General features: G+C 39.0%; 7 protein-coding genes and 1 pseudogene across 10 annotated transcripts in view; 3 read left to right on the plus strand and 5 right to left on the minus strand.

The window, feature by feature from the left end:
- The first annotated feature begins 407 nt into the window (after positions 1 to 407).
- On the plus strand, positions 408 to 101,127 carry XKR4 (XK related 4). Its single transcript, XM_081950548.1, has 3 exons — positions 408 to 1,307; positions 70,739 to 70,938; positions 92,851 to 101,127. Exons 1-3 carry the CDS (start codon positions 436 to 438, stop codon positions 93,795 to 93,797), a joined length of 2,019 nt encoding a protein of 672 aa, XP_081806674.1. The 5' UTR covers positions 408 to 435; the 3' UTR covers positions 93,798 to 101,127.
- Positions 101,128 to 103,784: 2,657 nt separating this feature from the next.
- LOC309390916 (DGAT1/2-independent enzyme synthesizing storage lipids-like) lies at positions 103,785 to 133,877 on the minus strand. 2 transcript variants are annotated; one of them, XM_081950807.1, is made up of 10 exons: positions 133,765 to 133,877; positions 132,975 to 133,082; positions 123,207 to 123,259; positions 122,909 to 123,098; positions 121,417 to 121,743; positions 119,620 to 119,784; positions 119,103 to 119,296; positions 110,146 to 110,209; positions 107,551 to 107,690; positions 103,785 to 105,900 (listed from the first exon to the last, which is right to left on the minus strand). In XM_081950807.1, exons 1-10 carry the CDS (start codon positions 133,772 to 133,774, stop codon positions 105,793 to 105,795), a joined length of 1,359 nt encoding a protein of 452 aa, XP_081806933.1. In that variant the 5' UTR covers positions 133,775 to 133,877; the 3' UTR covers positions 103,785 to 105,792. The 2 variants fall into 2 exon arrangements, with proteins under 2 accessions (XP_081806933.1, XP_081806934.1); XM_081950808.1 differs by having other exon boundaries at positions 132,975 to 133,077; positions 133,760 to 133,797.
- Positions 133,878 to 136,380: 2,503 nt separating this feature from the next.
- LOC309390917 (DGAT1/2-independent enzyme synthesizing storage lipids-like) lies at positions 136,381 to 152,015 on the minus strand. 2 transcript variants are annotated; one of them, XM_081950810.1, is made up of 7 exons: positions 151,904 to 152,015; positions 150,626 to 150,941; positions 148,063 to 148,227; positions 147,305 to 147,498; positions 142,668 to 142,731; positions 140,443 to 140,516; positions 136,381 to 138,583 (listed from the first exon to the last, which is right to left on the minus strand). In XM_081950810.1, the coding sequence occupies exons 2-7, from the start codon at positions 150,936 to 150,938 to the stop codon at positions 138,476 to 138,478; spliced, it is 918 nt and encodes a 305-aa protein (XP_081806936.1). In that variant the 5' UTR covers positions 150,939 to 150,941; positions 151,904 to 152,015; the 3' UTR covers positions 136,381 to 138,475. The 2 variants fall into 2 exon arrangements, with proteins under 2 accessions (XP_081806936.1, XP_081806935.1); XM_081950809.1 differs by having other exon boundaries at positions 140,443 to 140,582.
- Positions 152,016 to 156,300: 4,285 nt separating this feature from the next.
- Positions 156,301 to 179,490, minus strand: LOC309390918 (DGAT1/2-independent enzyme synthesizing storage lipids-like). Its single transcript, XM_081950811.1, has 6 exons — positions 178,682 to 179,490; positions 176,562 to 176,726; positions 175,025 to 175,218; positions 168,122 to 168,182; positions 161,879 to 162,021; positions 156,301 to 157,172 (listed from the first exon to the last, which is right to left on the minus strand). Exons 1-6 carry the CDS (start codon positions 178,947 to 178,949, stop codon positions 157,068 to 157,070), a joined length of 936 nt encoding a protein of 311 aa, XP_081806937.1. The 5' UTR covers positions 178,950 to 179,490; the 3' UTR covers positions 156,301 to 157,067.
- A 16,619-nt stretch (positions 179,491 to 196,109) lies between these two features.
- On the minus strand, positions 196,110 to 196,786 carry NDUFB9 (NADH:ubiquinone oxidoreductase subunit B9). The gene is given in 3 exon segments (XM_081950813.1): positions 196,110 to 196,548; positions 196,552 to 196,586; positions 196,589 to 196,786. Coding segments are annotated over 3 exon segments (519 nt in total). The 5' UTR covers positions 196,749 to 196,786; the 3' UTR covers positions 196,110 to 196,224.
- Positions 196,787 to 199,824: 3,038 nt separating this feature from the next.
- Positions 199,825 to 210,936, minus strand: LOC309390919 (DGAT1/2-independent enzyme synthesizing storage lipids-like; the record flags this gene model as incomplete). Its single annotated transcript, XM_081950812.1, has 6 exons — positions 199,825 to 199,926; positions 200,017 to 200,156; positions 201,953 to 202,013; positions 202,694 to 202,887; positions 208,572 to 208,739; positions 210,681 to 210,936. 6 exons carry the CDS (start codon positions 210,934 to 210,936, stop codon positions 199,825 to 199,827), a joined length of 921 nt encoding a protein of 306 aa, XP_081806938.1.
- Positions 210,937 to 233,458: 22,522 nt separating this feature from the next.
- Positions 233,459 to 253,005, plus strand: LOC309392198 (DGAT1/2-independent enzyme synthesizing storage lipids-like; the record flags this gene model as incomplete). The annotated part of the gene is made up of 6 exons (XM_081953221.1): positions 233,459 to 233,786; positions 236,586 to 236,750; positions 240,782 to 240,975; positions 242,971 to 243,031; positions 247,184 to 247,323; positions 252,901 to 253,005. The coding sequence occupies 6 exons, from the start codon at positions 233,459 to 233,461 to the stop codon at positions 253,003 to 253,005; spliced, it is 993 nt and encodes a 330-aa protein (XP_081809347.1).
- A 25,136-nt stretch (positions 253,006 to 278,141) lies between these two features.
- The window catches only part of LOC309392093 (DGAT1/2-independent enzyme synthesizing storage lipids-like), a 15,319-nt pseudogene continuing 5,102 nt past the window's right edge, over positions 278,142 to 288,358 (plus strand). The window contains exons 1-3 of the transcript XR_014176861.1: positions 278,142 to 278,523; positions 283,357 to 283,521; positions 285,812 to 286,005. The product of XR_014176861.1 is annotated as a DGAT1/2-independent enzyme synthesizing storage lipids-like (transcript). The remainder of the gene's footprint in view (positions 278,524 to 283,356; positions 283,522 to 285,811; positions 286,006 to 288,358) is intronic.

Below are 288,358 nucleotides of genomic sequence, written 5' to 3' on the forward strand. Positions count from 1 at the left end.
CCCCCCCCCCTTTTCTGGGCGCCACGGCTATTCCGCGTGTATGTGTGTGCGCGCGCGTGTCTGTATGTATGGGGGAGAGGGATGAGGTCATCCTCTTTCCTGGCGTCAGTCAGCTGGGTGGCGGCGGCGGCAGCAGCAGCAGCAGCAGCAGCAGCAGAGGCGAAGCAGAGGGGCGGGCCAGGCGGAGAAAACGATGTGCCGGTGTAAAGACTGCTCCCCAAGCCGCTTCTGTCCGGGGCTGGGTGGGTGAGCGGGGCTCCCTGCAGGCAGGCGGCGCTCCAGCAGCGCCTGCAGGAGCCAGTGGCCCAGCCCCACCAGCTCTTTGGGAAACCTAACGAGGAGAGCGAATTGTCCGCCGAGGGAGGGAGGGGGCGGGCTGAAGGGTGCTCCCGGACTGGGTCCCTTTCGCTGCCGCCGCCGCTTTCCACCCGCATCATGGCCGCGAAGTCGGACGGGGGGCGGCTGAAGATGAAAAAGGGCAGCGAGGTGGCGTTCACGCCACTGCAGAATTCGGAGCATTCCGGTTCGGTGCAGGCTCTGGCCTCGGGCTTTTCCTCCGGCGCGGAGGGCCCCGGCAGCGCCGAGGATGACGAGTCACCTGGCGGCGGCGGCTGCTGCAAGTCCGGCGGCGGGAGTCGAGGGGACGGCGCTGGAAACGGCGGGTGCCGCTGCTGCTGCTGCTGCGGCCGCGGAGGCAGGGCGGCCGGGGGCTCGCGGGGCTCGGGCGGAGGCTCGTCGTCGCTGTGCCTGCGGCTAGGCAGGGAGCAGCGGCGCTACTCTTTGTGGGACGGACTCTGGATTCTGGCCGCCGTGGCCGTGTACTTCGCCGACGTGGGCACGGACCTCTGGCTGGCGGTCGACTACTATCTTCGAGGCCAGCGCTGGTGGTTTGGGCTCACACTTTTCTTCGTGCTGCTCGGTTCCCTCTCGGTGCAGGTCTTCAGCTTCCGCTGGTTTGTCCACGACTTCAGCAACGAGGACGGCGCCTCGGTGGCTCCTGCCTCCTCCTCCTCCGCCGGGCACGGCGAAAGCAAACTGCTGGTGAGCAGCGGCTCGGCCGCGGGGGATATGGATGCCGGGGCCCGGCCGGCCACACCACAAAGGCAAGCATCCAATGCCAGCAAGGGCAACGCAACGAATAGCAGTAACAGCAGCACCACCAATGCGACCAGCAGTACCAGTGGAGGAGGTGGAGGTGGCGGCTGCAGCGGCATCCGAACCCACAAGACCAGATCTGCCTCCTGCGCCTTCTGCATCTGGCTGATGCAGTCTCTCATCCACATCCTGCAGCTTGGGCAGATTTGGAGGTAAGACACAAGTGCCTCAAACTAGCTTTTATGAAGTCCCTACAGCTAGGCTTCAACCAAGAAATGGGGGTGGGGGTGGCGCTTCTGATGGGTGGGAAGTGCCCCAGGCGACTCAAAACTTGTTATCTTCTAGCCACCTACAGGATCAAGGCCTAAAATAATTGATAAAACTTGAGAAATTGGGAGTGTGGTGGTCATGTGGCACAGCAAATCTCACCTTGCTCTTAGTGCAATAGTGCATAAGTTGTAACTGAGTGTATCAGCCTGTAATTTTTAATTGATGCGTTTGAATGAACTAACTTGCCAAGGTAGCTAATCCCTGTGAATGATTGTATGTGCAGTCAAGATAGAATGAACTATCAATGGAATCACAGCTGAAACACACAATGGAGAATTGCATTGTGTGCAGTGCATCCTCCTTGCCTTCTAAGATCGGTTGGTTTCAGTCTTACCTTAGCTTAAGGAGGCATAGATGTCACCCCAGTTTCTTAAGTGAAAATGCAAAACTTGGTGTTTGTTTTAGGAAGAACACATCGAAAAATCCAATATCTTTACTAGATGCCAGCCCGTAGAGAAGTATTTCTCTGAAGCAGAGTTTCAGATACAGTTGTTATTTGTGAACATTTATGCATAGTTAAAAGTAACATTGGAAATAGTTAAACAAATAGATTAAAGGCAAATGACTTTGAACTCTTGTAAAAGTGTATGCAAAATACTTAGAACAAGGAAGAACTAAAATTTGAAGCATTATAAAGTCTCCAAAACCTGAGTGTATATTGCATCCTAAAAATCCTGCACATGAATAGATTATTCGTTATCAGTTATTTTTATTCTTTACACAGAAACTGTAGTGGGTGTGAGTGTGGGTGTGTTTAGAGCATTATGACCTTAGGCAAATCTCGAAGTATAGTTTGTATTCAGCAATCTTATATGCCTCGTGTTAATGTAATTCACATAGCACATTCTATAAATCTTGTTTTTATGTTTATTTGATGATAACACATTTCTGAACTTGTTAATGACATTGAAAACCTTAACCCATGTACATTTAATAAGGAATAGAATAGGGTTATTGCATCTAATGTATTGATAATTTTATTTTAACTATAAACCCATGTAAATAACTATCTTAAAGATAACAAAAGATTGCTTACAAGTTATTGATTTAGTTACCAAATATATATTTCAATTAAATTTCATTTTTCAAAATTTAGAATAATATTTCTGAATAACTATAATGGCTAAAAGGCTATCATTATATGCTGAATATAATTCAAGATATTCTTATTCTAAAAACATACTTACCTTTATTTGTATTCTAACCTATCTTAATAAAATATATTTTCATTAAATTTGTCACACCCTTGTATTCACTGACATGAAGGAAGCATGACCATTCTCCAGGGCTGCTGTTGTGTCCTGACCTTGGGTTGGGGTGGGAACTAGGGAGTCATATAAGGTTTGAATGCATTAAACAGGTCAATGATGTACCAAGTAGGATTGTTAACTGTATGTTGTAATATAAGACTGAGAAACTGACAAAACTGTGTGAAAAAGGAAGCCCTTAAATTAAGATGCAATATCTATGCTATATAAAAAAAGGAAGAAGATAGAATTATTGGTTATATATTAAGGTAAGAAATACATTGTCTGGGTCAAATTTTGAGGCATGCTTCAAAATTTTATTTTTATTACAAGTATGGGTTTCAATATTTCTTATTTATCAGCCAGACATATTAACAGGTGCTCAGTGAATATTTAATGTGTGGAAAAGGAGAAGAATTTTGTATGTACAGGAATTATGTTAATTGCAATTTTAAAAGCCTTTTTTCCCCACAGAGATGGTTATAAATGATTGTGTTGGTAAAAACGGCAAACTTTATAACTGTTGTGTGATAAAACAAGATTGTGACCCGTGACTAAGTTTCAAAAAGCATATATTCATTGTTATAGACAAGTATTCTTATTAAATACTTATTTCTCCGATTTATACAAGAGAAAACGATGGACAGTTGGTTATATGAAAAATTTAATCTTGCTGAGAATTCTTTTGCAAACATAATTCCAGTAAAATTCAACTGAAAAAAGATCCAAATAATATATGATATAATTTATTATTGCAGTACAATGTTTAATTTTTGATGGTGATATTCATTCTATCATCTATCTATCTATCCATCCATCCATCCATCCATCCATCCATCCATCCATCTATCTATCTATCTATCTATCTATCTATCTATCTAAACTATCATTTATAACCTATCTATCGTCTTTGTATCTGTCACTAAAATGGAATTGGGTTTAGATGCTCTTTAAGAACTGCTTAGGATGAATTTTTCACAGGCTTGTTGGCCTTAGTAATAGGATGACAAAAATAAGTGGAAACACTAAAACATTGTGGAAGAGGGAGTAGCAATAGGAACAGCAAATGAAAACTACTATTTCTATGAAGTTTCTTCGCTCAACCATTTATTAACATTTCTTTTTGAGTCTAGAAGATGGTAAGAAAATGGTAAAAAGTGCCCAATCACTACTAAGGTAGAAAACCAACACAAACACACTGTTATAATTGGTAAGTCATCAAGGGAAAGCAGGAAACACTTTACACAGGAAAATCACCAGAAGGATAACTGCTTTAGTTGGCCATTGCAATAGTCTAGTCATTACTGCAAAAGCCACCTTGCAATTCCTATAACCGAGAACACAAGATGAAAGGAATGAAAGGGAAAATAAGGCTACATCACATATTTGTTCTTGCTTCTTTTCTTCCATTGAAAAATATAGTTTGGGAGAACTTTATAAACTTCCCACATACAATATGTAATTGGTTCTAATTTTGATATTTATTAAGTCATTTCATTATTTTTTCTTGAATTAGCTACACTCATTTTTCCTTAATGAAAATGTTATTGCTGAAAATATTTAAATACATTATTATGGTTGATTGCACAACCAGACAGAAGTTTAAACTGGATTTACTTTTTATCCATCTTTGCAGTCCTTATCAAAGACCTGGGATAAGTTGGTGTTATTTGAAAGTGTTAAAGGTATCATTGCAAGATATCAGCTATTCAAGATATCAGCTATCCAACGAGGCCGTCGAAGTGATGTCCCGGTGTGTGGAAGCCGTACGGATCTGGATGGATGACAACCGACTCAGGCTCAACCCTTCCAAGACGGAGTGGCTGTGGGTTCCGGCTCCCCGGTTCAACCAGATAATTCCATCTCTGGCCATTGGGGGCATTCAACTCGCCCCCATGGAGCGGGCGCGCAACTTGGGCGTCCTCCTAGATGCCAGGCTGTCCATGGATGAACATGTGACAGCCGTGGCCAGGGGGGCGTTCCACCAGGTTCGCCTGGTGCGCCAATTGCGCCCCCTATTGGACCGGGACGCCCTACGCACAGTCACCCATGCGCTGGTGAAGTCTCGCCTGGACTACTGTAACACTCTCTACATGGGGCTTCCCTTGAAATGCACTCGGAGACTGCAGTTGGTCCAGAATGCGGCCGCGCGGGTGATTATGGGGAGTACCAAGTACTCCCATGTGACACCTCTCCTGCGCGAGCTGCACTGGCTTCCTGTGGTCTATCGAGTGCGTTTCAAGGTCTTGATTACGATCTTTAAAGCGCTCCATGGCTCAGGACCTAGTTACCTGCGGGATCGTATTCTGCCCCATACATCCCTACGACCCATCCGCTCCATGCGACCTATCTGCACAGAGAGGGACTTCTCCAGGTGCCGTCCACCAGACAGTGCCATGGGGCGGCGCCTAGGAGCAGAGCCTTCTCTGTGGCGGGCCCAGCCCTGTGGAATGACCTCCCCCCGGATATTAGGACCACTACTGACCTCCGCTCCTTCCGTGTCAAGCTCAAGACCCACCTTTTCCAAATAGCTGGCCTGGCTCAACCATAACTTCGTATCGCTCCTGATGGGTTTTTTAATTTAGTAATTTTATTTAAGGGGATTTTAAATTGTGTTTTTAATTGTCTTTCACTTATAAGTCAACTCTCCTCCATGCACATATGTATATGTCTCTGTTCTTTTTGTATATATGTTTGTCTTATGTGTATTTTTATTCGTTTTGATTGTACGCCGCCCCGAGTCCTTCGGGAGAGGGTTGCGGCTAATCAAATAAAATTATTATTATTATTATTATTATCAAGTAAAGCTGCCTTTTACAATTGGCTGGCAATTGATTTTGCTGATATCCAGGTGATGGTCCAGATGGTTTGGGGCACCCAAGGCCCCTTTTACTATTGGTACTATCTTTTCTTTCTTCATCCATAGTCATTCTACTTCTATTTACAGGTATTATTACATTTTTGCCATATATAATATGGCTACGGTCAATATATATGCATGGAGATTGTGAGTATTACTGATAACAGAATAACAGAGTTAATAACTTCTGAAGGCAAGTTGTTCCATTCATTAATTTTTCTGCCAAGAAATTTCTCCTTAGTTCTAAATTGGTTCTCTCCTTGATTAGTTTACATCCATTGCTTCTTGTCCTGCTTTCAGATGCTTTGGACAATAGGTTGACCAGTCTTCTCAGCCCATTAGATATTTTAAAACTGCTATCATATCACCCCTAGCCCTTATCTTCATTAATCTAGAAATACCCAATTCCTGCAACTGTTTTTCATATGTTTTAGCCTGACGTTCCCTAATCATCTTTGTTTTCTGCCCCCTTTCTAGAGTTTTGGCATCTTTTTTATATTGTAGCAATCAAAACTGGATGCTTATCAAAGTCACTTGGAATTTGATTATCTATCTCCCATTATCCAATATATATTCTTAAAATGATTCCATGCAAAAATAAAATAAACAAAAAATAAATAAAAATATTTTCAAGATAATAAAACAATTAAGTAAAATTTCAAATAAAATAATATTATAGAATATAGAAAAATTAAAATAAAACCATCAGATGCCTAAGAATTTTCTTTAAAAATGGGTTTCATTTCATATTTAAAAGAGAATAAAACATCTAGGTAATCACTTCTGGGAAATTCTAAGGGGAGCTTAACTTTAGAAGTTCTATCTTAGTTTATCAACTGATTCCTAATGATAATGGGATCCAAACAAGTGCCTCTGACTCAAACCTCTGGATATTTCTGAATTACTAGAATGTCTAGTACTAAGAAATAAATCACTAATGTTGCTTGGGGTTTAGAAGTCATTCATTCATTCCAAGTATTTGTAACACTTCTTTATATTTCCAAATAACATATTCACTCAGACTATGCATCCCAGAATCTTTATGAAATAATTGCTTCCTTTGGCATCTTTGCTAAAAAAGCCTTTATATGTTTGTAAATGAAGTGGAAGCAGCATAATTTTTATAATGGGAATAATTTGTTATGGATGTTCTCTAGCTGCTACACTTTGTACAACAGTAATTTCTAAATTAACTGTAAGGACAATTCCATGTTCCAATCTAGTAGATCCCATTGTAGTTTGGTTGGTATTCCTGGTGCCTAGAAAAAACAGAGGGCCTGAATTCAGGTGGTCCATTACAAAATGCACAGGCATCAACCATTCCTCTGCCCAGAAATAAATTATCCTTAGATCACAAATGGATGGGAAGAGTGGGCATAAATGAAAGAGAAGGAGTCTGCCAGTTTTACATATGCTTTTTTAATATCTGTAATAAAACAATCCTATTGATGGATTCATGTAAGCTTGTACCTGTAATTTGAGAGCTCCAATATTAGTCTACATTAAGACAGACAACTGGTCTTACCTGAACCCCTTTCCACCTACCATCTAAGTTAGTTCTGATTTGTTTCCTCCAGGTTACTTCTGGTGTATCATAAAATCTTCCTTCCTTCCTTCCTTCCTTCCTTCCTTCCTTCCTTCCTTCCTTCCTTCCTTCCTTCCTTCCTGTTGGCATTTTTGTCTTTTTTTCCTTTTCAATTCCATGTTCCTGTTCCTTTCCACCCCTCTCTCCATCCTGATTTCCTCCTAACATTCTCTCAAAACATGAATTGCAATTACTGCAGCTTCAGGGGTGCAAGGATGTCTAAGAATTGCTTAACAGCTGAAATATTGTCAAATCAGCATTTCTGATAATAAAGAAGGGGGGAGGGAATTCAGAAAGTTTCCTTTTCTGCAGGGAAGGGCTTTATGTAACTCTTTATCTCTCCCTTGATTCAAATGATGCATGCCTTCCAATCATTTATCCCATCTCAGTTTTACAATAATTCTTTGCAGATCGCATTTGCTATGCATTACTGAACAAAGTATAATTTAAACTGAGAGTGTTCTAACTTCCTGGTGAAAATGGTTTCTGATCATTGAAACAGTACCTTAGCTGATTGACACAGACAATACTGGGTTGGGAGAAGACCAAAATGAAAAAGCAAAGATAGTGACTGCAATTCAGTCAGCAAATATCATCTCTTCAGTGGTGATTTATGGCATCTATGTTATCATCCAACCATTACTATGTCAATATATCCATAATGAAGATAAACTATATCACCATCATGATGACTGGATACTATGCTATAAATTACTAGTGAGAAATAACCAAAGGGTTCATTATTTAGTATACTTTTGGCAAGTTTGGCAAGCAGCAAATTATATTTTTAAGTCACTTCAGAGGAATATGAAAAAAAGAAGCAGAAGTTTCAATTTATACCAACACACAATGATTATTTACTTTTAAAATATTACTGTGCATGATTTCATGCAGCGTAACAGCAATGCAGCATAAATCTATAATGCTGCAAGTTGCCTCAAATCAAATCACAGGAATTTTATGAAGTCTTCTATTGCTCCCATATTATGACACTTTGTTTTACTAAGTGCTTCAAGTTCATACATTAAATACAGTGAATATTATGGGTTATTTTGTCATGTACCTACTGAGTAGCAATTGCGTTTTGGACAAATATTATCATTAAGGTGCCTACACAAACTTTAATATAGCTTTTATTAATAGCTATATTGTAGTATAAGTTATATTTCATGAGTCTACTAGTTTACCACACTGCAGGATATACCCTGAATAATATTAATCACTGGATTAACTAGATTATTGAAATACAGGGTGTATCTTGAAGCATGTTACTCTTAAGGATATTGGCTCAATTGTGTTAAGCCAATATGCATTGCATGAATATTTTTGGCTTCCATTTTACAGCAATAATTTATATTCCATTAATTTATATTATATTCCTGGGTAAAATGTAAGGGGAAATTAAAGTCACCATGCTTAATGAATTGATGTCAGTAAATATTGGAATGCTATAAGAATTTAAACAATCTTGTGTTCATCTTTGGAAGAAGTTTGGGGTACTGGTGAAGGTGCTGATCTACAAAGCAGGAGAGCATGACTTCCTAAGTTTCCCTTAAGTTTGAAAGCCAGCTGACTGACTTTAGGCCAGTTACTATCTCAGTCCAATCCGACTCACAGGGAAAAGAGGAGGCAGGAGTATTAATTATGTTCACTGCCTTGAGCTGTCCAAAATATTTTTTTAAATGCAGGATAATAATAATATAATAACACATTTTAACAAAGCAATTTAATTGTAGAGAAAACACCAACAAATCTCTTTGCCTCAGAAAAACACTAATTTTACAAGCATGAATATTTCATGCTTCCGTACCCTGGTCTTTCTAGATGCTGATTTGGGGACTTAGTTCTTTGGATTATGACAAAATAAGTGTCTACCTTTCTGTTCCTCTGACTAAATCTGTTGTTCTATATTAAACATTGGTCTAATGCATTTTGCTGAAAGAGGAAAACAACACTTTAAAATCCATCTGTGTAGCACAGATGTTTGCAGAGAGATTGGCAACAGAGCACCTCCTGCAGGCTGTTATTTTGAAAGTGGAGCTCAGCTGAGGGGAAAGGAACTGAAAGGAAAGTTGATTATATAGTAAACCTTGTCCCACTTCACTTGAGCCAAGTTTTATTTTCAGCAGTTTGTAGGAAACTAACTTATTTTGAAAGATGGGACTACCTTATCCCTAAAACAAGTCCTATGAAAAAAAGATCAGGAAATAAAAGCAGCAGGGATTTGGGGAGTCATGTTTATTGTTATGATGCATAATAACATGATCTTGAAAGTCTGTCAGTTTCTCTATAGGTCCAAGTAATCTTTTTCTCAACTTCCACCATGACTCTTAATGATTCATTCATCCTTTTCCCATTCCAAGGCCACAGTTTTGTATTCTATCAGAAGTAGCCGTAGAATGTTGTTACACTCACATATTTCCACCATTTGTTTTAGAGAAAAAGATCAACCCCATGTGATGACGAATTTAGTTGTTTCTAGTTCAGTTGTGTACACAAGGACCCTTGGCTTATAGTAAATACCTCAATTTTTGTCAGAAAGTAATACACTGTCTGACTAAGAAACATATAGCCTTCCCTATATATTCAGTTTGCTTGAAAGCCAATTTGGTCTAGTGGTTAAGGCACCAGAGTGGAAACCAGGAGGCTGTGAGTTCTAGTTCCACTTTAGACATGAAACCCATCTTCAATGATTTTGGTCCAAACACTCTTTCTTAGACCACAAGTTCAGGCTCAGCTGACGAACGAGTTGGTCAATTCCTGTAGCAATCAATGGGGGAAAAAGAGGATTCTGCACTTATGGGAAAATGCTAGTAAGAATATAGATGTATGTTCAGTTTGATCCATCCTTTTTCTCTTGAGTACTGCAATGTATTATACAGAAACACATGTATCATACACATATTAATGGTACTTATAATAAAAAAATATTTTTAAAGAAAAGACTAACAACAAAGATCAATGACATTCCTCAACAGATAAAAATGACTTCATATATACCATGATATAATTGTCAATTATATGAAATTGCATACTTGCATTATAAAATTATCAAGAATGGAATTCATAGAATTTATGCAAGATTTGAAGGTATGTCAAGGACAGTTAGTGCTTTAGTACTAGTTTTTAAAAACAGTAGAACTGAAAGAACTTAGAAATCATAAAGGCATTAAGTTAATGAACCAAATAATGAAGTTGTGAGAAGGTATAATATCTTAGAAAACTGGTGAGATCAGTAATAATCAGGCCTTCTTTGTACAGTGAAACACAAATTGTACATAACTTTCCAGAAATGAAATACCTGGAAACCAGAAATAGGTGTTTTGTTTGGGGGGGGGGTGACTTTTCAAGAGTTAATTTGTTAGGTACCATTAGATGATATCACTCAATGAGTGGGGGACAAAGTATATTCAACCTGTTAGATCTTATAAGGTAGGCAGATGGAAGAGATGGTTTCTCAAAGGGCCTATGCCATTAAGTAGCAACCAGCATATTGAAGCTTGCGCAGCAGAGGTGATAATGGGGCATACTGAGTATCAGGCTCAAAGAACTAAGGACAACATGAGTTACTTCAGAGTAGTTTCTTCAAAGCTGCTTGCTTACAACAGAAATCTTGCTTAGATTAAGATTTATCTGCATAACTATTAGATATATCTTGTGAACGGCCTTTGCCATTTTTCTTCATACCAAACATTAATCTGGGCAAGCTACTTTGTCCCTTTGCTCCCCCCCCCCCGTGACTTGGGACTACATTCTACCACACAGAGCTATCTGCTCGTCACTGCATTATGGACCAGCTAAAGCTTCTAAGTGGTCTTAAAGGACCTCATGTAGACCATACTGTAGTAATCCTTGGTAAATTGAACAAGAGGTAAATTAATAGATGAAAGGATTCTAGAAAATTAGCAAACCTTATCTTAGTTCTTTTAGGCTAATTATTATGTGCAATTAATTATTTAAATCTTGTAAAATAGGGCTGTCAAACTCCAGGCTCACAGGCTGTATTGGTCATGTGCTGGCCACGACCACACCCAGTTTAGCAAAGGGGAAAAAAGTCCTGATACATCACGTGACAATGCTGTGATGCTGTGAGTTTGACACACCTGTTGTAAAACATTGTCCTACTTTTCCTTCTTATGTATATTATGCATTTATTTTAATTTTAATCCTTCTATTTGGTTTCTTCTTATATTACAATTCCTATTAAAAACATTTTGTACAAAATATTTCATTTACCAATAAATAAATTATTCCCAATATAGATGTTATAATATAGTGCAAGACCCATCACATTCAGGCCCCAGATTCTCCCAGGGAGGTGGTACAGATCCCACGACTTGCTTCTCCCCATTCCTTGTTGGATAGCGAGAACTCTGCCTGGGAGGAAGACATCCTTCCTAACCCTGAGCCTGAGTTCTCAGGAAATGAGTTGGCTGTTCCGGACAAACCTACCTTCTCCAGCTTATTCAAACAGGCTAATTTCAAGACTATTTTGAGTAAGGCGAAGGCCTCTTCCCATTTGGGCTCTACCACACCTGAGCAGGCTGCTCCCGATCCCTCGGACCTCAGTGAAGGTTTGTTCAAGGAGCCTGTGCAGGCTCAAGAAATTGTATCTATTCCCAAATTATTTCTCAATGTGGTACAGAAACAATGAACTCAGCCAGCCACCCTTGCCACCCCTAGTGGTAGTGACAGGAAATTATATACAGTGGGGGCTAGCCTGGAGGACTTGCTGAAGCTGCCCACAGTGGATAAGCCGGTGGCTGCACTCCCTTTTTCTTCCGTACTTCCCCCCAACCTCCTGGAGGGTCTCAAGGTGGAGGACAAGAGAGCAGAGAAGGCCTGCCATAAAGCTCATCAGGCGGCTGCTTGGGCAATTAAGATGTCCATCTCTGCCTCCTTCCTCTCTAGAGCCGCCCTTCTTTGGTTAAGACAGTTACTCACTAAGCTTCCGGCAGGAGACACCAAGCTTAGGCAGGATGTTAACAAAATTATTGCGGCCGCTGAATACAAGGCAGATGCCACCCTGAACACCGCAAAGTTTGCTTCTAGGGCCTTAGCTTCCAGTGTTATCACCCGTCGCCTCCTATGGCTCAGACATGATTGGAACATTGAAACATTGACATGCAGTCTAAGTGGAAGTTCGCTTCCGCCCTGTTCAAGGGAGGTAAACTTTTTGGTGAGGCGTTAGATCTAGTCCTCATAGAAAATAAGAACAAAAAGAAGGTTATGCCTTCAGTCACCAAGAAGTCTGATCGCAAAGTTTCCAATTTTTATAGGAAGCAGCCTTTTCAGGCATCTGACCAGCTCTCGACCTCAGGCACCTACCAGAGGTCCTACCCCCACAATACTGCCTCAGGACTGCCAGTCCTTTCATGACAAAGGCCAACAGAATTTCTCCAAGCGGCCCTTCCACGGGGGTCTGGATCCAGACCGTTCCGTAAGCATAAGTGACCATCAACGGAGGGCTCCCATTGGCGGGCATCTGCAACTGTTCCACGCCCAATGGGAGCACACCACATCAGGCCAGTGGGTCCTCCAAACCATCTGCATAGGTCTGACACTGGAATTCTTCTCACCCCCACCTCGCCACTTCCATCAGGTGTCCCACTCCCTCCTGCCCTGTACAAAAGGCTCTCATGGAACAGGAGATCTTCCACCTCAGGTAGATCAAGGCCATAGAACTGGTTCCACCTGGTCACTAGGGGACAGGGTTTTATTCCATTCTGTTCCTTGTCCCAAAGAATTTGGGGGCAGGGGTGGAGGGGCATATTAGATCTAAAGAAGCTAAACCGCCATATAGTGTACAAAAAATTCAAGATTCAGTCCCTCCAATCCATCCTGGGCTGCATCAGACCAGGGGATCTGTTAACATCCATAGACCTGAAGTAGACTTATCTACATGTCCCCATCTGCAAGGCCCACTGCAGGTTTCCCAGCACTTCCAGTACAGGGCTCTGCCGTTCGGCCTTTGTGAAGGGCTCTGCCATTCGGCCTTTGTGAAGGCCCCACGAACCTTCACAAAGATCCTGGCAGTGGTCGCTGCCTTCCTCAGATCATGCTCAATGCTACCTGGGCGACATTCTCATCCAGTCATCGTCCCGCCAGCAAGTGACGCTAGACCTGCAATACACGATGGCGGTTCTTCGGGACCACGGGTTTTCTGTCAACCTGGAAAAGAGTCATCAGGTCCCAACCACCAGGCTGCAGCACCTCGGCGCCATCATAGATACTGTTACGTGTCAGGTCTCCCTGTCTCCCGACCGAATGATGAGCCTCAGGTCCTTCGTGCATCAGGTTCACCAAGAAAGAAATGTTCTGATTGTACAGCTGTCCCAGCTATTAGGAAAAATGATATCCTGCCTCTCCATTGTACCTTGGGCCCGACTCCACTCTCGTCGGCTTCAGTATGGCTCCTCTTGCCATACCAGAGGACCAAACAAAGCAACTCGCCAGCACTGATCACCGTTCCACCTCTGGTTCGCTGGTCCTTCGGCTGATGGACGACTTCTGCGCTAATGAAGGACTCCTTCTTCAGAGATCTGGCCCGCCTCACCATCACCACAGATTCCAGCCTGTTTGGCTGGGAGGGCTCACCTTCACAAACACATTGCACAAGGCAGGTGGTCAGTGCCCGAGCTGATACACAGCATCAACTGGCTGGAGCTGAGGGCGGTGAGGCTGGCTCTGCTTCATTTTCAGAGCATCATCTAGGGTCACCACATGATGATCCTCACAGACAATGTGGCAACGAAAGCACACATAAATTGCTAGGGGGGCACTCGATCCAGATCTCTGATGGCGGAGGCTGAGTCCCTAGGAAAATGGGCGGAAAGACATTGTGCTCAATTCAGGTGGAGCACATATCTGGAATGAACAACATCCAGGCGGACTGGCTGAGCAGGGCCATGATTGACCATTCAGAGTGGCGCCTGCACCCGGACCTATTCCATCTTCTCTCTCAGAGGTTTAGCCAGCCGGTAGTTGACCTATTAGCCACCCCAAAGAACGCCCACCTTCCAAGGTTCTTCACCAAGTTTTACCACCCGCAGGTGGAAGGTGTCAATGCCTTACTTTGCCCCTGGCCGCCAAGACTCCCTCCACTGCCCCTCCTGCCCAGAGTGATCCGGAAGATCCTGGAGGAGAGAGCAGAAGTTCTACTCGTGTCTCCCTTCTGGCCAAGGAGAACCTGGTTCGCAGATCTGGTGAATCTGTCCATCAATCCACCTTGGCGGATTCCCCAGCAGGAAGTCTCTCTCAGCCAGGGAGCTCTACAACACACAGTGCCCCAGTGACTACAACTAGCTGTATGGCACTTGAAAAGGACCTCCTGAGCACCGGGAGCCTCTCTGTCAAAGTCATACACACTATTCAGGCATCCAGAAGACCGGCTACGACCAGAATTTACGATTCCATCTGCAGATCCTTTAAGAGGTCGTGCACCGCACACGACATAACACCGACTGCGGCTACTGTTGCCCAAATTCTGGACTATTTGCAGGATGGACTTGACCAGGGCCTGGCACCTAATACCCTCAGGCACCAGGTGGCTGCTCTATCCACGATCCTTGCACCCGACATTCACTAATCACTTGGATGCCATCCCATCATCCGTAGCTTCCTGCGAGGTGCCGCCAATATGAGACCTCCGGTCGTCCATAGGTACCCGTCATGGGAACTTGAGGTGGTGTTAAGGGCTCTTATATCTGCACCCCTTGAGCCTCTATGTTTTGCCAGCTTGAAACATCTCACCTTTAAGGCAGTTTTCTTAATCGCCATCACGTCTGCTCGACGGATCTCGGCGTTGGCAGCTCTATTGGTGAGAGGGGACTTGTGTCAGATTCATCCTGATAGAGTGGTCCTCCATATGGACCCGACATTTATTCCCAAAATCAACTCCTGGTTTCACCGTGCACAGGAGGTCGTTCTACCGGGTTTTTTTATTTAAACAATTTTTATTTGTTCTTTAAACAAAGACAAACATAAAAAATAAAAAATAAAAATCCCATCTTCCATTACAAATTGTAGAATGTGTGTCAGTTGGTTACAGTATTTCCATGCATCTCTTTCATAGTCACTACCTGCTTTTCATATCAAATCACATATTTTAAATTCACCTATATTCATGTATATCACAATTATTATATCTCAACCTCAATTTGACTATAATTGTTTTTACGTCCTTTTATATATAATATTCAAAATCTAGAATAGAATTATATCATAACATTCCATTAAATTATCCTAAAATTATCCAATCACAATACATCTTTATAATATATTCTAAATAAAGCTTTTAAACCTCCTCTCATAATCTCCATATATTGTTTATATAAAATTTCATATTATAAAACTAATATATCTATATGTATTATTATCATTATTAATCATTATTTAACTATAGCTAGTGTCACTTCACTTTATACATACTACTAATAAACTAAATTTAACTTAATTTTTATTATATATTTTCATTGCATCAACCTGTATCCCTCCAGCAATAGTACGGGAGGTTTATTTGTATAAACCTCCCTTGGCAACATGCTGTTCCTTTCGTATCTCACAAAACCCAACATCTGCTCTTCCCATCAGCTTATCTTTGGTTATCACTAGTGCTTCTATCAAGATTTCTCTCCTTATCTCCATCAATTTTTCTCTCTTTTCTTCTGTGCTTTGAAGTCTGGGGTAGAATTCCAATCCATCCATCTCCCCTTTCCATATTCCACTCTTGCCATTGCCAACCACACTCACTTTGTTGTCAGAATCCACAGTTTTCTTAACTCTTTGCTCATTTTTTTCTTCCATCTTTTGAACTCTGTCCTCCACTTTCTTCATTTGGTAAACATCCTCAGTTTCTCCAGATTTTTCTGTTTTGTATTCCATATTCTCCAATCTCTTTTCAATTCACTCTGTCACAACTAATAGATTTTGAATTTCAAACATAATCATTTGCAATGTTACAGTTTCTTTTTCCTGCTGGGCCATTCTTTCAATTTTGCAGATACTGCCACTATGGGGTTCAAGGCTATTTTAATAAACTTCAAACAGGTTCATTTATTATCTTTCAAGTCAAAATGTTGTCTTCTAGCCAATAGCTAGTGTTAGAACTTCCAAAAGGCACCTGTATAAACAACTTGTGCACTTCCTGCTATCTCTGTCAGTAAACAAGCTGAAAGAACCTTGAATCTTAAGTGATCAAAGAGAAAGAAGAAAAAACAATGTATCCAGCATCCACCCTCTAAGTGGCAGTGTAACTGCTTTTCCTCCTGTTGTTACAATCCTCTTTGTAACCCTTCTTATTTTCTTCTTTATATTCCAAGCTTAAAAAAAAGAAAAAAACCCTTAAATGGAGATCAAAAACAATCCAATCAATCAAATGAAGCATTATTAAAAAAAGGATAATTTTAATCCATAGGTATAAACAAAAGTAAAAAAGAAGAAGAAAGAATTAATCCATTCAGTTTAAAAAAATAGGAAGCCCCTGCAAAAGTTTCATCAGTGAAAAAAAAAAGAAATTAGAAACTGGATAACACACTAAGTTCAATGCTGATCAATCTCACTGCCTACCGTCTTTTGTCTTTGATCTTAACTTAACTTAATTTTTTTTCTTGGGTAGTTTCTTCCTCTAATAATAAAATTTCCTCACCAATGCGATACACTTTCTCTTTCCACTTTCTTCCCGTTCCGGAGCTGTCCCAACTTCAGCAGCTTCATTAGCTGCGTTTCTGTCACCGGAAAAAAAGGCTATTCCTGGATCTTTCAGGGACTTTGCGGTATCCCTGAGATCAGCAGAAGTGCCCTTATCAATTACCGTCTCTGCGGGACGGTTTAGGTCCAAATGGCAGAAATTCAACTGCGATCTCAGACCACCAAGATCGCACGTCGTGCCGTCGCGACGTCAGCTCTCTTCTCCCTTCTACTGTATTTTTGTCCTCATCCCAGACATCCGAGGGAAAAGAGATGGCACATGCTTGATGTCCGCAGCGCTCTACGCAAGTACATCAAGCGTATGGCAGCCTTTAGACGTTCTGAATCACTTTTCATTTCGTTTCAACATGCTTCTCAAGGTCGCAAAGTCTCTTCATTCACCATAGGTCGTTGGCTGCGGGTATGCATCTCCCTCGTGTACGTCTTGCAATCCAGACCAGTGCCTCGTCATATCACCGCACATTCCACAAGAAGTGCAGCTATCACAGCGGCCTGGGCGACCCAGGCGCCAATAGAGGAAATTTGCAAGGCAGCTACTTGGACTTCCTTATCTCAATTTGTTCGGAACTATAATTTGTTCTGGACAAATTTGCTTCTGTGGAGGAGGCTTTTGGGAGGTGAGTCCTACAGATAATCCATAATAGCGGAGAGACCCTTTTGCTTCCCGCCCTAGTAACATTTAGCTTGGGTATGTCCCATTGCTTGGACTCTCCAAGCAGCGTACTGGAAAATGACCATTGGCTTACCTGAAGGGTCGTTTTCAGTACGCTGCGAGGAGAGTCCAACCCCACTCTGGGGTCTTGCTCTGCTATTACAGTTTTTTGGGACTTGTTGGTTCTTGTTTTTGGACTAGTTTTGGATTTCTTATCAACGTTTACAGTTCCACGTGTTCATTGAAAATCTGGCAAGCCAAGGCAACACCAGAGATGTGGCTAAAGTTTCAATTCAGTCCTGGGCAAATTGGCTGAATTTAACCCATTTCTTGGACTCTCCTTGCAGCGTACTGAAAACGACCCTTCAGGTAAGCCAATGGTCATTTTCAGTATGCATGCACTCAGAAACTTAGCAAACATATTTCTTGAAAGTTACTGTGGATAGATTCTGGGACTGTTGACTTTCTGGTTGCATAAAGTTTAGAACAATAAAAATTAGATCAATATAAATTAGAAAGGTATTCATAAAGTATATCACTACAGGTTGATTCTTTGCCTACAGAATATTACTGTATGAAGTTTTATTTTGTTTTATATATGCAAAGTTAACAATTTTATCAAGGATGTATCTATGATGTCACTATGATAACTACATCTGTTAAATCTTTGTTGGATATCCTGAATACATTTTTGCCTTGTTTTATTTGGTACTCATTAGACTAACATCATATTTTATTTTATTGGCTGCTTTTACATTCAACAACTGTAAAAATTTAATTTCGATGGTTAATTTTATGTTTTTATGCCTGTATTTTGAACTATTGTGACATCTACCCTTTTTGACTAGAAATACTGAGGTACAGTATTAGAAACTACATGGACCTACCTGAGCCTGCTATACAATAAATGCTAAAAATGTAATACACTTTAATAGCATTAATTATTTAGTCTTAATTTAATGTTTAGGAGATTGATTGACATGATATTTCACATACCATTATATATATATATATATATATCATGCTTTCTTTTTCACCACACAAGGTCTTTTTGTGCAGATGTTATTCTTAGCAAATATTTTGGTGGTGAAGTATAGTTACTGAGATTATTTCTTTACATTTTTCTCAGTGTTAAAGTGGAGAACAGAGTATGATCATGTGGCTTTGCCAAAGATATTCTTTAGTAATCTATGAATATTTTTTATTTCACCATGGAATATTCAGAATCTAGGGCAGATAGGTTTTTTGTACAGTCTTCTTTTTTACATTAAGCAATATTTCTATCTCATAATGTATAATGTGACCATAAGAATGCAGCCATGACTTGTAGCTTTTTATGGAAGGCCAACTCTGAACCTACTCTAATTCAGAAATACATATGTTCCTGATGCCCCATACCTATCAATGATATATTTGACACTGTCTATAATGAAGTGTTACAGGTTATTACAGAAGAATGTTTGTATTCAAAGGACAAAAATGGAAAAGGGGATGCAAAAAAAAAACCTGTCTCTGTTAAATTTTAGTTTGCTATTGTTAGTTCTTTGATGTGGTCAGTTAGCATCATTCTGAATTATTTCCTAGAATTTTAGCTATAAGAGCCAGGCAGTGCTTTAATTTTGATTGGAAGAGAAGTTCTGGAACATGCAGGGATGTGAACACAATACTTTAACACATGCCTATGACTTATTATATGGCCTGCATTTGTTTCTAGGATTTTTAAACTGCTAAAAGCCTTCAAATTAAACCAAATCCTTTAAATCAAATCTAAAGCACTTCACAGCACTATTAGTCCAATTTTTTTGTTATCTGAAAATTTGGTAAGCATTCTGTCCACCTTTTATTTCAAATCATTAATAAAAATGTTGAAAAGTATATGATTCAGCACTAAATATTGATACACCTCACTTGATTTCTGTCTCCAGCTGGTGAGGAACCACTGATAAAGATTCTTTGAATATGATTTTCAAATCAGTTGTGTATCCACTGTGTTGTCATGGTTTGTAATCCGTATTTAACTAGGTGGTAAGCAGAATGCTGTGGAATATTTTCACAAATACTTTGCTGCAATTAATTATTGAAGTTTAATATATACTAAGCCAATTTGGAGGGGTTTTTGAGGGGTCTTAAGTTTTTGAGTTTCTATGAGATATTAGTGTCAACATTTAAAAAAAAAACTTCTGCTGAATTTGGGCAATGAAATCCTGGCATTCCAGGTAGCTTCAAAGAAGAAGTTCAGAGATTGACTATGGATCACTCAAAACCCAATGTAATTTGATATAATTATTTCATCTTTAAAAGAACAGTCATGATAGTTGTTAGAATAGATTAATGTGATTTTTAGTTTTGATAGTGTTTTTTTTTCAAGAACAAAATGCAAAACTAAATAATTTATATCTGTCAGAGTATTGTGCAGTTCCATCTTCAGAGCAAATGAAGTGTTGCTATATCGCCAGCACTCTCAGAGTATATTAACCATAACACACAAATCGGGATGATTTTTCTTCTAGTAAATTCTTTAAAAGCCTTATTTATTATGAATAGAGAGATTCTATGGGGTGTGAAAAAGCAACTTAACAGAATATATGTGAACCAAGGAAAAGAACATGGGTCATGTCTAATGTGATAGCAGAAATCATTTACATAATTTTAATGTCACATCGTCAAATTTCAAGAGAAAGCATTTTTGCAGCAGAAGATAACGAAGTCTTTTTTTAAAAGATGTGTTAGGAAGTAATCCACAATGCAATTCTTTATATAAGATTCTCTAAATCAGGGATGTCAAATTCAATTTCATTGAGGTCACACAAGGGTTGTGTTTGACGTTGGGGGGCTGGGGTGGGCGTGGCCAGGGTGGGCGTGGCCAGCTTGACATCACTACCGTTGGGGGTGCCTGTGGTGTCCTGAGTGCTCTGCCAGCAAAAACTGGCTTCCGAGCTTCTATATTTCCTTCCAGTTAGTAGGAGGGTGTGAATCGTCCCTCAGTTAGTTGAGCTCTACCATTCTTCACCCATTTAAGGTATAAGTTTTCTAAGTTCATTAAGTTATATATTTATTAATTTATTTTTATTTATCCCACCTTTATTATTTTTATAAATAACTCAAGGTGACAAACATACTTAATACTCCTTTTCCTATTTTCTCCATAACCACAAGCCTATGAAATGGGTTGGGCTGAAAGAGAGGAATTGGCTCAAAAACGCTCAGCTACCTTTCATGCCTAAAGTGGGATTAGAAATACAATACAATACAATACAATACAATACAATACAATACAACACAACACAATACAATACAATACAATACAATACAATAGCAGAGTTGGAAGGGACCTTGGAGATCTTCTAGTCCAACCCCCTGTCTAGGCAGGAAACCCTATCCCATTCCAGACAAATGGCTATCCAACATCTTCTTAAAGACTTCCAGTTTGGGGGCATTCACAACTTCTGGAGGCAAGATGTTCCACTGATTAATTGTTCTAACTGTCAGGAATTTCTCCTCAGTTCTAAGTTGCTTCTCTCCTTGATTAGTTTCCACCCATTGCTTCTTGTTCTACCCTCAGGTGCCTTGGATAATAGTTTGACTCCCTCTTCTTCGTGGCAACCCCTGAGATATTGGAACACTGCTATCATGTCTCCCCTAGTCCTTCTTTTCATTAAACTAGACATATCCAGTTCCTGCAACCGTTCTTCATATGTTTTAGTCTCCAGTCCCCTAATCACCTTTGTTGCTTTTCTCTGCACATCTTTTCTACATCGTGGCGACCAAAACTGAATGCAGTATTCCAAGTGTGGCCTTACCGAGGCATTATAAAGTGGTATTAACACTTCACGTGATCTTGATTCTATCCCTCTGTTTATGTAGCCTAGAACTGTGTTGGCTTTTTTGGCAGCTGCTGCACACTGCTGGCTAATATTTAAATGGTTTCCACTAGGACTCCCAAGATCCCTCTCACAGTTACTACTATTGAGGAATAGTAGTACCTATACTGTATCTGTGCATTTTGTTTTTCCTGCCTAAATGTAGAACCTTACTCTTTTCACCATTGAATTTCATTTTATTAGATAGTGCCCAATGTTCAAGTTTGTCAAGATCCTTCTGTATCTTAAGCCTATCTTCTGGAGTGTTGGCTATTCCTGCCAGCTTGGTGTCATCTGCAAATTTGATGAGTTCCCCATTTATTCCCTCATCCAAATCATTGATGAAGATGTTGAATAGTACTCGGCCTAAAACAGACCCTTGGGGTACTCCACTGCATACTTACCTCCATGTAGATGCAGTTCCATTGAGGACTACACATTGAGTGCGATTGGTCAGCCAGTTACAAATCCATCTTGGGGTGATGCTGGCCAACCCACATTCTTCTACTTTATCTAAAGTAGGTTATGGTCTACCTTATCAAATGCCTTACTGAAGTCCAAGTAAACTATATCGACGGCATTTCTCTGGTCCACTAATTTTGTCACTTGTGAAAGAATGCAATAAGATTAGTCTGGCATGATCTGTTTTTTTTTTTTTTTTAAATTTTATTGGTTTTAAGAAAAATAATCAGGGAAAGGGATGGTGGATAAAGTTACAAATTTTGACAGTTACATTATGCAGGAAATGCCCCCCCCCCTTTCTCATAACTTTCATTTATTAATACATTAAATTGTTGCTACTTAGTAGTATTTTGTCAGCATATAACCTTTTATCTTCAAATAATTTCAATCATTTTATATCAAACAGATTTTCTAGTTCATTTTTGTGATCTGAGTTTTCTCGATGTTGCCTCTTCTCCCCCCTCCAGCAGAGCTCTGGCACCTCCCGTGTCCTGTATGTCCCGTGTAGTGTCATCAAGTTTATCTAGGAGAACTTTTTTTTTTCATGAAGGCCTCAGCCTCCATAGTTGTATTGATTCTAACTCTCGTGTCCTGCCAGAATATTAGCATACCTTCTGGCATAAGCCATCTGAACCACACCCCTTTCTGGAATAATTTTTTCTTTTATCTCTAACTTTCTTTGGGATTTGTTTCAGAATGGCTATTTCTCTATCCTTGTATTTTAATGCTTGCTCCCTTTGTGCACTCAGAATCTCATCTCTTGTGGTCTTTCTGAGAAATTTAATGTGAACCTCCCTTGGAACTTTACGTGTTCTGGCATATGCTGAGTTTACTCTATAGACCAGGTCAATGTCCCACCCCAACTGTTGTCTGTCTTTTTTAATATATTCAGCCAGTAAATTTGTCATAATATCTCTCAGGTCTTCATCATCAGCCTCAATTACATTTTGAAATCTAAGAAAAAAAGACATCCTTTCAAATTCCATTTTTGTCTGATGGTTCTCAAGTTCTTGGTTTCCTCTCTGAACCCCCTTCACCTCCCCCCTCATCTCAGCCGTCCCCTCCTCCAAAAGTTCCAGTCTCTGTGAATTTTGAATCGTTCGGTCTTGGTTCTCTCTGAGCTATTGGCATGATCTGTTTTTGACAAATTCATGTTGGCTTTTGGCTATTACTTTGTTTACTTCTAGGTGTTTGCTAATTCGTTGCTTGATTATCTTTTCCAGAATCTTTCCTGGTATTGAGGTCAGGCTGATAGGTCTATAGTTTCCTGGATCTATTTTTTTCCCCTTTTTTGAAGATGGGAACCACATCAGCTTTTTTCCAGTCCTCTGGTAGTTCCCTGGTGTTCCAGATCTCTGAAAGATATAGTTCAGTGGTTCTGAGATTTCATTTGCCAGTTCCTTCAGAACCCTGGGGTGTAATCCGTCCAGTCCTGGTGATTTGAATCAGTCTCCTGGTTTCTAGTCTAATGCCTTAATCAAACTGGCTCTAAAAAAACATTAGTTCTAAAAAATCATCTAATACTAGTAATGTGATGATGAAATGGAAACCTTGCTTCATTTTTACTGTGCTTCAGCCACTGTTTAAGTTTTTGGTCTTCTATTAGAGAAGCAATATACCAAACACATGCATATAAATTTAAAATCACTGATATTTATATCAGAAGTAATCAGGTGGCATGAATGGGGCATTTTCAGAGACTAGAGAAAATAGTGCTATCATGTCACCCCTAGTCCTTCTTTTCTTTAGACTGACCAAACCTAAATCCTGTAACTGTTCTTCATATGTTATTGTCTTCAGGCCTTAATTATCTTAATTGTTCCTCTTTGCATTTTTTTAAAGTGTCTTTTTTGTCATTTGTCAAGGGGTTTGATATTGAACATGTCTACCATGACAATCATTGATACGTGGTCTGATTATACTGCAGCATTGGCTTTTTTTGAAACCCTAGTGCACCTGTTTTTTTTTTCAATATCACCTTAATAAATAATATAAATATGGCCATACAAATTCAATAAATGAATTAAAATGTACATGGTTCCAAGCAAAGCAAATATAATATACCCAATATAATCCTTAGTTTTGTTAGCTCTTTTGACAAATCACCTGTTGTAGGTTATAGATTATAATGTGCCAATAAGAGGGAAATTTTAACCAGATTATTTCATAATCTGTGTATTTCAATTGTTAAACCCTGATATTTTTACAGTTGTTCTGATTTTCTCTTTAATTATCTTGGGGTTATTTGGTATGGAAACAACAATATGTAAAACTTTGCATTATTGTATTTGTATTATTTTTGCTACTCATTCATGTCTTCTTTCATAAATTGAACAATTTTGCTATAGCCACTGGTTAGATAGCCAACCGTCTTGTACTTCTCTTTACATACAGGTTAACACATTTCCTATTGTTTCCATCTTCTTTAAATTTTTGTTTTTAAAGCATTTGTGGCTAGTGCTTGTTCTTTGGGCTATAAATAACGAGCCCTGTGTTTACTTTTATTATTATAGTTGTTATTAGAGTTTTTTTCATTCCTCTTGTTAATTAGTTTAGCATAATAAAATTACATTAAAGAGATAGTTTTCTACTCAGCATATTAAGTTAAGGGGAGGGGAAACCCTATTGTAAACAAAGCAATTAACAGAGATTTACCAGAGTGAAGCAAAATTCAGTAGAAGATAATTAATGGGGCTGATACAACTCAATAATAACTACTTAGAACTCCAAACAATAGTGTGTGAATGTGTATGTCAGTAGGACAGATTATAATTACTGTCAGCAACCATTTGATCTGGGTTAATTAGAAACGTGGTAACTGATTATACTGATTACTGAATTAAGGACTATATTATGATTTTTAAATATAACACGTCCTTTTCTTATCTGTTTAGTTATTCAACGGATACGTTGAAAAAAACACAAACATATATACTACTTAAACTCTCCTTTTTCTTTCTCTTCAGAATTCTGATAATTTAATTTAGACACAATGTAAACATTCACCAGGAAAAGCTATTTCTTATCAATTTAGTGAGGTATTAAAACAACCTATGACCTATCTGATCATGGTTTCAGAGATATTTCCTTACTAAATTCCCCAATGCCTCCCAACAATGGCAGAGATTCAAATTCAGATATGCATCTGCCTTGAAAGTTAAACTATATAAAAGAGTCAAACATTAGAAAGTGACCAAGTTGACCAAGTTGAGGAAAGTGACCGAGTCCTTTTCGGAAAGGGAGCGGCTAATAAATTTAAATTATTATTATTATTATTAAGTTGACCTCAGGTAATATTTTATGGCATTTTCTATTGTGTCATAAGATGCTTTAGATAATATTTATATCACAAAATGTTTTATAACATTTGCAAATTTTAAATTCCACAAGAGTCAGGGGTTCTAGATTTTGGACACCATTTGTAAGATGGTTCAAAAAAGTTTGCGCTATGGTGCAGTGTTTCACCCAGTTAAAGTTTACAGGAATCACAGTTTTAGTAGTGTATAGATGTTTCTATGGTAGTGATGGCGAACCTATGGCACGCGTGCCACAAGTGGCACGCGGAGCCATTTGTCAGGGCACGCAAGGAGCTGCCCTGTCAGGTGGCCAGCACGCATGCATGCGCTGGGCAGCTGAGTTCACCTTTTTAAAAGCTATTTTTCACCTTCCCCAGGCTCCAGAGGCTTTATAGGAGCCGGGGGAGGGTGAAAAGAGCCTCCCCGCTCTCCCCGCAGGCTTCAGGAACCGTCCGGAGGCTTCCCTGATGCCTTCGGAGCGCTTAAAACCACCCTCCGAGCAAACCGGAAGTGACTTCCGGGTTGCTCGGAGGGTCGTTTTAAGTGCTCCGAAGGCTTCAGGGACCGTCCGGAAGCTTCCCTGAAGCCTTCGGAACGCTTAAAACGACCCTCTGGGGAGGGCAAAAAAAGCATGTAAAAATGGGGGGGCCTTGTGCATGCATGCACACTGAGGGATGGCGCATTGCATTATGGGTGCGGCATGCCCGCACACGACCCCCCCGTGCTCCCCCACTTGTGGCACGCGAGCCAAAAAAGGTCCGCCATCGCTGTTCTATGGTATGTTTATTTCCAAAGTATCTGTTGCATAACTAAACCGATAAGAAAAGAACATGTTATACTTAAAAATCATAGGATAGCCCTTATTTCAGTAATAAGTAAATCAGTTATCACATGTTCCTAATTAACCCAAAGCATATGGTTGCTGACAGTAATTATAATCTGTCAGTAGTCTGCATCTGATCCAGATTCTTGACTTGTTCAAGATGGACTAGAGGCAGACTAGTGATTAAGAATTTATCTGAACCATGACATGAACTTCTTATTAGGCATATATTTAGGGCTAAGTCTCCTTCATTCAATTTTCCACTTATGAGAACAATCAAACAAATTTTCATACCGTACCAAACCCAACTGCAGAAGATATTAACTTTTAAACGTGTTGGTTGAGATGTTTTTCCGTCATTTTTAAAAATAACTTAAAAGCTTAGAATCCTTATGTTAGTATCAAGTTCTTTGAAAACAGAAGTTCTTTCTCTTTCACAGAAAATCCTATATCCAGAGTTGATACAGGAAACCTCAGAAATATATACTCTTCGAAGCGCCCATGCATTTTATAATAATCACTCAAAAAGTGCATGTGATCAAATTAAGCCCCACCCACAAATTAGTCCTAATTAAGACCCTGCCTATCCCAGGGTGAAGGAGGTGGGGTGAGGCACACAGGTAAAAAATAAGCTATGGTATGTTGTGGCCCAACAGCGGCCGGCTGAGCTGTTGGTGGAATCTGACAGCGATGAACACTATGGGACTGCCCTGGAGGCTGATGAAGACTCAGGGGGGGGGGGGTTGTTCGGAGTTAGAGCAGGGACAAGATAGGCCTATTGGCCACCAGATGGTGTCTGAGTCAGGGAGCAGTGATGAAGAACAGAGGGAGGCTGTCCCTGACGTACGTATGCGTAGGAGAAGGGAGCAGCTTTGGAAAAAGGGCCACAGAAAGAAATAGGAACAGGTGGCTACTGATTGGCCCCTCCTGGAGAGCTTATAGGTGGGACAACGGGAGGGGAATTTTGCAGGAAACAACAATTTACTGATCCAGCCATAGAGAAAGATTGGGAGAATTTCGTGAGTTCAAGCCTTGTTTCATAGAGATAGCTTTCTGGGCTCCCAGCCAAGGGGTTGCTTATCTTCCTCCTTAGTTGTGGCAGACAGCCAAGTCTGTGTCAGTATATATTGTAGAGGCTTGGGCAAGAACAGGGTGGGTATAGGGGGTGGAGCTGTCCTACTTACCAGGTCTTGCCCTCCTTCTTCTGATTCTTTTGCAGCCACTTGCTGCCACTCGCACTCATAGTCCTGGCCTCTGTTTTGTCTTCAGATGCCTGCTGGAAGGCATCTGCAGCCGATAACAGTTATCGGCTGCAGATACCTACTGGCAGGCATCTAAAGGCAAAACAAGATAGTATTTATTTCAGTAGATACTAATTTCCTTTGTCTTGTATAATGGAACAATGTCCATAATAAAAAATAGATTATGTTAAAATTAAAAGGAAATATTTGTTAGCACTATTTCATTAATATATAAATTACCATACACAAAACTCTTAATATTGCAGATTACAGAATACTACTTTGAAAATGGCATCTTCTAGTGAAAGAATTCTATAAAGAAAACATGTAAAACTGTTTATGTGTAGAAAGCAGTTCAGAGAAATCAAGATGCATCAGAGTTGTGGAGTTTAAAGGATATAAAGCTATCATTTCTCTCCCTTTATTTTTTGCTTTTGAATAAGAAAACAGTCAACATTTAAATGCCATTTGGATAACTATAGCTGCAAAAAACTGGGATAAATGTAATATTATGCAAGAGTTCTGCTTGTGTAATAGAAATTTCCTTTGCTAGAAGTGAAAAGACTGAAGATTTACAGCTGAAGAAAGAACTACTGGCAGATGCTATTCTGGTAGCAAAACGACATCACTGGAAAGAATCATTAATTGATATAATTTTAAATTACAATTTTTATTTTAACCCTTTTGGGGAGAAAGGGATCAGCCCCCTTTGGTTGCATAGATACCAGAGAAAGCAAATGAGGATGGAAAAGAAATGAAATTTGCATTTTTCTTACTGATATCATGCCATGACTTATATACTTGGATTAGATGTTGGGTCTTCGGTATATAACCATGCCATTTATCTGATGATGCCATGAAGTCATCTGTTTTAATTTTAGCATTATTATTGCTTGTTGCAGATACTGCCACTGACTGAATAAGAGATGTTATGCAAGAAAATATTTCAGGCTTACCCTATTATGTTATTTTTCATTTTGAGGAAGAAAAGTGTTGGAGATGGGTTGGGTGTTTCTTCTTCTTCTTCTTCTTCTTCTTCTTCTTCTTCTTCTTCTTCTTCTTCTTCTTCTTCTTCTTCTTCTTCTACTACTACTACTACTACTACTACTACTACTACTACTTATTGTCCTCTTTTTTTGTTCAATACCTGTATAGTTGAAAATGATCTAAGTTTAAACAAGAAAGTTAAAATTAAAATTATTAGTCTGTTATTGTAATTTACTCATAGAAAGATTAAATGGTTTCTTATTTATTACAAATAACTTTACCAACAATTGCATCTCATTTCCAAAGTTTGATTTCCAAAGTCCAAAAGTTGAATAATTCTCCTTGAGAATGCCACATTTCTCCAGTCCAACCTTCGTCATATCTATTTACTAGGAATTTCTTACATTTGCATTCTTTTCCATCTTTTCTGGCAACCAAACACTTTCTTTCACATCTGACTACAACAAATCAAGTTCCAATTCCTCAAATTGCAAATCATGGCCAGCAGTTATTTCCTGCTTTGGATACTTTCTTGGGTTTAGAAGAACCATTAGTAACCTATCACTTTTTTTGTTTATATTTTCAAATAAAGCCTGTAATTTGAAGAGCATTCTTTTTCCATTGCCTTCCAAAATATTTATCTCCTTGCAAAGGCATGATAAACATTTTTTGCGCTCTCTTCAAGGACAACTTCAGTAAACAACTACTTCCACAAGGAAAGCATTAAAAAAAAGGGAGACATTTCCTATCAAAAATTAAGAGATAAATATCAGTGGTCTTTTTTTTAAAAAAAAGAAAAATGCTAGAAAAAGAAAGATTTATTGTATAATCTTGCGTAAACCCACCACAACTTCTTTATGGTTAAAATAAATAAATTTGAATTTACTGGTAAATAATGAAAGAGCAGCAAAAAGAGTTATAAAAATCCAGCAAGTGGTGATAAAATTGATCAGAGGTCAACTAGTCATAAATCAAGAGATTGCAAAGCTTCAAAAAGCTTTGAAATTAAAACCCAGGAATGCGTAAGAAAGATGAATAGTTGAAGTGAAAAGGTGTCAAGAGACAAGAGTTTCCAATCAGTTCTTATGGAGAATTGTATGAATACAACCTCTCTCTTTTCCATATGTGCAGCATCATCTGAAGTTCATCTCAGGTCCTTCCCAGGAAGCAAAGCCATCAAATAAACATCTTTGGTAGCAAAACCAGCTGTTCCTAGCAGGAGAAAAAGAATCTCTATCCATTCAGCTCACCATGATGGGAGCAACATATTTTTAAATTTCAATTTATTTAGTTTTCAAGCAAAAGTTCCCATTCATTGAATACAGAAATTAATCCTGAAAATCCAAAATTTAGATATACATATAAAATTCTCAGTTTTATTCTAGGTATAAATAATATTACTCTATATAAAACAAACAGTTGCAACTCAATCTGCTTTATTAAAGGATATGCATTAAGCCATGCAACATAATTTAATGCAGATACTATTCCTGGGGTTGCAAATAAGCATCACACTAGAGAAATTAATGTGAAAATACCTCATTACCTACAATAAATGTGCTGAGTACTTGTATTTTCTAATTCAGTTGGAAAGTGTAAGGTAGTTCATTATGCCTTTTATTTAAAAAATAAATATTTCATCACTACATATAATTTAAATTAAAAACTGAACTTGCAGAAGCTGTTCAGTTTATCTAGACTATTTTAACATGCTATGTGACTAGTTTTTTGTACTTTGTTCAGAAGCTGCAGCTGGCATAGGATGCTTTTGCCAATGATGGGGCATTTGGTTATAAATGTTTCTAAAGATGTTTTTAAAACTCCTGTTTTAGCTGCCAATAGACGACCAAGGACTTCTTTTCACATATAAAGTCTTAAATAAGGGATTCCTTATTGATTACTTTCATCATCACATTCTGGGACAATCATCCACATTAGCAGAAATCCTCTTTTGTTCATCAAGAAGTACACAATCTCATCTTGAAATTGTTGTCTTTTGAGCCCAATTAGTGATATCTGCATTCTGGAATAGTTTATGCCTGAACTTTATGACCTGCATACATGACCTTCCTATCTTAATGTTATAAAAATATTCCTTTTTTCCCTTATTTTTCCTTCTTTTGTCTTTTAAAATGAACATGTTATTTTTTTAACCATTTTAATTTATTGTTTTTACTTTATATTTTAACTTTTAGCCAGAAGACAGTTTATAAATCTAATAATAACAACTTAATACTATTAGCACAAGGTGGTCTTAATCACCACAAATTATTTTTTCAACTATATTGTTTACACAAACAAATGTTTGGATTCCTACAACAATTTAATTAGAACAATTAAGACAGAAAGTTCGTAGTTGACTAAAATATTTAGTAACTGGGTGTCTGTTGAAATATTATTATTAATTTGAAATATGAAACTGATTATATGGTGTTAGAAAAGTATAATTTACATACATACATACATACATACATACATACATACATACATACATGTGTGTGTGTTGTATTTGTGCTGATAAATAAATAAACACAAATATAACAAAGGCAACATTAAAAATATGGTTTTCTGCCTGGATGGTCTCCTGGAGTGAGCCGAAAGACAGACAAAGGGAAACAGTGTGTTCCCTCCCATATTTGGGCATACCAGGTTTGTGACACAATACATACGTACGTACGTACGTATGTACGTAAATGTGTGTAGATAGATAGATAGATAGATGATAGATAGATAGATAGATAGATAGATAGATAGATAGATAGATAGATAGATAGATGATAGATAGATAGATAGATGATAGATAGATAGATAGATAGATAGATAGATAGATAGATAGATAGATAGATAGATAGATGATAGATAGATAGATAAAACTTTTCTTAAAAAAGATATATGAACAGAAGGATATTGGATGTAGAAACATGGAATAAAATTCATCCTGATATCTAATAACTTTACAAGAACAGTTTAAGGGAAAAGACTACACTATCTTTTTAAATATCTTTTGTAAAAATCTAGCTACCGTATTTAGGGTAAAGTTCAGGAAAGTGACCCAAGTAAGTTTCTTTTAAATGTTAATATATCTGAAAAAGATTCAAAGTAACCTTCTTCCTGATGTATTCTCTACATACAGAGAGCTTTTATTATGAGTCGTAGCATCCTTCCTCTACAGCTTAAAACAGAACATTCTCAGGTACATCTGTTCATCATTGTGCTACCAAAATTCTAGTTTTATGAGCTTTTCATAAACTTCAACAGCATAAAATTAGATAATAGTTGGAAATAGGGGTGGGGAGTTCAAGTAACACGAAGGGACTGCAGGATCATGCTTCTTAAGCAATATAATTCCATTGCAGAGACTTTATTTTCTTTATATCATTTTTTTAAAAAATGCCTTCCCTTTTCTCTACATTATGTTTTATAAGGATTAGAGTTACATTAAATTCCATGTCAGTTTTGAAGGGTATATTATATGAGTGTTGCTGTATTTGTCTTGGTTAGTGCATTTAAAAAAAACTAATAATAATCTTCTATCTACTATGAGCAATCTAGGAAAATAATGTTGCTTATTTAGTATTAAAGAGATCCAAGTATTCCATATTATATATGAAAAAAGGCATTATTTTAATGTAATTGGCTTCAGGTATATGCTACATATTGTATAATTTTACCCATTTAATCAGTTGTATATTATTAATAGGCTTTATAGAGTCTAGTTTTCCTATTCGTTTTATTTTAAAAACAATTATATGTTGAATATTCCACCATTCCCCTTGCATTTAGTTTTGCTTAGGTTTTTATGTGTCTAGTGTTCATGTTTGTATATTTAAATTCAGTGGATATTCCTTTATTTCTGTCTATGTTTACATCCATTTTTATCAAAGGCTTGTGGGCATAGAAAGGTAATGTAAACAAGCAGACAGTGAAAAATTATGTACAGGATACTAGATTTTAAATTTTAATAAAGATATTGTAAAACTATCATTCATAAGATTGTATATTTTTTTCAGAATCTTTGTATTCCAATAGCTTTTCTTTAAACACAATACAATAACTTTGTCCTATGATAAATGTATAATCCATGCAGATCATGTGGGACTTGGTGTTCAATACATCATTATAAGCAATTGGTTGCAAGTTATAAATTATGAAAATGATGTCTAAAATGAAGTAAATTGTATTCTGAAATATAATTTTTCAGCAATTAATACACAAAGGACTGCAAACTTTGTTCCTTGAGACTTCCAACACCATTTAATTTGTTCATATTCATTCTTTAACATTTTAATTTTTTTTCAGTAATTTGATTAAAGATTGTAATTACAGTATAAAATGAAATTTTTAGAAGAGATAGCATAAAAAAAGTAAAAGATGGAGAAAAGAAAGAAAGAAAAAAATGTAAGAATATTTAACAGAAAAAAAATGTATAAAGAAGGAACTTTCTATTATTATCACAAATACAAACTATTTTGGTAACTTATCATTTTTTCTTAAAATACAGCTAGTGATCTTTTCTTTCAATATACTGTCTCTTTTCTATAAACATATCCATAAAGCATCAAAATTTCAGTCCTGATGTCAGCAAAAGTCCGTTAAGAGTCACTAGAAAGAATCCATTTTAGATTTTTTTAAAAAAATTAAATATTTTAAAATATATATTTAAATATTTTTGGGAAATTAAATATTTTTTTTATTTTAAGAACTGAAGAAGCTTCTTGAATGACAAGCAAAACATTTTCAAAGTAAAAACTAAAGTAGTCCAATTTCCTTTTGAAAATTTAACCCAACTGTAGTATTATTGAACCTTCCTTTTTTCCTTTGTCCCTTCTTGCAAGATTCTTTAAAATTTTAATAAGCATTTTGTGTAGATCAAATGTAGGAGAATTATCCAAGTCACTTTTTTAGTTTTTAGTTTGTATATCTCTCTTGGTTATTAAAACATCAGCCAATTTATGTTTTATTTCCAGTGTAGCAATATTATCCATTTTATTTGATAATCATTTGTAAATCTACTTTCAACTCAGCCTCAGCAGATATTTTTTAATTGGGAATTTCTAGGTCATCATTTTAACTTTAATTTTTTGGGGTATTTTTAGGGGTTATTTTTTAATACTGTTTTTTAATCGCTTTACTTTAAGATACAGTTTTTATAGCCTCCTCATCTAAGTATTTAAGGATCTGTGTATTTATATATTGTATAAATACACAGATCCTGTGTATATTTACAATATTTATATATTGTATAAATACACAGATCTGTGTATTTATATATTTATTCTTATGTATTTCTTGTGTTTTAATTTGACTGTACACCGCCCCGAGTCCCTTTTGGGAGAGGGGGCGGTCTAGAAATTTAAATAAAGTAAAGTAAGTAAAGTAAGCCTTGATTTTGTCAGGTAAAACTTGTTCTTTTTACATAACACCATTTGAAAGCCTCTCAATAAAGGCAGATATCTCTTTAAAATTAGTAAAATTGATTTCTAGATCCATTTTTCAAAAAAAATTCTTCAATGTGTCCAATCATGCTCTAATTGTAAATTGATATGTTTTCTTTGTTAATCATAATCTTCAGTTTCTTCTGATATCCAGTTATTAAAATCTTCCTTATTCTTCCTTAAATTGCAGTCACTGCCTTACTGCTTATGTTTAAATCAATTTCAAGGTATTAATTCCTATCTTTGGAAATTTACACTTCTCAGGTTTTGGCTTCTTCATACTCACTTCCCCTGATCTATTCTCTGCATCAGGAAAATATCTTCACTGCCTGCCTTCTGGTTCTCATGGCATCCCTCCATTCAAATTGAACATAACTAAAGATTCATGATTGAACAGTAAGCAATGTACATATTTTAAATAAATCTGTAGCTGTATTGTAAAGGCAAATGTAGTATAGTTGAACTTAAAGCATATAATTATGAATGGCACTTAAGTACAACTTTGGTTCAATGAAATAGCTTGTCTGTGAAATGGATTCATATACTTCACTCATACTAAGTTGTCTGTTATGATTCAAAATTATATAGGAATCAGGCCTCTGCGGCTGTTTTTAACAAACTATACATCTATACATATGTTTATAAACATCTTTTATTTATCCATAATGTTTTTAAACATATTCCATAAAAGTTGGATATTGTGCCATTTTCCTGTTATCGTAGAGACAGCAGCCAGACTGGGTATGCTCCGTCCATTAACCAATCGGGTGAGTCTACACTTATGATTTCATCGGGCCCGTGTGGCTCCTCCCCAGTTTTAAGACTGGACTGGGTGTGAGAATTGATCTCTCCTCCAAATTATTTAATTATATCTTTAATTGGTGAATTTTTCCCCAAAAAATTGTTGTTCCTTTAAATTGGTTCCTTAAATAATCCTTTATTCTACAAATTGGAGGGAACTTCGAAACTGATCTCTGGCTGCCTCTCCTCAGCCGTCTGATTGCCTACTGCCACGAGTCCACTCAGGAAGCCTGCCTTGCAATCAGATCGGCCAGCTCACGAGCTACGGCTCCACGGCTGTTTCCCCGCGGTGCTCCTTGATTCTGGGCACTCAGAGGGACGCTCGACTGTCCATTTCGCACACAGCGGTTCCAGGTGAGGCCGGTGGCCATTCTGCAGATCGCCTGGCCACACTTAGTATCAGTGGCCATTTTGCGGGTCGGAAAAGCCTGCAAAGATAGCAGTGGCCATTTGAGGCTCGGAAAAGCCTCAGAGAAAAAAAAAGTCTGCAATTTTGGACGCTTTAAAAAAGGCGCGAACTCTACAGCAGCCGTTTGGAGTGCCCTGCAACGCCGGATCACCCCAGGTGGACCGGATCAGGAGCGCCTGGCCAGCAAACGGGTGAGACTGTTGCCTATCTTATTGGGGTGTTGATTTATGTTTGGGGAAATGGCTGATCCAACTATGGATACGAATGCAGGATTAGAGAAGGCAGGGCCATCAGGGGCAAAGAACAGCAGGAAGAGGCAAGCCAAAGAGACCCCTTCCTCAGGAGTAAACCCCAGGGTCTCTAAAGCGACTACCAGGGCAGAAGAGAGCAGGCAGAAGGCCCTTGAGAAAGAATTTCAGAGAGCCCCAAAACAATAACATAGTCTAACTGCCCAGCCCTCCCTCCCTCCCTCTGAGGATCACCAAGTGGCATCCCCAGCTTCACCTCTCTTGCCTCCCATGGGCCCTGACCACCACCCCCTGGCCTATTCAGAAGGAGAATTGTCTTCTTCGGAGTCTTCGTCTTCGATGGAACCTGACAACAGAGGCAATTTCTTTGATGTCCCTCTCAATAGAGAGCGCACCTTTGAACATGCTTCCCTCCCAGTTACACATGGTTCTGGGGGGCCCCACACCATGTACACCTCTTCTGCTGATATGGCAACATCATTGCTGAAACCATTAAACAGGTCATGGCTGCTGGCCTACAACAACAACCCCAACCTGCTCCATCCATGGGCATAAGCATAAATCATCTGGGGCTCAGCAACCTGATATCCCTCTGCCTCTACTTCTCAGGCCTCAATTAGCGGGGAGCAAGATAACCTGCATGACGAGGTGGTCACCCCAGATACCCTTGCCTTTACCAGATTATTCAAAACTGATCATTTCAGGTCCCTTCTACTTAAGGCCATTAAAGCTGCTAACTTACCATCTTCTGCTTCAGCTTCTACTTCACAGGATAAACCATCAGAACCAGCTTTAACTGAAGGTCCCAGTACCCCATTCACCGAACCCACGGTGGAAAAAGAGATGATCCCTATTCCCAAGATATTCCTGAACATCATCCAGAACCAGTGCGAGTCTCCAGGCATGGGCCCACAGCCAACCAACCTTGACAAACGTGTCTACAACATTGCACCAGACCTCACCTAGTTCTTGGAGACTCCCCCAGTGGACGCACCAGTTGCAGCCCTCTCTTCACCTACTGTGGTCTCTGGAGCCCCTGAGGAAGTTCTCAAGCCTGAGGAGAAAGGTCAGATCAAACCTTAGTCAAAAACTATCAGGATGGGGCCTGGGCTGTTAGGGTCTCTACAGCCACTTCCTTTTTCTCCAGGGTGGCCCTGGTTTGGATTGAACAGCTTCAGAAGCGCATCGCTCCTACTGACACTAAATCACATAGGGATCTCAACAAAATCAGGACATTGGTTGAATTTGCAGCTGATTCTTCCCTTAAGGCTGCTAGATTCACTTCTAAAGCCATGGCTTTTTCGGTTACGGCCAGGCGTCTGCTTTGGCTCAAGCCATGCCAGGCGGATGTCCGTACCAAGTGGCGCCTAGCAGCCTCCCCTTTCAGTGGCACCCAATTATTTGGTAATCCCTTAGACCCGTACCTCACAGAATCTAAAGACAAGCACAAGGTCCTTTCATCCATCTACAAGAAACAGGACAGTCGGCCCGCTTCCTTCTATAGGAGGTTGCCTTTTCGACCGGCGGACGGGGGACCTTCCTTCCCCCGTCCACAATGCCAATCCTACACTCCCAGACAGGGATCTCACCAGGAGAGGTCCAGTAGAAACACACAGTGTTTCCCCTCCAAGAAAACTTACCATGGAGGAGGCAACTGCCATTTTTCACATAGGAAATGACTATCTGGACTCTCTTCCAATCGGAGGCTGGCTGGCATTCTTTGCCCACCACTGGGAGGAGACCACAACAGACAATTGGATACTCAAAACTGTCAAATTTGGTCTCATGCTAGAATTCCTCTCCATCCCCCAGGAACACTTTGTGCCATGCCCGTTCTCTCGGTCTCCTTGCAAGAGGGCACTGATGGAACAGGCCATTCAGCACCTGTTGGAGATCCGAGCCATCCAACTGGTTTCTCCCCATCAGGAAGGGTGGGGTTTTTATTCCCGCCGGTTTGTGGTACCAAAGAATCCCGGGGGATGGAGAACAATTTTAATCTATAAATAATGAACTGCCACATTGTCTATCGGCAGTTCAAAATGCATTCTCTGCACACCATCCTCCAGGCGGTCAGGAAAGGCAACTTCCTCACATCGGTAGACTTGACCGAAGTTACTTTCACATCCCCATCTTCATAGACCACCGAAAATATTTCCGCTTCTCCTATGGGGGGAGGCACTTCCAGTACCGAACTCTTCTGTTCGGTCTATCCTCTGCCCCCAGGGTATTCACAAAAGTACTGGCAGCACTGGCCGCCAACATCAGATCATCCCCAGTTCGGATTCTCTGTTATCTGGACGACATCCTCTTGTTGTCCAGGTCTCCGGTTCAGGCAGAAAGAGATCTCGCCCTCATCATTCACACCTTGTGGAATCACGGGTTCAGTGTGAATCTCAAAAGAGTCACCTCGTTTCCAGCACTCACCTTCTCCATCTCTGGGTCTTGATAGACACTATGGCGGAGAGGGTGTTCCTATCCAACGACTGCATTCTCAGTCTGAAGGAACTTGTCAGGAAAGTGCTACATCTATGCAAGGCATCCCTTCTTCTTCTCTCCCAAGTCTTGGGCAAGATGGTGTCCTGCTTCGAGATTGTCCCGTGGGCCAGGTTTCACAGCAGGAGCCTTCAATAGTTCATGCTTCCACATCAAAAGGCCGACAGGGGCAGGTCTCCTCTCAGGGTCCCCCTTCCCAGACAGGTATTACACTCTCTCAAATGGTAGCAGTCTCCGGCAATTTTGCAAGGGACCTTGTTCAGGGAGCTGTGCCATCTCACACTTATGACGGACGCAGGTCTGACAGGATGGGGGGCACACATGCACAACCTAGTGGCTCAAGGTCAGTGGTCCCTAGAAGAAAGCTAAAACAGCATTGTGCACGGCTAGAATTGTGCGCGGTTCACCTCCCCCTCAGACACTTCCACTACAGAGTTCAGGCCCGACACATATTAGTCCTCATGGACAATACCACAACCAAGGCACACATAAACAGACAGGGGGGGACTCGTTCCTGGTCCCTGATGCAGGAGTCCAACCTGTTGTGCCAGTGGGCGGAATCTCACCTGTCATCTCTCAGGGCAGAACACATCTCAGGGGTCTCCAATGTCCTAGCAGACTGGCTGAGCTGGACAGCGATAGATCAGGCGGAGTGGAGCATCCATCCGAACCTCTTCCATCGACTGACACTACGGTTCGGCCTCCCAGTCCTAGACCTGTTCACGATGGCAGACAACAACCAGGTACCCAGGTATAACTCAAGGTTCGTGGACCCCATGGCAGAAGGAGTAAACGCTCTCAGATGCCAGTGGCCCAGGAGTCTCCTGTATGCATTTCCTCCCCTTCAGAGGGTAATTCAAAAAATGCTGGAACAGGAGGCAGAACTATTGCTGCTAGCACCGGATTGGTCCCGCTGGCCTTGGTATGCTGACCTAGTGACTCTGTCAATCTCCACCCCATGGCACAACCCACGGTCTCTCCTGTCTCTACACCAAGGGTCAGTTTGTCATCCCAATCCCCAGTGGCTGTAATTAACCACAAGGCGATTGAGCGAAAAGCCTTAACAGCCGATAACATCTCCCTCAACGTCATTGCTACCATTCAGGCATCATGCAGAAGCTCTACTAACTGCATTTATGATGCCACGTGGCAGACTTTTGCTCTGAGGTGTTCCAACCAGACTCTTGACCCATTTAGGGCATCCATTCCGCAGATATTGGAATTCCTGCAGAGGGGGCTTGATCAGAGACCTAACATGCTACGCCGACAGGTGGCCGCTCTGGCCTCTGTTCTGAACGGCCTGGCATCCGAATGTCTACCTTCTCACCCCTTGATCCGGAGATTTCTCCATGGAGCGTCCAACCTGCGCCCCCCTGCTACATAGATATCCGACTTGGGACTTACCTCGTGTCCTAGAAGCTTTGACTTCTGTGCCCTTTGAACCTATGAGATCCACTTCTTTGAAATTGTTGTCCTTTAAAATGCTGTTTTTGGTGGCTGTAACCTCAGCCAGAGGTATTTCTGATTAGGCTGCTCTTTCTGTCAGGGATGACTTGTGCGTGTTTCATCCAGACCAAGTTGTCTTAAGACTGGACCCGCCATTCATACTGAAGGTCAATAGCTGTTTCTACTGAGATCAGGAGTTGACTTTACATGATTTCTGTCCGTCCCCCCGTCACATGAGGGAGCGCAAGTGGCACACTCTTGATGTAAGGCGTGGCCTCAAGATATACATCAACCGCACTGCTTCGTTCCGCCACTCGGAAGCTGTCTTCATCTCCTTTCGCTAGGCCTCCTTGGGTACAAAGGCTTCATTGTCTAGTCTGGGACACTGGATAAAAGCCTGTATTAAACTGGCTTATGAACTTCAATCCATACAGGTCCCTGCAAACATTACAGCTCACTCTACACACAGCCCTGCGACATCTGGGGCTTGGTCCATTCAAGCCACCTTGGAAGAAGTCTGCCGGGCGGCCACCTGGGCATCTCCCACAGTCTTCATACATCGTTACAAGTTCGACAAGAATGTGTCAGCTGACGCGGCCTTTGGGCGCAGGGTGCTGCAACAAGTGCTTGTGCCCTAACAGACCCTTTTTACAATTTCCCACCCTAGTGGACAGCCCAGTCTTTGGTACGTCCCAGTCTAGCTACTGTCTCTACGATAACAGGAAAATGGGTGTTGGTCCTTACCTGATACGCTCATTTTCTGGTAGAGTAGAGACAGCAGCCAGCCCCGCCCTGGTATGGGTCATGCAAGGGGATTCCTTGTGCGGAGGAGAGAGAGATACAGTGACTATAGACTTTCAGGTTTTGTGCACAATTCTCACTTGAGTCTACAGTTTTCCTTCATCTGAAACTGGGGAGGAGCCACAAGGGCCCGATGACATCATAAGTGTAGACTCAGTCCGATTGGTTAATGGACAGAGCATACCCAGTCTGGCTGCTGTCTCGTCTCTACTAGAAAATGAGCGTATCAGGTAAGGACCAACGCCCATTTTGCTTGGTTCTTGTAAAGACTGGAGCAGGAAGCTATAGTGAAGGATCACATTAGAAAAATAAAGGCAGACGGAGAGGATCATTTGCAGCTGTCTTTTCTTGGATTAAGAGGAAAGCTAATGTCTCCTTTGAGCTTGATTCCTTATGACTACATGGATATATCTGTATAGTTTTTTCTTGACAAGAGTACATAATTTGCCTTCTCAAGTAGGGTTTATTTTTTCCACTTCTCTCAATCTAGCCTGAAGCTCCAGGGCTCCCTAGCAGTTTTCTATCCAAGAATCAGCTAGAATCAAGTATGCGTACTTTAGTTCTTTTCTTCATTTAATCAGTCAGTATCAATATGTGTTGCCACTTATGATAAGAGTATCAAAAGTAGGCACAACAAAATAAAAAAAACCCTGCTTTGGCTTCTTTTTCCTGTGTGGTTCTTTCATTAGCTGGCTGTGATGTAGGACATTTCTTTTTCATCATGGAGACCTAAATGTTAGCCAGCCAGTCTGATCTTTGCTATCAATTATATTACTCTTCTCTTTTTGTTTTGGTTGCTAAAGTAATGGAATAATGGAGGAATTTTATTGAATAAATAGGTGTTGGACCTAATAACATCTGACTCACAGAACACAGTGCCTTTATTAAGAATCTGGAAGCAGAGATCTGAAGTAGGGAAGAGAACTAGGGATTCTAGATCACTCTGGTAAAAATCTAAGTTAAAGATGTATTAATTCCAGGCTAATGAACTTTCAAGTAATCTACCAGAGAAGTGGCCTTGCAAGATGATCTTAGCCAAACTCCACCATTCATTAATTTTGCTGAAAGTGCTTGTCCCACACATTATCTCTTCCGTATTGTCTCCCATGAATATCAGTTACTCTTGCTTGCTGTAATGTCCTCTCCTTTGCCTTTTTGGAAGAAGATTCTATAACATGTCAACAGAACTGAGGCTCTCACCTTGCGCTGTTGGGGAAATTGAAACATTTGTTGCTGTATTGTCTTTTTAATAGAAATGTACAGGTGAAATTCGAAAAATTAGAATATCGTGCAAAAGTTCATTTATTTCAGTAATGCAACTTAAAAGGTGAAACTAATATATGAGATAGACTCATTACATGCAAAGCAAGATAGTTCAAGCTGTGATTTGTCATAATTGTGATGATTATGGCTTACAGCTCATGAAAACCCCAAATCCACAATCTCAGAAAATTAGGATATTGTGAAAAAGTGCAATTAAGCCATAACACCTGCAAAGGGAATCTGAGCCTTTAAATGGTCTCTCAGTCTGGTTCAGTAAGAATCACAACCATGGGAAAGACTGCTGACCTGACAGTTGTGCAGAAAACCATCATTGATATCCTCCATAAGGAGGGAAAGCCTCAAAAGGTAATTGCAAAAGAAGTTGGATGTTCCCAAAGTGCTGTATTAAAGCAGATTAATAGAAAGTTATGTGGAAGGGAAAAGTGTGGAAGAAAAAGGTGAACAAGCAGCAGGGATTACCGCAGCCTGGAGAGGATTGTCAGGAAAAGGCCATTCAAAAGTGTTGGGGATTTTCACAAAGAGTGGACTGAGGTTGGAGTCAGTGCATCAAGTGCCACCATACACAGACGGATCCTGGACATGGGCTTCAAATGTCGTATTCCTCTTGTCAAGCCGTTCCTGAACAACAAACAACATCAGAAGCGTCTTACCTGGGCTAAAGAAAAACAGACCTGGTCTGTTGCTCAGTGGTCCAAAGTCCTCTTTTCTGATGAGAGCAACTTTTGCATCTCATTTGGAAACCAAGGACCCAGAGTATGGGTGAAGAATGGAGAGGCACACACTGCAAGATGCTTGAGGTCCAGTGTGAAGTTTTCACAGTTTGTATTGATTTGGCGAGCCATGTCATCTGCTGGTGTTGGTCCACCATGCTTCATTAAGTCCAGGGTCAACGCAGCCGTCTACCAGGAGATTTTGGAACACTTCATGTTTCCTTCCGCAGACGAACTTTATGGGGATGCTGATTTCATTTTCCAGCAGGACTGCCCACACTGGCAAAAGCACCAAAACCTGGTTCAATGACTGTGGGATTACTGTGCTTGATTCACCAACAAACTCGCCTGACCTGAACCCCATAGAGAATCTATGGGGCATTGCCAAGAGAAAGATGAGAGACATGAGACCAAACAATGCAGAAGAGCTGAAGGCCGCTATTGAAGCATCGTGGTTTTCCATAACACCTCAGCAGTGCCACAGGCTGATAGCTTCCATGCCATGCTGCATTGAGGCAGTAATTGCTGCAAAAGGGGCCCAAAGCAAGTACTGAGTACATATGCATGCTTATACTTTTCAGAGATCCGATATTGTTCTATGTACAATCCTTGTTTTACTGACTGCATGTAATATTCTAATTTTCTGAGATTGTGGATTTGGGGTTTTCATGAGCTTAAGCCATAATCATGACAATTATGACAAATCACGGCTTGAACTATCTTGCTTTGCATGTAATGAGTCTATCTCATATATTAGTTTCACCTTTTAAGTTGCATTACTGAAATAAATGAACTTTTGCACGATATTCTAATTTTTCGAGTTTCACCTATACAATGTATAGCACAATACCCAGGCAGGTTGGAAGCTAATTACCTTAGTCTCTTGCTAGCTGACCAGGCAACATGGATTTCATTGACCTATGATTAAATGTAAACAACTCCTCCAAGTGAGGTGATGCTGAACCTTAACTAAACTTCTGTTACTCAATATATTTTCTATTCCTTCTTCTTTCCTTCCTTTCCTCTTTTTTTCTATTAAATATTCACATACTATTTTGCTATTTCTTTATTTATCACTTGGACCATAATTGTCTTAATCCCAAAAAAACCTACCAGGGCTTCAGCATGTATTAGATTTAACATACTTTAGTATAGATTTATATTCTTGTAGTGTTTAAAAATTGTAGTATTACTTACATTCTATTATAGTTATTGCTCCCTGTTACTTATAGCATCTAAATTATTCATTGTAAAATTAATTGCAATTTTATAGGATTCTTTCATGTTTTAATTCCTGCACTCTATGATTTTAAATTAATAATATTACCTTCACCTTTATTCTACCAATATGATTGTAATGTTTAATTCTATTTTAGATTAATTTTTATGTTATTAATTATAACAAGATCTAAAACTGAAATAAAATTGATTAAATAAAAGCAATATCATTAAATTTTGTGAAAAAATCTCCCATCCTAGCAAGAAAAAGTTACGGATGAAGCTTCTCCAAAGCAAATGGAAATCTTTCAGAAAGGCCTGAAGTGGTACTTATTTGTCTCCCAATAGATGTCAGATTAATTAAACTCTGTCAAGCAGAGTCCTTACAAGAAATTAATGCCTTTCTAAGCTATCTTCTTGAGTACTTTCAAGTTGAGTCGGAAAAGAATAATTATGGAAATAAAGGAAAAAGATATTAAAACCAAAAGAATAAAATATAAACCAAAGAATAAAATCCCGTGTTTCATTTGAGTTTAAATATATCCAGATATTTATATCCAAAGATCTAGAGAATTAATTTTGCTTCATTCTTTCATCTGCTCCACAAATTTCGGTAATCATTTTCATCATAAAGACTGGAATAGATACAATTATGATGAATGCAGAGTAAGAATAAACAAAACAAATAATAAAAATAAAAATAATTATAATCTCATTGCATTTGTTTTGTGAACAAACACTGCCCCCTCAGAAAAATATTCACTACAAATTATTCATTCTGAAATAGGGAGAATAAGGCAAATTAACTCAGAAATAAAGAGTCATTGAATCACTGGATCAGACCTAAAAGAAAAAAAAATAGCAGAAAATGTTTTTAGCAAATTTGCTTACTTTGTGGACATTTCTGGAAGTTTGCTTAAAATTCTTTAAATTTTACTTTGGAATGTTGATATTTCTTACATTTGGGTTAGAAAAGTTCTCTGACCGCTTGCTTGAAGATTATATATGTATGTATGTATGTATGTATGTATGTATGTATGTATGTATGTATGTATGTATGTATGTGTTGTATTTGTGCTGATAAATAAATAAAGGGAGACTAGTATGGATTCATTTCAAGCTATTTAGCTCTCATCAGCTAGCCATACCCTTACTGGGATTTGAACCTGGGATGTGTTAAATATTAGGCAGATTTTTTAGCCACTACACCACAGGCTCTCCTCCTTTATCAGCTAAGCCTTGGTACATATTTGGGCATACCAGGGGTTGTAACACAAATGCATGCATATATATATATATATATGTGTGTGTGTGTGTGTGTGTGTGTGTGTATGTATGTATGTGTGTTACAACCCCTGGTATGCCTAAATATGGGAGGAAGGTCACTACTCCCTCTTTCTGTCTTTCAGCTCATCACAGAAGACCATGCAGGCAGAAAACCATATTTTTATTTTTAATGTTGCCTTTTTATATTTGTGTTGTATTTGTACTGATAAATAAATAAAGGGAGACTAGTATAGATCTATTTCGAGCTAATTAGCTCTCATCAGCTAGCCATACCCTTACTGGGATTTGAACCTGGGCTGTATTATATCAGTACAAATACAACACACACACACACACACACACACACACACACACACACACATAAATTAACTGTATTAATTTATGAATATATATATATATATATATATATATATATATATATATATATATATATATATATATATATATATATATATATATATATATATATATATATATATATTCATAAATTAATACAGTTTTAATCAAAATTGGGTCTGATCTAGTAAAGAGGCACACAGCAAAAACAGATTGACTTTGTAAAGTTTTAAGTCAACATGTTGCATTTGGGACAAACATTCATATCTACTAATTATATTTCAACAAATGACTCAGCTTTTATGAGTGAGGATGAAACATACTACTAGTAGACTTTAAAGTTTGAAACATTAACACTTTGAGTTTAATTCATAAGAAAAAAAAGTGACTAACATAACTTGCCCAAAACAAGTGAAATGATGGCCTTCCTCCCAGTGCCTATTAGGATTCATGCAAAAACATTCTGAATCCACTGAAACATCCATATCTTCTTCAAAAACACGATCATTTTTCTCAATAAATAAATGAAGAAGTGTATTTTTTACTCATTTGTTTAATTGGGTTTTCTTTGTCTAATGCTATTACTTGTGTGGAGAATAGATTAAATGGTTAGGGTTTCTTATTTATCACAAATAAATGGTTTCTTATTTATCACAAATAACTTTACCAACAATTGCATCTCATTTCCAAAGTTTAACTTCCAAAGTGCCAAAGTTGAATAATTCTCCTTGACAACACCACATTTTTCTTGCCAAAAAAGTCCAGTCCAACCTTCATCATCTCTATTTACTCAGTATTTCTTTTTTTTTTTTTTTTTTTTTTGTAATAAAATTTTATTGGTTTTTCAAAATTTATAGGGAAAAGGGTAAATGGACAGGTATACAAATTTTGGCAGTTGCAAAGTGTGTGAGGCCCCCCTCCCTCCATACCCATAGCGTACATTTATATATAATGCATTAGTATATAATTGATTATAATCAGCATATTAGTTCTATTATTAAATTCAATCAAATTAAACATTACAATATAAAATCCAAATATAATTCCATTTTCACTTTCGGTCAATTTATAATAATATGATTTTCATATTTATTTCTGTGATCTGAGTCTTCTTGCTATTGCCCCATCTCCCTCCACTGGCAGAGCTCTGGCCCCTCCCGTGTCCTGCGTGTCCGTTGTAGTGTCTGGTGGTTTCTCTAGGAGTGTTTTATTTTTTTCCATAAAGGCCTGCGCCTCTATGGGTGAATTAATTCTGATTCTTGTCTCCTCCCAGAATATCAGCATACCTTCAGGCATCAACCATCTAAACCACACCCCTTTCTGGTATAATTTATTCGCTAATTGCGAATAATTTTTTCTTTTTTCTCTAATCTTCTTAGGGATCTGCTTCAGAATGGTTATCTCCATATCATGATATGTCAATGCTTGCCCCCTTTGTACACCCAGAATTTCATCTCTTGTGGTTTTTCTAAGGAATTTAATGTGAACCTCCCTGGGTAAATTGTGTGTTCTAGCATAAGCTGAGTTCACTCTATAAACCAGATCTATATCCCACCCCATCTGTTGTTTTTCTTTGTGTGTATAGTCAGCCAGAATGTTTGTCATGATGTCCCTTATATTTTCCCCATCTTCTTCTATAACATTTTGAAATCTAAGATAATAGGACATTCTCTCAAATTCTAATTTCATCTGTTGGATGTCAAGATCTTTGTTCCCTTTCTGCACGGCTTCCACCCCCCCCCTCACCTCCTCCACCCCCCCTTCCACAAGATTCAGTCTTTGTGAGTTCTTATATATTTGGGCTTGATTTTCTTTAATTTCATCTTTCATTTCCCTTAACTGTTTCTTGATTTCCTCCTGGCCCTGTAGAATTTGTTGAAGCATTTGTTGAAAGTCCATCTCTGTAGTCTTATGTTGCATCAGTTCTGTTATCTTTGACTGTGTGGCTGGACTGGATGTTGCGGATGTTGGAGCAGAAGTGGCAAAGCCAGGTTTTCCAGGAGGGGGTCTTTTAGATGCCATCCTTTATAACGTTAAAAGTTCAGTCCAAATATGAAGTAAGCAATTAGAAAAGAAGGGTAGCCAGGTGAATCCGGGAGCAGAATAACCAGGCAGAAGAGAATCTCTCCAATAAGTCTGGCAATAGATAGAAAATTTCCCCTAGAAGGTTAAAAAAATACCAATCCACAAGAGGTTCCTCTGGGAGACACGGAGACAAAGACCGGAAGCCTGAATTTTAAAGGTGGAGTCAGGTTTCAGAGTTCATAAAGACAACGGAAGTGTGCCATCTTGCCCTGCCAGTTTTGGGCACAGAGGCGTAACAAAGTTTTAGAAAGTTCCAAAAGTCCTCAAATCATTGTAATATGTAAAATTAAATTGAAAAGAAAATCATCTCAGCCTAAGTGAGGCTTCATTCGTTGGCTCTCCCCCCTCCTCCTTCCCCGGGGGCTGAGAGCAAAATTGTTTCTTGCCGCTTGTCCAAGGGGGGGGGGGAAACCCCCCTCCCTCCAGCCGCACCTCCAAAATGCTCCGAAAGTTGTTTTAAAGTTTTAAAAGCTGAATCAAATCTTCATGCAAAGTAAGGGATGAAGAGAGAGGCAACCTCACCGCACCGCAGCTGCTTCCTTCAATTGTAGCATTCTCCAGTCGGCTTGTAGCGAGGCGCGAGGCGTGGAAACGCGATGCGCCCTCCGAGCTTGCTCCCCGGTGCCTTGGGCGCGCGAGAGAGCCCCCGCCGGCTGCCGCCGCTGCAGGAGACCTCCGCGATGCCGCCCCTCCGGCAGGACCCCTCTGCGGGGTGTCCTGTGCCCCCCAAGGAGTGGGGAAGCCCACCGGGGAGCCGGAGCGGGCAAAGAGCTGCCCGTCGCCGCCGCCGCCGGAACCGGAACCAGTATTTCTTATATTTGCATTCTTTTCAATCTTTTCTGGCAAACCAAACACTCTTTTTCAATCTGGCTACAACAAATCAAGTTAATTTTTTTCAAAATTGCCAGCTGTTATTTCCTGCTTTGGATACTTTCTTGGGTTTACAAGAACCATTAGTAACTCATCAAGATTTTTGTTTATATTTTCAAATAAAGCGTGTAATTTGAAGAGCATTCTTTTTTCCATTGCCTTCCAAAATAGTTTATCTCATTTCAAAGGCATGATAAATGTTTTTTGCTCCCTCTTCAAGGACAAGAAAAGCAGTAAATAACTACTTCCACAAGGAAAGCATTAAAAAAAGGGAGACATTTCCTATCAAAAATTAAGAGATAAATATCAGGGGGCTTTTTTTTAAAAAAAGTAAAAAGCTAGAAAAAGAAAGATTTATTGTATAATACTGTGTTAACCCACCACAACTTCTTTATGGTTTTAAAAAACTGATTTTGAATTTACTGGTAAATAATGAAAGAGCAGCAAAAAGAGTTGTAAAAATCCAGCAAGAGGTGATAAAATTGGTCAGAAGTCAACTAGTCATAAATCAAGAGATTGCAAAGCTTCAAAAAGCTTTGCAATTAAAACCCAGGAATGCTTAAGAAAGATGAATAGTTGAAGGGAAAAGGTGTCAAGAGACAAGAGGTTCCAATCAGTTCTTATGGAGAATTGTATGAATCCAGCATTTCTCTTTTCCATATGTGCATCATCAACTGAAGTTCATCTCAGGTCCTTCCCAGGAAGCAAAGCCATCAAATAAACATCTTTGGCAGCAAAACCAGCTGTTCGTAGCAGGAGAAAAAGAATCTCCTATCCCCATAATGGTGAACCTATTGCACACATGCCAGAGGTGGTACGCAGAGCCCTCTCTGACGGCAACGAGCCATCGCCCCACTTCAGCTCTGCTGCGCATGCGCACGTGCCTCCTGCCGGCCAGCTATTCTTTTGGTCTCTTTGGTTCTCTTCTTGCTTTTGAATGGCTAGGTTGGCAGGAGCTGAGGGAAGTATGGGAACCTGGACTGTCAGATTTTCAACCAACAAGCCCAGCATCTTAACCACTGAGCCACCATGCTGTCCAAAAATAAGATGTGGGGGCGGGGAAAACGACACATGCGTGCATTGCATTTTGGGGGTTTGGGTGTGAAGTCGCATTCGTGCACGCACTTTTGGCACACAGTCCAGAAAAGGTAAGCCATGTCCTATACATCCAGCTCACCATGATGGGAGCAACATATTTTTAAATTTCAATTTATTTAGTTTTCAAACAAAAGTTCCCAGTCATCGAATATGGAAACTAATCCTGAAAATTTAGATATACATATAAAATCCTCAGTTTTATTCTAGGTATAAATAATATTACTCTATGTAAAACAAACAGTTGCAACTCAATCTGCTTGATCAAAGGATATGCATCAAGCCATGCAACATAATTTAAGGCAGATACTACAGTATTCCTAGGGTTGCTAAGAAGCATCACATTAGAGAAATGAATGTGAAAATATCTCATCACCTACAATAAATGTGCTGAGTACTTGTCTTTTCTAATTCAGTTGGAAAGTGTAAGGTAGTTCATTATGCCTTTATTTAAAAAAATAATAATTATTTCATCACTGCATATAATTTAAACTAAAAACTGAACTTGCAGAAGCTGTGATGATGATTACACCTACCACAACTGTGTTGGGAGCTTTTTTTCTTTCTCTGAAAATAGGTCAGTCAAAAAAGAACAGATCCTGTCTTGTTGGCACCAATTATTATGGTTTGTGCTCTGAAGCTATTTCAGTTGCCTACTAGTCTCTTAGTTTTTTATTTAACTAAATCATTCATCCAGAACATAGCTATACCTTTTATCCTCTTTGTTGTTATTGCCCAGAATTGTTTAAAATTCTGTAAATGAAAGGTTATTAAAATTAATGTAACTAATCTCACCTTAATAAGTGTCGGCTTTCCTGTGAACATTTTACCACAGTTTTCCTCTTGAATATGCATAAAGTCAAGCAATAGTGAACATCATCTATATATCTGTAGTCATATACATGCTAGTTTTCATTCCATCTAAAAAAACACAGAGGCTTTTAAAACTAATTAAATTGTATCAAGAAAATGAAGCATGCCTGTTCAAGAATGCCATTGTTGTATCTTGGTTTTTCAGCTTGAAATGTTACTCTATTTTTTTTTCAGTTATTCCTGTCCAGAGCACCTGGTACAAGACATTCTCTGTTCAGCTGAATTAATTTCATCTGTCATTTAAGATATCTTCCCATATTAATTTTGGAAGATATCCATGACATTCCTCTCAGTTTTTCCACAAAACATCTATTTTGTTGCAGGTGCTGATTCTTTTACAACAGTAAGAAGGTTTTAAGTATCTTCTTGTTATTGAGACAAGTACTTGATTGTGTCTATTGGACATAAGAGCATTTATTTTAAGTGGTTTTTGTAAAAAGAAATACAGACTGAAAAAGAAGCTTAATGAGAGAAACCCTAAGTATTATATAACTTGCTGAAATACCTTTCTCATTTATGTATTCACAGATGCAAAAATGTCCATGAATGAAAAGGTACATTTGAACAATGCAAATTGCAGATATGAAATTTGCAAAACAGATTAAAAATATCTCAGTGTTTTGGCTGATTGGAAAAAAAGCTATGTGGAACAATGACAAATTTAGTTTTTAAAGTATATTTTTAAATTAAAAATAGAAACAGGTTATATACGGTAAATATTAGGAAACAATATTTGTTTCTCTTTCTTTATGTCACTGACAATTGAAGCACAACTTTCAAGTGAGCTTTCAGATTATAAAAAGCATGGCCTGGGATTTCCTTTCACCTATTTATTATCCAGCAACCATTGCTACTTTTCCAGTACTTTTGAAATTTTCATTAGGCATCATGGCCCACTCATCACCTACTTTCACTGCACACTTTTGCTGCCTGCCTGGTCATCATTGAAACCCTCAAGAACATATGACTTTTAAAGCTAGCTATGTAATGACTGAATTGTGATTGCATGAGCTGTATGCCACTGCCAAAGACTCTTAATTTTCTAGGAGACATTTGGTGATCTGGCTAGGAATGGACTGATACCTGACCTTCCCTCTAAGCTGAGCTGTCTATCCGAAAAAGATAGCACTGGCAATGCACAGTGTTAGTGATCACTGTACATAGCAAAATCCTAGGGATTTTCATCCAACTTTGATAGTAAAGCATAAGGTAAAGGTTCCCCCGCACCTGCATGCTAGTCATTTCTGGATCTAGGGGCAGTGCTCATCTCCATTTCTAAGCCGAGAAGACAGCGCTGTCCGAAGACATCTCCGTGGTCATGTGGCCGGCATGACTAAACACCAAAGGTGCATGGAGCCCTGTTACCTTCCCATCGAAGTGGTCCCTATTTTTCTATTTGCATTTTTTACATGCTTTCGAACTGCTAGGCTGGCAGAAGCCGGGACCAGTAATGGGAGCTCACTCAGTTAGGTGGCGCTAGGGATTCAAACTGTTGAACTGCCGACCTTCTGATCAACAAGCTCAGCATCTTAGCCACTGAGCCACCAGTGGCTAAGTAAACCATACTTTCCCTCTATTGAAATATAACAGACAAAAATATATTTGCACAAAGCCCACATTCATCTAAACACAGAAAAAGTTCAAATGCTTTTATTTCTGTCGTTTTTCTCACACACATAGGCAGTACTAGTTTTACAATGACTTATATGGGTTGAGTAATTATAGCATAATGTTTCAATTGTACCTTGATGGGGAAGAACTGCAGTATTCTCTGGATGAATCGGGGCTGATCATTCTCTTTCATTGAGGTATAGTTCATTTTTGTCGGTTAAACATGAAGATGACCTCTAGTCTTCAAGAAAGGAAGAGAATCTTCACCTCTCAAGAGAAAAGACAATGCTCCTTTTAAAGTCTGTGTTACAGATTTTGGTGTCTGCCCTGATTCACAATTTGCTGACTTTGGAACACAAACCTCTGTCCCTTGTTTTTCTAACTTTAATGATCACAAACTTAAAATAGTCAAAAAAAAATGTTATGAAATATCTCATTTCACTAAATAATGAATTTAAGCGAAGGAATTAGAATTGATATTTGGAATAACAAGGATCTCTTTTTGAAATATTAGTTTGATAAATATTCCACATCTTCTAAGTCATTACTAAAATACTGTTTGAATAAACATACAATAATAATGTTAAAAGAAAAATTAAACACTTTCTAGCAAGCAATTGTAACTGACGCAATGAAAATCCTGGAATTCCTTATAAGACAATGTAGTTACAACATATAAATGTATTTGAAATTACATGAAAAATAATCCTAGATGGTTGCAAAGAAATATAGAAAAAAATAATTTCGGTAAGAAAATAGATACATATCAGTGGTGGGTTCCGGATTCCGGTGCAACTGATACAGTGCAATGGGGCCGGGCGCCCACCACATGCACACATGCAGCACGCACGCAGCACGTGCATACATACTTACTGCCCACTATGCTCCAGCTGCTTGGCGGAGCGTCATGCGGGTGCCGTACACTCAAATACCGGTAAGGAGGGCAGGCAGGCAGCCCTCTGGAGCACCGTACCGGAACAGTACCTGGTGCTCTCAGCAGGCACCGGTATGCCCATACCGGGGGAAATCGGTCATATCCCACAACTGATACATATTTTTGCTTCCATTTTTTGCAGCTCAGATATAGTAATTTATATTCACATTCAAAGTCACAGGATATTGACCTTTGCTACCTTGCATAAAAGAAACTTACAAAAATGTTGGCTTCCAAAATGAGCGATTCAATAACCAATCTTCTGTTTGTTTGTTTGTTTGCATATTTTATTTATTTATTTATTTTTGAAGTTTCATGAGATTGGGAGCTAAATTATTCCGTAACATCCCATAGAGCTTCCTATTTTCAAACCTCTTCCAGCCATATTCCTGTGCAAGGGGACTTCAGCACTTGGAGTGTATTGGCAAAGTTGTTTTAAGTATCAACTATATTGTGGACAATAGCATTATTAAAGTAGAACAGGGGTGTCAAACTCGATTTTATTGCACCAGGGTTGTGTTTGATGTCAGGGGGGCTGGAGTGTCCAGGGCCAGGGTGGGTGTGGCCAACTCAACATCACTTGTGTTGGAGGCGCCTGTGGTGGCTCGAGCACTCTGGCACAGGAAACAGGCTCCCAAACTTTGTTTTCTGCTGTGATGGCCCTCTGCCAGCGAAAATGGAGATGCGGCCCTCATGAATTCTGTTTTTGCTGGCAGAGGCACTTTGCCAGTCCTTTGCTGTTCCAGGGCAGTTCCATGAGCCAGATCTTTGCACCCCATGGGCCAGATCTGGCCCCCGAGCCTTAAGTTTGACGTTCCCGAGGTGGAACATCAGTAGATTGCAAGGTAACAATTTCAGATTTATATATTTATATTCAATATATTAATATATTAAAATTACACAGCCATTCCTCAAGCTCACTGGCCAACTTTCACTCATGATAAAATAATGGTGGTGCATATCATACTTCAAGCAATGGCACAATCTGGATGATAGCATGCAGATAGCATGGGGTGACACCCAAACCCACCTAGATCTGCTAACCTCTTTTCACTCATCACCTAAATGGCCAGAAAAATATTGTGGCAATCTAGAGTAATCTTGTTTCATGGGTGTCCCCCCCGACCCCAATTTTGTAGTTATCATGGAAGGTAGTAAGTTAAACTCTCAGCCGATAATTTGGAATGATACAACTGAATGGAGGGAATTACTTTAGCTTCAACCAACATAGGACAGTTTGAGAATAAATACAATTCCAATAGATTTAATTGGCTTGGTCAACTGACACATTTTCCTAGTTGTGTAACATGCTCACTCTCTTCACATATCTCAAGGCCTCAGAGGCAAGAGCTATAAATAGATATTAACAGAAATCTTCCATGGATCAGATAAAATTATTACACTTTAAGCCTCAGTTTTCTGTATAAATCTGTATATAAAATATGCATGCAAATGCCTACAATACATGTTTCATTTAGCTTTCCTTGAGATGCTTTGCTTTATGACTTTTACTAATTTATTATTTCAATATTTATTAGCTTATCTCCATCAATTTTGGACAATATGCTTGGAAAATCTTGTTGAAATTTTATTTTTAAAGTATGATTCAAGAGCTAAAGATCACCATTCCTAAACTAAAACATGCAGCCTTCTCTAGATCCATCTGGTTCGAAACCACAACTTATACCTTTGCCATTTATGAATGGGTGGTTCTGCATAATATACCCACAAGAGGTAGAAGTATTTAAAAAGTGAAGAGGAAAGATATGCCGGGATAATAAAAGTCTTGCCACTATTGCATGTGCACTGACTCAGCCATAAATACAAAAGGATGAAGTTTTAATCATGCCGTCATGACTTCCATTTTGAATCTGGGAAAGAAAGGCACTCTCATTCTTTATATGCCTAAGGTGCATCTCATTTACACAATCATGGTTTGCCTCTGTTATATTAGTCTGTAATAAAACAGCTTTTTTCTTGATAATAAATGGCTAGGTAAGTAATTTTATTAAAATACATGAACCAACACTCTAAATATAAATTAGTTTTCTATGAATCTATGATAGACGTAGGCCAGGACTCTGTGCCTTTTAAAATTTTCAAACCGTTTTAGCTGAGGAATTCTGGGAGCTGAAGTCTACATAGCTTCAAATTGTAAAGGTTTATAAAAATTGATACAGACTAACTTTGACATCTCACATAAGAGAAATAGCACTAACCCAAACACTAAGCAAATTGGTGGCTTTGGTTTCAAATCATCCAAAGGGGAATAATAACAATGGATGTATTTGGATATTACGTTACAGCAAAATCATGTAGATAGCTGTTTTTGCCGTCTTTTTATGGTGGATTTTACAGGAAGGAAGCTAAAGTTGTTCCCAGTAGCCAAGGACTATAGTTGTTTTGTCCAAGTGAACTGAAATTTTTCATAAAGGGAACGTTCCATAATCTACCAATAACTTACCTATGACTGTAGATTCCAAGCTAAATGATTAGAAAATTTCCAAATGATATCACGTCTTCATTAGATAATTTAAAAAAGAAACTAGAAGGCTATGTTTAAGATCTATGCAATAAATGAGAAGGATATACAAAGGGACAATGTGTCAATGAAAGATTTAAAGATTGGTGTATTTGTACCATGCAGCAATGATTAAGTGTAGATGAAAATTTGTACCATGATTGTCTGGCCAGCTGGTCTTCATGCGCATCGGAACGCCAGAAACCAAGGGACCAGGTGGCCGGCACACTCATGCACACCAGTTAGCTGGTCTTCAGTTTTCTGGTGTTCTGGCACACGCATGTGCATGCACACATGCTTATGTGTTCTGGTTTGGGCATTTGGTGCAGAAAAGGTTCATCATCACTGATGTAGGGGATCAGGCTAAAGGGTATCATCCAGAATCCACTGCTGCTCACCATTTTGGAAATGAAGCATTGCCTGGCAGTTAGTGTAATCTGTGACTATATGTTCCTAAATAGATTCTGATTTTTTTCCCCAAGGAGATGCTTAACACAGCAGAATGCTAACTGTTTTATACATTGTGCAGAAGATGTGCCTGGATTTATTGGTAGCCTATCAATGGTCTATTTAAATGGTGAAAGTGTATGAGAAGAAATTTAGACCATTTTACCTTGCAATCTCTTAAATGTATCCTAAGACTACAATCCTTGACTAGCATGAAATTGTAAGGTGTCTGCCATGTAGAAATTTGGGACTGCAAAATTTCAGACAATTGCTAGATGCATATTTGCACCCTACATCTGTTAATCTTAACAAATTATAGGATTTATGAATGTAGGTTGTATAATTTGCAGTGATTGTAATCAGTATAATTGTGATTTTGGATGTAGCATGTGGATAATAGATGTTGCAGCACTCAATATATAAATAGCAATGAATTATGAAATTGAAGACTGCTTAAAGGAGAATATAATACAATACAAATAGAAAACTTCTATTTTTACTGGAATGAAATGTTGGAATCCATTTCTCCCTCTTTATTCTGATGCATTGACTGTTTGCACATTACTCTAAGTCAGTGTTTCTCAAACTTGGCGACTTTAAGTCCTGTGGACTTCAACTCCCAGAATTCCCCAGCCAGCTATGCTGGCTGGGGGATTCTGGGAGTTGAAGTCCACAGGACTTAAAGTCGCCAAGTTTGAGAAACACTGCTCTAAGTCATAATATGTTGAACTCAGGTAAAGTTAGATGATATAATTTAGAACATGAAAAGTAAGTGAACCCAAGGGGTTTTATTCAGTATTGTGGTTTAAAATGATGTGTAAATCCATACAATAAATAAAATATATAGTATAATTTTAAATAACTGATAGTGTATCATTTTTTTAAATTGTTTAAACATTTTTACTGGGATATCTTTCAAAAGTTTGTATCCATACTTAAGCATAATTAGAATTCCTTATGCATAAAAGACCTTATCAAAAATAAGAAACAGAAAAGAGAATGTTGCAAGCACAAATGTTACCCAGGCTAACTATGTTGGATGACATTTTAAACACAGAAAATAAAAAGCTGATAAAATAATGCTGACCTTTTAGTCTAAGAAAATAAAGTTCCTGATGGCTAATTTTGAATTCAGTGAGTATCATGTATATCTCTGGACACAAATACAGCTTTGTGAGTAGGATGGGAGCTAATATTACCTTAGTCATTTCTCCTTCAAACATTTATCTGAAAAGAAGAATATGAATGTATGGAGATAGACTAGTAAAATAAAGAATGAGCATGCATATAATTGAGAAAAATGCTTATATTTTCCTAGCTTAAATATAGAATTCTTTATTGGCCAAGTGTGGCTTACACACACAAGGAATTTGTATCCGGTTCATTAACTCTCAGTGTTCATACAACAATAGCAATAACATTTAGACTTACATACCGATTTGCAGCTCTCTCTAAGCAGCATACAGAGTCAGAATATTGCCCTCAATAATCTGGGCCCTCATTTTACACATACCCCCTCAGAAGGATGGAAGGCTGAGTCAACCTTGAGCCTGGTGAGATTTGAACTACCAAACTGCAGGCAGCCAGCAGAAGAAGCCTGCAGTACTGCACTCTAACCACTGCATCATCACCTGGTACCATAGTGGTGCCATAGTGGTGAGCCTATCATAATAGTGCCAATGCCTGTCTCAGGACAGGAAATACCTATGAAGCAGGGATGGGTTCCAACTTCTTTTACTGTCAGTTCACTCATGGCCACGCTTTGGGTGCATGCATGCTTGAGGCGCACTTGATGCATACTATGCATGCATGCACAGAAGTAAAAAAATTGCTTCTGTGCATGCGCAGAAGCAAAAAACAAGATGGCTGGACCTATGACGCCACCGATAGAACCGGTTCGGGCGTGTTTCTGGCTGAGTTATTACCTACTTGGCTTAACTGGTCCAAACCGGTCGGAACCCACCTCTGCTATGAAGAGCTAGTTCATGATTTGGGACAACCCAGCTTCATCTGCTGCACAATCACAATTTTAACAATATATAATGAAATGGCTATAATAAGTCAAGTTCTTATAAGTACCAGAATGGATTGCCGCAATCAAGTGATAGGACTTCCATTAAAGGGGAGCAATTAAAAAAATGGCACCTGATCTAGAATGCAGCAGTCAACATATTTAAGAGCTACTGGCCATTAATGAGAGCACATAAAATTAATTTTGTGAGTCCTGTACTAATAGTCTACTGGTTTCTGGGTACAATTTAAGGTGATGGTATTGTCCTTTAAAAACATTCATGACTTGGCACCTGCGTACTTGCAGGACTGTTTGTTCCAACTGTAATTAGTCCAGCCCGTTAGAACTTGTAGGGAACAATTGCTCGTACTCCCACACTTCTAAAAAATGAGATGAGCCATGGCTCAAAGACACTGTTTATACATCAGTGTGGCAACACTGATGCTTTGGAATGGCCTTTTTATAAGAACAAACTCTCTCTTCCCTTCCCTCCTTGTTGACTTTCAAGAAACTATTGAAAGGGGGATTATTTCATAGGGCTTTCTCTTAAATTAAGTATTGCATCACTTTTTCTTTTTAAAATGTTACTGTCTGTATCTTGTCTTTGTTATTTGTTTCAAATTGTGCTGTGGAAGTTTCAATTCTTACTAAATAATGCACTCTGGTGGCACTGCAAGTGCTAGACCAGTGGTTCCCAAACTTATTCAGTCCACCGCCCCCTTGGTGCTACAAACTGATCCTCAGTGCCCCCCACCCAGTGGTGGAATTCAATTTTTTTTACGACCGGTTCTGTGGGTGTGGCTTGATGGGCGTGGCTGGGGGAGTCATGTGACTGGGTGGTTTGCATGAAGGAATAAAGATAGTAACAGTAAAATTCAAAACTAACAATTAATTGCACATTTATACAAAATCCCATTTAAAAACCTTTGCAATTAGTTAATTCAACAAAATTGTTGAACATGATCCAGTGATACCAGGTTTTCAAAGTCTGATAGTCATTTATCAAGAACCTTAATAACTAGTAACTTAGCAAACTCAGTAAAATTTAGTAATTATTTCACTGTTCAGTAAATTCTTAATGTGATGGATGGCTTGATGAAGTGATACAAGTTTCCCAATGTCTTGCTTTAAGTCACTTAGCAGGAGTCTTAAATCACCATTTTCAGTAATCTGGAGTCAATTTCTTTGCTTGGAGAGAAGTTGGATGACCACACTGAAGCCATGTTCCACCAAATATGATGTTGGAAATGCAACAAGGAGCTTCTTAACCACTGTCCATAGTGCAGGATAGCGATCAGAAATTTCTTTCTGTAACTAAAACTCTTGGTACAATTTTTTGAACTTTGGCTTCAGCTCAATGTCACGAACATTTGCTTGAATTATTTGATGAGATTATTGAATGGTACCTAGGGATTCCCAATATGGAAAGTGAGAATGGGAACATTTTAACAGATCTATATGTTCTTGGGTTATAATTTTCACTAAAGAACCATGGGGATGGAAAGGGAAATATAGACAATGGAGTCCAATCCCCCTCCTCAACAGTTTGGAAGAATAACTCTAGCAAAATGTAGCCTTTTACCTCTTTGGGGAATCTATTATTATTATTATTATTATTATTATTATTATTATTATTATTATTATTATTATTATTATTATTATCATTGTCATCATTATCATTATCATTATCATTATTATTATTTATTTATTTATTTATTTATTTTTCCCAATACAACTCATGCAAAGGGTCATCCACAACTACATTACATTTTCCACACTCATATTTGTGATTCCTTATAACTTCTTTAAACTAAACATTTTTAGTACAAATCAACGCATTGACATATATATCACTAATGCAGTTTCCTATCTCTTCTACTGACATAATTAACACCTTATGTATTGAATACAAGTATATCAAGTATAGGTTAAACATGAATTGAATAACATCTAATTCAAATGTATAAGCTGTGAATTTATTATATAATCACAGGAAAACATTGCACTTATGCCTAAGTCCTCTACCCACGCACATTAGAAGACAGATAAAACTATCTTAGCTGGCTGTTGTAAATATTACTCTGCTAATTCAATAAGAAATGCTACTGCATGAATTCTTAATGCAGAACACAACTAAAAGTGATTTTAGCAATTTTCTTTCCAAGTTAATTCAAAATGTATATCCAAATGTTCCTCTTATTTTTTCCCCAAGCACTAGGGAGGATTATATTCAAAACCAGACACTTTTGCTCTGTGTGTGTGTGTGTGTGTGTGTGTGTGTGTGTTTGCTTGCTTCTGGTCTCCAGAGTCAGAAGGGCCGGTTGAGACCCCCAGAGATCATCTAGTCCCACCCCAGACAGCGCCTCCCCGCCCCACATTCCCCAGCCCCACCTCCTCTGGGAAGGCTCCAGTGGGGGGGGAATGCAGAGCCCCTGCAGAGAGCCCCTGCTGCTCTCCCTCACCCTTCACTCTTACTCCCTCCCTCTCTTCGCAGGCCGAGCGGCCGCAGCGTTACTGGGATGGTGATCATGGATGTGCTGTCACCCCGGGGAGGGGAGGTCTGGCCGCTAGCAAAGGGCTTCCACTGAGGCACCCCATGCAGGCAAAATAGCGAGTGAGCGAAGGAGGATCAGGCAGGGCACCGAGGCCCCTTCGCCTCCCACTTTGTCTTGATGAGGTCGCTGCAGCTGCGGGCGGACGGAGGTAGCCGGAGTGGTGGGGAAGCCCGGGGGGTGGGCGAGCGGGTGAGCAATGGAGGATCAGGCAGCTCTCTCGCTCACTCGCCCGCCCCACTGGGCTTCCCCACCATTCTGGCTACCTCCGTCCGTCCGCAGCTGCAGCGACCTCATCAAGACAAAGTGGGAGCGAAGGGAGGCGAAATTGCCTCCCTTTGATCACTCGCTCCCCCTGCCTGTCCGCACTATGCTAGCCCTGCTCTCACTGATTGGCTGGCTCACCAATCGTCCCGCCCACCTCTAAGAGCCCTATCTATAGAACGCCAAGCAGAAAAAAAGTTAACTGGGTTTAGATAGGGCTCTTAGAGGCGGGCGGGGCGATTGGTGAGCCAGCCAATCAGTGAGTGGGCAGGGCTAGCATAGTGCAGATGGGCGGGGGAAGCGAGTGATCGAGCAGCTTCTGGATGGGCGGGGGTGAGTGAGCAAACTTGTTCTGAATAGCTCGCTAAAGGAGGCCACCTCCAGCACTCCTTTGCCGCCTCCCTTGCCTCTTACCGTCCCCTGCTGCCCCCCTGGCGTCTTACTGCCCCCCTAAGCCGCCTCACCGTCCCCCAGGGGGCGGTAGCGCCCACTTTGGGAACCACTGTGCTAGACTGAGGCAACATAAAATTGTAATCAAATAATTAAACTAAAGCAGCAAAGTTCTTAAGCAAAATTCCTAAATAAACCTTCTTGAACGTAAGTCCATCTTTTGTGACATTAAGGCATGTCTTACCATAGAATTATCAGACATATTGGGAAGACTAACATGCTTACTGGTGTAACTTTTACTAATATTTATTGGATTGGCTTTGTACATTTGAAAAACATTACAATGATAGTTTTTATATATTTTTATCATGCCTTTATTACTTTTATAAATAACACAAGATGGTGAATGTACCGACTACTCTTTCATTCTTGTGTCACAGACCTTTGAAGAGACTTGGGCTAAGGATTTGTGACTGGCTCAAAGTCACCCTGCCAGCTTTCATTGCTTAAGGTGGGACTAAAGCTCATAGTTTCTAACTTGGTGTCTTAATCACTAGACCAAATTGCTAGACCAGTGGTTCTCAATCATATTTCAGCACATACCCCCTTTAAATACCTTTTGGGACTATGGACCACCAAGACTTAACTCAAGATTTAAATCATAACACTTCTTCAAGCCTTTGCAGACCCCTTGTGACAATATGCCCTCCCAATGGTCGGTGGATGACAGGTTAAGAACCACTGGCCTAGACCAGGGGTCAGCAACCTTAAACACCCAAAAGAGCCACAAAGATCCTAACCAGAAGACCCCCATTCAATTTTGGAGCCAACGGGAAGTCCGGTTCCCCCATCATAGAGTCTCCTCCTAGTGCAGCATCCTTTTTCTTCTGCCAACCAAAAGTCTGGTTCCTCCACAAGTCTCCTCCTAGTGCGTCGTCCTTTTTCCTCTATCTGCCCTAACTGAAAGCCCTATCAATTGAGGAGCCGACCGGCGACAGGGAGCGGCAGCAGAGGGATGAAAGAGCCACATGTGGCTCCAGAGCCGCGAGTTGCTGAAACCTGGCCTAGACTATTTCCAAAGGGCCCTATAAAAAGCTAAAGTAGTGGTTATTGCAAATTAATTGCAAATGTTTGGGAAGACTGTTGTACAGGGGCGGCGCCTAGGAGTAGAGCCTTCTCTGTGGCGGGCCCAGCCCTGTGGAATGACCTCCCTCCAGATATTAGGACTACCTCTGACCTCCGCTCCTTCCGTGTAAAGCTCAAGACCCACCTATTTCAAGTAGCTGGCCTGGCTTAACTATAGTCTGAACATATCGCTCCTGACGGGTTTTTATTTTTGTAATTTTATTTAATTTATTTAGGGGATTTTAATATTGTGATTTTAACTGTTTCCATCCATTTGTCCACCTCCTCTTTGTATACATCTTTGTATACGTCTTTGTATATGTCTATATTAAATGTATGTTTGTCTATACTTGTATTTTTATGTTTTTATTGTACGCCGCCCCGAGTCCTTCGGGAGAGGGTGCGGCTAAGAAATAAATATTATTATTATTATCTTCTGAATAAACATGTATTTGATTTAGTAAATCATTTGATTTATTGTTAACGTTATACTTTCTTGTCTTATTTATAAATAAATTGGTGAACATTATCTTTTTAGAAAGTAGGTTAAATTAAGCTAAAATATAATACTAACAATTAAAAACTACACAAATTCAGGTGGCCAAATACTGCCCTGTAAGTTAAATTTAAGGCCAGATCTCTCTGCCATATAGTTCTTAAAATGCAAGTCTTTCTCAAGGGGGAGAAGGAGATATTTGCTTGTAAATCCAGACTTTTAAGAGCTAAGTACTAAACCCTCTGCCTAGCAGACAAATCTTTCACTAAATAGTACTCAGACGTGTTTGAACGTTCTCTTAATAGGAACAGTCCCCTGAGTGAACGCAATAAATGTAAATTCCCTAGAAGGAGGATTTGCTGTTCAACAACCCACTCATCTGAACTTGTTAGGTGGGATTCTTTTAAACTAGTCTGCTACGGAAGATGCATATTTTATACAAGCCTTGATGTGAAATAGTCTCTGGAACCATACTGTTCTTCATGACAGAAGGTATAATATGAATTATTAAAAATAAACAAACACATGTAGGCTGATTATATAGATGATCACAGTGATTCTCAATCTCCAGGTAATTTCCTGCTTGGATTACTGACTCCTATTATTCTCTGAGGAAAGTATAAATACACAGAACCCTAGGCTACTGGATTTTACTTCCTTTTATTATAATATTCATTCATGCAATATTTATCCATTTTCCCCAGACTTGATTACTTTTATGGAAAAGTGAAATAAAGTAGAAAGATATAAGAAAAGGTTTGTTGGATTAATTTTTAGAAGATACTACAAAGCATTTGAAAGGGACTCTACTGTGTACTGGCCAATTCTTTGCCTTGCCATGTCTCTTTTCTCTTCTTTATTTGATTTTTCTTTATAGGTCAGTTTTGTCTTGTTGGTATTCAGTAAGCCTTCATGGTGTATTAGCTTCGTTGCATCTTCTTACTGACCAGATATTCTTCCAATGGCCTTTTTCTTCTTCACCCATCTGATGTACTTGCAATATTTCAGGCTCCTTTTTTTAAAAAAAAACAAAGTTTTATTGGTTTTTTAATATTTTACAAAGGGAAGAGGTAAGGGAAAGGTTACAAATTTTGGCAGTTGCGAAATGCGGTAGGTGCACCCCCCCTCCAAACTCATAGTATACATTTACATAAAATTCAATGTTAGGTAGTAACATGTGGTCAGTGTGGTAAATTCAATTAGTAATTTCGAACAGTTTATATCAAGTGACTTTTCTTACTCATTTTTGTGATCTGAGCTTTCTTGATGTCGCCCCATCTCCCCCCGCTGGCAGAGCTCCGGCCCCTCCCGTGTCTTGTTTGCCTATTAGAGAATCTTCTGGTTTTTCTAGGAGTACTTTGTTTTTCTCCATAAAGGCCTGTGCCTCTATGGATGTATTAATTCTAACTCTTGTCTCCTCCCAGAATATTAACATACCTTCAGGCATCAACCATCTAAACCACACCCCCTTCTGGTATAATTTATTCGCCAATTGCGAATAATTTTTTCTTTTTTCCCTCACTTTCTTGGGGATCTGTTTCAGAATGGTTATCTCCTTATCTTTGTATGTCAAAGCTTGCCCCCTTTGTGCACTCAGAATTTCATCTCTTGTGCTTTTCCTAAGAAATTTAATGTGTACCTCCCTGGGAACATTGTGTGTTCTAGCATAAGCTGAGTTCACTCTGTAAGCCAGGTCTATTTCCCACCCCATCTGTTGTTTCTCCTTCTGGATATACTCAGCCAAAATGCTTGTCATGATGTCCCTTATGTTTTCATCATCTGTCTCCATCACATTTTGGAATCTAAGATAAAAAGACATTCTCTCAAACTCCATTTTCATTTGTTGGGTATCAAGTTCTTTGTTTCCCTTCTGCACCCCCTCTATCCCCTCCCTCATCTCAGGCGCCCCACCCTCCAAAAGATCTAGTCTCTGTGAGTTCTTGTTAATTTTGTCCTGGTTCTCTTTAATTTCTTCTTTCATCTCCTTCAATTGTCTCTTTATTTCCTCTTGTCCCTGTAGAAGTTGCTGGAACATTTGATGAAACTCCAGCTCCGTAGATTTAGGTTGCATTAAGGCTGTTATCGTCGATTGTGTACTAGGACTGGAGTTTGCAGATGTCGGGGCAGAGGCAGCAAAGCCTGGCTTTCCAGGAGGTGGCTTTTTGGTGGCATTGTTTAAAAAATAAAGAGTCCAGTCAGTATAGAGAGTGATCAGTCAGGAAGGCAGAACAGCCAGGAGAGTCCAGGAGACAGAGGGTCCAAACCGAAGAGAATTTTTTCTAATCACCCTAGCAGAAGAGCAAAAGTTTTTCATTCCAGGGGGTTCAAAAGCAATCAGTCAACAAGAGATTTGTCTGAGTAGCACGGAGACAAAGACCGGAAGCCTGAAGTTTTGAAGGTGGAGTCAGATTTCACATTTCATGAAGACAATGGAAGTGTGCCATCTTGCCCTGCCAGCTTCGGGTTTAGAGGCAACAAATAAAGTTTTCAAAATTCAAAATTCCCAAAGTTTTCAGATCATCATTGTGTCATAAGTTTGAATCCAAAAATCCACTTAGTAGGGGCGTGACATCATTGGTTGGCTCTCCCCCTCCTCCTTCCCTTGGGGCTAAGAGCACAGTTGTTTCCAGCCGCCTGTCCGAGGGGGGGGGAAATCCCCCTCCCTCCAGCCGCGCCTCTCCAATTCAAGCCGAAAGATAAAGTCCACACAGCTGACAAGTTTTAAAGTTTATAGTGGGAATGGGGGAAGTTTACACCTCACCGCACCGCCGCTGCATCCTTCAGCTTTCTTATCTCCGATCAGCCTCACAGCGAAGACGCCAGAGCGTCTCCCCTTCGTGCTCCTCGGTGCCTGGAGCGAAGCGGGAGCCCCCCGCCGGCCGCCGCCAATCCAGGGGTCCCCCCGCCACGCCGCTCCTCCGGCAGAACGCCTCTGCGGGGCATCCTGTGCCCCCCCAAGGGGTGGGGAGCCCACCGGGGATGCGCGGGGCGAGCAGTCCCTGCCCGTCGCCATCAGCCGCCGGAACCAGAAGTCGCAATATTTCAGGCTCCTTGATAAGTAGTCTATCAACATCACTACATGAATGAAGGACATGATTCATTTCATTATTTTTGTGATCTTCCTATTCAGGTCTTTTCGTTCAGTTTAAGTCCAGTCCACTATTCCAGCTGTATATCTAATACTGAAATTGCCCATTCATTGCTATTTCTTCCACTGAGTTTGGCCTTGATGTATTCACTTCTAATTTTCTTCTTGACTTCAAGTGTACTTGATGTTGTCAGCGTAAAGAATGCCTAGATATTTGTAGGGATTGTCTTCATTTAGACCAGGGATGTCAAACTTGATTTCATTGAGGGCTGTATCAGGATTATATTTGACCTTGGAGGACTGGGGTGGGCGTGGCCAGGGTGGGAATTGGCCAGCTCGGCGTTACTTGTGTTGGGGGTGCTTGTAGTGGCCCGAGAGATCTGCCAGAGAAAATGGGCTCTTGAGCTCCTTTTTCTGCTGCGACGGCCTCCTGCAATCCTTTGCCAGCAAAAACAGAGCTTGGGAGGGCTGCCCGTGGCCCTCCTGAGCTCAGTTTTCACTGGCAGAGACATCGCAGGCCAGGCCAGAGCACGCTCAACGGGCCAAATTGAAGCATCCTGTGGGCCAGATGTGGCCCCCGGGCCTTGAGTTGGACACCCCTGATCTAGACCCTCAATGTTATTTCCATAGGGCTCTTTTCACTATTTTTCCTCTGGTCATGAGGGTGGCACATTTGTCTAATTCAAACTCTGTTGCAATATTTTGGGTGCATACGTGGGCAGTGTTGAGCTGTGATTCTATTTCAAATGTGTTTTTCCATACAGCATCAGATCATGCATGTAAAGGAGGTGGGATAGCCTTGAAGATGTTTTTTATGTTTGATAACCATGGCCTGACTTGTTTAGTATTGTTTGCAGAGAAATCATTGTAATGAAAAACAGCAGTGATAGTAGTGAATTTCCTAGAAAACTTCCACTCTTCTTAGTTATTCTACTCCCCCAGTCTATCACTACTGACCAGCAACCATGTCCTCCATTGTGTTTTTGATCTTTGCACAAAGCTGATGTTTCTACTGATTCCTGTTATTTCTAGGCACTTGATTATCCAATCATGTAACAGGGAGTTGAATGTGTTCTTGCAATCAACCCAAGTACATTCAAGCTAGTTTTCTTTCTCTTGCAATTTGCCACAATCATCTTTTCAATTAGGAACTGATCTTTTGTTCCTCTATTAATATTATCTTGATTGTACATGCTTAAACAACATCTCAGCTACCAATGAAATATGCTTTTTTAAAATTTTGCTTAGGATTCCATATGGTAAATTAAGCATCAAAGATATCCATTTTTCTTAGATAAAAAAACTCAAGGAATAACAGAACAGAATTGGAAATGACCTTGGAGGTCTTCTAGTCAACCCCCTGCAGGAAACCTTATACCATTTCAAACAAACCCATAGTATTTGGTTTAAAAATTCATAGGTCAATTTATCCCTGGATAGCTTACACATTAGTATATATGGTAATTTAGTTAGACATTTTGCTGTTTGCTTTCTAGATGTTCAAATGTTATATTATTCTTGTGTCAGAATATATTCCGTGCCCAATTTATTTTAAAAATCATCAAACTCCAACATATTTGAAAAAACTGAGCTTTAAAATTGCAACTTTATAATAAAATCAATTTAGATGAAACTTTACAGTAGTAAACTTGATATGCTCATGAAAGTTGGGTATCTAATAAAAATATTTTTATGGATACCCATGTTTGGAACAAAATGTTACATATCCCTAATAGGAAAACAAACTAATGTTCATGAGAAAACTAATGTTCCCCCACACTTTTGTACATGGAAAAGAAATAGTTCCATAAATGTTTGTATAAACAATAACTTCTGTTGAGCTAAAAATATAGTGATTTTTTCTGGTAACTAGGCAACAAGAAAAAAGTCACTTACCTGAATTGCAGTTTGTTTTATATTATTTCTAAATCCTAACTATACAGATTTTTATTCTCTGTTCTTCAAAGATGGCACAAAGAGTGCCTGTTTATTGTTTAGCTAAATTGCTTAATGTATTATTTGATAGAGAAAGTAAATCAGACAATCTCTCCTTTATCTGTAATCATTAGCCTTAGTCATTAGCTTTTTATCCCTTATCTGTTTATAAATATATGAATATAATATAGCGAATGGCATACTTAGGTAACTTGCATACGTATCAGAATGTCGAAGGCATGAAATCAGCATTTTATTCTTTTATGCCAAGCAATTCAAATATTGCTCCTCTCTTATTTATCTTCATAGAATATATATTTTATTCTTATGTGCTGCTTATTTTACACTTAACTAAAAGACAAAGTAGATTTTTTGCCTTTGATATATATAATTTGATATGAAAATGGAGCAACTAAAGGAAAATGGTAAGATACCTGATATATTCAATTGACTTCTAATGTTTTCATCTCATTCCCATCGATTACTTTTCTTTCCCTTACCCACTTTTGTAATATTCCCAGAAAATCATTCAGATGAAAGTTGTGAATCTTGATCTGAAAAGTGGGTCATGTTTCATCTTCTAGAGCAGCGATGGGCGAACCTTTTTTGGCTTGCATGCCAAAAGGGGGGGAGCTCAGGGGGGCCATGCGTGGGCATGCCGTACCCATAGTGCAATGCACAACTCCCCCAGTGTGCATGCACGCATGAGAGGTGCTCTCCCCCCCATTTTTCCATGCTTTTTTCACCCTCCCCAGACTCCAGAGGCTTTATAGGAGCCTGGGGAGGGCGAAAACAGCCTCCGAAGGCAAAAAATGACCCTACAAGCAAACCGGAAATCACTTCCAGTTTGCTCCTAAGGTTGTTTTAAGCCTTCCAGAGGCTTCGGGGACTTTCAGGAGGCTTCCCTGAAGCCTCCGGAGGACTAAACGACCCTACGAGCATACCGGCAGTGACTTCTGGTTTGCTTGTAGGGTCCTTTTTGGTCCTCCAGAGGCTTCAGGGAAGCCTCCTGAAGGTCTCTGAAGCCTCCGGAGGGCTTAAACTGACCCTACAAGCAAACCAGAAGTCCGTTCCCAAACTTCCAGTTTGCCCATAGTGCCGTTTTTTTGCGGTACACAGGCTTCAGGGAAGCTCCTGAAGCATCTGGAGGGCCTTCGGAGGGAGCGGGGGACCTCATGTGCCCTGACAAATGGCTCCATGTGCCACCTGTGGCACGCGTGCCATAGGTTCGCCATCCCGGTTCTAGAGAAATTTCAAACTTTTTCAGGCAGCAGAACTTGCCAGCTGTAGAATTTTTAAAAAGCAAAATTCTGAAATCTCTGATCAAAGCTCGAATTGTAGAAAATAGGTTCATTTAAAGTGGGGTGGGATTGTACCTCTTTTTCACGCAATGCCACAAAACTTCAAAGATTCCTCAAGGCAGAGTTTGAATAACCCCCAATCTAATATAGTCTGTATTTCAGACTTGACTGGTGATAGAAATGCTCTTTGTATATAGGAATGATTAAGGCTGCAGTCTTATGCTTGCTTATAAAACCACTCAATACTGTACAAGTTACAATATTAATTCAAAGTCTGTCAATCCTCACCAAATTGGAAGATTTTCAACATGCCCCTAGAACTTGCTGTGTGAAACTGCTAAAGAAATAGTAATGGTAGTAATTTTATTAGCCATTTGGAATTGGAGTGACAATTACTTCCATCATTTAGTAGGGCTTTTAAAATTGAATTTATTTAGTTACCTATCTGTAATTCTGAATGGCGTTCTTACTTGAAATCATGAATCTTTTCTGAAAAATTCTCCAAAGTTATATACATAAGATCACAGAGTTGAAAGGCATCATTTAGGTAAAGTCAATCCCCTGCTCAATGCAGAAACCCAAATTATGGTATAGCACCTCAGATATATGGCTATCTAGGCTCTGCTAAAATAAGTGCAGTGATCAGCTGTATCCACTGTCAAACTGTTCTTTTTTTCCCCTAAGTTTAAATTAAATTAAATGTTTCCTTTAAAAACCTTTTAAAATGTTCATTTGGGAATTCCACATTATTTGATGTTACATCATTTGGCTACAAATCAAATCATGCCATCCAGAGTCACCTTGTAGGGGAGATGAGCAGCATAAAAAATTAATAAATAAAAATAAATAGCCAACCAGTTCTGACTTATTGCTTCTGAGAGGTCATTGCTGCTCTCTGAGCTTGGTTGTTTTCTTGCAGATGTTTCATTACTCAAACTGGGAAATATCATCAGTGTTAGTGAGGAATGGGGTTTGCTCCCTATTTTATGTTCTAGTGCAGTGGTTCTCAACCTGTGGGTTGGGACCCCTTTGGGGGTCGAACAACCCTTTCACAGGGGTCGCCTAAGACCATTAGAAAATACATATTTTCGAAAAAATACGGAAAACATAAAATAATTTTATGGTTGAGGGTCACACGAGGAACTGTATTAAAGGGTTGCGGCATTGGGAAGGTTGAGACCCACTGTTCTAGTGGTTTCCTCTATCAGTGTTGGTGGGAGTTGTCTTGGTGATTTCTTGGTTGGCCTGTTTAGGCATATCTTGATTGGGGTATTGTTTGCTTCTTGATTGTTGTGTCTAATGTTAACGTTGGTGTTAATCTCTGTTCATCTGGGTATTGCTAGTTCATGAGAACATACTTGGGCCTTTTTGTTCTCTTTTTGACTAGTTAATACTTGATTGGTTTCTTTTGCACAATATGCTGTTTGTATCATTATTTCTTTAGATGACCAATTTGTCAGACTGTTCAGGCTTCCAAGAATTTTCTAGTCTTGCCATGGTTAGAAGGGTCAGAATTTCCAAGTTGAAACTATGTTTAAGTCTGTTCATGTGTTGTGAAATTAAGTAGGCATGACTACTAATTGGTTTCATGGATGTGTTCTGCTAGTCTTCCACCTGTTTGTCCTGTCTTAATTCCAGTGTAATTCTTACACAGTATGTTGTAGATAACTCCTGGTTTTTTTTCTTCTACAGTTGCTGTGTCTTTTGATTTACTTAGAATGTTTTAGAGGGCTTTAATTGGTATGTGTGGTATGTTGATGCCATGTGCTTGCAATAGTCTGTTGGTTGTTTCTGAAATGTTTTAGATGTGTGGCAGTGTTATCCTTTTCACAGCTTGTGTTGGTTGTCCTTTATTGAGTTCAGTGGTCAGGCACTTTTTGATGAAATTGCATGGATGATATCCATTGTGTTGTAAGATTTGTATAGATTATTTCTTTCCTCTTTCGGATATTCAGAGTTGCTGAACTGTATTTGCACTCGTCTAAATAGTGTTCTTCTACAGCTTCTTTTGTGGAATGGTGGGTTGTTACTTTGCTAGTGCAGCTCTTGGTTGGGGTGGGTGACTTTTCGATAAACTTGTGTTTCTAGTTTGCTATTGCAGTCTCTGCTGATAAGGATCTTCAAGAAGGTTAATGTATTGTTTTCTACTTCCCTTGATAGCACTGCAGTGACTAACACTGTTTAATTGCACATTTGTTTAATCAATCCATTGGTTTGACTTTTTATCTACTTCAGTGCTCAGTGCTTCATTCTGGACATTCACAAAGATTGGTTGGGAACAAAAAAGTCAAGGCCACAACTATGTGATGGAAGTCATGCCCTTTTTTCACATGGATCATGTAAAAAAAGAGGCAGGGCTACCATCTCAACTATGTATATAACAATAGATGTAGTTAATGTGTTCTGTTTAATAAATATATTTTAATCAGTTCTATTTAATATATCTCTAGAAATGTAGAGTATTAAACTTAATAATATTTACACTATATTACAATTTTAGCCTTATTCTTAAACTTTTTTTTCCAGATATTTCCATACTATATATTTGGGCATTCGGAGTAGACAGAGTGCAGAGAATGACAGGTGGCGTTTTTATTGGAAAATGGTCTATGAGTATGCAGATGTGAGTATGCTGCATTTGCTTGCTACATTTCTGGAAAGTGCCCCACAATTGGTCCTCCAACTCTGCATTGTTGTACAGACGCGCACCCTTCAGGCCCTTCAAGGTAAGGATTTCCCTGTTACTTTTTTCTATATTTTTATCTATGCCTATAAAAACCTGGATTAGCTTCACAGTTTAATTTCACGGGCAATAACATTGCTTCATCAGATTGCAATCAAATTAAAGATCTTTAGAATACTTTTCAGAGATAAAGTTACAGAGACTGGATAAAGACTGGACATAATATATATGAGTTTAACATATTTACAGATCTAACTATCTTCTGGACAAACTCTAAAACATAAATGAGCCATCTATAGTCATAAGACATCTGCAACCCCATAAATTTTTGGAAGAGCAAAGTTGGCATATCAACTTTCTCTCCCTCTCTCTCTCTCTCTCTCTCTGCCTTCCTCCCTCCCTTTTTCTCTATAGATATAGAGACATAGATAAACAGAGTTCTGAAAATAGAGTTCTCAAAACAATCCCTGCTAATACCATTACTCAAACAAATGAACTGGTATACACTACAACTACTGTATTCAATGATAAGTATTCTAAATTAATTAAATATTTCAAACCCCAAGTCCTTCCTTTTCAAGGAGGCGGGTATGTAAAATATGTATTCATCTCTTAACTCCTCAAAATCCAAACAACTACGATCTAGGATAATGGCACAAACTGTCAAGTTGGAATTTGAACAGACATCATAGCCATGCAGCAACAATAAACATCAAGCAAATAGCAGTAATACAAAAACTTTGTAATTCAGCCATGTATATGTATCAACTGATTTTATTCAATTTGATAAGAGGAAGGATTTATAATCAATTTTTGGGAAAATCAGCTTTTTGATAAAGTGATGATTTTTTTCCCTTCCAAGTTACTCTTTGAATGATAATGTTTCTTTAGAAAAGCAAGCCAACTGTTCACAGAGGCTCCATTTGCATTTTTATGTACATAATACCCAGGAACATTCTAATACATGTGCATAAGTTGAAAGAAGACATTCCACCCACCACCTATTTGCATAGAATAGTGTTTGAAATCAGACTTGACATTTGAAATGTTCTGATTTTAAGAAATGTATCTTGAGAGGGAGGCCTTTGATTAGAATAAGTAGACAATTTTACATGTGTGAATATCTGTTTGTGTATAAGTTTGTATTCTATTGCTAAATCTTGCCTTTAATGATTAATCTGATAATGTCAATGATTTTTATATATATATAATACTTTGCATGCACATTAGAAAGCATAAATAAATGAAGTACTCTTAAATCATATATTCTGCTGATGGATCAATTAAGAAATAGAAATTCATTCTAGCATTTTAGAATGCTTTAGCAGACATCATACAATGAAAAAAAAATTGTAGTCATGATACTTCTATCAAAGGAAAATTCAGTTTCTTTGTTTTAATGTGTTATATTATTTTGTACCTTGTTACCTTTAAAATCTGTGTTATATTTTTACAAATGGATATAATTAAATATATGCGGGTGCCACAAAATATACCTTTGTAAATAAAAGATTGAAGTGTGAGATACACTATATTGCCAAAAGTATTCGCTCACCTGCCTTTACTCGCATATGAACTTACTGTAAGTGACATCCCATTCCCAATCCATAGGGTTCAATATGACGTCAGTCCACCCTTGCAGCTATAACAGCTTCAACTCTTCTGGGAAGGCTGTCCACAGGTTCAGGAGTTTGTTTATAGGAACTTTTGACCATTCTTCCAGAAGCACATTTGTGAGGTCACACACTGATGTTGGACAAGTTTATGTGGCCTACCACTTCGTGGCTGAGTTGCTGACATTCCCAAACACTTCCACATTCTTATAATACAGCTGACAGTTGACTGTGGAATATTTAGGAGCGAGGAAATTTCATGACTGGATTTGTTGCACAGGTGGCATCCTATCACAGTTCCACCTTGGAATTCACTGAGCTCCTGAGAGCGACCCATTCTTTCACAAATGTTTGTAAAAACAGTCTGCATGCCTAGGTACTTGATTTTATACACCTGTGGCCATGGAAGTGATTGGAATACCTGATTCTGATTATTTGGATGGGCGAGCGAATACTTTTGGCAATATAGTGTATATATCAGTTACTGATTTTTACTATTTTAAAAACCAAATTACTTTTAAGTATTGATCTCTTTGTTTGTTATTGTGCCATGCTATGTTGGAACACTTTCATTTTTTCTAAATCATAGAATTTATGCAATGGGGCTCAGGATACTATCTGTTAATTTACTACCAGAATGGTCCTCTGAAAACAAGATGGGACCAAATTTGGATTGGAGAACAAAACAAAGTTTGAGTTTGAAAAATGGCTAGATCAGCTCAAGGGCTCCAGAAAAAGAAATAACCAGGAAAAAATTTCCCAGTGCATCTCTATGGAGGAATAGTTGGATAGTTGTCCAGAAAGTTGCTCGCTGTTCCATCACAAGCGCCCTCACTCCCAACTACATGACCCAGACTAGGAGCTCAGCATTTGCAGCTACCCTGCACTTCCCTGTGCATGTATACACCCAAACACATTCAGATGCTCCAAGAGAGGAAAGCAAAAGCACACCTAAAGGTATTATATCCATGTATCAGCTGGTTAGATTCTCATAGACACACAAACAACAGATGTGCAAACAGCCTGATTAGTTTATGGTGAGAAAGTACATGCAAATCAAGATGCAACATGTTACATAGTTATAAAGAAGAACATTCAGATGTTTCTATCATAGGAATCCAATGTGAACTGTAATGATCAAATTGTAATGAAATGTACATTAAAATGCCACAACACAAACCCTGGCCTTCCCTATTTCTGCCCTGATATTGTACACAAATATTTGAATCTCATGGTTTAAGTCTGATGTCACAACACACACATTTCATTTGTCACCTGTTCCATGACTCTTAAGGTTGATAAAGGGATTGAAAAGTATTCCAAAAAAACTAGCTGCATACTTTGCATATTTTCCATACTTGAAAAGATTGAAAAGTATTCCAAAAAAACTAGCTGCATACTCTGCATATTTTCCATACTTTGTCTTCTGTTCAATTGTGTCCAATTCTTTAAGACTGCCTGGACAAGTCCCTGCAGTTTTATTAACAAGATTTTTTTAAAGGAATGGTTTGCCATTGCTTCCCTTCTGGGGCTCAAAGGGAGTGACTTGCTTAAGTCCATTACATCATACTAGCTACACTTATTCTATTTCATTTTGGCAAAGGTGGGTAGAAGAATTATGTCATGTCTATTGACATTTTTTCCAAGTTTTTAATCTCAATTTTAGACATGAACTACCCTACCTGCAGATTTGCAATAAATGGTAAACAAATCTTACACAGATGATTTTCTATAGATAATAATGAAGTAACTCTTTTCTTCTCTATTAATTATCAAATTAAAACTTATATTTTTATTACACTCCAATAATCAAAAATAATAGTTAAAATTGGACAGATACCACATTACTGGATGGCAAAGAGTAAATTGTGGAGAGGAACATCTTTGTCAAAAGCTTTTGATGGTTGCCCCCCAAAAACTGGGAGTTGCAGAATTGATGCAAATAAATCTTTGAAGCCAAAGATCATTCTTCTCCTGATAGTTCACCGTAATGATCCTTGACTATATCTGATTGGTGTCTGCATAACCAGTATCTCCCCTACTGACTTACATAGGATGGAGAACTCCTAGTAATAAAGAACTACAGGGCTGCTAAACTCTTGGTTTCACTTTCTTTCCTCATCAACCAACCTGGGCATGGTAATAGTCCACTATTTTGATAGTCTCTTGCTCCCCTTAGATGCAGATAAACCTTCTTTTTTCCTACACACTCACAACTCAAGAAGTTGCTTTGGATTGCATACTATGTTTCTACCATATCAAATCAATTTTAATGGATGAAAATGTTTACATTTCCTCAGAACAATAGATTAGATTAACATGCAGTGGAACTTCTCTTGTTAGAAGATCAAGCTGTCTAAATCCGTTTTGGATAATTCACAACTGCATATCATTTAACTTAGCATAGTAACTATTGTTAACAGATTACTTAAAATTTTAGAAACATACTCAAGGGTTGCTAGCATTGTTTAATGCTTTAGGCATTGAAGTAAGACAGAGGAAACTCACATACGAGCCCCTGTTAAGCCACAGAAACTCATTGATAGTCAATCACTATCTCTCAAGAGTTCTTTTGTGGGAGGAAAAATAATGCAATAAATGTGACCCTGAACGCACAAAAAACAAATAGGATGCAAAGGTAACAAATTAAGTTGGTAAAGATGAATAATATTATCCTGACATATGAATGCATAAATTGAAGAAAAAAGAATATACATTCACATTTCTAGGGAAGTTAAGCAATAGGCATTTTTAAACTAACTTTTAACTGACAAGTGTTGTGATTTTGTTTTATCCTTTAGAAAGGACAATCTTTTACTCAAAAATAGAACATAATGACAATTCACTGAAGATCTTCAGATAATATAATATTTAAGAGGCTGAAACACTATAGAACTGTATAAATGAAGCTTAATTTTTCACAGCTGTGCCCTGTTGCAGCAGATTTTATTTTTAAATACCAAAGCAATGCCTTCTCATTTTCTTTTTTTTCTAAACGGTCTCAGAAGAAAAGGCCAATTGCTATGTCAATTGTTCAATGATCACTGCACATCCTTGTTTTCAGAGTATTGTGGCATTAGAATTATTATTCAGCAACTTGTTTTCTTCTGTTGAGAAGACTAGTCATCAAAAAGATATTCTGTGTCAGAGCCCCAGAATCTAATTTATCTTACATAAACACATTTATGAAACAATGAATATCAGTTAGATCCTTTACAATGAAGAGAACACTATCATGTTAGATTTTACTAGGCAGAATAAAGCATACAATTCAACATTCAAGTAGTCCTTTCTCCATTCAGATCTATCTGAAGATGCAATGAAAAGCCAATCTCATTCAAGCCTTAATTTTTTTGAAATAATTTCTAAAATCAAACAGGAATGAGATTGATCGAAGTCACCTTTTTTATACAGTAAATTTCTAAGTATTTAGTGCTTTCTCAAACCATGTTGTCTGGTGAGATCTCAAAGATATGGTTTTCTTGAATACTGCCATCTACAAAGGATTGAGTAGATAAGGTTGACCCTTCCCTATGATAGCATCCCTTTTTCAGGAAACCTGCCCTGACTATCCAAATCTTACCCATATTATTACACTTCTGGACTATAAATACATGGTTCTTTAGAAGAATATTTGGGTGTATATTATGCTTTTGAAGATCTTTTCTTTCGTTGTTGAAGTTCATTGTCTTTTTAATTTAATGTACTATTTATTTGTGAATATAAGTTTCTCACAGCCTTTGGAATTGAGTGACATATACATATATTTAGTGCAGTAGATAACATCTATGTATAATACTAAATATCTTTCTCATTAAATAGTGCGTTTTTCTATATGTCATTTGAATTGCCACAAGTGCAATCCATTGAATTTAGCCATTACAGGAAATTCATTACCCCTAGGGATCTCTTGTTCAGTTTCTACTTAAAAACATTCAACAAAGGACACTCTTATTTATTTATTTATTTATTTATTTATTTATTTATTTATTTATTATTTATTTATTTATTTATTTATTTATTTATTTATTTATTTATTTATTTATTTATTTAACACATTTATATGGTGACTAAATTCACATACATTGACTCTATCATCTCCTTCCATAGTGTTTTCATTGTGAGGAAACATTTCCTAATATTCAGCCAAAATCTCTTTCCTCTGAAAGAATTCTGCAATTTTGCTTCATTTCCATGATAGCTATTCAAATATTAGAAGACTTCTATCATTTCTGTCCACTATCTTTCATTCTGTAAGCTGAAAATATTCAGTACCTCCAACTATCTCTCAAAAGTTTCTTTTACATAGTCCTTTTTTCTTGGTTGCTCTCCTTTTTGACATACTCCAATTTGTAAATATCCATCCTAAAATGTGACACCAGAGCTTAGGCAATATTCTAGGTGTCGTCTGCTCAATCATAACACAAAGGAATAATGAATCTTGATCTTGACATAATGTGAATGATTCGGTTTAACATTGCCCTTGGCTTTTCTGCAGCTGCATTATACTGTTTGCTCACGTTCATTTTATGATCAAGAGTCTCAGATAATTTTTTCACTAATCTGCATTCATGCCTATTATTTCTACTATCCACATGCAGGATATTGTATTTGTCCCTTTTGAAATTTATCTTGGTTTTTTTTTACCATTTTTCTGGCTTATGTTAATATTTTCCTCTAAAGTTTTTGATAGAATAACTAACTTTTGGGTCATCTGAAATTTGGTTAATCGTATTGTATACCTCATGGAACAGCACAGAGGGTAACAGAATTTCACAGTACGCCACAGTGCGCCAGATAAAATTTCATATAGCTTAATGTTGAGTGATGTACATTTACTGGGAATGGCAGAGTGCTTTGTATCCATCTAATGGCAGCATAGGCCAATCCATAATTTGTCATGTTCTCTAATAGAATCCCATGGAATAATTTGTTGAATGCTTTGCTGAACTTAAGGCACCATTGTCATCATTTTTCCATAGCAAGGTCAATTGGTCATTCTATGCAAAAGATCAAATTGGTTTGACATGATTTTTTTCTACATAAGCCCATACTGGCTCCTGCCACTCTTTTACACCCATACTTACTATTTACTAATCTGCTTCAGAGTTTTGCATGGTATTGAAATCAAGCTCATCATCTGCAATAACTTGATCTTCTTGTTCCCCTTATTGACTATAGGAATAACATTTATTATTCTCCCAAGTTCTGGCATTATGCCCATTCTACTTGATTTCTCAAAGATTACAAAAAGAGGCTCCAAGAAAATAACCATAAGTTATTTCACAATTCTTGGATGCTGGCCCGGAGTCTTATTACATGATAGGCAGATAATACATGATACCTGATTTCCTAAATTTGGATACCACTTCTTTGTTTTTTTCAGTGTTTGAAGCTTAGGTTCATCCAAACACAATCTCCTGTGAGAGAGAAGACCAAAGCAAAGTAGGAATTAACAATCTCTGCCTTCTTCCCAAAATAATGTTATCATCTTAAAATCCACTCCTACCAGTTGGCTCATATTTTCCTTCCTTTAGCCCTTCTTTTTCTCTTCATCTAGCCAAAGAAACTCTTTTTATTACTGTTGGTCTTCCTTGAAAGCCTAAGTTGGCCTAAGTAGATTGCCTTGTCTCTTCTGCATATGAAGCACTCAACAATGCAAAGAGGATTCATTGGATACATTGGTTTTTCAATCAATGTCTAAGTAGTTAATCTACTCTATTACTACTTTTGTCTCTTTCCCAAATATCTTGTAATGCCCAAGAATGCATTATCCAAATCTTAGGATAACCTTATCAATTTATAGAACATCTTCACAATAATATTTTGTTATTTCCCCTTTCTTATGTTTATATCCAAATATTCTTGACTTCATACTTAGATTTTTGGATTTCCATACTAGTGTATCCTTTGTTCACATAGTATTCCTTTTATGTTGTCAATGGAATAATTTTTGTTTTTCAATTGCAACATTCATTAGTTTTATCCCAATATACTAGTAATTTTTGCTAAATCACAGTTGATATCCTGCATTCAGTCTTGTCCTTTCTCGAGTTTTTCCCCATAGTCTATGCATTTGTACAAAGAGATTGAATTCTTGGATTATATAATATGATCTATCTTTCCTGTATTTACATGCCCATGGTTGGATGTCTCTACATTCTGTACACCTCTTCTCATCCTATTTTTTTATATTTGGTGCCATTTTCTACATTCTTTTCTTCCTTCCGCAAAAGGTTCAGAATCACCTGAACATATTTTTCCAGTTGTCATGAGAGGCGGCCAATCTCTTGCCAGCAGTCCCTCATCTTGGATCTTCGCCTAGAGTTGATAGGTGTTCTCTTATTTATTTATTTATTTTGGCCTATTTTGACTTGTATTCCTAGCAGTACGATACTACTATTGATAGATCGAAGTGTTCTTTTCTTTTGTATAAAGATAGATGCAAAAATGAATTAAGCAGTTCAACTTTCTTCCTTCTACCCATCAACTCTTTGCCACCCCATTAGTGAATTAATCATTTCCCTGGCCTTTTTGCTTGCTTTTTATATGTTGAAAGAAACTTTTTAAAATTATTTTTGGTATTTGTTGCATCCAAACTGCTTCGTTGACACTATCTGTGTAGTCTGTTGTTCAATGCCATTATATTATTATTATTATTATTATTATTATTATTATTATTATTATTACTACTACTACTACTACTACTACTACTACTACTACTACTACTACTACTACTACTTCCTATAGTGCAGCTTTCAACAGGAAGGAGAGAAATGTACATGTTCTAAATGTTCTACAGATACTGTAAGTGCTTTCACTCCCGCCCTATCACTCCTGCCCAATTCTTTATAGTCCCTTGCAGTATCTTCCGGCTATGTCTATCATTTATTTCCACATGGATGAACAGAAAGGGATATCTGGCTTAAACTATCTTCGGAATCTATCTCCATCACATTATAAAGTGTGTTCTCCAGAAAGGCTTCTCTAGAAAGGCTTCTCTTGAAAGGCTGTCTGGATGATAGATTACTATTTGAATTCCTCTCAGGGGTTCTCTAATCAGCATCACCCATCACCGCTTCTTCAATGCAAAGGCAGGAATCCTTTCCTTTCCTTTCCAGAAAGATTCTTTGAAGTGGAATCTTCTTCCTTGGTCACTGGGGTCTGTACCAGATGCTTTTTTATCCAGAGATCCATAAACATCTTCAAACCATTGTCTTCAAGATGCTGCTTTATTCCTTGACGCCCTGGGAAGCCTGTTCCAAAAGACGATTAGGAAATATTCGTAAGGGTGGTAAGTTAGAACTGGTTTTCTCATTTAATAACTGATTTTAGAGGTTGTTTGGCTTAAAATATACATACATTTCTTAATGCCACGTCTCTCCCTCTATTAATGAGATCCACCTTCAAAAACATTATGTCTTCTGGGACGGTATGTATTGCCAACAATAGAGTATATATTAAATGACGTGCCAGTACAAAGGAACCATCTAGTTTTCTTAGATTTAATTTTCAGGTAACATAGACCTGATAAAAGGGGGTTCCAGTTATATATTAAGGGAATCAGTGCAGCTTTGTTTCAGATTCAAAGACCAATATATTGAGAAATTGAAGATTCCTTCAATGCAGTACAAAAGCAGAAAAAGTACTCAGCTGTGAGCAGATGTTGAGTCCTAATGTGATTAAATTGTGTAGCTAATATCTGTAATTTTTGCTGCCCAAGGAATGTGCATGGAAAACAAATATAATAAACTGCCTAACTCTTCTCTTTCAAATAGCAGAGCTATCCAAACCTTGTTTACAATATGTATGACTTTAACAACTTTCTCCCTTGAATTGGAGCTGGAAGCCAACTGGTAGCCATAAAAGCCTCCTTAATTTACATGAGCAAATTTTGCCAACTGTTGGTTATCGCATACTGGATCTGAGGAAGCTTCCAAGTGGTTTTCAAGAACAGCCCTACCGTATATAGAGCAAACTGCAGTAGTTGATACACAAGATAATAATAATAATAATAAGACATAAGATTGATAACGTTCAAGATAAGCCTCTTTAAGTTACATTCAGATTCAGATTCCAAATCTTTTAGTTACCAATGTTACTATCCTTTTTTTCCTGTTCTGTAAGAAACAATTTTGTTTTCCATTTACATTCTATTTTTATTTTTTTAAAGTGATTTGTCTCTGCAACAAAGATCCAACAGAACAAAGGAAAGAGCTTGGTCCTTTCTTTGAAAATGCGGTTTTAATTTTATTTTCACTAGGATTGTGCACCATAATAAAGGCTAGGGAGAAAATGTCAATAAAGATTTTTGAGCCTTATGCAGCCATATTCTTTACATCTCTGTGCACCTGCTGAAGAAAATGTCTTTAACAGAGTGGCATTGCTTCAGATGACTATTATGTAAGTGAATGGAGAAAAATCTTTATTGGCTCTCCATTCATTGGCTCCAGATGGAAGTTCAGAGGACATATAATGGAAAGAACTGAACTGATATCAAAACATTTGTTAGCTTAAAAATCTAAGAAATGACAGCCAGAACCTTACAATGCAAAGCTGATTGCAGACAACAAGCTCCGTTGAGTGCTGCCAAGAGTATGGAGTTGTCAGCATTTTAATTCCTAGTTTGTGTTCAATCACATCTAACATCTGTTTGTTTGGGATGTTTAGAAATGTCTTCTTAATAGAGATGAAGGAAACAGAGGGTCTGAAGCTTAGACTTCTATATTTTAATCTCATACATTGAGTGGAAAAGGAAGGAGGAAATTAAAACTATTGTTCCTGCATCATCATTTCCCTCCCACCCCCAACCACCAGGCTGTATATCATTCATACTAAAATCGTGTCATCTAAAGAGGAAAGCTAAAATAGCTAAGCAAAGGAGAAACTTGATATTATATTTATGATATGCAATAAATCGATAAGAAATAACGTCTGCAGAATTGACAAGTATGTTCTTCAAGAGCAAAACTGACGTATTTTCCCTTTTGTTCATGTAAAAAAGAGAGATTCTATTAAATAAAAATGAACAAAAGCAATTCCACGATGTAAAATAAATACATTTATTTAATCAATGGTATTAATATTAAAATTAGTATTAATTTAAGATTTAAAAGTCACGGTGGTGCAGTGGTTAGAGTGCAGTATTGCAGCTACAGCTGCTGACTGCCAGCTGACTGCAATTTGGCAGTTCAAGTGCTAACTACAGTGGTTTCCACCAAGGTCCTCTGTTCCGGTAGGAACAGAGATTTAATCCTATTGGTCGAAAGGTATGAGAGCTCCCTATAAAAGGGCTGCTGTCAGACTCAACCTTTGCTGGATTGTTCCCACTTGTTCTACTTAATAAAGAGCTGTTGTTACCGTTAAGCCTGTGTGTGCCTATCCATTACCCAGTCTAACAGTCCTCATTGTCAGCAATATGCTGACTCTATAAGCTGCTTAGAGAGGGCTGCAAAGCACTGTAAAGTGCTATATAAGTCTAAGTGCTATTGCTATTGCTAAAGGTTTTACAGTTATAAAAATAGTATCATAAAATTTCAAAAGGTGAAAAATTCCAAAATGGAAGATTAGCAGTTGTTAATACCGGTGAGGGTCCTCATAGGGGCTGGCTAGCCTCACAGTTGTGTGGGCCAGTAGGTTCCCAGGCAAGGCTGTACAGCCAAGTTTTGATCCCTTTGTGGAAGACCAAGAGACTGGGGGCTTTCCTCACCTCTAAGGAAATGGATAGTGGGAGAGAAGGCCCTCTTCTTAGACCCAACAGTTGATGTTCTTTGACCAACAGGGTCTGCGGCATATCTTTCCTGCCTGAATAAGTGGGACAGACTGATAATATGGGGTAAAGCTGGTTCTATAGGTAGCCTGGCCCTATGCCATGTAAGGTTTTATAGGTGACCAATGCGTTGAATTGCATCCAGTGCAGTTTGCAGAACAAGTGTTATATGCGCCTTTCTTTGGACATCCAATATGGTTTGTGCGGCGACATTCTGCACCAGATGATGCTATTTGGGTTGGCTTTCAAATAGGATTAGGTATACATAATGTCGATAAATGTCAGATATTTCTGACCATACTGAATATATTAAATCTGCAAGACTAACCTGTGTGTGTGTTTGTTGGGGGGAGGGGAAGTATTGTTTGTACACTCTTTCAATATACCCTGTTGTAATTTGTTCTCTAACCTAGCTAACCTATATTTCTAGCTGTTTTTCATAGTGCATAAAGTGATGGGCACCAGTTTGTGAAGAGACATCTGCCCGTTTGATCCACTCGATCTTTGCTTAGCTAATTACATTATTCATCATAAAATTTCAGAGATCTTCACTCAGCCATTGCACATGAGTATATTTGTAATCTGAAAGTACCCAAACATGTTCCAAGAGAAGCCACAAGATCAGATTGCTTCTGATGTTTCAGTTAAATGAGTTAAACAGCATGTTATGAGATATAGCTTCTAGGAAGGAAATTTAAGGAATATAGCAGGTGAGATAGGGTCAAATTTAGAAGATATTCTCCTACTGTGACTTTATCCAAATGGACAGCTTTCTAGGCTTCTGATTTCTGCTTTGAGTTCCTGTTTTCTCTTTCTATGATTCATAGTTTGTTACAGAAAAATGAGGTCATTTCTAACTTCTGAATGAAATCTTTATCAGCCTCAAATGTCACCCTAAATATCTGGCCATGAAGCAAAGCCCATCAAAGAACATCAACTGGTCAAAGAACATCAACTGTTGGGTCTAGGAAGAGGGCCTTCTCTCCCACTATCCATTTCCTTAGAGGTGAGGAAAGCCCCCCGTCTCTTGGTCTTCCACAAATTGTGAAGAACTCTCCAAATAAAACGCTTAACTGTAGCAATCTTTGTTCCCATAAAGAATTTCTCATTCATATTAGGGATAGGAGTGATTATATTTTGGGGTACTTGTGCCATGATAGAAGCCCTGCTAGTTTTCTTGATTTAATCTGATTTACATATATATTGAAGAGACCCAAGTTGGTGTACTAGTTAAGACACCAGATTGGAAATCAGGAGACTGAATTTTAATCTTGCCCTAGCCGTGTAGCCAGCTGGGTAACTTTGGGCCCTTCACTCTCTCTCTCTCTGTCTCAGGAAGAACAGCAAGCCACTTCCAAAAATTTCGGCCACGAAAACTTCAGATAGCAGTTGTCATAAGTCAGGGGTGTCCAAACTTGGCAACTTTAAGACTTGTGGACTTCAACTGTTGAAGTCCACAAGTCTTAAAGTTGCCAAGTTTGGACACCCCTGCCATAAGTCAAAACTGACTTGAAACACTAATTGTGATGGTGGTATATTGAATCCGACAAGCAAGTAGAATTCAAGTGGAAAGATGGCTTCTTATCCAGAATATTATTTATTCCATAAATAATGTAGCAAATAATAATACTGTCTTTATTTTTACTCTATTGTAAATAACTATATTTGGTGAATTCTTCATGTCTCTGTACATATATAAAAGCTGGCACTAAATTATTTTTAAATATGAGATGTGATGTAACGGCTGACATTACGCATTACAGCATACTAGGAAAAGCAGCCGAATGACTCACCAGATATATATTTTAAAATTCCAATATATAGAAATGGAATTTAAGGAGAAAAAAAACTTTATAAAATGGTTGCATGGCTTTTTACAGTAATTTGGCATATCTGCTAGGTATCATTCATCGTTTTATGAACAACTAACATCTCTAGTTAGCTGTTTTATAACGTAATGAAATATGGGTTCAAGTAAAGTGGGAGAATCATGCACAAAATGGAAAGTGTTACATTCCGTATCTTGAGAATTAAACTGGAGTATTTTAGGCAGATTATATTTTGCACAATCATCCCACCATCCCACCATCCCAATGGCTATTTCACAAAAAAGACTGTATTAAATGTTAATACACAAGATCATTATCATGGTGTCTTTATATTAGTCAAATTGAATCTTTTAATTTGTGCCATATATAGAAAAGTCTTTTGTTATGAGATTAAAAATCACTTTAAAATCTATTTTAAATGTTAAGAAATAATGTGAAATGTTCTATTTTTTTTAAGTTTAACATTTCACTTCTTTTAAACTGTTTTTATCTATCATTATCTTAGTGCCTGGTTGCCAGAATACAGAATTGCTATAACTTTACCTTTACACGTTATGACACTTCTTTCTAACATATGGTGAGAATTGAATATTTTAATACTGAATCATTAGTCACTCTGACTTATATATATTCTCATTAGCACCTAAAACTATGTTACTAGGTGAATTAGCTGCTGGTAATGTTACAAAGTGAGAAATCAGTTTTAGCTTTAGTATAGCACCTGTATCACATTAAGCATTCTACATCAGCTTTATCTGATGTATGTTAAAATGTGAATTGACCTAATTGTATTTATTCTATATGCAAGATTCTAGTCAACATCGAAGAGTGAGAAATAAGCATTATAACCATCTCTATTTATCTATTGCAATAAATGTTTCTCTCCATAATCTTAACAGTAAGAATAGAAAATATTATGCCAGATACACACTGCAATATATTTTAAACATTGGCACTTGCCAATTTTTAACTCTTGAGTATATTTTAAATATTGAGTAAATTTGAGTAAACATACAGCTGATTATATTTACTGTCAAAAAGGAGTTCAAATGTGGTCAGTTTGAGTTTTACATCAAATCAAGTGTGTAATCTAAGGTACATAAGAACCTGAATATATAAAGCTATCTTACCAAAGCTAATTAGAAAGGAACTAAATGGAAATTATAGAATTATACAGGATAATAAGGTCACATTTTAGAAAAGTAGTCCTCAACCTTTACAGCTTGGTGGTCCATCTGGAGTGGGAGGAGGGAGGAGAACTGGACCGTAGAAGTGGCAGGCCAGCACATGCATGTTTTTGCACATGCAGCCCTTGCAGAGGTAGCGCACACATGCTCAGCTCAACCTGCATGAGTGGTGGGCTGGCGCGCATACATACAAGTACCTTTCAAGATGCTTGTATAAATCTAGGTTGGTTTTAAATAATTCTTTTGCATTTTCTTTGAATTAACTTTCAGAAGAATGGTAAAGGTAGATTTGTCTTTTACTAGAAAGGAAGATAGTGATGAGTTGTTGAACTCAAAAAGAATCCCAATATGGCATAACAAAAGGACAATGCCTGGTTCATGTACTTGACATTTGCAACCTTGGACATGCACAGCGAAGATTTCTGTACATATGCTCAATATCTGCTGTGATATTTTTGTGCAAACAAACATGTAAATGTGTGCTATGATATTTCAAGAATTTATATAGCATTGAATCATAAAACTGAATACATCTGATGTAGCATGCACTTTGACCTTTATTGTTTGGACCATAAAAGCTTTTTAATATCCTGACTTATATTCATTGAAATTTTGGAATGAGAATGCTTTACTTCAGGCTTATCTTATTTTCAGGTCAAGATAAATTTGGGGTATTTCAGTGAGATGTAAAGAGAATATTATATTGAAATAAATCCTTATTTCTGAGAGAAAGAACCACAGGTGAACTTTAGAAATAGGCACAAAAATATCTTAACATTTTAAATGCTAAATAACCTCCCTTCAGTTTTTTTTAAAAAATAACTGTAAAGTCTCTTCATAATACATAATGGCTTTCCATAATACTTGATATATTTAATATATTTATGAATTAAGATTTTCAATCGTGAACAATTATTAAATGTAAACAAGAAAATTTGAATAATTGAATGGTCTGTTAGAAGGCTCTATCACAAGTAGGTAACCATTTTAATTTGCTTAAACAAGGGGTGGAAAATAAAAGAATTGCACAACTCTAGTTAATGAAAAAGAAAGATTCATTTCTATGTCTATATCTAGATATTACTAGAAAGCTGTATGGTTGGCACTTATTTCTCAATTGCATACTCAGATTTATTCTTTAAGATCCCAATACTACATTTCACTATTGCTTCTTCCAATTATTCATTTGTTTTGACTGTATTTTGACTGAAATTTTGTTACTTATTTAAGCAATTCTACATGTATTGGAAAGTGTAGAATACCCATATTAAATGAGAAGATTAACAGACGGATGTAAAAGTATAGTTTTAAAATATTCTAAATATTCTCACTGACCCTTAACTTCTCTTCTATTGTTTTTCTACTCACTCTGTGCTATTTTCCTACCAATACTCCTTTCTCAGGTCTAAATCTGCCATAAATACATTTATGTAAATAAGATTTTTTTAATCACTTTTTTTGTGGCTATTTTCCTCAAGTATTATGTATTTGCTTATTTATCAGATTTATATAGTTGACCATCTCATAAAAACTATGGTTGGCATAAAATAATCAATTAAATAAAAAACTATATGAACATTTTTACATTATTAAAATGTAAAAAATAACACAAAAATGGAATGGAGGTTTACCATGGAGACATCTCAGGGCTCCATTAGTCCCCTGGGGACCCCCCTGCCTGAGGGAGTCTTGAGGGATTTCTGGAGAATTAACAGCGATGGAACCAACCTCCCTTCAAGGGAAAGAATGTTCCATAAGGTGGGTGCCATGGCACAGAAGGGACCCGCCAAGGGTAATTTGATAGCACATGCCTAGGACCTGCTAAATATAGTTCCCTAATGGACAGTACCTGCAACATGCCTCCTCTACCAGATTTGATGGGATGGGCAGATATAATTGAAGAGAGGTAGCCCACAGATAACCCAGTTCAATGCCATGAAGGGCTTTAAAGCTTAAAATCAACAGCTTTTTTATTTCTATTTTTAATATATTTCTTTATTGTGTTTTATATATATACAACTTACATTGTTGTATAAGTTTTATCTCTCTGGTCGGACGCAACGTGTGTTGACAGGGGAGCAGAGTTCGACCCGGAGGCCACTCACATGTGGAGTGCCACAGGGATCGGTGCTCTCGCCCCTCCTGTTCAACACATATATGAAACCGCTGGGCGAGATCATCCGTGGTTTTGGAGTGGGATATCATCTGTATGCTGATGATACTCAGCTATACATTTCCACTCCGAACCACCCCAATGAGGCCGTCGAAATGATGTCCCGGTGCCTGGAGGCCGTACGGGTCTGGATGGATGGCAACCGACTAAAACTCAACCCTTCCAAGACGGAGTGGCTGTGGCTTCCGGCCTCCCGGTTCAACCAGGTGCTTCCATCTCTGGCCATCGGGGGCGTCCAACTAGCCCCCATGGAACAGGTGCGCAATTTGGGCGTCCTCCTGGATACCCGGCTGTCCATGGATAACCATGTAACAGCCGTGGCAAGGGGGGCGTTCCATCAGGTTCGCCTGATGCGCCAATTGCGCCCCTTATTGGACCGGGATGCCCTACGCACAGTCACCCATGCGCTAGTGACGTCTCGCCTGGATTACTGCAATGCTCTCTACATGGGGCTTCCCTTGAGATGCACTCGGAGACTACAGTTGGTCCAGAACGCGGCCGCGCGGGTGATTATGGGGAGGACCAGATACTCCCCTGTAACACCTCTCCTGCGCGAGCTGCACTGGCTGCCTGTGGTCTACCGAGTGCGTTTCAAGGTTTTGATTATGATCTTTAAAGCGCTCCATGGCACAGGGCCTAGTTATATGCAGGATCGCATCCTGCCCCACACATCCCTACGACCAATTCGCTCACACAGAGAGGGACTTCTCCGGGTGCCATCCGCCAAACAGTGTCGGGGGGCGACACCCAGGAGCAGAGCCTTCTCTGTGATGGGCCCAGCCCTATGGAATGACCTCCCCCGTGACATCAGGATTACTTCCGATCTCCGCTCCTTCCGTGTACAGCTGAAGACCCACCTCTTTCAATTATCCGGCCTGGCTCAATCGCAATCGTAATTTTCCCATTCCTCCAAACTGTTTTTTAAATTGTTCTTAAATATTAATTTTATTGGGTTTTTACAATTGGGGTATTTTAAAGTAGATTTTTAACTGTCTATTGATGTAATTTGTTTCCTCCTCCGTGTATATGTATATGTGTTGTGTATGTGTGTACGTTTGGTGTTGTTATGTATTTTATGTTATATGCTCCATTGTACGCCGCCCCGAGTCCTACTTGGAAAGGGAGCGGCTAATAAATCCAAATTTATTATTATTATTATTATTATGTGTATAATATAATCTTTAATAAAGTTATGGGGGGGGGGATTCAGCACTTTGAATTTGACCTGGATGCAAACTGGCAACCAATGCATCTTCTGGAGGAGAGTGAATAGAATAGAATAGAATAGAATAGAATAGAATAGAATAGAATAGAATAGAATAGAATAGAATAGAATAGAATAGAATAGAATTCTTTATTGGCCAAGTGTGATTGGACATGCAAGGAATTTGTCTTTGGTGTGTATGTTCTCAGTGTACATAAAAAGACAAGATACATTTTGTCAAGAATCATGAGGTACAACCACTTAATGATAGTCATAGGGTACAAATAAGCAAACAGGAAGCAATCAATATCAATATAATTGTAAGGATATAAGCAACATGTTACAGTCATGCAGGCGTGGGGGGCAGTGGTGATTTGTGCCTGGTTTGGGCAAATCAGTAGTAGAGGCGGCAGGAGGCCCCACCCACCCAGGCAGATACTGCGAGTGCACGCAGGAGCGAGCCCGAACCGGTAATAAAAATATTTGCTACCCACCACTGGTGGGAAGAGATGGATAATAGGAACGATGAGAAGACTAATACTAATAGTAATGCCGCCTTAGTGATAGTTTGACAGTGTTGGGGGAATTATTTGTTTAGCATAATGATGGCATTCAGGAAAAAAACTGTTCTTGTGTCTAGTTGTCTTGGTGTGCATTTGCTTTAAAGCATCGTTTTGAGGGTAGGAGCTGAAACATCACCTATTATTCTAGAAGTACACACACCTGCCTGCACCACTACATTCTGCCTCAGAGGAAGCTTCCAGATACCCTTCCAGGGCACTCTATATGAAGTGCATTTATAGTGGTATAATTGGATGGTGACTAGAATGTGTGTGACTGTGAAAAGAGCCCCCTGGTCTAGGAAGGGGCACAATGGTACACAAAACACAAAGTTGTGCAAAAGGTCCACCTGATCTTTGAGAAGATTTCCCAAATTTTGCATTGGGTCTGCTCAGACAGTGCAAAACCACCCAACCCCAAAAATGGTATAGGCCTAGAAGTAGGCAGGCAAAAACCTCATAATCACCCAGGGTTTATTCTCTTATTTCCCATCCAGACCCTTAAAGACTCCACACACCACAATAAGATATTTACAGCATTGCTTAAGTTATCATGTGCAGCCATGTAAAACTGGGTATCATTAACATACTGATGAAACCTCAGCCATGGAGTCAAATAAGCTCACCTATCTCACGTTAAATGTGGAATAGGAGAGTGCACCAAACCTTGCAGTACTCCACATAAGCAGGAGCCAAAGATGGGATCTCTGCCCCCCCCCCCCAACAGCAACAATGGCTTAATCAACACTGGAAAAAGGATGCCAACCCCCACAACACTGTGTCAGCCATCCCCAATCTCCTGAGCCAATCCAAAAGGATAGTATGAGCAATAATATTGAAAGCTGCAGAGAGATCAGGTAGAACAGGGGTGTCCAAACTTGGGAACTTTAAGACTTGTGGACTTCAACTCCCAGAATTCCCCAGCCAGCCATGCTGGCTGGGGAATTCTGGGAATTGAAGTCCACAAGTCTTAAAGTTCTCAAGTTTGGACACCCCTGAGGTAGAACAAGGATGGTGCACAACCCAATCCCGGCCTCACCAGAGTTCCTCCAAAAGACTCACCAATACTGCTTCTGTCCCATATTTAGGTCTTATGCTTCCTGTAAAGATCCAGGTGACCCTTTCTTTTCAAGGCCTTCCAAACCTGCTTTGCAAACCACCTCTCAACCCACATGTATGCATTCTACATGCAAGGATTTTAACTAAGAAAACATAACAAGGTGCTTTCACAATTTCAAAGACACTTAATCTACTATCATGTCCTATTTACTTAGGCCTGTTAATAGGATAGTTAGCAAATTGCTTATTATAGCAAATTTACAACCAAAAGCAAAAAGAAACCCCAAAAACCCCTATTAAATTGTGCTGCAGTGCCACCTAGTGGATTATAGGTAGTGTGAATATATCTTTTTCTGCTTTAACAAATTACATGTACATGATATATACCCTACTCGTTAGTGAAAACAGTCCTTTTCTTAGCAAAATACTCGTGCATATTTTTAATACTTCACTGTCTGCATGGTTGTTTGAATTTTAACAAAAAGAAAGAAAGAAAAAAACAACAGCAACATTAGTTTAAACAGCTTTGCCATGTCACATTTTAGTGTATGCTTCCAGGATTTTTGGATAATTGTATTTTCCCTTTACTGGGAAAATAGTAATTACTCAGGACTGTGGTGGGATTGGGGATGAGGGAAGAGCAAAAGAAAATTCATAGTTATTTTTGAGGAAACCTGACCAACTTTCTTGCTCTCCTACAAATTTAATCAGAACTGCCTTGCCATATGGTTTAAACAGAATAATACAATATTTGAACAGAGCTGTTCCTATATTCAGCCTATTTGGCCATAAAATTAATCCAAAAGGAATTAATCTTTTCCTTGAAGTGAGATTGGTTTGGTCTGGGATCAGTGCTGGGATTCAACCAGTTTGCTTAGTTGTTGTTTAGTTTCTGAGCAGTTTGGTGATCTAGTTGTGGAATCAATCATTAGGAGAGAGAACCAGTTGTTAAATTATTTGAATCCCACCACTGTCTGGGATATAATTTTAGCTTTTATGTACTGCATTTTCAGGAAAAATTGTAACAGTTTCAGAGATGATGCATAATGATGGTCAAAACTAAAAACTTAAGTTCTATGAAAAGAGACGGAAGGATTTTATGTTTTAGCCTTGAGAAAAGCTCACTGGGGGTGTTAGAATGATGCTTTCTTCAAATACCTGAAAAGACACTGCAAGAAGAAAGATAAGATCTGTTCTTACACATTGCAGAATATGAAATAATGCTTATAGGAAGGCAGATTTTGACTGAATATTAGAAAAAGCAACAGTAGGAATAGTAGAATCACCAATCCTGAAAAGTGGCAAATATTAAACAGCCATTTATTGGGATGTTCACTTTTAATTCCTGCACTAAGCAGGGAGTTGGACTAAGATAAAAGTAAAGGCACATGTGTGCTAGTTGTTTCCGGATCTAGGAGCGATGATCATTTCCGTTTCTAAGCTGAAGAGCCGCTGCTGTCCGAAGACGTCTCCGCAGTCATATGGCTGGTGTGACTAATTACCAAAGGCGCACAGAGCACTGTTACCTTTCCACCAAAGTTGTCCCTATTTTTCAACTTGCATTTTTTACCTGCTTTCGACCTGCTAGGTTGGCAGAAGTTAGGACAAGTAACGGGAACTCACCCTGTTACGCAGCATATGGGATTCGAACCGATGAACTCCCGACCTTCTGATCAACAAGCTCAGAGTCTTAGCCACTGAGCCACCGCATCCCTTTTTCCAAATGTTTATTCTGTGTTCAATATATTTTTAGTATATACATATATCAGTCTGTTATTATTTTCATTTTCTAAATCTTAACCAAATATTAAGTATATTGTCCACAATTGCTAGGACATTGGATTTGAATTTATAAGATAAAGCAGTATTCACTTGCAGAAGTAGGCATTTCTTATTAAAAACAAACCTGAATCTGTTTCATCTCACAAATGAGGAATGTGGATTGAATCTAATAACACCATCATAATAAGGTAGGCCATCAAAACTGAGAATTTAGCTAAATTTATGCCCATGCTGAAATAATAATGTTTCAAACAAATGTTCGCCTTAATCTTTAGTTGTTTTTCCATAAAATGTCCTAGTTCTCCCATCTCTTCATCTGTTGAAGAGTAGTGCATCTTTAATTGAATTATGAGTCTTTGGGGATTGAGGTGTGTGTGTGTGTGTGTGTATGTGTGTGTGTGTGTTTCTCAAGTTGTTATATAATATTGTTGTCTTATCTTATTGCTGATACACTGATACAGTTTCTGCCTGTAGGATAATTTTTGTCTTATCAGTTTTAATGAATTCATTACGGTTATGTTTGTTAAATAAACATTTTCAGTAGTAAAAAGTTCCCCTGCATCTTTAGATGCCTGATACGAAATGTCATTTATCAGATTGCAATCTTCCAGCATAATTCTTTGTTTGATGGGTCCGCTGGAAGAAAACATACACTGGATTGCACATAATGTGCGCCTTTCTAGAAAAAGTGTAATGAGATTATACATGTTTTTTTTTTCAAAAGTGCCCATCTTTATTAATGACATGTCCTGTATTTATTGCCTTTCCTTTTTCTGTAGGCCTTACTGCAGCAGCATCTCTAGTATCTTTGGCATGGGCACTGGCTTCATATCAAAAAGCTCTTCGTGACTCCCGGGATGACAAGAAACGTATCAGCTACATGGCTGTAATTATTCAATTCTGTTGGCATTTTTTCACAATCGCAGCCAGGGTGATTACTTTTGCCCTCTTTGCCTCCGTTTTTCAACTATACTTTGGGATCTTCATAGTCCTTCATTGGTGTATCATGACTTTCTGGATTGTCCATTGTGAAACAGAATTCTGCATTACAAAATGGGAAGAGATTGTGTTTGACATGGTTGTTGGAATAATTTATATCTTTAGTTGGTTCAACGTCAAGGAGGGAAGGACACGTTGTAGGCTTTTCATTTACTATTTTGTGATCCTTTTGGAAAATACCGCCTTGAGTGCGCTTTGGTATCTGTACAAGGCTCCGATGATTTCTGATGCATTTGCCATACCGGCACTATGTGTGGTGTTCAGCAGCTTTTTAACTGGCATTGTTTTTATGCTGATGTACTATGCCTTCTTTCATCCTAATGGACCACGATTTGGGCAATCACCAAGCTGTGCTTGTGAGGATACTGTAGCTGCCTTCACGCTTCCTGCTGAAGTAGCATCAAGTACTTTAAGGTCTATTTCTAATAATCGGAGTGTCACAAGTGACCGGGATCAGAAATTTGCTGAAAGAGATGGGTGTGTACCTGTCTTTCAAGTGAGACCAACTGCACCTTCCACCCCTTCATCCCGACCACCAAGGATTGAAGAATCTGTCATTAAAATTGATTTGTTCAGGAATAGGTATCCAGCATGGGAAAGACATGTATTGGACAGGAGCCTCAGAAAGGCCATTTTAGCTTTTGAATGTTCTCCTGCTCCCCCACGACTACAGTATAAAGATGACGCCCTTATACAGGAGCGATTGGAATATGAAACAACACTATAAATGCAGTGAATAAAGAAAACTCAGTGCAACGGCTATGATGCATCCAAATAAAAGGGTAATAATAGGGCCGTGGCAATAACCTAATTTCATTCTACAGCAGATCAGGAAGCTATAGCAGTGTCCTTAGTCTGACTACCATCATGATTATCATTTGATCCACTGTACCGCAGTCTATCTCAGTAAGCCTAAAAGAAGCAGCATTCAAAAACCTCAAAAGCATCATTATTTTTGACTGAGAAATAAACTGACTTCGATTATTCTGATTTTAAAGTGCATTATACGGAATTTAAAAATAAGGCAGGAAGGGTTGAATGAGTGACATCCAACACACTAGTGAGTGGGGTTTTCTTTTCTTTTCTTTTCCTTTTTAAATAAATCCCTACATATATTTTTAAGCTTAGTATGTTTCCATACTTATTTACGAAACAAAACAGCAGTTTAGAAAAAATTGTCAGAACTAAATTCATACAAAGGCGATGTTACTGTTATATGAATTCTAGTTTCTATAAAAGAAATTAATATAATTCTCTTGCATAGGTAAATCATGAAACATTTTCAAATGAGTGACATTGAACAAGGCATTAATAATTTTTCTCTACAATTTATAATCAAAGAAACTATTCATTTTTATTTTATTAATTTTTCCCCTTTTTTTAAACAAAACCAATATTTTATGTACAACTTCAGGGTACTTTTTAACAGTAATTCTATGCAGATGATTCCCTCTTCCCTCCTCAAGTTTCAAAAAGAATTGACAGTTTAAATGATTATTAAAAATGTAAATTAAATGATAATCATGATTAAATTTCAATTGCAAAGACAAAAATAAAAGAAAAGGGAGAAAGAAAGATGGGAAAATACCAAAAAGGTATATATCCCATATCCTGTGAAGATTACACTCAGAAGAGCAGCAAAAGAGAATAGGTGTTTTAATCTACTACATATGAATAAAGCATCACAGAATGCTATAACCTTTTCGTGCCAAATAGTGTATAATTACAAAGTTAATATAATATTATAATTTGAAGAAGAGATAATGTGTGACATGTCCTAAAGAAGTTGGAAAGAATACATTGTACTTTCCACAATTACAGTTAATTGTGTTTAAGCAAAAAATATTCCCTGGTTTGTAAGCATATAAACTACAGTATATACTTTATAAATACTGTAATCAACAGTAATCTATTTTATGCACAATATTTTCTTGAAGGGGATAAAACTTGTTTCATTGTACTTGGACATAATATAACATTGTGTTTCAGTTTCACAAAATTGTGTTTCAGTGAGCCTTGGATTTAATACTACCCTACATCTTGTCATCTGACACCTTATCTAATGAGATCAAAAATATCCATTTCTATTCTAGATGAAGTGCCAATTTGAGTTGCTATGTGAAGGTTAGTTAAAACAAATGATTTTCATGTGTAGCTTAATGTTTTTCCAACTACTCATATTTCTGATTAATAGCATGAAACTTTGATTAGCTAGACAAGGAGTGTCAAATTTTCATCACGTTTTCATCGTGTGATGTATCGCAATTTTCCTCTTTGCTAAAACGGGTGGGGGTGGCCAGCATGTGATGCATCCAGCCCGTGGGCCGCAAGTTTGACACCCCTGGAACAAAATAAAATTAATCTAAATTTCATTTTTAGGTATAATTTTTGTTCTTAAACAAGTTAAAAGTCAGCACAAGTTAATAAAAAGTAAGGAAGAAAATAGAAAAAACAAAAGCAAAGAAAAGCAAAAGAGGCATGAAAAATGCACCCCAAAATAATCTAAAATTTCAGTATTCCCTTTACAGCTCCATCAAAAGAAGAAGGGAAATACATAAATCCAAAGTTTACTGTGGCTCACTTTTGTACAGCTAAACTACACTTTAGCCTTATATCCAAACCAGCTAACTGTCAAAAATTAGTTTTTCAAATAGGTATCTGGGCATGATTCCAAGAAGTATCTTTTCTTACGTTAAAAGTATCCTTGATGGTGCTTTTGGTTGCATTAAAGGTGCAAGTCAAAATTTGATAGTATTTTTTTTAACGAAAATTGGTGCAAACTGGAATAACTCATGGATTATGTCAATATTTTTGTAAAGCAAAAACTCAGTACAAAAGTTGTTACTTTTTATAGGCAGAATCTTTTCACCTCTAACTCATTCTCTTTATTATCTTAGTTTTAAAATTAGTCCATATTATATCTGCTAGTCCTTTGTAAATTAATATAACTGCTTAGTCTTGATGCTATATTAGTTTGTTTCACAATATCATGCAATATGAAAATGTCCATTGCTACCTTTCAAAACAGTGAAAACTTCAGATGAGTGCTTCAGATTTAGTGCAGTGGGTGCTTCATAAGGAATTCTGATGAACTCTAAACTATGAAATCAGCATTTTCCAATCCAGAATTCTCCAATGTTCTTGGGAACACAATTTGCAGAATATGAAGCCACAGCATTGGAGAATTGTAGGTTGGAAAAAGCCAATTTGTAATTAGATTTAGCCTGAAATTTTGCAGATTCTTAGTGAGATTATAGTTTGCTTGTTTATACTTCAGTTAATCTCCAGATAATGACAAACTGTATTTTCATACTGAACAAAAGCAGGATGCTTATTTCTCATTGTTTTTTTTTAATAGTAAATAATATGAATATTTTTTGGAATTTGTGAGGACTACCATGTCTTAAGATTGAACTAATGGGTCCTGCATATATTTGCATGTTTTAGTAATAGCTATATTATGAGAGACAATTTATCAGTTCAGAGATATAATTCATTAGTATGTTATTTTTTCACTATGGTGATTTGGACAATTTTCAGAAATCCATGAAGACAATCTCTTTCTTCTCTTCTTTAGCTAAGAAGGAGCCTTTATATTCACGGAATGGCCCTTCTTGATGTACCACAATGTTTAATTATTTCTGTCTTGATACGGCTGGAGTTGCATTCATGGTTTTTTGCTTCTAATATATATAATTCTATTGTAATACTTTATAAGGTCCACAATACAGTTCCATGACATACTCTTCTCTCTTGAAAACAGGATTCAGTTTTTCTGCTTCAGTGTTATGATTATGTATAATTATTTTACCTGATGTCCTTGAATATATTTCATTGGTGTAATTTTACAGAAATAATGATGTTATTTTACGATATTCATGTTTCCCATTTTATTTCAAGGGAACCAATGGCAATATAAACTTTTACAAAACTAATGCTGGTGCATTATAGACAACCATTTAACATATAAGGCTCAGCCAATGCCATCCTGCTACCTACACCTTCTTTTCCATTGATGAGTAAGAAAAGAAAAATGACTGAATCCTTTCTCATTACCTATCCTTAGATGCAAAAAGTGAAACTTTTAATTAACATACAATTTGTTACAGCTTTTTTTCCATTCCCAAAGAGGACTAAACGTTGGGCTAGTGAATTTTAAAGAGGCAAAATGAGTACTTGCTTCCACCCCTTCCTCCAAGAAGGCTCATTTTGCATCCTGGCCTAACCCACTTTTGGAGAGTAGTTCTCAATAGCTATGTAAACACCAGACAGACCCACAAGTCAAAGGATGTTGCACATCTCTAATATGCCTTCCTAGGCTGCCGCCATGTTGACATACAGTGGTTCTGTTTGTACAACCTATTTAACTAGATTGGGACAGGGTCTGAACATTTTGCATGGAGACAACCTTGGGATACTTTTTTGTTCTGACAATGCTAGAATGGTTTGGGGCTAAGTTAACGTTTGCTAATCATATGAAAAGTATAAGGTGATGAATAGAAATGTAACCCTTTCTTTCTGTCTTAGAAAGGCAATCATTTAATGGTATTATCTAATTAGAGCTTCAGAAAAACATCATCTTTTCATTCATTCTACTATTCATATTTGGTAGGGTAAGTACACAAAATGGCAAGTTGTCTAAATTTCCCCTCAAATGCATCAGCAATAGTTGTGATCTCACTTCACCAATTATTTTTGTTTCGGTTATTTTTCAATCTCAACTATTTTTTTTTTAAAAAAATTAAATTAAATTAAAAGCTTCTTACTATGTTTGCAAAAGATAGGAAGCCAGACATTATTTGACCAGGAAATTTGTATTACTTAGTATAACAAGTTGTACAATTGTACAGTTTCTAACAGACAAATGACTGCAGCAATGCGGTTTGGCTCAAATATTTGATTTTGTGAGAAATGCTCCCTCCAAATCAAGCCAGTTCAAGTTTGCTTCCTCAGCCCCATTTCTTGTCTTTAACACATCTACCTCTGGCTCCATTGACACAGTAAAAACCTCACTCCTAGTCTTGATGGTAGCATTATTGCCTGAAATACTTCGATAAAGATAGTTGCATTATCTGCGCTGCCATCTTCAGAAATGCTGCTCTTTTCCATCTTTGGTTGCTATGTGAGAGGGTAGCAGACAGTAGCGAACCTTTAACATCTTTACATACAGTACACGGAGGCCCAACAAACCACATTTTCTCTCCAACAGTGATGGTGACCTCTGTTTCCAGGATTTCCACAGCAGGTTTCCAGAGTATGTAAAAATTGTAACTTTTTTGTCATTTACCATAGACTGCAGTTTTCCATGAAGTTGCTTAGACATTAGTTCTCCTTACCACAAGCTTCTAGTTAAAACACAATAAGAATCATAACCTAGTTGTATTTTCTTCATGGGCTCAGCTATTGTGACAATAAAACTGAAGGGCTAGAGGTTCCTAAAGCAAAAGTAGTCTATAGGTTTAATGAAAAACAAAACAAAACAAATGAATGATAAACATTGTATGACTGCTTCCATTACCTTCCTGGATCCTGTAATACAAATAGTCTCACTATTAGCATACACATTCTTTGCATGGCCACGCTGATAGAGCTGCTTTCAGCAGGTAGAAGAAGCTATGATTTTGCAGTGTGAACGTGTAAGGACAGCATCTTTGCTACTCAGAATTGATGGCATGCATGGCACTGGTGTTGCTTTTTAATGGCTTATATATGTTGGCATTCCTAACAGTCAAGGGCTAATATGAGAGGAGACATAGCAGAATCCTCGAAGACAAGAGCTGAAGCTGATCACCAGCAAGCCCAGAATATAGAATGGAAGAAATTAAGGGAAATTCAGTAAGATGGAAAATGAACTGAAAGTGAACGGGGGCCTTGGGTTTTTTTGTTTGTTTGTTTCAACAGGAAAAACTGAATCCATTTTTTTCTGAAAGGAAAAAAAAAAACCTTTATCCTCCCTGCGTAGTGCTCCCCTTATTTGTCCTAGTGGTTTTATTGAGTGAAATGGATAGAAAAAATTCAAAATACCTTTGAAACAGTCTGTTCCACATCTAAAGATTAATATTTATGTCTATTACATACACATTTTATTCTGGAAAATGTGTGGGAATTTCTGCCAAAGCTCTACTAAATGGGCATTATCTTGTAATTGCTGGTACAAATAGAAGTATCATTTTGATATGTTACCACTATTCTATTACTGTGTTTTTGTTACCTTATATTGAAATGTCTGATGTGATGCCTTCCATATACATTGGATTTCAGCCTCAAGAATTTCAGTCTATATGGTCACTGTTCCCATTAGCTGTGAATTCTGTAACCAAGATGGAACCTGAAAGGGCATAAGGCATTTTGCTGTTATAAAATATCTGTAAAAACATCTGTATGGACCACAACATCTTTGTACTGAAAATCAGGTTGTTCTTTTTCCATTTTTGTTTCTTGGAGAAAGATATTCTATATTGGTATGGAATGATTCTGATATAAAGACTACACTATAATAAAGGTTTGCATCATCTAAGAAACATGAAAAATTGACAAGACCCAGATGGGATCTTAAAAACATTTGAGATGCAGAAAACAGATGGGTCTTAAAATATTAATTTTGCTTATTTGTGAAATTCTAATAATGCAAAGCCATTTTATTGTTGATCAACTACATTTCCAAGAGTTGAAAACTTATACCACTATTTGTCTGACTATGTTTAAAATCTGTTGATGTTTTTTTTACAGTAGGCTACCTCAGCAAGCTTTAATTTTTCATGCTTTTTGCAATTTACAATATTTGGAGAACAAAAAATATTTTTTTCAAAATTATACCAATTAGTATTTAGAAAGAATAATCTGGGGGAGGGAAAAGACTCGCCCTAGATCATTAAGGAATATGGAACACACTTCCTCATCGTGAAGCATTTATGATGATGTTTTCAGGCAGACCGGTTTCTGTTTTTATTTTATATCTTTTGTAAAGAAAAAAAAATACTGGTTGCATCTAATTGCTGGGTCTGAAGTGGAAACTTGAGCAAAGTTCAAAATCATATCAACCTTCATCCACTTGGTGGCAGAAGCATACAGCTTTTCTCCCTTTAAAAAAAAAAAACAGGAATATGCTGGAATCAGAACTCACTTTGTCCTCAAATCTGGATTACTAGATTTTGATGTTCGGCTCAGTATACATATAGCTGATTTAGGAGTGTGAGCCTATGACACGCAGTTCAAATATCAAGGAACCAACCCATATAAGCTGCTTGTATATGCTTACTTTGTCTTAAGAGTTGTATTTTTCCTATTTATAAATTAAGGGTTTCCCCACACTTTGTTTATCCTGTATCAGTAATCTACTTATAAGAAATACCAGAAAAAAAGTAATGAAAAGTTACCCTTTGCAGACTAGAAAATGGCCAATAATTTCTCAGCTCCTGTTGTAAACTGTTGCATTTTTAAGCAGATTGTGCTAATTGTAACTGTGCTTTTACTCAATAGTTACCATTCTCAGATCATCTTTATGTTTATGGGAACCATGTAGATAAATTTCTCTCAAGCACAGTGGCTTGAGTTGAATGATATTCATGACAAGTTATTGTGCTATGACCTGTAAACATTGTACAAATGTACTTGGTATTTCGTTTGAAATGAAGACTCAAATAGATAATGGAACAGAAATCCTTCCTGTAAATACCTATATTCAGACTCCATGTATACAAACATTCCTTTTGAGTCCTGATTGTGAAGAGTGTCTTGATTGGCTAGAGACCACTGCCTTGCACTGACAGTGGTTAAATGTGCTATAGTAAAGAACACAGTGTGTGAAGTATTTGGTGTACTACAGTACCATAGTTCTTTTGGTCTGTTAAGTAAGTTACAATTTGTGATGAAATGAAATTCAAAGTAGTGCTTCATACTTAAACATTTCTTTGAATACAACTTGGTTTTTCTTGTAAAACTTTAAAAGAAAACTTGAAAAATTTTATATATTTGGATTTTGTAGATTTTTTTTTATTTTATTGCAACAAGAAGTACCAAATCATTAAATAAAGTACACTGTGGTCATTTTACTGACACTGTGGAGTCTTTTTAGCACAATGTTGGCCCTGCCCAAAGCTGGGTGCTTCATTTCATCTGGTGCGAGTTAACCAATAAACACAAAGGTGGATGGGAACATATAAAAATGTTTATTTCTGTCCGGAGGTAAAGGTCAGCTTTGGGGTTAAAGTCTCAAAACAAGCATTCCCTATGTCTCCTCACAACATTTACTTATACATCTTAAAGATTGCATCAGCAGCTTCGATTAATGAATACATTTTCCTCACCAAACACTTTGTTCTGACCCAGGCTTCCTTAGAAAGCAAGAAGCAAAATCTTGGTCCCGACAAAACCTCTTTTATTTACACGACTCTGAATTCCTTTCATTCATAGTCAGCAAGGCATTAGCAAACAGTCTTTCAGAAAAAAATTTTTTATCCACATGCACCTTATCTGGTTTAGAGCGCTGCCAGATACCTAGTTTCCAAACACAGGGCAAAGCAAAACTTGGCACCGAGTCTCTTATAATCAGAAACAGAATTTTCTGGACTGAATGAACGAATTGTTTCCTGCAAAAGCCCACTCCCCATGCATTCCTCTGGGAGGGGCGAATCACCTCCAAGGTGTGGCTTTACTCTTAAGTCGACCCTGCTTTCTTAGTTGTTCTTGTCTTCTGCCTGCTCTGCGCATGCGCACACTGGGAACAGGATTCAGCTGTTCTGCCTCACTGCTGTCTAACTCCCTCTCTGCCTCTGACGCAGAGCCCATGTCTGAGCTTTCCTCAACCTCCAGGACTTTTCCCAACCTCACTATCCAACTCTGCTGCCAGCTCGGCTGGCCCCGGCGGGCCATAACATACTTTTGGTGAGCAGCTTTTCCTAGCTCCTAGGGGGACAACTAGGTAACACTTTTCTTTCTAGGAACTTCCAACAGCTTTTTGTGGTGCCTCATTTTAATTAAATATGCAGTAATAAGTATGGTATATGTATTTCATAACCAAGGACCTGTATATGACTGCAATATTTACAGTACTGTGCATATTGTAAGTAGCTGTTTTGATCCTTAGGTCATTCCACACTAGGGCCGTCCTCATAGCATTGTTCCCCTTGGGGTCCATGAGACTCTTCCAAGCAAAGTTCTGGCTGCAGGCTTTGGAGCCTTCATTTTTTATTGGCTTTAGGGCCAATTTTTTGCCAAAGGAATTCTTCAAAATAAAGACATCTTTCCCATTGTTACAATCTGTTTTAAAAAAATTTTAAAAAATGGGTAAGAAAGTATGGCAGACTTAATTGCGCCATGAGCTACCATTTGGCAATTCCACTTCTAAGCTGTAACATTCCAATAACATACATTTTATTGTTATTTTGTTGGCGTTGAGATACATTGTTCCTTGAGGTGTCAGTGTGCCGAAGCTGTGCTTACATTTACATCACAGTCATGAGAGAGACTAAACTAATAAAGGATGCTGCTTGGTCTTATGTTCATGACAAAATAATAAAATAATGTTCTTGGAAGGTTTGTAGCAAGGTTTAGTCTAAACCTACTGTTCCCATTTATTCATGTGTCACATGGAAACAAGGTAGAGAGGGTTTTATAAAGACTTCTGTGCTATTCGTTCTTTTTGGTCTTATTTATCTAGAAATTCACGATACAAAGCAAATGCAGATTACAAGGTAAAGCTTTACAGCCTCACACATTCACAGATCCCATCCAAAGTATACCAGTCTAGGCTAGAATCAAAGTGAGAAGCCCCCTGTGCATGGTACTTTTTTCTGTGTGATGACACTGATATATTTTCCATCACTTTTGTAAGTTCTGGCAAGGTTTAGCTAGTCCTGGTTTCCACTGAAGTATCTTTGCTGAAGTGTCCACTGGTTTAGCTAGTTTCCACTGAAGTATCTAACGATTAGAGCACTGAAGGAGCGATGTCTTCCAGAGCAGTGACGTGCGGTGAGGTTTATGGCTGGTGAGGCTGGTGACGTCATCAGGGAGGCGGGGAATGGGACCATGTGTGCTGGAGGCTGAGGCTGCCTCAGCCTCCTGCACACGTGGTCCCATTCCCCGCCTTCCTGAGTCAACATGAAGGGGACTGCAGAGCGCGCTCCTCCTGCACACGTCCCATTCCCCGCCTTCCTGAGTCCGCGGTCCCCTTCATGTTGACTCAGGAAGGCAGGGAATCGGACTACATGTGCCTTTTCCCTTTTCCCTTTTTTGTTCTCTTCATGATGAGAGCAGTGAGGCTCTGCCTCCCCTGACCACACGTCCCTGTTCCAGAGGCTATGAGGCAACTCTTTCAAAGTTTTATCAACACACACAAAAACTTCTCCTGGAACACAGACAGAGAGACAACTGGAAAAAGCTTTTAAAGCAGCCACTTGAAGTTTTCAGAAAATGTGACTTTTTAATGTCTTTACTTTTAGAAGTTATACCTCACTAAATCTAAAGCATCTACAAAACAACGCTTTTGAAGGCTCTCCAAGCCCTAGTATTTAATACTACTGAAAACATATAATTCTGTGCATTATTGTTTCTTTTTGTTTGTTTGTTTGTTTGTTTGTTTGTTTCATTTATCATCCATCTCCTTTCAAGTGACTCTTGCTTGCCTCCATTTGATTGTTTTATCTATATGGTCTTTTTCTTCAATGAATATGGTATTCAAAAAACCCCACTAAGAACAATAGAATGCCCACAGTAATTAATTTAATTACTAATTTAATATGTAGGACATATTTTCTAATTACTTCAGTTTTATTCAATAGATATTTTACATCACGATATAGAAATAAAGAAAACTATGGAATAATGCAACTAAAATATCTTCGTAAAATATTCTTAAAAATAAAACATTTCCATATGTTATTATTTAAGTGATTTAAAAGCATTATTCAGAAAAATAATATCCAGCAGTAACTATAACCCTAGTTCTCAAGATATTTATGTCAAGTTTCTTATTTCACTCCTGGAAGTGCCTTAAAAACACTTTTTAATAATCCAAACATCATGAAGGAAAATAATGAAACAGCAAATGAAATTTAAAATGACTTAAAAGCATTACATTTTGCAACAACAGAACCAAAAAAATTAAAAACTTTTTAACAATTTAAATGAACAGAAATGTTCAGAAATTAAGCACATTAAAAAGATCTTTAAAAAGAGCTGTGTGATGATGTAGAAGTGAAGACACTTGCCTCCCGCTTGGAAGATTGAGAGTTTAAACCTAGACAGCAACAGATGTTTCTCTATCAGAGCTCAAAGAGAAAATATGTGCTGTGAAATCCATGTAGGCCAGAGATGGTATTCAGCCGGAAACCCGTAGCGGCAGCTGCAGGAGGCTCCGCCCACCCATCCCAATGTAATGCATTAGCACTGAGCATTCACAGAAGGCGGTGCCCATGCGCAGATGAGGCACTTGCGAGTGAAGCGAGTGCGTGCGCGCTCACATTTATGAACCAGTAGAGAAGGTAACCTCTGATGTAGGCATCAAGAAAGGGCATCTGGGCAGTAAATGCTCAGTTCCATTCAGTTGTCCCGATCCCATCCCAAAGCAAGTGATTACAGAGTCTAGGTATAACCTGAATTGCAACCATTTTTTCTCCTAAACTGAACGAACTGTAATAAAATTAGATTTCTTGTTGGGTCTAATACGGACACAAGGTTAAATGTTATTTCACGTTTTAACATTATTTAAAATTATAGTCAACTCATGGTTCCTTTTATGTACAATCCAGTTAATCCAATTTAAATACTTTTCATTAAAAAAAGGAATGAGCACCAACCTGATTTGATAGAGAAATTAGACAACCTCTACTACACTGGAGAATGCATGGAACAGAAAAGAAATGCAAATTTTAAGAAAAGTATCAAATTTAGTCCAAAATATTTAAAACTTACATACTAGAAATAAGCAATAAATACATTTCCCAAAAGCCTAAAATAATTTTTATATCTTATTCCAAATCAGGATTGTGCTTTTTAAACTATAATTTTATGTTTGTGAAAAACAGTTGTACTAATATTAAAAGATGCATAGGTAATCCACAGCTTACAACCATCCATTTAGTGAACTTCCAAAGTTACAACAGCACAGGAAAAAAAGCAACATATGACAGTTTTTCACACTTATGACAATGGTCACATGATCAAAATTTGGTTGCTTGGCTACTTGCACGAATTTATGATAGTTGCACCGTCCTGGGGTCATGTGATCACTACTATAACCTCCAGCCAGCTTCCAACAAGCAAAGTCAATGGGGGGTAAATGGATTCATTTAACGATCCTGTGATTTACTTAACAACTGCAGTGATTCACTTAAGACAGGGGTGTCCAAACTTGAGAACTTTAAGACTTGTGGACTTCAACTCCCAGAATTCCCCAGCCAGCCATGCTGGGAATTGAAGGCCACAAGTCTTAAAGTTCTCAAGTTTGGACACCCCCGACTTAAGAAATCTGGCAAAAAGGTCATAAAAGAGAGCAAAACTCACTTAACCAGTGCCTTCCTTAGCGATGGAATTTTGGGCACAATTGTTGTAAATCAAGGGTTACTTGTACTTTCCTGAACCATATATGTAACAATAGTTTTTAAACCCTACTTTTTAATAAAAGTATACATTTGAACAGCAAATTAAAAGTTGTTATAATAATTCTTCAATAATACATTATATTAAAATATCATTCAAAAACTTTTCACAATGATTTGCCGAAGCTATTCATTGTCCTGTTTCTCTGTTGTAACTCGTTCCATCAAAGCTCTCCACACATTTCCTGGTATTTTCTGATGTTTGTCTATTAAACACCGTAATGCATTCTTTGCCTGTGACAGGAGTGAGGTTGGAGAAATATAAGTTATTCATTTTTATTGCATTGTTCAATGGTAAATTTCATTTAAAATAAAAACAACAACAATGAATACATTTCAAACTACAATATAACATTAACCAGACATTCAATAATTTAACCCTGAAATTATCAAATCCACACAAATTCAAAGTATAGAGTTATGTGTGTGAAAATTAGTTTTCATACTACAATCTATTCTTTAAACACTACAAAATCAAATAATAAACAGAAGTAGATTTCAGCCACACTGATTCTGGGCTGCTCTGATTTTTTGTTTGTTAAAAAGGAATCTCTGCCCTCTGCTGAATGACAAGGCATTCTGAAACTCCAGCCTCCACTCAGTCTTTAGGATCAAACTGTTCTTAGAACATTAATTCTGTATTAAACCATATTGCTTGATTTAAAAAATCCCAAGTTATTAATCTATTAAAGGTAATCAGTTAATTTTAGATTTAATATAGTTTCATACTCTCTCCTATTTATTCACCGAAAAAAGTGTTCATGATCAAAGACAAACATTAACCTGGCAAAAAAAAAAAAATCAAATTGTAGATAGGATGGGACCTATCACTTCTAGTCCATTTGAAAGTTTTTTGGTGTTCTAAGACAAATGTGACTGGACACCTTAGGGACTAAGTCTTTTTCATAATGGTTCCAATATCACTGAATTTTCCCTAATCTAATGGTGTGTAATTCTCCACGTCACTTGTATTTTTTTTAAGTGTGCAAAAGTGTGCATATAAAATGATTAAAGAAAGAACCAACTTAGAACCAAGGACAAATTTCCTGATAGGGAGAACAAGTAATCTGTGGAATGACCTACGTTTAGAAATTATGTGTGTTCCATCATTGGAGGTTTTCAGAAAGAGACCAGACAGTCATTTGTTTAAAATGGTAAAGATTTTCTATTCAGAAGGAAATTGGACTAGAACTGTAAGTTCCTTTCCAATCCTATTATTATACGTTCTACGTTCTATAACATTTTGAATAGCATTTGACTGCTAAGTGTCACGATCGTGCTGTTCATAACTGATATTCTTTGGGCTCTAGAAAGATCTTTATGTTATATAAAGCATCTTAGAATACTTTTGGTTTTATATGACTGAACTATAAAATATACTATATTTTTGTTTTTTACTTTATAATGAACTCATTAATTTATATGTTACCTTCCAAAACAAAAATAATTCCAAACAGTTCAGCATCAATTCATAAAAAAACATTTAAACTCAGTACCTAAATATTTATACTAAAAAGAGATAGATATTAAGCATTTAAAAAACAACTGCATGTGGAAATTAAAAAACTGGAAAATACTGCTGCAACATAAATAGTGAATAAAACACAAGAATACCTTGTAATTGAGAACTTTATCTATAAAATAAATCAGTAGATATTGACAAAAATTCGCTAACCTTTCATTCAGCTTAATTTTCAACCGAATCTGTCTTTTTGGTACTGTTTTTCCCAATCAAGATTAGTGCATTTTGATTCACAATCTGAGTCACAAAAATTTTCTTTGAACATACATTGATATCATATATACTGAAAGTATCTCAGCAATTCATCCAGGAGTCTTTATTTTATCCCAATAAGTATTAATACTTTGAAAGGAAAATCTTACTTTTTTGGCTAGTTCTTCTGCTGTTATGTTTGGATCATACGGAATAGGATCTCCAAAATATGTCTGCAGTTTAACTGGAAAGTTTCCATACAAAGGATATATTGGCAAACGAAGATATTCATATATCCATCTTAATAATCCTGATTAATTGAAAAAAAGAGGGATTAACAGGATAGCAGGTAGTTATATATTTTTACTCACGTATTCATTTTAAAAAATCTGAGCAATAGTGATACACTAACAAATTTGTACAAAGTTGCTTCCTGACACAAATCTGAACACCTTAGAATTATCTGGAATTATTTGCCTGCTTCCAGTGTCATTTTCAGCTCTGCATTTGAAGATGTGTGGCAGCTTGGTAAAAATGTTAAAGAATAGACGCTAAACTAAAAGATACCAAGCTAAAAACTAGTGAAATGAGTGGCGATCAGAACAGAAGTGACTGCAATGAGAAGGAGTGCTTGCAATTAATTGTTATATTGGTGTGGAATGGTATGGAACAAGTTTGGAAGTGGTCTTCATGCAAGATATCATCCCTAGTTTAATCTAAAAGGACTGAAGCATGATACTAAACAAATAAGGAAGCGAAAGTGACAACTGAGGCTAAATAATGGATGAAGGTAAAGATGTGCCAGAGTTTTCTGGAAGTCAACTAATTCTTGAGTTACAAATGCAATAGAGCTTGCCAATTAGGGTAGAAGTCGGGATAAATGTTAAATTAACTGTCTCAAGTAATGATAAGTCACCTTTGCATCCTTAAATGGATGCACAGATTGTTAAGTAGAGAATGGTGTATGTCAGGATTGGAGGAGATTCTGGTAGGCCTAGGGCAGCTACGAGCCCATCTACTATGGATATCCTCAAGGCCTTCCCCAACCCCGAGATACCTCTTGGGGTTTCACATGTTCTTCCCCACCTTCATTGCTGTTACCTTTTACAATAAACCACTTTTGGAAGCTCCATAGAATTAGGGCAAGCTGTTCCTTTCTTTGGTATCTCTAGAACACATTGAGCTCAAAATTTTCTCCTAACTAGTACTCCTCTAATCTGCCTTTAGGTTCCAGCTAGGACTCTAAAGATCCTAACGGGGAAAAAATCCAAATACTCCATTTGCTGCACATGTTGGGCTCTAGCCTAAACTAAAAGGTATACAGATTTGAGAGCAGAGGTGGGGAGATTAGCTTTTGCACCTAATTTAAGGATGGGGCTTCAAAAATCACAGCAACGGGTTCGTTGCCCTGTTGCATGGCCTAAACTGCTTCCTGCACCATGGCGGGTGTGTGTGCATTTTTTGCCCTCTTCAGGCTCTGGAAGCTTTCCTTGAGCCTCTGGGTGTGTGAAAACTGCTTCCCCGGGGCTCCACAGGCCCTCCTGAGACCAGAAAGAGGCCCGTTTCCAGACTTCTAGAACCTCCGGTAGGCCCACAATACCCCCTCTCTGAGGCTCCGCATGGTTCCTGCACTTACCTGACAAGATGAATGGGCCACATGGAGACTCCTGGGAATGGTGGGAGGGGAGGGATGTGATGGGCATGGCCAGCCAGGGGAGGCATTTGGGGGTTTGCCAAACTGGGCAGAATCCTAGCTAGAGGATCACCTGAACCCATGTGAACCCCCAGCAACCCACCCCTGGGTGGGGAGAGGAAGAATGATCAAGAAGTCTTTGCCTCCCACCTTTTATTGTTATAATTATTGAAGAAATATGGCTTTCTGGGAGAGAGGGAGATGTTAAGCAAGGGAAAAGTTTTGAGAAGCTCATCCTGAAACTGTGCCTTAACATGCAGGGCTGGTTGCCAAAGGCTACCAAGAAACAGGAGAGGTTTAAAGTCCTCCCAATGGCCAACTGATCAGGGTAGAATGCTCCAAAAGCAGCTATTGCTCCCCAAAAGAATTGCTGGAGTGATGAAAATGGCAGCTGTTTCCAGAAGCTATAAGGAGCAAGCCCAAGGGTTGCAGAGTCCTCTCAAGGCAGGATGGAGGAGTGGGGGGAGAATGGGACGCTGCAGCATCCCCATAGTCAATTGTAAGAGCAAAGAGAAGAAAATACTAGAGCTCATAATGTCCCAGATTCTAGTCAAGAAACTTAACTACTATACTAATCTGGCTTTGTAATTGAGTTTTCAATGTTTTTTTCCCAACTGTAATCTCTCAAGGGAGAAATATCAAACCTCAAAAAAATGTTAAAAATTCTACATGCCCACACTGTAATGTAGTGCAGGTTAAGGAGATGAACTTAATTCATCTGAAGTACTTAAATTTAGGTCTGCCCTTCATGTAGTTTACTGGGCAACTTTGGATCGAGACAGATTCATATATTCCACAATACTATTAATCTGGAAATAAAAACAGAGAAAAGCCAGATACGTTGCTTTGAGCTGTGAGAGAAAGACAAAATATAAAAGAAAAAAACAATGGCTTCTTTTATAGAACATACCAATTGATTTATATATACTAGAATATGGTAATAAAAACCAGAACATTTTATTTAAATCATGTCCACCACTATAGGCAAAAAATGTAACCAAAACAAGCTCTAATCAGAACGGAACAAACCTAGATGACATAATACAAAATAGCCCAAACTGAAGTTGCTTACTTATTTGTCCTCCAACTATTCGAATATTTTCTCGAATATTCTGTGTGAATGTAGGAATGATGGGCTGAAAAAAAAATAGAGTGATGAAAAATAAACATTAAGAATTTACAGTATTTTTCTGAATTTACTTCTGTCAGGACTACCTGCTTTTTGTGGCCTGAAGAAGTACAGAATAGAATAGAATAACAAAGTTGGAAGGGACCTTGGAGGTCTTCTAGTCCAACCACCTGCTTAGGCAGGAAACCCTACTCCACTTTAGACAAATGGCTATCCAACATCTTCTTAAAAACGTCCAGTATTCACAACTTCTGGAGGCAAGTTGTTCCACTGATTAATTGTTCTAACGCTCAGAAAATTTCTCCGTAGTTCTAAGTTGCATACTAATTAGAAGAAATATAACAGAAGCCCTACATAGACAGAGGTGATATTCAGCAGGTTCTGACCGGTTCTGGAGAACCGGTAGCAGAAATTTTGAGTAGTTTGGAGAACCGGCAAATACCACCTCTGTATGGTCCCACCCCCATATATTCTCTGGCTCCTGAGTCCCAGCTGATTGGGAGGAAATGGGGATTTTGCAGTAACTTTCCCCTGGAGTAGGGAGGGAATGGAGATTTTACAGTAAACTTCCCTGCCATGCCCACCAAGCCATGCCATGCCCAGTAAATCACACTCACAGAACCGGTAGTAAAAAAAATTGAATCCCACCAACTGTACATAGAGTTTATTAGAATAATGTAAATGTGGGAGTACATGTATTTGAATTGTTCAGTGTCAGCTATTAATTAGTATTAACATGGTATTAAGTAAAAATTACCACTGTACATAATGCCATAGTAGTTATATAAATATTATGGGAAATTTTTATTGAGAAATCTGAACAGATGCATTGTCCCCTTGCCTTTTTTAATGTGTAAACAGTTATGACTCTTTTAAATGCATAAACAATTATAAAAAAGATTTCTTCAGCTGCTTTTATTTGGCAAGAAAAGCCAAACAGAGAAGCAGACTAGAAAATTGTCCCTCCCACCCATTCCTAATGCCAAAACCATTTTGGGGGGCTAAATTCTTTTTTTTTCTGAAAAGTTGGAGACCTTTTCAGAAGAATTTTTGAAAAATGACACAAACCACACAATGTAAATTAAAATGGTTTAAGTAAGAAAGCGTGCAAAATCAAGAAAGAAAGTAATGTGTTCAAGAAACATGTTTCATTGAAGTTTCTGAAAATTCATAGAAATTGTTTTTAAAAAGAATCAAAGTAAAACCTGATACCTCAGATTTTGTAATGCAGAAAAAGACTATAGCAGTAATGGCTAACCTTTTTGCCATCGCGTGCCAAAAGTGGGGGGAACACAGGGGGGTCATGCGCATGCTGGCCACACTTATAATTCTATGCACCTTCCCCCTGCCCATGCGTGCATGATCCCCACGCACATGCAAGTGCAAACCCCGCACTCCCCCCTGCTTTTGTCACATGATGGCACAGTGGACCCGTTTTTCACCCTCCCCAGTCTTTCCACTCTTTCTAGGATCCTGGGGAGGGCAAAAAAGCCCCCCAGGCCCTCCAAAGGCAAAAACGGCTCATTGACTTCTGGTCAGATTGGAAGGCCTGTTTTTCAGTCTCCCCAGGATCCAGAGGCTTTCTAGGCCTTCCCTGCCTCCCCGGAGGCCCTCCAGAGGTTGGAGGTTGGCCTGTCTGTTCCCAAATTTCCGGTTTGTGTGTTGGGCTGTTTTTCGCCCTCTGGAGGGTTCAGGGAACCGTCCGGAAGGCAAAAAACAGCCAAAAACCAGTTGCCCAGAAAGCAATTTTTACACTCTCAGTTCTGACTGTCGGTGGTGAGTAGGTGTTTGTGTAGTCCTCAGGATAACGTTGAGTGAAACCTTGGGCTACAAGTCTGACTTGTACAATGACTCACCATTTGGCTTCTTTTTGATTCTGTAGACCCATCGAGTGCCAATGACTTTTTTGTTTGCTGGGGGTTTTGCAGGTGTAAATACATTAAGTTTCTTTAAACTGTCCATTTTATCCTGCATTGTCTCATACCACTTTTCTTGCTCTGAATCAGGAAGATGCTTGATTTGTGTGAATGTATCAGGAGGAAGTGTAACATTGCAAATCAAAGACAAGGGCGTTTTTGTCAGTTGCCGCAAATATCGCTGCGGAGGGATTCCCTTTGTGACCCTCTTGGAACGTCTCAGAACAACAGTCCATTCTTCTTCTGCTTCGTCCTCGTCCTCACATTCGTCGCTAGCATCAGCATCGGCGGCTCGCGAAGACAGAACATCAGGTTGAGAAGAACTAGTAAATGGAATATCTGCCCGTGAATCTTGGTCATCAGGCTGCATGGCATCTACAATATCATCTCTAGGAAAATAAACTCCAGGATCATTGGAATGAATCCTGGACCAGTCAACATCTTCCTCAAAATTAGCAGATTGAGAAATCACAATTACATGTGTAGAGTCAATAAATTTGCTCCATTTTGAATTATCATCAATACTCATAAATCTCAGTCTCTTTGCTGCTGGACCTCCTTTTCTTCTTTGAGCTAAGGGAATGTTCACCATAGCGTATGAACCAAAAATATGGAGGTTCTTGAGATCGGGCTTGTAGCCATACATCATGAAGAAAGGAATCTGATTTATTACACTGCTCCAAGTACGGTTGACAATGTAATTTGCATATTTGATAGCTTCACTCTAGTATGGGTTACTGAGATTGGCGTCTTCTAGGAGACAATGCATCATGGTTTGTAGGACCCCTTGACTTCGTTCTGCGACTCCGTTATGAGCCGGTGTGTACGGAGCGGATGTTTGATGAAGAATTCCATTCTTACGAATCCAGTCCTGGAAACGCTGAGACATGAATTCGGCACCACGGTCACTCTGGATTCTGGCGAAGCAAACTTGGTGTTGGGTAGAAACAAGTGCTGCAAAGTCTTTAAAGATCTGAAAGGTCTCAGATTTCTCTTTCATGGGATATACAAATCCATATCTAGAGTAATTATCAACAATTGTTAGAAAATACTTTTTACCACCAAGTGTTGGCAGAAAAGGACCCACTATGTCAGTGTGTACCAAATCAAAAATGCATGTTGACAGGCATGTAGCGTGTTTGAGAATGGCTGCTGCTTTGGATTTGGCTTTCTTGCAGACAGCACAATCCAAAAACACCTTACACCCCTTTAGATCCAAACCTTTTGCGAAATCCAGCATTTTCCTAAGGACACGGAAACTGGCATGCCCCAATCTTCTATGCCACTTGTGGATACACCTGGAATGTAAAGGTTTACTAGTTAGTGAATTTTCAACATTAACAGTTTTATGAGGAACCTCAGTCTTGCTCTGAGCAACCTGTTTCCTTATTTTCTGTTTGTTGGCTTTAGGAGTCTTTGGAGTAGCTACAGGATCTCTCACTGGAACATCTCTTTCTGGGCCTGTGCTCTCCTCTTTTGGAGTTTGTATACTTGCCTGTGTTTGCGGTTTAGGCTTTGGTTTTATGTAATAAACACTATCAATCAACATGGTTTCAGCAACAATATCTCTGTTTTTAACTATGTAACTTGTTTTTTCGAGGTAGTGAATCTGGAACTTTAACACTCTAGACAAGTGACTCTGACTAAGCAAATTACTAGTTGCTGTAGGTATCTAATAAACATCAGGGATGAATGCATCAAGCTCTTCAACATAAACAGTTCCTTTTCCTATGACCTTACAAGGATGATTGGAAAATGAATAAAGTTCACATAGTTCAGGTTCAGGCTCGTGCATCTCTGTGAACAATTCCTTTCTGTAGGTAACATGCAACGCTGCACCACTGTCCAAAGTCCACAAAAGCTGTCTGCCGTACTCTGGATCAGGTTGTGGATCGTTGGTTAAGGCCAATGTGGTGAGTGGAGCTTGTGGATCACGCCTTGGAGCATGACGACCTCGTCTTCCACCTCTACCTCTGCTTCTGGAGTCTGTTCCTCTGGGCTGCTGTGTGACAGGAGCTGGAACTCGTTGGGTACAATCCCGGATGTCATGTCCCACACGGTTACAGATGTAGCATCTTGGCATCCTTGGAGCATAGGCTCTTCATCGGAAGGGATGTCTCGCTGGAGCTCTTGATGCGGGCGGTCCTCGCAAATGCGGCATGGCTAACATTAGTGATTCCTCTTCAATTAAAAGCCTGAAAATATTGTCGACTGTGCGTTGAGCAATAGGCACATGGTTAATCTTTGCAATGACATCTTTCCATTCATAATTCAATGAGTTAATGATAATGCCGATCATTTGAACATCATCAATAAAATGGCCTCTTTCTCTCAATTCTTTTCTCATTCCTTTCAGTTTGGTGAAATGTCCACCAATTTGTTCACCAGGTTTCAATCTCGAACCATGGAACTCAGACATGAGCAAACATGAAGATTCAATTGAAAAGGGTCTGTAGCAATTTTATAATTGGACCCAAATTTGTTGGGCTGTTGCATCTGGCAGAAAAGTAACCTGCAGTTCAGTATCCATGCACATCAATAATGTTGTGCAAGCCTTAGGCTCTAAGTCTCTTATTGCAGGAGTCCATGGCGGGGCCGGAGGATTGAACACCATACAATGGGTACCTTCTCTGTGAAGCAAGATTGTAACCTCACTGACCCAGGCCTTATAATTCTGTCCTGACATTTTTAATTTTGACTCACCAGTCAATGAAGCGACAGAAAACACCTGTTGAGGAATGTGCATTTGAAATGCTGGCTGTGCAGGTAAAAATGCTTGTTGTTGCACCTGTGGTTGTTGTACTACAGTTGGGGCCGGTGGTTGAGCAGCCATTTGCCTTTGCTGCATTAAGTACTGTTGTGCTCCATCTAAGAAGGCTCCAGCACCACCAGGGAGTGCTGAAAATTGGGCCTGTGGAGGCACTTGTTGCATTGCAGCCTGAATATCTGAGTAATTTAATGACATGTGTGATAGAGTCTGTTGCAATGTTTGTAATTGCTCCTGGATTTTAACATGCATGTCGGCTCTCTGTAGTAAATTATTTCTGCCAGGAGATGGTGCTGCAGTTACAGTTTTTGGCTGTAATATTTCTTCCTGCATGGCAGGTGCAAGTGGAAAACAAAGGACACCACGTGACAATTGTGATGTGTACACAGCTCTCTGTTCTGATTTGCCTGACACAATATCCTCCAGGGGGCGTGCCTTAGGCTGTGAAGAAGGAGCTAAGATGGCGTTTTCAGAAATTTGAAAAGCAGAAGAATCCCTTTAATCTGACTTGAGCACGGAAAAAGCTTTTTTGGCCTGAAATAGCTGACGTTCAAAATGTTCTATTTGATCATGATAGCTTTTCATAGCTTGCTCAGAGGTTCAGGAGAATTAGGCATTTCTCTTTCTGTGTGGGAGTGAAATTGCTCCGGCTGTGAAAGCTTTGGCCTGGCACCGAGCGTTTCAAAATCTCTAAGAAGTGTTTGGGAGCATGCATAATTATAAGGAGGCGTTACTGACCTTGATCGGAACACGTCGCCTTCAAAAGCAGCTTTATCTTGAGATCTGTGTAAGAACATTTCTCCCACAGCAGATTCTTCACCCGGTCCGCTTGCTGAAGCAAAAGGGGCTTCGAGAGTTGTAAATCTGTGTAAGATACTTTTCGCCTCTTCATCAGAGAGGCTGGAGCCATCGGAATGTCTTGCAGAAAGTTATCTTAGTTTCTTTTTCTTCTTCGGCATCTTAGAAGTGATTTAAATCAGCGTTCCTCAGTCGCTAGATAAATCATTTGTCTTAATTAGCATAGGCGCTTATTTTCAAAGTAACGAGCAAGGAAAAAGCCATAAATCAACCATCCTCTTGCTACCATTTGTCAGTGTGTGAATTCCAGCCCTGTAATTAACGAGGTATGAAATCGTAGCATTTCCTTGAAGCATACTTCTAAATAAGCAAAATAAACCCGAGGTATATTCTAAGAAACACATTTTATTGTAAAGAAAGTAAAAATACAAACTTACTAGCTAAATGATTACATTTGAGCAAAATTCCTGTCTGCCTTGGCAGAAGGACAAAAGAAAAAAAGAAAGATGAAGGTGTGAAAGAATGTGTGACATGTGCAGTGAAGCTTAGATAAGAAGTCAGTTCTTCTACCATATAACTCAGAATGTAGGCACAGCTGGCAAATCAAATAAACGCAGTGACATTCCTTCTTTCTTTCCGTTTCTTTCTCTCTCTCTTTGTCTCTCTTTTTTTCTCTCTCTCCCTTCCTTCCTTTCTTTCTCTCTTACTCTTTCTCTCTCTCCCCTTCTGTCTTTCTCTATCACACACACATCCCTTCCAGTTATATTCGTAGATATATTCTATGAACTAAAACTGACGCCCAACAAATCCAACAACTCACAGAGCCTCCAATTCAACCTCTTCCTGCTCTAGGAGTTAACCAAATATAGTTAGTCATCTTGTTGTCTCCTGGCCGTGATTCCCACCTTTTCAGCAGAGCAGCAGAGAGGACTAATTTCAAATGGCTTTTTTTCCTTTTTCCAAAGCCCGGTTTTTCTGCTACTTGGCAGGTGACCTGGTGGGTGTCCAAAGGTGTTGGGCATGCCACAGAAGGCACACGTCTCTCTCTCTCTCTCTCTCTCACACACACACACACATCGTGATTGCCGCACTGCAAGGCGTGTGTGTAAGGGGGCTGGATCAGCTGCGTGGCTGGTAAAGAAGCCTCTGTTTCCCCACTGCCATGGCTTGCGGAGGAAGGAGGCAGGGATGCTGGCCGGCACTTGTCCCCTCGCCACTTTCCCAGCCAGCCAGCCAGCCACCCAGTTAAGCAGGGCAGGCGGGGCTGCAGCCGGCAGGCCGCAGGGGCGGCGGTGGCGAGCGGTAAGTGAAGTGAGTGCCTGCCAGCATCCCTGCCTCCATCCTCCGTGAGAGCGGCCAGAGAGAAATCAGGGGGAGTGAGGGAGGAGAAGGTCGTCCCTAGCAGAAGCTCGACTTTCTCTTCCCTCTCGGCTCCTGCCAGTTGCAGCCCCACTATTTAGTTGGATGACTGGCCAGGAAAGTGGCGAGATAGAAATCAGGGGGAGGATTGTGTGGATGGGCAGGGCAAGAGAGAGAATGGCAACCTGGTGGGCAGGGGGAGCAAGTGAGGACAGGTTAGGGGACGTCACCATACCGGTATAGGGGCATGGTCAGCCCAGCATTGCCAACGGTACGCAAACATAGGGCTGATTTCTGCTACCATATCGGTGCGTACTGGGAGCAACCCACCACTGGCTTAGTCCCCAAACCCTTCTTTTATTTAAACAGTTGTAAATTATGTATATTCACAGCCTGTAATGATTCACAACCAGTCTGTGAAGAGTCCAGCAGAAGGATGCCAGTCTTTCAGAATAAGGCTGATAAGCACCCACCTTTATCTCCCTTGAAATGCTGCCAAAGACCTAATTGCCAATTAGTTTTCCAAGGCCAAACAGAGCAGAGAGTCAAATGGAGCTTCAGAGTTTAAACCGACCAGAATGAACAAAATTGCTTCCTACAAAGGTTCACTTCCGTTTGCTCCTCTTTATGTCTTATGGGATGGGCCAATCATCTCCAAGCCTTACTCCCAAGTTTCCCCTTTTGTCGTAACTGTTCTTGCCTTCTGGCAGCTCTGTGCATGCATGCACTGGGAACAGGCTCCCCCTGTTCCTCTGCCTCACTGATGTCAGATGCCGAAGGCTCTGGAGGCAGCACATAACTGCCAGATGGCCCTGTCCTCTTTTCTGCCTCCGATGCAGAGCCCTCGTCCAAGACTTCTCCAGACTCCAGGACTGGCCCATGTTCCTCCCCAACCTCCTCACTGTCTGACTCTGCTGCAAGCTCCGCAGACCGCCGGTGGACCACAGCACACAGTGGGGCAAAAAGTATTTAGTCAGCCACCAATTGTGCAAGTTCTCCCACTTAAAAAGATGAGAGAGGCCTGTAATTGGCATCATAGGTAGACCTCAACTATGAGACACAAAATGAAAAAACAAATCCAGACAATCACATTGGCTGATTTGGAAAGAATTTATTTGCAAATTATGGTGGAAAATAAGTATTTGGTCACCTACAAACAAGCAAGATTTCTGGCTCTCACAGACCTGTACCTTCTTCTTTAAGAGGCTCCTCTGTCCTGCACTCATTACCTGTATCAATGGCACCTGTTTGAACTTGTTATCAGTATAAAAGACACCTGTCCACAACCTCAGACACACTCAAACACTCCACTATGGTGAAGACCAAAGAGCTGCCTCTCTCATCTTTTGGAAGAACTTGCACAATTGATGGCTGACTAAATACTTTTTTGCCCCACTGTATATAAGTCAAAGTGATATTGCTATTGAAAGGTAAATTAAGATAAAAGAGTGCTAATTGGCCCACAAATCTATGACTGAGAATAGTCTGACTTTATTAGTTCAAAATCCCAAAATCACTATACCACACTGACTTTCCCTCTTTCCATCAGATTGGTTCCTATTGCTTAAAATTTGTCAGCAATGTTTTATTGCCAGAAATGTTGTAAATGTTACATAGGTAGTCCTTGACTTATGATTGGTCATTTAGTGATTGTTCTAACTTAAGACTGACATGCTTTGGGGCTAGTTACAACTCGGATTCAAAAGTTGTGCCATTTGCCCCATCCTCTCTACAGTGACCAAATTTTACAAAAATTGCACTTATTTTCATTTTTCTGCAAAACTGCATCAATAGTGAACTACCGGTTCACTTAACAGCCATTGTGTTCACTTAACAGCCATTGTGTTCACTTAACAGCTATGGCAGTCACTTTACAGGTCGCTTAAAAATTGCCTCAAAAAAGATAATAAAATCAGGTGGGTCACACAACTGATTTATTTTACATTAGGAGTTTTTCACCATGATAGGCAGACTCCATTAGTCATGGGTTGAAAACTATCTATATTTCCAAGCACAAAAACAGTTATAATATTATTCAATTATACCAATATAATATTTACCACTTTTGCGTCAATGGCCACTTGAGCAAATCCTTTGCGATTTTTCCATATAATGGTGTAATTTTCATCACTGAATATTGCTTCCCGAACTCCCCCTGGTGTAATCATCAACAATTCTCCGTTCTCTAATACTTTTTTACATTCTTCTTGGGATCCAGGCATCAATTTTAATACATCAGATATGAACTTCATACCTGGAATTCATCAGAAACTATTGTTAAGATTAACATTGGTATAAAATTATGATCTCTCCACAGTCATTATACTTTTCCAGAAAAAAATGGAGCAAACAATGAATAATAAAGTAGATGTAAATAATGAGAAAGGCATACGAAAATGAAATAGAATAGAATAGAATAAAATAGAACAGAATAGAATTTTAGTTCACTGGAGTTTTTCAATCTCTCTCTTCCCCCCTCCCCCCCCTGTGTGTGTGTGTTTACGCGCGCGCATTAAAGCTTATCTACACATTAAATGAGATGAACAAATAATTATGTTCATTTTTCAAAACAATTACCTGGGACTGAAAAGAGAAAATGATCAGCAACTATGTTGAGGATTTTTTTCTTCCTGATAAAAATAATGACTGACAGGTACATAATGTCTAAGAAAGTTGCTCCATGATAATGAATAATCAGTGCTGGTCCATCTGGTAATTTTTCCAGACCATGCACCTCATAACCTATTACCGACAGAAACATTCAAGATTAGCATTTGTTATTAAGCCTGAATAATAAAAATTATTCATATATTAAAATTATGAATCACATGATTATAGGTACATTTAAAACCTCAGAAATTGCCACCAAGACCAAAGAAAATATAAGACAGACAATCAGACCACAGATCAGAAGAACTCAGAATTAGAACCAATTGAAAGCAGCCCAAAAAAAGAAAAACTAAAACAGGACAAAACCATTACGATTCACATAGCGCACAAATCCTGAACCACTGTTATTTTGGACAGAATATAATCCATACAAAAAGCCAAGGAATTCCTGGAGGATAAAAAAAAAACCTCTACATACCAGTAAGCATCAACCCAATACAGAAACTAGACAATATGATCAAGAGAATCATCAATGACTTAAGAAAGCTCAAATCACAAAAGAAGAACAGTATGACACATTTGTCAAAATAAAAATGGAACAATTGGAGAAGCCACATGAAACAACCAACCACACTTTTAAAGGAATACAATTTACAAAAAAACAGCCACTATCCTTCCTGCATATCCTCATCAGCAGAGGTAAATTAGAAATACAAGTCAACCAAAAAACAACCCACACTAAACAAGTGCTCCATTACCAAAATAACAACTTCCCGCTTCGTAAGAACATTATTCAGACAAGTACAAATGCACTGCAGCAACCCAGAAAATCAAAAAGAAAACAGACCCCCTATACAGTGTTTTCCAACAAAATGGATACCCACATAACTTTATCAAAAAGTACCTGCTACTCAAACTTTTGCAGCATAATTAATACAAGAATAAACCTACCATATAGACAACTATCTGATACACAGCCAATAGACTATTACAACCACATGGCACCACCATAGCATACAAGCCAACCAAAACTCTCCAAAGCATCTAAGGCAAACCAAAGACCCAGTACCCAAGAAGTAAAAATCAGGAGTCCACAACATGCAGTGGGAAGATTGTAACAGCCACTATGTAGGGCAGAAGGCAGAAAACTAGCAGATCACATCAATGAACACCAACTAGCAATCAGAAGTTGTGATGAAAATTCCTTAATCCCATAGCATATGGACAGACTCAACCATAGTTTCAACTGAAAAATTATGAGCATGCCAGAAGAAGCCAAATTCAAAAACGCCACAAAATTCCTGTAAACTAGGCATTCAGACAAATCACCCATCAATCAACATAGATATAAAGCAGATTTTTAACTTTACATTATTAACCTTATGGAACATTGTTAATTGAATAATGTACAAGTGGTGAAAATAAAATAAGTAAAAAGGGAAGGTGTTTTCTAGAAGGTGTTTTCTTATTTAAGAATATAATTCCTATTCATGCCGCTAATTACACTGATGAGAATTGTAGCACCAATTATCTGAGAGGTATTATGTTGAGAAATATTAAGTTTATATTATATGCATAAACTTCCACCAAATATTAAGATTCAGAACAGTATAAAATGACATGATACTAAAAGCAATACTTTCAAAATTCCAGGGAAATTGAAATAAGCATCATTAAATTACCATTATCTTAATATTTGTCCTTAACTGTGAGGATAATTTAGTTCACAATTTTCATGTATAATAAGAATGGTAGAATGCTTACCATTCCATATTCTTGCGTGAACATACCATGCAGTTGCCACCATTTGTCTTACACCATCCCAGCAATCATTCAAATAACCTTCTTTTATGTCTGTCTTTCTTTTGTAAATATAAACAAAGATAGCAGTAATAACAAAGAAAAGGAAAATGACTACTGGAAGTAGAAAACCTATAAGTAGTAGTATAAGGAGGAATATGATCAGGTAACTCAGGTATTCTCCCAAGCGTTCCACTCCAGTCCATTCTTCTAACAAATAAAGCAGGCATCTTAAATAGGATGTGGACATCTGCTCTGCACCACAGAATTCTTTTTGGATTATCGTGTTCTCTTAAAAAATGAGAATAAAACATAAATAGACATTTAAAAGATTAGACTATCAAAATTGAGCTAGATTAAATATAACAAAATCTACTCCCAGACTAGAATTGCTGTCTTCCATAGTAAACAACTGAAACATAAACTGCAGTCATTGAGAAGCGATTCTTATCTGAAAAAATAATAATCTGGGATTATTTGTTTAGCTCTTGATTCTAATTTGATGTGTTACTCAGTATGAGTACAAAGTTTTCTAAAATATTTTGTGTAAAGCTTTCTTGTAACATCCAAGAATACTATATAAAAAGTCAATTCCATACCCCTATAAATGTAAGAACATATGGTAGTGGTTTTTTTAAGTGCATGTTTACAAGCAATAGCCCAATCCACGCAAGACAAAGCTGTAAAAACCTCAAGAGGAGATTGAATTGTGATATATTTTTGAGACGCCGTCCTCACTTCTCGTAATTTCTTCAATCTATAAGAGTTTTAAAAGGTTGCTTCTTTATAGCAAAACTACAAAGAATCACCTTAATGATTTCCAAATTATTTTGGAAATTTTTGTGGGCTACAGTCTATCTAGCTCACTGGGGAGAAATAACAAATCAGGAGGGTAACAGATAGTTAATGAATATGCTTTATTTCAAGAAAGAAATATGATCAGATGTAGCATCTCCTCCTCTCTTTAAAAACCTGTCTGGCATTAATTTTCCCCCAGGTTTACCTCTTCTGAAAAGGAGTAGATTCGCACTTTAATACTAAAGCTAAGGTGAGATGAGGAGGAGTGACAATACCAGGGGAAAGGGATTCCCTTGTTTTACCCTTGATCTAAAAGTAAGGCATGTAAAGCTTGGAATACGACCACTCCGCCATCCGCAGGATTTATCTCCCAGCGACAGAGGGAAAACACCCTCGGGACTCCTACCTTTACAACAAATTCCCTTGGGAGCCTTTCAAGAAGCAGAGCCGCCTCCCTTCACGTATTACCGGCAGGATTTTCTTCCGACCAGGGATGGGAGAGCCACGGAGAAGAGCTTCAGGACAGACGGGAAGGGTCCGGAGCTCTGCCGGAATCAAGGAGGGGGGAAGCTTTGGCCACAGAGGATGCAATGATGCGGGTTAGCCAAAAAGAACCCAATGCCAGTAATCTCCCCCTCACCCTCCGGCATTCACTAACCCGGGTCAGTCCTGCCAGGAAGGCCGGTCCGTCCGTCTCCCTCGCCTTCTTTCAAAGGCTTCGCTCTCTGCAAGACCCGAGTTTTCCTTCTGCTTTTCTTCCTCACGCCTCTTGTCGACCCCGATTCGCTTGTCAGGTTGCAGGCTGCAGCACCGCCATAAGTAGGTACGTAGAGAGATCCACTGTCTTCCTACAGGGGAGAGGGGAACGGAGTGAAACCAGCTTTAAGTGGGAACTTAATTAAATGATCTAATAGCCCCGATATCTCGACTTTCCCCACAAGCCCCAAACAGCATACCTTTTTCCCCCAGTTGTATCCTTCTACAAAGTTGTTGGCGCCGCCCCGTTGCTCTGCAGTGAAATGAAAGCGTGACAAACAAACCGTGTTGCAAAAATTGGCCCATCCATGGTTTACCCAAATTGTGGTTTAATGAATTATTTTGCCTGCTATGTAATTACTCTGTACACAAGACTTTGTACCAGGCGACCTATTTTAGCTAACAGAGTTGGGTGATCGCAGTCTCACTCTCTCAATGTGTTACTCTAATTCCATAATCAAATCACTTTGCCACCCTAATTTCAGTCTCGTTGGGTCATCGTTTAAGAGGGTTTTACTCTGAGGTCTATCGAATGACTTGGGTGTGCAAAATAAGCGGGGAGGTATTTTCTACTTCCTGTCTGTTTCTCCACTTTGCTTATTGGAAGTTTGCAGGAAAAAAAGAAGCATCCATAAAATATATGCTCTCTTACAGAGTTTAACTTCAGAAAAATTGAACGATCTCTTGTCACACAATTATCTTTTATTTTACCCTTGTTTATTCATTTATTATTCAAAATATCTGCTTAAGTCTATTCTTTGTCCAGTCCGCTACATCAAGACTCTGCAAGTTGTAGATATAAAGGGGCCACATTAATACATTAAAAATATATTAGTTGTCTGCAAACAAAATAGTTGACCTGCCAATCAGGTGGAGCTGGTGGCATTGGTGAAGCCTAGAGGTGTTGGAGGCAGTGTGATTTTGTGGCAATGGTGGCAGAGCCTTCCTGGTGGTCAATTTATTTTTTATTATTCAAAAAACAGAGGCCACACATGACTGATGGGCTGAATTAAGGCCTTATCTCCTGCCAGCCTGCTCTATATACTTATCCAGACAGATCATCATTTTTAATTTCTAACTCAAAATTTCCACTCAAAATACAGCACCATAAAAATTTACTTTCTGATGAAATATTGCTTCAAGATAGCCTACCAGATTGCCTACTTCACAAAAACCCAATAGTTTCTTCAAAGCACCAGAGGGAAGGGCAAGAAACTATGGTTGAAAATTAATCAAACTAATCAAAGACAGAAGCAACCTGGAATTAAGAAGAAACTTCCTAACAGTGAGGGCAACAGTGAGGGCTTGTCTTCAGAAATTGTGGGTGCTTCATCATTGAAGGTTTTTCAGAGGAGACTGGATAGCCACTGAAATGGTATAGGGTTTCCTGCTTGAGCAGGGGCTGGACTAGAAGATCTCCAAGGTCCCTTTCAGCTTCTATTCCATTCCATTTCACTCCACTCCACTCCACTCTACTCTACTCTACTCTGTACTCTACACAGCATTCACCGGTTTTCTGGCTAAAAAGTCCAGCATAGAAATATTATCTTTTATTATTTCAAAAGTTTTTCAGTAGATTTATTTCAGAGCAATGATTTATGACTCTTATGGACACACATTAATTTCAAAACAAAGAAATCTTACCATGTGAATTAGCTGCTAGTTACAAAATGGGAAATTTTTAGTGTAGCACATGTATAACACTTAGCATTCGAAATCAGTTATATCTGATATATGTTAATATATGACTTGTGCATGCGAAGCGAACCGGTAGTAAAACTGGCAGCAACCCACCCAATTGAGATATACATACATACATACATACATACATACATACATACATACATACATACATACATACATACATACATACATTTTCATAGATTTTCACGGGTGTAGGTATGCTGGTTTTGTTGTATTTGGGTCTTTTCCCATGTAAGATTGAGATTGTCTTGGCAACGTTTCAGCGAGGGCCAGCCTGAAGATGGCGAGTGAGACCTCGCTGAAATGTTGCCAAGACAACCTCAATTTTACATGGGAAAAGAATGCAACAAGACCAGCATATGTATGTATGTATGTATGTATGTATGTATGTATGTGTGTGTGTGTGTGTGTGTGTTTATTTTTACCTGTGATAAAGACAATATTCAAAAAAAAAATCATTACATAATTTTGTTCCAAATGTTCCTACTTATAAAAAATGAAAAATAAACTTTGTTTCTTTATAAGAAAGAAGCCATATTGCAGTATATATGTAGCAACGTTTAACAAGCCATGCGTGTTTAAAATATAATTATCTACCCAGTAGAGGATTTAGCCTTAAATTGTCACACCTGACTAATTATGGGATATAGTGATATTTTGAAAGTTATTACTCAATCACAAAACAAAAACTTTCCAGAGTTTATACTAGTCAATAGTATTAATTCAAAAAAGCTTTTGCACAACTTTGCTAGATAGGCTGGCTATTGAGAAAAGGATTATGAGTTCTATTATTGCAATATGCTGTACCTGGTCTATCCTTGAAAAGTATCTGGAAGCTTCAGCTAGTATAGAATGGGGCCATGCAAGCAATCTTGTGCACCAAAGACCAAAGCATGTAACACCTCGGCTGCTCAAGTTGCAATGGGTGTGGTTTGTTTCTGCATTTGATTCAAGGTGTTGGATATGACCTTTAAAGCCCTACGTGGCATGGGGCCAGATTACCTACAGAAGTGTCTTCACCTCATTGTATAAGCACGTCCAATCTGGTCAATTCCAGAAATGTATGTTGTCAGTTAAAGAATACCCATTTGTGGGGTCCAGTAAGAAAACCTCCTCTGCTGTTGTACCTTTACTTTGGGTGAGATGAGAGGTGGAGGGGGGCGTCTCTTTCTTAGTTTTTTGAAAATAACTAAAGTCCCGGCACTACTATCTTACTCTGGGCTGATAGGGGGGCACACATTCGTGGGACTGTTTAGCATTGTGAAGGCCCTCCTCCCACCTTTTAATTAACATTTAATGTATAATTTTAAAACTACCTTGCCTTGTAATTGTATGTATACTGTTTCCCTGAAAATAAGATCTCCCCAGATAATAAACCCAATTGGGCTTTTGAGTGCATGCACTCATGCGCTCAAAATAAGCCATCCCCCTGAAATAAGCCCTCCCCAAAAATATTGCAACACAGCAGCAGATATGAGGTAATCACGCTTACCACCACCTACACCTCAAAAATAATAAGACTTCCCTGAAAATAAGGCCAGGCGCTTATTTTGGGGGTCAAAAGATAAGACCCTGTCTTATTTTAAGGAAAACATGGTATGTATGTATGTGTTTTTATAATTTTATGTTTTATGTCTTAATATTTTATTTGTACACTGCCCAGACTCCCTATGTGAGGAAGATAGACAATTTATATATTTGATAAATAAATAAAATCTCAATTGGTCCAGTTTCTTTGCTTCCCATCCTTCAGTTAAATCATAAGAGAAGACTTTAAGATTATTTTAAAGATTATCCACATTAAAGGGGAGTTCTGCTCTTGAGAAACTGCTGAATTTCACTTTTATGTGAAAAAATTAAGAGCAATTGTGCTATTTATTTAAGGAATGTGTAATTGTGGTTGCTCTGCCACTTATTTTCAGGAATTTCAGAGACATTCCTGTTTGGCTCTTCTATTAAAGTCATTGCACACCCTACCACTGAAAACTTGAATTTTGCAGGTGTTCCCCAAAAAACGGATAGCTAAATCCAGACAATATTATAAATAGACTGAGATCATATTCAAAAGTAGGAAGCTGCATTAATTACCAACTATCGGGTGGACCAAAATGCAGAACCATGATTTTCTTCTCTCTCTCTACTTTCCTTTTTTATATAGGTGACATGATTATAAGTTAGGATAGAAAGAAAACATTTTAATAAAGGGTGATATAATTAAAATTTAGAATATGAGATAGAAATAAGAGAAAGGAGAATATCAATTTTAGATAATAAAATAAGAGCAATAACAAGAGAAAACATGGATAATTGAATAATGACAGACAGCAACCCAATATAACGATATAGCATTATTATAAATATACAAGTTGATTGAATGTAACAATTATGATTAATTTCATTCCTTTTTATTAGTATTAGAATGTATTACACCCAGGTGCCACACCGTTCACACATTGATGTGTTTGTAAAAAAAATAAAAAAAAATTTAAAAAGTTAATTTAAAAAATAGAATTATCTAGGATCTTCTCAAATTTTCTTCTTTCATCAAAGAAGGAGAAATCTGAGAATCATCATAGTCATGTGGTCTGCATTAAGAATGGGAGAGGTATTTTGCAACGTCTGTTGGCACTAGCATGCTTGTTTTCAAGGTGACTGTTTTCATGCTTGAAAACATTCATTCAGTTCCTGTCTCTGGTACTCAGACAACACCTTGAGGAATTTCTTAGGTTGTCTTTAAGTCTACACGAGGCAATACTTTCAATGGAAATACTCTCATAGCAAAGCAGCTGCATACATTTCAATTGTGCTTACAAAACATTCTTGTAGGAATAAATAGAGTTACACATAATGCTTTTTAGAAGGTTAATAAAGTAACTTAATTGCCTTGAGTTGATAAGTACTTCGAGGTACACTGAGTACCGACTGGCCCAAGAATCTGTGACTGAGGATGGCTTGAGTTTCTTTAGTATCAGTCCCCAAAATCACTATAGGACACTGACTTTCTAATTTGGTTGAACCATCTCTTTCCATTACATTGTTTTTTTATTGCTTAAAGTGTACCAGAACACTTTTATTGTAAGAAATATTAAATTTCTAAGCATGGCACACATAATCAGCTATAATCTTATATTCCAGTTATTCCCACAGAATACTTGCCACTTTTGCATCAATGGCCACTTGAGCAAATCCTTTACGATTTTTCCACATAAAAGTGTAATTTTCATTACTGAACAGTGCTTCTCATACTCTCGCTGGTGAAATTATCACTAGTCCACCATTCTCTAATGCTTTTCTGCATTCTTCCTGAGTTCCATGCAGAATACGTAACACATTATTTAATAACTGCATACCTGGAATTCACAAGAATATGTTGTAGGACTAATGTCGATATAAAATTATGATCTCCACAGATACTATATTTTATCAGACAAATATGGAATAAACAATGAATAAGAAAGCAGGTGTAAATTATGAGAAAGACAAAAATGCTTCTAACAAAGTATCAAGTCCACAATATTCTCCATTACCAATCTGTAACTAAATACCCTCAAATCAAATCAATATTCTCAAATCAACTATCAGTGGGTTCTTTTCATCTCATAGTTTCTGATGAAAATTTATCCTAGAAAGAAATCTAGAAATAATCAACATCCAGCAATCAATATCTTTGTATAGATTATATATATATTTTATGATGTAAATCTTACACAATTTAAACCCCCTTTCCTTAACTGTTTGTTTGTTTGTCAAACAGGTACAAGATAACAAGTATAGGTATGAACATAAACATGAACAAAGAAAGTCAATACAGATAAATGGGAACAGTGAGACAGAGAAGGTAGGCACACTGGTGCACTTATGCACACACTCCTTATGGACCTCTTAAGAATGGGGTGAGGCCCACGGTAGAGTTTGAGATCGAAGCTGTGAGGGTTTGAGGCTGTAACAACAGAGTCAGTAGAGCATTCTAGGTGTTGACCATCTGTTGCTGAAGTAGTGTTTTCTGCAATCAAATTTGAAGTGGTTTATGTTCAGTTTGTATCAATTGTCTGCCTGTGTATTATTGTGGTTGAAGCTGAAGAAGTCATTGACAGGCAAGACGTTGTAGCAAACAATTATGTGTACTACGCTTAGGTCAGACCATAGGGGGCACATTTCCAGATTGTCCAAGCCCAAAATTTCAAGCCTGGTGGCATAGGGAATTCTATTGTGAGTAGAAGAGTGGAGTACTCTTCTTGTGAAATACCTCTGAACCTGCTCAATCATGTTAATGTCCGATAGACAGTGTGGGTTCCAGGTGGACGAGCTGTATTCAAGAATTGGTTTGCAAAGGTTTTGTATGCCCTAGTTAGCAATACAATGCTACCAGAGAAGAAGCTTCACAAAATTAGGTTAACAACTCTTAATGCCCTTTTGGCAATGCTGTTACAATGCTAGTTAGCTCTGGGGCTTAGATCATTTGAGATGAGTACTCCTAGTCCTTGACAGAGTGAGAGTCATGTACGAGATCGTTTCCGCCCAACTTGTATTTGGTGTTCTGATTTTTATTACCAATGTGTAGGACAGAGCATTTATTAGTTGAAATTTGGAGTTGCCAATTGCGCGACCATTCTGACACATAGTCAAGGTCACTTTGAAGGGCAGCAGCATTGTCAGTGGTGTTAAATAATTTTACGCAATTGGTGAAGAGGACGCAGCTGCTTTTAATATGATCGCATAGGTTGTTGGTGTAAAGCAGAAAGAGTGTGGGTCCTAAAATGGTGCCTTAGGGGACACTGCTGTTAACTGGTGCCAGATTTGATAGGGTTCTCTCTATTTTTACTATTTGTTGCCTGTTTGACAGGAATGTGCTTATCCACTTGTGCAGGGATCCGGAGATCCCATAAGAATTAGTTTCAACAGTAGTTTGTCATGCATCACTGAGTCAAAGGTATTATTTCCTTGTTTCACCAGTGTGCTGACGCAGAGGCATGTCCCATTGGCTAAGCTGTTGACAGCAATCGGCATGAGAATGAAGCCTTGCGATTCGCCGCTCCATCTGACAACTGCTATATAAAGAGCTATCAGATGGAAAGTTCCCAGTTGCTGGTTCCCAAGTTGCCTCTGTTATTCTGTTAGTGCTTAGGCGAATAAAGGCTATTCTTGTTAGCAACCTGTCTTGCCTCAGTCCTTACCCGCCTTGTTCTCTGTATAGAGCACTGGCAACAAAGGATGGGATTTGAGGTGACAGGATAAAGTTAAGTCACTGACCAGAGCTGAAGAGTGTTGAGCTGAATGCTGATTCCTAGTCACTGGCAACAATATGCTGTTTTGAGATGCAATCTCCTCAGCCACCTGTCCTTTTAAGGATGGCTACACTGATCACATTCACGGCATTTAATCCAGCAACTGAGACCTGGCACACTTACTTGGAACGATTAGTGTTTCCTTGAGACAAATGACTATACCGAACTGTCAAACGGCCAGAAGCGAGCTTATTTCCTAAACTCATGTGGACATGAAATGTTTGAGATGGCTAGAGCCCTAGCCACCCCTCAGCCAGTCCATACCATGCCCTGGGAGACTCTACTCGCCAAGCTGAAGAGCCACTATGCACCAACTCCGTCTTGCATAGCCAGGGGACACCCGTTCCGTCAAAGGAACCAGAAGGAGGGTGAGTCTATAAACCAATATATGGCCTCCCTCAAGACAGCTGCACTCTATTGTGACTTCAGAGACCTGGAGGATGTCCTCCTTGATCAACTAATTTGTGGTGTGAGAGACATGCGGCTGCAATGCCGCCTGTTAGCCAAGACAGAGATCAACCTCCAGTCTGCACTGGATGAGGCTCAATTGTCCAAATCGCCCAACAGATCAACTGTGAAGATACAAAGGTCCCAAACCCTGACCACTGCTAGCCAAGCCACAGCTGTCCACAATGAAGAGGTCACTGGGGATGACACAATGGATGATGAAGATGAAGTAAGCTGCCTCACATCATCCCCAAAGAAAAGATGGACTCCAGAAAAAAGGTTCCCTTGGGCATCTTGTATAGGCTGTGGTGGGAATTATTCCAGGTAAACCTGCAGGTTCAAAACTGCCATTTGCCATCGGTGCAGGAAAAGGGACCTACTAGTTAAGGTTTGTCGTGCCTCCCTGCCAACCACTACGCAGCATCAGGGCCTCTGTGCACCCGGCAGTCAAGCAGAAGACTTTTGAAATCTGAAGATGATTGCTTTCTCCCACGATCATTGAGGTAGCTACTGAGGTAGCTCAATATCGCAACCACTGGCTCAAGCAAAGATCTACATCACTGTCAACATAGAGGGAGCTCCGTGCAGAATGGAAGTGGACACCAGCTCCTCAAAATCCATAGTATCGTGGAGCACCCTTAAGAGATTGATGTCCAAGAGACGCCTGAGTCCCTGCAACTTGAAACTTCAGGAATATCTCTGCACAATCTATGAGGTATCTTTCAGAACCTGCTCCGTGGCCCGACTTATGGTCATTAGCCACAGTCATACCTCTTTTTAAAAAGAGAGACCCTAGTCAAGTAGAAAATTACAGACCAATCTCACTGTGTTGAGTCACCTGTAAAGTCATAGAATCAATTATAAACCAATCCATCACCCTCCACTTAGAAATAAACCCTGCTTTCCAACAAGCAGTTTGGTTTCAAGAAAAAAATATTCTGTAATCTGCAACTCCTACACTGCAGAAACATTTGGAGCACACATCTTGACCATGGTAAAGCAATAGACACAATTTACATAGACTTCTGCAAAGCCTTTTGCTCTATAAAAGAACAAGTTGGGTAAGGACTGAAGAAAGACAGGTGGCTAATAAGAACAGCCTTTATTTGCCTAAGCACTAACAGAATAACAGAGGCAACTCCAGAACCGGCAACAGAGAACTTTCTGTCTGACAGCTCTTTATATAGCAGTGTCAGATGGGGTGGCCAATCGCGAGGCTTCATTCTCCCGCCAAGTGCTGTCAACAGCTCAGTCAATGGGAGGCGCCTCTGCATCAGCATGTTCATGAAACAAGAACAAAAGCATAACACTTCTTCCTGCCTGGATGGCACATGCGTAGTCTTGTAAGTACGTAGGGCATCTGCGACACTGCACAGATCGTCTCATTTTGGGGACAGCTTCTGGAACACACAGCGACTGCACGACAATTTCAACTGGAACCTCTTGGAGGAAGGCTCGTTTTCACAGGTGAGTCAGCTGATGAGACCATTTCAGTTGTTGGAGCACAGACCTGATTGTGTGGACTAGAGTTGTCCCTGGAGGCTGCTGTTGCCACTGGGTCTGCTTGGGTCCAGTCTAGTTGCGAACTGGTTGAGATGGATGGCTGCCCTTGCAATTGGTTAATGTGATGGCGACCCAGTCTAGTTAAATTGTTTCCAAGGTAGTAAATAACTAAAACATGAACTGTAGTTATTGCCAAGTGTACCATCAGATGTAGGAAAAACAAATTTGATACATTGGCTTAGCTTGAAATTCCTGATTCTCACTTCATGTTCCTTATGTTCTGCACTGATGACATTACTTAGTGTGGTAATAAAACACCTACAAACACCTACAAAGAAACTACGAAGCTCAGAGAGCGTCATGGACCCCAGGTCCTATTAAACAGTAATGCAGGATTTGGTGATATATTTTAAGCAAAGCTTTCTTTGATCCTTTACTTTAATGCTGTGGTCTAGTATTACTTTCTATTATACTGCATCAAAAAGGCAGTTTGGAATATTCAAGAACATTATGTAAAAGGTGAACATCACATCCCTACTGCACATAACAAGAACATACCTTTTTTTAAATATGCATGTTTAAACACAATAGTGCAATTCATGCAAAGCAAAGTGTAAAACCGTTAAGACGAGACTGAACTGGTGATAAATTTCTGAAAAGTTCCATCACCTCTTGCAATTTTTTTTCAATCTGTAAGAGTTCGAAAACGTTGCTTACTTTACAGCAAAGCCACAAAGGATTCTGTGGCACCTTAAAGATTTCCAAGTTATTACTACATACTTTTTTTAGGGCTACAATCTATCATAAGAAACATCATTCAAGAAGTCGCTTGTGATCTGTAGAAGGATATAAATAGCGCATTTGTTCATGCTGGCAAGTTTTGGATAGGGACTGGACTGCCACCTGTCAGAAAAGTTACCAGCAATCTAGACTGATTCAAAGGGGCCCAAAACATTCTTTGATGGCTTTCTTCCATCTGGTATTACTAGGAAGATGTTAGCGTAGGGTAAAAGATTGAGGGAAACTCACTGTTGCATATGCTTAATCTCAAGATAGAAGAAAGATAATCGGATACAGTTTCTCCTCTTCTCTTCAAAAACTCCACCTGGTACTGATTTTTCTCCAGGTTTACCTGCGCTGAAAAGGAGAAGATTAACATTTTAATACTAGATTGCATTGGAAAAAAATGTAAACAGGCTAATATAAGTAGAAGTTTAGTTAAAGCTCATCCCCCGCCCCCATTGGTTGTATTATTATAATTACTGTAAATATATTACTGTTATAGTTATTAGCTTGTTAAGTATGTTAAGATTTTCTATTGATTTTTTACCCTGACATGGCACTGTCTTTTCAATAAAGGGGAAAAAAAACCATTTTAATACTAGAGCCTAGGTGAGCAGAAGAGAAGGAGGAGGAGGAGGAAAAAGTGACAATAGAGGGAAAGGGATTCTGTTGTTTTTCCTTTGATCCTACCCAAACCCTACCAAAATAAGGCCTGCAAAGCTTGGAATACGAGCACTCCGCCATCCCAGGATTCGTCTCCCAGCGGCAGGGGGAAAACACCCTCGGGATTCCCGCCTTTAAAACGAATTCCCTTGTGAGCCTTTCAAGAAGCAGAGCCGCCTCCCTTCAGGTAATACCGGCAGGATTTTCTTCCGACCGGGGATGGGAGAGCCACGGAGAAGAGCTTCAGGACAGACGGGCAGGGAAGGGTCCGGAGCTCTTCGGGAATCAAGTGGGGAGGGGGCTTTGGCCACAGAGAGTGCAATCATGCGGGTCAGCCAAAAATAACCAAGTGCCAGTGCTCCCCCCACCTCACCTTCCGGCATTCACTAAACCGGGTTAGTCCTGCCAGAAAGAACTCCCTCGCCACTTTCAAAGGCCGAAAACGCTTCGCGCTCTGCAAGACCCGAGTTTTCTTTCGCTTTTCCCTCCCACTCCCATAAGGGCGGTATGGGAAGTAGGCGCTTCGGGAGGCGTTCCGGGCACCAGCGTCGCTCCATTGGTCCAGGAAAGAAACGCGAAGACCCACCCTGTCTTCAAAACCTGTCAATCCATGTCCTTGAACTTTGGTTTAATGAATTAACTATTTTGGCAGATCCACAAGTCAGCCTGGAGTAGACATTGAAAGTGCAGGAAGACGATCTCTTTCAGAGAATAGAATTGGGCGATCGAAGCTGGCGAGTTACTATAATTCCATAGTAAATCGCCTTGTCACTCTTAATTTCTGTCTCTTTCAAGTCCAAGATCCTGGACACCCAAAGTAAGGTAAGACTTTGGCATATGCCAGAGGTCTCCAAACTTGGCAACTTTAAGACTTGTGGACTTCAACTCACAGAATTCTCCTGCCAAGTGTGGAGACCTCTGGCATATGCTCTTCTCTTTCACACTTGCTGTTTTTCATTTGTTTGACACATTTTTGCTCCCGGGTGTGAATATATAACACACATTTTTTTAGACACGTGCTTTATTTGCATTTTAGACTTTAGAGATAACTGCTGAATTACTCACAATGTAACAGTTCCAAGGGAAGCCATGTTAGCCTTTGGCAGCAAAACCACGAAAAGTTTTATGACCTTTATGTTATAATTTGAGTGGGTAGATTGCACTTTATCTGTGTTTTATGTTTATATCCTAATGCACTATTTTCTTTATACATCAATTTCAAATTAAAATATCTTCTATTGCTTATATGAGTTTCTGGACAAGGATACAAAGACTTTTTACTTGATAGAAGAGAATATTCGTTGCTCGGGGTTGAACTGTGAAGTCTTTGGTGCTCTTTGGGCTTGATGGTTTCTTGCAGTTGTTTCATTAGCAAACTAGGTTCATCAGTAAGCCCTAGGTGGCGTGAGGCCAGGTTGTTTACAAAACTGTCATCAGCCTGTCCCACATACATGCTGTGAATGCATGTTGTGTAAACCATGAATTATAGGGTTTCTTTTGGCGATGTCCAGAAGGAAATCCTTCTCTGCCATTGCACCTGTCCTTTGGGGCATCCCCCCCCTCCCCAGGTGAGTCAGGCCTCCAATCTCATGGCCTTTCAGAAATGTCTAAAGGCTTGGCATTGCTATCTTGCTTGGGGTTCATATAAGGCCACACAGCGGTGAAGCTGATTAGCACTATAAAGACGTCCTCTCACTTTTCAAATAACTTTTAATCTTGAATTTGAACTATTCTTGCCTATTTAAAATTTTATTTGCAATTTTTAAGTTTTAATATTGTATTTGTACACTACCTACAGTCCCTCTGCGAAGGAGATGGACAATTTCCATATATGGTAAATAAAATCTCCATTGGTCCAGTCTCTCTGCTTCCCATGCTTCAGTTAAATCACAAAGGAAGACTTTTAAGACGGATTCTTATCTACATCAAAGGGGAGTTCTGTTCTTGAGCAACTGCTGCAGAATTTGACTTTTCCCTGAAGAAATTAAGACAGATTGTGTAATTTGTTTAGGAAAATGTAATTGTGGCTTCCCTGCCATTCATTTTTTTTTATTTTCAGAGTGCCACTTCTGCTCCAATCAAAGTTATTGCTACTCCTTGCTTTCATTTGATTGTTTTATCTATGTGGGCTTTTTCTTCAGTAACTATGGTATTCAAGAAAAAAACCTAAGATCAATAGAATGCACACAGTAATATAATATGCAAGGATATTTTCTAATTGTTACTTCAGCTTTATTCAGTAGGTATTTTTCATCACATGACATAAAAATAAAGAAAACAATACGGAATAACTGCAAATAAAATATGTTTAAATATTCTTAAAATTGAACTATATTTCAATCTGATACATCATTTAAGTGATTTAAAAAGATTATTCAGAAAAAAATATCCAGCAGTATCCATAACGCTGATCTCAAAATATTTATAAGTTTCCTATATCACTCCTGGAAATACCTTACAAACACTTTTTAATAATCTAAACATTGAGCAATCAGTCTGAAAGAAAATAATTAAACAGCAAATGAAATTGAAAATGTTAATTTAAAGTAAAAGCAATACATTTTACAACAGCAAGAGAACTAAAAAAAAAACAACCCTTAAATGGATAGAAAAGGTTTTCCTAAATATGGGCATTGGTCCATATTCTTTACTTGTTGGATTCCTTCGCTATCTCTTGAACACTCTTCACAAATCATTATAGTAGTGACTATTTCTAAGTCCAACCTTTTAATGATAATTATCAAATGGTCACCCTAACAAATTGTTTCCTTTTAAGGTCTTAAGGGAATTGAAAAGTAAGACTAAATGTGATCACATAACATCAGATTTACATTTACCAAGTACAGTAGATTCAGTGGATAATAAGAAAGAAAACATTTGCTATCATTTACTATGAATAAATACTTGAAGTAGTACACGTAGCAATCAAAGAAAATACTTTTTTTCTAGAAGTAGAATTAGCGTATTTTTTGGACTATAAGATGCACCAGTATATAAGATGCACCATGATTTTGAAAAGGTAAATTAAAAAAGTTTTTGCACACTGCATACCTCCCAAACCCTCTGCATACCTCGTTTTTTGCCAAAAAGGGGGGTGGGCATGAAGAGTTTTGGGGGGCTTGTAGAGTGCTTCTGTGGGTTGGGGGAAGATGAGCAAAAATGGCCTGTTTGTTGTTCATTTTTGCCCTCCCCAGGCCCCCAGGAACACTTTGCAAGCTTTCCAAATGCATGCTCATTTTTGCAAAGGGGGCAGGGTTTCGGTAGACCAAAAATAATGTATTCAGTGTATAAGACACACCCAGATTTTCACCCTCCTTTTTGAGGGAAAAATATAAGTCTTATACTCTGAAAAATATGGTACATCCAATACATTTGATGCAATTCTACTTCTAAAAAAAAGTATTTTCTTTGATAGCTACATGTCTATATCTTATAATATATTTCCAGGAGTTCTATTTTCATTACTATTGGATACATTTCAATGCTCAGAGATCCCCAGCCCACTCCAAAAAATCCTGACAGAGAAATAGGCTCATGGTAAAGCACACTAGTTTCATGTGACATCTTCTTTAAAAAATTTGGATGGAGTTCTTTATGCATGCTGAAATCTGGAAAAAGACATAATAAAGCTAATTTTCTACTTAAATTTTTAAAGAAAGAAAGTCCTGCTTTGTGTATTATAATAGTTAGTACAGAATAGTTTTTATATAAGGACTCTGGAGAATAATCCTCCCCCCCCCCCCAAAAAAAAAGTAAAAATATTGCTCAGAACAGTCTATGCATATATCATAAATAAGCTAATCATAAGTAGGTCTGGGCAGTTATAAATCTGCACAATAAACATATATGGAATGTTTATAATAGAATCTAACCTTAAAACTGGATTCAACACTATGAGGAATCTAAAAAATTCTCAGAATTGCAACATTATCCACGAAAAAGTATCCCTGCAGATTTTACTCTGCTAGTCATTGCTGACTATGAAGGGAATTGTACAAAAAGTTGTCAATAATCATTCAATCATAGGTCTGAGCATATATATAGCAAGCAACAATGACATGAAAATGATAACAGGTACTATAGTGCAAATGATACAGTAAAGAACTTGTATCATTCTGTTTAACTAATTCAACCATTTGACTAGAAACAATAAATTGACCTATTCATTAATACTTAGCCAACTCTATATATTAACTGTAACCAAAGTGGAGAATACTGAAACATGTTCTTAGGAGACAGATACTTCCCAATAAAAGGATTATGATTTCCATTTCCTATGCAAATATTCTCACTTTGATGGCATGACCTGCAATGTAAGCCTCTGTTTGAATGATTATTGATTCCAGAATCACTATAGTAAATAGGGCACATCCTGATGGCTTCGCACTGCCTTGGTACAGAAGTATACCTATAATTTATGAATTTTAATTTCCATGACATACAAATTCACAATAAATTAGCAGTTTGCCTAAAAATGTAGTACTTGCTTTGAAAATAGCAAAACAATTTCTACTGGAGAAATTCTTCTTTATGCAGTGCCAATTCATATTATTTACAAAGCCTTAAATTATTTTTCTCTTTTTAAGTATCAGTATAAGTATACTGTTCAGTAAACTAGAATTAATAAGTATTAATGAATACAGATACTGGATCTTTCTTGCTCATATGAGTAGCTTCTGCATACATAAATTTGATTGCTTTAAACTTTGGGTAACTGGAGAATACAGGGAGTAGAAAAATCCAAGTTTTACAAAAATACTAAATTTAATCCTGATCCATTTAAGGTTTACATTTAAGAAGTACTAGAAATAGGCTATGTATTTGATGCATTTCAAAAAGCCTAAAATCATTTTTATATATTATTCCTAATTAGGATTGTGCTTTTTAAACTTTTATTTTCTGTGAACACAAAGAGTTGTATTTACACTGAAAGATTTACTTTCCTGAGTAATACATGTAACAATGATTTTCAAAGCTTGGTTTTCTGTAAAATTATACATTTGCACAGCAAATAAAAAACTATTGCAACATCATATATCACATTAAAATATTATTCTTTTTTTTTTCACAGTGATTTGCCAAAGTTATTCATTGTCTTGTTTCTCTGTTGTAAATCTTTCCATCAAAGCCCTCCATACATTTCCTGGTATTTTCTGATGTTTGTCTATTAAATACTGTAGTGCATCCTTTGTCTATGAGGGGAGAGAAGGATGACAAATATAAATTATTCAGTATTATTGCATTGTTCAAAGATAAATTACACTTAAAAATCAAAAGCAACAATGAATCCTTTTCAAACTACAGTATAACATTAACCAGACATCTAGCAATTTAACCCTGAAATTACAGAACAAGTACAAAATATATAGATTTCTTGTTGGGGAAATTAGTTTTTATCACACAATCTATACTTTAGATACTACAAAATCAAATAATAAACAAAGGAGTAGATTTCAGCCATGCTCTCCTCAGCTGCTCTGATTTTGTGTTAGTTAACAGGAAATTCTGCCCTCTGCTGAATGTCAAGGCATTCTGAAACTCCAACCTCCACTGAGCAATGTGAAATCTTTAGGATCAAACTGTTCTTAGAGCATTAATTCTGTTACTAAACCAGGTTAAAATCTAAGTTATTCGTGTATGAAAAGTAACTAGTTAATTTTAGCATACTTCATATACTGTATTTTTGGAGTATAAGACGCACCTTTTTTCCTCAAAAAAGAGGCTGAAAATCTGGGTGCGTCTTATACACTGAATACAGCATTTTTTGCCTCCTGAAATCCCGCTCCTTCACTAAAATGGCCATGCACAGCTTTTAGGATGCTTTCAGAGTGCTCCTGGGAGCTGGGGAGGGCAAAAATGGGCCATTTTGGGTCAATTGTGCCCCCCCAGCTCCCAGGATCATTCTATAATTCTCCTAAAGGCTATGCAAGCCCTTTTTTGACAGAAATGGGCCAGTTTTTGTGAAAAATGGGCCATTTTTTGCTCGTTTGGGGGGGCACTCCTCAAACCTCCTAAAGGCTATTCATGCCCTTTGTTTGAAAAAAAAACTGGGGAGGTCTGCAGAGTACAAAACCTTTTTTAAAAAATTTGTCTCTTCAAAACCTTGGTGCGTTTTATACTCCAGTGCGTCTTATACTCCGAAAAATACAGTAGTTTCATACACTCTCCCACATCTTCACTGAAAAAAATTTCATGATCAAAGACGAACCCTAATCTGGCAAGAAGAATAAAATTATTATTTTCATCAAAGTGAATTAGTGCAGTAGGGTAGGACCTATCACTTCTGGTCCATTTGAAATTTTGTTGAAGCCCTAAATTTAGTCTTACTGATAGACTTTAGGGACAGAATCTTTTTGGTAAATAGTTCCAACCACAGTTTATTGTCTCCCGAAGTATATGCAGCTCTCTCTCTCCCTCTCATTTTTTAAAAAAAGTTTGAAAAACCATCTTTAATAGCTGTTGACTGCTGAGTTTTACTATCATATTGTTGATAGTTGATCTTTTTATTCTTTGGCTCTATAAAAGTTCTTTAAGCTATGCTAATTACATCATAATGTACTTTTCTTCGATATGATTGAACTGTAAAATATATTTTTATTTCTATAATTTTAATGAACATAAATTAAAATGCTAGCTTTTAAAACAAAAAAGAATTCCAAATAGTTCAGAATCAATTCATACATTTAAAAGTAGTTCCTAAATATTTAAACCATAAACAATTGACCATTATGCATTTAAGAACAACTAGAAATTTAAGAGAACTGGAGAATACCACTGCTATATAAATAATGAATAAAACTCAGCAATTCCTTGTACTGTGGGAACTTTTCCTAGAAAACAAATCAATAGATATTGACAGAATTTCCCTATCCTTTCATTCAGCCTAATTTCCAAATAACCTTTTGTATTATTTATTTGAATCAAAATGTATATGTTATCTGAACATCCACATAGTATAAGTTGAAAGTATTTTGGTAATACAGCCAGGAGTCTTTATTTTAACTTTGTGAGCTGGCATCAAGATATTAATATTTGAACAGGAAGATCTTACTTTTTGGGTCAGTTCTTCTGCTGTGGTGTTTGGATCATATGGAATAGGATCTCCAAAATAAGTCTCTAATTTAACTGGAAAGTTTCCATAAATAGGGAATAGTGGGAAACGAAAATGCTCATATATCGATCTTAATAATTCTGATTAATTGAAAAAAAGAGGGATTAATAAGGTAACAGGTACAATTATGTATTTTTACCCATTTGTTCATTTAAAAAATCGAAGTAGTGATTCAATAAATAATCTGTATAAAATTGCTTCCTGACATAAATCTGAACAGTAAGTGAGTGCCATCATCTTGACCTCTGCATTAGGAAATTAAAGCTGCATGGAAGTTTGCTAAAAATATTAAATGATAATAAACATACCAGGCTAAAAAAACTAGGATCTAGTGAGAGGATACAGAAGAGAGGTAACTACAAGGAGAAGCAGTGCTTGCAAATAGTCACTATAATAGTTTGTAATGGTCTGGAAAAGTTTGGAGTCTCGAAGTCATCTTCATGGAAGATGTCATGTCCAATTTCACCTAAAAGGACTGAGGTACTCAGAAATCTATAGAACAGTGATGGCGAACCTTTTTCTTATGGTGTGCCAAAATTGTGCTATCACGTGCACATGTGTGCCCACAACAATTCAATTCTCCTTGCCCATCTGCATATGTGCACGCCCCCCCAGGCTCCGGAGGCTTTCCTGAAGCCTGGGGAGGGCAAAAACGGCCTCCCCCAGCCCCTGAAGGTCCTCGGAAGCCGGAAATGGATCGTTTCCAAACTTCCGTTTGACCCTGCGGAGGCTTTCCTGAACCTGGGGAGAGCAAAAAACGGACCCAATGGGCCAACCGGAAGTTCAAGAACAAACTTCCGGTTGGCCTGTTGGCCCTGTTTTTCACCCTCCCCAGCCTCCTGACACTTTCCTGAAGCCTGGGGAGGGTGAAAACAGTCTCCCCCAGCACTTCGGAAGGCTAAAAATCAGCGTGCCAGCACGAGCATGTGCGCCAGAGCTGACGACTGGTGTGCCAGCAAATATGGCTTCGCGTGCCACCTGGGGCACGTGTGCCATAGGTTCGCCATCACGGCTATAGAATGTTTCTTCCTAACACAAATCAGAACAAAGTAAGGATGTTGTGCCATAGTTCTGTGGAAGTCATTACTATAAAATTTTGTGATGTCCATTAGCCCACTTAGTGATAGCACTTACTTATATTCTGCTCTATAGTGCTTTATAGTACCTCTGAATGGTTTACAAGTGTCAGCATATTGCCCCAACAATCTGTATTTACTGACCTTGGAAGAAAGGAAGGCCTAGTCAACCTTCACCTAATCAGGATCAAACTCTGGGCTGTGGCCAGAGTTAGCTGGCAATACTGCATTCTAACCCATGGTCGAAGAGAAATATGCTTCCACCGCCTATCTGTGAATATTGTAGAGGTAGGTTGGCTACTAAATGGCTGCTTCTTGCTTTATCAAGAACTGTTCTTATGAGTTAAATTTGTCAACAATAATTTTAATTTATATCTGCTTTATTTTATATAGCAAAGGTACTGGATATGTTGCTGCCTCATATTTTCCCCACAACAATCCTGTGATGAGTGACTGAGTCACAATCACCCAATTGGGTTTTATGCCTAAGAGAATACTAGAACTAAGAGTGATCCAGTTTCTAGTCAAGCAACTTAACCACTATACGAAACTGGCCTTGTAATTGAGTTTGTCAATGTTTTCAGGTTTTTAGATTATAAAATTAATCTCTCAAAGACATATCAAACCTCAAAAGCAAATGATAAAAATTATCTGTTGTCATGTAGAACAGCCAACAAATTCTACTTGCCCAGACTGTAGTGTAGTGCAGTGATTAAAGAGTTGAACATGAATTAATCTGGGGTACTTAATTTTGTCTGTCCTTCATGCAGATCTCATGACAACTTTACATTAGATAGATAAATATATTGCAGAGTATTGTTGAACTGGCATTAAAAACGGGGGAAATCCAGATATTTCCAAATTTCAGCTGCCACAGAAAGACAATATATAAATGAAATAACAACAGTTCCTCTTGTAGAACAGTACAAGCAACATTTATATTTTGAGCAGGTTATTAAAAACCAGAGCATTTTATTTAAAATCACTTCCAGCACTATACGCATGAGAGTCAAAATGAGCTCTAATGAGGGAGAACAAAATGTAATAACAATTGACTTAATACAATGCAATCCAAATAAAGTTGCATACTTATTCGTCCTCCAACTACTCGCATATTTTCCCGAATATTTCGTGTGAACATAGGAATGATGGGCTGAAAGAACAGATTAATGGAAATATGTATTAATTTATTTCCCATAATCAACTGATTTTTTTTACTAAATTGCAAACTTATATACTTGGATCTAAAAGCAGATAAAACAGATTAACTGAAAAATGAAGGGCAACAAGTATAGGAAACTATTTCTTTGTCACATTTCCATCTAGTATTTGATGTAAGAAACTAAAGTATCTTTTTCTTTTTTTGCAAGCACTCAGTGGATGAATTTTGTAATTTACAGAGAATTTGAGTCTTAGTCATCCATTCTGAATCCAACCTTTTCATTACAAAATTAGATAAGTCTCCCATTATTGCAATTTCAGTCTTCTATAGGGATTATAGGGCTGCACTCTAAGAAGTTTTTTTTATTTTCAAAATAAACACAACACATCCTTCTTTACATACTGTAGAAAGTGTATCAGTTGGTTACAAAAAGGCTTACATTCATCTCTTCTACAGTCAACAAACATACTTCATATTAACTCAAGTATTTTAACTCAGATATTTATGCATGTTACCATCATCATACCTCCATTTTCATTTGACTATACCAAGATTTAATACATGGCGTTTCATTTACTATTTCTAAAATCTTCCAATAACACTGAATCCTTATGTCCTATGCTAGCTAAACATCCGTAGTATTTAATAACAAAATTTTCTAATCCTTCTTTCCAAATCACTGTTTACAATTTACATCCAATTTCCTTGTTGTACCCATATCTATATATACATTGTTACAATTATCCCTCCTTTATTTAATTATATCCTGTATCATAACATTTCCCCCTAATATTCAAGACTTAACTGTATCCCTGTCAGGCCTGCAATTATATTCCTTTTTAGGATCTTTGGCCTGCCACACTTTCTATTATTTTCCTATGCTGTTTCATTAGTGTAGTAATGTGGAGGGGGGAATAGAAAGGAGTAGAATTGTGGAATGTGTTGTTAATTCTTTTCTAGAAACCCAAGGTCATCTTTTGTCTCTGCACCTCGACATCTGACCAAAAGCAGCTGGGTGGAGATGCCAGCGTGGAAGAAGAAGATTGGGGCATGTGATGGATTTATGGGCGTGGGCGTAAGATTATGAACTTTCAACTGGGTGGAATTCCAGGAAGCAAAACAGAGTTGGAATTTTACACAGTCCGATGCCAACATGTCTGTCTTATTAAATTGGAATTTTAAGAATAGGTCTGCCTTGAACTCTGATTTAATTCTGCATGATATTTGGAACGCTGACAATCTAACTTAGTTCTTTTTTATTAACCTTTATATATAATCCAAAAGGATTTCTAATCATTCTTTCATGGGTACCATTCGATATTCATATCCCATTATTACTTATCATAACACTACACATTGTATACATTATTATCATTATCAATTATTTATTTAACTATATCTATTGTCACTAAATTTCACTAAGTTTAACTAGTTTTAAAGTATACTCTTCCATCGATCGTCCTGTATCTTTCCAGTAGCAAAACAGTCTCATATCGTCTGCCATTTGTGGTATCAGTCCTCTAATTGTCTCCTTAATCAACTTTGTATGGATTCTTCTTAGCAACTCTTTCCTTATAGAATCTCTCATGTAATTTCGATGCCATTCTTATGTTTCCTTAATCAGCTTATCTTTGATTGTCGGTAGTGTTATCAATGAAATTGCTAATAAAATTTCTCTCTTTAAATCCATAAATTCTTTTGTTTTTTCTTCTTCTGTATCTTGCCATATGGGATAGATTTCCCCTCCATTTAATTTCTCTTTAAGTATTCCACTCTTTCCATTTTCAGAGATAAACCAATCACCATAAATATCAGCAATTTTAATTTCTTTATATTCATTTTCCTCTTCGATTTTTAGGATTTTAACCGCCACTTTTTCCATTTGATAAACATCTTCAAATTCTTCATCATATTTTGCTGTTAGATGCACTAAGTCTTCCAACTCCTTCTTTATCCTCTCACGTGTATTTGATAATTTCTGTATTTCTGAAAGTATCTTTTGCAGACTTAAAACTTCTTTCTGCTGTTGAAATTGTGCCATTATTTCCAGCTAACAAACACTGCTGCTCTAGCTTAGAAAGTTTTAACAAGATTAAGCATAGATTCATAATAACATTTCATTTTCACCTTTCTCTGGTTAAAGATATACTTCAAAGGGACATCTGTATGCTTTTCTTCTTATCACTCTCTATAAACAAGCAGTGAGACCTTGAAGTGCCAAGCCAGGATAAAATAAAAATAAAAGTGTTTCGTTTCCAATACACAGACCTCCAGCCTCTGAGTAGCAGTGTTATTGTTGCAATGTTGCAATTTTATTTGTTTCTTTTTGTATCTTTTTTTATTTCAAGTTTTAAAAAATGTCCAATTCTTGAATGAGTTAGAAAAATACCCACAGTAATGAAAGAGGAGAATTTTAGTCCATAGGTTACAAAGAATAGTAAAAGAAAAAAAATAGAAGAAAACTTAATCCATTCGTTGTAAAAGGCTTGCATAAATTCCATCCGTGAAGATAGCATTTAAAAAGTAAGATAACCCACTGTCCAAAACCATTCCAAATTTAATTCCGCCGCTTATTTCTTCTGTTTTCCAATTTAAATTAATTTTAAGTTTTTTATAGGCAGTCTCTTTTAAAATGGTAAAAATTCATCACCAGCTGGAAACACTTTCTCTTTCCGTATCCTTCCGTTTTGGAGCCGCCCCGACTTCATCAGCCTAATGGCTGGATTTTTTGTCACCGGCTTGAAGAACTTCTCTTGGATCGATCAGGAAGTTTGCAATGTCCCTGAGATCAGCAAGACGTATTCTTCCTGTTCACCGTCTCTGCGGGACGGTTTAGGTCCGTTTGGACCACCCAGTGGCAAAAGTATCGACTGCGATCTCAGAGCGTTGAGATTGCACGTCGTCTCGTCGCGACATCGGCTACTCCTCTCTCTCTGAGAATATTTGAGCTACAATGTTAAGTAAATTAATTTTTTGCGCTGCTCTGTATACATGCAATTTTATGCATGAAGTTCCTCACATTTCAGAAAAGCAACCTTGTCCTGCAAGCAATTAACAAATAGAAAATTATCTAGGATCTTCTCAAATTTTCATCTTTCATCAATGACCTTATGGAAAAATCTGAGGTGCTGGTAATAATTATTATGTCTGCATTAAAAATGGGAAAAGCATTTTGCAAAGTGTATTGGCGCAAGCAATGCATTCATGCTTAAAACATTCATTCAGCTGCTTTGTCTGAAAGCTCAGACAACTCCTTGAAGCATTTCTTATGTTGTTATAAATGTATGTGAGGCAATATTTTAAGTGGCAATACCCCAAAAGCAAAGCAGCTGTGCATATAATCTGGGAAGGTTCCTGAAAACCCACAGAAGCTTAACCTGATATTAAGTAAAAATTACCACAGTACATAATCCCATAACATTTATATAAATATTATGGGAAATTTGTATTGAGAAATCTGAAGAGATACATTCTCACTTTGCCCTTTTTAATACATAGTTATGACTCTTTTTAATGTGTATACAGTTATAGGATTACATCAGCTGTTTTTATACGACAAGAAAAGCCAAACAGAAGAACAGACTAGAAAACTGCTCCTTTCCCACCCATTGTCCAATGCCAAAACCACTTTTTTCCTAAATTCTTTTTTTTAAAGTTTTTTTTTTTGAAAAGTTGGAGAAGTTTGAAAAAGACTAAACTATTTTTAATTGATTTTTTTAAATACCATGTTTCTTATTTTCTTTTTACCCCCGAAATAAGCGCTTGGCTTTATTTTCGGTGACGTCTTATTAGTTTTGAGGTACAGAAGATGGTGAGCATTGTCACTTCATGGCTGCTTCTGTGTTGCACACCACTGCACCTGCCACTCTTTTTGCAGCAGCCATTAGCGTGACAAAAGGGGCACTGTGGCAAGGCTTGCGGGAACAGCCATTAGGTAAGGACGTGTGGGATGCATGGGGCATGTTCCCCCTCCCTTTCCCGCCCTCCGGCCTCTCCTTCTCACTTTGTGTTGTTTGTGCGGCAAGCAACCAGAGGAAATGGTGGGAACCGGCTGTGCATGCAGTTTATTTTTGGGAAGGGCTTGTTTTCAGGGGAGGGCTTATTTTAGCACATCCGCTCAAAAGCCCAATTTGGCTTATTATCTGGGGAGGTCTTATTTTTGGGGAAACAGGATAATATTAAGTGATTAAAATGTAAATTAAATTGGTTTACATAAGGAAGCATACCAAATCAATACAGAAACTAACATGCTCAAGGAACACGTTTCATTACAGTTTCTAGAAATGTGTGGAAATTATTTTTAAAAGGATCAGAGTAAGTAGAACCTGATACCTCAGATTCTTGTAAAGCAAAGTGAGACTGTAAATAAACTCTATAGATACAGTTGATACTGGTGTGTTTTTTTCCCTCCCTTCAACAGTTCTGATATAGTGATGTATAAAGTAAAAAATACATTAAAAAAACTACATGATTTTCAACATTAAATTTCCCTTTCCTGCTTCTAAGCATTGCATACATAAACAGCTGTAATCTTATATTCCAGTTATTCCCACAGAATACTTACCACTTTTGCATCAATGGCCACTTGAGCAAACCCTTTACGATTTTTCCACATAATAGTATAATTTTCATCACTGAACAGTGCTTCCCGTACTCCCCCTGGTGAAATTGCTACCAGTCCTCCATTTTCTAATACTTTTCTACATTCTTCCTGCGATCCATTCAGAACGCAGATCACGTCAATTAATAACTTTAAACCTGGAATTCATAAGAATCTGTTGTAAGATTAATATTGATATAAAATTATAATCTCTCCATAGATACTATATTTTAGCAGAAAAATGTAGAACAATCAATTACAAAGCAGGTGTAAATTATGAGAAAGACAAAAAGGATTAGATTTTCACCAATCTATATCTAATCAAATACTTTCAAATCAACAATCAGTGATAAGAATTATAAATATACAATTTTTAAAATAATGATAGTTTATCCTAATAAGAAATCTTCAAAATCTTTCTTACATTTCATGATAAGAAATTTGAAATCCAAAGCCAATACAATGGTATAACTAAGTTACACGGCAATTCACTTTTCTTTTAAATAGAGTGCGGCTATATAAGACTTCTGGATAGGAAACTAAATTTTAACAAGCCATATTTGATTAATTAGTAACTGAATTTATTGTTATTTAAAATAAGAAAATAATTTAGTTTACTGCTATCTTTCAATATATATCACAACTTAAATGTGAAATAAAGCTTATCTATATTGTATATTATTTGAGATGTATAATTTTTCGTAATTGCTCAGGACAGTTACCTGGAACTAAAAACACAAAATGATCAGCAACAACATGGAGCATTCTTTTTTTCCTGATCAAAACAGTGGCTACCAAGTAGAAAAAGTCTATGGGAGTTACTCCATGATAAAAAATAATAATTGCTGGTCCATCCGGTAGTTTTTCAAGACCGTACAACTCATAACCTGTTATGGACGGAAACATTCACGGTTAGCATTTGATACCAGTTTATTTAACAAAATATTCTTAAGATATTAAAATTATGAAACTGCTGAGTAAGATACGAACTATAAACACATTACAATGCATGGCAGTTATTCGTTACATTATAACTCCATTTCAGTTGAACATCTTTTGTATTAATATTCACTGAGTTGTTTATTACTCATGCCAATCAGATATATGGATTTCTTGTTTTGGAGAATTATCATCTTGAAAATGAATTTGGGCTAGCTGATGAAAAATAATTGCTTCCGGATTACATGGTTTATTTAGGATGCAGAGATACCAAAACGATAAATTAACATATATATAAATTGAATTTGTTAGCTTCTTGTAATTCAGTTTCACAATCTTAGTTATTTTTGATAAATGCATTTTTTAAAGCATTTTCAAAAACATTCCTATTCTATATAGGAAGTAAATATAGCATGATAAAATATGTAATGGCTTTCTTCTTAGCAAACAAGAGCAAAAGAGGCAATCCAAATGGTGAAGTTCTTAGAACTATATTATTACTGATTTGTTGCACAGTCAGTCTGGTGTTATGTGGCAAGTGCTTGCCTGCTTGGCGGTAGGGCTTATAGTGGACGTACGTGTAAAAATCAAGCTAGGGCTTATTTTTGGCAAACATCGTAATTTTTTTCTTGACTTTAGTGTGTTTGATGTTGTCAGCTTGAAGGATATCCGGGTATTTGTAGTGATCAAGTTCATCCAGACTCTTGATGTTATTTTCATAGGGCCAGGATGGTGAACCTATGACACGTGTGCCACAGGTGACACGCGGAGCCATTTGTCAGGGCACACGAGGCGTTGCCCTGTCAGCTGGCCAGCGCACATAGGCGCTGGCCAGCTTACTTTAGCTTTTTTTTTTGAGGCCATTTTTCACCCTCCCCAGAGGCTTTATAGGAGCCTTGGGAGGGCGAAAACAGCCTCCCCTGCCCTCCTGGAGAAGACTCTTTTGAAGACAGCAGAGTCCACATTTTGGGCAGAGAGGACCACCAGTTTGAAAGAGGGGTCAAAGAGGCCATCCATGTCAAAATTGAACAGCTCTCTCCCTCTCAACAGATGGTAGAATAATGAAGGGCTGACCAAGGTGTGAGTCATCCCTGAGGATTTACCTGATTCTTCTAAGGTGGCAAACCCTAGCAATGTCGTCTAGCCATATCAGGGGACAGCCCACGATACACTGATCCCTAAAAGCAGAACGCACAAGTAGATCTTTTGCTCCTAATTAATGTTTTGTTCCCAATTAATATCAACTGAAAACTGAAAAAGCCTTCGTTGGAAGGAAGTGAACTAGGATAACACAATGTTCCCCATTCCTAAACCCAGCACCATTCCAGAATACAATGGTTGATGATGAAAGCTACGAAGAAGTCAAGAAGAGCAAGGACTTGCTACCCTCTTACTCTAACTACCCTCATCTAGCTCCTGTCATAGATCTAAAAACAATATCAATGCTATTTCCATCCTATATCTAGATCTGAAGTCCACCTAAAGGGGGTCCAGATAATCTGTTTCAATCTGGATCCTCTGGAAGTACAGCATGACTGCCTTCTCAAAAACCTTCTACAAAAAGGGAAGGTTGGAGACAGGATGAAAATTGTCCATCAGGATAACACTGAGTAACAGCTTCTTAAGGCGGTGAACCACAATCTCTTTAATGGACCCTCTCATCCACAGATGCATTAACTACTACTAGCACCCACCAGCACATCACTACCTGGGAAACCTTTATTGACCATGTGGGACATAAATCTAGCTCACAGGTGGTGGAGCTCCCATTCCTTAAGATCCTGTCCACTTCCTCAGGAACAGGGTCAAATTCCCATGGCACAAAGTCACATAGACACTGTCTTCATTTCTGCATCTATAAGACTCCAGGGGTTCCGGGCACCCAAAACATGGAAAGTCCAGCCAGCAGTCTATCATCCTCCACACAAAAAGGTCCAGCCATCACTCTTGGAGCAGTTCAGGAGAGTTCATGTTTTCCACAACACTATCACACAGCCACTGCCATCTTAATAGAGGCAACCATATCACAAAATCACACTTGAGATCTTGAAACACACCATATACCACTGTCATTTTGTCCCCAAATTAGGGGAACATTTCTCCTATATTTCTATATGCCCCCTTTTTTTAACAATATTTATTTATGCATTATCAACTTAGGAAAGGTGAACATTATAAACTAAAATAAAATGAATCTCTGACATAATACTAAAATCATTATTTTGAAGAACTACAGGAATTGGAACTAAGCATTAAATTATCCATTGGCTTTTATGAATATCTGTCCTTCAGACTGAGGATAATGTAGTTCACAACTATTATGCACAAGAATGGTAGGATACTTACCATTCCATATTCTTCCATGAGCATACCACATAGTTGCCAATGTCTGTCTTGCACCATCCCAGAAATCATTCAAATAACCTTCTTTTATGTCTGTCTTTCTTTTGTAAATATGAACAATGATAGCCGAAATATAAATGAGGAGGATGATAAGTGTTGGAAGCAAAAAAACTAAGAGTAGTGGCATAAATAGCCATGTGAGATAGATGAGGTAACTCAGATATTCTCCCAATCCAGTCCATTCTTCTAATACATAAAACATGCATGTTAAATAGGATATCTGTTCTGTACCGCAGGACTCATTTTGGTGTATCATGTTCTGTTTAAAAAGGAAATAAAACATAAAAAAGTCTAGACCATCGTATATTTGTTCTTGAATTGTTAATTTGACTTTTAATTATTAATTTGAATTATTAGAGAGAAAAATACAAGAATGCTAATCTACATATGTTTCCTAAGAAATGAGTCCAATTAAACTTAATAAAGTTTCATTCCAAACAAATGATTATAGAATTGCAGAATATACTGCATATAGAATATATTATATTGCATATAGTAAATAAACATGAACTATAGTCATGGCTAAATGCACCATCTGATCTAAGAACAACATATTTGAGATCTTGACATACTTGCTTAGCTTGAAATTCTTCATTCTAACTTCATGTACTACTAAAGAACAATACAGGTTTTGTAATAAATATTATGCAAAGCTTTCGTGTGATCCCTTATTTTAATGTACTTTATATCACACTTCTATTGCACGGTATCAAAAGGAAGTCACTTCAAGCAATCCAAGAAGATATAAAAGTCAACTCCACATCCCTACAAAATATAGGAACATATCCTTATTTTTAAATGTGCATTTTATACACAATAGTCCAATTCATGCAAGGCAAAATTATTGAACATTCAAAAGGAGACTGAATTGGTGATATGTTCTTAAAATGATCTCCTATCTGCTCTTGCAATTTTCTCAAGCTATAAAAGTTTGAAAAGGTTGCTTCTTTACAGCAAAACCGCAAAGAATCCTGTGGCACTTAAAGATTTCCAAATTATTACCATATTAATTTTTATGTGCTATAGTCTATTAGAGGAAACATCAGTCAAGAAACTGACTAGCTATACATAATAAATTTGTTCATGATTGGCATGTTTTGGACGGGCAGCATTGCCTTCTGTCAGAAATTATTTTGGAAACTTTTGCACCAAGCAAGTCAAGATTTGTTCTGATTGACACACTCATTAAATAATCTAGATCCATTGGGAATTAAGAAACACACTTTTTTATGGTTTTCCTCCACCTGGGATTACTGGTTTACTGGGAGGAGTTAATGTTGCAACTCATCAGGAGGGTAAAAGACAGGGAAAACAGTTGGATATGCTTAATTTCAAGAAAGAAAGATGATCAGACGCAGCTTCTCCTCTGCTCTTCAAAAATTTCTGGCTGGTACCGAATCTTCTGCAGGTTCACCTGTGGTGTAAAGGAATAGAGTCACATTTTAATACTAAAGCTGGGGTGAGCTGAGAAAGGGAAGGCACTTCGGTTGCTTTTCCTTTGATCCTACCCAAACCCTACCCAAGTAAGGCCAGCAAAGCTTTGAATACGACCATTTCTTCACTCCGGCATCCGCAGGATTCCTCAACAGCGGCAGAGAGAAAACACCCTCGGGACTCCCGCCTTTACAACGAATTCCCTTGGGAGCCTTCCAAGAAGCAGAGCCGCCTCCCTTCAGTTAATACCGGCAGGATTTTCTTCCGACCGGGGATGGGAGAGCCACGGAGAAGAGCTTCAGGACAGACGGACAGGGAACGACCCGGAGCTCCGCGGGAATAGGGGGGGGGGGGCTTTGGCCACAGTGGGTGCAACGACGCCGGTCAGCCAAAAAGAACCCAATGCCCGCGCTCTCCCTCTCACCGCCAGCATTCAGCTAACCCGGGACAGTCCAGCCAGGAAGTCCGGTCCGTCCGTCCCCTTCGCCCTCTTTTAAAGGCAGGAAAGACCCCAGCTTCCCTTCTGCTTTTGCTCCCCACTGCCAGAAGGGCGGCAATGGGAATGTGCGCTTCGAAGGGCACCGAGGATCCTTTGAAGCCCAGCCAGCCTACGACCCTACCGCGCTTCCCAAAGGGGACCCGCGAGCGCGCGTCTCGGAGGGGTCGGCTGCTCGAGTTGCGGGCTGCAGCTCCGCCATAAGTAGGTGCCCACTGTCTTTCTACAAAGGGGGTGGTGGACAGCGGAGTGAAACCGAATTAAATGAACGAATAACCCCGATATCTCGCCTTTCCCCACAAGCCCCAAGGCAGCATACCAGTTTTCCCCATTCCAGCTGTATCCTTCTACAAAGTTGTTGGCGCCGCCCCGTTGCTCCGCAGTTGAAATGAAAGCATGACAAAGACAATCCGTGGTTTCACCAAATTGTGGTTTAAGGAAATTAAGTACTTTGCCTGCTATGTAATCACCCTGTACAGGCGACTCCGAATCAGGAAGCAGGCGGCCTCTTTCAGCGAATACACAAAATACAGATCGGACCCGGTGAATTAGAGTAATTCCACAGTCCCTCCCCTTGTTACTCTACAATATTATGGCTCTATCAAGCTCGAGGTCCCCGGACGCTGCCGAAAGCAAGACAAGACTGGCGCATGCTCGTTTTGTTTTGTGGCACTTCCTGTTTTTTTTTCCCATTTGATTGAAGCTTTTGCTTGCCGAGGCGTAATATTATATAGCAAAATGCAAAGTTTATGACCCTTGTGTTATATTTGGGGATGGTCCTTTTCATCTCTTTTTATATTTCGTCTTTGCTTTCTGATGCACAATATTCTGTATGCATGTATTTCAGATTAAAATGTCTTCTGTTGCTTATACAGTTGTTTCTGGACAAAGACCCTTACTTGAATGAGTAAAACTGGTACAGTTCAGAATGAAGCAGATGAGCCTAAAAACGTCCATCTTGTCTACATTTTAAATTGCTCTAAGACGCAAGAAGATGCCCGCATAACTATGACTAGAACACCATCGTCCCCCTTTTCTGGTTCTACTTCAAAGTGCTACTGCTGAACATGAATGACTGCCTAATAAAGGTCTCTAGCAAAATATAGTAAGTTTAGGTGTGTAAGCTGCTGTCCTTAGCGGTCACCTGAGATGCTGCAGGAATGTCTCCATCATCATCATCATCATCATTTGTCCAACTAACCATGGGTTGCGGGAACAGAAGGGAAGATATTGGTATAATCTGTATCAAAAGACCTGCCGGTCCGTGTTTTATTACATGGTTTTTCCGTACATATCCAAATATCTACTAGTAGACTTCTGACATGTCCTGAATGGCTTGCAAGGATAGTTAGGCAGAGAGACATAAACTCTGCTCAGAGCTTTGATCTATAAGCCAACAAGGATAGGAGAGGAGGGAATGGGAGTTCCAGGTAAAGCATTCTGCAATCTGTACTTCTGAGAAGGTAGGGAGAGGGATGAGAAGACCCATTTCCCCTCTTTTCCTCCCCAACAAGTTGTTTTTCATTATTTTTTTAAAAAATAAATCAATGTGTGAAAAGTGGCAGCTGGGTGTCATACATTCTAATACAGCTCTAATGCTTGTGCTCACATTTGCAAACTGGTAGCAAAGGTAAAGTACATTTCACTCCTGGGTGTAAGGTTAGTGTTAACATATTTCCTTCCTCTGTGCTATCAGACATTTCTTCACCACTTTTTAAAAGTCTGCTCTGAATTGATAATAGTGCTATTCAAGGAAATTTGGGTAATATCATCTGCATACCCAAACACCTCTCATTACAAATTTTCCCACCAAAGCCTGGGTCCATGTTTCTTAAGCTTTCCTTCTAGGCGAAGCTTTGTGATGATATTCCATGAATCATTTTATTGTTATGGGCCATAATGTACCTGTGTATTGGCTGTCATGATGCTGTAAAGAAAATTTTCATCTTCATCGTCACTATTAAAATTACCAGCAAATTTACATTTTTGAAGCTGTCATCTCTACCAATTCAAACATTTAATGTAATTTATCTGGGCACTGACTTTTAGGTTTAAAAATATAAATATGCATACATATTTTTTTGAAATATGTCTTTAAATCTGCTTATCTTTGAGCCTCAAGTTGAACAAGAGGATTTACATCTTTATCAGTGTTTGGAAATGTGTAGCTTAATATTAAACTCTACCCCTCTGTTTTACTTGATGGAAGATCAAAGAGGTTTGGATGACTGAACTGAAACTGAAGTCAGACTACTTAAAGAGGAAGTTCCTTTTAATTTTCAAAAATATAGTATAAAAGTCGGCTCCTGAAAGGTAGTCTATGAAATATCATGAAGGGCTTAAATTATAGGACACGTATAAATGCAAAAGAAAAGCATGTTTGTGGAAGACAGTTGTGCGTATATGGGTTTGTGTGTTTGTGTTATTCTAATGTTTTGGCAGTTCATCAGAAGTTCCTTTTATTATTTGTTTTCTAAAACTATTGAATATTAGTTTTTGTATGCTCATGAATTACATAAGTCTTTTTGAGATTTTGGTTTGTTAATCCATTCGGATTTGGTTGCATTGCTTCTAGTAACATGGTATTGCAGATCAAATTTGGATTTCTAACAAAAACAAAGCCCAACGTCAGTTTTCACTGAAAGTAGTTTATATCAGATTGGTTTCCATACCAATATTTTTATTTAATTTATTTCAGTGTTTTTATTCATTTATTAGTCAAAACATCTGTTGAAGTCCAATCTTAAGACTATTTGCACAACCCACTGCACCAGAGTTACTCAAGTTGTAGATGGAAAAGGGCCATGTTAATTAATTAAAAATATTAGCTTTCTGCAAAGAAATAGCTGGTATGCCAATTATAGGTAGTCCTTGATTTATGACTACAATTGAGCCCAAAACATTTGTTGCTAAGTGAAACATTTAAGTGAATTTTCCCCCATTTTATGACCTTTCTTGTCCCAGTTGTTAAATGAATCATTTCAGTTGTCAGATTAGTAACACAATTGTTAAGCAAATCTGGGTTTTCCCATTCACTTTGCTTGTCAGAAGGTCACAAAAGAAAATCACATGACCCGGGGACACTGCAACGGTCATAAATGTGAGTCAGTTCCCAAGTGTCTGGATTTTGATCATGTGACCATAGGGATGCCACCATAGTGATAAGTGTGAAAAACAGCATAATTTAATTTTTTCAGTGTTGTAAATTTGGTCAGTAAGTGAACTGCTGTAAGTCGGGGACTACCTGTAATTGTCTGATAGCTGGTGGAGCAGCAACAGAGCTGGCGGCATTGGTAAGGCCTGGAGGTGTTGGAGCAATGTGTCTTTGTGACAATGGTTGCAGATCCTTCATGAGGGTGAATTATCTTTTTATTATTAAAAAAAATATGGTTGATGAGCTGCATGCAGACCATGTTTTCTACCATCCTGCTCTACATGTTTATCCAGACAGACCATCAGTTTGAACATGTTTGATACAAACAAAATTTCCTTCCACTCTAAATATTAAAAATTTACTTTGTTAAAAATGCCTGGTGAAATATTGCTTCAAGATAGCCTACAAAGATTGCCTGTTTCACAAAAACCCAATAGTGAAATTCTTTACCATTAAATATATATTGACAGGTCCACTCCAATACATATTGCAGTGAAGCACAACACAAATGCCATCTTGTTCAATATAATTTTAATATTTTTAAAAATATATTTCTTAAGATTTATACAACTGCCTATCTCACATTAGTAATTCTGGATGGTTTACAATGTTTAAAAACAATACAGTAGTGAAATGCACAATATAAATAGCAGCCAAGGAACCAAATCAGTCTAAAGAATATTGATTAGTGTGATTAATGAATCCAATGAAATGGCTGCATTGAAATTCATATATTGGTATATAAATCACATTTATTAAAAGCAAACACAAAATAATTCTTCCCTAAATTCATCCTAATTTAGGATTGCTATGATTATGTTCATGTCATTCAATTATGGAAAATATTTGTTCTAATTACACTCACACTGTTTTTCTTTGACAGAATCTGCCTTTTATCCATTTTGCACATATGAAGATGAAGAGTGTCTAAAATCTCCACCCCAATTGCACATGTGTAACTTCACCTTAACGGAATTTTGGATCTACTTATATGCAACTTCTCAAATTACAACTCATACTAAGTCTAGTATTGTATGCACTAAGCATGACCTACCTATAAACACACCAGTTTCTAAGTAACATTTCAACCTTGAAATAAAATCATGTTTTAAAAGCCTTATGAAGTGCTTTTTTCATGCAAATGAAAAACCGCATAATACTTTATCCTTTCTTTGCCAAAAAAAGTACAATACTAAATTAGAAAATAATATAAATTTTAAAAAATTATATCCTGTATGATTGTCAAACTCCTAATTAGCAGTATGTTGTCTCACTTGGCCTAATCATAACATTTGACCAATTTACTCCTTTTTCTTTTCTTTGTGAAATCTTTCCAATAAAGCCTGACAGATGCTTCCAGGAATTTGCTGGTGCTTTCTAATTAATGACTGGAGTGCAATTTGGGTCTGAAAATGAAAATTTAAAAAAGGAAGAAATGATTCATTATCACAATTATATTGGTATTAAGGATTCACTAGAAGAATAAATGCTAAATTTATGAAAGCTACAACCTTGGTACTCTCAAATCCAAATACTATTTAGTCCCGATCTATTCTGTGTCACCAAAAGGCTCGGAACAATGGGAGGCATTGTATAAAATTATAGCTGCTGTTTAACTTTTTTATTCTTATAGAAAAGTATACAGGCGAGAAATATCTTGAGAAAGGATGTGGGGATCCCTTCCAATTCCCAGATCTAGACTAAATAAGGTCTATCAGATTACAACTCTTCTATATTCTTTTTTTATTTTTAAACTAGCCAATAACCTGGCATTGCCCAGGTATTTATTTATACGGGGGGAAATGTCCGGTCCAAACATAATTTATAAAGTTATAATAATAATAATAATAAATTTGAATTTATTAGCCGCTCCCCTTCCAGGCAGGACTCGGGGCGCGCACACTAAGACATATATAAACATACATATATACAAAGACATACATGCACGGAGGAGGTAATAGATTAAAACATTTAGACAAATTAAAACCATTAACATACCCCGTTAATAAAAACCCAATATACAATAAAAATTTAAAATTTAAAAAAGACAGTCAGGAGGAATATGAAAAAATTACGGTTGAACCAGGCCAGATAATTGAAAGAGGTGGGTCTTCAACTGTACACGGAAGGAGCGGAGATCGGAAATAATCCTGATGTCACGGGGGAGGTCATTCCACAGGGCTGGGCCCATCACAGAGAAGGCTCTGCTCCTGGGTGTCGCCCCCCGACACTGTTTGGCGGACGGCACCCGGAGAAGTCCCTCTCTGTGTGAGCGAATTGGTCGTAGGGATGTGTGGGGCAGGATGCGATCCTGCATGTAACTAGGTCCTATGCCATGAAGCGCTTTAAAGATCATCATCAAAACCTTGAAACGCACTCGGAAGACCACAGGAAGCCAGTGCAGCTAGCGCAGGAGAGGTGTTACAGGGGAGTATCTAGTCCTCCCCATAATCACCCGCGCGGCCGCGTTCTGGACCAACTGTAGTCTCCGAGTGCATCTCAAGGGAAGCCCCATGTAGAGAGCATTGCAGTAGTCCAGGCGAGACGTCACTAGCGCATGGGTGACTGTGCGTAGGGCATCCCGGTCCAATAAGGGGCGCAATTGGCGCATCAGGCGGACCTGATGGAACGCCCCCCTTGCCACGGCTGTTACATGGTCATCCATGGACAGCCGGGCGTCTAGGAGGACACCCAAATTGCGCACCTGTTCCATGGGGGCTAGTTGCACGCCTCCAATGGCCAGGGATGGGAGCACCTGGTTGAACCGGGGAGCCGGAAGCCACAGCCACTCCGTCTTGGAAGGGTTGAGTTTTAGTCGGTTGCCATCCATCCAGACCCGTACGGCCTCCAAACACCGGGACATCATTTCGACGGCCTCATTGGGGTGGTTCGGGGTGGAAATGTATAGCTGAGTATCATCAGCATACAGATGATATCCCACCCCAAAACCACGGATGATCTCGCCCAGCGGTTTCATGTATGTGTTGAACAGGAGAGGCGAGAGCACCGATCCCTGTGGCACTCCACATGTGAGTGACCTCCGGGTCGAACTCTGCTCCCCTGCCAACACACGTTGCGTCCGGTCAGAGAGGTAGGAGCCAAACCACCGTAAGACGGTGCCCCTGACTCCCAGCCCCTCTAGCCGGTGCAACAGGATACCATGGTCGATGGTATCGAACGCTGCCGAGAGATCTAATAGGACCAGGATAGAGGAACAACCCCTATCTCTGGCCCTCCAGAGATCATCAACCAATGCGACCAAGGCCGTCTCCGTGCTGTGCCCGGGTCGGAAGCCAGACTGGCGCGGGTCTAGATAATCATTTTCCTCCAGGTGACGTGGGAACTGCTGTACCACCACACTCTCTACAACCTTCGCTAAAAAAGGAAGGTTGGAGACAGGACGATAATTGGCTAGGTCCGTTGGGTCCAGGGAAGGCTTCTTGAGCAGGGGCCTCACCACCGCCTCTTTCAAGGCGGCCGGTAGAGACCCCTCACCCAACGAGGCGTTCACTAGGCCCAGGAGCCAGTCGCGCGTAACCTCCCAGGATGCCAGTACAAGCCAGGAGGGACACGGGTCCAATAAACATGTAGTGGGTCGCAGACGTCCACGCAACCTGTCCAAATCCTCGATGGCAACCGAGTCAAACTCCTCCCAAAGCGGTCCCTCAAGACTCGCCACGGGCGTCTCTACTGGACCACTGAAAGGGGCCCATCCCATCCGGATTTGAGCGACTTTGTCCTGTAGATATTTCCCAAACTCCTCTGCTCTGCCCTGTAAAGGGGCTTCCCGCGGTCTCTCAAACAAGAGGGAGCGAGTCACCCGAAACAGGGCGGCAGGGCGGTTATCTGCGGACGCAATAAGAGCGGCACAATATTGACGTTTGGCCGCTCTTAATGCCACAAGGTACGTCCTCAAATAGGCTCGTGCCTGTGCTCGGTCAAATTCGGAACGGGAGGATCTCCAACGACTCTCTAGGCGTCTCTTGTGGCGTTTCATCACCCTTAGCTCCTCAGTAAACCAAGGGGCCAGGGTGGTTCGTCGCCGCAGGAGAGGCCGCAAAGGCGCCACCCCGTCTAGGGCCCCGGTAGTCGCACTATTCCATTCGTCCACCAGGTCCTCTACTCGAGGGCGGGTCAGATCCACAGGAGGTGGCCCAAGCTCCGTCTGGAACCTATCTGGTTCCATCAGGCGCTTGGGGCGGAACCATCTAGTGCCTTCCGGTTCCGCCTCCTCGCGGTGGGGGGTAGCACCAGGGAAGTCAAGCCGGAGAAGTGAGTGATCCGACCATGACAGGGGAATAATGGCTAGATCCCCTATTCCCAGATCACTCATCCACTGGCCAGAGACAAAGACAAGGTCCAGCGTGTGGCCTCCCTCGTGAGTAGGGCCCTGAATTAACTGGGTCAGGTCCATGGCTGTCATGGAAGCCATGAACTCCCGAACCCCCTCAGACGCTTCTCCCATCGACGGCAGATTAAAATCCCCCATCACTAACAGTTTGGGGGTCTCAACCGCCACCGATGAGATCAGCTCGAGGAGTTCAGGCAGGGCCGCTGACGTATAGCGAGGAGCCAGGTATACTATCAGCAGGCCCAACTGCCTCCCTGGGCCCCATCTCACGACAAGGGACTCACACCCGGATGTCTGTGGCACAGTGAACTCTCTCGGCTCTAAGTTGGATTTTCCCCTTTACCAGAGGGAGCCCTCTTGTGGAGTACTGTGAAGTCGTTACCATGGCAACTCCACTGCGCTGTACAGTAGAAATCATTTTACGGGAATACAGTAGAAGCCATTTTAAGGCACAACATGCTGTATCTTAACAGAACACATACCCTGAGGGGTGTTAGGGGTGTCTTACCACAGTATTTTTTTCCAGAGAGAAAGTCATCTATGTACCATGTTTGGGTGAAACTGCTTGAGGAGTTCCAGAGATATGCTGGAACATACACACACAGAGCCATTTTTATATATTTTTAAATTAACTAAAGCCCTTCAATTCTACCACCTCTTGCTATATTCAACAGAAACGTATCAGCAGTACAGTCCTTCAGGTTTTGTAGTTCTATAATCCAAGGACTTGAAGTGAACATTTAATATTAGAACCATTATTAAAAAAGCTCAATAAAGAGCATTCTCCCTGCGTCAGTTCAGGAAGTTTGGGCTGCCCCAGGAGCTGTTGATAACAGTTTTACAGAGGAATTATTGAGTCTATCGTTTGTACTTTTATATCGGTTTGGTAGAACAACTAAGCAGGACAGGTACATTTTCCAACATATAGTTAAGACTGCAGGAAAAACAACTGCAACCAGCCTACCTTCCAGAGAAAACATGTATATTGCGCAGATCAGAAGGGAACTGAAAATATATCTACTGAGCCCTCACATCCTGAACCTAAACTGTTTCAACTCGTTCCCTTGGGACAGTGCTATAGGACATTATATGCCAAAACAACTAGACTATAAATTTCTGACAGCACAATAGCATGATACATTAATCTATCAATCATAACATTAATCTATAAATAAACCTGGGGCCCTGAATGTGTTAAGGGCCCTGTTTCCTGATTTTATTGCTAACTGGCTAAGAATTTCAGCTGCTATGTATATTTTTGATGTTTTTATTGTTTCTTATTATTTTAAAATGTTTTAGTGTTTTAACCGTAATCTATTTCTTGAGTTGCCCAGAGTCAGAATGAAATGGGCAGCTATAGGCATTGAAAAAATAATAAAAATGATAAAATAAAATAAATAATGTTTAGAACCCACAATAGCTAGAACTTGCCAATCTATTCAAAGAATATAACGTCATCTAAAATATTTTGGCTGGTTTTATTTGAAGCTATCTGGTTGTAAGCACCAAACTGTTTTAAGATTAATGCCACTAAATATAATTTCCACAATTTAGTAATAGAATTTGGCCACTACTGGATTTTACTTGCACTGTTTTGAAAATACAAAAAAGAAAATACCTTGCCAGGAATAATTTGAATTATAGTAGTCTTATAAAAAGCTCTGAGACATTAAATTAATGTAATACATTAATTTAAAATAGAAATGTTTGTTGACAATTACGCAGGAATTGAAGATGTTTAAACTGATAAATAAATGATACCTTCTCAGCCAATTCCTCAGTAGTTACATTTGGATTATACAGAATGGGCTCTCCAATGTAAGTACGAAATTTGACTGGAAATCCACCACACACTGGAAGGAAGGGAATCCGACTATATTCATATAGCCGCCTAGCTAAAACTCCTGTGAAAGAAAAAAAAAGTTAAAACCAATACATTATTTGAATCAGTTTAAATATCTAAACTACATTTTATTGGAATCACTCAACAGAACTATCGTGACTCTTTAGCTGCAAAATAGTCATAAAGCTATTTATTTAAATAAAAATTATATACACCTGCATGCATACGGACGGAAACACACACACACACACACACACACACACACACACACACAGTTTCTGGCAAGCAAAAAATTAAAATACAGGGGTTTCTATTGAGTATTGTATCCCAAAGTCACTCCCTTAAATAAGGGTTTAACAAAATCCATTGTTTCAGCTGGAGAATAAGGAATCTGCAGCAGATTAACATAGGAAAAAATTGCTGTAACAAACCATATTCTCTATTTCCTGGGTTGTATGTTGGCTGTTTATTTCACAATTGGAAGTTTTTATGAAAAGCTTTTATAGACATTGGGCTTCAGCAATAGATAGAGATAGAGAGATAGAGATAGATAGATAGATAGATAGATAGATAGATAGATAGATAGATAGATAGATAGATAGATGATAGATAGATAGATAGATAGATGATAGATAGATAGATAGATAGATAGATAGATAGATACAGACAGACACACACACACATTCTTTTTACATTGTTCAGTTTTGTACCATGGTTCACAGGCTGCACCAGTCAGATAGAGTAGGGATATATTTTTTCCAAACAAAAGGAACCAACGAGAAAAGGGGCATAAGGAAAACTGTCTTTCTATCCCGTTCCTCAGGCAAAGCTTAATTCATCTAATGCAGGGGTGGGGAACTGTGGCTCTTTTGCGACTTGTGGACTTCAACTCCCAGAATTCCTGAGGCAGCTATGTTGGTTCTGGAATTCTGGGAGTTGAAGTCCACAAGTCGCAAAAGAGCCACAGTTCCCCACCTCTGATCTAATGCTTCCTCTGGATATTTTTGTTCTCTTTGTTAACATTTGAAATAGCAGATGCCCATATACCATGCCTGATTCCTCTATCTATAGATTCCAAAGACTGAGTTTTTTTAGCTAAATATTTTATTACACAGGCAGTTAAACTAAATAGTAATTATGGAAATACTCTGCAAAGGAAAAAAAATCCCACGGACAGCAATGCATATATTTATTCATTCTAATATGATTTACTTTTTCTTTCCCTCCCTCAAAATATGAGTACTTAAACTGCTGTTTTTAAAATAATGTTATATATATATGCTTACAGATTCAACCTAGAAATCTGTGAGAAATAGAATCTGATTCTAAGATCACTTTAGTTACTTGTTTGTGCCTTAAATCATACTTTTTTCTTCACAGGAACTACAAGAATTATAAATTTGCCTAGCATTGAGAATTCTGTTTCAAGAACATAACCCTTCTGTACTTGATTTTACTTTATTAGTATAATTTAAGATGAAAACTGTCAACAGCAATTCTTCTAAGTCAGGGCATGGTAATCTTTTCAGCTGCTAGATTTTAGTAATTTTAAAATTAAAAATGTAATTTTAAAGATCTACAGATAATATCAGGAGTGCTGTTGATAACCTGAGGATGCCTTTCTTTTTCAGCACATCAGATTATCTGCTATCAAAGTGTGATTTTCTGTACACTGAGTTACTGTTAATAAAGAAGTAGAGATTGAGAAATGTAGACAAGATTAGGATCTTTCAATAACAACAGTGAAGCAACAATTTTATCAGCAGTAATTTATAGTTGAGAAATATCAGTAGTTTTGGTTACTAGGCATAGCATGAACCAGTATGATAGGAGCCACTGGTACTATCAGTCCTGATAAAAGAGAGGAAGTGTATACATATACATATACATACACACACACACACATATCTTGGCGATGTTTCGACGAGGTCACACTTTCACCCTTTTCTAGCACCTTAAAGCTACAGGAAATGAAATTAATTTTGAAGGAACCAGGTTAATCTCCAAAACTGAACACTTCAACAAGAGAATAATTATGGAAGCTATAGAAATAGAGAAACACCCCCACAACATGAATAAACGTGACGATACCTTCCACCTACCAGACATCTGGAAAACAGTCCTAGTCAACAAACGAGCCCCACCCGTCACCCAGGCCGTTACAACACAAAACAACAACGCACGCACAGCCAGCACCAATCAGCACCATCTACCAATCATGATACAGCCACACATCCAATCAATCCACTTACTGAAACAAAGCCAGCACTCCACACCCACCCACCAAGATTTATAGAAAGATGGCAGCTCCGACCATGCTTTAAACCAAAAACACCAGCCTGAGGATGGCGAGTGTGGCCTCGCTGAAACGTTGCCAAGACAATCTCAATCTTACATGGGAAAAGCATATATATATGATGGTCTTGTAGTATTCGGGTCTTTTTCTGTGCAAGATTGAGATTGTCTTGGCAACGTTTCGGCAAGATCCTACTCGCCATCTTCAGGCTGGTGTTTTCGGCTTCGTCGTACACATAAAGCATGGTCGGAGCTGCCGTCTTGGTGGGTGGTGTGGAGTGCTGGCTTTGTTGTTGTGAGTTGATTGGCTGCGTAGTTGCATCCTGACTGGTAGATGGAGTTGATGTTAGTACATTGGTCGGTTGTTTCGTATCATCCTGTGTGGCTGAGGTGCTGGCTGTGTGTCCATTGTTCTTTTGTGTTGTAACGACCTGGGTGGTGAATGGGGCTCGTTTGTTGACTAGGGCTGGTTTCCAAATGTCTGGTAGGCAGGAGGTGTCGTAACATTTATTCATGTTGTGGGAGTGTTTTTCTATTTCTATTTCTATTCTATATTTGAAGGAACCAAACTATTTCTATTCTATTTTTAAGGAACCAAATTAATCTCCAAAACTGAACACTTCAACTAGAGAATAATTATGGAAGCCATCAAAATAGAAAAACATCCCTACAACATGAATAAATGTGATGATACCTCCCGCCTACCAGACATCTATTTAACAACCATCCACTTATTTCTTATCCTGCCCTCTGGTGCTTTAGAGTCAATTCTCTTTTTTCTCTAGTACTAGAAGACTGTTATCATATCCCCGTTAATCCTTTTCTTTGGTACACTAGACATACGGTACCTAGCGCCCTCTGCTGGTCATCATATCATTTAGCCTTCAGACCTTTTATCATCTTCTTTGCTTCATTGTTTCTAGGGTCTCGCAATCTCATTTGTATTTGACAACCAGAACTGGATACAGTATTCCTAGAGCAGTATGGAACGGTATTATCATTTCTCATAAACTTTATGTTATTTCTCTGTTGATGCAGTCTAGGATTGCATTGGCCTTTATTGGTACCTGCACTACATTTCTGCTCATACTTTACTGATGTTCCCCCAGGACCCTTAAGATTTTCTCTCACAGTTACTATTATTGAGGGACGTATAACTTATTCTGTACCTATTGCATTTGGTTTTTCCTACTTAAGTGAGGATTTAATTCATAATTTTAAATCCCGTGGACCACCAATATGAATTTTAAAAAAAGATAAAGAGTATTTAGTGCAATGTAAAAAATGCAAATAATTTTTCTGCAGACCCCTAAAATTTTCTTGCGGACCACCAGTGGTCCATGGACCACCAGTTGGTGGGCGCTGCTCTACATGGTACATTCTTTAGCCATAAATTTACTTCTACTATATTCCCTCATTGGATGTAAACTTTTTTCATCTGTTGACAGATGAAAGCACCACCTGTACTCCTGTCTCTTTTGCTTTCCTGCCTAATTGCCCATCGTTCATTGAAATTGTTTTTAGACTCTTAGTTGTATCATTTGGCCCAACATGAATGAGGAGAAAGAGATAGCAATCTGTGAGCTTGATTATTTCTGTCACATTTTTAATCTTTGCACCTGGTAAACAACATACTTCCCTTAAGAAATTGTCTGGTCTACAAATTGATGACTTATTCCTCTGAATAGTGAGTCATCGATTACCAACATATGCCTTTTTTCTTTGGGAAAGTCTGAGCTACAGTACTTTATTTCTTGTTAGTGAAACCTTACTTCTTATCACTGAAACATTTGAGAAAGTCTTTTCTTCATCTGTCTGTATGTTTCCTTCCTGGGGGACAATATGAAATTGACTGCGTACTTTTAGAGAAGGCTTGGGTTGCCTTCTCAATCTTTCTGTTCTTTACCTGACATAGTACCCTTATCCTTCCTCTTGTTTGGATAGACACTTCTGATTTTAACAGTTCATTATGTTCTTCAAATTCACTACTGAAACTTGCCTAAACCATAAGATGGGTGGCAAATGAATCTGATAAATAAACAAAGCATCTAGTATGGGTGTGTCAGGAATTTCTGTGGCTTGACTTGCCTTCAAATTTTGCCTTTTCTTCACTAATCTAACCAATTTACACCTATTGCTAGTGTCAGTTGAATCCTCCATAGATAGGAATACAAACATTGCATAGACATTGCAGGTAACAATGTTACTAGACTCTTTCCCCATGGCTTTGTTATTTTTTCATGCAAAAATTTATTCTATAGTATTTTTTATAACTCCACAAGAGGCAGGAAAATAGTGGTTTTTCTTTTGTGGCACTGTTTATAAGTACTCAAGAAATAGAGCAGAGTCTTTATTTAAAAAAAAGTAGAAAACATATCTACAATAAAATCAAGAAATAAAATAGTTTTTATAAAAAGGGAAAAATATGTATAAAAATAGTAAAAATGAAACACACACACATTGTAAAACAGAAAAATACTAACAGAGAAGAGTGCTATTGAATATGTCTTTTGTTTTCTTCATTTCCAACAAAAGGACATGTTTCACAACACCATTTAAAAAAAGAGAACAAAGAAGGTAGGTAGCTTGAAACTCAAAGAAACATGGTCAGGGAATTTATTTGGAATGAATTTAAGCCTCCAGGGTCAAATTAATTGCATTCTAAATACTGAAGGAGTGTGTCAATAATCTGATCAAGTTAACAACAAAGTAAGGAAAGATTTCTGCAAGAGGTAACAAGCTAATCAGAACTTACCAACAGTGCAAAGATTCAAATGAAAAGACATTGCATACCAGGATGCTGGAGCTAGTAATAACTTAGTTAACTCTGTCAGAACTGATAAATTTGGTTCTGATTTCAGACTGCCACAAAAATTCTGTATGGGAATGCTACAACTAAGTTCTAACAAAACAGAAAGCAGATTAACAATTTATAGCATAAAATGATGAGTTCAGGGTATGGATGAATGAATAAGATACCTGGGATGTAAAGAATTAATTAAAAGGACTGGAAGAAATTCAATATACTGTATCAATCACAGGTGAATAGATGTAGGAGATTACAGACTGAACCCGAGGGAGAGGTCAAGTTTATCATCAGTCTCGAGCCCCTTTATGCCCGCAAGGGATCTAAGTCCAGCCCACTTGAATTCAATTCAACCGTTAGTAGTTCAGATTTTTAGAGAGTATTAGCCTACAATAAACCTTATTCATTTGAACCAACTTGGCTTCTGATTTACCGCGCTTGACATACTTCACTTCGCTACATTTTTGTTTCAAATATTGCTCTTCAGTTATCAGCAATAAGCAGAGAACAGGTTGTAGCAAATTGTAATAGGGTTACAACATCTCTTTGCAAGGCACTCTGGAGAAACCTTGATGCCTATCACACCTGTGATTAAAAGCTATAATTATTGTGCAGATTTCCTTCTTCCCTCTTCATTTTCCAAATAGAGAAAAGGGTAAACAAAGCAGCTATTGTTTTGCAGATCCTATGACAATCTAAAATGCTCCTAATTGTTTGGAATGGGGTGAAGCTAAAGAACAAACTCAGCACTTGTATTATAATTCAAGAAAACCTCTTTCTTCACATACGAAGCGTAGAGATGACTGTGTATTATGCAATATGTTGTTTTAGTTTCCCAAGAAAAGTGTTCTTCATCAAGGCAATTAAAAGTACAATAATTTATTACTTTATTACACTAGTGGACTCAACCGTGAGCTCAGTTAAACTCTGCTTCCCAAAGAGAGTGGGGCTAGGAACCTCTCTGTGTCTTATACACTCTAAATGCTATGCAAAACATAGAGCTATACACTGAACAACAAATAATTTTCAAATTAAAATATGCAATATAAGTATGCCTTACTTGATTGCCCAAAGATCCAATATCCTTCTCGAACATTTTGTGTACACATGGGTATAATAGGCTAAAGAAAAAAAAAGAGATACTTTTTTTATAAAAAATAATTATATTAAAGTATTAAGAGACCATCAGCCCCTATTTAATTTATTTATTTATACAGGGAGTCTTTCAACTTACAACAATTCGTTTAGTGACTGTTTGAAGTTACAATGGAACGTAAAAAAGTGTCTTGGGACAGTTTTCACACTTACAACCATTGCAACAACCCCATGGTCACATGATCAAAAATAAGACATTTGGCAACTGGCTCATATTTATGATGTTTGCAATGTCCCAGGGTCATGTGATCACCATTGGCGACCTTCTGACAAGCAAAGTCAATGAGGAAGCCAGATTCACTTAACAACCGTGTTACTAACTTAAGAACTGCAGTGATTCACTTAACAACTGGGGCAAAGAAAGTTGTAAAGTGGGGCAAAGCTCATTTAACAACTGTCTTGCTTGGCAACAGAAGTTTTGGACTCAATTCTGGTCATAAGTCAAGGACTACCTGTACTTCATAGTCCTTAATTTCCCATTTCCCTTGTACAGGGGCTCTGGCCAGTACACAATATCTTCAATACAATGAAACATTAAAATCAGAATAATTTAAAATTAAAAGTTTTAAAATTATAAAAAAACATCATTATAAAAATTTTAGAAGGTGAAGAATTGGTCCAAGAGGCACATGTGGCTGTTTTGAATATGTATGTGAGGAGCCAGGTTCCTCACCATTTTAAGCTACTCTTTGCACAAAGGTTGAGATAAACATTAAGCGCCCCTTATTTTGATTCACTGAGGTCTTTTCACAGAGCAGGTATCATAATTTCTTACTGATCTTGCTTAGTTCTGATGCACATGCCTAACATTCCTGTTCTGACCCCGCTCTTCCCCCGCAATCACAGACACACTCTGAGCCAAAGATACTTCATGAGGTTTATTGCACAGACAGACATATCCTTGGCAGCAATCCAACACAACTCGACCTTCAGAACCCTCCGGCACTGACACGCAATAGCAGTTATCCATCCTGCCACGCTCACAAGACTGTACTCCCACAATAGTTCCTGTGTTGACTTCTGCACAAGCAGTGTGCACAAGCAGTCCTTTTATAGTCTGGAGAGGAGTCTAATTATCAGAAGCTGAGAGCAATTACTTCCTGTAACTGCGCAATTGCTCCTTACGCCTGTTAGCGCGCCGGTAATGAGCATCTAACAACTCACTGCTGATGTCTGACTCACTGTCCCATGACTCCTCCCCACTGCTCCAAGGCATGACATCAGGAGCCCCCTTCCTTTGGCTTTCACCACTGCTCCATGCCTCAGGCGCCTCCTGGTGGCCGACCAGCCTCTCTGATCCCTGCTCGGAGTCAGAACCCTGCCCAGGGTCCTCCACATCCTCCAGACCGGACTCATAGGGATCCTCGCTGTTGGAGACTGGTGGCAGCTCCAACGGCTCCTGCTGGGCCACAACACATTCCTATCTTTTCTAACTCAACCTGCACTTAGGATATGCCTAATTATTATCACTGATCGACCATAGTTTTTCTTAATACTTAAGGACTCTGCCTTTCAGCCTCATAATCTTCAATTTCTATATGCTTAAAACAACAACAATCATAATGTAGTGATGTCGGGTCAAATAATTTTATTACATTTTGCAAAGCATACACATAAAAACAACAGCATAAACTAAGGATCAAGAAAAGATAAAGAGTAAAAAGAGAATAAGGATAGAAAAGAATAAAGAAAAAGAAAGGAAAACACAAATATATACAAACAATGACATCTGGCTGCTTCCAAGGTTATGAAAACTCCTTTTTCTATTTTCCCTTTTCTTTTGGAGAGAAAATGGACATTTTGTTATGGTCTTAAACTAAGAGTTGAATATAATTTAGTAATGTTTGGATTGCAGTCACATTAAATATCCACCCAAATTCAATATCAATCAATTACTCAATCATGTTACAGGGAGTTCTGGATTATATTTCACATTTGTCTTGCTCAATATCCATAATATATTTGGTTATTCACACTTCCTTCTATGTAGTATGCATCTCATGAACCAGAATGGCTTTTTTTCAAGCACAAATTATAAAGGTAAACTCAGATAAATATAGAACATGCAGTACTCCTTCTAAAATGGAAGCAATAATGTAACCCAGAAAAAATAAGGAACTTTTTTAGGACCAATGGCACACAGGAAATTTGAACATTTGCAGTATATATTTTCATAAAAGTTTCCTGTTGCACATTCAGAAAATAGCTTCCATGTGGACATGACAAGTCACCAAAAGGCCTATTTATAACAATGGGACTTTTTAAAATTGCAGTCCACAACCAATGGTGGGTTCCTACTGCTTCGGCCAAAGTGGTAGTGGTTTGGCGGCCTGGGTCACTGGAACTGGCAGTGACCCGGGCCTGCCAGGCCCACGAACCAGATCCCCAGTCGGCGCTGTCAGTGCCACCATCTTGTTTTTCAGTTCTGTGCAGCGCAGAACAATTTTAATTGCACTGTGCATGCACGCACTGCGTGCATCAAGCATGTGTGCAAAGCAGTAACCCACACCTGCCTACAACCTTATGATACTCTCTAGAATCCAAGGTTTGCTTCTGCACCATCATCTCTACCATTCCATTGCTTTGTTGAGAAACATACCTATGTTAAACCATTTAGCACTTAACTAGCCACCCAGTTATTTGATAAGATGAGTGACCACATACATTTCTTTTTCATTTCTTTTCTAAGAAAAGTTATGAGAGGTCTGTCTAAACAAGTTTCTAGAAATGTACAATAATAGACTGGAATTTTGGGTTCATGGCATGCCCATTTGCTATTTTCTAAAAATACTGATAAGTCCTGCTTGACTGTCTTTTGACTCTTTTAACATAAACATTTCTTCTACTAAGAAGTTAGTATTTGCACATGGCCTCATTTATTTCATAAACCTCTTTAATAAGCCTCTGGGATTTGTTGCCCACCTCATAGCCCATTGGTTGTCTTCATTCTATGCTTTCACATGACCGTATTTTTCGGAGTATAAGACGCACTTTCCCCTCCCCAAGAGATTGAAAATTTGGGCTTATACTCCGAATATAGCCCCACTCACCCGCCACCCCCCACCCTTCGACCGCAGCATGTCCTCTTCCTGTCTGCAGAGATTGCCACAGACAATGGCTTGCATGTTTGGGCTCCGGGCCTCGTGTTTTCAGCCTCCAAATGCTCCATTTGAGACCCATTCAAGGCTGTTGGGATTGCCAGAGTACATCGCCACCGATCACCATTTCTGTGTGTCACGTTTTGGGGGGCAATTGGAGCGTTTGGAGACTGAAAATTCGAGGCGTGGAGTCCAAAATGGCAATCTGGAACAGCTGCTGCCTTCTCTTATCTCTTCTGCGCTTTCCTGCCGTACTAATTGCAGCTCCCTGCAACGATCAGATGTGCTTTAGAAGCTGCTTTTCAGTCCCAACAAGGCGCTTGCATGCTTGTTCACAACCAGCGAACCAATGTGCTGAAGCTGTACTGAAGGATGTTAGCTATTTTCAATTTGAAACTCTGAGACTGCTTCTTTTTTCCCCATTAACTGAACAGTGGAAATAAACGATAGTGTCATCTAGTGGTACCAGAGGAAATATACTAGCTAAAGAACAGAAAGAGGGAGATTAGAAGGGAATGGCCTTGGACAATGTCTAGAGACTTGGTAAACAGAGTGGTGATAACAATTACCTCCTAAGAAGAAACAACACCAGCTGTGTGCCTATCTTTTGTTTTTGTTTTTCTTCTTTTTCTTTTCCGTCTATAACTTTGGAGTTTTGGAACTGTGGGGCTTTTGCTTTCACTAGGATTTAATTTTTTGTAGATACCTTTATAAGTCAACTTTTTCTTTGTTTTTTCTTTTTCTCTCTCCACTCACTTGTCTCATACTCTGAAAAATATGAGATCAAAGCCTTATCACTGAAGTGTCAAAAATAGTTGGATTCTGAGAGGAGTGTTAATTAGTCTCTCTTCTTATATTGGAGATTAAACTTTCTTCTATTACGATAAAGTCATTTGTACCAAACCGCAATCTGGATGGTCTTTTTCTATCTGAACATATATTTGAGGATCAGAGCATGTAATGTTTGAGCAGAGGGTTGGATTACAGTTTTGTTCTCCTTTTTTCCCCATAAGTATTTGTTGTTTCAATACCTTTAAATTGTAAATTTCTACCACTAAATGTGTATCAGTAGCATTTTGTAGGGACAATCTGGTTTCTTTAAGAGACAAACACTCTCATTTCTTAGGGCCAAAATAATTTGATCTTTATTCAACAATGCAATCAATATAGCACTATCAAAATATTTACTCTTACTAATCATTCAAGTATTTTGTTTTATTAGGTAGATGTAATCTGAAGATAAAACTTTTATTACCTTACTTTTTTATGGCCCATAACAAGCCTCAAATTTCTGCAATAGGATTTAAAAGGCGTTGCTTTCTTAATCCCTGAATGTAAATGTATTATGCAATTCAATCAAATCTGCTCTAGCCACTGCCTAGTACAATGCTATTTTCTAGGTGATCTCTTTTTCATGGTAGCTAATTGCTGTCATGTAATCCTTGCTGTTAAGAAATCCTTGATGAACGCATTGCCTTTGATTTCCACTTTGCCAGGAAGCCTCAAGTTTGGCAATGACACCAGAGCATCTTTTTAAAAAAGAAGAAGAGGAAGAAGAAGAAGCTAATATCAAAAAAAGCACTATTCTGTAAGGATTGCTCAGTAATGTTGCAACTGGTCTTCCAGTCTTTTGCTGATTCTGTTTTACGGTGCAACAATAATTAGTGTAAAACAGTGTAAACACTGTAAAGAAGGTTTAATAAACCTTTTAATAAATAAACAGAAAGTTTTTTAAAATGCTTGTTTTTTGTTTTAATCAAACCTTTGACTCTAGCATCCATTACTGCTGCAGAAGAATTCACTTCTGACCCCTTGTGTTGTGCATTTACAAGAAAGCTACGGCATGGTAGAAAAGAGAAGGAAGGTAGTTTAAAACTGATAGGGTGGAACTACCAGCACGTCAGAGAGCAAACATTCAGACTAGTTACAAGTACTTGGTACCCCCACAATTACATGGGAATCACAGGACAGGCAAAGAGGACAGCAGCATTTAAGTACCACCAAAGGATAAAACGCAGGTCCTTAAGAGCCAACTCAATGGGAAGAACAAGATATACACAATCAATGTGTATGCCTTACCAGTCTTCAGTGACATGGCAAGGCAAAACCCTACATGGGATGTACCATTGATAGCTGAGGTGCTGAGGTGCTGAAGGCAACAGCTCACAGCTGAGGGCAATGCTACTTGCATTGAAGCATCGATTATAGCAGGACAATAGTCACTAGGGCTAGGCAATAGATTCATAAAAGCATGGATCAACTACACTAGACAGGACCTGACGTTTAGACTACGCAAACAGAACACAGAAGATTTCATTTATTCCTCTTTCATCCAAGTGACTGTTTTCTATGTGCTACAATCAGTCCCAGATAGGCCCATAGATACTGAACTTCCCTATCCATCCTGCCATGGTCAATTGAGAATTTTACATAATGCTTTTAAATAAGGCGATGATAAAAATTAGATTATCAGTTTTAGTAATGCTTGTGACAAATGCAGCATTTGGTATGGTAAAGTCAGCTGGTCATTTTGGCCAGAGTATTACAAATGGAAACGAAGTCCCACTTTAATGCAAGATAGATTCTCTGTTCTAACAAGAAAGATAGTCTTGTTGCACTGTACAGATAAACTTAGTATATTTATTTTTGTATAAAAATAAAGTGAACTGTAAATGATTGAATAATATTAAAATGCCTCTTCTTGATTATTAAAAAATACAGAATACTGAATCTGAAGGGATAGAATGAAAAAAAAAACCCAGGTAACAGAAAAGATTTGAAATGCTAGGAATCTGAGTGAAAAGGACCCAATTGTGTGAGACTTAATTTTCTCTCCAAGTTCTGTACATCGCTACTTGGGAGGTGTAATGAGTACCAGAAATGATGACTACCAAACATTTTTTTCCATAAGGAATAATAAAGTGAGTCATAAGGCAGCCTACACTTGTGTCTTAAATTTGTGTGTTAAGTAACAAACAAACAATGAGTACCAGGACAAAATTTTCAAATCAAAATGTATTGGTAACCAAATTAGATAAGTTTCAAAGCAGTTAACACCAAGGTACCACTGTTTTTTTTTTAACAATTTCTATTTGCATGATTAGTTTTATTAAACATTCTAATATGGCCCCTTCTGATATTTTTGAACTTTCCCTCCATACTGGATACCTGGTTCAATCACATTATGTATACACAAAATGACAATTATGTAATAATAAATCTTTGGAATAGGTCAGTACTTCCATTTTTTAACTGAATGAATATCTAAACAGAGGGTTAAAATATAAAAAATGTAGTTGTTTACTAAATAATTGAATATTAAGAAAATATTTGAAATATTTATCATTAAGATAAGGGAAGAACAGTATTTTCTTTCATAGCAGTAAAGTCAAGAAGATATTATATAAGCAACAGGGGAGGTATAGTATGGACCTACATTAATTGAAGGAAAAGAGTTTTGCTGTCATGGCTATGAAGAATTAAGTCAAAAACTATTCCCTTTTGTTCCAAAATTAGGATATATGAACTAGGCTACTACTACTTTACTTAACAACAGTTACAGTAAATATACTTTGTCAGCTGTTATCTTCAGAAAAAAACTTATCATATTATTCACTAAAAAGCTAAGTTTTCCAGTTGGTTAGCATCATGTTCTGTCCGATAAAATGTAATCAGCAAAAATTTAATAATGATATGAACACCATACTTACCACTTTCATATCTACAGCTAACTGAGCGAAACCTTTACGCTTATGCCATATGAGCTTGTATGATTTATCACTAAAGAGTGCTTCTCTCGTTCCTCCTGGAGAAATTCCAAGTAGCTTGCCTTTCTTGAGAACATTTAAACACTCTTCCTTTTTATTTTGAATAATACCAGTCACACCAGTTAACACTTGAACACCTGAAAGAAAGCGCAAGATTACAACATAATATGCTAGGTGTAAAGATCTATGAAGTTGAATTAATGCTTTACCTTAAGGTAATAGAGGGGATCAAATCAGAATTTTAAAGTGTGTGGATCTGATTGGGGTTGTATGTAAGGAGAAAGAAATCTGCATTTATTTTAATTTTTAATTTCACCTGAAGACTGAAATACTAGTTATATGAACATATACTTTCAATTAATAACATACTTTCAATTAAATGACATACTTTCAATTAATTTTCTATGTTAAAAGTTGAAATTATTTTTAAAACATGCAAGTCATTATGGAAATATTTCATATATTTCGCCAAATAAAAGCATTTTCAGAATTTATACTGTGAAATAATTTATTAAGACACTGAAAATTAATCTGTAATACAAAAATTGTGTAGATTTGAAAAACAGACTAAAACATAATTTTATACTACTTTGTTACTGTGTTGCCTAACTATGTACCTGCATGGAGAATTTGAAATTTACACAGAAGTGTGTAGTTTTTAAATGAGCCTAATTGATTTAATATAGCGTATAAAAGAGCAATTCAGCACTATGCCATTGCAAGATGAGGTCCATTATGCCTACACTACCTATCATCATTTATAAGCAATTTTGTTGCTTGTTTGTTGAAACGAAATAAAGGCATTAGACTGTTTGGATATTTTCTTATAGAACACAGATCACAGTCAGACTAGCAGGGATTAGTAGCATAAGGAAGTGTCAGATGACGTGCAAGTTTAATACATCATCATCATCTGTACTGGGACCTCCTAAAAGAAAACGGGAAAGAAGGAGCAATGCATACTACCCCTAAAATCAGTTCAGGTCACTCTAAGGGTTTGTTTCATGTGTTCTGTGCGCTAATAACTCAGTTCATCAATAGTGGTTCTGCAAAACATCCATAACCGCAGTGTGTTTCTTTGGGGTTAGGTTGTGTGTAACACTTCTACTAAGGACATATTCTCTATTAGTTCATTTTCTTTTCATGAGCAACTAATTCTAAGAACTGGCTAGATTATGCCAGAAGCTTATATAGAACTGTTAGTTTCATACATAGATAAGAATATGATTCCATAGAAGTAAATACTTTTTTCCTACTCTTTTGTTTAACACGCTTCTAAATCACTAATACTAGCTAACAATTTCTAGCAAATAGAAAGTGTTCTCTAAAATAAGTTTTGAGAACTTTTGACAGATTCTGGCTATCAACACAGGAAACTGATCATATAAAAATCCATATTTCAAGCTTCCTAAAATTTGGAAAAACAAATTGAATGAAATGTTTTACCATCATATATATTAATATAACTTATAAAAATCACCTGGAAATATGAAAACACAATCATCTGCTAGTGAATAACAACACTTGCGCTTCAGAATAAAAATTTTAGCGAGAAAACACAAGTAGTCCATAGGAACTGCTCCATGGTAATAAATAATTAACCCTGGCCCATCTGGTATGTTTTCAATGCCGTGTAGCTCATATCCTGTTTGAAATGCAAAGTATAAATCAACGATTATTCCATATTATGCTATATAAATCAGTAATGCACTAATTAAAATGCCATGCACATTTACCACATGAATGATTCTATTGCAGAATATCAAATTTTAGATGTGATTAACTAGTAAATGCCATAGTCACAATCAAACAACTGCCTGAAATTTCTATGTACTGAAAGCTTCCATCTATAGTCAAATATAGTTTGAATTAAGAGTATGTTTTCTGTGGAATTAAGAACTTCTTTCATTTATGGAGTCATAGCAAGTGGTGGCACCTAACTGACGTTGGCTGATTAGACCTAATTAGTACTTAAGTGGAAACTAATAGGAAATTCCAGAGCTGTAGTCTGCTCCAGAAAAATTAGGCATCTCTTAGAACATCAGTAATACAACTTCTGTAACATTGCTAAGAAAACTGTATTGCACATGTCTAGTATGATAACTTGTGGAAGTGTTAACCATTTAAGAAACGGTTTTCCAAAAATTCATTCACTGAAACATTCCAGTGACTGAGCAAGAGAGAAGGCATTTTCTTCAATTAACTGGTCTTTTTACATCCCAAGATCTATCCAGAATTTGTATCTGCCCTGCTCTCACCTTCCAACAACATTGTTGCTACAGATTTTACAGAGAGGGAAGAACCAGCAAATATTACTGCTTCACTTCTTTAATCAGAGCACCCACAGCAGAATTCTTATGAGATGCTTTCAATGATGGATTCCTGTGCTAGAAATAAGGAATACTTGGCAGTAGGGAAAAGGCTACCCTGTGGTGCATAAACTTCAGCATCTGCAGATAACAAGCCTGTTGCTCAAGTGTTCAGACTCAACAATTGGAGCATCCTTGTCAGTTGACACTAACAAGGATGCTGTAATTTGTATTTGTAATCACACCACAAGATAGGAGGGGAGTAGATGCATTTATAAATCCGTAGCCCTTACAAAGACAGGTAATGACCCCTCCTCCTGGCCAAAAGCAGAGCACTGAAAATAATCAACCATTTGGTGTTGGTTGGTTGGCTAAGTAGCAAAAGCCTCTTCCATCTTTCTGTTTTGTACCAAAATGCAAATGTTTTCTACTAAAAAAATGTGAAATAAAATTACACTGCTGGCATGTTTATGTTTGTGGCAAGTCTCTCCTTCCAAGCATCTTATGATATAATGAAGGCTATACTGTCTTTGGCTCTGTTACTGAATCATAATAGCCAATCATATTGGTTTAGTAGAAGTTGAAAGGCAAAACAAAACAGGAGTCTCTTTTTCCTCTCAGTGCAATGGCATTTCTCAAGTAACAAAAAGGCAGAACTAATTATAACAGTAGGCATATTATGGTACCTGTGGTAGATGACCGATATGAGACTTAACTCCATCTTGACCTGGCGGCACACTTAACACGCACCGTGATTCACTATTAGATTTGCAACCATTAGGAACTGAAATTTGACATTATTTGAAGGATCAGTAATTGACCAGCCCTGCAGGGCTGGGCAATTTCTGATCCTTCAAACAACTAACAACAAAATCCAAAGAAACAAGACATATAAAGTAAAGTGACACAAATATTTAAGAAATAAGTAAAATGTATTAAATACTAACATTATTTTTGAGCACACTCTGGATGTTGGTCAATGTTCCCAATTTTAGTGCTTTTTTATAATGCATATTGACAATTGGAGGACTAGCTAATAATAACTAGCTACAAAGTTTTTTGTTTTAATAATTGTTACAGTTATTGTTTTAACTGTTGGCTATTCACTATCCAGAATCATGTTCAGTGATATAGGCAGCCATATACATTTATTAGGTGAATAATTTATGGATACACAATACTGTGTTAAACATCGATTATCTCGGTAAATACAGTTATGCTGATATGATCCAACAAATGTAGATAATTCTGTAAGAGAATCTAAGTTTCTCACTAATACACATTTGCTTACCATGCCATAATCTTCCATATCCATCCAATATGATTGCTATTATTAGCCTCACGGGATCCCATATATTACTGGAATAATTTCCATTCAGTTTGTGAGTCCTTTCATACAGGAGGAGGAATAAAGCAGAAACATAAAAAAATAATACGATGGTAAGTGGAACAGCAAATAATATAACAACAAGCAGCAGCACTGAGTAAACAACTATATAAAGAAGATTGTTAAGAAGCCATTCTTCCAAAAGATATTGAAGGCATGTAGAGAAGATCATTGTTGACTATCAATGCAGGCAGTATTTAGACACATTCTTTCCACAGTGTCTTCATCCCACAGAAAATAATTCAAGTGCCCAGTCAGAAACATCACAGAGGTCTAAATATGCTAGCTATGCAACAATTGAGATAATCTTGATAAAACACACCCAAATCTAAATCAACCAATCCAAATGATAGACTTAGTTCAAGTGTATGGAGCATAAAGTTAATTACTAGGAAATGGAATATTCCTGATATATGCAGTTGGGTGTGGAGCAAAAAAAAAAAGGGGGAAAAAAGAAAACACTTTGCTAGGAGAAGAAAGATGAAATCAGCTAGAATAATACTTCTATAAAATGTATTATTTGGCTGTGTCCTAAAACAGGACAAAGTGTTTCTCCACCAAGCAAAAATACATTTTTTCCAAATTCTATATATACTAGATGACCGTTAGAGGGCAACAAAGCCTTTCTATCTTTCAGCTGCTCCCTAAGGATCCTCTTGATTTCTGCAATTCAGACCTGTCAATCTTTTCTTAAGATGGGTAGACTTCAGCTCCCAGAGTTTCCCCCATGATGATCTATTTCTAATGTATTATTTCAAGTCTTGTGGAAATCGCTTCAAAACATAGCTGGCCTTATCTGCAAAACGCCCCGGGTGTCCCTACCCATTTATAACCAGGAAGAATAACCACGCACAAAAACACCAATGTGGGCTACAAAATCCAGAGGACCGCTAAATAGACTTTTCAAATTAAAGAGTTTTCATTCTCTCTTCCCTTGGCCGTAGGGATTTCTGCAGCCGGGACGCGTTAGTGTTAACCAGCAGAAACATGTCAGTTGTGTACTTGAGAACATGAAAAACATTTATTCTGCTCTTTCTTTAACATGCTTCTGTAACGTGGGTCGGCCTGTTTAATTTCAAAGGAAACGAGAGACAAGGGTTCTCTGAAAATATTTAGCAGATGATATGGGCGCAGTTCTAAATCTCCAATGTGGTGTTTCCAGTTGTGTTGGGGGAGGGCAGTTCCCAGGCTGGGAATTCTGTGACCTGCAGTTCAACACGTGTGGATGACCTGCTCAGAGAAAGAGGTTCCGTCCCACAGCCGCTCACTAAACCTGTTCTGCCATTTTCCTCCTCCATTACGCCCCTTTCTTTTTCAAGCCTGTCCTAACCAGGCAAACCTACGGAAGCTTCCATGCAACCCCGTCGGCATTCGCTCGCCCGACTCCACTTGCCTGCTCGTTATCACTGCTTCTTTCGCTTTCCGTCGCTGGTCCTATGGCACCTCCGGGACAGTCTCACACTCAGTTTCTACCCCAGGAGGGGAAAACAAACAAACAAACAAACAAACAAACAAACAAACAGGCACAATCAGGGTTTCAATCCAAAAGAGCCTCAGCGACCATGGTTGAAGAGTACAGAAGCGGCGGGGGGAGATCCACAATGCTGCAAAGAGCGAAGGTTGGTCCTTTACACCTCAATTTTCCTGATCCAGTCTGAAGATTTTGTTTCTTTTCTCCGAGAATAAAACGCCCGCTGAGCTGACGCTTCCTTCGACAGTAAGCTTTCATGAAACACGCCTGATCCGCACAGGTTACGCTGGTTATATAAACGTTCTTGCAACACCAGTTCTCAGAAAAAGGCCAACGGCGTTCAGAAGCTGAACCCGAATTCGGCTGGCATGAGCTTCTGGGTAATATAGTGGCTACTTGAAGCATCTCAATGCATTAAAGTCGAATCAGCATTATTGGAGTACAATCAGTTACGAATAGTAACCCTCTTGCTGGTACTTTTATTAAGTTCCCAACACCCCAGAATCTTCCGGATGAAGGTGGAATGACTCCCAATGCCCATTTCACAATTGTTTTATTTATTATTTTATTTATTATTTATTGTCAAACATGTACAGGATAGCAAGTATAAGTATGAACATGGATGAATATGAATACAAGTAAATGGGGACAGTAAAACGGGGACAGTAGACATGCTGATGCGCTTATGGATGCCCCCTTTATGGACCTCTTAGGAATGGGATGAGGTCCATGTAGACAGTTGAAGGTTGAAGGTGTGAGGGATTGAGGCTGTAATAATGAAGTCAGGTAGAGCATTCCAGGCATTGACCACTCGGTTGCTGAAGTCGTATTTTCTGCAATCCAGTTTGGAATGGTTTACCTTGACATTATCTTTAATTTTTACCTTTATTAAAAATTTAAAAAATAAAATAAATTTAAAAACATCATTAATTTTTACCCTGGGATTATCCTGAAGTAGAATTAGAGGCAATATGCCATTTCATCAAAGCCAATATATTTATTGACTTTTATTTTTAATGTATTATGTGCCGTCAAGTGGTTTTCAGCTCTTAGGAGCCACGTAGATTTTCTCCATGATGATCTGTTCTTCCAACAGTCCACGCATCACCACTGTAATTGATCCCATCCAGATTGCTGCTTTTTTTCCTTTAGATTCAACCTTCCCCAGAATTAGAGACTTCTCTAGGAAGCTACTCTCCCCCCCTCCCCCATGTGTCCCAAATAGGAACATTTTATCCTGGTCATTTGTGCCTTGAGTGAAAAGTCTGGATTGATTTGTTTGATGATCCATCAGTTTGGGGTTGTTGGTTTTTTTGGCTGTCCATAGTGTTCAGGAGGTGGGGGAAGGCGTGATGGCTGAGCAGTTAAAGAAGCTGAGCTTGACAGCTGGAAAGCTAACGGCCTGGGTTCAAGACCCGAGCCATGTGATGTGATGACCTCCTGTTCCTGTCCCAACTCCTGCTACCCCAGCAGTTCAAAACCTTAAGAAACAGAAGTGAGCACCAGCCCTAAAGTTGGACACAACAGGACAGGGGAAGCCTTTATCTTAACCTTTTTAGTATTTCTTTTTTAAAAAATATTTTTTTTATTTTTAAACAAACACAAACGGACAGAACAAAAAACCTAAAACCATCTTCCATTACAAATTATAGAAAATGTGTCAGTTGGTTACAAAATTTCTGTGCATCCCTTTCATAGTGATCACTTACAATTCATATCAAATCACATATTTTTAAATCAAATTATATATATATATATATATATATATATATATATATATATATATATATATATATATATATATATATATATATATATATATATCTGTTATTGTACCTCAACCTTCATTTGACTTTAATTGTTTTTACATCCTTTTATATGAAATATTCTAAATTTAAAGTAAAACTATATAATGGCATTCCATTAAATCCTCTTAAAATCATCCAATAACATTACATCTTTATAACATGTTCTAAATAAAAATTGGTTATTAATAACAAAGTTTTTAAACCTCTTCTCATAGTCTCCATTTGTAGTTTATATAAACTTTCATATTATCAAACTAATATATATATATATATATATATATATATATATATATATATATATATATATATATATGCATTATTATCATTATTAATCATTTACTTGACTATAACTATTATTACTTCATTTTATACATAATACTCTAAATTTAACTAAGTTTAACTTAATTTTTATTATACGCTTTCATTACATCAACCTGTATCTTTCCAGTAATAGTGCAGTCTTATGTCTCTTGTCATTTGTAGCATTAGTATTCTGATTACTTTCTTGGTAAGTCTTGTATGGACTTCTCTTCACAACTTGTTGCTCATTTCGTATCTTATGAAAACTTGAAACCCTCCATCTGCTCCTTCCATCAGCTTGTCTTTGGTTACAACTGGTGCTTCTGTCAAGATTTCTCTACTTATCTCCATCATTTTCCCCTCTTTTCTTGTTCTATACTTTGAAATCTGGGGTAGAGTTCCTGTCCATCTATCTCTCTTTTCCATATTCCACTCTTGCCATTTCCAACCATGCTCAGTTTGCTGTCAATATCTACAATTTTCTTATCTCTTTGCTCATTTTTTTCTTCAATTTTTAGAACTCTGTCCTCCACTTTCTCCACTTGATAAACATTCTAAATTTTTCCATCAAATTTTTCTGTTTTGTGTTCTATATTCTCCAATCTCTTCTCAATTTTCTCTGTTACTACTAATATTTTTTGAATTTCAAACATAATCATTTGCAACATTAAAATTTATTTTTCCTGTTGCGCTATACTTCCAACTTGTAAACTCTGCCACTATAGCATTCAAGGCTTTTTGTTAGATTTCAAGCAAGTTCATTGTAATCTTTCAAGTCAAGGCTTTGTCCTCCCTCCAATCCAGTTGCTGATAGAACTCCTGAAGAACACCTGTATAAACAACCTGTGCTCTTCCTACTATCACTCTCAGTAAACAAGCTGAAAAGCCTTGAAGTGTCAAATGTTCAAAGAGAAAAAAGAAAAAAACAATGTTTCCAAGCCTCCAGCCTCTAAATGGCAGTGTTACTTCTTTTCCCTCTATTGTTACAGCTCTCTTTATATTCCTCTTTATATCTTTTTTATGTTCCAAACTTAAAGAAAAAAATTATTAAATGGAGAGAGAAAACAATCCAATCAAGCATTGTTAAAAAAAAGAAAGAAAAAATTTAATCCATAGGCACAAAAAAGAATAAAAAGTAGTAGAAGAAAAACTAATCCCTTCAGTTTAAAAAATAAGAAACATTTGCAAAAATTCCATCCATAAAAAGAAAAATTAAAAAAGATAACACACTAAGTTTAATGTAATTTAATTTTGCTGCTTACTCTCTTCTATCTTCAATTTTAATTTAGTTTTGATTTTTTGGGGGTAGTCTCTTTTCCAATAATAAAATTTCCTCACCAATTTGACACACTTTCTCTTTCTGCTTTCTTTCCGTTTCGGAGCTGTCCCAACTTTAGCAGCTTCAATGGCGGCGTTTCTGTCATTGGAAATAAGAGCTTCTCCTGGATCAATCAGGGACTTTGCAGTGTCTCTGATATCAGCAGGACGTACTCTTCTCTGTTACCATCTCTACAGAGGTTTAGGTCCAAAAGGACCGTCCAGCGGCAGAAATATCGACTGTGATCTTGGAGTTCTAAGATCGCACGTTGTGTCATTGCGACGTCAGCCCCTCCTTTCAACCTTTTTAGTATTTCCAGGAGTCTTCCCCAATATCAAAGTTCAAAGGCTTCCTATCCTGCTTCTTTAATTTTCAACTTTAGCATCCAAAGGGTGTCACAAAGAATACTTTGGCTTGCGCATAAAAAACAAAGCTTCAAATTATCAGTAATCGTGGTAAAATCTATATTTTGGAAAATGGGTCAGCCAATTATATTAAGCAGTTTGCCATTAATTTTCAATATTGGTGAAATATTGATAGCATCTACGAATCCTGATGATTTCATTTTGAAAGGCACTTTGGAGTATGAATGCAACACTTTTTTGTGAAGCATGTAAACATTTGTATTTGCCAGATCTGATAGCAGATCTGGAATGAAATTCTCTTTATAATAACATCCTGCAGAACAACATGATTTGCATTCATGATTTGTACAGATAATCCTTGACTTATGACTAAAATTTAGGCAGAATTTTTTCTTGCTAAGCAAAACATTTCTTAAGTTAATTTTGTCCCATTTTGTGACCTTTCTTAGCTTGTTGTTCACTTAACAAGTGAATCACTGCAGATGTTAAATTAGTAACACGGTTGTTAAGTCAATTTGGCTTCTCCATTGACCTTGCTTATAAGAATATCTCAAAAGTGGATCCAGGACACTACAACCGTCATAAATATGAACCATTTGTCATCCACCTGAATTTTATCATGTGACCAAGGGCACACTGAAATAGTCCTAAGTATGAAAAATGGTCATAAGCCACTTTTTTCAGTGATTTAGAATGTTCACTAAATGAACTGTTGTAAGCCAAGGACTACCTGTAATGAATTGCAGGCATCTTCTGCATTCATATTCCTATACTTCTGAATTAAATCTTACAAGAAAATCTACAAAAAAACCTAATATACCAATATTCTTGAAACACTAAAAAGTTTCTCCATTTCTATCATTTATATCTAGGTTGTTTGTGCAGCTAGTTCTCATTTAGTGACTGCTTCAGATGACAGTTGTTCGCAGGGACGACAATGATTGAAAAGTAACTTTGCAACCATTCTTGGCATTTACAACCTTTGTAGATCTATAAAGGAAAGGAAAACTGAAATAAGATCATAAGCACAGTCACAATTTCACTTAGTGACTACTTTGCATAACTGAGTTGCAAGTGTTAATTGTGGTCATTAAACAAGGACAACTGGTATGTAGAAATTTGGAGTTCTAGTTCTGTCTGTATAGTACATTCCATACTTTTAAAGGATGTCTTTTAATCATTTTATGCTGTGCATTGTCATGAAAGTGAGGATACAGTCTCATTCTGTTCTCAAGTAATGTCATTTATTTCAGTAGAGCTAATTGTTAAATGGAAATAGATTGGGTTCTGTGACTTTTACACTATTTCAACATTGTAAGATAGAAAGGAGAATGAATTCATTTTAAATTCAAGGAAAGAATACTTTCTAAATTCTACTCAATTAATTTTATAATTTCATGATAATTTTATACTGTACAACCCATTACTCATTGGGTCATCATTTTAAATTCAAGGAAAGAATACTTTCTAAATTCTACTCAATTAATTCTATAATTTCATGATAATTTTATACTGTACAACCCATTACTCATTGGGTCATTATTTGGAGATATTTTCTTTCCCAAACCGAAAAACAGAAGGAACTGCATGGATTAAAAAAAAAAAAGCAGTGAGAGCTGGAGTGACTTCCAATTTTCTGTTGGCTTTCGGAAATATTTCCAAAATGATGACCCAATGAATAACGGGTTGTGTAGTACATTATAAAATTCCCCATTGGCTTTGCTTCTGGGAAGTTGGCAGAGACCATTGGAAATCATGATCACATGACATCAGTTAACTATGGTGATGCTGCAGGAAACACAACTATGCAAACAAAACTTTTGTGTGAATATTTTTGACATTTCAATTACACAGGAATAATGGATTCTGAATTTTCTATGCATTCTTTAAGTTATTGTATTTCAGGTACTTTATTCAAAATTATTTGCACCATGATGACTTTCTGAGTTCATTAAAGGTTAGAAACAGATAATCAGTTTTAGTAATATATAGATGTCAAGTTTCAATTCATATTGTATTTGAAAGAGTTGGTTTCACTTGCCAAGAATATGATAATGGGAGTTGATGTGTGAGAGGTAACTATTCTTTTCTCTCTTTCTCTTTGATTTAATCCTCATTTTAAAAGGGGATTGTGTTTTGTCAATTTGTGCTTGGGTGTTCCTATTTATTTTGTTCTGTTTTTATTCCCACCACTTCCTAAAGAACTAACAATTATATATCTTGCTCTTCACCTTTAGAAACCACAAATCACAATTGCACAGTTAATTTTGCACCTAATAAGTCAGAAGCAATTTCTCAACTCTTGAATTATGCAAAAGATTGATGAGTCCTAGCCACTGAATGTCAACAGCTCATTTCCCACCTACAAGATTATTGCTGCCACTAAGATTAGTAAATTTCTATTTACTGACCGAGGACTGTCATTTTCATGCCCTGTGTGATTACCTCCTACTGAAACAGATGCTCAAACACCATTCATTCTATTTGGCATGACCATAATACTTACTGTTCCGGATTACACCTTTTCATGTTATTTGATTATATAGATTTATAAAGGCTGGTTCTGATCATTAGTTGCCTCTTGACTTAGCTGAGTACCTGATATCAAATTAGTCATCACAATGGTTAAATGTTTACAGAGTTTAGCATACCAATTTAATGGAAGGTAAATAAAAGGTAAGGAAAGAAGGTCATAGTAAAATGTCTGGGAAAATGTACATAAAGTGGATTTCTGCCATTTCTGTATTCTAATGATCTAAGTGCCAGAGCCAACTGTAATAACATTGCCAAAAAGGCATTAAGAGTTGTTAACCTAATTTTGTGCAGCTTCTTCTCTGATAATATTGTCCTGCTAACCAGAGCATACAAAACATTTGCTAAACCAATTCTCTAATGTAGCTCATCTGCCTGGAACCTGCACTGCATATTAGGCATTAACACAATTAAGCGAGTCCAGAGGTATTTCACGAGAACAGTCCTCCACTCCACTGCTCGCAACAAAATACCTTATGCCACCAGGCTTGAAATTTTGGGTTTAGACAACTTAGAACCATACCACCTTCGGTCTGACATAAGCATAATACACAAAATTGTCTCCTACAACATCCTACATGTCAATGGCTACTTCAGCTTTAACCACAACAATACACAAGTACACAATAGATACAAACTTAAGGTAAACCACTCCAAATTTGATTGCAGAAAATATGACTTGGAATGCATTACCTGACTCTGTGGTTTCTTCACAAACCCCCAAAACTTTAACCTTAGACTGTCTACTGTTGATCTCACCCCATTCCTAAGAGGTCTGTAGGCAGCATGCATAAGCCACCAGTGTACCTACCATTCCTGTCCTAATGTTCCCTTTTATTTGTATCCATTTCATGTATTCAAAATCATGTTTATACTTATATATGTTATCTAATACATGCTTGATGAAATAAATAAATAAACAAAAAGTTCTCATTTCATACTGCAAAATCATCAACGTCTCTGAGGCAGGATCAGGTAGATTAGGAGTTCTGCAGATAGCAGAAACTAGTGGGCTGGTTTGTTACAATTGGCAAACTGCAAACTCATGTTCCTTTTTCATTCTGTGCCTCTTCCCTTTTGTTTGTAGAGATTAAGGGAGATGACATTGATAGAAATATGTAAGAGCTATTATCTAGACAAAGAGAGATGAAATATTCTTTAAGATTGGGGAAATAAAATAATAGTTGGAAGGCAAATGTCTCCCTGAGTCACTAGGGTAAAAGAAAAGGAAAAATAGCACAATCAGACTTGTAATATTTTATTATTATAGCCAATCTCAATGAAGTGTAGTTTTAGACTTCCATTGGAACTGATTTTCTGGACTAATCTGCCTGTTGGGTCTGACACCTTTTAAAGCTTATTTTTATTATTGTTTTATTACATAATCATTACAAGACAATGATTAATATTCATCCCTCTCGATCGTATATCCCACTTCTCCATATATGGAGCAACCATTTATCTTTTTTTCAAAATGTCATCTTCTATAGACGTCTGTAGTTAGCTACTATGTTTCTTCTTTAGCTTGCTCTATGTTATCTAAAACAAAACCTGAAGTAGACATTGACATAGTATCTATACATAATTCCAATTATCATCCAATTAATTTCTTATGTTTCCTATGATTCTTCCAACTCTCTTTACACTTCATATCCTAACCCCACCCCCAACATAGAAAGTCTATGCTATTTCCATTGATTAAAACATTGTAACTCTGTAGTTTTCAACCTTTGTCATCTCACAACACACATCTTACAATTGGGACTTCTGGGTCATAAAGCCAAAAGTCCCATGACATCCAACACATGTTGTATTCTGTCCTCTGGGTTAATAGACAGCAGGTCTTCTATTTTCTTTCTCAGTCTTGGCATCTTTAACATGTGTGGTCTTCAACTCTAGAATTCCCCATCCAGCATCTTAAAAGTTGCCAACACTATTCTATATAACACCCTTCCAAATGTTTCAATTCATACTTCTGTTTATAATAATTATTTGCTTTACCTCAAATCAGTGTGTAGGCAGAAGAATACACTATCAGAGAAGAAATATCTCTTTATATTATTATTTCTCCCACATCTTGAAGGTGTGTGCTGATGTTTTTCTTCATAACAGCTATAAAAGATAAAGACAAAATTGCTACTTTATGAGTCAGAGCATACTTTTCATATAATGACATGACAAGCAAGTATCTTCAATTACATCACTTCTATTATCATAAATATGATAGGAAAAGGAAAGAGAACCTTTTAAAAATGATTGGTTAGAGTAGATTCCATTCTCATTTTGAACAGCATCATATTTTAAAGTAATTTGTGAAAAAAATAAAAATAAACAGCCTGGCTATATAATAAATGGCTTACCTGAAATAAATGACTTGCATTGAAATTTTCTGAGTCTTCTAGACATAGAAGATTTTATTATTAATTATTTACTTGGATGCAGATAATCAAACCTTCCAATCTAGTAAGCTGTTAGCGTGGCCTTTTCTCCCTGAATTGAGATTAAGATATTTCTTTTAGCTGTGTTGCATGGTTGAGGGACTTCAAGTACATTATACACTTTTTAAAAAATGAATAGGGAATAGTCAACAAGTAGTATTGATTGGACATCGTTGATCTCACAATAAAATATTTCACACCTACCCCTGCATGCGGTGCTGGGAGGGGTGCTGACTCCCATCACTGACCCGCTCCGGGGACAGCGTCAGGTGGGGAGTTTACTGGGGCAGTACACTGTCAAACCGTAACACGGGTGTCCTAAGGTGAGCTCAGGGAGGACAGAAACTTCCCACAGAGCAGAAGGGTAAAAGGTCGCTTGATCTTGTTTTTCAGTACAAATACAGACCGTGAAAGCGGGACCTCACAATCCTTCTGACTTTTTGGGTTTAAGCAGGAGGTGTCAGAAAAGTTACCACAGGGATAACTGGCTTGTGGCGGCCAAGCGTTCATATCGACGTCGCCCTGACGAACTCTGACACAAACCTTGAGAGTGGTAGAACTCTGGTGAAGGAGTTATAAGCTATAAAGTTTGAGATCTGATATTGAAGGTCAGATAGTGGTAAAGCTTCACATAATGCTGCATTCTGCAGAAATGTTCTTTCTGTTTAAACATTAGCAAATACTTTTCAAACAACCGAATCATGCTAAAACTTAGATATGATAATAAGAAACTGGAAAACAGAAGAGTTTAGTAGGAACAATTGACTGGGATCAAAATCAATAATACCTGGTTTGAACAAAATTTGCTAAAAAAACAAGGAAGAATCTTACTTAACTAACCACATTTAGCCTAAAATCCAAATGTGTAGGCATTCCCTTCTTTCACTGAAAAAAGATGTGTTTGTGAGTTTCAGGACTGATTGGATAAAATATAGACTACAAGAGCCTTCTTATGTGCCCTCTCAATTGTTTTCCTTTAGTAGCAAAACAAGGATACAAAAATATCAATTTCCATAAAAGGTGTACTTTTCTAGTTAACAAGACAAATGGAATTCTGCTGGTGCATATAAACTTTCACCTCTTTAAGATAACCAATGTCAGGAAGCAGCCTAATGATTGCTCCTTTATTGTTGCAAGGTACAATAACAGACTCTTGAAAGCCCGCCAGAGTTTCCCTCTGTCCTTCTTACACCTGAAAGAATCAAGGCGGGGTTATTTCGAATTTCTTTCTGACGCCTTCTTCTTTCCCAGGACCAACTTATCTTTAATTTTCCATTACTCGTTTCTGCACGCCTTCTTAAAGGTTATCTCTTTCCTCCTCTAAAGAAAGAAGATCTATAGTCCTCCCACTTCTCTTTCCTCCAGGTTATATCTTCAAAGAGGTTTTGCACTACCATTCTTAAATTAAGTAACCCTGGGCAATAACAACCCTTCTAGTTAAAGGACATTGTCCCTGTCCTAAAATGCGGTTACCACTAATTTTTCAAAGAATTATTCAAAGATTGTACTTAAAATGTAGCTGCCTGTTTTTCATAACTAACAATATCTTCTTGAATTTCCCTTGGAATCTGCATCTGTTCATCAGCCAAAGACTGCATAAATTCAACTTTGCAAATTCCCATCTTATTTCTTTCTCTCTTTGTCCAGCTTCCTCACAACTGATCTCCTGTCAGCTTCTTAGTCCATTTCACCTGCCCTTTCCTAACAGGAACCATGCTACAGTACAGACCTTCTAAAAGGTTTCTAGAATCTTCTGTAAAGTCTTTTTGAGAATTTTGTTACAAAAATGTAAGTCATTCATTGCCTTAATCCCTTTTTTAATGATGGTATATACGGTCACTGCACATTTTCCCATTGCCTTGAAAGTAGTATACAGTATATGATAAATAAGAAATGATTATTATCTCACAGTGTATAAAGAAAATTATCTATACAGTATAAGTGAATAATAAGCATATAAAGAAATTTAACTGAGAAATTTTTTAAAAAGAATCTTTCTTGAACTCAAATAATCTGGTTCAGAAATATGATTCAGTTCCTAAAGTAACTCAGAAGGATCAAAAGGGACACAAATGAGAATCAAATGTCTATGAAATGTGTTGACTTCTGGAGAGGAAGACAGAGTTACGTATTGAGAAATTTATGGAGGCTGTGGACAGAAGCAAGAATAATAGCAGAAGATATAAAATGAAATAGGCTTGTGAAAGGTGAAATAAAGAAGAGCCTCCCCTAGTACCTGCCGACCTTGTAGGTTGGTACCTTCCCGATTCCTTTGATAAAACAATGTCATTTATCAGAATTTCAGAAGTTCACCTTTTGTAATAGAATGAGGGAAAGATCTTGGGAGACTGGTTGAAGAGAAGCCAAGGAATAGTCAGATAAAAGACAATTTAGCCTGCAACTGGATAATGGGCAGAACAAGAGGCTCAGAGGAAACATTCCCTAGTTTCTCAGGTTGTAAAGGAGATGTACTTAAAGTTGTGCATGATTCTGTCAATAATAAAGTAGTATTGGCTCATGTAGTAATATTTCCTATCTGGTTTGCCAACTTAGGCTATCCCAATCTTGCAAGTCTGAAAGTACAAGTCTCCCACATCTCCTTTAGTCACTTCCAGATCATGTTTGCAACTGCCTTGCCTACTAATGTGTATGTACTATTCATGTAATATTCTGCCTTGCCATGTCTCTTCATTGGTCTTTCTTATAGGCCAATTTGTTCAATCCAGTACTTGTCAATAAAGATTCTCAATCATCCAGGTCATGGTTGTCTTGGACTTTCTTGTTGTTGTTTTTTTTTGTATTGCTTCTCATCTAAGAAGTTTCTTCAGTCCTAACTTAGAACTGCAGAATCTTCTTGGATGAGAAGCAAAATGTTTTCAAAAAGAAAAACAACAACAAGATAGTCTAGTTGCTTTTTGAAAAAAAGCACCTTTGTATTCAGTAAACCTTCATGGTACACTAGCTTCAATGCATTTTCTCACTGTCCATCAGTGAAGGGCATTCTTCCAATGCTCCTTTTTCTTGGTGTACAGGTAGTCCTTGACTTATGACCACAGTTGAGCACAAAATTTCTGTTGCTAAGCAAGACAGTTGTTGAATGAATTTTGTCCCCATTTTATGCCCTTTCTTGCCACAATTGTTAGGTGAATCACTACAGTTGTTAAGTGAATCTTGCTTTGCCATTGACTTTGCTTGTCAGAAGGTCACAAAAGGGGAGTACAAGATCTGGGGACAACCATCATAAATGTGAATCAGTTGCCAAGCACCTGAACTTTGACACATGACCATTGGGATGCTGTAATGGTTGTATATGTGAAAAATAGTCATAAGTCACTTTTTTCAGTGATTTTGTAACTTTGAATGGTCACTAAATGAACTCTTGTAAGGTGAGGACTATCTATATTTACAACATTCCATGCCTACCTATGCTCTTTGGTAAGTTGAGTTTCTCAATGCTGCATGAATGAAGAGCACAATTCATTCTAATCCATTTTTTCAATCCAAGGCTTTTAGTTCTGCTTGAGCCCATTCCATTAGTCTAATTGTGTACCTAATGACTGGAAATGTACAGATGTTAATTGCCTTGATAGTATTCAACCAACTTTTATTTTATTGGTCCTATAGAACTGTGGCTCTGGTTATTCAGCTAACACCTGAAGTGGACCTATGCATAGCCATTTTTAATTGTAGTCACTTCTTATGCATATTTTTTTCAATATGCTGTATGAGGATTAACGGTGCTTCAAGCTCACCACATCTGGTAGCAAGAAGGGAGGTAGGAGAGATAAAGGAATTGTTATGGCTAGGTGGTATTCTTTCCCGTGAGAAAAATGGAAGTGCCTGCAGTTGGCGGAAGGTGTAGTTTGGAGTCACCAGACTGATGGACTATGAACTAATTAGAAAATGTGATTCTGGGAAGGATATTTCTAACTTTTAATATACAGTATACACTACAGTATTGGGTGTAATTCCGGAGGCTGGCCACATTTAGAATTACACTGAGATCTTGCCAATTTGATATGTTCCTAATAAAAAGACTTTGTTTGAATATGACTGCCTTGGTCTGTTCTTATTTGGGACATGTTACTTGGAAGCTTTACACCTGAATCCTAGCCCATTTTTCACCAGATGTCCAAAATGTCAACACCTATGGTGTACCTTGTTGACCTGAGTGATGACCAATCTGGTAAGAATTTCTGAAAATTACATCTCACTATATTGATTATTATTACTGTGAACATCTCTGTCAACATCTGACATATCTATTTATATCTGAACCAGGCCAAATATTAATGCTTTCAGATCAAGAGAGGGTTTTCTAGTATTGGATTTGGTATAGAATTACTCAGCCAAGAAAGTAAGAGTAAGGAATATTAATAATTATAGAAATAGAGCAGAATGAAGAATTCCTTGAAGCTGAACTCTCGTTCATCTATTTCCAGTCCAGTCTGCTGCAATACCAGTTCTATTGTTTCTTGTCATCTAAGTCCAATTTGAGAATAGATTAATATATATTATAAAATTACTGCTAATATACTCAAGAAAGTTAAGTACTTTCTTCACTAACTTATAACTCTTCCAGCTATATATGGTAGATATGACTGGAATACAATATTGCACTGTTGAATTTATCAACATTTCATTGTGCAACTAGATGGAAGAATTATAATATGCCCATCAGAGCGCTTTTAAAAAGTTTAACTTCTGGAAAACCTATATACAGTGTCATTCCCAGAACATTACTTTTTCTGGATGTTGCTGAGAAAGGGAAAGTTCTGGAGCATTAGGACTTCCCCATCCATTGTTAATAACAGTGTAATTTATTTAATAAAAATCATTCTGCAAATCTAATGTGTTGTATGGTGGCACTTTTGTATAATATCATTATGAAAGAAACTTCTTTTCAAATTTAATGAGTGGAATTTGGTAATCCAAGAATAGATTGGTAATGAGTGATACCATAATTGTATGCATAAAATTAGAGTTGGGAACCATTGTTCTTTATCTCCATTTTTTTAATATGTTCAATCTTTCTGGACATTCTGTAGTCCTGTTACATTATATTATTAAATATTCATTATTTTCCATTGTGTATTTCTATATAGTATGTAAAATTGTTTTTTTTTGGGGGGGGGGTCTCATTTGTTTAGAAAAAATGAAGCTTTAGATGTGCTTGGTTAGAAGCAGGAGAACATTTTGAATGAGGGATAATAGTTGGTGTCCTATTATAATACTAGGACTTCAGTGCTAAAATATTCTTGTTGTTATTTACAGTACACTTGTTAGATACATATATCATCTGTGAATTACCTAGGCAACTAAAATAAACATTTTCAGTTTATTTCACTTAATCGTTTAAAAATTGATGTGGATTTTAGTATTATTTTAACTATAGTTAAAATAAGAGAATTAACATTCTCAGTTAATCTCTCAATCTAGCAATGTAACATGGAATCTTCATTTCTATATTTCTTTTGGTGTTCTTTCAAACACAAAAATGTTACCCCCTGTGAGAAAGTAGGTAACAGTAATGAAACAACATGGAATAGCTAAGTACACTGTGGTAGAAGCTACGGTAAGCTTCTTCTTTTTAATTCTTTTTTCCTCTTTAAATTCTTATTGAAAAATAATCTGTTATTATGGCACTTTATTGTATTGGAGTAATGTCATATAATACTAAGGTAAGGGTTGGGCATTGGCCACAAACATTGGACACTATCTAATAAAATGAAATTCAATGGTGAAAAGAGTAAGGTTCTGCATTTAGACAACAAAAACGAAATGTACAGGTACAGTATAGGTGGTACCTTGCTCAACAGTAGTAACTGTGAAAGGGATCTTGGAGTCCTAGTGGACAACCATTTAAATATGAGCCAGCAGTGTGCAGCAGCTGCCAAAAAAGCCAACACAGTTCTAGGCTGCATCAACAGAGGGATAGAATCAAGATCACATGAAGTGTTAATACCACTTTATAATGCCTTGGTAAGGCCACACTTGGAATACTGCATTCAGTTCTGGTTGCCACGATGTAGAAAAGATGTGGAGACTCTGGAAAGAGTGCAGAGAAGAGCAACAAAGATGATTAGGGGACTGGAGACTAAAACATATGAGGAACGGTTGCAGGAACTGGGTATGTTTAGCTTAAGAGAAAGAAGGACTAAGGGAGACATGATAGCATTGTTCCAATATCTCAGGGGTTGACACAAAGAAGAGGGAGTCAAGCTATTCTCCAAGGCACCTGAGGGTAGAACAAGAAGCAATGGGTGAAAACTAATCAAGGAGAGAAGCAACTTAGAACTGAGGAGAAATTTCCTGACAGTTAGAACAATTAATCAGTGGAACAACTTGCCTCCAGAAGTTGTGAATGCCCCAACACTGGAAGTCTTTAAGAAGATGTTGGATAGCCATTTGTCTGAAACAGTATAGGATTTCCTGCTTAGGCAGGGGGTTGGGCTAGAATACCTCCAAGGTCCCTTCCAACTCTGCTATTGTGTTGTATTGTATAGTTAGATGTTTTGTCAAAAGTATTAAATCCAAATTAGTATATTATATGCAGATCAGATTTTCCCCGCACATTTGTGCTAGTTGTTCCCGACTCTAGGGGGCAGTGTTCATCTCCATTTCAAAGCCGAAGAGCCAGCACTGTCTGAAGACATCTCGGTGGTCATATGGTCGGCATGACTTAATGCCGAAGGCGCATGGAACTCTGTTACCTTCCCACCAAAGATGGTTCCTATTTTTCTATTTGCATTTTTCATGCTTTCAATCTGCTAGGTTGACAGAAGCTGAGACCAGTAATGGGAGTTCATTCCATTACGTGGTGCTAGGGATTCGAACCACTGAACTGCTGACCTTTCTGATCGACAAGCTCAGTATCTTAGCCACTGAGCCACCACGTCCCTTATATAATACTAATGCAATAATAAAATAAATAACCCCTTAATATCTTGGAGAATGAAAGTTTCAATTTTTAAAATTACCCTTTTATATTTAATAAATATTGCAAAGCTTAGACAATGAAAATTCAATGATATAATATGTGAACCAAGGTAGACCATTGACTGTCAGTGTAGCTAAAATGAAATGTGACTTTTTTTAAAGGCTTATATTAGACTTTTATTGGGTTTTCTAGTACAGTAATACAACGAAGAGCGGCTGCAGGAAACTCACAGAACTATTTCGTGGAATTAAATAGACCTTTCAGAAAGGAGCATTTTACAACGGGTATCTGCAAGGCTTAGTTACGTACTGCCACCAGAGAGGAGGCAGGTGTCCCTCTTTACGAGTGGGAGGTAAGTCTTCAGTAGTAGGACCACCGGGTGAAGTTTCTTCCTGAAGCTGCTGGACCACCTTGTCCCAACTTTCCAGGCGCAGCTTCTTCCATTGTTCTCTCTTAGCAAAGTAATCTGGGTACATTGCTTTGTCAGATGGATGCCACATTTCTAGGATCCATTCAGGTGACTTATAGCACTCGTATGTCTCATAGCTTGTGCCACCTGGAGAGTCAGGAAAGATGTACGGCTGAGGATGTTGCCTTTCTCAAAATTCTTCTTCGGCGGCCATCAACAGCTTGGTTGCTTAACCATGTCTTTTTCATCCTTGTGCTCATCAAATCTTGCTCTCATCAGACAGGCGTAGTATTTATACCTATCCCAGTACACACACCAGGACTCGAGGTGCCGCATGGCTCTCTTGTAGAGCCGCAGTACCTTCTGCCAATTCGACAGGTAGCCTACCATTGAAATATGACTTTTCAAAGGAAAAAAGGGAAGAGATTGCTGAAGTGATGGGCATCAGGAGAAAGTACCTGAACTTAAGGTACATAAGTTTATGGGGGTTCACCTGACTATTTAAGGGAGATGAGAGTTTTGAATGACTTTCGTAAACCTCTTAATTATTTAAGTATATAGCCATCTGTGTTTTGAGATAATTGTACAACACTGAGCAGTAATATCTGATTGTAATTGATTACATTAGACTATGTACTGGATTTTCTGTAAAAATATATCTATCACCCATCAAATTTATTTATATGCCAAGGAGCCAGTCCTAAAATTAAACCTGATAACACAAGTGCTCTGGAGAGAATATATTTTTTCTGAGTCTTGTATTTGAAATAGCTTGGTTGTCATATAATACTTATATTTTGACCCTGCTAGATATTTTTACCCTTCATTTCGGGTAGCAAAATATTAAAGGACAATCATGAACTAACCTTAAAATCAAGATTTCCCTTAATATGAAAAAATATGAACAAAATAAGGCACCTGAAGGTAGAACAAGAAGCAATGGGTGGAAACTAATCAAGGAGAGAAGCAACTTAGAACTGAGGAGAAATTTCCTGACAGTTAGAACAATTAATCAGTGCCTCCAGAAGTTGTGAATGCCCGAACACTGGAAGTCTTTAAGAAGATGTTGGATAGCCATTTGTCTGAAACGGTATAGGGTTTCCTGCCTAGGCAGGGGGTTGGACTAGAAGGCCTCCAAGGTCCCTTCCAACTCTGCTATTGTATTATTATTGTAATAAAAATAATTATCACCCACAAAAATTGTCTATTTATTTATTTATTGAACAATTTAAATACTGGCAGCTTCGAAGACTCTATTATTACCAATTTATTATTACCATCAGTGATAATAAAACATCAGCATAATGAAACTATTCCCAGCATAAATTTTACAATCACAATAAATTTCTAAAATTAAGAAATTACTATTTAACAATGTTAATAGTTTTATCATCATTTTATTTAAACAAATATTTTTTTTCCAAATAGCGTTTTTGACTGGGATTCAGGACCCTTTCATCTGAACATTACCTTGATAGCAGCTTTTTTTGTCTTTCAAGGCCATTCCCTCTCTCCTCTACAAATGCCTACCTTCTTGCAAGAAAAATTCTCAATGAACCTTAGAAATGTCAAGTCTTCCATCAGGCACATGGGATATGACTTCCTAATCACCCACCACTCTTGTAGAGATTAAGTATGGCAGCAATGTGCACATAAACAAAATAATGACTCCACTACCGTGTTTCCCCGAAAATATGACAGGGTCTTATTTTCTTTTTACCTACAAAATATGGCTTGGGCTTTATTATGGGGGGAGGGTTTTATTGTTTTGCGGTTGCTGGCTGGCTGCTCTCTTGTGAGTGGGCTCCCAAAGAGCCATGCACAGCCTCATGGGCCTCAAGGGCGAATGGCTGTGTTGTGCTTTCGCAGCATCGCAACACAACAGCCATGAAGCAACCACGCTCATGAGCAGCCACCCGGCAAACCCCCTTTGCAGCCGGGCACAGCGCCATTCACTAACCTAGGGGTATTGCCAAGCCGCGTGAGCCCCTGTTCGCCACTGCCAGGCTCCCATGGCTTGGCACCTTCCAAATGCCAGTGAATTGCGCTCTGCACAGCTGGAAAGGGGGTTGCGTGAGTGGCTGTTCCGCTCTCACTTACCCACCTCCCAGCCTTAGGATGCATGGCCCAGCTCTCATTACGGAGCCAGGGCGCCTCCGCCGCAGCTGCCGCCGCTATCCCAGCCTGGCTTTTTCTGCGACTTCCAACCCGAGTCTTTCAGAAGTGGCCGCTCTGGGCGCATGCTCTATGGTTGTGGACCAGCTGCCTGAAGAGCGTACAAACATAGACTGTGCGCCCAGAGCGGCCACTGCCATAAGACTCGGGTTGGAAGCCGCGGAAAAAGCCAGGTTAGGATGGCAGCGGCAGCAGAGGTGCCCTGGCTCCGTAATGAGAGCTGGGCCATGCATTAGGAGATGGGTGAGCGAGAGCAGAACAGCCGCTCGTGCAACCCCCCTCTCCAGCCATGCAGAGTGCCATTCACTGGCATTTGGAAGGCGCCAAGCCGTGGGAGCCGGGCAGCAGCGAACAGGCGCTCACGCAGCTTGGCGATACCCCTAGGTCAGTGAATGGTGCTGTGCCCGGCTGCAAAGGGGTTTTGCTGTGTGGCTGTTCGTGACCATGGTAACTTCATGGCTGTTGTGTTGCGCTGCTGCGACAGCGCAACACAGCCGTTCACCCATGAGGCTGTGCCTGGCTCTTTGGGAGCCTGCTTGCAAGAGAGCAGCTGCCCAGCAACCCCACCCTCTTCAGCTGGGCACAGCGCTGCTCACCAACCTAGTGGTATCCCGAAGGCACCAAGCAACACGATCACCTTTGTCTCTCCCCAGGTTTCCGTGGCTTGGCACCTTCGGGATACTGCTAGGTTGGTGAGCGGCGCGCTGCCTGGCCAGAGGTGAGGGGTTGTCCAGGGGACTTATATGCGGGGGCAGGAGCTTATATTTTTGCCCACCAGAAAAATGTGGCATGGCTGTATTATGAGGACATGTCATATTTTCATGGAAACACGGTATGTACTAATGTCAATGTAATCCATCTTCGAATGAATGTCTTATCTGCTTCAAGGGAAATACAAGATGTGATATGTTATTAATAACTATTATTATTAATATTTTAATATCTAATAATAGATTATTATATCTATTATATGTGTTAGGTCCAAAATCATGGGCAACAAGCCCACGTTTGCCGTAAATGTTGTGAGATTCCAAACCCAAATGAATTAGTCACCTAAGACATGGAGAATGAAATCCTTCAGCATTGTTGCCTGGAAGACTTCAAAACCAGCTGAACTATAAGTTCAAGAACCCATTTAGTTAAATGTGTATATAACACATATAACAACATCAAAAGGCTTCATTTTAACTGTTTACAAGTTTATAAGAGTAGCAATATTTCAATAAGGCATGAGGATATAGAATTACAATAAGGATAAGGCTGTCATTTTTCCTCTGTATTTTCATTGGAATTATTCATTTTTCTTGTTACGAAACCGTGCCAACAGCCCCTTTCTTATACATCCTGGTTGGTTTTGGTTTTTTTCTATTAAAGTCTGTAAGCCATTTCGTGTCTATTAGAAGAAGAAAACACAGTAACATGTAAATTTCTCTTGACTCCTGAATGCTTTTGCTTAATGACACTCACATATAGATCAGTTTACCTTTTTCACCAGCTCATCAACAGTTACGTTTGGATCATATGGTATGGGCTTTCCAATATGTGTACGCCATTTCACTGGAAACCCGCCGTACAAAATGATTATTGGCCATCGAAGATATTCGTATAAGATTTTAAGTAGTTCTATATGATGAGAAAATTGGGTTGCATGTTAAGTATATACGACAGTCTTCAAGGTTAGGTTTAGATAAACAGCATTCTGAAGTTAAACTATATGATTTTATGGTTTTATTGTCTTTTATGGTTTTTACTTTGTTAAAAATTTCTTCAATAAAAATATTTTAAAAGGTGATGTGAAATTACAAAGGTTCCTAAATTATCAATGCCTATTATATCCTTGATGACGACTATTAAATCATCATTCTGTATCATTCTATGTTCAGCATACAATATAACTGTGTATATGAAAGCATCTCTTTTTGTTTTTATTTTTTTCCCCATCTGGAATGTTGGAAACAAATACAGGGAGACTTAAGACTCTCTGTCTACTACTGATACATTAATTGTCAATACAGAAGAGAATAAAACCAAATTTATGATGGTGGGCCAAGTAGCAAAAGAGAGTTTCGCTACTTGGGCCAGATTCAGAGGCTATCCTTTTTCTAGGAGAGTTTTGAGAAAAAAATCCACCAGTGCGGTCCTTGCAAATAAGCAGTTAAGTGACTCCTTGAGAGTGCTACTGATTGCTCCCCTGTTTCCTTTCTCCTGATCATATGACCAGGGTGGAATTCTATGCTTCACAGTGCTACACTTAAAAAAATTTTTTTTTTTACATGAGAGAGCAAAAGCAGACACACTCATAAAAGCATCCACCTTGGAGGACTTATACACAGAGACATATTTAAGCTGGCAATACATATCCCCCAGCCCAGGGTTGGGCTTCTACCGGCATTACTTTCGGCACACAAAATTGTTTGCGCTCATTTCGCTCGCTTGCACACCAAATGTGTTCTCCGCGAGTGTGCACATTTACACCAAAAAAGGTCTGCGCCTGCGCAGAACTTTAGGAAAGAGGAAAAAATTACATTTCTGCAATGGAGTTTGTTCGCGCATGCACAGAACCAAAAATCAAGATGGCGCCACTGACAATAGAACTGATTCAGGTGTGTGGGCGGCCGAGTTACTATCTATTCGGCACAACCGGTCTGAACCAGTAGAAGCCCACCTCTGACCCAGCCTAAATTACATCTTCACACAAACACACAGAAACAGAAGCAAAATATGCACTTAACAAGACCATAGCTACTAGCACATCTTGTTAGTTTACTACACAGATAACGTCAGTAGCTATGTTTCTAAAGAATTAGAAAAATTTCCAAGGATGTTCTTCAGGCTTCCCCTGCCTTGCTTAGTGAGCATATTTCAAATAATAAGCTATTTAAAATTTGGGTTCTTAGACTGCAGACAATACAAATAGCAACATAATCTGGAAATATGCAGTTTTCCAGTAAAACAAGTTCAAGCAGAAAAAAAAAAGTTGGTCGTGGAATAATATCAGAAATATTATGTATATGTTGCATTGTACCAGTAAGCTTGGACCTCCGAGGATGGGTGAACTTGTGAGATGGTTCTACTATTACTAACATCCCTTTGTTTGTCATTTACTTGTTTTATGTTTTATAGCTTTTAATTTTTATATTATAATTGCATGAATCAGTTGCTTGTGAGATGAAGGGCTAAATTTAAAAAAAATAACTGGATACTAATCCAGTTTTAATTTTTGTTACTGTTAATAAGGAAAGGGTATTGATAATGATTTTAGATATTTATTGTTCCAATCTTGGGGTACACCACCCAGACTTACTTGCATTTGAGATGGGTGGCTAAAATAAATATTTGAGTGTTTAGGAACATTGACATAGTTTTTTTTTTTTTTTAAGAAAAACAGATTATAAATTTAGAAAATATGTTTAACTTACTTATTCTTCCAAACGTCCTATACCCCTCACGACCATTCTCTGTAAACATTGGAATTATGGGCTAGGGAAAAAGAAGCAAAGTAGCAAATAACTTCATTTACTTAAACTATTTCATTTTAATCACTGGTAATTTTAAAAAACATGTCATTTGATTCTAAATATATAGCCTCTCCTTAAATACTGTAGCAGCTTCCTCATGTTCTTTATTTACCAAGTTAATAAATGTATATCCCATCTTCCTGCCAGGAACCTAAAGTGACATTCATATTGAATCCCCTCCTTTTGATCCTCTCTTTGTTTTTTGGGCCACTTATACTCTCTTAGCCCAACCCACCTCACAGGATTGTGGTTGAAGGGAGGAGGTATGTTGGATATGTTGCCTTGAGTTATTTGTAAAAATAATAAGGGTGGGATACAAATTAAATAATAAGGCAACTGTCATGGAATTAATAAAAATACAATCTGATGGATGTTGTGGAATATACAGTGTGATTTCGCCATGTACAAGCATGGTGGTACAGTGGTTAGAATGGAGTACTGCAGGCTAACTCTGCCCACAGCCAAGACTTAGATTCTGATTGACTCAGTCTTCTATTCTTCCACGATTGATAAAATGAGGATCCAGATTGTTGGGGCAAATATGCTGAATCTGTAAACCACTTATAGAGTTATGTAAAGCACTATGAAACAGTATATAAGTCTACATGTAATTCCTATTGCTAGGTATTTGATAGGACTTACCACTCTTGCTTCTAAAGCAACTTTGGCAAAACCTTTGCGTTTACCCCATAAAATGCTATAGGTTTCATCACTAAAGATTGCTTCTCGTGTTCCTCCTGGTGAAATAGCCACCCAATATCCATTCTTCAGGGCATGAAGGCATTCTTCCTTTGAACCAGTTATCATTTTCAAATTATTGCCAAGCATTTTTAAGCCTGAAGGAAAAAAATAAAATGAATAAAAAAAATAAAATTAAAAATCTTTTTGAGAGCAGAATGCTGAACAATGTAATAAGAAAGTATATTTTTTGAAAGACTAAATTGCTTTAATTTCTGAAATAAAGCAATCAGCAATAGCAATTTATTTTCTTAACTTTGTCAGTGATGGTCAACATGTTTTAGCTGGGAAGTAAGTGAGAAACCATCTAGCCGGCATACAAGAAATAAGATCTAAGAATTGTTTTATTTCAAATTGAATTGTTTTCATTTTGAACAGTAAGTCTTTTATTTTCTTATTCATTAATAAATAGCAACATGCTATTTATTTGGGGAAAAAAATAAAAACTTTTTTTAAAAAATAAATAGCAACAAGCATTATATTTTAGTTTCTGATAACATGAGCTATTTTGCTGAATTGCATTTTAAAGTAACTCTGTAACATACATATTTAGAAGACATAATGACTAAAAGGAAGAACTCTTCAGTTGTAATCTGTTGTGAAATTTCCTCTACCCTAAAGTTTTCAAACCATTATGTTATAGAAAGGTATAACCACGTATACATATAGTAATATATAATGTGTTATAATATAATTATATGTGTGTATGGAATGGGTGTGTATAAAGATCTTTTCTAGGTGCTGACAGAGGCAGCTAAAAAAAGACTTCTCTCTTAGTACTGGCCTATGAATGCTGAAAGTCCTCCAGAAGACATGGCTTCACGAAGGTGGCTGAAGCAGCATATCTTGGGGGCAATTCCCTAGCTTTCAGGGAGAAGGTTGAGAGGAACCTTAACCCCAACCTTTAGCATTTGCCTCAGATTAATTTCACACCACCTAAATTGCTTTATTAAGGCAAATTTGATATCTCCTTTCTTTCAAGATAACAAATCAAATCATTTTCATAGTTTCAGTTGTTTGCTCAGTGTGAAAATATATTACTTTGCAGAGATCTATAATATGTATTGTGCTCTCTTTGGGTGATGTGTTGTGATTCCTGAATTGAAACTCCCCTGTATTAGAGCCTTGGTGGTGCAGTGGTTATACTGCAGTATTGCAGGCACTGCCTGTCGGCTGCCTGCGATTTAGCATTTCAAATCCCACCAGGCTCAAGGTTGACTCAATCTTCCATCCTTCCGAGGTGGGTAAAATGAGGACCCAGATTGTTGGGGACAATATTCTGACTTTGTAAACCACTTAGAGAGGGCTGTAAAGCACTGTAAAGTGGTATATAAGTCTAAGTGTTATTGCTATTGCTATTAATTTTATTTTCATATTGCTTTTCCTCCTGAACTTGTTTAGAGCAATGTACAAGAAGAATAGAAAACAATTTTAAAGTCCCCATGGTAAAAGTAAGAAATGCAAATTCAAATAATAACAACAACAACACCTTAAATTTTGAATTTACATTACACATTTATTCATTAAACATGAAACTCAGTCAGCTGAACATTTAAAAGTGTATCACAAATATTATTGACTGGCACTGATAGTTGAAACGGGTTGCTGCCAGCATCCTAGGTATCGACCAAGTATCTTCTTAAAATATACGATGTTCCGAGTAGCGCAGTTTTTTGCAGATCCGCTGGAAGCATTGCAGGAAACTGCATTTTCTTTATATACTGTAGTTTGTAAAATTATTGGACATGGTGCCAAGTGCCCCAATGACAATGGTATCACTGTCACATATTTCATCCATAATCATGTAGTTTCAATGGCCATGTCGCAATATTTTGTTATTTTTTTCTAGTTCTTGTTTCTTTGACTCTGGCATCTCCTGGTACAGTGATATCAATAATTTGTATGCTTCAGTTTTTGATGACTGTGAAGAAAAAGAACTAGGAAAAAATAACAAAATATTGTGACTTGGCCATCAAAATTACTTGACTGATCGATACTGAGGATGCTGGCAGTAACCCGTATCAACCATTAGTGTCAGTCAATAATATTTGTGATACATTTTTAAATGTTCAGTTGACTGAGTTTCATGTTCAATGAATAAAAGTATAATATTAATAATAATCTTTAAAGGACATCCAAAACAGCTATTATCCCATTCCTGCCTGAATAAACAAGCATTTCTTCAGTTTCTATAAAACAGACTAACTTTAAACATCTTCAAAGAGAATACCATCAATGGGGCTCTACCAGCAAGAAAATATGTCTGTGAGACAATCTACAAATAGTCGTTCAAGTTTCCATGTATACCAAATCTAAGGTGACCAGACGTCCCGCTTTTGGTGGGACAGTCCCAATTTTTAATAATTTGTCCCGCATTCCGCAGCATTTTTAAAAAGTCCCGATTTTTGGTAAGGTGCGCGGCTGCGCACATGGCAAGAAAACACCGCATAGCAGTTTGCAAATGCCGCGCAGTGATTTCTACTGTCACTGGCTCTGGAAGCAGGTGAGGTCCTTTGCAGGTGGCTAGAAGTGGCTGCTCGCAAAGGACCTCCCCGGACTTGTTTTGATGAGCGCGAGGCGACTGATGGTAGTTTGTGCCGGCCGCTCAAACTATTGTCAGTCGCCCCATGTTCAGCAAAGCAAGCCTGGGGAGGTCCTTTTTGGGCAGCCAGTCCTAGCCGCTTGTGCCTGGCGCTGCGGCTGAAGTGAATCCCCAAAGCCCCTGCCGCCACTAGAATAACTGCTGCTGCTGTCTCCTCCTCCTCCTCCTCCTCCTCCTCCTCCTCCTCCTCCAACAGCACCACCACATTTGCTGCCCGATGCTGCGGCTGAGGTGAAGCCGCCAAAGCTCTCGCTGGCACCCCTGCCTGTGGCAGCAGCGCCTCCCCCTCCGCTCAGAACACCTGAGCTGGGCCCCATGTTATCCTTGCCCCCTCCTCCTCTGCCGTGCTTTTGAGGAGCCATGAGACCGTGAGAGCCAGTAGGAAGGCGGAAGAGGGGGCGGGAGCAGGAAAAAAATGCCTCATGGCTTCTCAAAAGCACGTCGGAGGAGGAGGAGGCGTCAGGGGTAACGTGGGGCCTAGTTCAGGTGCTCTGAGCAGAAGGGGTGGCGCCACCGCTGCTGCCATGGGCGGAGGCGTCAGCGGAAGCTTTGGCAGCTTCACCTCAGCCCCAGCTCTGGGCAGCAAATGTGGTGGTGCTGTTAGAGGAGGAGGAGGCGGCAGCAGTTATTCTGGTGATGGCAGGGCTCGTCAGCATCTTCAGCGGCAGCCCTGCCCCCGGTGAAAAAAACCAAAGATGGAGCAGATCCACGCAGATGATGTTGCCCCAACATGACTGGAGGAGGAATTCTGGGAGTTGAAGTCCACAAGTCTTTTTTTTTTTTAAACAAAGTTTTATTGGTTTTTTTAAAATTTACAAGGAAAAGGGTAATGGAAAGGTGTACAAATTTTGGCAGTTGCAAAGTGTGGGAGACGCCCCCTCCCTCCAAACTCATAGTATACTTCTGAGTATAAATCCTTAATACATAGTCATATATAATCAGCATTTTAGTTCTATTAGTACTTTCAATCAATTTAGTACATAGTAATATATGATCCACATGTTAATTCCATTACTACTTTCGGTCAATTTATATCAATGAGATTTTCTTATTCATTTTTGTGATCTGAGCTTTCTTGGTATTGCCCCTTCTCCCCCCGCTGGCAGAGCTCCGGCCCCTCCCGTGTCCTGCATATCCGTTGTAGAATCTTCTGTTTTTTCTAGGTGTATTTTGTTTTTTTCCATAAAGGCCTGTGCCTCTATGGGTGTGTTGATTCTAATTCTTGTCTCCTCCCAGAATATCAACATACCTTCAGGCATCAACCATCTAAACCACACCCGCTTCGGGTATAATTTATTCGCTAATTGCGAATAGTTTTTCCTTTTTTCCCTAATTTTCTTGGGGATCTGCTTCAAGATAGTTATTTCCCTATCACGGTATGTCAGGGCTTGCCCCCTTTGTACACCCAGTATTTCGTCTCTTGTGCTTTTTCTAAGAAATTTAATATGTACCTCCCTGGGTACATTGTGTGTTCTGGCATAGGCTGAATTCACTCTATAAACCAGATATGTTCTGGTTCTGGCGGCTGATGGCTACGGGCAACTCGTTTGCTCGCTCCGGCTCCCCGGTGGGCTTCCCCACTCCTTGGGGGGCACAGGACGCCCCGAAGAGGCGTCCTGCTGGAGGAGCGGCATCACGGGGGATCCCTGCATCGGCGGCTGCTGGTGGGGGCCTCCCCGCCTCGCTCTAGGCACCGGGGAGCAGTATCGGAGGGCGCGTAAAGCGTCTTCACAACAGGCTGATCGGAGAATGAAAAAGCAGAAGGAAGCAGCGGCAGTGTGGTGAGGCGCTACCCCCGTTCACTCCCTTTCTTGATTTGAAGAACTTTTCAGCACTTTAAAACTTTTACTTTCGGCTAACTTTGGAGGCGCGGCTGGAGGGAGGGGGATTTCCCCCCCACCTCGGACAAGCGGCTTGGAACAATTCTGCTCTCAGCCCCAGGGGAAGGAGGAGGGGGGAGAGCCAACCAATGATGCCACACCCTTGCTTAAAGTGACTTTCATTGAACCTAGCTCCATAATTTACTGATGATCTGAGGACTTTGGGAACTTTGAAAACTTTGTTATGCCTCTGAGCCCGAAGCTGGCAGGGCAAGATGGCACACTTCCGTTGTCTTCATGAACTGTGAAATCTGACTCCACCTTTAAAAATTCAGGCTTCCGGTCTTTGTCCCCGTGCTACCCAGAAGAATCTCTTGTGGATTGTTACTCTTTGAACTCTCTGGGGTGGAAAATTTTACTCTATTGCCAGGCTGACTAGAGTAATTCTCTCCTGCTTGGACCTTCTGCCTCCTGGACTCATCTGGCTGCTCTGCTGCTCCAGCTGTCCATTCTCTACACTGACTGAACTCTTTATTCTATAAACTATGTCTCCTAAAAGACCACCCCCTGGAAAGCCTGGCTTTGCTACCTCTGCCCCGACATCAGCAACATCCAGTCCTGCTACACAATCAAAGATTACAGACCTGATGCAACCTAAAAGTACAGAGATGGATTTGCAACAAATGCTTCAGCAACTCTTACAGGGACAAGAGGAAATTAAGAAACAATTAGCGGAAATGAAATAAGAAATTAAAGAGAACCAAGCCCAAATTTATAAGAACTCACAGAGACTGGACCTTGTGGAGGGTGGGGTGGCGGAGATGAGGGGGGGGGTAGAGGCGGTGCAGAAGGGAAACAAAGAACTTGATACCCAACAAATGAAAACAGAATTTGAGAGAATGTCCTTTTATCTTAGATTTCAAAATGTGATGGAAGCAGATGATGAAAACATAAGGGACATCATGATAAACATCTTGGCTGAATACATACACAAAGAAAAACAACAGATGGAATGGGAGATAGATCTGGTTTATAGAGTGAAGTCCACAAGTCTTAAAGCTGTCAGGTTTGAAGACCCCTGGGTTTTTTTTCCCCTAAAGGATTAGGGGTGCAAAGATATAGACCAAACTTTTAATCAAGAACACCCCCCCCCCGGTCAATGGTGTCCTGCTTTACCAATGTTAAAATCTGGTCACCTTAACCAAATCCCAAAAAAACTTTAAGCCTGAACTACCTCAAATAAGTTTTAGAACAAAATAAATCAGAAGGACAATATATTGTCAGCTCCTTTAGACAGACCATATATCTATAAATGCAATGATACAAATAAGATTTGTATCTTATTGCTTAAGTTGCTTACCTGGAACCTTAAAGACAAAATGATCGACCACTGTATAGCAACACAATTTGTTCTTCAGGAAAAAGATCCTTGCTAGAAAGAAAATATAATCTATAGGAAGTGTAGCATGATAATAAATAATAAGGCCTGGTCCATCCGGTAGATTTTCTACTCCATGTAATTCATAACCTGTTTTTAATACAAAACACAACAGAATATTGTCATTCATATAATCAAATGCATCATAAGACTTTACTATACCAAGAGGTTCCAAAGTATCTATAAATGATGATTATGCTTGTTGTATTATTAGATCACAGTAGTCTCTACGTCTATTAAAATAGCACAATATTATATTGTCTGATAGAATTATTAAACTGTATATCATGACTTTTATGGAGAACAGGGAACTGGAGAATTTAATGACCTAAACTATTTCCCCTTGCCAAATAAGTAACTCTAAGTATCTACTGTTTTTATTTTTTATTTTATTAAAAACACATAAATAAATTATTAGACTTTTGCTGATTAATAAGGACAATTCAAAATTTTGACATATATTAATAGAAAAAGCTTCATGTTTGTTTGCATGGCACGGTTGCTGGCATGCCATGGCCCAGTGCCGGTCCATGGACTGGGGGTTGGGGACAGGGGTGGATTCCGGTTGCTGCTACTGCTGGTTCACTCAGGGATACGCTGTGTGCGCATGCATGTGTGTGCGCGCGTGCACCTGATGCATGCTATGCATGCATGCACAGCACTAAAAAAGCTTCTGCACATGCGCAGAAGCATAAAACAAGATGGTGGCACCATCGGGGGCATGGCAGGCCAAGTTACTACCTACTTGGCCGAACTGGTCCCAAATGGCGGGAATGCACCTCTGGTTGGGGACCCCTGCTCTAATGCAAGAATCATTAATTCTGCAGTTTCAGTTTGATCAGTGACAGAAGACCAAGCTGCTCATATGAGTATTTCTTTTATAAAAATGCATGACCATGTTGTATTATATATTGTATAGATCAGCGATGGCGAACCTTTTTTGGCTCGTGTGCCACAAATGGGGGGAGCACAGGGGGGTCGTGTGCGGGCGTGCCGCACCCATAATGCAATGTGCGATTTCCCCAGTGTGCAAGCGCGCACAACAGGCACTGCCCCCATTTTTACATGCTTTTTTCGCCCTCCGCAGGCTCCTATAAAACCTCTGGAGCCTGGGGAGGGCAAAAAGAGCCTCCCCTGCTGCCCCGGAGGCCCTCCGAAGGCTTCAGGGATCATCTGGAGGCTTCCCTGAAGCCTTCGGAACGCTTAAAACGACCCTCCAAGCAAACTGGAAGTGACCTCTGGTTTGCTCGGAGGGTCATTTTAAGCGTTCCAAAGGCTTCAGGGAAGCCTCCGGACCGTCCCTGAAGCCTTCAGAGCGCTCAAAACGACCCTCCGGGCAAACTGGACGTCACTTCCGGTTTGCTCGGAGGGTCGTTTTAAGCATTCCGAAGGCTTCAGGGAAGCCTCTGGACGGTCCCTGAAGCCTCCGGAGGGCCTCCGGGGGGGGGCTCTTTTCACCCTCCGCAGGCTCCTACAAAGCCTCTGGAGCCTGGGCAGGGCGAAAAATGGCTTTTAAAAACGGTGAACGTGCTGGCCAGTTGACAGGGCAGTGCCTCGCGTGCCCTGACAAATGGCTCCGTGTGCCACCTGTGGCACGCCTGCCATAGGTTCGCCATCACTGGTATAGATAATAGAAATATGTACATTTTTTCTCTAAATAAACAACCGGGTACCTCGTTATTACCATTCAATTAAATCAGAGTATCCAGACTAAGATCTCCTGAATAACATGCAATTAATACCAGAATATGTTGTCCTATATATTTTTAATAATGATTATAGCTTTGCTGAAGCTGTAGCTCAGGACAGTAGAAACAAGTTAATGCAGTAGATCATCTAATTAGTAAGTCATTTAAATGTAGTGAACATGTAGACATATTGCAGAACTTAAATCAGAATTCTCTGAACTCAAATCCCAGTATTCATATTTCAGTGAATTTAAGAAATTCACTTGCTGATGGCAAGTACAAACATCAGAAATAGGACCCTTTTCCCAGAACAAACAAACTCAGAAGAATAAACATTTCTTACCATGCCATATTCTTCCAAAGTAGTCCCAGAGATATCCCAAAATAAAATAGTAGCTTCTTTGGGCATCTTCTTTAGCTTTACCAGACATCTCATAGACCATTACAATGAAAACAGATAGGTAGATATAGAAAATAATCCAAAGTGGAACTGCAAATAATGCCAGTACGGGCCATAAGACTGTGGGAATAAAATATTTCTCCAAGCACAAGTGAAACCATTCTTCATATATGTATGGCAGACTTATTGTGGAGTTCATAAGTACCGGTGTGAAATGTGATGTTTATTCTCTGATGAGGAAGGGGAAAAAATATCAAATAATGATATAAGAATAACAATACTCAACATAGATATTGAGCTGCCACAAATCTTGCAATATGAAGTTTAGGAATATTAGGGCATGCATTGCCTTCCCTCCTGGAAAATGAAAGCAATTATCTGTGACAATGGTTGAAATCTTGCTAATGCAATTTCTCAAGATCTCAGTGCTTCTTTATATAATTTCAAATTTTCATTATTTTGCAAGCTTTCAATTAAATTGGACAGTACGTAGGGCTCACAAAATAATAATAGTGGTCTAAGCTGAGCTACTCCAACATCTCTCACAACTATGGGCCAGATACTTACTACTATATATTTTGATTCCTGTCCTAAATGGCTAATTAAATTACTCTAGAGAATAAATTGGCTTGCATTTTACTGGATTGTATCTGAAAGTTAGGAGTAGATTTTGGGAGGATTTGACTATAATTTTAGATACGTACTTTGCTAATATATATGCATATTAAGACAATTTTTAAAAATCTAATGTTGGTTATGAAATATATTAGGACAGTCAGACATGGACTTCAAAGTATAAATTGAGTTGCTTTCATTTTATTTCTTTAACAGTAAGCACTGAAAAGTCATTAATTCATACTCATATATCATGTTTCAATTTTCTTGTTAATTACTTATGCTACATTACATTGTACAATTGAAGAGCATTAAGCAACATTAACCTGATCTTAGATAACTGAGGAGAAAAATACTCAGGATAACATGCACAAAATCTTAAATCCATAAGTGTTAGCAATCAGGTATTTGATTAGTTTGTATTTATAAATCTGTAACCAAGAGCGAAAGCTAAATATTGATGTTTCTTTAATTAGCAATTAATTTCTGCTATCATATTTGTTCATAATTGGTTAAATAATGTTAAGATCAGTATACATTAAACTATGTAGCTGAACTTTGAATTATATGCTACAAACAAAAGGTATCAATTTTTTTCATAGCAACTCAAAATATAAACTTAAAGTATATGGGAAAATAGTACTGTGTATAAAAGCTTTCTTCACTCATTAAAGACCTTTATTGAAGTCACAATGGAGAGAGAGGCAAATTCCTAATTGGAATGCTGTTGTCAGACTTTAAAAAAGTTGAATTAAACATTTGAAACTAGAAATGCAAAATTGTCCAATGAAATAAGTCACGTGTTGATTGTGAAAACATTTCACCATTTTTCACCATAGATTTTAACTACATCAGTAATTCTGAAAACATACTTGCAAATTATTTACTAAAAAAAAAACAACTTTCCCAGGTTCACCTTAATGTTTACAATCCTTTCCACCAAATTGTACAATTTTATCCACTTTTGTAAAATGCAAGAGGGACAATACAAATTAATATATCTTTCATTAAGGATGTAATATTTTTGTTATATTTACTAGCTATACACTTACTTACTTACTTACTTACTTACTTACTTACTTACTTACTGGACTAGCAGTGATAATGTTACGTAGTTTGGGTAATGAAACATCTGCAAGAATATTAGAATTTTAGCAATCTCATTACTTTGTTCCTTTTAAGATTACTTATTTATTGCTTATAATCTTGTTATCTTAAACACTATTATGGTTCAAAACTTCAACATAACAATTTAAAAATATTACCAAAATCTGGGTAGGTGATTATTGTCGTCTTCTTTTTCAAAGCCTTTTAAGTGGATTAACTTGTAAGAGTTGTCCGAGCTTGAAATCTTTTATTTGTTAATGGGTTTACACTTTTGTTTCTCCTTTTGTTCATCTGTCATATGTTGAGATATTTCTGCTGACTGTATCTTTTGAGTTTAAAACTATCTGGCTGTAGGTGTGGTTTACGCCTCTAATTATTGTTTAACAACCATATCACTTCCCTTGGCTGCAAGAAGATAGTTATCTATTAATGGTCTCCCAAAATTCCTTGGCTTATTGCTCTTTTTGTGCTATGACTTCATTCTTCTGTATACAGATTACCAACATTTTATGTAAGTTCTGAAACATCATATACAAAGAAATATTTACATAAATATGGCATTTTCTATAAGCTCCTCCAAAGAGAGTGAATTTTGGGTCTTCAGTTTATTTGCAATTTCAAAATTTAATTTTATTTCTATAAGGTTCTCAAACTCAGTTTAATAGACCATTTTGTAGAAAGGGTTAGTGGTTACACTGAAATTAATTAAATTCACATCTACATAAATAATATAATGTAAAGATTTGTTCATGATATACATGTAGCTTGCATCATTTGTATATGTTTCTGTGGGCGTGGCTTGGTGGACGTTGAAGGAAAGGATACTTCAAAATCTCCATTCCTACCCCACTCCAGGGGAAGGATATTCCAAAATCTCCATTCCCACTACACTCTAGGGCCAACCTTAGGTGGCATTTCCTGGTTCTCCGAACTACTCAAAATTTTCCACTACCTGTTCTCCAGAACCTGTCATAACCTGCTGAATTTCACCCCTGTTTATGTGGTGGTTCAACAGGACACCTAGAACTCTCTCGCAGGCACTACTGTTAAGTCAGACATTCCTATCCTGTACCTGTCCATTTGGTTTTCCCTGCCTAAATGCAGTACCTTACTTTTCTAACCACTGAACCACGTTTTACTGGACAGGGCCCAATTCAAGTCTGTCAAGAGCCTTCTGAATTTTTAGTCTATCTTCCAAAGTAGTAGCAGTTCCCCTCAGCTTTGTATCATTTGCAGATTTGATAAGAACCCCTTCAATCCCCTCATTCAGATTCTTTATGAAGATGTGGAAGACCACTGGACTCAAGTGAGGTACCTCACTATATGCTTTGCTTCTTGTAGATGTAGTCCCATTGAGGATTACATGCTGAATGTGGTTGATCAGCCAACTGCAAATCCATCGGGTGGTGGTTTTTCCTCTGGTATTGCTATCAAGCTGATAGCTATCAAGTTGATAGCTATCAAGCTATCAAGTTTCCTGGGTTGTCTTTTTTCCTGTTTATAAAGATAGGAACCACATAAGCTTTTTTCCAGTTTTCAGCAGGTCCCTTGTGCTCCAGGAGCTCTGAAAAGATTTCAGCCAGTATTTCTTAGATCACACCTGTCAGTTCCTTCAGTATCCTGGCATGTAAACCATCTGGTCCATGAAATTTGAATTCATCCAAAGCAGACAGGTGTTCTGTTACCAATTCCTTGTCTATCTTAATCTGCATTTCTACTCTGTTTCCCACAGTGCTGCTTCTAATAGGTTGGGCTATTTTTGCCTTTTGCTTGAACATAGATGCAAAAAAGGAGTTGAGAAGTTCTGCTTTCTCTTTTCTGCCTGCTACCTTCCTGGCATCTTCTCCCATTAATGACTGACAATTTAATTGACTTTCATCTTGCTTCCTGCAGAAATCCTTTTTGCTATTTTTGGCATTTGTTGAAAGTCTTAATTCATTCTCAGCCTGACTCTGTCCTTGAAGATTGGAGCTATTTGCTGGTTCTGTTCTAGTTATATGTCCCTCTTTTCATTTTTTAATTGTCCTTTTTGTCTCCTAGTTTACTGGATAGCTCTTTGGACAACCATGCTGCTCTCATCTTGTTGTTCATTCTCTGCAGTATTGTTTTTATTTGGGCTTTTAGTACCTCAGACTTTTTAAAATATTATTGACAGTTGTTAAGTTTGGGGTGTTATGTGGCAGGTGCCTGTCTGTTTGAATGCTAAAGTCCCAGACCACTTTATCTTTTTAATTTTCTATTACTGTGTCTATTACTGTGTCCCCTGGTTCTGTGTTTTATGGATCTCATCAGTTCTTGCTTGTAGTTAAATGATATTTCTTGTATTCCAATTCACCACTGTTACTACTTTGTTATGATGTTGTTTGTATTCTATCTGTGTGATTATTGCTTTTCTTGAACTTTCAATCTAAGACTTGTAGTTCAGTTTGGGTCCAATCCACTATTCCAGATGTTATTCTATTCCACTATTATTCCAAAATAAAGTTGAGAGATAGGCAGATGCCTTCCTAATTCACCAATGCATAAGAAGGAAGAGGAGAAAGCACAATTAGATTTACAAAATTCTGTAAATGTAGCCAATCTCAATAAAGCTAATGTTAACCTTCCTATAAAGTCTGTCTACCAAGTGGGATTGATAATAGCTGGCTGCCTAGTGAAATGGGATGGCATCTTCTTTATTATTTCTGTGATTCTGGGCAGCACAGGAGAGACCCAGAACCTGAGAGGAAAGTATACTCCTGCCACAACTTCAAACAATTTTCATTGTCCCACTTGCAGTCATGAGATTGCATCGGGAATTACATAGAGGCAAATGCTTTAGATTTTATATACTGTGCCTTAAAACCACCTCCAGTTAATATCATATCAAGAAAGAAAATGCAACTTTTAAAACTGAAGAGTTAAAGCAGTATTAACCATGATTTTCTTTTGAGAACAGAATTTTATTTTTTTAATGTGTGCCAGTGTGTACACAGAAAAAAGTGACAATAAATGTACTCCTCTCTTCCCCATCCCCAAGTTCAAAAAGGACCGAAAAAAGAAAAGGAATAAAAGTAGAAGAGAAAACAAAAAAGCAACAAAAGCAATAATTAAATGGCTTCCAATATTGATCACACAGAGCTTGTCAGAGTGCACATAGCGTGACTACTATTTTGAGGCAAACCAGGAGCAAAATACAGGACACAGAGATTTGTCTAATAAACAGTGGTTTATATACAAGACTTCTATATAAAAGGCATACAGGACATACAGTACACACACACACAAACAAACACACACACCTCAGGGGTAGGTTTCAAAAAATTTTACTACCGGTTTGGTGGGCGTGGCTAGATGGGGGCATGTTACTGAGTGGGCATGGCCAACTTGACATCACTCATGCACAACCAGTCACATGGCCCTCTCACCAAGCCATGCCCACCGAAATGGTGGCAAAAAGTTTTGACGGGGGGGGGGGGAACCTCCAGCCTTGCCGTAGCTAAGGAAGCACTTGCAAACTACCCAGTAAGAAAAAAAATGTTTTTGTCCTCTCCAGCCCCCAGGAATACTCTGCAGGCTTCAGCAGGACTAGGAGAAGGAGAAAACGCTCTGTTTTTGCAAAAAATGGCCCGTTTTTTGCCCGTTTTTCTCAAAATCGAGGATGTTTCTCCCTTTCCCCAGCCCTGCTGAGTGCTTCTGGAGGCTGGGAGAAGGGAAAAACACCGTCACCTATCCCTCACTTAACCTGCTGCCCCCCGCCTTCACCCAAAGCTTTGCGCCTAATTTCTAAATCCCATAAAGAGTGATTATCTAGAATTTCTTGTCAATTGCCCATATTAATTTGTCTTTTGTATTCCCATTTTGGTAATCAAATTTTCTTATCTTCCATGCCTCCAAACTATCTGTAATATCTATGTCAGGTAAAAGTTTTTTGAAGTTTCTCTTATGATCTTTGAAAAGTTTAACCATCACAATTGCATCCTTTCTGGAAGATTAATTGTTAATACTTCAGTTCATGTTTCAAAAAACTCTTTAAGAAAAAGTTATAGCGGACTTAGGTATTGTAAAGGTATTGTAAGCCTGGTTCGTTAGTTCCCTCTAGTGTCCATTTGCATCTTTATCAAGCCTTTGTTCCTTAGATGGGTTTAGTTCCATTTTTGTAATTTTCCATGAACATAATATTTTTAATTGGATACCAGTTCATCAAATCTCACATATAAAATAACCAATATTTCAAATCTCTTTGGTCTCCTAAGGCATTTACATTTTTCTTAAAATCTTTTTTCTTTTGCCTTATTGCACATTGTACATTATTTCAATTTTTAAAAGTTTCTGTTTAGAACATGCACCAATGCTGAACTTATTTGAGTGGGACTGATCAGTGCCCAAGTCTTCTTGGTGAAAGTTTGATACATTACTATTTCATAGTACATTTTTTTTAAAGTAAAACTAAAGAGGTACTGACATTTATTTCAGACTAATTTAAATAAAACAGAATCTAGTGTAATGATCTCTTATAGGGAAAAAAGACAATGGTGGGTTGCTCTCGGTTCAGCCCAGTTTGGCCGAACCGGTAGTGGAATTCAGGCCTGGGTCGCAGAACTGGCAGCGCCCGAACCGGTTTGCTCACCACCGCTGGGTTGCTGCATTTTTTATTTTAGTGACTGCGCATACCAGTGACGTGCAGTCAGGGGAGGCAGGGGAGGCGGAGCCACACCGCTCTCATCATGAAAATAAAAAAAATTACTCCAGAAAGCCATGAAAGTGGCTGGGAGAGGCGCGCGGCTTGGTTTAGCCTCCCTGGACATCTCAGCAGCAGCCCCAAGTGTGCCGATCTCGCCATTTTTTGCATCGGGTGAGCCCGGGATCCTTGCAAGGGGAATGGGACCATGTGTGCAGGAGGCTCCTCAGCTCCAGCCTCAATCAGCGCAGCCGCGGTCCCCTTCATGTTGGCTCAGGAAGGAGGGGAATGGGACCACGTGTGCAGGGGAAGGGGATCATGGCTCTGCTAATCTGAGGCTGTGCGCTGAGGAGTCGCCTGCACACGTGGTCCCATTCCCTTTGCAAGGATCCCGGGCTCACCCGATGCAAAAAATGCCTAGGTAACATCATCAGTGCTAGAAGGGGGGTGGGGGGAAGGAGGAGAAAGGAGAAGTTTCTCTTCTAAGAAATGTCTTGTCAGTGGAGCTGCGGCAGCCTGCCTGCCCCTTTCTGACATTTCTGAGAAGAGAAACTTCTCCGTTTGAGCTGCACCCATGCGATCGGAGCAACCACGTGGTTTGATGACGTCACCAGCCTCACCAGTCATAAACCTCACCGCACGTCACTGGCGCATACACAGTACTCTGTAAATTGTTCTGCACATGTGCGAAGAACAATTTACATTGAATAGTGCATGCATGCGGGTAGTAAACCGGTAGTAAACCGGTAGTAAAACCGGCAGCAATCCACTCCTGGAGAGAACATTTACAAAGGAGTTGTTTTGAGAAAACTGTACCAGAGCAAAGAGGATGGTGATTCAAAATGATGATTTTTAAAATAAATTTCAGATGTGCAGAATAAATGCTCGTAGATCGCAGTAACAAAAGCCATAAGCAATTGCTACCGAAAAAGACATTACAGTTTAGCTATATGTAAAATTTATCTTAGTTTTCAATTATCAAACTTATGATAGTCTAGACATGACCAAATGAGTGAATTCTACTATATTGTAAAGCTACATTAACATAATCTTGTAAGCCTAAAAATATAGTGCAATTCTCCCTTGACCCCATTTTTTAGAAACTGGGGGGGGGGGGGTTAACTTCTGAGCCTTTTGCCTTGCCCACTAGGTGGTGGTGGTGGGTTATATTTTCTCTTATCTTACTGTTTCCTTGGCAGTTTTTTTTGCTTAACCTCCCAAGGTGTTTCTCATATATTCCATCTATATTCTAAAGGCATTGTCTGTAAGGTCCTGTTTCATTATGTATTGTTTTAACTATAGCTGGAGAAAAAACATGAGTGATGCAAATCTAATGTGTACTCTAATGTACTCTAGTTTGGTTGTTCTACTAATAGTAGTTACTACTTTTATTCTATTAGAATATATATTCTAATTATAGCATAAATGTTCTAACATTGGAAATCTTTGCAAAGAAAATGGAAAATTTATTACAAGAAACATCTTATGCTCCTCTATTGATATGTTACATTTTTCATTCATATATTTCTATTTTTCTATTTTCATTTCTAGTGGTAAGAAAAGCAATAGCAGTTATTTGAATAACATGCTTGGAGAAAGATGGCCTCCTGCCCAATCATCACCACTAGGGAGCACCCATAGTCTTCATATTGATAGGCAGAAAATGTTTTCCCTTGTCATCAGCATATACTAGTATTCCGAATTATTGGCAAAAGCCATAAATCATAGCAATGGCTTATGTTAGCAACATAAAGCATGCTTATTCATCATTCATAGAGAAAGTATAGAAGCTCAGAAATCTTCTACCTATGGTTTCATCTTATTAATCAAATGGAAGTCCTTGCAAAGGTTCTTATGGTGAAGAATATTATCAGTGAAATTAATGGAAGTCCAGGCCTGATCAAGCATGGAAAGATGGACTTGAAGATGAGGACAGACAATTGCCTTAGGGATTTCTGGCAGGAGAAAGTCTTGAAGCAAACACTGAAATGATACAACCAGCTTAATCATTTGAAGAGGATTGGATTTCTTATTCTTAAATATAATTAATATAAATACATTCTTAAAAATATGTCTACATCCCATGGAAGTCTGATCTATTAGTATAATTAAGTTTACTATTTTCAAAGACACTTCATCAAACAAAAATACCTCTTTAATTAAATTTTATGATTTTAAAAATCATTGTCCTCTTTTTTCATTTGAAACCCTAATATTACAATCTTATCAGCTTTTGTCCTGTAACTTAAAATTCTTTAAGATAGTCCCCTCTCTTACTTTCATAAAGAAAACACTTATCCAAATTCTTTAATTTTCACTAGTGTTCAGAATACCTCTCTTAGATTGCAATGCAATTAGAAAGAAGGTGAATCTTTTGCCAGTGATAAAAAGGTTGCATAGTGATTTAGGGCATGTTGTAAATCTTTGATTCTCAAGCTATTTAATTAAAAAAAAAAGTCCTTCGGTTTTTTCCAAGATTCTGGCTGTTTCAGTCTCTCTATATTGGGTGTGTTGTGTCACACCACTGTCATGGATCCCTCCTCCCCCATTTCTGAGTCTATGGATTTAAGTCTGTGACATAAAATGAAACCATAATTTCATATTTATCTCTGGTCAGGTCTTTGATTCTTTGGAGGCACTATGGTGGGGGAAATGTTTCATCAAATATTGATGAAATATTTGCTTCCCTCGTGAGATATCCAAGCTTTTTTGTCAGTTCTTTAGCAATGTTATAGATTGGAATCTCTGGTAATAATACAATTTGACAAAGAAGCTTGTCTGGCTTGCGTGTTTTGGAACATCTACCGAATCGTGGGAGGACAAAGCAGTAATTCATGTCTGATGTTCGTACTACTGTTGTTCTTTGATGTTTGTTGCAAAACCTGAACTTCTGCCACTTGTGCCAGATTTAGCACCAGGAATTCACTTTTAATGTTTGCTTTTTCTTGCTTGAGTTCTGATTAACAGAAAGTATTGATGGGAACATCACTTTGACCCCTCCCCCCTTACTCCCCAAAGCCGTTAAGTCACTATGGATATTTTGGAGAACTTGCCTCATGGTTCATTTTGCCTCACATATTGGTGAGTAGAAAGGTTTGTGATTGGCAACTCCAATGAGCCTCGTCAGTCTTTCTGGCACATTTTAGATGCACACATCTGGAAGACAGTGTGGGTAGTCCTCAACTTACAACATTTCATTTAGTGACCATTCAAAGCTACAATGGCCTTCAAAAAAAGTGACTTCTGTCTGTTTTCCACACTTACGTCCATTATAGCATCCTCATGGTCATGTGATCAAAATTCAGATGCTTGGCAACTGATTCATATTTATGACGGTTGCAGGATCCCAGTGTCACCCTTTGTGACTTTCTGAAAAGCAAAGTCAAGCAAAGACAGGAATCTGAGGAAGTCAGATTCACTTAACAACCATGTTACTAACTTTTATTAGTGATATACTTAACAATGGTGGCAAGAAAGGTAAAAAAATGGGTCAAAATTCACAACCACTGTCTTGCTTAGCAACAGAAATTTTAGGCTCAATTGTGGTTGTAAGTCAAGGACCACCTGTATTGAGATAAAATATTTGGATGACCAATGTTATCTTCTTTCATTGGAAACCAATTGCAATTTTACTTTTTTATATAAAATGATATATTCAAATTTCCTCATCAGAAATAACTACAGCAATTTTCAAAACTCTACTCCATACTTCACAATGCAATCTACCCAGCATTTGCCAAAAATCTTTTGGGTTCTCCACCAATGCATAGAACATACAATAATATGGTTGGAAGCAACCTTGAAAGTCTTCTAATCTAATCCCCTGCTCAAAGAGGAGAATTTACATCATTCTGACAAATGGGTCTTCTTAAAAACTCCAGTGATAGAATAGCCACAACTTTAGGAAGCAAACTGTTTGAATGATTAATTGTTCTCACTGTCAGGAAATTTCTCCTTAATTCTAGATTAGATCTCTCTTTAATGATATCTCCACCTGTTCCTTCATGTCCTGCCCTCAGGTGCTTTGGAAAATAGGTCAACTCCATCTTCTCTTTGACAGCCTCTCAGGTATCAGATTTTTAAAAAAGATTCATATTCTCAATTCAACATAATTTTAGTTTCATCAGTAGAGCACTGCGTATTTATTACATTGAACAAGTTAATCCTTGTGACTTCTTGGATAGCTCCCTGAAATTTTCTTGGCAAGGTTTTGTTTAAAAAAAAAAGGTTTAATTTTGGCTGTTTCCTAGGATTGAAAGAAAATTATTGGCCCAAGGTCATGGGGCTGACTTTATGCCAACCTCATGGCATCCTTGTTTCTAGCCCAGTGCCAACATTGCTTAACCACTAACTAAAATTGCTCTCATTCATTTATTTACACTTAATAAACTAATCATACTGTGGTTTTTGTATTTGCCCACTACCTTTTATATAGGGAATAATAACACCATGCTTGTATTGGTGCTATTCTAATAATATCATATTTCTAACATCTCTCAGACATTAATGCAACCTTAAGTGCACATTAAACAATTCACAAAAACTGAGCTGGCTCAAATTCAGAACCACTCATCAATCTTGAAGCCCTCATTAATCCTTCATAATTCTAAATTAATCTTTCATTATAAGCAATCTGGTTAATCATCCTTAATATGCAAGTGTGTCAGGGGAATATTTATTTCACCCTGAACTAAACGAGGCTTAGACCGCGGCTGTTTCCAACAGGCATATTCTTTAAGGTGCGAAGAAAAAGAAATAAACTTTCTGCAGAAACATATTCTAATTAATAAACAAACTTTAATACAAAAATAATAAATGGAAATAAAACGAAACTAACTAATTGTTACATTTTGATAAAAGAGTTCTGTCTCCCAGTTTTTCCTGGCAGCCGGACAAAGATCAGAAGTAGCTCTGGAATGTGTGAAGTAATAAAAAGATAAGCATGCGCAATAACTCTTTCAGTTTAACCATTTAGTGTCAATTCAGTCAGTTCAGGCTAGCAAACAATTTTAACGCAGTGACACCCCTTCTTTTGCTAGTTGGGCAAATCATCAATTAATCATCAATTAAGGCACATCTTCTTTCGCAGATATTCGTGTTGATTTACAGGAAGTGGTTTGTTGAGCATATCTGCAATCTGATCATGTGTAGAAACATATTGCAGTTTAACAAAACCTTGCTTAACTAATTGCTTTGTGTTTTGATAACAAATGTCAATGTGTCTGGACCTAGAACCTGTGAAATGTGACTCAGAAATATAAACCACAGATACATTATCTTCCATCACGGTGATTGGTTGAATTGGACGTGTCCAGATATCTGTGATCAAAGCATCAAACCATGTTAGAGAATTACAAGCATCTGAAACACAAGCATATTCAGCTTCAGTAGATGAACATGATTCTCACTTGCCAGTAAACAGGACAACCATTCAGGAACATCATGTAACCAGAAGTGCTTTTGCGTGACTTCTTGTCGCTCGCCCAGTCGGCGTCAGCATAACAAATTAACTGTGGATGATCAGTGTGTGTTGGTTCTAGCAATAACTTCATGTGTTTAGTGTGTTTCAGGTATTTCAAACAACTTCTTAATGCATGCCCAATGAAATTGTGTTGCCTTACCTATGTGTCGTGATAAAAGATTAACACTAAGTGCGATGTCAGGTCTGGTCCAACTACTAATGTATAATAGTGAACCAATGACTGAACGATAAAGTGTTTGATCCTCGAACTCAGGACTTGGTTCATGTGTTAAGTTGTGAAAATCTGTTTGCATGGGTGTCTTTGTTGTGCTAGCATCTTTCATGTTGCAATGATGCAGAATGTGGTCAATTTTCTCCTCTTGTGAAAGACTAAACCCCTTCTGTGTCTTTTCAATCTGAACACCTAAATAAGTGCTAATGTGTCCTAAAGATTTCAGTGTGAAGTATCTCTGTAAACTTTTGGCAAAAATCTCACTCATTTTCTTATTTGGACCAATGTAAACAATATCATCAACATAAACAAGAATTATCTCATATGCATTGTTAGATCTTATTGTGAACACGCATTCATCAGTTTCGGACTTAATAAAGCCCATTGAATTTAGTTTGTCAGTAAGACATAAATACCACATTAAACCTGACTGTTTCAGACCATAAAGACTTTTGTTCAGGAACCAGGTATCCCCTTCTTGCTTTCGGAATCCTGGAGGGCTTCTTACGTAGATCTCTTCATCTAGGTCTGCATGTAGATAAGCTGTGTCCACATCAAATTGGAAAACTTCTAAACCAAGAATAGTTGCAGTGGGTAAAGCAATTTTTACACTTTCAGTTCTGACTGTTGGTGAGTAAGTGTTTGTGTAGTCCTCAGGATAACGTTGAGCGAAACCCTGAGCTACAAGTCTGGCTTTGTACAAAGACTCACCATTCGGTTTCTTCTTGATTCTGTAGACCCATCGAGTGCCAATGACTTTCTTGTTTGCTGGAGGTTTTGCAGGTGTGAATACATTAAGTTTCTTTAAACTGTCCATTTCATCCTGCATTGCATCATACCATTTGTCTTGCTCTGAATCAGGAAGCTGTTTGATTTGTGTGAATGTCTCAGGAGGAAGAGTAACGTTGCAAATCAAAGGTAATGGTGTTTTTGTCAGTTGCCATGAATATCGTTGTGGAGGGATTCCTTTTGTGACCCTCTTGGAACGTCTAGGAACAACAGTCCAGTCTTCTTCTTCTTCATCATCCTCATCCTCACGTTCGTCGCTAGCATCAGCATCCGCGGCTTGCGAAGACGGAACATCAGGTTGTGAAGAACTGGTAGAAGGAATATCTGCCTGCGAATTGTCATCAGGCTGCGTGGCATCTGGAACACCATCTCTAGGAAAATAAACTCCAGGATCATTAGAATGAATCCTGGACCAGTCAATGTCTTCCTCAAAATTAGCAGATTGTGAAATGACAATCACATGTTTAGGATCAATAAATTTGCACCATTTTGAGTGATCATCAATACCCATAAATCTCAGTCTCTTTGCTACTGGACCTCCCTTTCTTCTTTGACTTAAGGGAGTGTTCACCATAGCATATGAACCAAAAATGTGGAGGTTCTTGAGACCAGGCTTGTAACCATACAGCATGTAGAAAGGAGTTTGATTGATTACACTGCTCCAAGTACGGTTGACAATGTAATTTGCATATTTGATTGCTTCACCCCAGTATATGCTACCGAGGTTGGCATCTTCTAGAAGACAACGCATCATGGTTTGTAGAACCCCTTGTCTTCTTTCTACGACTCCATTATGAGCCGGTGTATATGGAGCGGATGTTTGATGAAGAATTCCATTCTTATGCATCCAGTCCTGGAAACGCTGAGACATGAATTCTGCACCATGGTCACTCTGGATTCTGGCGATGCGAACTTGGTCTTGTGTAGAAACAAAAGCTGCAAAGTCTTTAAAGATCTGAAAGGTCTCAGATTTCTCTCTCATAGGATATACAAATCCATATCTAGAATGATTATCTACAATTGTTAGAAAATACTTTCTACCACCAATTGTTGGTGGGAAAGGACCCACTATGTCAGTGTGTACCAAATCAAAAATGCGTGTTGACAGGCGTGTAGCATGTTTGGGAACTGCAGCTGCCTTGGATTTAGCCTTCCTGCAAACTACACAATCCAAAAACACCTTACACCCCTTTAGATCCAAACCTTTTGTGAACTCCGGCATCTTTCTAAGAACATGGAAACTGGCATGCCCCAATCTTCTGTGCCACTTGTGGATACACCTGGAATGCAAAGGTTTACCAGTTAGTGAATTCTCAACATTAACAGTTTCATGAGGAACCTCAGGTTTGCTCTGAGCAACCTGCTTCTGTTTTCTCTGTTTGTTGGCTTTAGGAGCCTTTGGCGTAGTAACGGGTTCTCTCTCTGAATCAACTCTCTCTGGGCCCGTGCTGTGCCTTTTTGGGGTTTGCATACTTGCCTGTGCTTGTTTTTTAGGCTTTGGTTTTAAGTAATAAACACCACCAATCAGCATGGTTTCAGCAACAATATCTCCATCTTTAACTAAGTAACTTGCTTTTTCGAGGTGGTGAACCTGGAACTTTAAATCTCTAGACAAGTGACTTTGACTAAGCAAATTACTGGTTGCTGAAGGTATGTAATAAACATCAGGGATGTATGTATCAAGCTCTTCAATGTAAACAGTTCCTTTTCCCATAACCTTGCAAGTGTGGTTGGTGAAGGAGTACAGTTCTCGATACTCGGGCTTTGGCTCGCCCATCTCTGTGAAAAGTTCCTTTCTGTGGGTAACGTGCACAGCTGCTCCACTATCTAAAGTCCACAAAAGACGTCTGTCGAACTTTGGATCAGGTTGTGGAACGTTGGTTATGGCCAGTGTTGCGAGTGGAGCTTGTGGATCACGCCTTGGACCACGTCGACCTTGTCTCCCGCCTCTACCTCTGCCTCTGGAGTCTGTTCCTCTGGGCTGGTATGTGACGGGAGCTGGAACTCGTTGGGGACAATCCCGGGTGTCATGTCCCACACAGTTGCAGGTGTAGCATTTTGGCATCCTTGGAGCGTACCCTCTTCCTCGGAAGGGACGTCTAGCTGGAGACTTTGATGCTGGGGGTCGTTGCAGATGTGGCGTAGCTAATTTGATAGCTTCTTCCTCCACTAAAAGTCTGCAAACGTGGTTAACTGTGCGTTGAGCAATAGGCACGTAGTTAATCTTTGCAACAGCATCTTTCCATTCATAATTCAATGAGTTACTGATGATGCTAATCATTTGGATATCATCGATTACATGGCCATTTTGTCTCAATTCACTTCTCATTCTTTTCAGTTTGGTCAAATGTCCACCAATTCATTCACCAGGTTTCAACTTCGAACCATGGAACTCAGACATGAGCAAACATGAAGATTCAATTGAAACGGGCCTGTAGCAATCTTCCAAAATAGCCCAAATTTGTTGGGCTGTTGCATCAGGTGGAAAGGTACCCTGGAGCTCAATTTCCATCGACATGAGTAAAGTCGCGGTTGCTCTGTTTTCCAAATCTCTCATTGTAGGTGTCCATGGCTGGGCAGGAGGATTAAAAACCATACAGTGTGTGCCTTCTCTGCGAAGCAAGAGCGCAATTTCACTGACCCAGGCTTTATAATTCTCTCCTGACTCCTTTAATTTTGACTCACCAGTCAAAGGAGTGACAGAAAATACCTGCTGAGGGATATGCATTGGAACAACTTGTTGTGCAGGTTGCAAGCTGGTTGTTGAACCAGGGGGTGCTGTAATTGCACCATTGGCCTTTGCGTGGCAACATTAAATTGACTTCCTTGCATTCGCCTTTGGCTTTGCCTTGTTCCATCTAGGGAGGATCCAACACCACCAGGGGGTGCTGAAGACTTAACCTTTGGAGGCAAAACTTGGGCGTCTAGAGGACTTATAGATAAATCTTTCAAACTTTGGCGTAGCTGAATTAATTTTTCTTCTAATAAATTTTTTTCGCCAGCAGGTGGCAGTGCAGCTTCACTTCTTGGCTGCATCAGACCTTTATACGTGGCTGGAAATGTGGTGGAACAAAAGGGATCACGTGACCTCGGTGACGTGTACATATCTCTTTGTTCTGATTCACCTAAAACAATGTTCTCTTTGGGGTGTGTCTTAGGCTGTTGTTTTGAAGACAAGATGGCGTCCTCAGACATTTTGGGAGTGGGGGAACCCCTCCTACTTCCTTTCCATCTTTCAAAATATTCTCTCGCTTCCCTGGCGTATTTTTCAAATCGCTCTAACTGGTCACGATAGCTTTGCATTTCTTCCCCAGTGCCTGAGAAGGATTCATAAGTTTCACTTTCTGCGTGGGGGTATTTTTCCTCTGCCGGCAGTTGCTGTGGAGGCTTTGGCCATTCATCAATTGTTTCATAATCTCCAAGAGTTTGGGAGTGAGGTTGCTCTGACAACGTGGAAAGTTTTGGCTTGGCCCCCAATAAATCATAATCTCTTGGAGGTATTTGAGAAGGGGGAACTACTGACCTCGGTTCGTAGATCTCGCCTCCTGTAGCCTCTTTCTCTTGTTTAAGAGTTGCCCCCACATCTGGCTTTGCGCTTGGACAAATTTGTTGCTTTTGAAGTAAGTTTGGAGAAGCTTGCTTCTCTGTGTCTGAGGGAATCTCTGTATCAGAAGAAGTGGACCCATCCGAGCTCGTTCCATGTTTTTTCTTCTTTTTCTTCGGCATGGCTAAGTAGCCTAGCCGGTTATCTCTTAAGATAGCTTGAAGGAAAAACAGCCGTAAATTATAACCATCTCTCTGCTTCCATTAATTGTCAGGGGAAGATTTATTTCACCCTGAACTAAACGAGGCTTAGACCACGGCTGTTTCCAACAGGCATATTCTTTAAGGTGCGAAGAAAAAGAAATAAACTTTCTGCAGAAACATATTCTAATTAATAAACAAACTTTAATACAAAAATAATAAATGGAAATAAAACGAAACTAACTAATTGTTACATTTTGATAAAAGAGTTCTGTCTCCCAGTTTTTCCTGGCAGCCGGACAAAGATCAGAAGTAGCTCTGGAATGTGTGAAGTAATAAAAAGATAAGCATGCGCAATAACTCTTTCAGTTTAACCATTTAGGGTCAATTCAGTCAGTTCAGGCTAGCAAACAATTTTAACGCAGTGACAAAGTGTACCATGAATAGATTTATGCTGAAACCATGTGTTCAAAACAAAATCTGTTTTTATAAGGAGGTTCTGTCCATTCTCATTCATTTTCAGGACTCCAAAAGTTTCAATTGCTTCTGGGTACTCCTTCCTACTTTCACTTATCCAGAACATATTTCCACCCCATGCTGGATCTCAGTCATTTCAAACGTGCGAAGTGTACTTCTGATTCTTCCATTAACACTATTCAATGCAGCAAAATGTGCAACTAGGGCCAGCCATTGAAATATGCAATGACGTTGGTTGCACCGATTTGTGTAGTCTGACAAGCATTTAGTTAAACCCACATCTCCCTTATATTATATTATATTATATTATATTATATTATGTGTGTGTGTGTGTGTGTTGTAATTGTGCTGATAAATAAATAGTGAGCTCCCTCCCATATTGGCCATACCAGGGGTTGTAACACACACACATACATACATACATACACACACACACACACACACACACACACACACACACACACACACACATCAATCCACTTCACACTACAAGATGAGACCACTTCATTTAGATCTTTCACTATTTTTTTCCCAGTTTTATGGATTCCCTACTTTTTTCTTTTTCTTTGTGTTGGTAAATTCATTCTCTTTAGTGTTTTCTCTGATTTGCTCCAAATCTCAATATTCAATATATTGAAGGCATCATAGATATTGATCTCTATTATCTATCATGCTTTTTGGTTAATATAATGTACTCTTATTAGGCACTCAAGGCATACACAACATTGCTTGCCATCTATTAGCAAGGACAATACCAGTCACTGTTGATGATTTGGAGCAGAATTCTATAAGTACAACCAAAGTCCACTTCTACCCAAGGGAGCTTATGTAATTTTGTGCCAATTCAGATCACTGATTTGCCTTGCAAATCAATCAGAGTTTATCAATAACTGCAACTAAGAAATACAGGTAGTTGTCAAGTTTTGATTGAACCCAAATTTCCATTGCTAAGCAAGGCAGTTGTAAGCACTGTTCCCTCTAAGGTGGCAAGAAAACACCGCACAGCAGTTTCCAACTGCCGTGCAGTGATTTCTAGTCACAGGCGCCGGAGGCTGGGGAGATCCTTTGCAGGTGGCTAGAACTGGCCGCCTGCAAAGGACCTCCACGGACTTGTTTTGATGAGCGCGGGGTGACTGAGTTCAGCAAAACAAGCCGGGGGAGGTCCTTTGTGGACGGCCAATCCTAGCTGTTTGCACCTGGCGCTGCGGCTAAAGTAAACCCCCAAAGCCCCTGCCGCTACCGGAATATCTGCTGCCGCCGCCTCCTCCTCTAACAGCACATTTGCTGCCCAATGCTGCGGCCGAGGTGAAAAGCTGCCAAAGCTCCCGCCGGTGCCCCCGACCGTGGCAGCCTCCCCCTCCGTTCGGAGCACCTGAGCTGAGCCCCGCGTTACCCCTACCCCCTCCTCCTCTGCTGTGCTTTTGAGGAGCCATGAGGCCGCAGGAGCCAGTAGGAAGGCGGCAGAGGGGGCGGAAGCAGGGGGAAAAGGCCTCATGGCTTCTCAAATCACGGTGGCGGCGGAGGAGGCGGCAGGGGTAACGCGGTGCACAGCTCAGGTGCTCCCAGTGGAGGGGGACGCGCCGCCGCCGCTGCCAGGGCGGGGTGCCAGCGGGAGCTTTTGCGGCTTCACCTCAGCCACAGTGCGGGGCAGCAAATGTGGTGGTGCTGTTGGAGGAGGAGGAGGAGGAGGCAGCTGTCATTCTGGTGGCGGCAGGAGCTCGTCAGCATCTTCAGCAGCAGCCCTGCCCCCTGTGAAAAAAACCGAAGATGGAGCACATCCACGCTGATGACGTCGCCGCAACATGACTGGAGGAGGAATTCTGGGAGTTGAAGTCCACAGGTCTTCAAGCTGTCAGGTTTGAAGACCCTGGGTTTTTTTTCCTAAAGGGTTAGGAGTACAAGGATCTTGCAACTTGACAGCTTTAAGACTTGCGTGCTTCAAATGCCAGAGTTCCTGAGCCAACATGACTGGAGGAGGAATTCTGGGAGTTGAAGTCCACAAGTCTTCAAGCTGTCAGGTTTGAAGACCCCTTAGGTTTTTTTTCCCCCTAAAGGGTTAGGGATGCAAGGATCTTGTAACTTGACAGCTTTAAGACTTGTGTGCTTCAAATGCCAGAGTTTTTGAGCCAACATTTTGGTTGCTAAGCAGGAGCGTTGTTAAGTGATACTATATAATACTTTTAATTAAGCGGGTACCTTGAATAAACATATCTTTGAGTTTCAAATAATACTGATTTCGTTGTTGTCTTAGGTGACACCTGTGAAAAAAATTCAGGTGCTGCTCAGGCATAAAAATGTGCCGCTCAAACACTATAATTTTCTTGTCACACTGAAAAAAAATTAGAGGGAACATTGGTTGTAAGTGAGTTTTGTCCCATTTTATGGCCTTTCTTGCCACAGCTGTTAAGCAATCTCTGCAGTTGTTAAGTGAATCATGCAGTCATTAAGCAAACCTTGCTTCCCCATTGACATTGTCGAAAGCTAGCTGGGAGGACCCTGTAACAGTGCAACTGTCATCATACCAGTTGCCAAGCTCAAATTTTGATCATGTTAATACTGTAACAGTATTAAGTGTGAAAAATGGTCATAAATAATTTCTTGCAGTGCTATTGTAACTTTGAATGGTCACTAAACAAATTGGTGTAAGTCAAGAACTACCTGTATAGGTATTAAAAGCCAGATTGCTGTAGTGGCTCAGGTGCTGGGCTAGAAATTGGGAGATTGTGATTTCCAACTGTTTCTTAGACAAGAAAGCAGGATGGGTAATTTGGGGCCAATCATTCTCTCTTAGGCAAGCTCATTTTATTACTTTCTTTTCTTCCCTTTCTTTTCTTTTGTTATATTTTTATTTTATTTTATTATTTTGTTCTGCTTCATTGTTCTTTTTTTAAATTTTTTACATGACTCTGGGACACTAACAATTAAATACAAAATAGAAACAATAAAAAGTATAAATAATATAAATACCAGCCAAGCAACTAACCTGTAGCAACATTAGCAATCAACCAGGTGAACATACCAAGAAATGGGTTCACCCACATCTTAAGGGCCTAGGTTCAATGTTGTTGTTGTTATGAGGAAAAGAGGATGTAGAAATATTAGGTATATAGGCCATCCTGAGATGACCAAAAATAAAAGTGAGATAAAAAGAGGTAGGAAGAACTAAACTGTCTCGGCGTGCGGTACAATCCTTAATGAAAATCACCCTATACTAATTCTAGCCCTGGCAAAAGACATAAAATAATTAATAGAGCATGGATTAAAGAGGCATTGTTTTATTCAGTGTAGAGAACTGACTAGAAATAAAAATGGGATAAGCATGTTGACTTTTTATGACTAATCATAATCTTCTGCAATAGTACAATAGGAAAAATGGGCTCCGTTGTGGTGTAATCGCTTTAATACAACCATGAACAAAGATACTCTAGCATAATTTTCAGCTAGCTTAGGCAGGTATTTTAAGCTTTTCTCCACCTTCTAGTGTGGAAATAATCTCTAGGTGGGAAGGAAATAGATACAAGAATATAAATGACATCATGAAATCAAAAGGAAAAGCTGCTGTTAGCTGAATGAAGTGACTGAAGGCAAAAGACGCTTTTCAAAAAATAGTAAGCAAAAAGAAATGTGGGGTGTGTGTTTGTGTGTGTGTGCCTTGCATGCGTGAAGGGTGGAGAGAAAATGGGAATTGCTTGTCTATACTTTTATTATTGTCATTATTCTGCTGACATCAAGGCATCTTACAAAAGGAAATGCTCTTGCTCGGATAACTGGTGGGCTTCCAGATATTACATCACTGGATTGTGGTTGGATTTTTTTTCCCCAGCTGGGTTGTTGCAGTCTTTTTTATCAGGGATGGTCTTAACACATGCAAATGCTTTATGAGTTGACAGTAAGATGGTAAGATGTCTGACTTTTCTCTGTCACCACCATCTGCAAAGAAGGCCATGTTATACAACGATATATGATATGTTCAGATTGTTCACATTTCAAGATTTATTTTTTATTTTTTATTTAGCATTATTATAGTAAGATATTTAAAAACAGGAAAAAATAAATGAAAAATAAATGTTAATAGATTTATGAACAATATAAGATTGAAGAAATATTTCAAAGTAACATTAACATTGATGCTGATAAAATTTCTTGTATCATTTTAAGAACTTTAGAACATTATTAAATATGAACAATATGCAATAATTAACATCAAACATCACTATAATGTGATAGAAATTTTTAAAAATAACAAAAAAGCCTGTGTAACACAAACATTATTTTCCTCTTTAAAGAATCGAACAATAATTTAGATTGTAAAACCTTATATTCAAAGATACCCAAACTTTGGATACAGTCCAAGGTCCATGTGTTATAATCTACATAGTTTGTAGAATTAAAAAATGGGATTAAACACAGTATCAATTTTATTTTTGAAGATAAAATTATTGTTTATGTTGATGTATAATCCCACAATTTAATTTGCCATTTTTCTACGGAGGAGATTATTTCTGATTTTCAATACAAAAACTTATCATGGTATATTTCATGAAAATATAAATTGGTTATGCTGAGCAGAAAAAAATTGATGTTTGAAAGAGAATTAAATCTTTGATTAATAAAAAAGCCACATACACAAGGCCAACCTATCTGTGGGACGACCTTCCCCTAAGAACATCTACTTGCCCTAAAAGGTTAGGTATATCAATTCATGTTAACCTATATACTCACAAAGATATACTGCAGGTGTAACTTTTTATGTAGCTAATAGACAACAGTATGTTTAGATAATCTAGTATCTAGTAATTGCAGCACTGGAACAGAAAAAAATAGATAAAACAAATGCAGTAGAACCTCTGGTCACGACCATAATTTGTTCCATAACTTTGGTTGCAACCCAATTTGGTCATGACCCGAAACCTAACCAAAATTAATGCAAAATTAATGTAGCGGCCATGTGAGGTCAGTGTTGTTTGGTGCTTACAAAAAAAGCGGCACAGAAGCGGAAATCAGCCATGGCTGTGTTTGATCCCCACCCAAGTACGTGTTTGTGACTAGATTAAAAAGTTTTGTGAAACTTTCGGTCAGAACCCAATTTGATCATGGTCAGAAGCGTTAGTGACATGAGATTCTACTGTAGTTGTCTTTCTAAGAAGAAATGGAATGATGTAACAGGAGATCATAAAATCAATCATGTTTATAGCACAAATCAATAATATTAAGAAGGTTACAGCAAGTGTGAAATATAATATGGAGGTAATCTCAATAGCTTTTCAAAGCATTCCAGAAGAAGGGTCTCGGGATAATTACCATATTTTTTATTCCATAAGATGCACTTCCCCCACCCCCAAAAGTCATGGTGCCATTTTTTGGAGAATAGCAGCAGTACTGTAGTGGTGGGGTCCTTTTACAGTGGATTTATGGATTTTTACTGTGGATTTTTTTCATGGATTTATGAAAGAGGAGGGTTAAACAGAACCTATAAAAATTTAAGTGCAATCAAATGGTTTATAAGTTATGAATTTAATTTGAAAAGAGTAATGATGAGTTTGTCTGTGTTTGTAAGGCAAGCTGATAAATAACACCATTTTCCTCCCACAAAATAAATCAGGATTTTCCCTCTTTCTCTTTTCCCCCCATTTGACATGAATGAAAGGAAAGCTACTATGTTGAATACATCTGAGTATGAATCTATGACATGGTTTCTTCACATGCTAAAAGACTGGATTGGTTTTGGTTACTTGGAGGACTTTGTGAACACCGTACTTCAGCCTCTACTGCTATTACTAGTATTTTTTCTGCTTATCTATTATGTAACTTCAAGCATTGTCTTAGTTTGCTATGCATGCACATTTTGTTTATATATTTGGAAGAAAAAGTATAACATAAAAGGAGACTTTTCCAATGAGTTATGGAAAATACCAAAGCAAAGGATGGCAAATTTGGTGACTTTATGTGGAAAGATATGGCATGGTAAGTAGTTACTTAAATAGCCTCAAGATAATCAAGAGGGTAGAAAATATATTCCAGTCAAGAGTCTTCACTTGTATGTGGCCCACAGATTGTCTAATATTTCTTGAAACAATGTGCTGTGTGAAACTTGCATTGTCTATTTTATATTTGCATCAAAATGATGCAGCATAAATATAGTCATAAGTGGTAATATAATAAAGTCAGCCCCAAAGCAGTCAGAGAACCTAAATACATTTAAAACAATAACTCCATTTTGCTGGGATTTAATCTCCTTGTTCCATCAAAATTTCAATGAAGCTCAGATACTTGATCAAGTGGGAGGAGGTGAGAGAGATATATATTCTTACAAACTGTTTCATTTTTCAAGATTAAATTAATTAATTAATAATATTAATACAGATATAGGTTTAAACAATGGAAAAACGGATTGCAAAGATAATCACAGTGATTATAATAGTCAAATGAAAAGGCAAATTAAACAGTAAGGTAATGAGGAATAACTAATGAATCTCAGATACATCATTAGGAATTTAGAGTACTGCAAAATATTCCATGCCCAATTTCTAATCAAAATGTTTCTGTATTAAAGTTTAAAAATATTTAATTGACACAATTAAAACCAATAAGAAAGAAAAGAAATTATAACTGGTGAACAATATATTAAGACAATACTGTAGTTAACACAAACACTGCGTCAAATTTAAGTATAAATTCTAGAGCCATCATTTCAGATATTGAATATTTTTATCCATGAAAGTTTAACCTAATAACAGTAACTTCAACTTGCTGGGGTTCAATGTCACCCAATTTTGTATCCAGATCCTAACTAAGTCCTGATAGTGAGTCAATATACAGGTAACCTTCCAGATTCACAACGGGACATTTAGCAACAATTCAAAGTTACAACAAACCCACTAAAAGTTACTAACAAACCTATTCCAGAGTTCCAATAGTTACACACACACACACACACACACACACACACACTCTTCCATGTCACATGACGGCATTTGGGATGGATTTTTTTTTTGGCTGAAGTTTACTTCCATTTTCTGGCAACAAATGCTCATTGGATAAAATGGATTTGTTTAACAACTGTCACAAAAAAGTGTTATATTTGGACGTAGTCACATAGCAGCCTCTTAATGAACACTATGACTTATGACCATAATTCCAGGCTCAGTTATGATTATGATTATGAGGACTTCCTATTAGTAGAGACTTCTGCACAGCTTATGAGTACAATTGGGTTTCATAACAATGTTAATGATACAAGACTCAAAACAGACAGATGACCTCCAGAGTTAGTTTTATATTCTTTCCCCCTTACTGATCTGAATTGCCCATGAAGGAAGGTAGAATTGGAATCTCTTCAATACAATACCTTCAATCTCCAACCAGCCAAGAAGTATACCAGTAGTTATCAAAGGACTGGGAGGGGTGTACTATCTCCTTCCAGCCCTACATAAGGGTTATCCACAAGAGCAAACATTAAATGTTGACCCCCTGACTAGTTAAAAGTCAGTAGTATAGAGAATCTGTTTCTACTAGAGTGCTATATAGCTGGGCCTACAATCACAGTTTCAATATTTTCTTTTTAAAGGTAGCTCCACGGGTGGGTTCTAGCCAGTGTGTTTCTACCTGTTTGCTTGTGTGCATGCTTTGCGTGTATGCGCTGCGTGCACATGCACAGGTCAATAGAAATTGTTCTGCACATGTGCAGAATTCCAAAACAAGTTATGGCGGCAGCAACTACGATGACCAGAGAGGCATGGCCAGCCTGGGTCGCTGCCGGTTTTGCGACCCAGGCCGGCATACCACTACCGGTTCAATTGAACTGGGCCGAACCAGTAGGAACCCACCTCTGGGTAGGTCCAATGCTGGGAGATAGTTGAAAAGAATGATTGGATTGAGAATGGAGTACACCCAAACTTCCTTCAAGATTCCACATACCACCCCTTTTTATGAGGCACCTCAGAGAATAAGCCCCTATACATACCCATGTTTTAGGTAAGAGCCAGAAGTACACAAGTTAAATTCTCAGATGCCAAACAACATACCAGAGAACAATCTGTCTACTTCATCCAAATCAAAGACAGCTTCACAGTCAGGACTTTGCTTGTGAATAATCATGAAATTATTGAATCTGAGTTACTGGTAAAGTACTATACAGACCAGTCATAGCACCTAGCTAATCTCGCTTATTACCTTCTTCCAAAATTGAATAAAGCTGCAGAACAACAGAAGCATGTTACAAGAAGTAATTAAAGTTTTGCCACACTTTTCATAATAACACAAGTTCAGTTTGGAGCTTGTGGCCATTTTGGGCAGGGTTGAGAGATTTTTCTTTCTATTGAAGAAAAATCAAAACTGACAGATGACTTCCACAATTTGTTTTACGTTAAAGAGTAGAGAAGAAAAATCTAACCCTGTGGGACTTGATGCAAGATGGCTTCTCCTCCCTCCCCCGCTTGCCTTAATTGCCCATGATTGTCAGACACTGGCATCACATAGAAAAGTGATTTTTTAAAAAAGATTTAGAGTAACTTGCTATTATTTACAGCAAATGCGTCTTGCAGCAACCATTCAGTGTTACAATTTAGCATTTTTAAAAAATCTGCCAGATATGTTTAGAACCTGATTCCCAGTATTCTTAGGAAGAATTTGGTTATGCTGCCTGAAATTGCTGGTAGAGGTCGCAAAATATCTGGTTAAGAAAAGATCCTACCCTGCATTATGTATTTTCTCTGTTATAAATGAATTTACTTCATGAATCCTACAAACAATTACTCTTTTCAGGTTATGAGGTCATTGGTATGGAGAATCTACCACAAGGACCAGGATTGATTATTTATTACCATGGAGCAGTAGTTTCTGACTATATCTTGCTTATAGCTACAGTCTATTCAAAGACTGGAAGAACAATACGCTCGGTGGTTCATTGTTTCTTTTATTTAGTACCAGGTAAGGTATTTAAAATTACAGGTGGTTCTCTTAGTTATTACAATTAGGACTAGCAACTTGGTTATTAACAAAAGGGTAGCTAAATGACTATATTTATGATCTTACTTCAGCTTTCTTTTGCTTTACAAATTTGTAAGAACTGGTTGCAAAATTACTTTTTCATTGCTATTCTAACCGTGAATGGTTGCTGCAAGAAGTTACTGTAGATAATAGTAAATTACTCTAAATCTTTTTTAAAAATCATTTTTCTAGTGTGATGCCGGCATCTGACAATCAGCATGTCTTCAAAGATATGCAAAAAGTTTTAAAGGGACTATTAGAGCTTTGCAACTTGTGCTCCAGAAAATCAGCTATAATCCACTAGCTTTATTTTGTTATCTTTTAAATATCATTTAAAACCTGGTAAGTTGCATTCAACATGCCAGGAGCTCTAACCTATCATCTGATTAGGTAATACAATACAATACAATACAATACAACACAACACAACACAACACAACACAATACAATAGTAGAGTTGGAAGGGATCTTGGAGGTCTTCTAGTCCAACCTCCTGCCTAGGCAGGAAATCCTATACCGTTTCAGACAAATGGCTATCCAACATCTTCTTAAAGACTTCCAGTATTGGGGCATTCACAACTTCTGGAGGCAAGCTTTTCCACTAACTAATTGTTCTAACTGTCAGGAAATTTCTCCTCAGTTCTAAGTTGCTTCTCTCCTTGATTAGTTTCCACCCATTGCTTCTTGTTAATACCACTTTATAATGCCTTGGTAAGGCCACACCCTCAGGTGCCTTGGAGAATAGTTTGATTCCCTCTTCTTTGTGGCAGCCCCTGAGATATTGGAACAATGCTATCATGTCTCCCCTAGTCCTTCTTTCTCTTAAGCTAAACATACCCAGTTCCTGCAACCATTCTTCATATGTTTTAGTCTCCAGTCCCCTAATCATCTTTGTTGCTCTTCTCTGCACTCTTTCTAGAGTCTCCACATCTTTTTTACATCGTGGCGACCAGAACTGAATGCAGTATTCCAAGTGTGGCCTTACCAAGGCATTATAAAGTGGTATTAACACTTCACGTGATCTTGATTCTATCCCTCTGTTGATGCAGCCTAGGACTGTGTTGCACACTGCTGGCTCATATTTAAATGGTTGTCCACTAGGACTCCAAGATCCCTTTCACAGTTACTACTGCTGAGCAAGGTACCACCTATACTGTACCTGTGCATTCCGTTTTTGTTGCCTAAATGTAGAACCTTACTCTTTTCACCATTGAATTTCATTTTATTAGATAGTGCCCAATGTTCAAGTTTGTCAAGATCCTTCTGTATCTTAAGCCTATCTTCTGGAGTGTTGGCTATTCCTGCCAGCTTGGTGTCATCTGCAAATTTGATGAGTTCCCCATTTATTCCCTCATCCAAATCATTGATGAAGATGTTGAAGAGTACTGGGCCTAAAACAGAGCCTTGGGGTACTCCACTGCATACTTCCCTCCATGTAGATGCAGTTCCATTGAAGACTACACGTTGAGTGCGGTTGGTCAGCCAGTTACGAATCCATCTGGTGGTGATGCTGTCTAACCCACATTCTTCTATTTTATCTAGTAGTAGGTTATGGTCTACCTTATCAAAAGCCTTACTGAAGTCCAAGTAAACTATATCAACGGCCTTCCTCTGGTCCACTAATTTTGTCACATCATCAAAGAATGCAATAAGATTAATCTGACATGATCTGTTTTTGACAAATCCATGTTGGCTTTTGGCTATTACTTTGTTTGCTTCTCGGTGTTCCAAATTCGTTGCTTGATTATTTTTTCCAGAATCCTTCGTGGTATTGAGGTCAGGCTGATAGGTTTGTAGTTTCCTGGATCTAATTTTTTTCCCTTTTTTGAAGATGGGAACCACATCAGCTCTTTTCCAGTCCTCTGGTAGTTCCCTGGTGTTCCAGGATCTCTGAAAGATATAATTCAGTGGTTCTGAGATCTCGTCTGCTAGTTCCTTCAGAACCCTGGGGTGTAATCCATCCGGTCCTGGTGATTTGAACTCGTCTAGGGTAGACAGGTGCTCACTTACCATTTTCTTCCCTATTTCAATTTGTGTTCCTAATCTGATTTTTGTGGTGCTGCTTTTGATAGGTTGGACTGTTTTATCTCTTTGTGTAAAGACAGATGCAAAACATGAGTTAAATAGTTCTGCTTTCTCCCTGTTGCTTGTCACCTTCTTGCCACTTTCTCCTATCAATGGACCGATTGTTTCCTTAAATTTTTTCTTGTTTTTAACATGTTGGAAGAAGCTTTTTTTGTTTGTTAATTTTTACTTTTGTGGCAAGCCTTTCTTCATTGTGAGCCTTAGCTTTCCTCACTTCATCTTTACAGGCTCGGGCTATTTGCTGATATTCTGCCTTAGTTATGTCCCCCTCCTTCCACTTTTTATACTAGATTCTAGATCTAGGTCCTAGATTGCAAGATTGACAATAGCTAAGATAGTCTTTATCCAAGAATGGTGTGATCCAAAGAGCAAAATCTGTCTGAAGAATTTGCTTTTCACTTCCTGCAGTGACCTTATTAAGATTCAGATAGGCAACTTGTTCGCTTTTGTAATCTGCAAGCTACTTAGAACATGTGGTATACAGTAGTACTGTAGCTATAGTAGTTTGGAAAGTCTCTTTGAATGTCTCCAAATAGCTTGCCCAATGATTGGCAGTTCAGTTTTCTTCTTTGGGGATCAAATGGGGATTTGTTATTTAAACTATTGTCCTTGCCAGACAAGATTAGGTGAACTAAGGGTTTTTGCCCCATTGGAAAACAAATTACTTCCAAGAAGGAAAAGCCAAAGTAAAATTTCATATTTTTCTTTCATTAAAAAAAGTACTGGATAGCAATAGTTATCCTACCCCTGATCACAGTGACCAGTTCAGCTATCAGAAGATTTCCTTTATGAGAAAAAGATACTTCAAAATAATGTGTTCACTTCATCCCCAAAGGTGCAAGAAGAAATAATAAAGAGAATGCTTCTTTTTCAAGAAATACTGATTTTGTCCCAGAAAGAGAAAGTTTGATTTCAACTGCTGGTTTAAATAAATCTAAATATGTTCTTATACAGTGGTATGTTGGTATTCATCATTAATTGGTTTTGGGACACATGAAGAGTACCAAAAACAATGAGTATCAAACAATTTTTTTCATGAGACATAATATAATAGTCATAAGGTAAACAACATCAACAATTTCTAGCTTGAGTGTCAAGTACCCAACAAAAAATGAATACTGGTACAAAATGTTCACATCAAAATGTGTTGTGTACCAAATTTGATGAGTTTCAAAACAGTTGAGTAACAAGGTACCACCGTAATTGCATACGAAGATACATTATAGAAACAGAATGAATTCACCATACTATAATGGGATAGAGAAAGAGAGAAAACGTCACAGAAAAAAATCTCCTGCTGCCCTCCAAAAAGAATTTGACTTTTCTTGACCTGTACTTAACCATGTAAGGAGAGCACTTTGGTGTAGTGCTTAAGTTACTAGGCTAGGAACTGGGAGACTATGAGTTCTAGTCCCATCTTTGACACAAAATGACAAGCATGATCTTGAACCAGTTACTTCATCTGAGCCCTAGGAAACAGGTGATGACAAAACACTTCTGAAATTTTGTCAACAAAACTGCTGAGATTTGTCCAGGAACTTGCCAGAAGTCAACTTCTATGTCAAGAAAATTATATTACAAAGAAGATTTCTATATCTCTCTAACCATTGTTTGGTTTCCATTGAACAGAAAATGTAAGGAGTATCCTTCATTGTGTCTTGCTCCTGAATCCCTGACTAAAACTGGGGAAAGGAAGCATTAACAATGAATTCCACTGAAAACAACTCCAACATTCACACAGTTGTCCAAGTTGAAACAAGGACAGATATTGTCATTTTGTATCTCACCCTTTATCTACCCCCAATTCTATTTTGAGACATTTGGATAATATATTTGGTATAAATTATATTCATATACAATGGTTTATTTCCTCCATATTTTTACAGGTATAAAACTATGTCTTGATATAGTAGGTTGCATCGAAGGCAAGCAAACAAACTGTGCTGACGTTCTGAATAGAGGCTACTTAATAGGAATAGCACCTGGTGGATTGAGAGAGCAAAATTTTAGTAATGAAAACTACAATCTGGAGTGGAATAGCCGTACGGGATTTGCTAAAGTGGCTTTAAAAAACAAAGTGGTAAGTGGTCATGTACAAAGAGTTGATCTATAAATGTAATATGTAGAGTATTCTCTAAGAGTTCTAGATGGAGCTGCCTTGGCTTGTAAGCTAAAGATGGTCTAGAACAGGGGTCTTCAACCTTGGCAACTTTAAGCCTGGCGAACTTCAACTGCCAGAATTCTGCAACCAGCAAAGTAAAGCTGTCCTCCAAGCTTAAAGTTGTCAAGGTTGGAGACCCCTTGGCTCTGGGAGTTGCACATTGACTTCTAAGTACAAACCATGCTGCTTCTTGTACCCTGTAAAGCCATAGATCATGGGTCATAGATCAAACTTGCCACGTCACGTTGCCATGATGTGACATTTTGCGACATTTTCCCATTTGCATGTGACACCTCTGGTCCATGGGCTGTCAGTTTGACCCCCCCCCTGGCATAGATGGTTTAAATCTGTTTTTTTAAACTGTCTTTCTGCAATTATCTTTACCTGTCCTATGAGAGCAAAGAGGTGATTACCCAATGCCACCTTGTGGGATCTCAAAGCCAAGCTCTCTCTGTTGCCATCTGGAATATCATCCTCTTGAAGGTTTGTCTGGCCCAACCTTAACATCTTTTAGAAAAGGTATAACAAACTGGCTTTTCAAACAGAATCCAATGTAATTTGTAAACTCAACATGTGAAAAATGTTTGATTGGTGTATTTCTCTCCAGTGCTCTGTATTTTATGGAACTTTTTGCTATTTTATGGAACTTTTATTGTTTTTCACTGTTTCAATGCTACAGACAGCTCTTGTTTAATCATTCATCACTTTATCATTGTTCAAAGTTGTGACAGCCATGGTATGGGTGCTTTCTAGCCCATAAAGCATATCTTCCAATGTAAATAGTCACATTTCTCCTCTGAGGTCATGTGATGGTCTGATGACCTGTTTAGAACTCAGCATATCATTCCACAGTCACATGACTCCAGTTTGAAAAGGGTTTTTTTTGCTGTTTTCTGACATTTTTTACTAGTTTTGACCAAAAGCCATTAATCCTTTAATGACTGCAGCATTTGCTAACAACCGCAGTGCTTGTTTAATGATTGTCATGAAAGTCCCAAAGGTGTTTTTCAAGAGGCAACTGACATTCTTTGTTTTTCCTTGAAGACACATTTCACTTCTCAACCAACAAGCTTCTTCAGTCCTTGGGACAAACATGAACTGGATGAGTGACACTCTCCATAGACTGCTTAGAAAAAGCCAGAAATTTATTTCGGATCACATGGATGCCTAATTTACAACCATAACAACTTATAACTGTAATTTAGAACTCTGTTAGGGCCATAAGTCAAGGACTATCTATATGCATTTATCTTTTGATTTGGCAGCTTATATATCTAAATATGAGGGACCCAGTGGCTAAGACGCTGGGCCTATCAATGAACTCCCGTTACTTGTCCCAGCTTTTTGCAACCTAGCAGTTCGAAAGCATGTAAAAATGCAAGTAGAAAACATAGCAACCACCTTTGGTAGGAAGGTAACAGTGTTCCGTGCGCCTTCGGTTTTTAGTCATGCTGGCCACATGACCACGGAGATATCTTTGGACAGCACTGGCTCTTCACCTTTGAAATGGAGATGAGCACCATCCCCTAGAGTCGGGAATGACTAGCACATATGTGCGAGGAGAACGTTTACCTTTATATCTAAATATATAAATACAATTTCTAGTTGCAGAGCTCATCAGAACATACAAACCACAATGGAGTGGGCCATTTTAAAACAAACATTTTATAATATAGCATTGTCAGTAAATATTCTCTTATGGAAATCTTGTCAACAACTTGTACATATTTCAACATATAATAATACCTATTCCATTAATATATAACATTGGCATTTATTCTAGAAGAGCAGGAATAAACAAAACCAATTTGCCTTAAAACTGGTGTTCCTTAACAGCTCCAATATAAACCAAAATGCTTTCTCATATCAGTTTTTTATTCTTGGGGGTTTTTCCCCCTGTATTTTTCTTTCTAGCCAATCATTCCTATGTTTACAGAAAATGTCCGTGAAGCATACAGGACAATTGGAAACACAAGTGAGTTTAATTTTCGGATGCCTTCCTATATAATTAATTATTTAACCCTCAATCATTGTATTTGCTTCCCCCCCCCCCTTCTCTCTCTGTGTGTGTGTCTGTGTGTGTGTGTGTGTGTGTAAATGCCCGTGAATCAGTTGAGAGATGAAGTAGATCAAAGCTGAATCAGGTAAAGGTGTTAAGATCAGTTGTCCATAAGGGCAAAATGACTTCATGGTCTAAAGAGAAAGGAAATATTGCTTCTTCCCTTAGGGACGAAATGGCTGGACAATTAGTTTTTCTTCCATATTAGCAACAAAACAGCATTTTTTCATTTCCATTTTTCACATTTCCAGATAGCTAGTAAGTTGATTGGAAGATAAAGATCCATTTCTCACCCACGCATCCTGTCCCCTAAGTCCCCAATTCACACTTCTGCCTCAGGTCTGCTTGAAACCAGTTCTACACTAGGAAGGAATGGGCCTGCTCCTCAGAGAATAACAGGTGACAGGAAGTGGGCAGAGCTCTATTTCTATTTTATGTCCAATGGATCTAAGCAGAACCCATGCAAAGAGCTTGAGGATAACATCTTGGAGTACCTTTTTTTGTGAAATAGTGGAGAACAAAGTAGCACCAGAGGAGTACAAAACAGTCAGTGGTGGGTTTCAATTTTTTTTAGAACTGATGGCCTGTTTTGTGGGAGTGGCTTGGTGGTCATGTGACTGGGTGGGAGTGGCTTGGCAGTCATGTGACTGGATGGGAGTGGCTTGGCGGTCATGTGACCAGGTGGGCATGGCCAAGTTGGAAAATGTGGTGAAACTCACTTAACAACGCTCTTGTTTAGCAACCAAAATTTTGGGCTCAATTGTGATCATAAGTTCTCTTTCTTTTTTTTTCTTTTTTTCTTTCTTTCTTTTTTTTTCTTCCTTCCTTCTTTCCTTCTTGTGTCTCTCATTCACTTATTTTCTTTCTTTCTCTTCCTTCCTTCCTTCTTTCCTCTTCTGTCTCTCCCACCCCACTTATTTTCTTTCTTTCTCTTCCTTCCTTTCTTCTTTCTTATCTCTCTCTCCAACTTTCTTTCTTTCTCTTTCTCATTTTTTCTTTCTGTCTCTCTCTCATACAAACACACACACACACACACACACACACACACACATCATTTACCTAATGTCTGCTGCTGACAGCTCTTCAAGAGAAGGAAGGACTCCTGCCTTGGGAAGGAGTTGGACTAGATTACCTCCATGTTCCCTTGCATCCCTCTATGTTCTCTGTCCCATTTAGTCACAAACAGCCTCATTCACTTTAAAGTTGGTTGCAAACTCCACTCAGCCTGCGCGTGTCTTGGTCCCACCCAAGGAGGTGAGCTGTGGGGCGGGAGAAAGGGGGGAAGTCTGTGGCTCCATGTCTCTCGATCTTCTTCCCCACTTCAGTTCTGCAGGCGAGATGTGCTGCTGCTGAGGTGGCGCAGCGGTGGTTGCGGCAGCGGGGGAGTCGGGGCGTTGCCTGCCGAGCAGTGCAACCCACAGGTAGCCCAGGACCAAAAGTTGCCCCCACCACCAGCACTGCAGAATTTGCTAACTATATCCACTCATTCGATGTGATCCTGCTTCAGGAGACCTGGGCTTGTGATAAGATATCCTTTTCAGGGTTTACAGCCATTTCATTGGCCGCTATTAGACAATCTACGGCAGGGAGGCCTAAAGGTGGTGTAGCTTGTTTGGTCTGTACTTCTTTGAAAGTGGAGACAGTGGAACTACCCCCCTGTGGCTCTTTAGCTATGGCGCTTTTAATTAAGAAAGGACATAGTAAACTGTTAGTGTTCAATGTTTATCTTCGCCCGGCGAGGAAGCAAGCAAATATCAAGGCTCAATGGGGCATGCTGGAGAACTATATTACCTGTATGGAAACAAAATTCCCAGCGATGTACATACTAATAGGGGGTGACTTTAACGCCCGTCTGGGAGCTCAAGTCCCCCCAGCAATAGAGGCACTCTACCCCCAAGAAACCCTCCAGGCCATAGGTCATCTGACTTCAGCCAGACATTCTAAGGACGAATTAACAAATTTTGCTGGCATCCAGTTAGCCCTCCTAGCAGCCCAACACAACACGATAATTCTTAATGGGAGTACCCTAGGTGATCTGGCTGGCAAATTTACTTTTAGTTCCTTACGTGGGAGTAGAAGGGGGGAAGTCTGTGGCTCCATGTCTCTCGATCTTCTTCCCCACTTTGGTTCTGCAGGCAAGATGTGCTGCTGCTAAGGTGGCACAGTGGTGGTTGCAGCAGCGGGGGAGTCGGGGCGTTGCCTGCCGAGCAGTGCAACCCACAGGTAGCCCAGGAGCAATAGCTGCCCCCACCACCAGCCATCCTGTGCCTCCATCCATCGCTCGCTACCACTCATGCTAGAGGCAGAGGAGGCGTGACGTCAGTGACGACAGCCGAACGGGGGCAGCGCTTTGGTGGGCGCTGAGGGAAGGAAGGAATGAAGGAGGATGCAGGCTCCTTTGCCTCAGCTACATGACCTCCTTTCATTCTCTGTCTCCCTACTTCACTTGTTTGGACAGCAGAGAATGAAAGGAGGTCACATAGCCAAGGGCAAATGAGCCTGCAGCTTCCTTCCTTCATACATTCGGGCAGTAGGGAGGGCTTTTTCACACGCCCTCTTACTTTCTCCGAAGGTGTGCGAGAAAGCCCCCCCCCCTGCCCGAATGTGTGAAAGAAGGAAGCTGCAGGCTCATTTGCTCTCGGCTACATGACCTCCTTTTGTTTTCTGCTGCCCAAACCAGGGAAGTAGGGAGACAGAGAACGAAAGGAGGTCACTTAGCCAAGGGCAAATGAGCCTGCAGCTTCCTTCCTTCACACATTCGGGCAGAGTGGGCGGCTTTCTCACATACCTTCTTTCTTTCTCCAAAAGCGTGCGAGAAAGCCCTCCCCCACTGCCCGAACGTGTGAAAGAAGGAAGCTACAGGATCATTTTCCCTCAGCTACACAACCTCCTTTCGTTCTCTGCTGCCCGAACGAGTGAAGTAGGCAGACAGAGAACGAAAGGAGGTTGCGTAGTCGAGGCAAAGGACCTTGCAGCTTCCTTCCTTCACATGTTCAAGCAATGTTGGAGGGCTTTCTCGCACACCTTCGGAGAAAGAAAGAAGACGTGCGAGAAAGCCCCCCCCGCCTCTCAGAGGCAGGGTGATTTGTGAGCCAGACAATCAGTGAGCAGCGGGCGGGGAAAGCATGGTGCAGACAGGCGGGGTGAGCGAACGGTGACCGGACGGGCAGGGGGAGCGAGTGAGGGGGGGCAGGTGGGAGGGAGCATTCCAGTACTCTGCCCCCAGATGAATGGGTTCCAAAAGGTACACTAAATTTCACAAATGGGTTCTAGCGTACTGGTGCGAACCAACTGAAAACAGTAAATGCTGTTCCTATTTTTAACAAGTAGGAGAGAAAGTTTCATATCAATTACCTAGATGTTGGCAATACCTTGCAAAAAGATCAGTCAGTTTCTAGCTCTTTGACTTTGGAGAAACAGGTTAGAGAGAGTGTTGACACTTTTTGGATTTTTGGTGTTGAAGAACATTCCTGGAAATATTGTGAACAGCAAAAAGAAAATCACATGAATCAAACAATTGAACCATCCAGCAATTGAATCATCAAACAAATCAACCCAGAGTTCTCACTCAAGGTACAAATGGCGATACTCAAATTATCCTACTTAGAGCATCTCATATAAAGACCTACTTCTCTGAAAAAAGTCTGTAATGATGGGGAAAGTGGAAGGAAAGAAAAGGAGATAGCAGCAGCAAAACCCAAAATAGAAGCAGTCACAATTTTCCACCGTGTTTTTTACTTGCCACCTTGGCATCACAGATTCATCCATCATTTGAGTGGCTTTTGGCCACAACAGCAGAGAAAATGTTTTCCCCACTCAGCTGACCCTTTGGGTTTAATTTGAATATTATTCTGCTGTGGGTTTTTCCCCCTTTTAGTATCATAGATAAATATTCCAGTCTGAAGGTCACATTCTACAACTTTGAAGAGGACTGCAGAAGTTAACATCATAGTTAATTTCTCCAGTTTTAAGATGCAACATAACATTCTTTTTTTAAAAAAAATAGAGATGTCCACAGCCTTATGAATTAATTATTTTATCTTCCACTTTGTTTTATTTCTTCTACAGGTCTATCAAAATGGTTGTATGAACACTTTCGATTTCTTGGTCTCCCAATATATGGCGGGTTTCCTGTCAAACTCCGCACCTACATTGGAGAACCCATCCCATATGACCCAAATCTAACTGCTAAGGAGCTAGCTGAAAAAGTAAGCAAACTTTTCACCAAAAGTCACCTCTTAAAAATATTGGGTTTTTTTTTCTGCGTAACATTTTAGTTTTCAAATACAGTCAGAGATGATAGTTATTTTATATATTTCAAACAATGTGTGTCCAAATTCCCTCTTTCAATGATTTTTTTATTGATTATGGTGAAATTAGGAAAAAGACTAATTGAAACTAAGACTTTGAATAATGCCACACAAAAATTAGCATTGTACTTAAAAATTTCTTTAATAGAAAAGGAAAGTACTTTTCATCAATATCTCCAGCTCATCTACATCTCTCCATACCTCTCCTGTCCTCATGACCTTCCTTCCAAACAACATGTTAGAAGTAGCCACAGAATCTGAAGCTTTGGCCAGCACTCTTCCAGTTCCTTCCCTTGACTTGCAGATGTGTGACATCAAATCCAAAAATGATAATCCTTTTTTTGCTGTTTGCTTCCCACTCTGACATATCTCTTCTAAATATATTTACATTTATTCAACACTAAATTTATTAAATATAGATATTTGGATAATTACATTCATTGAAAAATAAGCAAAGTTTGAGTTGATTGGAGAAGGGAAAATACTATCAGTATCTAAAAAACAGTGAAGCAAAATGATGACATGAAATGTCAGTTTGAGATAAATATGTGGAAAGAGGCTAAAGCAGATCATAAAGTTCTAAATCGGATTTGTTAAGAAGTCTTGCCAGATAAACAGTTACCTGTTATGATCAACTAATTCTGTGAATTCACTTACCTTCCCTACCAGTTTGCAACTGTGAGTGCGCACACCATGCCTGTGCATGCGTATTGCTTTCTGTGCTTGCTCAGTGCTTGCGCATTACATTGAGGCAGGTGGGCAGAGCCTTCCGCAGATGCTGCTACCAGTTCACGCGAACCAGAGAGAACCAGCTAAATACCCCCTCTGCTGTGAATGTAGAAAGCCTCACTCTCAGGAAAACATTTGTAAAAGTAACCCATTATGGTCTCAAACTGGATTCCAGTGAATCCACACTGGAATTAAATTCTTCCTTTTGAAACACTCTGAAGGTTTCTTCATGACTTTGGAAGCACCTGTTGAACAGGGGATTGTAGGATTTGATCACCGGCAAAAATGCTTATCCAATGTGCAGTTGACAAACAATTGTATAGGACTCTGCCTAACTGAAACACAATAAATGCATTTAAAGAAATATAATAACAGAGTTGAAAGGGACCTTATAGGTTATCTAGTCGAACCCCCTGCTCAAGCAGAAGACCCTATACCATTTCTAATAGACGACTGTCCAGTTTCTACTTGAAAGCTTCCAGTGATGAAGCACCCACAATGTCTAAAAGCAAGCTGTTCCATTGGTTGATTGTTCTCACTGTCATAAAATTCCTCCTTATTTCTAAGTTGAATCTTTCCTTGATCAGTTTCCATCCATTATTCCTTGTCTGGCCTTCTGGTGCTCTGGAAAATAGGTTAATCCCCCCCTCTCTGTAACAGCTCCTCAAATATTGGAGCACTGCTATCATGTTACTCCTGGTCTTTTTCTTCACTAGACTAGCTATGCACAGTTCCTACAACTGTTCTTCATATGTTTTAGCTTCCAGTCAACTAATCGTCTCTCCATTCTTTCTAGAGTCTCAACATCTTTTTAATAGTATGGTGACCAAAACTGAATACAGTGTTCTAGACGTGGTCTTATTAAGGCTTTATAGAGTGATATTAGTACCTCACATGATCATGACTGAATCTCTCTGTTAATGCAACTTAGACATTCAACATAACCATGCACAAATTTAACAGAGACACTTGAAGAGAGTTTAACAATATGTTACAGAAAACATTTTTATGGATCACAATCTTCAAAACATAGGACATTCCTATTATTTATCTCCATGGCTATTGTAGTGGCAAAGGGAAGGTGCAGGGAGAAAGAAAAAGGACAAAAGGATGGTGGTGAAAGGAAGGGTGTGAGAGAGAAATGAGACAAAAGGCATCCAGCTAGAAACCAGGAGACTGAGAGTTGTAATACCATATTAGGCACAAAGACAGTGAGGTGACTTTAGGTAGACATTTTCTCTCAGCCCTAGGAAAGACATAATGGCAAATTACTTCTGAAAAACCTTGACAAGAATACTGCAGGCAGGGACTGTTTCAAACAGTTTCTGAGAATCAGACAGAATTCAACAGAATAAAAAAAATGATTAGAAAGATAACTCTTTCCCCAAAACAAGATGATTTTTGCAGCTTTCAGGACAGTATAACACATATGTTTACTCTATACTATCAGTTAACATATGTTGTATAACAAGAAGCTCTGATCTATCTTCTGTCTATAGAAATCATGTCAATTTAATCCAGAAAGTCTCATCTGTTCAATCATTTTGAATTCAGATCCACAGTTCTGGGAAGAAATGAGAATACTTAGAGACATGTCTAATACTGTAGGAGAGGAAAATGTCATTGTGATGAAATACATGCTGAAGCACTCTGTCATGGCTGCAAAAATGGCAAATACAATTTCAAGTTATAGAAGCTACTACTTTTATTCAGTTCTAATTTTCAAGATTCTGTCTTCTTTATTGGACTCCACAATTTAAGAATATGCCAGACAAATTGGAATAGATTTGAGAACAGTGAGGATGACAATGTAAACTGTCATCTTAAATGCTATTAACCCTGTGACTCTTGAGGGCATGGACAGGATTATGGGGAGACTCAGTGCTGCCACTTGTGTGCTGGACCCGTGTCCCTCTTGGTTAATTTCAGCTTCCTGGGAGGTTACACGAGGCTGGCTCCAGGCGATTACCAACACTTCATTGAGAGAGGGGTTCTTTCCCACTGCCTTGAAGGAGGGCGGTGGTGAGGCCCCATCTTAAGAAGCCTTCCCTGGACCCAGCCTTTTTAGCCAACTATTGTCCGGTCTCCAACCTTCGCTTTGTAGTGAAGGTTGTTGAGAGCGTGGTAGCACGTCAGCTTCCCAAGTACCTGGACGAAGCTGCCTGTCTGGATCCATTTCAGTTGGGTTTCAGGCCTGTGTACAGCATGGAGACGGCATTGGCTGCATTGGTTGATGATCTCCAGTGGGACTGGGACAGGGGTTGTTCCTCTGTCCTGGTCTTATTAGACCTCTCGGCGGCTTTCGATACCATTGACCATGGTATCCTACTGCGACGACTTGGGAGGTTGGGAGTGGGGGGCACCATTTTGCGGTAGTTCTCCTCCTACCTGTCAGATCGATCGCAGTTCGTGTTGACTGGAGGGCTGAGATCGACCCCAAGGTGCCTCACTTGTGGGATGCCCCGGGGGTCGGTTCTCTCACCTCACCTGTTCAACATATACATGAAACCGCTGGGCGATATCATCTGTGGTTTTGGGGTACGGTATCATGAATACGCTGATGATACCCAATTTTTCATCTCTACCCCAAACCACCCAAACGATGTCCTCGATGTGTTGTTCCGATGCCTGGAGGCCGTACGGATCTGGATGGGGACAAACAGGCTCAAGCTCAATCCCTCCAAGACTGAGTGGCTGTGGTTCCCGTCATCCCAATTTGTGCATCTTGTACCATCTTTGATGATAGGAGGAGACATTTTAGTCCCCTCAGAGAGGGCCCGCAATCTGGGAGTTGGCTTAGTTTAGAAGAACACCTGACGGATGTGACCAGGGGGGCCTTTTACCAGGTTCGCCTGGTACACCAGTTGCGCCCCTTCCTGGATCGGGATGCCCTGTGTACAGTCACTCATGCCCTCGTCCTTTCTTGCCTGGACTACTGTAATGCTCTCTACATGGGGCTGCCCTTGAAGAGCACCTGGAGGCTTCAGCTGGTCCAGAATGCAGCCGCGCGGGTTGTCATGGGGGTACTGAGGTGCTCCCATGTTACATCCCTTTTAGGCGGCCTGCACTGGTTGCCGGTTGTTTTCTGGGTGTGATTCAAGGTGTTTATTATGATCTTTAAAGAGCTCCATGGCTTAGGCCCAGGGTATTGCGAGACCACCTACTGCCACCGGTAGCCTCCCACCGCCCAGTACAATCCCACAGAGTTGGCCTCCTCAGGGTGCCGTCGGCCAGGCAGTGTTGGCTGGTGACTCCCAGGGAGAGAGCCTTCTCTGTGGGAGCGCCTTTCCTTTGGAATGAGCTGCCCCCAGAGCTTCACATAATTCCCGACCTCCAGTTATTCTGGTGTGCCGTAAAAAGTTGGCTTTTCCCACAAGCTGGCCTGGCCTCCATAAAATAAATTGTTAATTTTAATTGTTATTTTTAATTTAATTTTTAAATCTCATTGTAAATGTCTATTTGGTTTTTTGGATATTCTATTTAATCCTTCTTTTAACTTTTGTAATATGTGTTTTTATGTTGTACGCAGCACTGAGTCCTTTGGGAGAAGGGTGGCATATAAGTCCAACAGTGACGTGCAGTCAGGTGAGGCAAGTGAGGCACAGCCTCACCACTCTCATCATGAAAAAAAAAAGTAAAAGGAAAAAGCTGAGCTAGTTGCTGCCTCACCGTGGATGACTCTGCTCTCCCTCCCCAAGTGTAGTGACTTCCTCCCCAGGCCCCCATTCATTTCTCTCACACACACAGCTGGATAAAACTATATAAAAATCTAGCCCAGCTTCACTGATTACAAGTTTGAAAAGGCAACGTGGCTCCACCTGCAATCAAACTACACTTGGGGAGGGAGAGCACAAGTGAGCACTGAGGAGACCACAGGAGGAGGCAGGAAGCCAGGCAAAGAGCCATGCTGTAGTACACACACTTCCCCCCAGCCTCTTTCTTTTGGAAGGCTCGGCTTGGCTCCCCTCCGGCTTCTCTGCCTCTCCTCTCACCCCAGCCTGCCAGCAGGAGGTGGTGGGTGGGCTTTATTGTGTTCCAGGCATTTCCCACCCAGACAGCAGGCTGCATTTGCAATGGTGGAGGTGTTTGGGAAAGGCAGCAGGGGAATGGGGATGGGTGGGATGGCAGAGGAGCTGCTTTCAAGCCACTGGAAAAGATATCCAATCCAACTTTTGTGTGTGTGGGGGTTTGTTTGAGAGTGAGTGAGAGAGGGAAGGGGTAGGAGAGATAGTCCAATCCAACTTCTGTGTGTGTGTGTGTGTGTGTGTTTGAGAGAGGGGGAGGAAGGGAGAGAGGGAGGAACGAGGGGAAGGAGAAGGAGAAGAAAAAGAAAAAGAAAGAAGGAGCAAAGGAGAAAAACAAATGCTGTCGCTTTAAATTGGAACTGAGCATGCCTGGTTGTGGAATTCTGGGAGTTGAAGTCCACAAGTCTAAAAATATTTGAAACTCAGCACTGTGTCAGTGCCTCACCAGTCATAAACCTCACCGCACGTCACTGAAGTCCAATAAACCTAAACCTATACCTAAACTATGTTGGTCCTTGACAAAAGACTGAGGAAATATCAGACTAAGTTTTAAAGGAGGTCATACTAATTCTTATGGTTCAATAATGTAAGACATGGATCAATAAAATTAAGTTACGGGAAAGTCTTGTAAAAAGATAAGAAAATCTTTCTGAGAGATTATCTCTAAATGTATTTTTAAAAATGACTTTATGCTGTCATTTTCTTCTTCTGTATTTAACAGACAAAGATTGCAATTGAAAATCTCCGAGACAGACACCAGAAACTACCTGGAAATATATTAAGAGCTTTATTGGAGCGATTTGATAAAAACAAGAAAGATGCCTAATCTTTTTATATTTTATTATAGATTAATGAATTTTCCTCTCATGATTCATATCCATACATCCATTCTCAGTGCAATGTTTAAAATAGTTTTAAATTTATAATTTGCTTTCTTAGGCTATGGAATGAATCATGTTATACAATATTCTGATAAACTGTGTTTTTTTTTCAGAATAATGAATGGATACTATTTTCATTCTGTAAACAGACCAGTGACACATCTGTATATTTCTTTCCATATATTATATCCTCATATCCATGGCATATAACCAAAAGACAATGGGAATGTCTAGATAGACAATAGCAACTTAGTTTTGTTTGGTTTCAATGATAGCCTGTTCTCTTCCATCCGGATTTTTGCACTTTTCAAGCACCTGGTATAAACAGTTAAGAAATGGCCTTGATGAAGTTATGCCAGCTCCATTGTCAAGATTGCAGGGAACAAAATATATATTTAAATCCACAATAGATAGATATTATTTAGAAGAGGTCCAGACACCTGCCTAATTCACTGAAATATAAATAGGAGTAGGAGGTATAATATAATCAGACTCACGAGATTGAGCTCGGTCTCACCAGAGAGACCAGACAAGAAATCAACTCCACAGAAAGAATAAATTTAGAGTGGCATAATAATAGACTCTTGGACTGAGATCAATGTACAAACCCACCATTTGATTACAAGTCCATATGACCCACTGACTCAGTATATAGGTATCAAAAATATGCATTGGTTTGGAGAAGTCCATACAGATCAATAAAGTATTACATTTGGTCACTCAGTCATCAAGATGTTTAAACTGCATTGGCATTTTTATCCATCTATCAAATTGTTCCCAAGATTTGGCATATATTATTATTGCAAGTGATGCTGCAGATATTTTGGAATTGCATCCAAGGCACCTATACTATACTATTGGTACTATCTTGGCTTTCCTTTGCCACAGTTGTTCTACTTCTGCTTGCAGGTGTTTGTACTTTGTAATTTTTCTCCAATTCTTTTTGTTCTAGTCTGCCATCTTAAGTATTACAATGCTCATTATCTAAACTTTTTCTCTTTCTTATCAGCAGTTATTAAGTCTTAGGGGTTGTATGACAGATCCTTGCCAGTACTCTGAAATTTAAAGTTTCAGAGTACTTTGGCTTCTTAATTTTCTACTACTTCCTCTGTTTTTTTATCCCCACTATTTTTCCTTGCAGGCAAGTGGTAGATATTCTAATGTTATGACATTGCTCATAGTCAGTCTGTCCAATCTTCTAGAAACAGTTAAGTATGCTGTCCACTGTTTCTTCCACTTCTTTTCAGAGGTGGCATTTGCTGTCGGTTGCTATCCTTTCATTCTTACTGTAAGGAAATTCCTCCTTATTTCCAGGTTGAATCTCTTTCTGATGAGCTTCCATTCAATGTTTCTTGGCCTGTCCTCAGGCACTAGGGAGAATAAATTGATCTCTTTGCCCTGTGACAGTCCTTCAAGTATTAAAAGGCAGATAACATATCTCCCCAAAACCTTCTCTTCCTTAGGCTAAACATACCTGGTTCCTATAACCATGATACAATTTAGTCTCTGACCCTTTATCATCTTTCTTGTTCTTCTCTGCACTGTATCTCTTTTGTATCATGGTGATTTACCTTAGTTTTATTATATCCCAGTTAGTCATTAGATCAAATGGTTTATTTTTCAAATAAACACAGGGGGAGTGGGAGAGAGACCCTTCAGTGATAAGAAAGTAATGTTGGAGCTGTCAACTTCAATCTTTTTCAATCGGAATAGAGCTGGAAGGGACCTTGGAGGTCTTCTAATCCAACCCTCCTTTCAAGCACCTATACCATTTCAGATAGGCTATAAATCTTTTCCTAAAAACTTCCAGTGATAAAGCACCTACAACTTCTGAAGGCAAGCTATTCCACTGGTTAATTGTCCTCACAGTTAGGAAATTTGTCCTCGATTCCAGGTTGCTTTTCTCCTTGATTAATTTCCACCCATTGTTTTTCTGTCTTGCCTTCTGGTGCTTTGGAAAATAAGTTGACACCTACTCCCCTTCTTTGTGGCAGCACCTCAAATACTGGAATACTGCTGGCACACCTAGTCCTTTTGTTCTCTAGACTGGCCATACCCAATTCCTGCAATCATTCTTCATATGTTTTGTCTACAATATCAAAAGCAAATTATGGACAATAAATCAGGTGTGATTTTTTTAAACAGGGAAAAAGCCCTTCATCCAGAGTATGACACCAGAGTCAGTTTATAAAGCTTGTTAAAAACATGAATCGTCATTGATTTATGCATTAACTTTTTCACTTCTACGCCAGTGGCCCCCAACCTTTTGGACACCAGGGACTGGTTGCATGGAGAGAGATTTTTCGGTGGACCTGAAGGGGTAAGATTTTGCATACTGCCTGCATCCCATGAATGGGAATTCTCTTGTTTGTGCAGCTGGATTTCTGGCATGCCGCAGCCTAGTGCCAGCACACGGACTGGGTTGGGGATCCCTGTTCTTCACTGCTGAGATATATGGATTCAATACAATCCAGATCTTAAAGCACTGCTTTCTGAGCTATGGAAGGTGTATATGAGCACCACAGTGTGGTAGATGTGAAGATTGGGCCAAATATAAAGGTCTATCTAGCTTTAGTCTGGTACATCTTATAAATAGGTTGTCTTGCTAAATGGCTCTGCCCAAAATGATTACTCCAGACAATATACATTTTGGTTGGTTCACAAGTTGTCTACTGTAGATTATTGAATAATTTCCACAGATCTGGGTCATTGCCTTAAGCATTTTGACATAGTCCCCAGGATGGAGTGACCACTTTCCCTTAACTTTCATTTGCAAAACTAGGCGAAGGCAAACTAGGAACCAAATAAAAGCCCATTTAAAATGCCTGGTGAAAGGCAGTTCTTATACAATCAGATGTAAAAGCTTAAAAAAAAAAACAGGATAGCCCAATGGTTTCAATCAGAAGAAAGAATTATAATGTTTTCAACCCTTTGCAATTAGGGGCATACCTCGACCCAATTGACTCACCAGATAGTATAATGCATAATGTATCTCATAGGATATAACTTTTTCCATACACAGACCTGGCTTATGAAACAATTCCATCAAATTTTCTCAGGACCTTGTATGGCTCCCCAAAATTCACTCCCAAATCATCATTGAAGCTTGATACCAATGTGCCAAGTTTAAAGACTCAGGCATGGTCTGAAGTGTCTGCCGTGTCAGATAATTATCAATTCCACTGGCACCCCATCTGCCTCTCTCTTGAATATTTAGACCAATTAATCCTGGAGAAGGCAGAATCCATACTAAAAGAAATAATCGTTGATTGACAAAATGACATCACCAGTGCCCCTGAATCCTATCACCAATTGTTAGGCAGCCCCAAGCCCTTGCAGGAAATTTACACAATTTAACTTTAAGCAATATAGATAGACCTTTTCTAAAGATCGGTTTGATGACCTCCCATCAGCTTTACTGAAGGAAATATTTCACTGGACTTCTTATTCATACTGATTTTCCCCTTTTGGTTCTAAGAAGTGGGAAATTCTTACCCACCTTCTTGTACAATGCCTTTCTATGATGCCCCAAGATTTGGCCCAGTTTTTGAGCCAAGGTGATGCAGTGGTTAGAATGCAGTATTGCAGGCTAGCCCTGCTGACTGTCAAGATTTCGATTCTCAATAGCTCAAGATTGACTCAACCTTTCATCCTTCTGATAGAAAATGAGGACCCAGATTGTTGGAAGTAACAGGCTGACTCTGTAAATTGCTCAAAGAGGGCTGTAAAGCACTATGAAGCGATATATAAATCTAAGTGCTGTTGCTATTTCTATTGCCAAATACAAGGGCCTTGCAGATACATTTTATATTTATTATTTCTTAAGACATGTTAACCCTACACTCACCTATCAGGTGGCCAAATATTTTCCCAAAGTTACTGTACACAGTTGCGTACAAAAATAATTATATACATTGTTTTATTGTATCATTATTTCCCCCCTCCCTAATAACTAATTGTAGTAAACTGTTTTTCCATATTCTTTTATTGTAAAGGTTAGTCAAAGACTATAATAAAGATATTTGATCTAATTTGATTTGATGAATAAAACATTCAATACAAAATGTGTTGTGATTAGTAAAGAAACATTGTGTTATTGAATGTAGAAAACTGGAAATAAACCTGGGATAAGCAGGAAGGAATGTTGGTTTTCTATGATGTTTCACAACTTTCTACAAAAGTGTACAGGAAAAATAGGTTCTGCTATGGGTATAACAGCTTTTTGCTTACTTGAAGAAACCTACTATAATGTTCAAGTAGGCAAGGCAATCATGTTTTTATCCATCCTCAAATATTTCTTAGGTGGGCAGTGTTTAGATATAAAATATAAAGGATGTCATAAAATCAAAACGAACAGCTGCTGTTAGTACTATTATTAATGTCATTTTTTGAAATGAAGGCATCTAATACAAAGCAGATGTTCTGGTAGTCTTCCGGGTGTTGTTGATTTACGACTTTAAATATTACATCATTGGTATTAGGATTGGATTTTCTCAGGCTATGTTGTTGCCATTCTTTTATTAAGCATGGTCAAACAGATAAGAGATATGACTTCTCTTCAGCTTTAGCTAGGAGGTTGACAATGTTAATAATAGGTGAATCTCTAAAAGGAGGTTTTTCCAGAGAACTGACCCACATCATCACTTCTGGATTATAGTCTTCCTGATCCTCTGGAAATGAAGAAACAACCACTGCTTCTTCTGGCATAACTGGAGTGATGAGGCCAACTCTTACAGGGAGATGTGGTTCTGGAAATAATCTGGTGCCAAGCCATAAATGGAATAATAGATTGCAGTAGTATACTTGATGGATAATTAACACATGAGTCAGCATAGTGAGATCTTATCCCAAGGGCAACCACAAACTGACTCACTAGTTGATGTTAAGGGAAATGTTCCTTTTAATCACATTTATACTCACCACAACTCACCTGGCAGGTTACTTTAACTGAGAATATTTTTTTAAAAGTTCCTAATAATACATACAAATCCACTAAACCCACAGCAATCATAATGTACTACATATAATCAATCAAAGCACCCTATTTCTCACATAAGCCTCTGAAACACTTTAATTTTTACAACTTTAAATGGAAAGAATGTGTGCCAACCCTATTTTCCAAAGGGGTATTTCTTTCATAAGTCAGGTGCTGCCACTGAAAAGAAGTGCCTTCTTCATTAGTACTTTGTGGATGTTCTCCCACAAAGATCTTCTCCCACAATTGCTTCTAAAGCTTCTGAGTCGGTTTCATATAGAGCAGTGTTGGTGAACCTTTTCAGCAATGGGTGAAGATTAGCTGGCACATGTGTACGCCGGAACCCAGAAGAGCAATGGGCAAAAGCTGGCGTGCCCAGATATGTGGCTCTGTGTGTCACTTCTGGTGTGTATGCTATAAGTTGCCATCATGGATATAGAGTGAGGCAGTGGTGAGGCCAACCATCAGAATAACAATGTCTTTCTGCACAGGGTATAACTGCAGTTGTTGCATCAAGCTGACAATGGGTAAAGACTGCCTAAATCTGAAGGTTTGTGCCTTCACTTACCCAGGTACATGGTGAACACATTGGCATCTCTGCTTGAGAGCATCCAACTGATATAGGACAAAATGTTTTCATTGTCTGGAACAACCTTTGACCCAGATTAAAACATCAAGGTGAGTTAAACTGCAAGATGTAGAAGCATCTATTTTATCCAATTAGCTTAATCTACTATGAGTTCATATTCTGATACATTACATACAATGCAGTTAAGAAATTATATGGTAAGTACCTTGGGACATTTAAGTTGTTAAGGTTGTTGCTAATTATCACCAGCCAGCAGGAGAGCAACAGGCAGACCTTATGATGTCAGCCTTGTAAGACAGTTCAGACAAGAAGCAGGTAAAGATAAATTAATTCTACTTAATTGAAGGTTAAATCCACAGAATGTTGCAATACTATATTTCTTCCCCATCATATTTACAACCAAAGAAGCTAGGGAGGATCCCTTCTGAGATGCAGTATTTGCCGTGCTCACATTCCTGTTGCACCCTAAGCTGCTGCTTAACTGATTGTTTTCCTGGCTGCAGTTCATCCCCTGTCTCCCAAGGTCATTCCCACATATCAGTTTATGTAATTAGTGAAGATGAATGATAGTGCCTAGAGTTTCCTTGGCTAACCTTAAAAAGCCCTGGAAGGATTTCTTGGTGCTTTTTATATTTTTGTCTTGTACTTTTTTGTCCAAACTTTTTGTCCTACATTGGCTGGAGGTTCCCAGGCAGAGTGGCCATTGTGTTTGCCATGTTTCTTTTGTTTTGTGTTTATGTTTCTTTTGCCCAAATAAGTGAAGGAACAAAACTTCCTTCAAGAAGACCTTATTCCTCCTGTGTCTTTCACCAGCAGCAAATCAAGTTGCAGTTTTTAGAGAAAACACACTTCTATGGCAAAGGGGTACCCACAGGGGTGAAATACTACCGGTGTGGGCCGGTTTGCTTGAACTGGTAGTAAAAAATGCTACTGGTTTCAACAAACCAGTAGTAAAAAAATGCTACCAGTTCAGGCAAACTGGAAGTTCCAATGATCGACTGTGCGACAATCAGCTGTGTCCTGTGAATTCTAGCAAATATAAATCACATGGCATAGCTGATTGTTGCACAGCTGATTGCCGGATTTTTTTTTTACTTTTTTAAAGCATTTTTTTACTACCAGTTTGCTAAAAAAAGTTTTAAAAAGTTTTGACAATCAGCTGTGCGACAATCAGTTGTGCTGCACGATTTATTTTAGCTAGAAAGCAGCAAATCCTGTTTTCTAGCGAATCTAAATCGCACAGCACAGTTGTTCCCCCTCACTGTTCTACTTACTGTACCTTTGCAGACTCAGAAAAGGCTACTTACTGTCTGTGGTGCGCATACACACAGAGCGTGCATTTGGGGTGCATGTGCACAAAGTGCACAGGCACGCATGAAACGAACTGGCAGTGAAACGGTAGCAGACTTCAGAGCATTTCACCCCTGGGTATCCACCATAAAGTTTGTTTTCCATTGTAAGCCTTTGATATTAATTAAGTTGCATGTGACTATTAATCCAAAGATTTGCTTTGTAGATTCAGCGTCCTGGAAGGAGGAGTCAGTTTCTTAAACTTTATTTGAAACTTTGTGCAGCAAAGTTAATACTTGGGTGGAGTGGGAGGAGCAGATTGAAATCTTATACAGATCATCTTTGACTTACCATAATTGAGCCACAATTTTAATTGCAAGTCATGATGGCCATAAACTGGGTCATCATATCATAAAACCTAATTATACAACCTTTTTTGTAGTGGTCAATAAGTAAAAGAGGTGGCCATAAAGTGAATTTCATGGTCATTAAGTGAATACCACAGTTGTTAAGTGGGCCTACCATTTGCTACGGGATTTTTTTTGCCAGAAAGGAAGTAAACCCTTTTTCATGTTAGTTTCAAGAAAATAAAATAATATATCACAGTTACATGACCATGCGATACTGCAGACAGCCATAAATGTGGGACAGTTGCCAAATCCCAAAATGTGGTCATGTGACCATGAAGGGGCAGATGGCAGAACTTTTGAATGCAAGCCAGGAAGGAAGCTGGGTAAAAGGGCAAATCTTACAGCCCTTTTTCCGCACTCTCCTGTCCTTTTGAATAGTCTCAGTGGTGCTGGGGAAATTAGCAAGAAGAAATACGATGTTTTTAACCAGAGTAGAGCTGGAAGAGACCTTGGAGGTCTTCTAGTCCAACCCCCTGCTCAAGTAGGAGATCCTATACCATTTCATGCAAGGGACTGTCCAGTCTCTTCTTAAACATCTCCAGTGATGAAGTGTCCACAACTTCTGAAGGCAATGTCCTCACTGTTAGGAAGTTTTTTCCTTAATTCCAGCTTGCTTCTTTCCTTGGTTAGTTTCAATCCATTTTTTTCTTGTCCTGCCCTCTGCTGTTTTGGAAAATAAATTGACCCCTCCTTTTTGTGGCAGCCTCTCAAATACTGAAATACTGCTATCATGCCCACCCTCCCACCCATTGCTTTGTTTCTTTAGACTAGCCAAACTCAAATCCTGCAACCATTATTCATATGTTTGCTTAGAACTGAAACAAAAGTTTTTAGTGTGGAATTAGGATTTTGTCAATTTTAGACAATAGCTGCCTGCTGGTAATTCTAATAAACTGATTAAGATCAAGGAGTTGAGATACTTCGCTTCCCTCCCTTATCACCCCTTTTTTAATTGGTTCCTGCTATGCTGAGGGGAAAAGGAGGAAGTGACTGAGAGAGAGAGAAACATTGTGAAGGTTGTAAATGTGGGTGTTTGTCACTGTTATAAATGTGAATTTTCATTGTCCAAGGCAATTGCTAAAATAGGACTACTTGTATATACTTGTGAATAAGCTGTGAATTTTAATTTCAAATTTCACAATTTGGAGGCTCAAACGAAAGCGAAAGGAGTGGAAAGGAAAGCGAGGCTGTAGAGCCGGTCTGCTGGCTCGGCTTTGAAAGCAGCCCCACAGATTCGCACTGCCTAGTGTCTTTTTGACAAATGCCAGATCTCTCGTCCAAAAATAGACAAATCAGAGCTGCAGATGGCAGCAAACAGGCCTCTGTGTGAAAGCTGTGTGATGGTCGTAACCAGTGACGTGCAGGCAGGTGAGGCAAGTGAGGCACAGCCTCACCACTCTCATCATGAAAAAAAAAAGTAAAAGGAAAAAGCTGAGCTAGTTGCTGCCTCACCGTGGATGACTCTGCTTAACCTCACTGGTGCTCTCCCTCCCCAAGTGTAGTGACTTCCTCCCCAGGCCCCCATTCATTTCTCTCTCACACACACACAGCTGGATAAAACTTTATAAAAATCTAGCCCAGCTTCACTGATTACAAGTTTGAAAAGGCAACGTGGCTCCACATGCAATCAAACTACACTTGGGGAGGGAGAGTACAAGCGAGCACTGAGGAGACCACAGGAGGAGGCAGGAAGCCAGGCAAAGAGCCATGCTGTAGTACACACACTTTCCCCCAGCCTCTTTCTTTTGGAAGGCTCGGATCGGCTCCCCTCCGGCTTCTCTGCCTCTCCTCTCACCCCAGCCTGCCAGCAGGAGGTGAGTGGGTGGGCTTTATTGTGTTCCAGGCATTTCCCACCCAGACAGCAGGCTGCATTTGCAATGGTGGAGGTGTTTGGGAAAGGCAGCAGGGGAATGGGGGGGATGGCAGAGGAGCTGCTTTCAAGCCACTGGAAAAGATATCCAATCCAACTTTTGTGTGTGGGGGGGTTTGTTTGAGAGTGAGTGAGAGAGGGAAGGGATAGGAGAGATAGTCCAATCCAACTTCTGTGTGTGTGTGTGTGTGTGTGTGTGTGTGTGTTTGAGAGAGGGGAAGGAAGGGAGAGAGGGAGGAAGGAGGGGAAGGAGAAGAAAAAGAAAAAGAAAGAAGGAGCAAAGGAGAAAAACAAATGCTGTCGCTTTAAATTGGAACTGAGCATGCCTGGCTGTGGAATTCTGGGAGTTGAAGTCCACAAGTCTTAAAATATTTGAAACTCAGCACTGTGTCAGTGCCTCACCAGTCATAAACCTCACCGCACGTCACTGGTCGTAACGGAGACCTGGCTACATCCATCTGTACCCAATGCGGCAGTGGGATTGACAAGCTGTGTCACTTATCGCTCCGACAGAAATGGCGACTTCAGTAATAGCAAGGGAGGAGGACTCTGTATCTATATACACAGTGGCTGGTGTGTTAACAGCAGTGTAGTTTATACGTATTGCTACCCAGATATGGAACTGATGACTGTCACATGTAGGCCATTTTATCTGCCTAGAGAAATCAGTGTGATATTCATTACAGCTGTTTATATGCCACCTGATGCCAATAGCAGCATGGCACTTTCTAAGCTATATAACATCATCTCCAGGCAGCAGCAAACTCATCCAGAGGGCACTTTTATCATGGCTCAATCAAGTGTGTCTAAAGACAGTTCTCCCTAAGGTTGTGCAGTATGTGCAGTTGTCCACCAGAGAGAAGAATTTAGACCATGTGTACTCTAACCTAGCACAGGCCCACAGAGCAATCCCCCATCTCCACCTGGGTACATCTGACCATCTTTCACTTCTGTGATGCCCAAAGTATGTCCCTCTCAGGAAAAGAATTCAGCCAGCCATGAAAATGGTTAAACCCTGGCCAGAGAGGGCTCTCAGTCAGCTGCAGGACTGTTTTGAAACTACTGAGTGGAGTGTATTTGAACATCAAGATCTGTATGAATACATTGATGCTGTACTCTCTTACATCAAGCTCTTACAACGTGCTTCTCGTGGCGCGAGGTGAGAATGGGGATGTGGAGAAATGGGGGGTGGGGAGAAGGTCGAGCTTCTGCTAGGGAAACATCTCTCACTGTGTTTACCTCTCACCACAGCAAGCGTGGGGTGTTTGTGTGTGTAAGTGGGGCTGGATGAAACAGATCATCCAAGGGGAGGTGGACAAAATACCCAAGCTTAAATAGCTTGCCTGAAGGAACATCTACATTGGCTTTGAGGGACATGCGTGTGGTGCATTCCATGCATTTTTTTTACTACCAGTTTGCTAAAATAATAATAACAATAACAATAACAATAACAATAACAATAACAATAACAATAACAATAACAATAACAATAACAATAACAACAATAATAATAATAATAATAAATAATAATAATAAAATCTTATTTCTTAGCCGCACCCTCTCCCGAAGGACTCAGGGCGGCGTACAATAAAACACATAAAATACAAATATGGACAAACATACACAAGAACAAAGACGTATACGTGTACGTGGAGGAGGTAGACAGATGAGTGGAAACAATTAAAATCACAATTTAAAATCCCCTAAATAAAATACAAAATTAAAAACCCGTCAGGAGCGATATGAAATTATGGTTGAGTCAGGCCAGCTGCTTGGAATAGGTGGGTTTCGAGCTTTACACAGAAGGAGCGGAGGTCAGAGGTAGTCCGAATATCCGGAGGGAGGTCATTCCACAGGGCTGGGCCCGCCACAGAGAAGGCTCTGCTCCTAGGCGCCGCCCCCCGGCACTGACTGGTGGATGGCACCTGGTGAAGTCCCTCTCTGTGCGAGCAGATGGGTCGCAGGGATGTATGGGGCAGGATACGATCCCGCAAGTAACTAGGTCCTGAGCCATGGAGCGCTTTAAAGACCTTGAAACGCACCCGATAGACCACAGGAAGCCAGTACAGCTCGCGCAGGAGAGGTGTCACATGGGAGTACCTTGTACTCCCCATAATTACCCGCGCGGCTGCATTCTGGACCAACTGTAGTCTCCGAGTGCATTTCAAGGGAAGCCCCATGTAGAGAGCGTTACAGTAGTCCAGGCGAGACGTCACCAGCGCATGAGTGACTGTGCGTAAGGCGTCCCGGTCCAATAGGGGGCGCAATTGGCGCACCAGGCGAACCTGGTGGAACGCCCCCCTTGCCACGGCTGTCACATGGTCATCCATGGACAGCCAGGCATCCAGGAGGATGCCCAAATTGCGCGCCCGCTCCACGGGGGCAAGTTGTACGCTCCCGATGGCCAGAGATGGAATCAACTGGTTGAACTGGGGGGCCGGAACCCACAGCCACTCCGTCTTGGAGGGGTTGAGCTTGAGTCGGTTGTCATCCATCCAGACCCGTACGGCTTCCACACACTGGGACATCACTTCGACGGCCTCGTTGGGGTGGTTCGGGGTGGAAATGTACAGCTGAGTATCATCAGCGTACAGATGATATCCCACCCCGAAGCCACGAATGATCTCACCCAGCGGCTTCATGTATGTGTTGAACAGGAGTGGTGAGAGGACCGACCCCTGTGGCTCCCCACAAGTAAGGGGGCTTAGGGTCGACCTCTGCTCCCCTGCCAACACACGTTGCGTCCGGCCGGAAATGGTAGGAGCCGAACCACCGCAAAACGGTGTCCCGGACCCCTAACCCCCCCAGTCGGTGCAACAGGATACCATGGTCGATGGTATCAAAAGCCGCCGAGAGGTCTAATAGGACCAGGATAGAGGAACAACCCCTATCTCTGGCCCTCCAGAGATCATCCACCAACGCGACCAAGGCCGTCTCTGTCCTGTGACCGGGGCGAAAGCTGGACTGGCGCGGGTCTAGATAATCATTTTCCTCCAGATGTCGTGGAAACTGATAAGCCACCACACTCTCTACAACCTTCGCCAGAAAGGGAAGGTTGGAGACAGGACGATAATTGGCCAGCTCTGTAGGGTCCAGGGAAGGCTTCTTGAGCAAAGGTCTCACCACCGCCTCTTTCAAGGCGGCTGGAAGAGACCCCTCACCCAACGAAGCGTTCACTAGGCCCAGGAGCCAGTCACGTGTAACCTCCCAGGATGCCAGTACAAGCCAGGAGGGGCACGGGTCCAGTAAACATGTGGTAGGTCGCAGTCGTCCACGCAATCTGTCCAAATCCTCGATGGCAACCAAGTCAAACTCCTCCCAGAATGGTTTCTCAAGACTCGCCACGGACGTCTCCACTGGGCCACTGAAGGGGACCCAATCCCTCCGGATTTGAGCGATTTTATCCTGCAGATATTTCCCAAATTCCTCTGCCCTACCCTGTAAAGGGGCCTCCCGCGGCCTCTGAAACAGGAGGGAGCGGGACACCCGAAACAGGGCGGCAGGGCGGTTCTCTGCGGATGCAATGAGAGCGGCACAATATTGACGTTTGGCCGTTCTCAATGCCACAAGGTACGTCCTTAAATGGGCTCGTACCTGTGTTCGGTCAAATTCGGAACGGGAGGATCTCCAACGACTCTCTAGGCATCTCTTGCAGCGCTTCATCACCCTTAGCTCCTCGGTAAACCAAGGGGCCAGGGTGGATCGTTGCCGCCGGAGAGGCCGCAAAGGCGCCACCCGGTTCAAGGCCCCGGTAGTCGCATTGTTCCACGCGACTACCAGGTCCTCTACCCGAGGGCGGGTCAGGGCTACAGGAGGTGGCCCAAGCTCCATTTGGAACCTATCTGGTTCCATCAGGCACCTGGGGCGGAACCATCTAGTGTTTTCCGGTTCCGCCTCCCCGCAGCGGGGGGTAGCACCAGGGAAGTCAAGTCGGAGGAGTGAGTGATCTGACCATGACAGGGGAGTGATGGTTAAGTTCCCTCCTCCCAGATCACTCAACCACTGGCCAGAGACAAAAACAAGGTCCAAGGTGTGACCTCCCTCGTGTGTCGGGCTCCGAATCAATTGAGTCAGGTCCATGGCTATCATGGAAGCCATGAACTCCCGAACCCCCTCGGATGCTTCTCCCACCGATGGCAGGTTAAAATCCCCCATCACTAGGAGTTTGGGTGTCTCAACCGCCACCGATGCGATCAGCTCGAGGAGTTCAGGCAGGGCCACTGATGTATAGCGAGGAGCCAGGTATACTATCAGCAGGCCCAACTGTCTCCCAGGGCCCCATTTCACAACAAGGGATTTGCACCCGGACGTCTGTGGCACAGTGGACTCCCTCGGCTCTAAGTCCTCCCGAATAATCGCTGCTACCCCACCGCCCCTTCCCTGGGCCCGGGGCTGGTGAAATGCTCGGTAGCCTGGTGGGCACATTTCCACGAGGGGTAAACCTCCCTCGTGGCCCAACCAGGTCAAAAAAAAGTTTTAAAAAGTTTTGACAATCAGCTGTGCGACAATCAGTTGTGCTGCACGATTTATTTTAGCTAGAAAGCAGGAAATCCTGCTTTCTAGAGAATCTAAATCGCACAGCACAGTTGTTCCCCCTCGCTGTTCTACTTACTGTACCTTTGCAGACTCAGAAAAGGCTACTTACTGTCTGTGGTGCGCATACACATGAAGCGTGCATTTGGGGTGCATGTGCACAAAGCGCACAGGCACGCATGAAATGAACTGGTAGTGAAACGGTAGCAGACTTCAGAGCATTTCACCCCTGGGTATCCGCCATAAAGTTTGTTTTCCATTGTAAGCCTTTGATATTAATTAAGTTGCATGTGACCATTAATCAAAAGAGGCTTTGTAGATTCAGCGTCCTGGAAGGAGGAGTCAGTTTCTTAAACTTTATTTGAAACTTTGTGCAGCAAAGTTAATACTTGGGTGGAGTGGGAGGAGCAGATTGAAATCTTATACAGATCATCTTTGACTTACCATAATTGAGCCACAATTTTAATTGCAAGTCATGATGGCCATAAACTGGGTCATCATATCATAAAACCTAATTATACAACCTTTTTTGTAGTGGCCAATAAGTAAAAGAGGTGGTCATAAAATGAATTTCATGGTCATTAAGTGAATACCACAGTTGTTAAGTGGGCCTACCATTTGCTACGGGATTTTTTTTGCCAGAAAGGAAGTAAACACTTTTTCATGTTAGTTTCAAGAAAATAAAATAATATATCACAGTTACATGACAATGCGATACTGCAGACAGCCATAAATGTGGGACAGTTGCCAAATCCCAAAATGTGGTCATGTGACCATGAAGGGGCAGATGGCAGAACTTTTGAATGCAAGCCAGGAAGGAAGCTGGGTAAAAGGGCAAATCTTACAGCCCTTTTTCCGCACTCTCCTGTCCTTTTGAATAGTCTCAGTGGTGCTGGGGAAATTAGCAAGAAGAAATACGATGTTTTTAACCAGAGTAGAGCTGGAAGAGACCTTGGAGGTCTTCTAGTCCAACCCCCTGCTCAAGTAGGAGATCCTATACCATTTCATGCAAGTGACTGTCTAGTCTCTTCTTAAACACCTCCAGTGATGAAGTGTCCACAACTTCTGAAGGCAAGCTGTTGCACTGGTTAAATGTCCTCACTGTTAGGAAGTTTTTTCCTTAATTCCAGCTTGCTTCTTTCCTTGGTTAGTTTCCATCCATTTTTTTCTTGTCCTGCCCTCTGCTGTTTTGGAAAATAAATTGACCCCTCCTTTTTGTGGCAGCCTCTCAAATACTGAAATACTGCTATCATGCCCACCCTCCCACCCATTGCTTTGTTTCTTTAGACTAGCCAAACCCAAATCCTGCAACCATTATTCATATGTTTGCTTAGAAGTGAAACAAAAGTTTTTAGTGTGGAATTAGGATTTTGTCAATTTTAGACAATAGCTGCCTGCTGGTAATTCTAATAAACTGATTAAGATCAAGGAGTTGAGATACTTCGCTTCCCTCCCTTATCCCCCCTTTTTTAATTGGTTCCTGCTATGCTGAGGGGAAAAGCAGGAAGTGACTGAGAGAGAGAGAAACATTGTGAAGGTTGTAAATGTGGGTGTTTGTCACTGTTATAAATGTGAATTTTCATTGTCCAAGGCAATTGCTAAAATAGGACTACTTGTATATGCTTGTGAATAAGCTGTGAATTTTAATTTCAAATTTCACAATTTGGAGGCTCAAACGAAAGCGAAAGGAGTGGAAAGGAAAGCGAGGCTGTAGAGCCGGTCTGCTGGCTCGGCTTTGAAAGCAGCCCCACAGATTCGCACTGCCTAGTGTCTTTTTGACAAATGCCAGATCTCTCGTCCACAAAATAGACAAATCAGAGCTGCAGATGGCAGCAAACAGGCCTCTGTGTGAAAGCTGTGTGATGGTCGTAACCAGTGACGTGCAGGCAGGTGAGGCAAGTGAGGCACAGCCTCACCACTCTCATCATGAAAAAAAAAGTAAAAGGAAAAAGCTGAGCTAGTTGCTGCCTCACCGTGGATGACTCTGCTTAACCTCACTGGTGCTCTCCCTCCCCAAGTGTAGTGACTTCCTCCCCAGGCCCCCATTCATTTCTCTCTCTCACACACATAGCTGGATAAAACTATATAAAAATCTAGCCCAGCTTCACTGATTACAAGTTTGAAAAGGCAACGTGGCTCCACCTGCAATCAAACTACACTATGTCCTCCCACATACATCCCAGCAGCCAATTCGCTCTCACAGGGAGGGGCTTCTCCTGGTGCCGTCCGCTAGGCAATGCCAGCGGGCGGCGCCAAGGAGTAGGGCCTTTTCTGTGATGGGCCCAACCCTCTGGAATGACCTCCCCCCCGACATTAGAACCACCACCGACTTCCTCTCCTTCCGGCAGAAACTAAAGACTCACCTGTTCCGACTGGCTGGCCTGGCATAATTTTAACGCCTATCTCCTGGCATTTATATTTTTACTGGTTTTTAAGGGGATTATTCTGTAGACTTAATTTTATTGGGTATTGGGATTTTAATGTCTGTTTATTTTAATTATTTATTAGCAATACAGTCCTGCACATCTTTTATCCTCCTCTTATCCATCTATTTTATATTTGTATATGTATACTGTCCATTTAGTAATTTTAATTGTTTTAATTTTGTTCTTTGACATGGACTGTACACCGCCCCGAGTCCCTTTCGGGAGAGGGGGCGGTCTATAAGCGCTAATAAATTGAAATTGAAATTGAAATTGGGGAGGGAGAGCACAAGCGAGCACTGAGGAGACCACAGGAGGAGGCAGGAAGCCAGGCAAAGAGCCATGCTGTAGTACACACACTTTCCCCCAGCCTCTTTCTTTTGGAAGGCTCGGATCGGCTCCCCTCCGGCTTCTCTGCCTCTCCTCTCACCCTAGCCTGCCAGCAGGAGGTGAGTGGGTGGGCTTTATTGTGTTCCAGGCATTTCCCACCCAGACAGCAGGCTGCATTTGCAATGGTGGAGGTGTTTGGGAAAGGCAGCAGGGGAATGGGGGGGGGGGGTGGCAGAGGAGCTGCTTTCAAGCCACTGGAAAAGATATCCAATCCAACTTTTGTGTGTGGGGGGGGGGGTTGTATGAGAGTGAGTGAGAGAGGGAAGGGGTAGGAGAGATAGTCCAATCCAACTTCTGTGTGTGTGTGTGTGTGTGTGTGTGTGTGTGTGTGTGTGTGTGTGTGTGTGTGTTTGAGAGAGGGGGAGGAAGGGAGAGAGGGAGGAAGGAGGGGAAGGAGAAGAAAAAGAAAAAGAAAGAAGGAGCAAAGGAGAAAAGCAAATGCTGTCGCTTTAAATTGGAACTGAGCATGCCTGGCTGTGGAATTCTGGGAGTTGAAGTCCACAAGTCTTAAAATATTTGAAACTCAGCACTGTGTCAGTGCCTCACCAGTCATAAACCTCACCGCACGTCACTGGTCGTAACGGAGACCTGGCTACATCCATCTGTACCCAATGCGGCAGTGGGATTGACAAGCTGTGTCACTTATCGCTCCGACAGAAATGGCGACTTCAGTAATAGCAAGGGAGGAGGACTCTGTATCTATATACACAGTGGCTGGTGTGTTAACAGCAGTGTAGTTTATACGTATTGCTACCCAGATATGGAACTGATGACTGTCACATGTAGGCCATTTTATCTGCCTAGAGAAATCACTGTGATAATCATTACAGCTGTTTATATGCCACCTGATGCCAATAGCAGCATGGCACTTTCTAAGCTATATGACATCATCTCCAGGCAGCAGCAAACTCATCCAGAGGGGACTTTTATCGTGGCTCAATCAAGTGTGTCTAAAGACAGTTCTCCCTAAGTTTGTGCAGTATGTGCAGTTGTCCACCAGAGAGAAGAATTTAGACCATGTGTACTCCAACCTAGCACAGGCACACAGAGCAATCCCCCATCTCCACCTGGGTACATCTGACCATCTTTCACTCCTGTGATGCCCAAAGTATGTCCCTCTCAGGAAAAGAATTCCGCCAGCCATGAAAATGGTTAAACCTGGCCAGAGAGGGCTCTCAGTCAGCTGCAGGACTGTTTTGAAACTACTGAGTGGAGTCTATTTGAACATCAAGATCTGTATGAATACACTGATGCTGTACTCTCTTACATCAAGCTCTTACAACGTGCTTCTCGTGGCGCGAGGTGAGAATGGGGATGTGGAGAAATGGGGGGGGGGGGAGAGAAGGTCGAGCTTCTGCTATGGAAACATCTCTCACTGTGCTTACCTCTCACCACAGCAAGCGTGGGGTGTTTGTGTGTGTAAGTGGGGCTGGATGAAACAGATCATCCAAGAGGAGGTGGACAAAATACCCAAGCTTCAATAGCTTGCCTGAAGGAACATCTACATTGGCTTTGAGGGACATGCGTGTGGTGCATTCCGTGCTGTAGAAGCAGCAGTGGCGTGTAGGGGGTGTGCGAGGGGCAAAATGGGAGGAGCCCCACTGGCAGTGGCTCTGCTTGGAAGGTGAGGGTGCAGCAGCATGGGAAGCTGGCCGTCCCATGGCATGGGGCTTGCTTCCCTTACAGCTCGCTGCCGCAGCCCCTGCAGAACGGAGCATTGGAGGCCAGGCCACTCCCTCCTACCTGTCTACCTGCTCCCTCACCACTTTCCTTGCCGGCCACCCAGTTGACCAGGCAGGGCCCGGGTTGCAGCTGTGGGAAGGAGGGCTAGGATAGCACAAATGCTACTTACCTGTGTGTAGGCAGGAGGAGGCAGTTCTGTGGATCCACATGGTGAATGTGAGGCATGGGAGCTGGCCAGCTGACAGGGCAACGCCTCACTTGCACGGACAAATGGCTCTGTATGCCCCCTGTGGCACAGTGCCATAGGTTCGCCTTCCTGGCCCTAGATGGTTTTGAACCTGTTTCTTTTTTAAATGCCTTTCTGCAATTATACCTACCTGTCCAATGAGTGGAGAGAAGTCATTACCCAGTGCTACCTTGTGGGATCTCAGAGCTATATTCCCTCCATTGCCATTTGAAAGACCATTCCCTTGCCCAACCTTAACATCGCTTTAGAAAAGTTGTAAAAACCTGGCTTTTAAAATAGTCAGAATCCCAGGTACCATAATTTGTGAACGCAATTCATGGAAAACGGTTGAATGGTATTTCCTCTCCAATATTTGTTTTTATGTCATTTTCAACACTATGTATCACCTACATTCTGGGATAAGAAATCTTTTATCAAAATGTTCTATAGGTTTCAGAACACAATAGTACCTATTCTAATGGCGTTTAGTTTTGGCACTTATTCTAAAAGATTAAAGATGGGACAGTAACCAAATTTTCATATTCCTCATTTGCCCTGAATTAGTTTTCTCTAAAACCAACATACTTTCCAAGATCCTCTCTGTTTTTAACTTTTTCTTTTTCTTTCTTTCTTTCCTTTCTTTCCCTGTATAGGTGTGTATATGTCTGTATGTTTCTGCATATATGCTTTTTGTTAAGAATTTTGATTATAATAGTAAAATTTAATATAAATTGCTACAAGGAATGGGTGGGCTTGCATCTCAGATAATAACAGGTGGCAAGAAGTGGGCAGAGCCCAATTCCTACTGTCTTTCCAATGGATTTAAGCAAAATCAATGCAAAAAGCTTCCAGATGACATATCCTTTACTGTGAACCTGGAGAAATCTTGGTGGACAAGTGTAGCACCAGAGGAATTGGAGAAGAGCAAATGTTGTGCTAATCTTTAAAAAGCAAGAAGGAATGTTTAGCTGGACAACTGCATACCAATTGTCCTAGGCAATGATACTGTTATTTAGCAATATTTAACAAAAAAAAAAAAAAAACCCAGACATTCTACATTTTGAACTTTGAAGAAGCAGAATGGGAAGAGTATTGACCAAAGCTCTCCTAAATATACTTACAATTGCTCAAGATAACGTCCACTAAATATTTGGATAGTTATGTTTGTTGAGAAGTAAGTAAAGTTTGAGTTGATTGGAAAAGGTAAAATACTGTCAGTATCTCCCAAAAAAGAAGCAAAATGATGATATGAATAATTTTTAAGGACTTTTTTATTATTTATAGAATATATTTTTAAAAATTATTTTAGGGAATTTTTATTTATTTATTGTTTATAGAATATGTTTATTACAAGAAATGTTATTCCCTTTTGCAAATGGTTTATTTGTAATGCAATATGTTGCTTTTAAGTGTGCAGGTTGGTGCATGGTTTATGTGTCTCAAAGTGGCTGCTTTTCTATGGGCAGACCAGGTTGGTGCACGGCAGCTTTGCCAGATTTTGTGTGTTTCTGTGTGATACCTGGTTGTTTAGGTAATTGTGAGGTGGTTACTGGTTCTGTGAGCTTCCTGGCACTGTCCTTTATAATTTCCCACAATGCCTTGATGGTTTTTATTCCAGTGGCTTTGTCTTTCCTATCCTTAGGGTTAGGGAAAAAACTGGTTTCATTTGTAGTCTTTTGGGGGAAAATTGTTGTTTTTTGATATTTTCCTGGCACTGTCATAGTTTGTGGGTATGTAATGTCCTGCAGTTATCTACACATTAATAATTATCAAGTACTAATAAGGTTTCCTTATACATTTTAGTGACCTTTCCTTATATAATTGGTGTTTTCTTTCATACTTTTAGATTTCTAATTTCTATTTCTGTTAGTTAGCAATTGCTAAAACAAATCCCACGTGAAAAAGTATTCAAAGCCTTCTTGATTTTTATTGTCAATTTATTTATTCCTGCACATTCTAATATTTATTCATTTTCACATCTCTGTTTTTCCACTGTTGTGCAAACAGCTGCTAACATGTGTAAAATTAAATATGTATTGTATTCCCTTTCAAATAGCCAACAAAATATTTCTGGTTTTAAATCCATATCTTGCTTTACCATTGCTTCTAACCACTAACTCTTGAATAGCTACTTGCACCAACCTAAGTACGGAACATAATTCATATATTTCTCTTTTTTTGAACTAAGAACTAAATTTCAGAAAAAGAAATCTGTATTGCTCTGTGAATTTATCTATGACATTCATTCTTGATCTAACTTCTTGAATGAAAGACTATATCTTTCCTGTTTGTTGGAGGACATCCTTCCTGAAAAGACTGTACATTGTTGGGTGAAAACAGGGGTCCCTTCTGTTACCTGTAGTGTAGTCCTCAGCTTACAACCACAATTGAGTCCAATATTGTTTTAGTTCTTCTGCAGTTAGTATTATTTAACAGGATGAAGAGGCAACAGAGTATGACTGCTAGGACACTCATCTTTCCTATGTAAGTAGCTGTTTTATTGCTTTGTGTGCTTGTTTCATCCTTAATATAGTAGTGCAAGCAATTAAAGTCTTCCTTTCTGTATCTTTTGTGCAGGGCATTCATTGGAGCAAGGTGGTCAGTAGGTGACTTTAACACACAAAAGGACAGTAACCTTCCTTTCCTATTATTTCATGTTCTTGTTTCATCCTAATGCAGTGCATGTGATTAAAGTCCTCCTTTCTGTGTCTCTTCTTTGTGCAGGTTATTGGAGCAAGGTGGTGGTGTGCAGAAGACCCAGCAAGGCAGTAATCTTCCCTCTGTAAGTAGCTGTCTTTATTGTTTTGTGTGCTTGTTTCATCCTAATGCAGTGCATGCAATGGAAGAGTTCATTTCTGTGTCTCTTCTTTGTGCAGGCCATTCATTGGAGTCAGTGATACTGAAGACTGGCAAGGACAGTCATCTTCCTTCTGTAAGTAGCTCTTTTATTGTTTTGTGTACTTATTTTAATCTTATTGTAGTTTATCCATTGGGGCAAAGAATTCAGTGACATCGTCTTGGTCACTCCACCCGGTCACATGGGTGGCAAGCCACTCCCACCCAGTCACATGGGCAAGCCACTCACTCCCACCCAGTCAACATGGATGGCAAGCCACTCTCACCCAGTCACATGGGTGGCAAGCCACTCCCACCCGCTCACATGGGCGGCAAGCCATTCCCACCCGGTCACATGGGTGGCAAATCACTCCCACCCGGTCACGTGGACAGCAAGCCATTCCCACAAAGCAAGCCACTCCTACAGAAGAGGTTCCAAAAAATTTTGAAACCCACCACTGCTTGGGATATAGATTTAAGTAAGCAATTATGAACCAGGGATTCAGCAAAATATTTATTAGCCTCCATACAAGAATAAATGGCAGTTAATCTCAGTAGAAATAATACAGAAATTATTCAGTAAAATGTTGGGAGGGATGTAAATGTAAAGGCATATTTCTTCATAAATAGTAGACCTGTGAAATGCTATTTGAAATAATTTTAGGAAGCACTGTAGTCAAACAGATAAACACCATATACAACTACAGACACTAAAAGAATAAAAATTAAAATATAGAAAGTGTGAGGGAAAACTATAGAAAAAAACTCAAAACTGGTGTGTGTGTGTTTCAATTATAATTTGTCATGACACTTCTAGGGAGTTTCCACGGATCCTGGGTTTCTGTAAAACTACACCTGAGAAAAGCTAATCTAGTGTTGCCCTATCCTGCCAAATAGGAAGTATAGACATTGCACTGACTTGTTAATTAATCATTAATGAAACTCACTTTGCCCTGCTTATTTGGGCTTCTAGTCCTGACAAAATAATCAGCATAAAATGAAAGATGACAATGAAGAAACACTATTTCAACATACAATATTAAATTGGCAGCAAATCAGGGATTACGTGGGAAGGAATCCTGTCCTTCCGTAACAGTCTTGTGCAAGAACAATGAGTTCTTTTGTGGATGTAACAACTTTATTTAAAAATAGATTAGGCACGTTTCTAGGTATATAAAAATTCCTATGTACGTGGCAGATATATATAGCAATATAGCATCATAAAGTCAAAAGAAACAGTTGCTATTACCAGAGCGAAGTGGCTGAACGCAAAAGAAGTGGATTTTCCCTCCCATACTAGTAAGTAAAAAAATAATGTTTGTTTGTGTATGTGTGTCAAGGGTGGGAATGTAATGTAAATTACCTGTCACTATTTTTATTGTTGTTATAATTGTCCTGAGATTAAAGCATCTTGCAGCATTGTCAAGTGTGCACTTCGTCACAGAACAATTGGTGGTCATCAGGCATTACTTTAAATATTACACCATTGGATTTTCTTAAGCTGTGTTGTTGCAGATTTTTTATAAGAGATGCTTGCATGATGATGGGCTTTTATTAACAAAATAAAATATTAATAAAAAATAAATTTCCTCATGTACTAAGGAGATATTTCTTATATACAAATATATTTTTGTTGTTCTCCCTCTACATTACTAAACATTTGTTCCCTTTCAATCTTATTTTAATTTAATTTCTTACAATTACAATTCTATTTATCCTCTCTGTACTTGTACTTCAAATGGTCCTTTGAATGCAAATTTTATTCTTCCAAATGCTAATTTTGTCACTACAATCTCTCTTAACCTCACTTCTCCAATTTCTGTTCACTCTTTGACTGCATTATAGTTTAAGACTTAGACTTCTGTTTTTCCTTCCTATTACTTTCTTCAGACTCTCTTTTTTTCATCAGAATCCCTTGTTTTCTCTTTCCAGTTTCATCCTTCAAGAGTGTCAGTCTGAAATTTCTTTTTCATAACAGAACATCAATTGCTCATATAACCCTGTTGGTACAACACCATTCCTCTCTGCCTCAGCCTTCACCCTTTCTCAAAAGTGTCTGCAGAATTCTTTTTCTGGATGAATGTATGAATCTGTTGCTAGCTTTGCCCTGGTTCTTGTGGATTGCGGACAACTGCTTTCCACTTCTTCCTCTATCACCACTTTCCATGTTCTATGAGCTTTGTGAGTTTTGTTTTCTTGTCCTATTTCCCTTTTTGATTGTTTTCTCCAGCCATTTCCAGAATGGCATTTTGATCCTTTCACAAACAGCAGTCCTTCTCCGACACTTCTCCTCCAGCTAGATCACAACTATCCCTATTTAGTGTGTCTCAGTTTTATTTCCTTACTGCCATAAAGATATTTGAAAGATATGGTGGACACACACTTTGGTGGGAGAGATTAACAGATGGTTCATGGCTTTAGTGAAAGATAGGTAGAGACTGCCTTTCACATATACTCATTTTTATAATAAGTGATAAGCAAAGATTATTTCAGATCAGCTTGCCCACAGAATTGGAACAGATAAGAAATGACAGACCATCACAATTTATGTGGGTAGTCCTCAATTAACAACAACCCTATTTACAACCATTCTAAGTTACAATAGAAAATGTAACTTTATGATCAGACATCACAATCTAAGTATTGCAGCATCCATGTGGTCATGTGATCAAGATTTGGGCACTTCACCATCAGTGGATTGTAACAGGTACAAATGGTCCTTTGAATGCAATTTGCACACTTCACAGCAGGCTTCTGATGGCACTGTCAATAGGGAAACTGGCAGTATAATTCATAACTTGGATTCACATGATGTCTCTCTCAACAATTGCAGATGGTTCACTTAACAACCATGGCAGGTGTGAGTCCAGTGCAGTCATGTGATGTCTTATCTAACAATCATGTCATTTTGGAACAAAGTTGCACAATTGCATTGTGATTGTTAAGTGAACAGTACCTGTTGATAAATATAGCAGCATCAAACCTGCTAAAAATATGCCCAGATCTTCATCTTTTAAAATCGTGTGATAAAGGCAAGACCATTCAAATCAATATGTAAAGCAATTACATATACTAAATTTAGTTTATCTTTCAGGTGAGAGAATAATGAAATTACTTAATGGAAAATATGAGTTTCTAAAATGTAAGAGATACGATAGCCAGGTTGGTGTAATGGTTAAGGCACCAGGCTAGAAACTGGGAGACCATGAATCCTAGTACTATCTGAACCACAAAACCACGTTTCTGATCTTGGTCTAATCATTCTCTCCAAGCCCCAGGAAACAGGCAATGACAAATCACTTTTGGACTTGTCCAAGAAGTCACCAAAAGTGAACACTGACTCAAAGGCGAGGGAAAGAGAGAGACAGTGGGGGAGGGAGAGGGAGAGAGAGACAGGGAGGAAGAGAGAGATGCTGGTATATAATCCTATTCATGCACTCTGACCTAAATCCAATGTTAAAATGATTTGACAATCTTAAATTTGGCTTTTATCACTCTCTTGCCCTTACTTGTTGTTGAGAGTTCTGTGGGTGGAAAGATTCATTATACTCAATCCAATTATTGCATTTGCAAGTCAAGGTGATAAATAACACAACAATACAACAATACATATCTCACTAAATGTCTTATTTCCTTGCCAGGAAATAATTCCTCTTTATTTTCTTTTTTATTGTTCTTGAAGGTAATTAATGTTACTATACTAGATATTTTGAAATATGGGGAAAGAAGCTTAATGTTTAAACTTAAACAATTAAGTGATTAAATTAGTAATGATTAAATCAATAATGATTAAAAATTTAAGTACAACATCATACTTTGAAGAAATGAATACAATCTCTCTTTTTTTCCAGAAAAAAAGAAGAAATATCATCATTGTTTCCCAATAATTATATCATATTTTTTTCAATTTCTTCTTTAATATGAATGAAAAGAAAGCAATTATGTTGGATACTTCTGAATATGAACCTATAACATGGTTTATTTACATGGTGAAAGACTGGATTGATTTTGTATACTTAACAGAATCTGTGAGCTCTATACTTCAGCTTCTGCTCTTATTATCAGTACTTTTTCTTCTTACATATTTTGTATATTCAACCATTTTTTTAATTGTCCACATTTGCACATTTTGTTTTTATACTTGGAAGAAAACATGTACCAAAGAGGAAGATACCTTGTGGAGAAAACCAAGGCAAATGCTTGGAAAATGTATGAATTTATATGGAAAGATATGGCATGGTGAGTCATTTCTTAAATAATCTGAACATAATCAAGAACGCTGTTTGCTTATCCATTTATTATTTTATTAATCAAATGTATATGACCTTCCAACTTACACATAGGTGAGTTCAGGAGATTTACCACATTTTAAAAAATCTCCCCCATAATAAAACTCATTAAAAAAAACCTCCCATGGCAGCAATCAAATTAGCTATTTCATTGACTCCATCCCCATGTTGAACTTGTAATATCAATCTCTCTGCACCAGAATTGTTCTGCTTTTTAATACAGTTAAAACAAGTATGACACCTGGGGATGTTTCATGTTCTATCTAAAATTATGAATAAGAAATTAGGACAGTAGAAGTTTGAATGCTTTCAAAGGTTGCTGGAGATTATCCCCAGTGGTCTACTAAGGTTGTTGCTTAGAATAAGGAGGAAGCTGAGACCTTGGATCAGATTGCACCTATTGACTTTTTGCCTCTTCCTGAGCCCACCATTATGACTAAAGTGGGAGAAGAAACACCTAGAGCAGCGGTGTCAAACTGGATTTCTTCAAGGGCTGGATCAGGATTGTAGGTCTCGGTGGCTGGCGGGTGGTGGTGGTGGAGGAGATAGGAGAGATGGGGTGGATGCCTCCCGCAGCACCCTGCTGGCCAAAATGGGATGCGGGGGTTCCCTCGCAGCCCCCCCTTGTGTTTTGTTTTCACCCTCCATGGCTTCTTGAAGTATACCTGCAGCACTCTGCTGGCCATTTTCAGACTGTTTTCGGCTCTATTTTGTCCCTGTTTTTGGCCTGTTTTTCAGCTGGCAGAGTACTGCAGGAGGCCATGGAGAGTGAAAATGAGTCCTCCCCCTGCGCTTCATTTTCACCCTACATGGCCTCCTGCAGTACTCTGCCAGCTGCTTTCGGGTCCGTTTTCATCCTGTTTTCAGCCTGTTTTTGTCCTGTTGTTTGGCCTGTGTTTGCCCAGCAGAGTGCTGGAGGAGGCCATGGAGGGTGGAAACGAGGCACAGGGGGGGGGCACACAACCTGTTTTAGTCACCAGAAGCACCACAGGCTGGTCCTTTGATATTTCCAGGCTGGCCATGCAGGCGGATTTAACCACCCATAGGCCGGATGCAGCCCGCAGGGCTTGAGTTTGACACTCCTGATCTAGAGCATCAATGGTGTGAAACAAGGATAAAACTCAACTGAACCCAGGTTAAAGTTTTTATTAGTGCCTACCAAATGGTGATAACGGTGGCAAAGTATCAGTACTTCTTTTTCCTTCTTACATGTGCAGAGGGAGAAGTCCTGCCCTTGGCTCCTCTTATGTGACGTGCCACAGGATTCGGTGCTTTATCCTTTTTAACATCTACATCAGGATACAGGGTGAACTCATCTGTTTTCATGGAGTGAGATATCATAGTATGCAGATGATAGCCGTTTATATATCTCCAATCCTTGTGAATTAAGCAATGCCATGAACATCTTATCCAGATGCATGGAGGCTGTGAGAGTCAGGATAGGCAACAACAGGCTTTGGCCAAACCCTGGCAAGACTGAGTAGCTCTTGATTTTGGGCCTATTGGGTTCAGAACTATTCCATCTTGATGCTGGCTAGAGTTATGCTGCCCTAATAGACCCAGTGCACAACCTGGGCATCCTTCTGGACTCAAGACATCTGCTAAACAAGAAGAAGTTATGGCTAGGAGACCCTTTGAACAGCTTCATCTTGTATGCCAGTTGCACCAATTCCTGGATCAGCAAGTTTTGTTCAAGATTGGATGCCCTAGATTGGAATGTTGCAATGTCCTCAACCTGGGGATGCTCTTGAAAAGTATTCAGAAGCGTCAGCAGGTACATATTGCAGCAGCATGGGCATTTATGTGCCTAGAGTCATGTACGTTACATTCTGCTCTGCAATCTGCCTTGACTGCCAGTTTGCTTCCAAGTCCAATTCAAGGTGCTCGTTTTGATCTATAAAGCATGGGATGGGACCAGGCTATTTGACGGCTGCCTCTGCCCAGCTTACATTAACCCATCCCATTAGATCTACCATACATGGGATGCTGCAGATACTATCAGCTAAGGACCTACAGTTGTTGGGTCCCAGGAGATCTGATGTAACTATTGTGATACCCACTTTATGGAACAGTCTTCTTCCTGAAATTAGATTAGCTTTATCCCTTTTGAAATTCTGGATGGCCCTCAAGATCTAATTATGCTATCAGACCTAGCAATCTTGGTAACTGGATACCTGCATAGATGGCTCCATTACTGAGGTGGCTATTTTACTCCCCTCTTCACTTGTTTCTGTTTTTATAATATTTATTGTTAATGCGATTCTTTATATATACATAAATATATGTATATGTACACACACATAGACACACGTGTGTGTGTGTGATTATTTTTATCTGGGGTTTATGGTTATGATTGGAGCACTAACCAATAATCAGGCTGCTGCATTCTTAAGCATGAGTCATGGTGGTGCAGTGGTTAGAGTGCAGTACTGCAGGCTATTTCTGCTGACTGCAGGTTGCCTGCAATTTGGCAGTTCTTAAGCAACTGAAACTTCTGAATGGTTCTCAAGGGCAGCCTCACATAGGGAAGATTCCAGAACTGATAGTGGCATCTGTCACAGAAGTAAGGTCTTGCTGCTTCAGTTAGGGATGCAGTTGTTGTCCCAAAGAAGCTGGGTAAAAGTTCATCTAGCCATGTTCTCCACTTACCCAAAAAGCAATAGCCAGAAGGATCCATTGATCCCTGCCATTCAAGAGTGTCATACTATTGAACCACAACATGGAAACTGGCAGAAAACCTCCAAGTAGTTTAAAACTATAACTCCATTTTGTAGTATTCCATCTCACCTTATTTTCTTTCATCCAGATAGTCAAATGTCAAGAGATTGATAGCATTTCCTAACAGTCAGGGATAGTGATGTACAGTGGTCTTAAAGACCACCTAAATTCTAGGTCTAAAGAACTGGAGAAAGGTGCTACTTCTTTTCAGGTCCTGACAAAGCTAATGCAGAAGAGTGACTAATGCTGTCTCCATCTCATGCTCAGGCCTGAAGAATGAATGAGTCAGTTCTTCTCAGATTGAGAAGAAATAATTCCAATAATCTACTTCATCTAGGGTGTTCTGGTATTACCTACAACAATGATCTCAGTAACCTTTCCTAATAGGAGAAGTTAGAGAACAGGAAAAAATTGTGAAAAAGATCTCTAGTCTCCATCAAGACTGCAGGTACCATGTTCATATCCCTCCCAAACTGAGGAAGGGATTACCTCCACAAACCAGCCTTTTATCTCCCACCTATCCATGCCCCCTGCTGCCACTTGTGCCTAACATAGAAGCAAGGAGGATCATAAAATCAAGCTCTCAAATTCCCAAGGACATATCAGAGAGCAACCTACCACTTCAATAGGGTCCATGGTCTAATATGAATCCCAGGAAACATGGTAAGACACTGCTCAGCTACTATTTTGGAGTCTGCTTTGGAGAAGTAAGGAAAAATTAAATTTGAGTGACTCTGTTGGAAAAGTGCTGTGCAAAACTAGTCAGATGGAAAGTTTGCCATTTGCTATAATCCTAGATTGGTTTGGGTCATTATGCAAAAGGCTGTCAGATGATAGTCTAGGATGGAATAAATGAGGTCAAGCAATCACACGTTTTCATGTTTTAGGCCAGAGGTGTCAAACTCGATTTCATTGAGGGCTGCATCAGGGTTGTCTTTGACTTCAAGGGGCAGGTGGGCGTGGCTGGTGTGGGCATGGCCAGCTCAACATCACTCCTGTCGGGGGCACCTGTGGTGGCCCAGACAGGGCTGTGGGAATCCATTGTTTCCAATGGAGGAAGACAAGATATGGAAAGTGCCAAACCCTTGTCCTCCAGTGGAGCCTTGCCATCTGCTGGTGGCCAAGTGCTAAGGCAGGACTTCCCTCCCTCCCTCCCTTCTTTTCCTTCCCTCTTCATTCTCCTTTCTTCTTCCTTCCCCTCTTTCCTTCTTTTTTCTTCCTTGCTCTCTTCCCATCTTTCCTTCTTTTTCTTTGTCTTCCCTATTTCCCTTTCTCTTTTCCTGACACTTCTTGGGTGCTCAAATGCAAAAGGGGAAACATTTCTCCTTTTTTTTGCTTTTAGTTTGTTTTGCTAGCTCTCTGTCAGCAAAAATGGAGGTGGGGGGGGGTACGGCTCCCCTGGGCCTGTTTATGGCCTAGATAGCCTGCTGAAGCTCTCTGCCAGTCTTGTTTTCAGTATGGATGACCTGTTGAAGCCCTCTGCCTGCAAAAATTGAACTTTGGAGCCACCCCTCCTTGGGCCCCATTTTTGGCCTGGATGCACAGCCCCCCACCCCCGGGCCTCCATCATTACTGGCAGAGGGCTGCAGGAGGTTGTCCAGGCCAAAAGCAGGACCCAGGGAGCCATGCATGACCCTCCAAAGATCTACGTATTCTGGCAGAGGCACTGTGGGATGGTCCTTTGCCATTTCCATGGCTGCCTCACAGGCCGAATTAAGCACCCCATAGGCCAGATGTGGCCCACAGGGCTTGTGTGACACTCCTGGCTTAGGTTTATGCTTAAACTCAACCTGTGTTCTCTCGAGCTCACTTGCTGTTGACAGATATTGCCAGAGATTAATGTAGCATTCAACTGTCACATACATATAATCAGAGCCCAACTCCCAGGCTTCCTTGGAGATACATTGATCATATTGGCAAGGTTTTCTGACATCTGGGAATTGTTTAAGAGTGGTACATTGCATCTTTTATGCTGCTTTTTTATTATTTATATTAATATTTTCCATATTTAAGCATTAAGACATTATTAATTTCTTTACTTATTGCTAAAATTTTGCCTTTTCAGGTCATGAGGTCATTGGTATGGAGAATCTACCAGAAGGAGCAGGGATGATTGTTTATTACCATGGAGCTATTCCTTTAGACTATGCCTTATTTGTAGCTTGTTTCTATGCAAAAACTGGGAGATTAGTCCGCTCCGTGATTCATTATGGCCTGTATTTAGTACCAGGTAAATATGTTAACCTTTAATTACATTTTAATTTAATTTAAATTTAATTACCCTTTGCCTTAAATAATGCTTTAAGTATTCTAAAAAATAATTTTCCAGGCAAAAAGTTCATGCTAAAGAATGAGTGTTCTGTAGGGAGAATGAGGCAGACAAGAACTGAGGCAAGGCAGGTTGAAGCTAACACAACCTTTATTAACAGTATAACACGGCAAAATGTAAGGCAAACCTCCACCCGGCAAACAGCAGCATTTGTCAGCTGACAGCCCTTTTAATACTAGAGCTGTCAGACGCTGAACCAATAGAATGGCTGCATTCTCCCGCCAGCTGGCATCTCAACCAATCAGGGACCGGCAATGATAAGTCAATGGTGTCGTAGCCTTGAGGACTTAACAATGAGCATGCCATAAAAGGGATGCAAGATGTTTTAAAGCAAGAGTTTTGTTTGTGCAACTTGAAATCCATAAAGACATCCATAGCTACAGTGACTATATTTTCTTGGAAGAAATAAAGGACAAATCAGAAAAGTGTGCAAACCAGAAAGCAAGGGGGACAAAATCCTTCAAAAACATTTTTGAAAATATTACTATTTATGTTCATAACTTCGCTTTCAAAACTTCATAACTTCAAAAGCAAATCCAAGAAAATACATGATTAAATCAACTAAATCTAAAAGAGAGTTTTACAAAATAAGGGACTATCCTTTATCCTTTATAATAATGGACATAGGGTGACTATATCCATAGCCCATTTGTGTTTTGGTTGCCACTCAGAAGATGGCTATTTAGATCTTACTCAGCATGCCAGATATACTTCTGCAAAGAGGCAGGTTTAACAGAAGTCAGAGTTCCAAAATCAAAGGAGAAATTCACTTGTACTAAAAACAAATCTTCCCTAAGATATAGTACAATGAATTTACAAAGTGTCACATACTAATGTATCAAAACACCATACACTGGACCTGAACTGAAGAACATGCAACATGAAATACATCTTCACAGTAGGTACTTTTAGCAAGAAAATCTTCAGAGCTCCCCCATTAGAATAGGACAAATACACAATTGGCTGTTACAAAGTGAGTTGCCTTAGTGAGGAAAGGAACCCAGCAAGAATGTTTAAATGAATTCCTGAGCACAGCCCTTTTTTTCATAAAACTAGGCATTAAATAGTGAGAAAAAAGTTTGCTGATTGATTTTTATTTTATTTTATTGCTTTGAATTTCTTTAGAGAAAGAAAGAAGAAAAATGAAAAGCTGACTCTAGCTTGGGGAATGTGAATTTTCAAGCACTTTAGAATACAAAAATCCAATGCGCCCAGATACTATGGTTAAATAAATAATCAGTTAGATTATGTTAGAGAATTGATTCTATTTAGGATATACTGAAAGTCTTTCTCAATTCCTTTCGTAGTTATTTGTCTCAGGGCTCAGCTTCTTGAGATCTTTTATCTCAGTTTATTCATTGGAGAGAGACGCGGTGCTCAGTGGCTAAGCCGCTGAGCTTGTCGATCAGAAAGGTTGGCAGATCTTAATCTCCTGCAGGTTTTAATCCCTAGCACCGCATAATGCAGTGCACTCCCATTACTTGTCCCAGCTTTTGTTAACCTAGCAGTTCGAAAGCATGTAAAAAATGCAAGTAGAAAAATAGGAACCACTTTTGATGGGAAGGTAACAGCATTCCGTGCACCTTTGGCAATTAGTCATTCTGGCCACATGACCATGGAGACATCTTTGGACAGCGCTGGCTCTTCGGCTTTGAAACGGTGATGAGCACTGCCCTCTAGAGTCAGGAATAACTAGCACATATGTGCGAGGGGAACCTTTACCTTATTCATTGGAGCTATAAGTTAAGGCATCTAACAGACCGAACCCTACAAATTAACTTCCAGATAATGGCTTGCTGTCATTGAATGGTTAGTTTGTTTGTTTTTCAATTAATATGAAGGTGTCTAAATTTCCTACTAAACCCAGGAAAGAAAGCAATAGCCATAAATCCCAGTGAAAGCAATAATTGTAAAATTGAGCTGTTGGATGCAATGTGGAAATGAAAGAATGAGACTGTTGTGGGTTCAACTTCAACCCATATCTGGCTACACAGCAACATTCAGAAAAAAGTATGTTCCTTAAAGCCCCCAGAATGCTTAGGAAAAAAAGGCAGAAATCACAATAATTGTCACAATGGTTATTATACCATATTATACAACATTATAGTTATAGCCATATAATATTTATTTTTTGTCCAAAGTAATGCTTTCCTGTAACATTCTGCTTTCCTCTGGTTTTTTTAAAAAATAGGTTTAAAACTGTCTCTTGATGTAGTGGGTTGCATAAAAGGCACAAAAGTAGAATGTGTTGAAATTCTCAAGAAAGGCAATTTATTAGGAATCTCACCTGGTGGACTAAGAGAAGGAAACTTTAGTGATGAATATTACAACACAGTCTGGGGAACCGGCATAGGTTTTGCTCAAGTTGCTTTAGAAACACAAGTGGTAAGTGATCTATTGCTCATGTTAAGTATTACGTTCCAAGAGCTCCTATACAGGGGTGGGTTCTGGCAGGCACTAAAATTGTTCTGCGCATATACAGAACCCAAAAACAAGATGGTGCTGTCTACAGCGCCGCCCGGAAAACCAGTTCGGGGATGTGGCAGGCCTGGGTCGCTGCCAGTTCCAGCGGCCCAGGCCACCAAATGATTACCAGTTTGGCCAAACCAGTAGAAACCCACCACTTCTCCTATATGAATATCCTTAAGTGGTTAAATTTTCATGTTCACAATATTAGACAATAGCTTTATTTGTTTATTTTTAAAAACCAGGTTAGACACAGGGCAATACATACTGACTGCAATGACAATTACTGTATTTTTGGAGTATAAGACGCACCAGAGTATAAGACGCACCTTAGTTTTTTGGGAGGAAAATAGGGGGGGGGGCAATTCTGCCTCCAAGTATTCATTTTTATTCCCATAACACCAGAAAAGCAATCAAACACAATAGTATAATAAAACAACACTTTTTGCCACTGTTTTTCTTTCCCCAAGTGGTCGGGAAACTCTTAATAAGCTTAACTAGATGTCTATGCATTCAGTCAAAAGCACTTCACACCTGTAAAAATGTAACAAAGCTGAATCAACAAACCAGCCCAGTGTTTGCCTGAAGGAAACCATTGAGAAAACTCAGATAGCCAATAAGAAAAATCCCTGCCTTGCCCTTAAAGGGATTGTCCACAAAAGAATAGAAATCACATGGTCACAGGAACTGTCTGCCTTGCCCTTGAGAGGATTATCTCCAAAAAATAGAAACTGGACAAAAGAAGCACCTCTTAAGGCAGTCTTCAAATCTCGGCTTCTCCCAGCTGGAATGAACTGGAAAATTTTTCCAACAGTATGCTGCAGTAAAAATATTCAAAGCTTTTTTTCAGCCCTAATGAGGTGCTAATTGGTGCTTTGCCCATCGATGAAAGATAGCTTCACTCGTTAGCACCTCATCAGGGCTGAAAAAAGCTTCCAAAAAGCTACATTTGGAGTATAAGACACACCCAAATTTTCAGCCTCTTTTAGGGGGGTGCATCTTCCACTCTGAAAAATATGGTATGTGACCTTCACACTAGGAGAGTTGTAAATAGCAGAGTTTGGGCTGTAAAATTATTATTTTTCAGCATTGTCATAACTTTGAACGATTGATAAATTAATGAGGCATACAGTTCCTGTATATTCCAGGTCTGAGATTAAAACATAAAGTGACCAAGATTTCACATTTAATATATTAATTTATCAGTGTCTCATATCACCAGGCATACTCTAGTGACTTAAACAGAAATACTGCAGAAAATAAACAGAAAATCATTCTATTAAATAGTGAGGCACAAGAAACAATGCCTGTCAAATATGAAAGCGCCAGAAAGAGAGAATATAACCATTGAACTGTTTAAATTTCAAAAATGAAAACAAGAGCATGTAAGACAGTTGATTTCTGTTCCATTAATTTCAACAAAGTGGATCATGACCTGAGGATGTATTAAGGTGAATAGAATGGGAGTACCAGAACACTTGATTATTCTTCTGGGGAGGTGGGGGGGTGTCTTTTCAATGAACAAGAAACTACTCTAAGAACTGGCTTTATAGAAATGGAAAGGAATAGAAATAGGGGCTGATAGATGAATGGACAGACAAATTACCTCTTTAACCTTTATAACAAATGGATTATAAGAAGGGCAGGATCAGATTAATAGACTCAATATTAGATGTCAATTCAACTGAACCCTAAATAAAAAAGATCTATTAGAGATACTTATGAAGAAAGTAAAAATCAAAGTAAAAAAAAAGTTATTACTAAGAAAACTAAAGTAATGCCAACCTGCATGCTTACAGTACACTAGTAAAGGGTTTTTTTTTGGGGGGGGGGAGGTGTTGGACTCAATAAAAGATAAAGGCAGGGCATGGCACTCCAGAAGAAAAGCATATTTATTTTAGGAATGTAACAACAAGCTTAAACAAGATGATAAAAGGTAATGTTATTTCAGACATCTAGGGACAATTACAGAGAGTAACATGGACTGAAATCAATTAATCACAGAGATTGTAAGATTGAAGAGAGCCGTTCAGAAGCACACAAATGTGAGTAGATAAATAGGTACCACCTTGGTGGGAAGGTAACAGAGTTCCGTTCATCTCAGTGTAAAATCATGCTGGCCACATGACTACAGAAATATCTTCAGATAATACTGGATCCCTTGGCTAATAAACAGAGATGAGCAATCAGACAAACTGGACAAGAATCAGACAAACTGGACAAGGGAAACCGTTATTTTTACCTTCAGAAAAAAATAGATTAGCATGGTGAG

This window comes from Natrix helvetica, assembly GCF_964273705.1.
Source record: "Natrix helvetica genome assembly, chromosome: 4".
In the NCBI taxonomy this organism is placed as follows: Eukaryota; Metazoa; Chordata; class Lepidosauria; order Squamata; family Natricidae; genus Natrix; species Natrix helvetica.

Bases quoted from the DNA above. Each gene is read 5' to 3' on its own strand.
- LOC309390916 (XM_081950807.1), bottom strand. The intron at 123,099-123,206 runs GTATGCTGTTTG...TCTCCCCTGTAG, and splicing joins GATACAACTGGGGGAAAAAG to GAAGACAGTGGATCTCTCTA. The intron at 119,297-119,619 runs GTAATTGTTTTG...GATGAATTCCAG, and splicing joins TTTTCTCTTTTCAGTCCCAG to GTATGAAGTTCATATCTGAT.
- LOC309390918 (XM_081950811.1), bottom strand. From the start codon at position 178,949: ATGATCTTCTCTACATGCCTTCAATATCTTTTGGAAGAATGGCTTCTT. The intron at 168,183-175,024 runs GTAAGTATGGTG...TTTTTTCTTTAG, and splicing joins TAGCTGTAGATATGAAAGTG to CCTATTATACCCATGTGTAC. The intron at 162,022-168,121 runs GTAAGGCATACT...TTTCTTTCACAG, and splicing joins TTGGATCTTTGGGCAATCAA to GAGTTTTAGCTAGGCGGCTA.
- XKR4 (XM_081950548.1), top strand. From the start codon at position 436: ATGGCCGCGAAGTCGGACGGGGGGCGGCTGAAGATGAAAAAGGGCAGC. The intron at 1,308-70,738 runs GTAAGACACAAG...TTTTTTTTCCAG, and splicing joins CAGCTTGGGCAGATTTGGAG to ATATTTCCATACTATATATT. The intron at 70,939-92,850 runs GTAAGGATTTCC...CTTTTTCTGTAG, and splicing joins CACCCTTCAGGCCCTTCAAG to GCCTTACTGCAGCAGCATCT.
- LOC309390917 (XM_081950809.1), bottom strand. From the start codon at position 150,938: ATGATACACCAAAATGAGTCCTGCGGTACAGAACAGATATCCTATTTA. The intron at 142,732-147,304 runs GTAAGTATTCTG...CTGTTCTTTCAG, and splicing joins TGGCCATTGATGCAAAAGTG to CCCATCATTCCTATGTTCAC. The intron at 140,583-142,667 runs GTATGCAACTTT...TCAATTAATCAG, and splicing joins AGTAGTTGGAGGACGAATAA to AATTATTAAGATCGATATAT.